The sequence below is a fragment of the Mustela nivalis genome (genome assembly GCF_964662115.1).
Source record: "Mustela nivalis genome assembly, contig: HAP1_SCAFFOLD_631, whole genome shotgun sequence".
NCBI classification, from domain to species: domain Eukaryota; kingdom Metazoa; phylum Chordata; class Mammalia; order Carnivora; family Mustelidae; genus Mustela; species Mustela nivalis.
This window is the reverse complement of record NW_028136031.1, coordinates 130,820-419,177: the sequence shown is the minus strand read 5'-3', so window position 1 is coordinate 419,177 and position 288,358 is coordinate 130,820. Positions and strand designations below refer to the sequence as shown.

The 288,358-nt window shown below is 47.4% G+C and overlaps 1 protein-coding gene and 8 long non-coding RNA genes across 12 annotated transcripts; 4 read left to right on the top strand and 5 right to left on the bottom strand.

Moving 5' to 3' along the window:
• The first annotated feature begins 14,721 nt into the window (after positions 1-14,721).
• Positions 14,722-16,999, top strand: LOC309857334. 2 transcript variants are annotated; one of them, XR_014307641.1, is made up of 3 exons: positions 14,722-14,866; positions 15,275-15,364; positions 16,920-16,999. It is a non-coding gene; the product is annotated as an uncharacterized lncRNA (long non-coding RNA). The 2 variants fall into 2 exon arrangements; XR_014307642.1 differs by having other exon boundaries at positions 16,875-16,993.
• Positions 17,000-115,321: 98,322 nt separating this feature from the next.
• LOC309857326 lies at positions 115,322-117,152 on the bottom strand. The gene is made up of 4 exons (XR_014307633.1): positions 116,958-117,152; positions 116,615-116,718; positions 115,969-116,158; positions 115,322-115,706 (listed from the first exon to the last, which is right to left on the bottom strand). It is a non-coding gene; the product is annotated as an uncharacterized lncRNA (long non-coding RNA).
• Positions 117,153-129,668: 12,516 nt separating this feature from the next.
• LOC309857330 lies at positions 129,669-203,930 on the bottom strand. Of its 2 annotated transcripts, XR_014307635.1 has the most exons (4): positions 203,783-203,930; positions 131,666-131,769; positions 131,019-131,208; positions 129,669-130,755 (listed from the first exon to the last, which is right to left on the bottom strand). It is a non-coding gene; the product is annotated as an uncharacterized lncRNA (long non-coding RNA). The 2 variants fall into 2 exon arrangements; XR_014307636.1 differs by lacking the exon at positions 203,783-203,930 and having other exon boundaries at positions 131,666-131,940.
• LOC309857331 lies at positions 163,671-193,762 on the top strand. 2 transcript variants are annotated; one of them, XR_014307637.1, is made up of 3 exons: positions 163,671-164,172; positions 192,974-193,077; positions 193,533-193,762. It is a non-coding gene; the product is annotated as an uncharacterized lncRNA (long non-coding RNA). The 2 variants fall into 2 exon arrangements; XR_014307638.1 differs by lacking the exon at positions 163,671-164,172 and adding an exon at positions 192,305-192,737.
• On the bottom strand, positions 173,524-175,653 carry LOC309857329 (uncharacterized protein; the record flags this gene model as incomplete). The annotated part of the gene is made up of 3 exons (XM_082750055.1): positions 175,221-175,653; positions 174,236-174,425; positions 173,524-173,972 (listed from the first exon to the last, which is right to left on the bottom strand). Exons 1-3 carry the CDS (start codon positions 175,230-175,232, stop codon positions 173,524-173,526), a joined length of 651 nt encoding a protein of 216 aa, XP_082606181.1. The 5' UTR covers positions 175,233-175,653.
• A 20,440-nt stretch (positions 203,931-224,370) lies between the features above and the next one.
• Positions 224,371-225,828, bottom strand: LOC309857325. Its single transcript, XR_014307632.1, has 3 exons — positions 225,174-225,828; positions 224,706-224,802; positions 224,371-224,497 (listed from the first exon to the last, which is right to left on the bottom strand). It is a non-coding gene; the product is annotated as an uncharacterized lncRNA (long non-coding RNA).
• A 9,625-nt stretch (positions 225,829-235,453) lies between these two features.
• Positions 235,454-236,904, top strand: LOC309857333. The gene is made up of 3 exons (XR_014307640.1): positions 235,454-235,582; positions 236,256-236,359; positions 236,819-236,904. It is a non-coding gene; the product is annotated as an uncharacterized lncRNA (long non-coding RNA).
• Positions 236,905-251,265: 14,361 nt separating this feature from the next.
• On the top strand, positions 251,266-252,335 carry LOC309857332. Its single transcript, XR_014307639.1, has 3 exons — positions 251,266-251,388; positions 251,838-252,027; positions 252,291-252,335. It is a non-coding gene; the product is annotated as an uncharacterized lncRNA (long non-coding RNA).
• A 10,040-nt stretch (positions 252,336-262,375) lies between these two features.
• On the bottom strand, positions 262,376-284,868 carry LOC309857336. Its single transcript, XR_014307645.1, has 4 exons — positions 284,673-284,868; positions 283,192-283,308; positions 264,589-264,714; positions 262,376-262,818 (listed from the first exon to the last, which is right to left on the bottom strand). It is a non-coding gene; the product is annotated as an uncharacterized lncRNA (long non-coding RNA).
• Between the last annotated feature and the right edge of the window lie 3,490 nt (positions 284,869-288,358).

Below are 288,358 nucleotides of genomic sequence, written 5' to 3'. Positions count from 1 at the left end.
CTTATTCCCCCGGATCAGGGACACCTACTAAAGTTTCTGAGTAGTTGCTTGGAGACACCTGCCTTGAACTCAAGGTCATGGGCACACATCCCTCACTTTGCCTGCTTGGAGGGGGAGGGCCTGCTAGCACAGCTCTCCAAAGAGCTTGTTCTCAAAAATCCTTCCTCTTCAGATCCACTTTTGACTTTCTTTGTAGCCTCAAGGTGAGTGAGGGGCTTGGAGTTTAACGATGTTTGGCTAATTCTTTTTGCAACCCCTACAGAGTGGCCTCTTCCACTTGCAAACATGTTTATTATATCTTGATAACTCAGTTGATGCTTCTAATTTGAAATACTACATGATTATATTGAAGGCATTTGTACTGAGGAAGAAACAAATAAGGTCAGAGCCAGGTCTGGTTCAGGTTTCTAAGATGAAAAAGAGAAATGAGAACTCTGGGTTTCCATCGCTGTGAGATGGCGGCTTGAAGTATTTTTATTTATACACCAAAGATTGGGTGGCTTCGTGTGTTCAGAAGATTTGGGAATATACATCCAAGGGAATTGACAATGAACTATATCTTAACTGTGGAATTTTAAGCCTGGGTGGAGCCATTGGCATTTTTAAAAGTTCACTGTGACCAGAGTACTAAGGATGGATTTAGAGGATGGAAGAGGGACACCAGGAAAGGCCATTATGGTCATCCAAGCAAGAAATCAGGAAGAGGTAAAGCAATCACTGCCTTGGCGTTGGGAATAGAGGTAAGAGTGCAATATTTGAGACCGTTAAAAGGCATTATTTCCACTAACTGATAATAGATTAGATGTTGAGGTAGGAGTTAAAGGTGATTTTAAGATTCTGCCTTGGGAGAATTTTAATTCTGCAGAAGAGTAGGTCTGTGGGGAGGTGGCGCCTATTTCTTTCATAGCCAAGGATGGGAGGCTATGAGAAGAAAGACAGAAGAATATATCGTGGGGTAGGCCAGACTAGGCTAGCTGAGCTAGAATATCCAGAAGGAAAGAAAGGTTGAATAAGGCTTAAGTCCTAACCTGGAGTCTATTACTTCTTCATATCAAGAATCACCTTTTAGAATATGGTTGACTAGTCTTCACTGTAGAACATAAAACTACTGTAAGACTGCTAGATTAATATCACCACTATTAATCCTCTAGGAAGGACTCTCATAGTTGGGGGAAATGACATTAAAAATCACAGGAAAAGAAAGGATATCCTATTAATCCTTCTACTGGAATTCTCTTCCTTTGCCTTTTTTTCTATATTCTGTTTCACTCTAAAACTCATTTCTTCTTTTACATTCAGCATACATTCTAGCTCCCTTGGAAAACTATAAATTACCAAGACTTCCCCCCAAATACCCACCCACAGGGATAGTCTCATGACCTAAGACAGTTAATTAGAATATCCCAGCCCTCTTATACTTATATATGTGATTGGTTCAGGAATCACTCTGTGTCCCAAGCAGAGCCGATCAGGTTCTTCTCTTTGATTGCTCTAAGGATATTGGAAGAGAATAGCTGTCTTTCTTCTGGACTTGCTTGGCACTGAGGGGAAGAGTGTGTGGAAACCTGGTGCCATTTTATCTCTTCTAGTGAGATGTTGAAGCAAACTGCCCCTCTTGGTTTCCTAGTTATGCTAACCAATAATGCCCTTTTTCACTTTCTTTAAAAAATTTTTTTTAAGATTTTATTTATTTATTTGAGAGAGAGAGAGAAAGAGCACAAGAGGGGAGAGGGTCAGAGGGAGAAGCAGACTCCCTGCTGAGCAAGGACTGCAGGCCTCCCCAGGTTCAATCCCAGTCATGACCTCAGTCAAAGGCAGATGCTTAACCAACTGAGCCACCCATGTGCCCTCTTTTAAAATTTTCATGATACAGCTTGAGATTTTTCACTTGCAAGCAAGAAAGTTCTAACAGATTTCCCTAGTGCCCTTTGACAAAATCTGTGGTCCTCTCATTTACGCCACTACTGCTTTATTGAGATATCGTGACATACCATACACATTGCCATTTTAAGTACAATTCTGTGGATTTCAGTATGTGTACAGAGTTGTGCAATTATCATCACTCTCTAATTTTAGAACATTTTTATTAACCCCAAAAAGCAGTACCATATGTATTAGTGGTCACCCCCTATTACCTCCATTGACAACAAATATACTCTATGTTTCTCTGCATTTTCCTGTCCCAGACATTTCATGCAAATGAATCACTCAGTATGTGACCTTTGTGTCTGGCTTCTTTCATTTAAAATGTTTTCAAAGTTCACCCATGTTGTAGCATGCATCATTGCATCATTCCTTTTGAGACCCAAATAATATTGGGGTTATCTATCAGTCAGTGGACATTTGGGTTGTTTCCACTTTTTGGCTATTACTAATGTTGCTGTGAAGATTCATGTACAAATTGTTATGCAGACATTTGTCTTCAGTTCTCTCTGGTATATAACCAGAAGTGGAACTGCTGAGTCTTACGGTAACTCCATGCTTAGTCTTTTCAAGACCTACCAAACTGTTTTCCAAAGCAGCTACACCATTTCACATTCCCACCAGCAAGGTGTGAAGGTTTCAGTTATCCACATCCTCCCTGACACTTGCTATTGCCTTTTTGACCATGTCCAAATAGCTGTCAAGTGGCATTACATTATAGTTTTGCTTTGCCTTTCCCTGATGGCCTATGATGTGGAGCATCTTTTCATGTACTTATTGGCCATTTGTAAATCTGTTTTGGGAAAATGTCTGTTTTAATTCTGCGCCAATTTTCAGACTGGGTTATTTGCCTTTTTATTATTGGATCAAAATAGCTCTTCATACATGGTGGATACAAGTTTCTTATCAGGTATGATGTGCATATATGTTCTCCTGTTCTATAGGTCACTTTCTTACTTTCTTTATTCCATGAAGGACAGAAGTTTTACATTTTTTTAAAAGATTTTATTTATTTATTTGACAGAGATCACAAGTAGAGAGGCAGGCAGAGAGAGAGGAGGGGAAGCAGGCTCCCCACTGAACAGAGAGAGACCACTGTGGGGCTCAATCCCAGGACCCTGAGATCATGACCTGAGCCAAAGGCAGAGGCTTTAACCCACTGAGCCACCCAGGTGCCCCAATTTTTACATGGATGAAGGCCAATTTCTTTATTTTTTCTTGTGTCACTTGTGCTTTTGTTATTATATCCAAGAAACCATTTCTTAATCTAAGATCACAGAGATTTACATTTATGTGTTCCTTCTAGAGTCCCATAGTTTTAGGTCTGTGATCCATTTTCAGTCCATTTTTGTACCCTATTGTGTTGTGTGTCTCCTTTATTTTGCACTTGTCCAGTTGCACTATAGCTTCTGGTACACATGCGTCCTAAGTATCCTAACATCAGAACATGTTAATTAATATGGACCCCCGAAAGTATTCTAAACTTAAATACATTTGGGGAATTCTATACAGTAAATTCCCCTCTTGAAGTTCATAGCACATTATTTGCCCATGACAGGCTCTTGCCAGACAACAGTAAAGAATCCTGTTTGATTCCATTTAATCTCGTGCTTACAGAGGCCACGGTCTTGTGGATGCTGTGAGGTGCCTTTTCAGGAATGAAGGACTCATTGCCCCAGCTGCTGGCAGTGTCCTGGTGCATCCCTCCCACCTTGGCACCCTTTGGGGATTTGCTCAGCCAAAAAGAGCTACCATGTTCAAAGTGATGCTCCCTTCTGGGAGTGGACCATATCCAGAAACTGATTGGCATGAAGATAGAAAGGCCTGGTTGTCTTGCCCCCAACTCAGGCCAGCTTTGGAGAGCTATCTCATCTTTAGAATCCTTGCAACATCAGCCAAGCCTGCCCTTAAGACTGCATAGCAATTCTCCTTCTCTCTGTGTCATCTGGCTTCTGCCCCTTCCCTTCCCATGGGTTGATCTTAAGAGCATTCCCGAAGAACCCTCTTCCACCCATAACTGCATCTCAGCTTCTAGGAGAACCCAGCCTGTAACAAAAAGAACTTCCCAAACATACTGGAATATGGACTATTCATTTGTATGAAACACCTGTCTCCCAGAGAAGTGTTCACAGAACATAGATTTGGGACACATGGTTAACGGAGGCAGGACTTGCAACCAGAAAAGCTGCTGTGGTTTCCAGCTTGTCTGCTGACTGGCTGGTTAGTCTGACCAAGCAACCTGTTCTGCAGGAGCATCAGTATATCATCAATAAATGAGCCCGCTAAAATACCTCATAGGGACAAGAGCTTGCCCAGCACAGTGCCTAGGTGATCTATTGAAAAGAGCTCCCTGAATCAGGGATTCTTACCTGCTTTATGGACTACTAGATCTCAAGTGCCCAGAATTATGTCTGGCACAGAGTCAGTATTTGATAAATATTTGAATTAACTAAGTAAATAACACACAGCAATCCTCTGAAAATGTTACTAAGGTAAGTTTCCAGTCCATATATTTGGATAGGTCACAGTCATTTGTAGGAAGAGATAAGTAAAGATCACTTTCAGTACAGATTAGAGAAGATTTACTAGCTGACCTTTCCTATACTGATTGGGCAGCCATAAAAAATACTGGACTGATCATTACTGCTGAGATGTCTTGGGCAGTGCCCCCCAAACCTTTAAGTAGAGCCGCCAATTTATTTTGCTGACCTTTCTGGTAATTTTTGGTGTAGGTCATAGTTTCAAGCAAATACACTAAAAAGTCACTTACATTACATATGGTATTAGATTAAAGCAAACTTCATCAAGTCTCACTAAAATAGATTTTGAAGGTTTATTAATTTAAATTGTGAAACCTCTTGAGCCTTATTGAGAAGAATCAAAGTGTCATGCCGTTTGTGCCTGTTGTAGCATGAACGGGACAAAGACACGCAAGTTAATTTAGCACATTCCAAGGCTTATGTTGCTAGAAGCAATTTCCTGCTGATGGGGCCATTGGAGAGCAAGAGTGAATAAAATTCCCCAAAGCTGCACTGTTTGTGTTGGGGATTACATAAGCATGGTCATGCTGAAAGACATAGTGTCTTCCCCTCTGAAGATTTCAGCTAACACGCCGCAACACGAGCAGTGGCTCCCCTTCTGGATTCAGGAAAGGCTTTGAGACTCTTGCCTCTTGGGCATAATGTAGTGGGAGAGAAACACACTATCATAAACCCCAAAGAAGATGAACAAGGAGAGAGCAGATCGAGTAGAGAAGGAACACAGAGCATGCTGCCAGTTGCCCCTGGAGCTTGGAAGGCACTCTGAAGGTACGACCTGAACTGTGTCTTGAAGACTAAATACAATTTCTGACGGATCGGGATATGAGGGGAGGAGGGCACTCCAGGAAAGAAACAGTACAAACCTGGAAAGTGATCAAGATTGGATATAGGGTGTTAAAGGCCTAGATTATAGGCGATCAGAATGAGAACAGGTTATGGTGGGGATTAAAGACCTAACGAACTCTTTATTACACGTAGCTGATCATGGAGTCAGACATGGTCTCTCCAGCTCTTGTGTTGTATTCCACACCCAGAGTCCTCAACCGCATTTTAAACTACTTGAGGGCAAATGTAAAATCATATAGAAAGAACTTATCTGAAATAAATTAATAAAATCATGTTTTAACAAAGAAATAGCTTATCTGAAGGTTGGGCTCTGGCATACTTGCATCTTGGGAATAATACCTTGAATGTTGAAACAAATGAAAATGAAAGAGGAAGAGAGAGGAAGAAGAGGTAGGAAGAGGAAGAGGAGGAAGAGAGAAAAGAGGCAGAACAGAAAGACCTGCAGGAAGGGTAAAACCCTATTACAAAGCATGGGTTTAGGAGTCCAGCAGCATGGATTTGAATCTTGATTTCTGACTTATTAATGATGGGACCTCCTCAGTTCTGATTTCCTTCTCTACAAAATAGACATCACAGCAGCACCTGCCCTGGAGGGGGGCCAGATGGAAAAACTCTCGAAGCACTTTGTGTGGTGACCTTGCATGGTGATGGGTCAGTCTCTGTTCCCTGCTCACGAAAGCTGCTGGGTGCCTTCGGGCACATAAGTTCATGACTTTTCTCAAAAGACAAGTTCTTATTTTGTGATTCAGAGCCTACTGGCTCTACTAAAAAGAGGTTTTTTCCTTCCCTTGTTTGTATGGCATATAAAGACAGAGATGTGGAGACTGTCACAGGAAGAGTCTGCAGATATCATAAATGATTGCCAAGAGACCCATCAAGGAAGGATAGAGTTAGCAGTGCAGACATGTGTCTGCAGAATATACTGGGCACACTTGGCTGTGTTTTAAAGCACTACAAAGCCATAGTTGATGTATGTAACATGGTCTCTGGGTCAGTATGAAAGACTAATAAATGTTTCATTCAATCCAAGTACCTTCCATATTCAAAGAATTATGAATGATGTAGGGATGGTACAGATTAATAAGATGCTTGTTTTAATGGCGCTCACAAGTTAGAAAGTCTGTAATAACAGCTTGGAAATTTCCCATCCAAAAAGTTAAGATGAGCAAAAAATTTTAGACATCTGAAAAAAGAAGTGCTGGTGGAGGGGTGGTGTAGACAGCATATTTCCTGGCAGTGTTTGATAACAAGATTATAGAGTATGCTGTGCTAAGTGCAGAGCAGGTGCACACACGTTGCCTGCCAATTGAATTGGTTTTGCTCTGCTTTGCTTTTGCAGAACGAAATAGATAAAACTCACCACTCGTTCTCTGTTGGTAACTCATCTTCATCCCAAAGAACTGTTCCTCCTCCCCCATTCCCAGCTCTGTCGCTTGACACTGCCATCTTGCATCTTCAGGCTAGACATCTGGAGCCACCTTCCAGTCTCCTCTTCACCTCACCCACTGAATCCAGGGTTTTGGTGGTCTGCAAACTCCTTCTCTAACACTATGGACATTTGTCCCCTTCTCTTCCTGCCTACTTCTACTGCATCAGGGAATTCTTTTCACCCTAATGATTGCAGTGACCTTCCAGACAGTAGTTGTGCCCCCATTTCCCTCCAAACCCAGCCCATCCTACGTCGGAGTCCAGGATGTCCACTCAGGTCATCCTGCCTAAAGGACAGACCTTGGAAACACAATGTCACGTGATCATAGCCCATACAGGAACATCTTTCTGTTCCATCTGCATTCTCCTACAATTCCTTGAGGGCAGGGACCATATCTGCTTATTTACCACTGGATCCCCAATGTCCAGCACTATTCCTGGTGCATAGTAGGCACTTAATAAATAATTTATGAAAGAATGAATGAGTGTTGAATGAAGAGCCACTTGGTCAGTGATCTATTACTGTAAGGCTTTTAGTTAGTCCTTTATTTTTGGAGATTTAAGTGTTCTTTTTTTTTCCTTTGAACAGTGCCATGGTGAACAGCCTTTATCCGTTAAGGATTGTATTCAGCTAAAAACCTGGTCACAGTAGCTTAAACATACAGGCTTTATTCTCTTCTGTAAAGGAGCGGAGACGTGGCCAGTTCCGTGAAGTCATTGGGGATGGTCTTCTTCCACTCTCTGTGTGCATCTTCCATCCACAGAGTTATAAGAGTTGCTGGAGCGCCAAACTTTTCCAGCAAAATTTTCACACAGGAAGCAGAAGCCCTAAGTTGATTACGTTTTACTCAAAAAGATCGGGTGTTATTCAACAATAGCCAAATGCAAGGGTTAGTGAAACTTTTCAAGTAGTTGGTTAGTTCTGTCTTTCCAAAGTAAGTTAAAAACAAAAACAACAAAAAAAAACTATCTATCTATCTGTCTGTCATCTATCTATCTATCTTTAGGGCATAGCAAATTTTACCACTCTATAGTAACTACTGTTGCAGTATCACCAAGATGTAAACTCCACATATAGCCAGTCTGCAGCATGGAAAAGACGGGAGACCACTTGCCTTGCTTTCAGCAGTCCAGTGGGTGTGTTCATGGTGTTTGTGGAATTGACATCGTTCTACGGGAAGGAACATCTCGTTTATGTCCTGAAGGATGAAGCAGGACCATTTTGTTGTCAGTGTCTCAGATGCCCTTTGATCCCCACGTGGAATCGCTTCTGTCCTGCTGACCTCCTCCAAGTTTCCACAAGGTGTCTGTTCAGTGGACTAGTGGGTTCCGTTCTTCCGAGGTGTTCCAAGGCACTCCAGGCCAGAACAACCCAAGCTCAGGGAACATCATTCACTCTTCTTGGAGGGAATTCTCCCTGCGCTGGGCTGTGCAGTTGTGAAGCCTCTAGCCAGTGAGAGTCAGGGTCCACTGGAAAAGCTAATTGTAGTTAATTCCTGGCCAGTAGAGGATAATTTTTTTCTCTTTGGTTTTTGGTTTTGTCTTTGTTTCTTTAATAATGAAGATCTGGTCGCAGTGAAGAAACGCTTCAGGGGGAAGCTGTTTCATTCATCCTCTTTCTCACATCACCCAATAAGAAAGAAAAAGAACTGCAGGGGGAATGGAAGATTTAGGAAGACATTTACTTTTTCAAAAGTTTCTAAAGCAGGCTACAAATCAGTCTAACTGATTCCAGTTGTGGGGTGATGTGAGTCTAGGCTTGGATATTCTCCACCAAGCAGACAGGGCAAACTTTTAGCCAAGTCTCCATATGGTTGGTGTTCAATCCATAGCTTTTGATGGATTGTCTGAGTTCTTTTGTGCCAGATCAAGCAGTTTCCAAAGTGCAAAAAATAATTATGGCTTTTTTCCCCCCTGTGTTAAAGAGTACATTGTGTGCGATATTCCATAGGTTCCTGGGACTTGCCTGAATATCTTCCAGTGTAATCAAATTATCAGTTGGTTCGTGCTTAGAGAATGTAGTAGGAAAGCAAAAAATGTAATTTCTTTGATTGGATTCTCAGGCACTAATTACTCACCCAGAATCTCATGGGTTCTTCTGTTTCCTTGATACCTATGACCCTCTATCCAGAAAGGAGGCCCTTACCCTCACAAATGAACATCTATCTCTTTAAGTCAGTGCTTTTTAAAAGAAACCATATAAGCAGAAATGGAAGGTATTGAAAGTATACTGAGTGACCGGAAGAATTGGGAAGTCTGAGAACCAGGCTCTGAGACTTCATTGCTACAAGAAATGCACTTTGTTGTTGACTAGCCTGGGGAGAGAACTGCCATGTCTCTTGCTGGTCTGGAGCCTTCACCTTGCTCTACCCCGCCAGCTGGTCTGCCCCTGGAATCTTGCTCAGCTACCCTCACCTCCAGTGGGAGTAGTTGCCTGGGGCCCTATCTTTGCAGAACCAGTTCTCTCTACAAGGACTAGTATGGAGTGTCTGAAGGGCGAAACCAAGGTCATATACCCACACTCTTCATGAACACGTGAGGATATGCTATTTGTTGTCAGGTTCCTAATACTCAGAGTCTGGTCCACAAAGGATAACATAAATCAGGCATTGGCTGCCTCGCCTGAAGACTCAAGGCTGGGGATTCTCTTCACACAGGAGGGGCTCAGATGCAAAGCTGGCCAAGAAGAATCACGAATGTCCACACTGCTTAACCAGATGCCATAACAGTGTTTTTGTGCCCATGTTCTTCTTTGGTCGATTAACTCCCATAGGAAGCAGTAAGGTGTGCCCAGGGAGAGGAGGCTGTGAAGCAGCTGGAAATAGGAAGGGAACATTGTGATGGAGGCTGGGGAAGAAAAGAGGATGATATAATTTCCCCATAGCACTTGGCCAATTTACTTTCCAATCCAAGCACGGACGGTACGCCAGCATCCACTGTGTGACTAGCATGGCAGAAGATGGACCCTCATTTTGTGCAGATGTTGATACCCAGGTTGGGAGGAATAAGACCATCTCTCAGATCAGTTGGAGGAAGATAGAGGACTGTGCCTCCAGCACGGATGCCAACCTCTGGTGCATCTTGTTAGACGTGCAGATTTGGGGTGGGGGCTAGGATTCTGAGAAGCGCCCAGGTGGTCCTGAGGCTAGAATCTCTAGAAGAGCAGGGTACAGGAGCGTACATGTCGTTCGTGCCAAGTGGGAGAGCACTGAGGTAGATCATAGTGTCATGGAGATTCTCTGAGGGGAAATGCCTGAGATTCAGGCACTGAGAGTGGATAGACTTAACTAAGCCCTGACACGGGGGCCGGAGTTGATTAGGCAGAGAGTAGAGGAATGCCTGTGTAGGGCCCCCTTGCGGGTTATACCAAGGGTGACCAGCTGTCCCACTTTGCCTGGGACTGTTCTGGCTGTAGCATAGAAGGTCTTGTGACCTGGGAGCAAGTGTCCTACTTCTGTGATGTTTGCCCAGTAACACCCGGCCAGAGGCCGACCATAACTGTGTGCTGTTTGCTCAACAGATTGGCCAAGTTCACACTTTACAAAAGTTAAAGTCACAGGGAGTCCATTTCATTTCTGGTCTTAGTAATGGCTTGGAAAGGAAGCAGCAAAGCTTTAGATAAGGCAGTCCTGTTTTTCTTAATACTGTTGTGATATCAGTCTTCACATCACAGCGTTACAGTGACATTTTTTAAGTAGGGCCTTTCTTTCATTACTCAGAAAATTCTAAATTTCTGCATATATAATTCTAAATTTCTGTGTATATAATTCTAAATTTCTCTGCATATATCCCAACACGGTATATGAAATGTCAGAAGCACAGCGGGAGCCCCCAGAAACGCGTGTCTTAGTACTTCTGGAACGACATCGCTTCATTTCAGCAGGTCAGGTGGACCGTGTCATTGAAAAATTTCTATGTCAACCACAGCCATAGACATGCTGTCCAGTCCCCTGGGTCAGAGTGGCTTGCCCTCACCCAGGCAGTAACCATCCTTACAGCTGGTGTTTTTCTTAAAGAAAGTGTTTGTTTGCTTTGATCTGCTTCCTCCTTAGCCACAAGCATGGTGGCAGTTCCTAGAGAAGTGCCCCGTTTTTGGTCTCACCTGCTGAGCCAGAGAGATGCTCATGAATTTTGACATCTCGGTTTTCTGCCTGGGGAACCCGAACAAAGTCCAATCAGGAGCAGCTGCTGCTTTTCACGGAGCAAATCCTCCAACCAGCTGATGATGTGTGCAACCCATGCATAGCTTGCGGGAGGCAGCAGGCCACCTGAACAAATACAGCCAGGTGCTGGTCCTGCCAAGCCTTCTGCTCCTGCCCTGCAGAGCTTTAACCCTTCCTGCTGGCTCCCGGAAGCTGCTCTGGTTGGGGTGCTGAAAACCTCGGTTTTGAGAGGACAGACCAGTCTCTTGTTTCCCTCCCCTCTTCTCTCCCTCCTTCCCTCTCTCCCTTCTCTTCGCCCTCTTTTTACCCTCTCCTCTTCATCTCCTCTCTCCTCCAAGCCCTTCCCACCCCTTCCCTTCCTCCCCTTGTCTTTTTCCTTTCTCTACCTCTCACTCCATATACACCCCTCTCTTTACTTTTTCCTCCAGGGCTTTAACCGGTTATTATCTTTTGCAAACTTGCCCCCAGGAACTGAGTAGCCTGTTCCCTTCTCTTCATTTCCTTTGCTCTGAAGCAAGGCTGCCCCAAGTCTGGCCTGCAACTTGAGAGGGCTCTGCAACCGGAGCAAGGGCAGGAAATCACTGTGTTTCCCACAGGATCTGATTGTAACACTAATCCCACAGTTAATTGGAGTTCCCTCACTGGGCTTAACTCCCCTCCTCTCTACTTTGGGAAGTCACCCAAAATAGTTTTTGCGTATTTTAAGAAGATGGTGGGCAAAATTAGGGAATAAGCTGGTGGGTAAAGGAAGTATACAAATGGACATTTTTTGGCGGGGAGACATTGTGCTCTGGGGAGCTGACCGTTACAGAGTTTGGTGCATGTGAAACTCAGCACTGCAAGGGTTAACACTTCAGCTCTGTTCAGGGCCCAACCCTGACCTGGATTCCTCCTCATATTGGACCCTGGGCTCTGATGCTTTCTCATCAGAGCCTGCTGGGACCAGTGTGTGCAGAGACCTCCCCAGCCAGGGCCAGCCATACCCTGTGTCCGGGGCCTGCCAGTGGCTGGAGGGACTGGGGGCTGATGAAGGGGCCCAGTGTGGACATGAGCAGTGTGTCTGAGACGGGCTAGCTCCAGGTGGTTTTATTCCCATGTGGAAGCTCCAAGTTTCTACTGAGATTTGTAAATGATGTACTTAAAAGAGTCAGCTTTCTGTCTGATTTTGGAGAAGATGTCCCCTTCTCCCTGGGGCCGATTTGACCTTTGTGACTAAGCAGCCTTGGGTCCCTAACCTTCTTGAAAGAGAAGTTACTTTGCCTTCCACCAAAAGCTTGCAGTGTGTGGTGCTGTTGACTGAGAAGGGCCCTGGGGAAGTGGGGCGCTCGGCCTTTGGGGGAGTCTCATGCTGGGAGAGGGGGCAGCAGGCTCTGGTTTGGAAATCTATGGGTGAGGGTTTAAAATCTGGCAGCCATCTAGACATTTTGCCGGGGACACTCTGCCAAAGCCATCCCCACACGGTCCTGATGCCACAAGCAGACGAGAAGGATATGGGGAGCAGCACAGGCTTGGAGAAGCACAGGCCTGTGAGGCAGGACAGTGCAGGGCTCCTGTCCTGATCCTAACTGGCTGTACAGTCTAGACCAGTGTAGGCACCTTTCCTTGCCCCGCATTGTTTCCTCTGTGCTGGAGGATAATGTCTCTTTCTTGAGGGCGGTTGCGATGATTGAGGGTCTCCTCAATTCCTGACATGGGCTAGTTATGCATTTGTGGGTTACGTGCTCAATAATTGCTGTCTTGTGTAGAAAACAAAGAGAGGGAGCACCAGGAAGCAGGAAGGGGAGGAAAAGTGGCTCAAATGGCAGCAGAAGACATGCAGGAGTTAGGCCTTGGCCTCTGGTAAAATGTCTGTTGTGTGAGGGACCCACAGCAGAAGACAGGTCCTTTTGGAGCATGTGGGGCATAAGCAGAGCTGCTTCTGGAAGTGGCTGCGGTGCTGCTGGTGGCAGTAAGAATCAGGTGGCCTGATTTGTAGAAAGGTCTCAAAGCCTGATGCCAACTACACCCTGGACACGGGGTTTGTAGCCGAGCTTCTCTTTTCGTTCTCCAAGGCAAATTTTGCTCAGTTTGGAACTTGGAGCTGATGGTTGGGAATGACAGGGTTCTTGAAACTTTTTTATTTCCCCGCACGGAGGGTTCATTCCCACCTCCACCACAGGATCCCCTGGAAGTGTCTGGCCCTCTTGGAATTTATCATCACAATTTCAACGATCTCAGCTGCCACTTGCAAGCACCACTATTTTTGCTCACGAGGGTCCAAATGCCTGGGGTCCTCTCACTTGGAGTCATACCCCCTGCTGGGTACAGACCTATGACCAGCTGAGTCAGGGTCAGGGGAGAGTGGAAGACTGGAACCTGCCCTCTCACAGCCGACATCCACTCCTGCTCTTGTGCCAAGGTGGCCTCGTGGCTTTGAGGTGGCTTGGACAGGAGAGATTTTGCCTTTGCTGTTTATGGCCCATTTATAAAACCACTCTACTCTCTTTCTCTCTCTCAGTGTTGCATTTTTCAACTGATTTTAATCAGTAATGGTGAGTTTTAAGTCTATACATTTATTTTCTCGTGATTTCCCCTATGGGTCCATGCTAGTAGCTTGGAGAAGACAAGTTCTTAGTAGAGCCCTGTCTCTAGGCCGTGTGCCTCGTGAGAGCCTCACCGGGAAGTGAGGTGAAGGGGGAGTGTGTGGGCGTAGCCACGTGTTCGTGGTCTTTCCTTCCCCTTTCCCTTCGGAAATGTTCTAATTTTGTTCCTCCTTAGAAGGAACACAGAGGAGGGTGTGGCAGACACACACAGACACACCCTACGTGTCTACTCTTGAAAATTTCAAACGCAGTGCTGCTATTTTTACAAGGCACGTGGAGCTGTGCTCTGGTTGAACAATGCAGAGAGCTATTTGTGCCGATTCCCAGCTTAACACCTGCCTGCCTGGAATGCCAGTGTTTCCAACTTCAGTGAGAAAAGTAGGGGCCTAACCATAAGGACTTGTCTGAGGGCTGGGGGTGGTGGGGCATCCCCGCCGCAGTGAGAATTGCATAAGCTCCCAGTTAGAGAAGTCTTCTCCTGGCAAATGGGAGGCTATGGGAGAGCAGTTGGCCCTGTATTAGGCTCCTGATGATAATTAAGGAAAAGAAACAGGATGCAATCCATAGATTGGAGATCCTGTGGGGTCATGATAAAACTGAACAGCATTTTGTCCCATTTCCTGCTTTTCATTCCCAGCCCAGGTCTGTCTTACTAAAAAGTGAGGGTGTCTTAGAATAGAATGCCTCCCCCTGCTCCCTCTCTCTCTCTCTCTCTCTGGCCTCCTCTCTCTCCCCACAGAGCTCCCACATCTCAATGTGTATCTGTATCCCCATCATCAAAACATAGGATATTCTAACAGTTTCTAGGGTGTTCTTAATGAAATACCACAAACTAGAGGCAGAACAACAGAAGCCTGGGTGGCTCAGTGGATTAAGCCGTTGCCTTCGGCTCAGGTCATGATCTCAGGGTCCTGGGATCGAGCCCCGCATCGGGCTCTCTGCTCAGCGGGGAGCCTGCTTCCCCCTCTGTCTCTGCCTACCTCTCTGCCTACTTGTGATCTCTCTCTCTGTCAAATAAAATAAATAAAATCTTTAAAAAAAAAATCCTTTAAAAAAAAAAAAAGAAATTCATTTTCTCCACTTCTTCAGGCTAGAAGTTCAAGATCAAAGTGTTGACAGGTTTGGCCTCTCCTGAGGCCTCTTTCCTTGGCTTATGGATGGTCACCTTGTCATTGTGACCTCACGTGTCCTCATTGTGCAGTTGCCTCCCTGCTATCCTGTCCTCTTCTTATGGGGACACCAGTCATATCAGATTAAGAGCCCACCTTTCTGACCTCATTTAGCCTTAATACTTTCTTAAAGATGCTAATCCTTATGTAGTTGCATTGAGAGGTTAGGACTTCATCATATGAATTTCGGGGGAACACCGTCTGTTCTGTAACAGGTATAAAGTAGCAAGCTCTAGAAGGTACACTTGAATCGGAGCACAGGTGTTGCTGACAGTGACACTATATAGCCCACAATTCACACTCATCCCCGTGACTGTGGGTATATATACATGGAGGCCACAGCATGTCCAGACAGAGCCATGCAAGACCTTGGACATGGCCTATAGAGTTACATAGGGCTCAGTTGTTGGATGGGGGGAACATAAAGTTGGAGCTCCAGTGGCTCCAGCATTGGGTGGGACCCAGAAACAGCACCTTTGTCATCTTCACCCAGAACCCTGGATGGCAGTGAGATAGGGGAGAAATACCAATGAGGAGACATTCCTGGAGCTAGACAGAATAGGAGGATCAGATCCACACCATTCCAACCTTTGACCTCTCCCTTCCTCCACCTCCTTCCAAAGACTTGGTTTGTCGTAAACAGATGACCAAACCCCTGAGAGAGGAGACACCAACTGACCAGCCTCAGGACTGGACCCCATTAACAAGTAAAGGTGAGGGGTGACTGCGTGGTTCAGTGGGTTAAAGCCTCTGCCTTCAGCTCAGGTCATGATCCCAGGGTCCTGGGATCAAGCCCTGCATTGGGCTCTCTGCTCAGCAGGGAGCCTGCTTCCCCTCCTCTCTCTCTGTCTGCCTCTCTGCCTGCTTGTAATCTCTGTCTGTCAAATAAATAAATAAAATCTTAAAAAACAAACAAAAAAACCCACAAGTAAAGGTGAGCACCCTGCCCCTGAGGGAATACAGCTCTATGGGCTGCCTAGAAATTGCCTTGGCAAGACTCTGAGGAGGGTAGGTCCTAGTGTCCTTCTAGTGCAATAGGCCTCAGGGTCCCTCATGGGAAATGCCCAAAAAAGCCAATGAGGAACAATGAGGTACCCTTACCAGAGTGGATTCCTCTACCAGGACTCACCCTGCAGGGTTGCTGACCTTTGGGGAAGGAATCAAATGGAAAGAAAGAGAATCCTGCCCTCCCTGCCACTTGTTGAGTAGGGATCTCACAAGGCGACCATTGGGCCTAAACAGATGGCTGCCCTTCTGCAACTGCTAAGGACAAGCAGGGGCTTGTTTCCATTTGTGTAAGTGCTGCTGGGCAGTGATATTTCTTGTCATTGCATGATCTCTTCAAGGGGAAAATGGTGAAATACTGCAAAACACTGAGATCACTGTCTTAGAGTCATAAGTACCACCCTAGTTTTTTAAGTGTCAGGATGCTGCTGATGGTTGTATTCTCTACTCCTTGTTTTCTCCCAGGTTCCACCTCTTTAATTTCCAAAGATCAAATCCCTAATGGAGCTCCCCCTGTTGCTCAGAATAAATGCCAAAGTCTTCATAATGGGTACACAGTACGGGGTCCCTGGTGGCTCTGTGACTACATCTTTTGTTACCCTTTGGTCCTCCCTGCTCTAGACCCTCCGTCTCCCTCCTGTCCCCGAATGTCGGGTGTGTATCTGTCTCATGGCCTTGGCTCTTGTGTCCTTTACTAGGAATGTCCTTCTCCCACATATCTGCAAGGCTCCCTCCTGCACTTCCTCAGGTCACACTGACATGTCCCCTCTAAGGTGAGGCCTCCCCAGCCACCTGTCTGAAATTGCACATCTACTTCTCTATTCCCAATCTCCTTGCCCTGCTTTATTTCCCTCTGCAGCACTTCACACAATCTAACATTTACATATTTTACTTAATTATTGGGCCTCACCCCCCATTAGAATATAAACTCCATGCCTGATTAGTTCATTGCAACATCTCCACTGCCTTGAATAGTACCAAGTGGATGCACAACATTGAATAAATGTCTCCCTTTAAGTAAAAGCCCCTTTTCTGTCTGGGCTTGACACTGAGTACAGTGTGCAGTTGAGATGGACTTTGGGAGCTCCCTGCCTCCCAGGTGGACAACAACTTAAAGACTCCCAGTGATGATACCTGTATAGATGTTGCAAAATCAAGGTATATAAGAAATATAGCATTTCCCATGTGTCTACATCTCAACTAGGTTTCTGTTTCCAGGTTATATCCTGGATGATAGAAACTCACCCTTTCTTTTCCCTAAAGTTGTGGCTTACATCAAGTTCCAGGGAGCGTTTCTTATACCAAAGGACCCAATGGGTGCCCCAAACTGTTCTCGGCTCATGTAAGTACCTCCTGAAATCTACAGCATGGGCCTTTGTCCTTGATCTGTGCATGTGGCCACAGGGAGATCCTTGTTCCCGTCCACATGCCCCCTGAGTTTTAGTGGTTCTCTTCCTTCCATAGCACTCAAGGGCACAGATGCAGTGTTGCTGCCCGTGCTCCATGCTCGGGTTTGGACAGCTCTAAGAACATGACAGAGCCCCCAGTCCTGACTGGCTACACCACCAGCTCTGTTTGTAAGGGCTCTGCCTAAGAAGCAGGGGGCCAGAACACTACCCAGCTTTTTGAGAAGTGCCAGAGCCTAAGAATCTCACAAGGTCTCCTCTATCACTCTATAAAAAGAGAGTTTTCTCAGACTGGTAGCCAAAGGAGAAGTCAGAGCGGTCTGAAGCAGGAAGCCAGGGCCAGGGAGCTTGAGAGAGACCCCTCCATCCTTGCTCTGCAGGGCCCTGGATTCTTGCCAGTGACCTGAATGAGCTCCAAGATGGATCATTCCCAGTGTCCCCAAGGAAGAGGCCAGCCCGGCCAGCATGTTGATTTCAGCTTGGTGGGAGACCTCCAGCAGAGGACCCAATTGAGCTCCCCCATTCTTCTGTTCTGTAGAACTGTGAGCAAATAAATGGGTGTGGTTTTAAGGTACTAGGTCTGTGGTGATTTGTTATGGAGCAACAGGAAATTAATATGGGGATACAAGTCAAGGTGCCTGACACCAAGGAGGCACCACTTAGTAAATTCAATGTCATTTCCTCTTCCTTTTGGTTCCTAAATGTGTTATAGATAAGCCGTGGCAGAAATGATGTTCCCCAAACACTTTCTACATTTCTCAGACTTTCTTGCCAGTATGTGGAAGCCAGAGCACTCCTTTTGGCCAAGGAACCATAAGTGGAAGTGATATGTGCCATTTCTGAGCTGAGGCAGTTAAAAACCAGGGCTCCAGTGTTCCTGTTGCTGGAGAGCTGGTGTTCCCGACGGTGCCACTGCGAGAGCCAGTGCGGCTAGCCAAGTGCCCTGTCAGCCTGCACGACTCATGGCATAGACTAGGCTTCACCTAAGTAACCTGCACACTCTCCCCCGAAGAACACAGCTCTCAGAGCTTGCAAAACAAATGAAGGAGGGAGAATTCATTTTGTAAGTTCCTGGCAGCGTCCCTAGCACGTTCAGTTTTCCCCTACAGGACACTAGTAGGAGTGGTCAGAGAAAAGTGTTCAGAGGCACTGCCAGGGGAAAATCAAACTGGAGATAAACCCATTGCATTTTTGCAAGTCATTGAGGAAATGTTAGCTTTAGAAAATGTATCTATAGATGTTTTTCTACAACCCTGAACCTTTTCTAAAGAGTCGGGCTTGTTTCTAAAAACTAGAGCACTCTGGCCAGTCATCAGTGTTTGACAGCCAGATCTCTGGCCTTGGTGTCCACCACCCTGCATTACCACGTGCTATTTACATTCTCCCCCCAAGTGTTTCTTTGGCCATCCTCTCTCCACTCCTCTCCCCTGCCACTTGGAGTGCCACTGAGACAGTGACCTTCTAGGAGGTCAACCAGGTCAAGTTGATACCCTGCTTGAAAACTCTGGCAAAAGGCCAAACTCCCATCCACAACACACAAGGATTTGTGCACAATCATGCCATGCCCCCATCCTCCACCTCCTCTCAGACCACAGCTCTCTTTGGTTGCCATCCTGGAGCCACACTGGTCTTTTTTTCCATTCGCCCCATTCACCTAGGACGTGTGTGCTGTTCCCTCTGCCTGGCCTCCTTGGGCCTCACCGTTCACATGGTGGTTCTGACTCCTCTTGTAGACATTGGAATGGTGTTGCGTGGTCTTCCTTCCCCATTCCATCTTGGTGCCCTGTCATGCCCCGCATTCTCTATCTTAACCCTTAATCTGTTTTCTTGAAATTGGGAAAATTTCTAGTTACTTAATTTGTTTACTAGTTTGCTCTTCCCCAGTGAGAATGTAAACTCTATGAGTAGTCTGAAGGATTGGAGGTTTTATTCTATTAACAAGCCAACAAATTAGCCTGCCATGGTTAGTGAATGCTGGCAGAAGGCAAGAGGCTCCTGGTCCGAGACAAAGGTCTTTACAGCACAGGAGCAATGTGAGCTCTCTGCTTAAGCAGCAATTCCCTTGGCTTCTCAAGTCCCCATGGAAACGTCCAGTGGATGCTGCCCATGCAGCAGGTTGGTGTCACAGCTGAGGAACCCCATGCTTAGGGAACCCCCATCTTTTATAATGGGAAGCAAGCCAACCTGCCTGACTGGCTTTGGATGGAGTCATCTTTTCTATACTGTATGGTAAGCAAACTTGTCTTTTTCTCTTGACAGAGATACTGTCTTTGCCTTTCAGGCTATTTGCTGTATATGCATCCTTGAAAAGACAGTGCCTCTGCTGGCAAGAGGGGCAGAAACCTGAGACCCTATGGAGACCTGTCTTCCCTGCAGAAGGCAGATCTCATCAAATCAGACCTCATTCTCAGCTGTAAGCCCCAGAAACAAAATCACGGGGTGCTGCATGGGCCAAGCAGAATCAGTGCCTTTTCTGGAAATGCACAGGCATCATATAGGCTAGCAGTGGCTCCATGAAAAGACATCTTTTCTACTGCTTTCCTTTATCTTGGAATTCCACTTGAATTTGTCTTGGCTTAATTTTGGCAGAAAAATGAGATAAAATACTACTTAAACTTAAAATAGACATGATAGGACAGATTTATCTCTGGGAGATCCTTTGAGTATTATGATAGAAAAATTGTAATTTTAAAGACAACTTTTGTTTAAGAAACTCCAAGTTTAAAGCAAATACTGAATAAGGAGGGAGGGAGAGAGTTCACAAAAGGAAATAACTGGGGGAGCAGAAGGGTAGTTATAAGAAGGAGTGGTGTTGATCTCTGCTCTCTGAACCAGTTAAGACTTAGGGTATCTTCTTGGGTGGGTCATCAGGTAGGAGACCAAAGTCTGCAAAAACTTCACCCAATCCTCCATGTCCTGTGCCCAGTCAATTAGGAAACTTTGTCAAGGGTTCCTCCTAAATCTCTTTTTCTTTTCTTTCTTTCTTTCTTTCTTTCTTTCTTTTTTTTTTTTTTAAGAGAGGGGGGAAAGCACACATACAGTGGAGGGCAGGGAGAAGAGGGTAGGGAAAGAATCCTGAGCAGGCTCCATACCCAGCACAGTGTCTTGATCCCACGACTGTGAGATCAGGACCTGAGCAAAAATCAAGAGTCAGATGCTTAACAGACTGAGCCACCCAAGAGCCCCCACCTCCTAAGTATTTCTTAAATCTGTCTACTTGTACTTAGCACCTTGGCCACTTCCTTGCTCCGACCCCCACTCCCTCCCTCTAGGATGATTTCATCAGCCTTCTGGCAGATCTCCCTGTCTCAATCCACTGTCCACATCTCAGCCTTGGAGGTCTTTCTGGAGTTCAATTCTGATCATGTCACTCCCCTTTTAAAACTTTTCAATGACTTCCTATTTATCTCAGGATAAAGTTCTAAATGAAAATGGCTTATGAGGCCCTCCCTCTTCGTATGTTGTCTACTTCTCCTCCCTCATTTGACTGACTCCCCCTCTTTCTCTTAGTTTCAGCCACAATCGTAGTGATTACCTGTGCAAGAATTCCTTCTCAGCCACTCCTGGTGCAATTTACATGTTGCTCAGAATCTCAAGAAAAACCAGTTGAGAAATCAGGCAGTCATAATCTTATAAGAATTAAAGCTTAACAATCAACATAAGGATATAACTAGTTTGAGGGAGTTGAAAGCCAGAATAATGAAGTTGAAAGCAAGAGCTGGAAATACTATGTAGAATCAAGTTAGGGTCAGTATCTCTGGGAACCTGGATAGGAGCAAGTAGGAGAAAAATGGTGGCGTCTAATCAGCCAGTGAAAAGCATGTTCATGGGTCTCTCTTCTGCCTGTTGATGAATTCTTGTGAAAATAAGAAATTAATCACTTTATATGCTTGGTATACTTAATACAAATCTTACAAGTAGTGTTCTAAGAAAGAACAAATTGTGGAGTTGGTCAGCAGGTAAGAACTATGGATGTCCCTGATATAACTACCAATCATTCCTGTCTCAAGTTAGCGTCTATTCTTCCACGAAATCACCCTTGACCTGTAAATCTGGTTTAGGACTCACACACTGTGAAAGATTGTTATGTTGGTGGCTCCCAAAAGAACCACATCTCATGGTTTTCATAACCTATGTGGTTCTCTCCCATGTTGACTGTGGGTTTGGACATGTGACTTGCTTTGGCCATTGAAACCCTAGTCAAAATGATATACACAAATGATTGCTATGACTTGCACACTGGGGCTTATTCTCTTGGAACATTCTCCCTTGGAAGCCAGACACCACACTGTCAAGAAGCCCAAGCTAAGCTACTACATGACCCTGGATAGGCCATCTTGGACCTATCAAGCTCCCAGTTGAAAGCAGCTGCTTCCAGCCAAGCCCAGTCTACCCACCAAATCGTGAGAAAGAAAAATCTTTGGTTTTTCTTCAGCCATTGAGTTTTAGGATGTTTTTTATACAGGAGTAGATAACCAAAACACACTGCTTTGTGAATTACCTGTTACTTCTCTCTCTGCTAATAAACTAAAGTTCTAGAAAGACCGGTTCATAGTCTGCTTTGTTTTCTAAGTAGGGGCTAAGTAAAGGCTTTTTGAATAACTTCTCAAGTTCCTCAGGTTAGGTCAGACTCAGCAGCATCACTGACCACCTGTGACCAGCTGGCATTAGGCAGAGTGATTAATTAAGTATTTTGATTCTATTTGAATAGAGGTCATTAAGGAAAGGAAAGGTAGCACTCCATGGATTTCTGTACCTTCTGCTGAAACAAAGACACTGCATCGAGTAAAAAGGAATTGTGACTTCAAAAGCTGCTACCTCTTTGAGCTTTCTTGTTGTTCTTTGGAAGCCAGTTTAGCTTGAACCCCCCCAGCTGACCACTTCTTAGAACTTTGCTTGGAAAATACTGCTACTTCCAGACACCCGGAAGGTCGCGGGAGAGGGGAATGGGAGGGTGAGGAAAAGGGGGGTAAAAGGTTCAGACTGAGCCCATGCTAAAATTTTTCATCAAGTCAGTCCCTGACTCAGCACCCCAGCATGAGGTGATCACTGCTTCTTCTGAACCCCGGGAAGGTTTTTATCCCCACCCTCTGGCAATTAATCACTCACCACCCCCTGGCATCCTTTGTGTTTTCTGCATTCAGTCCTGCCATTTAATTTTCCACACATTTATGTCTGCCTCTTTATTGAGCTCCTGCAGAGCCTCGCACATTGTAAGCACACAATAAATAGCTCCTGTGGAATGCTTTTGCTGCAAGCAACCCTATCAAAAAGTAGACGGGAAAGACTTGGAACAGCCTAAGGTAGGAGCTCAAAGACAGGGCTGGAGCGCACCAGTATTCAGAGAGGGCGAGAGTTGGCCTGACGGTGTCAACTGCTTGCCTTAATTTCTGTTTCCCTGACTCAGTGGTTCCCTGGCATTAGGAGACTTAGCCTGCCTCGTAGCTTGGTCTTTGGGGGAAAAGCCAACCCCCTTTCTTAATCTTTAAGATGAGGGATGGATGATGTACAAGTCTCTGTCACTTTCTGCCTTTCTGCAGCTTTGTATTTCTTTTTCTGTCATTTGTGGAGTCTGAATCATTTGCTCTGCCTTCACCAAGGCTGCAAAAGAAACTTCAGCTTGAAGGATTTTGGTCAAATATAGTCTGTCCTGCTGACAGAGATACAAACTGGGACAAGGAGGTCCTGAAGCAGCCTGAGGAGTCTCTTCAAAAGGAGGTTTTTAAAAGTGGAGATAACTTGTTTGCTGGCTGGCATGATTTCTGTATGCGTACAGCTTCTAGACGCCTCTCTGATAATGCCATGTGTCTCAGAAATAGATCTGGGCCACGTTACACAGAAAAGCAGCATTAGAAATAAGCTATGCTACCTGTATCCCTCAAACCCCGCCAATACTTCTTCAATATACAGCCTTTCTTTCTTCAAAAATGACGAAAATATCCGTGATTCTAAAGTAAAGTCAGGAAATAAACCTGCCTGGGGCTGCTCTGGCCTCACCCCATCCCTTTCAAAGTCCTGCACTTTAATGGTATTTTCTAGAAGCCAAGAGGGCACCAAGGCTTCCTGCTAACTATGCGCAGCCCCACCCTTGCCCCTCCCAGTCGCCCAGACTTAGAACAGTTTCTCCTGGTAGGAGGCCAAATTCTAAGAATGCTAAGATGAACCCCAAGATTTCACCTCTGGTGTACACATCCTGTATAACCCTCCCCCTGAAGAGAGTGGGACCTGTGACTATTAACGGGATAGCCACTCCCAGGATTAGGTTACATTACATTGGTAAAGGGAAGGCGTACTTGGGTCACAGTACACGTGTTGCATTGTATGAGGCGTTCTTATACCTGCCGGGAGGGAGATTCAAGGGGAGAGCTGTTCTCCTGCAGCTTTAAGCATCCATGCTGTGTGTGGGTGAGCAGATCAGGGCAGGACCCAAGGGCGGCCTCCAGAAGCTGAGCCTGACCACTGCCAACAGTCAGTCAACAAGAAAACAGCACATCGATCCCCACAGTGCAAGGAACCAGATTCTGCCAACAACCAGAGAGCTTGGAAGGGGAGCTCTGGAGGGGATCACAGCTCCTGCGTACACCTTGATTCCAGCCTGGGGAGAATCTGAGCCACCTCTGGACGCCCAAGCCTCAGACACTGTGAGATGGAAACCATGTGTTGTTTTCAGCCACTTTAGGGGCTATTGATTTTGTTTCACAGCAAAGCAGGGATATAAGCCCCTCCCCTCTGTCATAGCTCCTAGCCTGTCAGGAGGAGGTAAGTGCCCGCCAGACAGTGGCCCTTGCCGCAGGGTGGACAACTGAGCAGTACTTTTTCTGGAACAGGAACATGCCTTCAGTCTTCTCCCCTTTATACTGTCACCCCTTTTGCAAACCCCAAACATTCTGCCGGCCCCAGGAGTCCCATGGAAGCCTCACATGGATCCTGCCTGTGTGCGGACCCACAACTCACTGATACTGCCCACCCCTGCCAGGGACCCCCGTTTGCTGGAGGCATTAAAACCCACAGCATGGAGCTGGAATCTCGGTTTCCCCAATACAGAATTCTAGGCTTTTTCTGCTGTGGGTGCCATGCGACTGCAGGCAATTTTTTGAAGGCTTGATATTTCTATCAAATGTTACAGAGGGGGCATCCCCCGAACCACAAACTAAACCCCATGAGCTAAGGGGCCTGGCTCTGGGAAGTGTCTGGAAAGCAGCAGGTGTGCAAAGAATGGTTTCTGCTTTCCTGTGGTCCTTATCTGACCTCACTTCTCCTCAGAATACACACACACACACACACACACACACACACACTCACTCACTTGCTCCAGGAAACTCGCTTTCCCTTTGGGAGGGGCTCGGAGGCTCCCAAGAGCCTCTGGGTTCTGCCTCTTCCTGTGGCTCCAGAGCAGCCCTGTCTCAGAAGGTGGCAGTGACCCAGGACAGAGGGACAAGGTGCTGCTCCGCCTCCATCAGGGGCACTATGGCCCGGTTCCTGGGAGGCAGTGAGCCCAGACAGGAGAGTCTGAGAGGAAAAAGAGTGCTTCCTGGCCAACCCTTCCTTCATTACTGATCCCTCCAAGGAGCAAATAAGGGAAAGAGGGCAAGGGGAATAGTGAATGTCTCTGCCGGAAGTGTGGGGAAGGGCAGATTTGGAGGGGAAAAGGAAAGACATTGTCAATAAGTGAAGGATCCAAATAGCAGTCAGCATCATGTCTTCCCTATCAAGCAATTACTGTGCGGCAGATTGTGTTTTGTTTTGTTTTGTTTTTCCTTAGAGATATGAAGAAATAATATTCAAACGGCCAAGGTTCAAAATCTGTGGTTACTTGCTGAGAAATACTGAAAACAAGTTAATGAAGCTTTAATTCCTGGAGAGATTAGCCTGCGTGCTGGCTCTGGTGCTATCTTTCCTTTACATGGCTTGTCTCCACTGATAACATGCGCTAATCTTGTGTGGGGTTTGGGGTACTTTTGTGCTTTTCCTGCTGCCTTTCTGCAGGTGTTTGTTTTGTTTTCCCCAGGCTGGAACAGGGAACTGATCTTTCATTTCCGGGAGTCTTTCTGTCTGTCATTGCCGTGGAAATACTCTAGGGTATCAAAACATCACCCACAATGGCCCTGGCGCCAAGCCTGGTGCCCCTGCTTCTTACCGATATTTTCATCACAGCCTATTGATTTTAAGGGACCAAAATCCCACAAAAATTATCCAAGAAAGGGAGGTGGGGGACACTTGTGGTAAGGCCAAAAAGACAACAACCTCAGGACCCCCTATGGCAGACTTTCTGATCCAGCAGCAGTGAAGCACTTGGTGCATTGCTTAAGGAATCAATAGTCTCTTCTCTGATTATTGTAATAACTATTGCTGCTCAGAATTCAAATAATCATCTTTAGGCTATCTATCTTAGGTAGGATTAAGGATTTTTGTTAGTTTGACTGGTCTTGTTGATGTTCTATTTACTTACTTTCTTATTTTTTAAGATTTTATTTATTTATTTGAGAGAGAGAGAGAGAGAGAGAGAGAGCAAGAGAGAGCATAAGCCAGAGGGAGGCGAAGAGGAAGAGAGAGAAGCAGGCTCCCAGCTGAGCAGGGAACCCAAGGCGAGACTCCATCCCAGGACCTTGGGATTATGACCCAAGCTGAAGGCATATGCCTAACCCACTGACCACCCAGGTGCGCCTGTTTTTGATGTTTTAAAACAGAATAGAGAGCAAAGGAGCTCAATACAGACAAACTAAAGCTTAGTTTAGCAAATATTTTCACGGCTTGGTGCCATGCTTATTTGAAAAGATCCAGCTTAATCCCACCAGGCTTGGTAACAAGGATTGCCAGAGTTCAAACTCACCTGGCTTCCACAGGGTCCTGGAGTTTGCATGAGCCTTTTCCAGGAGGTCTTGGAGCCTAAGACGCTGCCCAGTAAAGGGGGGGAAATGTGGGCTTTCTTCTCCTGGGGGAATACACACAGCAGCTACTGTAATCCATGGCCAGACTAGGCAGCGGACAGGAGGACGAGCACAACCAGCCTGCTGAGAGCCACGGTTTCAGCCTTTCAGATGTTGTTCTCTATGGACAACTCACCCAAGTGGCTTAGTGTTTGGTGAGGCTGGGGTCCACATTGGACCCCCTTGGGCTGGTCCTCTTTAACCTGCCAGCTCTTCAGTGTGAATCCCTCTCTTCCTTCTCAAGATTTTATTCCTGCCCTCAAAACATGCCACAGCAGCAGCCACAACAGAACTGGGAACACGATGTAGGGTGATGGGTTGTGTTGGGGACCACTTGACTGGTGGTAGACGAGGATGCATGCCGGCCAAAGCCCATGCTTTCATGCTACATGGTCCCCACTGATAAGGTCTCCTTGCGGCTGGTACTCTGGCAAGGGTCCCCGTATTGGTCACACAAGTTATACTGACATTGTATTAACGTTTCTGACTTGCTTGATGGAAGAAGAGCCTTTCTGTGATGTAGAACAGTCTTTCTGCATGAAACCAGGATTCTGGGAAGTTCCCACAGAAACATCAATTGGAAAACATCTGGAAGTTTTGACAAAGAAACTTCTAAATGGGAACATGGGAAAAACAAGAAGGAGCTAGAACATTCTGTCAATTTCAGGACTAATTGGGCAATGTGATGAACACTTTGTGGAGAATAAGTGTAGGGCCACCCTAACTAAACTGTTTTCATCCAGGATAGTACTTTAGTCCAGGAGACTCTACAGTACTCAGCTGGGGCCAGTTTCTGGCCTGGGGGTGCTTTCCCTCCTCACATTGAGAGGGCTCCATTTTTTCCTTCCAAACTTTTTGATAGAGAAGCCTGAATTAACTTTTATAATCTCATATTTTTTTTAAGATTTTATTTAGTCATTTGACAAAGACCACAAGTAGGGAGAAAGGCAGGCAGAGAGAGAGAGGAAAGCAGGCTCCCCGCTGAGCAGAAAGCCCGATGTGGGGCTCAATCCCAGGACCCTGAGATCATGACTGGAGCCAGAGGCAGAGGCTTATTAACCCACTGAGCCACCCGGGTGCCCGAATAACCTCATCTTTTATGTATTCTCCAACTCATAGAAATCTGATTTCCCCTCCCACCTGCCCACTGCAGAAATCTACTTGCCAGACTTTGATAGGCCCTTTGCCCTTGACTCAGGTGCTCCTCTCCCTCTCGTCTTTCTACAGCTCCTCTTCTTCCACCCTGGAGACATTGCTGCTGCCGGTGTTGGCTTCTTGGGACCGGCGGAGCAAAACTGGGTGGCTTAGTACAGTAGGGATTTATTGTCTCACAGTTCTGGATGCTGAAAGTCCTAAATCAAGGTGTAAACCGGGCTGTGCTTCTCTGAAGGAGACTCTGTCCCTGTCCCTCTCCAGCTTCTTGTGCCTTCTGGAAATCTTGGCATTCCCAGCAAGCCATGGCTTGTAGCTATGTTGCTTCCATCTCTGTCTTCATCATCACATGGCCTTCTTCTCTGTGTATTCAAATATTCCTTTCCTTTCTCTTATAAAGCCATCAGTCATTGGATTCAGGTCCCATCTTAATCCAGTATGACCTCACCTTAACTTGATTATATCTCCAACATCTTAGTCCCAGATGAGGTCATATTCACAGGGGTTTAGGGTTAGGGTGTAAAATATCTTTTAGGGGGATACAGTTCACTCCATAAGATCCCCCAAGGATCTTTCCATGCCCCTCTTCTCTTCTCATTATGAATTTCATCCTTCAAAGCTCCAACCATTCCCATGGTGGTATTCACACTATGTATAGAGCTGACTCCCTATCTATATGTCCATCCTGATTTGCCTCATGATTTTACCATTTCTTGTTGACTATTTCCCTGGACACCACTACCTTACACTCTGCATGTTCAGAATGAATTTGGTCGGTGCCTCACCTTGCTGCCCTCATCTCTCTTACCTTGGCATTGTCCTTGATTCTTCCTTAAAATGATTCTTCTTCCTGGATTCTCTATTTCAGTTCATGGCTTCACCACCCATATTCTTAATTACATTCAGACCTCAGAGTCATCTTCAAACTGTCCATCTCATCTTCTTCATTCCTAACATTCAGTTGGTCACCAAGAAATGTTCATCCTACCCTAGAAATGGCTGACAAATCATTCCCTCTTCTGGACCTCCAGTGTTAGTGAAATCTCTAGGAAAGGACAAGCTTTGCATTGGCCTCCCTGTCTGTGGTTTCTTTTCCAAATCCTATGGATTATGTCGATGGTTCTCAAAGAATGGTGCCTAGGCCAGTCCGATCAGCATCACCTGGAGCATGTTAGAAATGCAGATCTCCACATCCCACACCAGACTTCCTGAATCAGAAACCTGGGTGATTCCACTGCATGCACAATTCTGAGAACAGTTGACTAGAGGATCTGCTCCTGTTGCTTACCAAGTTCAGCAGGGATTTATCCTGTTGGCCTTCTGAAGCCAAGCTTCTTCATATAGCATTCAAGGATCTTTGCAGTTGCCTCAGTCAGTATCCCACTCTCCTCTTGCCCCATTTCCTACCGTGCTTCCTGTGCTCTCCTCCATATGATGTGACCTTTCCCAAACTGTATATATACTGTGTGTGTGTGTGTGTGTGTGTGTTTCCCTCCTCTTCAGAGGCATCAGTTCTCCCCCTGCACATAATGGCCCCCCTTACTTCCCCAAACCTTGTAAACGCTATTCCCCTATAGTATATGGTATCCTGTGATATCATCCATTTCCCCTCTGTGAGTTTCTGTGATACCTTTCTCCATCCACCACCAGAATGTCTCTACTTTATTTATATCTCGGGACAGACACTATGGTAGGAATGAGGATATGACTTTCCCTATATTGTATCTGATGATACACCTGTGGCCCATTGCCCCTAAAGCTCATCGGGCTTGGGGTATAAGCAAGTTCACACTGCATTCATCCCCACATTTGGGGTGCTCTTTTCCCCAGCTTGCTGGGCAGGACTTGTAGATCCAATGTCTCTCTCTCTCTCTGTCTCTCTCTCTGCCCTCAGTATCCCCAGGAGGCATCCCACAGAGGAAACAAGAGTCTCTCCCCAGTAACCTCCCCAGGCCCACCCACTCCAGTGCTTCTGCCACAGCAAGCCTCCACCTTGGCCCACAGGAGGCTGATGCTGACCATAGCCTCTAGACATCCAGTGTGCTAACAACATGAGTGTTCTTGATTTTCTTTCTCCCAGAGTGCCCAGCTGGGGTGGATCCGACAGTAAAGCATCCCTGTACTCCCCGCCCTTATTCTACTTTGGTGTGTTTTGTAGTTTATAGGGTTGTTCTTATGTGGAAAAGTTCATGTGATATAGTAGATGAAGAAACACTGAGTTCACTGGCTGAATGGGTTTGGGAGAATTACTTAATGTCTCTGAGGATCAGTTTCCTCATGCAAACTAAAAATAGCCCTCATGAGCATTCACAGGATCGAATGAGTGTATATGAAAATGCTTGACACCGCCTGGGTTCAAAATTCCACTCTGCCACTTAGGGTGGGTGACCGTGAGCGCATTATTAAACTTCTGTTTGCCTCAGTTACTCTCAATAATAAAATGAGTATCGTAATATTTTGTAACTCACGGGGTTTTTTTGTGGATTAAATGAGTTAATATATATTACAGGAAAATGATATAAATTATGTGTTATAAATATATATGTTTGTATTTTGTGTGTGTATGTGTATATATAACTTAGAACACTTCCTGTGGTACAGTAACTACTACATAAGAATTTTTACCATTGTTATTATTTTAAAAACTTATGCAGATATGATACACTATTACACTAAAAGTATCAACCCACAGAGACATGGTGTAGCAGTAGAATTCTGGGAATTCTAAGTGGAAAGCCTGAAAAAAAAAAAAAAGGAAAGAAAGGGAACGGGAGAATTCAGAGAATGCCTTAGTATTTTCTTCAAAAAGTATTAAACCTGGAAAACAGAGTGCAGCCTGGTACCCTGGGAAAATCAGGTTTCTGTCCCTACAGAGCCAGCCTGCTGCCTGTTCTACCCAGGAGAGCAATGTGGAGAAATATTATGACAAATAATGAGATGTGGTGGGTGTGACCCAACTGTTAGAGAGAAGGGGTGTTTCCAAAAGATAGCCTGAAAGTGCAACTTACTGAAGATCCTCCATACGCTTAAACAGATGAAAGCCCATTAAAAATGGTACAAGACAACCTTGAATCTGGGGATGTATCAACATAATTTACTATACCAATAAATTAAAGGGAAAAAATGAATCCTATCAAAGATGCTAACTGAATTCAACTGTCACTCTTAGTAACAACTGAACAAAAAGTATAGAAGGAAACTACTTAAGGTAAACACCACATACCAAAAATCAACTGCAAGCATCATTCCAAGTAAGCTCTGTCCAAACAGATTTTACTGTGATGATGGAAACTCTCCGTATCTGTACTGTTGTTCGGCATGGTGGTCATTAGCTCCCGTAGCTATTGAGAACCTGAAGTGTGGCTACTAGGACTGAGGAACTGTATTCTTAATTTTATTTAGTCTTAATAATTTAAATATAAATTTAAATAACTTATAGTAAGTGGCTGCCTACCATATTGAGTAGTGCAGTTCAAAATGGTGAGAAGCTAAAGCCGTTTTATTGGAACAAGAGCATTTTCATTTATTATTGTTTCAGAGGTACTAGAGATAATGAAATAAAAACAGTGATATAAAAATGCTGGAAAATAAGATATAAAATGATTCCTGACTGGTGATATAATTGAGAAATATACAACGAATGCAAAAAATACAAAGATAGAATAAATTGCATAAATCCCTGATGCTCCAGGGAAAAAGAACTTACCATAACTTGGTAAGTTGGCTGGACACAAAATTCAGTAACAGTACTCTCTACTCTTGCAATAGTAACATAGCAATGGAAGTGGGTAGAGAAGTCTTCATTCCTAATAGCAATACAATTATAAAATACTTGAGACAAATTTAACAGGAAAAGCACAGAAAATATGTTTTTGTATCACATCTAAATATAGAACAAGATCTGAATAGATGAAAGTTACCATGTTCTTTAATGGAAAAACTGAATATCACAAAAATACTGATCATCTCTAAATTAATATAGAAATCTAATGCAATTCAAGTTAGAATCCTAATGGCCTTTTCTTAAAGTTGGGAAAGATTATGTTAAAGCTTATTATGTCAAACAATAAATGTTCAAGAACCAAGAAAATTATGAAGAGGAATTATCTCACCAGATACTAATGCATACCCTAAAGCCACTGTAATAAAAATTGTATGGATTTAGCATAAGAATATACAGGTATATCAGTGGAACAGAAATAGATAAATCCTGGCACATATGAGCATTTGATGTATAACAGAGGGACCTCCAACTCTGTGGGAAAGAACAATTTTATTTAATAAATGGTATAGGTAAAACTGGCTCTCCTTTAATAAAAAAAGAAGTTGATCTTACCTCACACCATAGACAAAAGAAAATTTCCATTGTATTAAAAAATTTATAAATAAAACAAAATAAGTAAAAATTTAAAAAACTATAAAATTCAGAAAAGTATAAAGTTGTTTATAACCTAGGGGTTGTAGAGCTCAAATAGATTAAAGATAGAAAACTCAGAAGTTTTTTTTTTTTTAAAGATTTTATTTATTTATTTGACAGAGAGAAATCACAAGTAGTCGGAGAGGCAGGCAGAGAGAGAGAGAGAGAGGGAAGCAGGCTCCCCGCTGAGCAGAGAGCCCCATGCGGGACTCGATCCCAGGACCCTGAGATCATGACCTGAGCCGAAGGCAGCAGCTCAACCCACTGAGCCACCCAGGCGCCCCAAAACTCAGAAGTTTTAAAAGAAAAAAAATACTTGCTTGACTAAAAAAGAATTAGTAGGGTTTTTTTATTCTTTGTATCTTTTAGAGATGTTGAAGAAGAGTCCAAAGAAAAATTCTGAATAGAGATTTTAAGTACATATGGCAGAGCACTGATAATAGATAAAATGTCTTGCAAGTTGAAACAGCAAAACAACACATAAAAATGGAAAATAAGAATATGCACTTTTCAAAGGAGAAAACCCAAATTGCCAATATGTACCCAAAAATGATCAATTCAGTTAGTCTTTGGGTTTTGTGGCCTATACAGTGTTTAAAAAAATTTACTGCCAGCATTTAGTGTCAACAAGACCAACAAAAAGAATTCCAGCTTTCCCCTCCTTTCAGTAGGTCAGAAATCTGACAATACTCAATGTGTATCCCCATGGAGCAGTCTCCACTGAGTGGGTTGCATGGCCTAGTGCACAAGGACAGTATAGGGCCCCTGGTGCAAAATACAGGTGGAAAGTACCACGAAAGTATTCATATGTGAAACTTTGTCTTTCCTTCTGCTGTCCCTCTTTGGATCTTTGATGGTGCTTTTCATTTGCTATGGTGTGTTGCCTTGGGGTGCAGAGCCTCCCATGGGCTAGAGTAGACCCTCACAGGCACAGGGAGCTCTGGATGGAGACTCAATGAGCATGGCCCCCTTGCTGCAGGGTCCCCTCTGCTACAGCCCGAGTATGCATGGTATGCATAGGTATGAGTATGTATGATAGGCTGCCCAGTGAAGTCTGCTGTATTTAATGGATCATCAGGGAAGCTTCCAGCTTTTCCTCTCTCTCTCACCAGTGGGTGGGAATTCCTCCTTCCCAGAGCTGCCCAGCTGGGTACTGCCCAGAGTTAGCCTGAGAAGCACTCGGGGGTCCTCCTTCCTAAGGTCCTGGAAGCCAGGGAAATCGCCAGTTCCTACTGCCAGAAGGCTGTGGTTATGGTTCTTACCACCAAAATGCACAGAGGGCTGGGAGGAACCTTAGCAGTGTGTTCCCATGGTCATTTGTTTTTGTAAAATGTACAAAAGTCAGATGTGTTGCAGGAATTGATTAAGAAGCTGCTTCTTCACTCAGCCTTCTCTTTGTCTCACTTCCCTTGTGGTTAGGTGGCACTGGAGTCGGTGTGGCATATTTGGAGTCTGGCTCGAGGACATTGAACTGGGCATATGTCGAGATTTCAAGAGGGATTTAGTCTGTCTGGGCTGCTAGGACAACATACCATAGACTAGATAGCTTAAAAAACACACACACAGAAATTTGAATAGTGTCCTCACATGGCAGAAGGGCCAGGGGAGCCCTCTGGGGTCTCCATTACAAGGGCACTAGTCCCCTTTATGAGGGCTCCACCTTCATGACCTGATTACCTCCCGAAGGCCCCAGCTCCTAATACTATTACATTGGAGGTTAGGATTTCAATGTAGGAATTTGAGGTGGGGGAGGCACAAACATTCAGTCTCTAACAATGGGATATATTTATGTGCTTTGCAGACACTTCTCTATATAGTCAATCTATTGGTAGCTGGCTAGGAGGTAGTGTGGTTTAAACTGAGGTTCATCTGACTCCAATGGTATGATCTAAACACCCTCTATTGCTTTTCAGAGTTTAGGGACCATCAGCTTCTTAACTTAAGCTTACGATGGTCTGTCCTCAGCCACTTCCAGCACTTGACACCATATCACACCTCCCTACGAGTCTCTGGGCTTCTTGTATACCTGCTGTTGGCTTCTCCGTTGAACTCTAGACTCTCTGCTTTTGCCAGCCCATGCTTTTCTCCATGCTGTTCCCTTGTCCGACATGAACCCAACTGCATCTACAGAGGTCTTTCATCATTCCGGGTTGATTTGACCTGGAGCATAGATATCGATGAAGAGAACAGAAAAGTCTTAATTGTTTCTAAAGGATACCCAATATAAACTGGCTACTGAATGATGTCAGTTTTCTTTTAGTTTTAGAAGTTAGTTCCTGTGAAGAAAACTTGGAATGCTCTGAACCCTACAGCTCTCATATGAAAGAAACTCAATACCGATTTTCTGAAATATGACAATAATTTTAGCAATTTGCTTGTCATTACCAGGAAAGAACTGTGGAACTGAAAGCAACTTTTATAAAATATCAGTAATAAAAATAACAATCAGCATATCAGAGGATAGACTAAATTATTTTTCCATTTTTTCTATAGAAAATGATGTTACAAAAGTGTTTCAAAAGAACACTAAGAGGATACTGCAGAAAAATTTGGCAATAAGTATTACAGAATTCTGTTAGGTGGCTAATTAATACAAAACCATATGTTATTTTTCTGGATTATTTTCATTGAAGTATAATTGACATAACATTATATTAGTTTCAGGTGTATGACATCATGATTCAATATTTGTATCCATTGCAAAATGATCACCACAATGTCTAGTTAATTGTGTTACTATGTGTGATGATGGATGTCTAGTTAACATCCATCATCACACATAGTAACACAATTTTTTTTCTCATGTTTAAAATCAACTGTCTTAGCAACTTTCAAATAATATGGTATTGTTAACTATAGTCAGTACTTACATAGTCCTCTGATCTGCTGTATGTAAGTAAATGTTTTATGTATATACATATTCAGTAGTATTATAAAATATAGTCAGTTGTCCCCACTCTGGCTATCATCAATCTGTTCTCTGTATCTGTGAACTTGTTTTGTTTGTTTGTTTTTTCGGACTCGACATTTTTTTGCCATCACATGGTATTTGTCTTTCTTTGACTTATTGCACTTAGTATAATGGCCTCAAGTACAGTTGACACTTGAACACCATGAAGTTTAGGGACATTATACCCCCGCAGAGTCAAAAATACACATAGAGTACCCCTGGGGATAAAAATACATGTTTACAAAAAAAAAAAAAAAAAAAGCATAGTCATAAAAAAATAAATAAATAAAAAGAGTAAAAAAAAAATACACATAGAACTTTGGACTCTCCAAAAACCAAACTAATAGCCTACTGTTGACTAGAAGCCTTACCAGTAATATAAACAGTTGATTAACACACTTTTTTTATATTATATGTGTTATATGCTGTATTCTTATAATACAGTAAGCTAGAGAAAACATTATTAGGAAAATCATGTAGATTTTATATAGAAAATCAAATAGATTTACAACACCATACTGTAAAAACTTCACATATAAATAGACCCACACAGTTCAAACCCATGTTGTTCAAGGGTTGACTATATACATACCACAGTTGCTTTGTTCATTCATCTGTGGGTGGATACTTGGAATGTTTCCATATCTTGGATATTATAAACAATACTGCAATGAACATGAAGCTACATAGAACTTTTCAAATTGGTGTTTTTGTTTTCTTTGGATAGATACTCAGAAGTGGAATTGCTACATCATGTGGTAGTTCTATTTTTAAATTTTTGAGGAAACTCAATACTATTTTTCATAGTGGCTGCACCGATTTACATTCCCACCAATAGTGCACAAGGTTCCCTTTTCTCCACATCCTTAACAATACTTGCTATTTCTTGTCTTTTTGAATAATGGCCGTTTTAACAAGTCTATGGTGCTACCTTATTATAGTTTTAGTTTGCATTTCCCTGATGATGAGTGATGTTGAGCATCTTTTCATGTCTGTTGGCCATCTGGATGTCTTTTGGGAATGTCTACTCAGATCCTCTGCCCATTTTTAATTTGAATTGTTTGGTTTTTTTACTATTGAGTTTTATGAATTCTGGAATTTTTGATGTTTATGTATGTGTCAGCATTGAAAAAATTCTAGTCTTTGCTTTTATACTGAATTTCTTATTTAATATGTTACATGTTTTGATGAGGGTTCCTCGATGTTTATATTTAAGCTTTAGCCCCAAAATCTGGATCTTGATGTGTCTTGCATAGCCAATATCTGGGAATGGAGGAGGCCCACCAGGCTAGTGTATGGGAATTGAGGTTGGGTGGGAAGGTGAGAAAGGGTCAGTCAAGCTGTACAGAGAATTGAAAACCAAATCCATGATCAGAAGAGGAGAAACAGGTATGAGTGTTCAGATGGAGGGCAAGATATGTAATTAGGGGTGCCTGGGTGTCTGAGTTGGTTAAGCAGCTGCCTTCAGCTCAGGTCATTATCCTGGAGTCTCAGGATCGAGTCCTGCACTGGGCTCCCTGCTCAGGGAGTCTGCTTCTCCCTCTGACCCTCTCCCCTCTAATACTCTCTCTCTCACTCTCTCTCTCTCTCAAATAAGTAAAATCTTTTAAAAATATGTATGTAATGAAGAGAAAAAGTGGGGGAATCATTAATAATAAAAAATTACATATATATATTTATTTATTAACTGTTTTACTTTAACACAGTATAAATAGACCTTGGTCAGCCAGTCTTGAGTGTAGCACCGAAGTCTTCTCCTGAAGACTGGGTCTGCTGGATGAACTTCCACCGTGGCTTTCTGGTATGAACCACACCTATAGGACTCACCCCTAATTTGGATTTCTTCAAAGTAGAGGGAGAAGTTAAAACCATATGGGAAGCATTCTGAATGCAGCATCCTTCTGAACTGTTCACTGTTTCCCTCTTCTTTTATAGTTTTCTCACCAGTATATAATTCAGTAGCAAGGCATTCAACTTTGTTTTTGTAGAAACTTGTCTTTTCTGCACTCATATTTCACTAGTTTACATATAAGCATACCTCAGAAACTTTGAGGGTTTGGTTCCAGACCACTGCAATAAAACAATATTACAATAAAGCAAGTCAAATAGATTTTTTGGTTTCCTAGTGAATATAAAATTTACGTGTCCACTACACCATAGTCTGTTGAATGTGCAATAGCACAGTGTTGAAAAAACAATGTACATGTCTTAGTTAAAAAGTTCTTTATTGAGCTTTCAGTGCATCATAATTACTGATCACAGATCACCATGACAGATCTAATAACAATGAAACAGTTTGAAATATTGCAAGAATTACCAAAATGTGCCACAGACACATGAAGGGGGCAAATGCTGTTGGAAAAATGGCGCTGATAGACCTGCTCGATGCAGGGTTGCTGTAAACCTTCATTTATGTTTTTAAAAATCTACGAAGCATAGTAGAATGCCATATGCCTGTGTTATTAACTAAATTACATAATCGTTATAAACAAATGCAACTGACTGAAACTTATCTGGTAGCAAACACATCAGACTCTTGGCACCCACACAACTTGACCAGCAAGAGCAGAGGGGGCTGGGCTCCTGGAGCGCAGCCTGCATGTATTATGAGCTTTAGGCCATGTGTTTTCCTGAGAAAAGTGAAGTTACGGTTTATCTGATAGTCTTGGGGGGAACTTGGATAAGAGTGCTCCTATTATGGTGGCAAAATGACCTACAAAGAAAAGTAGTGAGGAGGTAGGATTGTTGAACGAGCCTCCATGTACACAAGGGACATACAGCCAGAGATTCCTGTCCTGTCAAACTGCCCAAGCCTCACATTAGGTTAGTCATGAAACATTTTCCGTAAATCAAGTTTCCCAATAAAGCAGGACTATTGAGGATACTGGAAGAACCACTCTCCCTGCATTCAGGTTAAACTAGCAGCATAGTCTTCCTGACCCACAGCAGTGATCGATATGCTTCTCTGTGAGTCTCTCTCTGGACTTCTAGTTCTGACCTCCTAGGTTCATTCTTTGGAAGGAAAGCCATTGGGACTGGACAGAATTTTCCAAAGTGACTCTAGCGTAGTATGCTTCCTTCACATCTTTCCTGGTCAAAATGAGGTGTAGAGGTAGCCTAGAATTGTCCTGAGTTTGGTTGGAACATCAGTGTGTTCTGAACCCTCGCTGGGTCACATCTTCCTTCTGTGTGCAAGGAGGACAAACAGTATTTCAGCTTGAGCCCTCTGCTCCGCAGTCTGGTCCCCACCTACCCGTCAGCTCTTCCGCACCCTCTTGGAATATTCTGCGTTATCCAGATACACCATGGGCTTCCTCCCACACAAGAAATTAAATCTAGTTTCTTAGGGGAAGGTAAATCTTTTCCCAGGATTTACAGAGTCTGATGCCTGCATTCAGGGTATGCTGTCTCATCTTCGAAGAGATGTTTTCTCTTCTAGGGGATGTTTTTCTTGATGCTCCCGCCTCCTTACCTCCAATATCCAATATTTCAAAAACCTTTTAGTTTTTCCTCCTAAATTGCATGTAATTTTGATGCCTTCTCCCTAACCCCCTCTACTACCTCTGGTTCCAGCCCCTCCTCACCTCTCATCTAGACCGTTGCTGAAAGCTCTTAGCTTATTTCTTTGCCTCTAGACTATTCTCTACCCCTTTACAGAGACATCAGGTGCAAATCTAGTCAGTTACTTCTATGTCTAAAGTTCTTTATGGTAAACCCCAGCACTCACAGGGTAGAGCCTGGTGTCCTTAACTTACCACACAAGGCCCCCTAAGATCTGGCCTTGCTTTACCTTTCCAGGCTGATATGCTGCTGTTTGAAGCACAAACCACCTGTCTTATGTGGGTTTTTCCCCTTTCTCCATGACTGATTTCACTTATCCTTCGAGATCATGTCCAGACTTCATTTCCTAAAAACCTTCCCTTTGTGCCCCTCTGCCCTCAGCCCAGGAGTGCCCTCTGCTCTAGGTCTCTAGGTCTCTCCCCAGGCCCATGTGTGTGTCTGTCTCTGATACCACTGATCACAATTACTGTGGCTGTTTATCCTCTTCTAATAAATAGCAAACTCCTCAAGAACAAGGACTGTGCCTTTACCTTCTGTATCCAAGGCACATTGTGGAAATATTCAGGTTGGGGTGCTAATTCAGAAATACCCAGGGAACTATTGATTGGGAATGTTCAACCTTTGGAAGACGTTCTGGGGTGGGGGTGGGGGGAATATATATACACACACACACACATACACACATATATATATATGGCAGGTGGCCTATTTCATGGAAGATATAAGTTGAAATTTCTATTTTTAGAAAAACTTAACATACATATATTTTTTAAAAGCCCGAAAACTGTTTTAAAAACAAGTTTGCCTGGATCTGGATCTATCCCAGCCTCAGGCGCGTGCTGGCTGAAACACAGCAGTGTTGTGAAGTCTTTCACCTTCTCTAAGATGTCTGGAAAATTCTCTCAGTAGGCTAAGTGCAAGAAAAAATGTACAAGTAGATATGGAGTATGATGCTGCAGCCTCCTTACCAGTGTGGTGGAAGAAAGGGCAGTAACTCCATAGAGGGTTCGAGAAAGACACATTTTGCCAGGAGGCAGCTTTCTTCTGCCTGGGGAAGCCATAGTGATTGTCAGCCTTCCAAGGAGGATGACTCTGTAGGGACGGGTGGAATTATGTCGTATTCCTAGAATAGGATAGCAAAAGTCCCTCTGTTGAGCAAAAGTCCCTGTGCTGAGATGAAGGGCTCTGTTGACATGGGACAGAATGTCCCAGCACAAGGATAGCTATCTTGGATCGCTGGTTATGAAAGGGAGGGGTGCCTGGTTCTCACCTCCAACACCAGGGAAAAGGATGCCATGGCAGCTGCCTAATGGGTCTGTGGTTCCACACCACAAGCTTTCGTTGCTAGCAGTCAGTCTAAGGATTTTTCTGGTGAGCTAACCAAAAGGCCCAAGGCTGGCTAGCCAGGAACAGAAGGCTGCTCCCCCAATGCAGGCTGCCTGCTGAGGGGTCGCCAGCTGTTGCTACCTCACTGGTGCCGGGAGGCATCCAGCGTGATTCACTGGGCCTATTTGAGGTAGATGACCTGAGCCCATGTTTCACAATGCCCTCTGTGGGCAGTTTCCCTCACTGAGCCCTCTCCTTGAAGCCTCAGCTGCAAAATCAAAGCCAGGGCTTCTGCTGGGATTTCCATGGGAAAGGGTCCCCTTTTCCCTTTGCTGTCCTTTTAGTCTCCCACACCCTATGGCTTTGACGGTGTTTTGTAAACAGGGAGCCAGCAGCTTGCAAGGTCAAGAACTTGCAAGAACTTCAAGGTCAGCGCCTGCAGAACCTGTCACCACCAGCAGCTTTGGCTCTGGAATAAACGTGAGGCCCCAAGGCAGTCATCATGTTCAGTGGAGACAGTGTGCTTCACTCCAGGATGAGAGAGTCAGCAACCTCCCCTGCGTTGCCTGAGCTGTCTTGTCAGCACCAAAAGACACACATCCTGGCACTCTCCTGAGTCTTGAGGCAATGGGGACAATTTGTTGTCCTGCTCCCATGCCCCCTGGGCAATGTACCTTCCCCTCTCCCTAATATCTGTGCCTGTCCTGAGCCACCGAGCCAAGCTTTACTTTGTAGATAGAGTAGCTTAATGGAACTGGAAGCGTTTTCTCTTTACACTGGCTTAGAGAAATTTCCAAGCCTAATTTTTTTTTAAAGATTTTATTTATTTATTTAACAGAGAGAGATCACAGGTAGATGGAGAGGCAGGCAGAGAGAGAGCGAGAGGGAAGTAGACTCCCTGCTGAGCAGAGAGCCCGATGTGGGACTTGATCCCAGGACTCTGAGATCATGACCTGAGCCCAAGGCAGAGGCTTAACCCACTGAGCCACCCAGGTGCCCCTCCAAGCCTAATTTGTGACCTTTCCCTAACAAACATACAGGAGATGCAGTCCTAATATCATACACCTGATTTGGCACATGGAGAAGAACCACTAACTAGTCTTCTAGCGTTTGTTGCTGCTTATAGCGATATTTTCAGAAACACTTGGAAAGCGTGTAAGAGCTAAAGAAAAACACCTAGCCCTCAAATCGTGCTCATATTCTGAATATGCTTGACAGTTCATTCTGTCACAGTGTAAGGATGAGTATCAGTCCAGCCACTCTCCCCAAACTATCACTACTGGGTCTTCCCTGCACTAATTTCTTCCCAGTTGGAAGGCAATCGCTTTCCACGCACAGGGAATTTGAAGTAGAGAACCAGCTGTTTAGGTTTCTTGGATTGGGCCAAATGTAACCAGCCACAGGCAGGCTCTGTGCAAACAAGGCTTGGTCTGAATGGCAGCTACTGTTCGTCTGGCTTCGATGAGGTGTGAAGAAATGTGAATGTCACAGCCACACTATGGGTTCTAGAATGGGAGCCTGCAATTCGCTTTGGCTATTTATCATTCTTTGCCCTTGGCTGTTTTGATTCTCAGTCTGAAAGGTACTCCTGAGCTCATTAACCTCTTCTTTTGGCCCAGGTACAAGAATCTAGACAGTATGTGGCAAAAGAATTCTGACATTTCTCCTATGTTAGGATTTGGACATGGGATCAGTGAATCTTGGAAAAATCACTTTGAAAATGGAGCCCAGGTCTGTTTGCTAAAGTCATTCCCTTTTTCATTTACCTCTGTAGACTTTCACTCTCCAACTCAGCCACATTCAAATAACAAATTCATCTTTACGTCTGAGAAAACATGGATGGCAGCCATAGTACATTGTTATCTGAATTGTCCAAATGGTCCAAGGAAAAATTGAGGCTTATTTGACTGATTTCTCTGACATCCCAGACAGATTGTGATTCATTGGAAAAATGTTCCCTGTGGCTTTTAGACCGTTTCAAGCAACATGCATGCTAAAGAGGCCTCTGGGTATGAAAACTGGTTTCTAAATGACACATAATAAGCCTTGTTGCTGAGCAGAAGTTTCATTTCGAAATCTGAAACCCCGACTAGCTCCAGGTCCAAGCAAAGCAAAGAACCTTAGTTGATTTCACCCAAATCTATCCTTGACCTTTGACCTTTATTACAGACCGTAGTATTTAAGCCTTTGCCCCACTCACAAAGTGAACTTTTGTTTCCTCATGAAACACTGTGGTTGTACAGAGAGACTTGGCCATGACATCAGGTTTACGTCCAGCTGAGGATAAGTGTGCTGGTTATGATACATTCAACATGATTTGTGGTTTCTGTTTCTTGAGACATACCTGTGACAGCACCTGGAAAGCTCACCGAGCCATTATGCAGAGCAATGGAGCCAAACCAAAATGTCTCTTAGTGTCTGAGAATCCACACTCCTGGTGGCTTGACGCCTGTCTATGCTAAATAGGTATAAATCCAATAACCCATGCCAACATCCTGCTGGATATAAACTACTCAGTCCGAACTTTGGGCCACGGTCTTCTCCAACAGTGGCCCGTGGGGCTTTTGAGTCTTCTCTAGGGAAGTGATAGTGCCTCAGAAGTCATCTTAATACCATGGGGGAAAGGCCAGAGAAGAAACATTCCATATAACTTGCAAACATCCTGGCCAATGTGGACAGGAATGTTCTCCCTGAGTCCAGGCCTTTTCCTTTTAGGAAAGAAGAGAAATTAGATGTCTTGGAGTAGGATGTGGCACCCCCCACACACACACACAGGGGAGAACTTCCCATGGACAAGTGCCTAGAATTCTTCCCAATGCAGAGCAATGATGAGGGAGATTGAACAGCTGGAAGTGGGGTCATAATTTGAGAAGTTGAGAGAAGTCGCTACACACTTCTAAGGCAAAGTATAGTCATAATAGCTTGGGATTATTGAAAGCTCTGTGCAAGATTGGTTTTAGTGGTGACATTTCACTACATCTTAATACTGTAAACTTAGCACCCACCATGTTTCTTTCCAGTCCACCTCTAAGCTACAACATTGTAATAGGCTTCATTCTGACAGGTTATGGAGTATCGTGATTCCTGTTGTAGAAACAAGTAAACCAAGGTTGTGTGGGCTTTCCTTGTTTTCTGGAGCACAGATCTCTGTTTTACACTGTACACTGTACAGCTCTGTCAGCATCTGTCCTGTGTGGTGTACTGTGTGATTTTCTTTTCTTTTCCTTCTTTCTCAGAAACATAGACCTAAAGCCATTCCTTACTGAGTACTGCTAGCAGATGAATATATTGAAAGGTGATGAGTACAGAGCAGCTTGGCTGCCAGCCAGGGAGTATATGAAAAGGATGACATTCAAAATGCTGAGAGATTAGCAGTACTGTGTGGAATTTTCCGACCCCTGAAGTTTCAAGCTGGGACACACATACACACAAACACACGAATATTATTCAGCCATAAAAAATGAGGAGATCCTATCATATGCAACAACAAGGGTAGGCCTTGAAGGCATTATGCTATAAGTGAAGTAAGTCAGGCAGAAAAAGACGAATGCTGTATGATCTCACTTGTATGGGGAATCTAAAACAAACAAACTCATAGAGAATGAGATCAGACTTGTGGTTATCAGAGGCGGAGGAGGGGAGCAGGGGGAATTGGAGGAAGTAGTGGAAAGGTGCACACTTTCAGTTACAGGTAAGCACTGGGGACAGCAAGTATGGTGTATACACCAGGATGACTATAGCTGCCATTGCTCTGTGACATACAGGGAAGTGGTTAAGAGTTCTCACAAGTAGAAAAATGTTTTCCCTTTTTTCTTTCTTTTCTTTGTATTGTATCTATCTGAGAAGATGGATGTTAGTTGAACCTATTAGGTGATCACAATACATGTAAATCAAAACATTATGCTGTACATCTTAAATGTATATAGTGATGTAGGTCAATTATTTCTTAATGAAACTGGGGGGGGGGGGGAAGAGAGAAAGATATGCCTCCCACAGCCCTTTGTTTAGAGGGTATTAATCTGGCTATGGTTCTACTCGCCAACCGTGTAAATGCTGGGAGCACATGAGAGTGGAGTCTAGACGAAGCTGAGTCACATGCTCTGGGTGGGTGTAGACAAGTCCCGCAGCTGTTGCAGCTCAAGTAACAAACAGAGCGCTGTTGGAGGGCCAGCAGGCAGCCTTGGCCTTGGGCTCTGTCACTTGAGCCTTCTTGTCTCTCCTCCCTTTGATAGGAGCCCAGGAATGAGGCGCAACAGCCAAGAGGAAACCACAGCCTCCAGATTCCTTTTTTACAAACCATTGTCCACTTTATTTAAAACACAAGCAGGACATGCTTAGGGCATCCAGCACTGGTCTGACATTACAATACATTACAATATAGCTATGTGCCAACAGTCCACCGATTTTCTAAAAAAACAGGAATTAGAAAATTTATCATGACTCCTTTCTGGTTAATCAAAATTATCATAAGTATTTTATTTAATTTTTTTAAGATATTTTATTTATTTATTTGACAGACAGAGATCACAAGTAGGCAGAGAGGCAGACGGGGGGGGGGGGGGGAAGCAGGCTCCCCGCTAAGCAGAGAGCCCGATGTGGGGCTCAATCCCAGGACCCTGAGATCATGACCTGAGCCGAAGGCAGAGGTAACCCCCTGAGCCACCCAGGCGCCCCTATCATAAGTATTTTAAAGAAGACAGCCAAACGCTTATCTGTTCTGTCCAAAATAGGTGTGAGATATATATGGTAGGGGGAGAATTAAAGCAGAGCCCAGTTAATGTCCCCACCCTCACCTCACACCGCCTGAATCTCAAAAAGCATGAGATTAAGAAGTTGGAAACGAGAAGAACCGAGGGGTTCATCTTGCTTTGAAAGAGCACATGCAACGTGTTAAGTTGAAGACTATGCAAAAAAATGTGTTAATTTGATATAAAATCCTGGCAGTTTTTCTTAGTAAGATACCATGACAACGATGGGTCTCATTCTTTTGTACCTCAGATCCAGTAACCCCCAATCTCTGTAAAGCAACCGTTGTCTTCTAGGCATTTTACTAACCTATACCCTAAAAGTCTTCCCTCTTTGTACATTTTTAAGCTGACATCTACACTTTTTTCCTTCATTAAGTTTAAATAGCTACAAAAGGTAGGATTTCCAGCATAATGCAAATGTTCATATTTTAAAATAAAAAGTTTGCATCACTCTGTCAAATATATCTAATGGAAGGTAAACCCTATAGTGATTTCATGTCTAATATCACCCATTTAAAAATACATTAACATTCTCTTCTTCAGCCATTGGAAATGCATTATCTTTAAATTGCATTTCCATTCCCTCTTCCACACAGGATTTTATTCCAAGAATATATATTTTTATTATTGAAAATCTTTTATTGATTGTCCTTCATACTCCTTTGCCACAGAAAATGTATAAAAACAGAAATTAAAAATATTTTTCCAGATTTAGTTATTTTAATATCAGCCCACATTTGAGCCAAACAAATACATTTCAATAAATTGTGATGAAAATATTTATTAAATATAAAAAATTTTTTGTTGTAAATATATCTTTAATGAGACAGTTACAGGTAGCATGATACCTTGATGAAGGGATATCTTGCTGATACCGATACTTCTAACGATCCTGTTTTTGGTTCCCTGCTATAGTAGATGGACCTTAAGATGGTCTCTACTTATACCCACCTCTTGGTGTCCACATGCTGTGTCATCCCCTCCCTGAATGTGGGAAGAAGCTATGCCTTGCTTCTAGCCCACAAGACATGGCAAGGGTAAATAGGATATCACTTTTGTAATTGTTATCTTCCTAGCAGACACTCTTGACTCTCTCCGTTGTTGGCTTTGGTGAAGTAAGCCACCTTGTGAAGAAGCCCGTGTGGCCAGGAACTCGGAGCATCCTGAAGCTGCCAGCCAGCTGGGAACTGAGGCCTTCATTCTGACAACCTATAAGGAACCAAATCCTGACCAGAACCACATGAGCTTGGAAGCAGATCCTTCCCCAGTTGCGCCTCTAATGAGACCCTAACCCCAAGAGATCCTTTGAATGACATCTTGTGAGAGACCCTAAAGCAGAGAACCCAGCCAAGCCACATGCAGACTCCTGAGCCACAGACGCCAGGAAATCATAAATGTGTATTGTGTTAAGCCACTAAGTTCAGAGTAATTGTTCATGTGGCAGTAAGTGACAGATGTACCCCAGACTAGCACAGTAATTACAGTTGAGCTAAGGGAAGAGCATCACTTTCTCTTATCAAGTGGGAGATGGGTGTTTGTGACAGGGAAGTAGACGATAGTGCTGGCTTGGTGTTTCCACCAAGAGATAGTTCTCTTGCAAATATGTTGGAAAGGAGTAGTTGAGAATCTGGAAATTGATTCCCTTAAATCTCTAGTGTCCACATATGCTTTGAAAAATCTCTGAATCCCCAGAGATTGGTGGTTGGCTTAGTTTAAAGTAGATTATACAGCTTGGGCCATTTTGCAATATTATGATTATAAGAAACTATATGTCATTTAGATACCAAGTATCTATTTCTCATATATATTTGGGCTTTGTCTTTGTCCATGGTTCCTGACTCACAGGAATTAGAACTTCCTAAGTGATGAGAGTTTAAAGGTGTCTATTGCGTTATGCTATGAGATGATTTTGGAAAGCACCTAAGGGTGGGACTGGTTGCAGGTGGAGCCAACCATGTGATTAGACGGTTGGAACTTTTAGTCCCAGCCTGTGCCCTCCTTAGAGGAGTGAGGGGCAGGAGAATGATCAGTGATTTAACCAATTATGCCTATTTAATAAAGCTACCTTAAAAACACAGAAGGAGAGGGTCTGGGAGCTTCTGGGTTAGTGAACATTGGAGATGCAGCGAGATTGGGGTGCTCAGAGACGGCAGGGAAGGGCTGCATCCCTTTCCCTCATACTTGCCCTGTGTGTCTCCTCCATCTGGCTATTCTTGAGTTCATTCCTTTTGTAAGAAACTGGTCACCTGGTAAGTAAAATGTTTCTCTGAGTTATGTGAGCTGCTCTAGCAAATTCAGTGAACCTAAGCAGAAGTTTATTGGCCCCTCTGATCTATAGCTGCTCCGTCAGAAGCCCGGGTGGTAGTCTGAGCTTGCCACTGGTGTCTGAGGCTGGCTGGGTAGTCTGGTAGAATGGAACCCTTACTCTGTGGTAGCTGGTGCTGTTATATAGACAGCATCAGAATCAATTGTAGAACATCCAGCTGGTGTCGGAAAATTGCTCCGTGGAGGAATTCCCCATGGTGAAAACCCCACCCCCACATTGGAACTGGGTCCCAGAACCCCAAAGATGTGTGGAAAGTACGATGTATAATGGTAACCACCACGCAGAAGTAATACAACCACGCCACTCTTTGATATTAAAGTTCCTTCCTCATCTCCCTCAGCCTCTCCTTTCTCCGGGCTTCTGGGAAGGACTCACCAGGCTCATGGAGCCTGGTGGATCTGCTACCTCAGGCCCCTCTCCTTCCCTGCAAGCTACTGCTAGGACAGGAAATGAGCAGTTGCTGGGGCAGCAATCTGGGCATGAACATGATTACTGGGCGTGTTTGATAAGAGGGAAGACACTTGCTTCGAATTGAAAACTTTTCTTTTGAATGCAAGGGGACTTCTGGCATGATTCTGCTGAAGTTCTATCCAGTGAATATATTTCTCTTCATCTTCCCCACAGCATGCCCCCTTGGTCTGTAGGGAGCTAAGATCCTTCTCCCTCTTTGCTTGTATGCGGGACCCTCTTGTGCCATCAGGCTCAGGGAAGGAAGATGCTCAGATAGTTAGTGCTGGGGTCGCTGGGCCCCCCAGGCAGGTGAGGCCAGGCAGGGCTCTGATTCCCACAGAGCTGCAGGGGAATGACCCATGGGCAGCCCAGTGGGGGCCCAAATCCTGGTCCCAGGGGAATGCTTCTTGTCTTCATCCTTGCAAAGTGGGGCATCCTTTCTCACTTCATGTGAAACAGTTGTCAAGCCAGCTGGCAGTGTCTTCTCTCCTTGTTCTTCTGTTTCAGCAATGTACTCTATAGGAGATGGACATGTCCAAGGAAGGAAGAGATTCAAAAGGGGAAAAAGTCAGCAGAAGAATAAGCAGTGTTTGTACAATGCACACAATCTGGATAGATTCAGAGTCCTTGTGGGAAGCACCCAAGAGACACTTCTCAGAAGTGACACACTCAGAAAAGGGATTGAGAGACTTGTTCCAACAACACTGTCTCCCTCGATGTTGTTGGTGTCAAGTGAGCTAATGTTGGACACAGCATTAGCTTGGGAAGCACACCAAAATGAGGAAGGAGAAGCAGCATGAGGGTACAGAAAGAATGATGGCCGGGCTCCTGGGTGGCTCAGTGGGTTAAGCCTCTGCCTTCAGCTCGGGTCATGTTCTCAGGGGTCCTGGGATCGAGGCCCGCATCGGGCTCTCTACTTGGTGGGGAGCCTGCTTCTCCCTCTCTCTCTCTGCCTACTTGTGATCTCTCTCATCAAACAAATAAATAAAATCTTAAAAAAGAAAGAAAGAAAGAAAGAAAGAAAGAATAATGGTTGTCATCTTGGACTCAATAAAGACATTCCCGAATATTTACTGAGCACCTACTATGTGCAAAGTCTTCAGTCAGGCACGGTGAGGAGGAAAAAGAAGATAAAGAAGACCATCTCTGTGCATGATAATATGCATGCTGCCCCATCAGAGAGGATGCATTCATTTTGGGATGCAGTTACACACTTTGCTCAGCAAGTATAAAGTTCCCAGTGTTGCTCTGATGCCAGAGCCCCTCTGCGCCTCAGACTACACAGGCACCGCCAGGTTTCGTGTCCGCTGCTCTCCCAGGCCTCTTCCTGCCGCCACAGGGCTGTCCCCAGCTTCTGCCCATCTGTGCCTCCCAGCAGTGGGATGCCCTGTCCTCCTGTCTCATTTCCACCTTCTCATGTTGGAAGGGGCCCTGCATTTAAGATTCATATTAGAATTCCACGTGCATCACTTGGCAACATGACCACAGACAGATTTCTTAGTTCTTTAGTTTCCCATTTTGTCGAATGAGGGCCTTCCCCTTCAGCTTGTTGGGAGGATTACAAGGAGGACTCACCAGCAGAGATTTCCTTCCCTCTTCTCTGTGCTGCAGGTCCCCTGAGCAGAACAGGATGCTTCCCCTGCCTTCCCACCCAAGGTTTTGAGACAGGAGTAGAATTCCTTAATCGCATGAGGATTTAATGAGCAAAAGTCCGTCGTTATTTTTAAGTTTTGGATCTCAATTTCATTTTCGCCCTGGCAGGGTGATTTATGCCATATCATATTTCCTCCTGCAGCCAGAACCGCTTTTATTATGTCATCAATTATACATGGACGAATGTCTGTGTTCGTGGGCTCCCCCAGCCACCTGCAAGGGGAGAAACGGCATTCTCAAGCTGTGGCATATGGGGACTGGGACACATGCCGCTTGCTTGGCCCGACCTGAGAATGTTATAGATTTCCTGGCCCATGCTCAAAACTGCCCTCGAAGCCAGCTGCACAGAGAGAGCCACATTTGCCCCGAGAGAAAGGGATCCAGCCTGTCAGTTTGGGCGCTGCGGGTAAACAGTCCCATCCTTGGAGGATCACTCTGGGTGGGGCGGGGAGGGGGGGGCAATTTCACGAAGAGGCTACAGGAGGCCGCCCAGCCACCCAGACCTGGGGGTGGGGGTAAGGGCCTGCGAGGGAGGAAGATCCCCCCTGTGGCCTCAATAACTCACACCCTAGTGAAGAGTAAGTTGTGTCCAGAGTGAGGCTAGCACTTTCTGGAAATCATCGGTAAAACAGGACACTTGGTTCCAGGGAAGAATGTTTCTGTCACTCCCTGGAACTCCTCACGGAAATACCGTGGCTCAGACAGGGTCCACAAATGCTCACGTCTTGAAGTCAGGGCTTCAGTTTTCCCCATCAGCCCACTTTGCCAGTGAGGGGGGATGGGAGGGGCACCTCCGCCACAGCAGGGGACCGCTCTTGCGAGAGATCGAAGACCTTTGAATGCATTCATTTCTTTTGCAATGAGTGGAGACCCTCTCCTTCTGGAGGTGTTTGAGGGACTGTTCTGGAACATATTCTTGCCTTTGGGGGTATTAAACTATTCTAGGATGTGTCTAGTCTGACATATGTCGGAGAAACCGAGCCCAGTGGGGTGCTGACTGACTTGGAGTGGCTGCCAGTCCCGGGCAGACATCCCGGGATTGGAATTCCTCAGGGTGGATCTAACCAGATTGCTTCTTCCTCTCCCGCTCTGTGCTAATTAGTTGAGAAAACAAGGCAGACGCAAAAAGTTGAATTACAATATGGACCCAACAATGCCGGAAATGCCACAAGGCAGTGGGCCACAGATATGGGACAGGCAGGGAGTGCCTGGACATTTGAGGGGTAGGGAGGGTGCTGTGGGGTTAGTGGTCAGTGGAGCTCAGTGAGTCCAAAGGCAGGTCAGGACCAGCCAGGTCAGGGCCTCTGGCTAATCCCAGAGAGTTAGGTCTGTGGAAAGCCAGATGGACTTCTAAGGAAACATTTGAACAAAACAGGAATCAGGAAAATGGTTCAAACCAAAACCCCAAGGATTTCAGCCCCAGACAGAGGAGGGGCCCAGACTACTGGAAATGTGACTTCCTCCTGCAGAACAAGTAGTATATTCCTGAGGCAAGACCATGGACTCCATCATGGCTGGGAGGCAAAACCAGGCTCACCTGGCTCAGGCTCGGAGTGGAAACCAAGGGACAAAGCTGCAGCCTAGGATGGGTATGAGGGCTGCCCCCAGGCTCCAGTCATAGGCCCATGGTTTATGGTTTATGTGCTTCCAGGCTCCTGCTGGTGCCTCCTCACCAACTCCAGCGGCCTTCTTGGCTCCCTGCACGTGGGTCAGCCCTGATGCTTCTGCTGCCCATGAACCTGAGCAAATGAGAGCACGTGAGATGCTGGTAACACCTGCAGAGGGCTGGTGGAGGTGCCAAAACGATGTACCAAGACTTGGTGGAATATGCTTTCCCCAGGGAAGTGCCTCAAAAGGGGTCTTTTGAGCCTGGGTATAAAATAATCACTGTAGATCTAGAGAATAAAATGCTTTCTTCTCTTCCTCTTCTTCAAGTAGAATCCATTTTTCTGTTTGCTTATAAACCTATTATCATGTACACGCACGTATTTCTTCTCAATTTCTTCTGAGCTGTGTTGGCCTTGTGAATACTGTAGCATATTTTATTGGCCTTTGTAAGCATGGCGATAAATTAGACATTTAAAATATATGTATCTCTGAAAATAATTACTTGAGTTTTGGCTAACGGAGAGATATCCCCAAGAGGAACATCAATTTCTTTTGTTGGAGAAAAGGCCAACATTTTTATGAAAACAGTGCTTGTTCCACATAGTGGTAGGTGTAGGAGTACACAGGAGAAGTGAGGCAGTACTTTTCCCATGCAGGGGAGTTGAAAAACTAGACAAATATTTTGAACAGCTCGTATGTCAGAGAGACATGTGCAGGCTCCTCTTATTAAAATAATAGTGGTATCATGGTGCACCAATGTGGTGCTTTTATCTTCAAAGTAATGTGTGAGTGTTCATGAATTGACTTGGGACAAAAGATCAGAAATTGGCAGGAAGTCCTAGTTCTGTGATTTGGAGAAGAATGGATGGGACAGAGATCAAAGAAGTGTCCCTCCACCCCGCCATGCTCTGTTATTGTGTCCTTTTGGAGCCTAAAAGGAAGCCTGTGATTTGGCCCTGGGAGGGGGAGCAGGTTTCTTCTGGGCCTTGGAAGCTGACAATTTAGTGGCAGGGAGAATGGTTGTATCCATTTTCACCAAATCCCATTCCCCTGACCCTGTGTGGTCACAGTCCTACAACTAGGGGTAGCCAGGAGATACATTCCACATCAGGGTCCCAAGGACCACCTCACACCTGAACGAGAAAAGAAGTTTTAGATCCTAGGATGGCCTGTAGATCCTTTCAGTCTTTTGAGGCCAGGATGACCCCACAGTCTGATCTGATGTCATAATAGCAATAATGTTACTGAGCATGGGTAGTGTACTAGGCCTTTCTCTGGATCGTACCACATAATCTACATAACTGCTCCTTGAGATGGACACTCTGATTTCCCCCATGGTGTAGATGGAGATGATGGATGTGTTTCTGGAACTTTCACCAGATCAACAGCTGTATATAGGCAGGGGGTTGAGATTCACACTCAGGAAGTCAGCTCCTTTCTCAGCAGAGAAAGGAAGAAAAGTAGTTTTTAAACACCATTATTCTGTTTACAACACGCTTCTGTGAGAACCCCAATGTAGGCTTGTATTCAAATGTTATGCCATCCAGTGGATTTTTAAAAATATTGTCAAGAAGGGCAAAAAGCACAAGTAGCTTTTTGGCACACTGCTATCCAGGATCACTGGGAACTGAGCATCAGCCTTTTGATCTTAACCAGCTAGCTAGGTTAGGAAACAATAAGAAGGAAACTTTTAACTGGGCTAGGGTAATGTGTCTTTGCAGACACTGTCTATTCTGACCCAGATGCCCACTTCCCTGTCCTGAGCGGGACATTTGTTGTTTTGCTGTCTGGGGTGGTCCTGCCTGTGCTCTTGGCCTGAGAATTGTAGCTGTCTTCTTCCTTCTAGACATATCTATCTGTCACCCATTCCCCACCTCTCTCTGAGCTGAATGACACTCTCAGGTTCTCGGTTGCCCTGTGTCCTTGTGATTCCTTCCTTTCCATTAATCTCGCTAATGATGGCACCTTGGGTGAGGGGCCAAGTCTGTCGGCTATTTCGTGCCTTGATTTGTTTCCATGTGCCTTCATGAAGTATGTATGGCACACCCACTGTGGGCCAGGCTCTTTGCTGGGTGCAGGGGACAGGGCTAGAAGAAGATAGTCACTGTCATTGCCCTCATGGAGCTTATGGTGTAACAGGTGCCAGGCATCTGACAGATGAATGAGTAGTCATTCATCAATGGAAATGAGCACGATGAAGGAAAATTCTGGGGAGCCGAGTAAGCAGACTAAGGGGGTCCCGACCTCATCTGGGAATCAGGAAAAGCTCCCTTGAGAAAGTGATATTTGAAATGGTTGTGGGGGAGTCACCAAGAAAAAAAAGGGATGGGGGTTGGAGAGGAGTCCAGAGAGAAGAAACTGCTGTGGGAAGGCAGCAGGAGCTAGTGAGTCAAGGGGCTTTAAAAGGGTGAGTTGGCCAGAGCCTGGAGAGCAAGGAGGCAGCAGGAGACAGGGCAAAGAGCTGGGCCGGGCCCTGCTGTGTTCTGTGGGTCACAGGGGCAGACCTGGGTTTTCATCCTAAGAGATGCTACAAGTCATCAAAGAGGATAGGATCTGATTTACATTTTTAAAAGACCACTCCGGCTTCTGTGTAGAAATGGATTGCACAGGGCAGGACTGGAGGATAGGATGCCCACTTGGGACTCCCATTGAGAGGTGAGAGGATGGACTGGGATTAGGGTTGTCAGACGAGATGGAGGGGACCGGCTGGCTGTGTGTTTCTGCGGGCCCAAGAGCGAGTCATTGCGTATGTGCTCAGTAGTAAGTGTGCTACAAATATCAACCCTCATCTTTCTTGTTATGGTCCACGTATTTTGTTTGGAAGCATGGAGATAAATTAACATAGCATCATTAAGTAAAGGGAAACAGCATTCCAGATCAAGAGCTGGCAAACCACAGCCCTCCTGTGGGTCAAAGCTGGCCTGCTGCCTACTTTTGTCAATAAAGCTTTATTGGAACACAGCCACGCCTCCCTTCTTTACATATTGTTTATGGCTGCTTTCACCCAGTGAGCTGAGTAGTTGTAACTGAAACCACAGGGTTTGCAAAGCTTAAAATACTTATTACTTTACAGACAACCTTGCTAATTTCTATTCTAGATCATTATGCTTTCTCTTGATGAAAGCTGAATTTCCTGACATTTTCTCTGGCTTTGCCCATCCTGAGAGCTTCAGGATTCCTCTCTCATTTCTGCCTTCAAAGTAAGGCAATTGCCAATCTTCCTAGACAAGAGAAGTGCTAGAAATAGATGGGTACAGCCAGTATTGTATTATTGTGCTATAAGACTAGTAAAAATAGAACATGAGGACCACTAGTCCTGGCATTTTATCTTAGATTGATACTCTGGATGAATATACTTAGGATACTTTGACCAGCCCGTACAAAGTCTCAGTGACTAGTAGGCACTGGCGCTTGATAGAGGGTCCTGCCCATGGCTTTCAGAAGCTCCCAGCTGCCTGACAGGTGGGAAGCAGAGGCATACCCTTGTCTGTGTCTGTTGAGGTGTCTTGACATCTTTGCTCTTTTAACAGTAGGCTGAATAGGTCAGGCTTGAAAGCATTTCTCAAAATAAAATAGTGGGTCTGACAGATACTAGGAATTTTAATAAGACTTAAACAGGAAAAAAAAAAAGGCATCCATTGCCAGAGTTCTTTTAGTTGATTTCCCAAGCAATAACAGTCATCAACTCCTACAGGCAATGAGATAGACTCCTCAGCTTTATGTGACCACACAGAGGCCACTGTGGAGAGCACAGGTTTGGTGTGGATGGTCTGGGCTTCACCACTCACAAGCTGTGTGAATTTAGGCCATTATCAGATTCCACCAAAACCTTAATTTCCTCATTTGTGAGACAAAATAACACTAATTTCATAGGAGTGTTCCAACAGATATTTATTGAGTATCTACTAGGTGGTATGGACTGTCCTTGTTTTGAAGAATAGAATGGGGCTAAGCAGATGGGATCCACTCTTACAGGACTTATAGAACAAGAGAAGGCATGAGATGTGTCCAGCAGATATAAAGCTCTCTATAAATTTAGCTGGTATTGTCCTCCCCAAATTACCCATTTCACCAAGCTTTCAGGCTTGTGGCCATCTGAGGATTACACACAAATCCAAAGTTGGACCACGGTCAAGAGAGTGAGGCATTCATCTCAAGTGCAGAACTTCAGGTGGCACCAAAAATCTCTAATACGACATCCATAAAAATAAAAAATAAGGCAGAAGAATCCATGATGAACAAAATGTCACAACTTTAAATAAAAATGGAATCATCATTACCCAATTTCCCTTTTGCCTCAGGGTCCAAGTTAGCTTCACATAGGCCCAAACTCACAGCCACAAATCCAAGTTCATTCACTCTGCTCTTGGGCACATCCCACATGGTCCCAGGGCACAGACACATTTGCTCTCTTCTCCCTGAAGCGTAACTGTTAGTGAAAATCCCAATTGCTAAACATACTTTTAGAAACTCCCTTTATCCTCTCCTTCAGATTTTTCAGAGTTGGAGCTTTCGCTGTTCTGTTTTGTTGATATAAAAACAGAGAGCTTCCCATTGTTATTAACAGAGCCTGAGAAAGTAAAAACACATCAATAATTAACATAGCACCCTGTCAATTTAGACATGCAGCCTCGGAGGCCTGTGGGCCTGGGAGGCTAGAGTCAGACTTGGCCAACAGAGCCCAAAATTCAGACCCAAAGCAGTAGATCCTCCTCCTCCCAAATCCCGAGGCCTCAGTGGACCTCTTCCTTGCATCTAACACACACACACAGGAACACACAGATACTCAAATATTTGTGTTTGCCAGAAAACTGAAACTCACACTTTTAGGTGGTTAAAACAAGAAGAGTTAAAATGCTTTGTGTCTTTGAGAATATATATTCATATGGAAGTCTGAACAAATAAAGCAGTGCTTGTGTGTGTGTGTGTGTGTGTGTATATGTGTGTGTGTGTGTGTTAAGAGAGAGAGATGGAGAAAACCCTCCCAGGAACGCAGCAGATCCTGGGAAGTCATCTGGCCCTACGTTAATGGGCTGCAGATGTGGCCGTTCAGAGCCAGAGAGCCTCCTGGCCACTCCCCAATGCCCAGATGACAGTGAACAGCCTTCATATTGTTGTTGGCCGCACTGACAGCGGCGGACGCTGCCCAACTTCATAGCTAACGCAGCCTGCGGGCCCCGTTCACGAGAAGGGGATTGATGAGTGGCAGGGTGTTCTGCTGCAGATTCTGTTTCTAGAAGCAGAGGCTTCTGTGTTCAAGTCATCACGTTGATCTCCGTGATAATAAAGAACATTCAAGCAGGTAAGGGTGCAGTGCAGTGCATGTGGCTCCTTGGTTTTCCCATTTGTAAAGCACATCCTAGACATCAGTAGATGGGCTGGGTGAATTATTTCTCTCTCTGTTAACCGAGAGCCACCTGTGGCTCACTGCGCGGGAAGCTTGGGAAGCTTGGGGGTAGAGCAGTGGGCAACGGGAGTTCTGCCTTCAAGGTGAATGGACTGGTCGCCTGTGAGTGATGCCACCACTTCTTGGGGGAATGGTCTGTGGAATCCGTTTGTGAATGGCATCACACATTGTCCATACACCACCACCAGCTGGTGCACAGGACTGGGAGCAGAAGGCTCATGGCCTGGTTCTGCCACCCACCAACTCCGGGACCGTAGGCCAGGACTTCTCAAGTGTGGCCCCTGACGGGCAGCAGCAGCATCACTGTCTCCAGGTAGCTTGTGAGAAATGCAATTCTGTGCTGACCGCAGACTTAATGAATCAGAAGTTTTACGAGTAGGGCCCGCCATGCTGTTTTAACAACCTTCCAGGTGATTCTGAAACGTACTTAAGTGTAAGAGCCACAGTTTTTGGCAATCCCTTTTATCTCTTTGGCCTTATTTTCCTCACCACCCCCCACATAGTAAAACTGGTGTGTCATGGTCCATCCACCCCATTAAGTTGTGGGGATCAAATAAGCTGAGCCAGGCACTTACAGACGGCAAAGAACATTAACAAATTATTTTTTTAAGATTTTATTTATTTGATGGAGACAGAGACAGCGAGAGAGGGAACACAAGCAGGGGGAGTGGGAGAGGGAGAAGCAGGCTTCCTGCCAAGCAGGGAGCCCGATGCAAGGCTCGATCCCAGGACGCTGGGATCATGACCTGAGCTGAAGGCAGATGCTTAATGACTGAGCCACCCAGGCACCCAGAACATTAACAAATATTAACAGACATTAATAAATAACAGCTAATTATCACCAGGGCAAAGCATAAAACTTCTCTGAAGAAGATAAGCCACTTTGGGCAATGATTAGGGCTTTCTATTTCAGGAGTGGTCTGCATTGTGAAGAATGTCGAGAAGTGCCCCCCATATAAGACTGTATTTTAAATACTCACACAAGATAAAACCTGTCACTCATCCTCACAGGGTTGGTTCAGTCATTCAGTGTCTGCGTGTTTGAAGTGGAAAGAACTCCAGATTTTCAGATGCGTAGGCCCAGCAGGTGTGGGCATCAGGCCACATACTGCAGGCCAGACAAGGAGTTTTTTTCTTCGGAGTTCCTAAGAAATGAGTGGTAGCAAACCCAAGAGAGAGACATTCAGGGGGCGGTTAGGAAAGCTTCCCTATCACATGAGAGGCAAATTAAATGTATAATGAACAGAGAAAGAAATTTTTTTTTTTTTTAGGACATTGTGGAAAATATTACATAGGTAGTTCATGAAAAACATCTCTATTGTTAAATGTTCAATCTAAAGACAGGACATTTCAAAAAAATAAAAAGAAATTTTCAGATCGGTATTCCCAAACTGAACAAATAAGAACATTTCTTTGCATTATCAGCTTCTCACATGATGGTATTCTTATTCTCTTTATTGGTGCAAAATATGCATAACATAAAATATACCATATTAACCATGTTTAAGTGGCATTAAGTACTTTCACATAGTTTTCCTCCCATGACTACTGTCCATCTCCAGAACTTTCTCATCCTCCCCAGCTGAAATTCTATCCCCATTAGACGCCAACTCCCCATTTTCCTTTAAGCCTCCGACACCACCATTGCACTTTTCGTCACTATGAGTCTGACCATTCTAGGTGCCTCGAATAAGAGCAATCAGACAGTGTTTGTTGTTTTGTGACTGACTCATTTTACTTCCCATAATGTCTTCCAGGTTCTTCCATGTTGTAACATATGCCAGAATTTCCTTCCTTTTAAAGGCTGCATAACATTCCATTGTTTGTGTAGACCATATTTTGTATATCATTCATCCACTGATGGAGAGTATTTTTACTTTCTTTTATTTACGAATTTCCTCAAAAGGTAGGGAATAAACAAGATATCTGTACTTAGTACTGTGCTCAGTACCCTCATGTGCTCGGCAGATAAGCATTTATATTAGAATCTCTTGAATCATAAATGCATGTTCACAGGGCGCCTGGGTGGCTCAGTGGGTTAAGCCGCTGCCTTCTGCTCAGGTCATGATCCCAGGGTCCTGGGATCGAGCCCCGCATCGGGCTCTCTGCTCAGCCACAAGCCTGCTTCCTCCTTTCTCTCTGTCTGCTTGTGATCTCTCTCTGTCAAATAAATAAATAAAATCTTTAAAAAAAAAAAAAAAGAAATGCATGTTCACACATGGACATGCGGCCCCACGGGCTAACTGCTCAGCTGCTAGCCCCGGGGGTCCCTATCCCAGCAGTGAGTCAGCGGGGGAGCTCATCGGATGTCATGCATGCCCAGCTTGAGAAAGGAACGGAAAATGTGACTTAAATGTTTGTCTAGAGAAAAACAAATATGATCTGGGTCATATGACTGGTCATGTTAACTTTTATGTTAAGAATCTCCGACAACAACATTTTAAAATACCAGAAGTAATGACATCGTGGTGTAGACTTATCCAGCTAACGTTTACACGAATACGCCGAGGCCAGGTCCACTAAAGGTGACTCCAAGGCTCTCGGTGTCCCTGTGGATGACCCTGTTCTCAAACTAGTGGTTTATCAAAGCAACAGCTCATGTCCTTGTACGTGGTGAATAAAGGCTTTAAGGATGCCAGTGTACAAAATTTTCCATTTGGGAAGGAAACAGTTTATTTTTGCTTTCTCCTTTGTTCCAAATTCTGTCTCATGAAGGCCGTAATGAGGAGTGCAGTTTTTGTTGGACTAAAGGGGAAGTAGCAAGGAACAGAGGCCACTGAGGGGCTGGCCGCGAGTGCGCCCTAGCTAGGATGTACGTGTGGACTAATGACAGTCAACAGCACTGTCTATGGATGTGTGACATGAGTCTCTGTGACACCTCCCCGTGGCCCCCCTTGATAGGAAATGAGGAGGAAGAGAAGCCAGCTGTCCCCACGCTGTGCCCAGCCTCCCCCTCCCGCCAAGACCAGCTTCTCTACCTTTGGCTGGGGTTGCAGAGTGAATAGGATGCAGGTGTTGTTAGTCAGGGTCTGCTTACTAAGCAGAATGAAAGGGGAGAAGAAAAGTTCAACTCCACATGTGCAAGAGAAGTGAACGGCTCCAGAGGGGAGAAAGGAAGTCCCGGCCAGCGTTTGTGTAGGCAGAGCTGTGTGCTAGTGTGAGCTAGTGAGGGAGCAAGAGGGCGATGAACATCATAACCACATCAAATCAGTAACCCAAGGGAACAGAGAGAGTCGAGAACCCTCTCCATCCCTGACAGGATTCCCAAAAGAGCGTGTAGAAGGCTGTTTCCTCACTTCTCCCCCAGAGATCACTTACTCACTCTTCAAAATGCTTCTTAAACTCTAGCTCCTCTGTGAAATCTCCCTGGGCCTGTCTGAACATCGAGTCATGTTATCGTCCCTATTCCAAACCCATTTACTTACATGGACCTCTACTCCACTGCTCTAGAATCTTGCCCACTGCATTGAAATTCTCTGTCTGTCTCTGTCTCACTTTCAGGAGACAGTGTCTCTGGTCTGGGGACTAGCAGTGCGAATGGCATACAGTCTATAGTCAGTAGGTATCTATTGAATGACTGGACAGTAAATCGTCATGTATATTCACAAAGACCATGTGGAATTTCAGAAGTGGGGCATGGAAAGGGATAGGTCGTGAACCCATCAGGATCTGTCACTCGTTCACAAGGATTAATTCAGCAAATTAGCTTATGATCACCTGGCACCAAACTGAGGCCCCCCAAAAATGGGGCGAAGCAGAAGGGAAGGACTTTACATCTGGCCTGAGTTACCCAGGTCCAGAGGAGCATCTTAGCAGGAACCCTAGATAGCCAGGGCCAAGTGTCCACAATGATTCCTCCTATGAAAAGGATGATTTTCACTATGAAAAGAGGTTCAACTCATGCCTGATGATAGATGAAGACAGCAAGCACCAGAAGGAAGGAATTCTGGGCTTCCCTCAGCTCAGTCTAACAGATACTTATCACACATTTGGACCAGGTGAGGGTTTTTTCCCCTTTTAGTTGTTGTTTTTGTTTTTGTTTTTGTTTTTAATTCCTTACACACACTGTGTTCTATACACTGCTGACATGAAAGCACAAGGAAATGACAGACACTGAGCTATCAGGGAACTTTACAATGATTCGATGATTTAAAAATATGGAAACTGTCTGTCCCCCTCCCCACTTTCTCATAGAATCTCCCATCATTATGGAAGTGGGGAATTTCAAATTACAGAAAATAAGGACTAACATGCAAAAGAAAAATGAATTTCAATTTTAAAAAGTCAGCATATGAGAACTCCTGTTGTATTTCTACCTGCCAACCTTTATGGCGTAATTACCTAAAACATAGTATTTACTTGGCACACATATTCTCATACGTAGGCTTCCTATGTCTGTTTATGTCTCCTTTCTGGGAGCTTCTGGGCTGTCTTCATGGAGCTCTAGCAGCGAGCCTGAACACTCTGGCCATCCATTCCAGAAGCTACTTTGCTGCCATGATGTGTTTAATATGTGGTCCCTACCTCGCCTGACTCTTGGCCAGGAACAGCCAGACGTAAGGCAGGGGTGATGACAGTCAGAGATTGCACAGTGCCAGGCTTCTTACTGCACAGCCACTGTGGCCTTGAAGAAATTCAGGGTGCTTCAGACGTGGCCATCATCTCCATCTCTCGACCAGCTGATCATAAAAACAAGCCTTCGACCAGATTTCACCCCACATGAAGACATTTATTAAACACATGTTTATTAGCGTGAATGCCCCAAATAGTTTACATACCTAATCTAGAAAGTTGACAAAGGCTGTTCTTGCCTGTTTAGCTGTCATGTGTTCCCTTGCATGAAAAGCTTGCTCCAGAGAAGAGCGCATTCTATGGACAGAATCTGTGGGCATTAGGCAACAAAAATGTTCCCCCAAAAGTCCATCCGAAACAATATCACAGGGGTCAAGCCACAGAACCATCCTTAAGTATGGACTTCCCTTTTACAAGGTGAGGAGAATTTCTAATATATATTTTCCTGTCCATGTAGCTCACATATCTTGACCTCCTTTCATTTCACGAATGAAGAAGGCTTATTGATAACATTTAATACACTAGTTGACAGTCCATTATTTGTCCATTAAAAACCTGATTTCTGGAGATCATATGCTAAAGGAAAGCATGAACAGTTGATCAGGAAGAGATAACAGGAGCTTGTGGTGGCAACCTTCAGGCCATGGCTTTATTTTCCCCCACTTTATTGCGGTATTACTGACAAATCAAATTATGTATGTTTAAGGTGTACAATGTGATGAGTTTGTATTTGTATACATTATGAAATGATTGTCGTAATCAAGTTCAGTAATGCACGCATCACCTCACATTGGTGGGTATGTGTGCATATGGTGAGGACACAGAAGATCTACTCTCCCAGCAAATTTCAAATGTACAATACAGTATCGTTGACTGCAGTCAGAAATTGTATGCTGTACATTAGATCTCCAGACTTACTCATTTGAAAACTAAAAGTCTGTCCCCTTTGCCAACATCCCCCCAGTTTCCCTAGCCTCCACTCCCACTCCCTGGCAACCACCATTCTGTTCTCTGTTTCCACGGGTTTGACTTATTTAGACTCTACTTGTAAGGGAGATCATACAGTATTTTCCTTCTCTGGCTTATTCACTTAGTAGAATTCCTTCCAGTTTCATTCATATGTTCACAAATGGCAGGGTTCCCCTTTTTATGGCTGGGAGATAGTCTATGGTGTGTATATATACTACATCTTATTCGTTCATTGACAGACACCTAGGTTGTTTCTCTATCTTAGCTTTTGTTAATAATGCTTTAGCAAATGGGAGAGCACAGCTGTCTCTTTGAGATACTGGTTTCTTCTCCTTTAGATAGATACCCAGAGGTGGAATTACTGGATAATATAGCGGTTCTGTTTTCAATATTTAAATGAATATACTGTTTTCCACAGTGACTGCACCAATTTGCAGTCCCACGGGTCCCCTTTTCCCCACGTCCTGGCCAACATCTATCTCTTGTCTGTTTGATACTAGCCATCCTAACAGGTGTGAAGTGGTATTTTGATTTGTCTTTCCCTGCTGAACAGTGATATAGAGCACATTTCCATTGAACTCATTGCCATCCAAGTGTCTTCTTTGGAACTATATCCATTCACGTCCTTTGCTTATTTTTAAATCAGATTATTTGTCTCTAATGTGTTAGATGATTGTACCTGCTTAAGTGCCAATCTTTCAACTAATGGCAATAAATTAGTCCATACTGTCTCTGCTGATGGATTTTGAGGTAAATTTAGGAACACACACTGTGTTGGGAAAGAAGGTCAGGGAACCATGGGGCAGCTGAGCTAAGGGAGCAAACCCTGTTTGGCTGTCATGGAGTTCCTCTGTGAGGTGACTTACCAACAGAGACTTGAAGGATGAATAGGACTTAGCCACAGCAGAGAGAAGGGCAGAAGGACCCAGAAGTAGGACGTGGCAATTCAGTTGCCACAGAGCAGGAGGCAGGAGGACAGGGAACAGCTTGCCCCCAAGACCCAGGACACAGGCACAGATTTCTATCTGTAAGAGCAGGCCTTCATTGTCCCAAGGGCTCAGTTTCATTTCAGGGGCCCAACAGTCTCTCCCTGTTACTTGTGACTGTGTACAGTAAGATTGAAACACATTTATGTGGAGTTTTGTACCTCTGCTTTGTTTTATGTGCTGAGCTTACATGCTAGAACATAAAATTCAAGTGCTGAGCCACTTTTTAAACACACATTCAGTGCTCATCTCTGACTTAAAAAATGATGCCTTTCATTCCTGGAAGGAAATGGATTTTTGAAACTGAAATCTTTTGCATGTAAAAAAAAAAATTTCTTCTGAATCTGATTTCTTTTTCTCAAAATTTTCAGCCTCATGATCATTTTCCTACCACATGGGGTAAGGGCTGTGTGGGGAGGAGGGTCTGTAATTATCTGGAGGACAGAACTGCCTCCTAGTGAAGCAGAAGGAGCTGGCCTCACACAATAGGCTGAATGGGCCGAAAGGGCTTGTCAGCCTCAGGGATCAATAATTAGACGTCAGAAATACCCTGTGCTGTATTTCAATTACTACAGAATCATCAGCCTACTCAGGATACTACGATCTGCTAGTTCAGTAGCCATTCATGTATCTTTTATTTTGTTTTCCGAATCAATAACACATGGGGATAGATGAGAATCAAGAGAGGGACTGTGACACCTCAAAGAAGCTGGTGATTTCACCTGTGATGGGCTGCCTTACTACATAAGAGGTAGCACCACACAAATCCTCTCCTGCAGAGCAAGGAAGAGAACTGGCTCATTAAAGCACGGTCTGCTGGGCCCAGCCCTACAGCTGCTGATTCCCTGGTTCTAGGCTGGGGCCCCAGATTTTGCATTTCTGACAAATTCCCAGGTGATGTCCTTTGGAAAGAGCATCCCTACCTAAAGCCCTAAAGGAGCCTGAGGGCCCACTCAGCCCTCCCTGTCAGGCCTCAGAGCGAAACTGTGGTTTGTCAGAAGGACTCACTCAAGTCTTATTTCCAGAAACTTCTCTGCCACCCCTCGCCCTCCAACCTCATTCCACCCACAGTTCAGAGAACATACTTAGAGAACAAGAAGGAAGGAAGGAAGGAAGGAAGGAAGGGAGGGAGGGAGGGAGGGAGGGAGGGAGGGAGGAAAGGGAAGGGAAGGGAAAGGGAAGGAAAGAAACCATGAGCAACAACTAGCAGACTGGTTTTCTTCTGTGATGACTCTTGGCTTCTTTTTGGTTGTTCCCATAACCATGTGGGTCTCCATGGACAGATAAGCAGAAAAATGGTGATGGTGATGGGATTGATGGCACAGAGATGGATGTCCAGAGACACAAGCCAAGCCTGGGAGATGGCAGTGAAGCCCACAGGCAGGATGGGGAGCCCAGGCAAAGCTGGGAAAGAAAAGCAGGTGAGTCTGGCAGGTGGAGGGGAGCTCTAGAATGGAAATGAATCATTCAAGGATTTTGTGACAGTGCAGATTCACTAGAAAAGAAGATTCATGAGAAAAGAAGGTGGTTTCCATTGGCCATTAACTTACGGAATGACTTTAGGCAAATCTTTTATCTACACAGTATCTTTATCTAAAAATCGGAGTGAGCTGCTTGAAATAGGATAATGCTTCCAAGTGTCTTTTAAAAGTCCAAATGAGGAAATATTACCTTTCAGGTGACTGACAGTTCTTGGGGCTGAATTGCAATGGCAAAGAATCACAAGTCCCAGACACCTTAAGAACCTCAAGACCAGAAACTCCCACATGGGCTGGTCATTCCAGTCATCTGGAATAATTTCATAAAAACATGGATTCCATGACCCAATCCCAAGAGAATTTGAATCTGCTGAAAGAGCCCCAGGTTAAATCCATTTCTGCTTTTCAAGTCTCATTTCAACATTGTATTTCAAGCCTGGCCAACCTCATTCCCAAGCATTCCCAAGTTAATCTTTTCGGTTAACTTTTTTTTTGAGCCAATATTGATACCTTATTAAAGTCCATAGTTTATATTAGAGTTCACTCTGTATGAAGTACATTGTATGGATTTTGACAAATGTATAATGAAATGTATCCACCATTCCATTACTAGATTGATTAGTTTCACAGCCTGAAAAATCCTCTGTGCTCCATCTATTAAACCCTCCCTCGTCCCAACCCTGGCAACCACTGATCTTACACAGTTTTCCCTTTCTCAGAATGTTATACTATTGGAATCATACAGTTGGTAGACTTTTCAGATTGGCTTCTTTCACTTAATAAACACACATTATTATATTATTATATTCACTTAATCATATACATTTGAGATTCCTTCATTTCATGGCTTAATAGCTTATTTCTTTTTATCACTGAAGAATATTTAATTGTATGAATGCACTGTTTATCCATTCACCTCTCTGTGGAGTGCTTCCAAGTTTTGGCAATTACGAGTTTGTGTGCAGATTTTTGTGTGGGTGGATACCAAGTGCATGGAAAATACCGGTGAGTTGAAATACCACGTAGCACTATTGTTGGATTGCATGGTAAGAGGGTGTTTAGTTTTGTAAAAATCTGCCAAGCTGTCTTTCAAAGTAGCTGTACCATTTGGTATTCCACCAGCAATGAATGAACATTCCTGTTGCTTGACTAGTATTTTTCAAATGTTATTTTGATCTATTCGTTCACTTGTTCAAAAATCTTCCACAGCAGGGCGCCTGGGTGGCTCAGTGGGTTAAGCCTCTACCTTTAGCTCAGGTCATGATCTCAGGGTCCTGGGATCGAGTCCTGCATCGGGCTGTCTGCTCGGCATGGAGCCTGCTTCCTCCTCTCTCTCTCTCTGCCTGCCTCTCTGCCTACTTGTGATCTCTCTCTGTCAAATAAATAAATAAAATCTTAAAAAAAAAATCTTCCATGGCAAAACAGCAAATGTTGGCAAGGATGTGGAGAAAAAGAAGTCCTCGTGCACTTTTGGTGAAAATGCCAACCGGTGCAGCCACTGTGGAAAACAGTATGGAGGTACCTCAAAAAATTAAAAAGAGAGCTACTCTGTGATCCAGTCATTGCTCTACTGAGTATTTACCCCAAGATACAACAACACTAATCCAAAGGGCTATGTGCACCCCTCTGTTTATTGCAGCTTTATTTACCATAATCAAGATATGGAAGCAGCCCAAGTGTCCATCGGTAGATGAAGGATAAAGAAGATGTGAGATAGATATATATATATATATACATATATATACACACACACACACACACATTATATATATAATTTATATATATAAATATAGAATATATATAGAATATATTTATATACATAAATTTATATACATAAATTATATATATAGAATCTATAGAATAGATTCTATATATATAATATAGAATATGGAAGTATTATTCAGCCATAAAAATTGATGAAATCTTGCCATTTGCCATGACATGGATTGAGCTAGAGAGTATTATGCTAAGCAAATAAGTCCATCAGAGAAAGACAAATACAATATGATCTCACTCATATATGGAGTTTAAGAAACAAAACAAATGAGCAAGGGGGAAAAAAGGGAGAGAGAGACAATTAAGAAACAGACTCTTAACTATAGAGAATAAACAGATGGTTACCAGAGGGAGGTGGGTGGGGGTATAGGTGAAATAGGTGAGGAGGATTAAAGAATATGCTTAGCATGATGAAAATAATAATAATAATAATAATAATAATAATAATAATAATATATCTTCGATGGCTACTTGCTACCTCTTTATAAAACCCTAGGATACTGAGGACAGAACCCCAGCACAACATCTAGCTCAGTGTATTTTTGGTAACTTCCTCCCTCCATTGCTTAAGCTCTAAAATCCACCCCCCTCCCCCGGTAACCCAATGGACTATTCTACTGGAGGTGGAAGTAGAAACCGAGCCCCTGGAGAAAGACTGCCTGGAGGCTCTGTGCATTTCATCTTTCCATCTTTCCTCAGTTGCTTAACGGCTGTTTGTTGATGTGATGTTATCTAGCTTTCAAGACAAAGCAGAAGTATCCCTGCCTCCCAGATGTCCCTAACTGCTCTCTCTTCCAGCCTCACCGCACTGACTGCTAGCATCTCCTGTCGTACTTGTGGTACCCTCTTAAAAACTTCATGGGAGCTAGATTGTTAGGCTTTTTAAGAACTTTCTCACAATTCAGGCTTGAACCAGTGAGTCAAACTCAAGTAATATTCCCACAAGTATGTGTGAAAGATAAACACTTGAGTATTATTTATCTCTAAGGGAGCTACTTTGAGGCTCCTCCTTGAGGCTTCAGTACTGGTTTACACTCCTTAAGCCCTGGGACTTCGAGAAAATTCCAGCATTATTGGAAAAGATGCTTGGCTCCTTTCAGGACAACATGTTTGTTTGACTGTATTGGTTAAGAAGTGATACTTTTATGTTTATAATCAGTTCTGCTTCTTAATGAAGCTCTCTTGCAATATTCCATGAATGTTTCCTGATTAGAGGTAGAAAGAAGAGAAAAGAAAGAGGCAGTGAATTATTTCTTATTTATAAGCAAAAATACGAGGTGATTAAATAAATATGCATGAAAGGGAAAGCATTAAACTATTTTAGCACATTGAGAGGCTTTCTTAACAAGTCTAAGGTACTTCCTGAGGAAAATGTCATAAATTTTTATAACACTCAAGAACTATTATCATCCTCGCTTTCTAAGGTCTGGAGTTAAAACCCTATTTCTGGATATCCCACAGACAATCAAGGTAGAATCCAGGCCTCACTTCCAAATCCCATGACTTTGGGGCTTAACACCTGGTTTGATATACTAACGTGTATAATGGAAGCCGGCCCTGGTTGCCCTAGAGGGCCCAGCTCTCCTGACGGAGGGGGACATCACACATGGAAGCAAGCTCTCCACCCATTAGAATAAAGAGAGACACCACGGCCCTCTGCTGCTCCCCACTAAGAGTCTTCTTTGGGTGTCTAAGTCTTCTCTTATTCATGGCAAAAAGTAAACACTTCTGGAAAGCAGATACAAAACTTTGTCAGCCTAGAATGAATTCATTACGGGTGAGTCTATGAAAAACTTTCCTACAGGAGCTTTTCTAGAGGGGAAAGAACTACTGTCCCAGGGCAGTGCGACAGAGTAGAAAGACTGCAAGAAGAGGAGACAAGAGAGGAGGCAAAACTCTGACTTTGTAATTGTGGGAGCCCTTTACTGTGTGCGGATGACCATCGGCATCACCCAGGCGGGGTCTTCTCTGAATCGTGCACTGCAAGTGGGTGGGGCTGCGAGACGGAGCAGAGGGGTGGGGGTGGGGAGTGAAAAAGCCTGGTCCTAGGATCCCGATCATGATCTCAGGGTTCTAGGATGGAGGCCCACATCAGGCTCTCTGCTTAGCAGGGAGCCTGCTTCCCTTCTTCTCTCTCTGCCTGCCTCTCTGCCTACTTGTGATCTCTGTCTGTCAAATAAATAAATAAAATCTTAAAAAAAAAAAAAAAAGATTAGTACACCGCTAATACCTGTACAGAGGCAAGTATTATCTAGCTCTTCTTTAAATGCCTCAGCACATATTTGTGGAGATACACATGCATTTACCATTATCTCGATTTTCATAAATGGGATCACGCTGTATGTGTAGTAACAACTAACATTTTGGGGGTGTAACCATAAGTCCTTAATATGCGTATCTTGTTTTAGTCTCCTAATTGCCCTGCAAGTACAATCTGTACCCCCATTATAGAGAGAGGAAGAAAAGGCACATAGAAAGTAAGTGGCTTGGCCAGGGTCACGTGGCTGGGAAGTGGTAGAGCCAGGGTTTGAGCCCCAGGTCTGGTTGTAGAACTCTCGCTTATGACCAAGTCAGGCCATCTCTCCTGTTCTATAACATTTCTTATTTAAAAATGTCTTTTGGTGTGCCTGGGTGACTCTGTCAGTTGTGTCCAACTTTTGGTTTCAGCTCAGGTCATCTCAGGGTCATGAGATTGAGCCCAGAGTAGGGCTTTGTACTCAGCGGGTAGTCTGCTTGAGATTCTCTCTCTCTCTCTCCTTCTGCCCCTCCCCCTCTCATACATATGCGCACATCTGAGTGTGCTTTCTCTAAAATAAATAATAAATAGATCTTTTTAAAAAATGTCTTTTGTAAATACATTTCCTTGTCAGTTCATCTCATCCCTTTAAATGGCTACATAATGTATAACATTCCATTCATATGCTCTGTGTTTTACTTAATCATTTCCTATTGACCTTTAGACCATTGCTTATTTTTCCCTCAGCATGCTGCAATAAATGTCCTCCATCTACGTACGTGGGTCTATATGCACACGTACACACTCCTAGACCTGATTGCTGGATGAGACCTTGTGCATCCTACAACCTGTGATCGATTACTGCCAGAGTGCCTGCAGTTTACGCTCTCATCATCTGCGTGTGAAAGGTACCGATTGCCCCCCAAAAGAACACTGGATATGGTCAGTTGTAGAGTTTTGGGTTAGCAGAGAGATTTTAAGTCCTCATCATGCTTTATCCCTTTCCCTCAAAGAGCTAGGAGAGGAGGAGGTCATGCTGGGGGTTACAGAAGTCCAGGTACTTGGACTCCTAGACCCACACCCCCAGCCCCTTTCCTCAGTGCTTGCATCACCCCCACACACACCACTTCCACCAAGAACAAACTGGAGTGTTTTTTTTTAACTCTATAAATTTATTTAATTGGGTTAATTATTTAAATTGGGGGACTAAACACTTATAGCAAAATATGGGAAGTGCCCCCTGCCTAAGTGCACAGCTTGATTTATTTTACACATGTAATTGACCTGTGACTACCACCAAAGCTACATACAGGACATTTCTAGCACCTCAGAAGCCCTCCATACTCCCTAGCTCTCTCCCCAAGTGTCCATTATTAGCTTGACTTCTGTCAGTATGGATTAGGTTTGCCTATTTCTTTTTTTATTATTTAAGATTATTTATTTATTTATGTATATGAGAGAGAGCATGAGCTGGGGTGGGGGTTGGAGGGTAAGGGCAGAGGGAGAGGGAGAGGGAGACTGCCTGCTGAACAGGATGCCAAGCACCCGGCTCCATCCCCAGGACCCTGGGATTATGACCGGAGCCAAAGGCAGACTCTTAACCGACTGAGCCATCCAGCTGCCCACACCTATTTCTTAACTTTATATAAATAGAATATGTCCTCTCCATGTCTGGTTTTTATCATTGAATATTGTGTGTGAGATTTGTTTACGTTGTCACAGGACTAGGTTTCTTGTTATCTTCATGACTATGTATATTTCATTGCATGGATATAGGATAATTTATCCATTTGTATTGTTTCTAATTTGGAGCTATTCTTGCACATCTTTTGATCAATGTATTGGGCATAAATGAAGAATGGAATTACTGGGTCATAGGGCTCATATGTTGTTTCAGTAGATCCTTCCAGCCAGTTTTCTAAGGTGGTTGCACATATTTGCATGACCACAGGCAGAGCTGGTAGTCAGCTTCATTCTGCACCTCACTAACACTTTGTATTGTCAGTCTTTCCAAAACATGTGTACCATTCTGGTGTGAGTGTATAGATACTACATTGCGGTTTTGATTTGCATTTCTTTAGTGACTAATGAGATTGAACACCTTTTCCTATGTTGATGGCCATTTGGATATTTTCCTCTGGTATGCATTCAGTATTTTTGTAATATTTCTTTGGGTTATCTGCCTTTTTTCTGACTGATTTGTAAGAATTCTTTATGTATTTTAAATCTGAGTTTTTTTATCGGGACATGAATTGCCAATATATTCTCCCACATTGTGGCTTGCCTCCTTGTGTTCTTAGTGAAAGCTTTTAATGGGAAGAAATTCTTAATTTTAATATAACCCAATTTATTAATTTTTAAATCAGCTTTCTTTGTGCATGCTTACAAACACGTTGGCTATCCAAAGTCATGAAGATACTCTGCTATATTAGCTTATAGAACTTTATGATTTACCTATCATAACTAAATCTAAAATCCAACTGGAATTGGTTTTATTAATCACATAAGGGAAGGATAAAATTGATTTCTGTCTTATATGAATATCCAGTACCCCCAGGCCCAGTTGATTGGCTAGAACAGTCTTTGCCAAGACACTGTCATAAATCAAGTGACCATATAGGTGATAATCTGTTTCTGGACCTCCCATCCTTTTTCTCTGCTCTGTTGTTTTTTTTTTTTCCCCCCTTGGGCCAACACCATGTTTTCTGAATTATATAGCATTGTAATAAACTTGGTATTCAATAGTGTAAACTTTCCAGTTTTGTCCCTCAAAACTGTCTTTGCTATTCTTGGCCCTTTGCACTTCCATATAAAATTTAGAATCAGCTATTTTTTAAAAATTTTTTATTTTTTATAAACGTATATTTTTATCCCCAGGGGTACAGATCTGTGAATCACCAGGTTTATACATTTCACAGGACTCACCATAGCACATACCCTCCCCAATGTCCATAACCCCACCCCCCTTCTCCCAACCCCCCTAGAATCAGCTAATTTTTACAGAAAATGGCAGGTGTTTTAGGTAGAATTGCATTGAATCTACTGGTTCACCCTGGGGAAAACTGGGGAGAAAACTGTAGTCTTTATGATATCCAATCTTTGTCTCAATACATGAAGGTGAGCTATCTCTCCATTTATTTAGGTTTTCTTGAATTTCTCTCAATATTTGTAGTTGTTGGTGTAGAGATACTGAATACCTTTAGTTCCTAGATATTTGACTTTTTAATTCTATTTAAATGTCATTTTAAATCTTAATTTTATAATTGTTTGTTGCTATAAATACAACTGAGTTTTTAAAAAATTAAAACCCAGTATACTTAAGAAATATACTTATTTATCCTAATAGTTAATCACTATGTTCAAAATAATTTCTTTTTTTAAAGATTTTATTTATTTATTTGAGAGAGAGAGAGAGAGAAAGAGGGAGAATGAGAGAGAGATCAGTGGGAGAAGCAGACTCCCTGCTGAGCAGGGAGCCCGATGTAGGACTTGATCCCCGGACTCCAGGTTCACAACCCAAGCCAAAGGCAGTTGCTCAACCAACTGAGCCACCCAGGTGCCCCAAAATAATTTCTTAAAAAAGTTATTTATGTATCAATTTGTTTTTCTTGCCTTATTACACCTGCTAGGACCTCCAATAACAGAATGAATAGAAGTGGTGAGAGCAGACTTCTTTGTTTCCCTCCTGGTATCAGAGGGAAAGACATCAATATTTGACCATTGACTGCAGTGTTTGCTGATGGCATTTTTAGAGTTAGCCTTTAGCATATTAAGGAAGCTCTATTCCTAATTTTCTATTTATCACAGATGAGGATTGAATTAAAGTACTCTGTATTTTACTTATTTTGTGTGTCCATTTTCTTCACTAGAATGCAACCCTTCTGAGAGCAGGGACTTTTTGTCTGCTTTGCTTCCTGTTGTTTCCATGATGCCTAGAATAAATACGTAGAGTAACATTCATGAGGTTGTGGGATTACAGGAGATAATGTGTGTAACACAGCAGGCATAACATCCAAAGCACAACAGAACCTCGTGAATGGTGGCTTGTTGGTTTATTTTTCATCCTTGTTCTGACTGTGTGATCGTGCCAGGTGACTTGTGTGTAGCTCACATTCTGTCCAGGGGCGTATCTGGGGCTGTCCCCCATGAAAGGTACCAATAAGAATTGTGAAATGAGGTGCCTGTTTTAGCTCCTCAAGCACTAGAGCTTTCTGAAGCTTCCTTTCTTGCCCCCACTGGGAGTGCCACCCAGAGCAGGATTGAAGAGCCTCCCACAGGGCACACAGGTGCTGCCCATTCACATCTGGCATCTCATCACCCAAATACGGCAGGACACTTGTTTGGGTTCAGAAAAGAGCTATGGCTCCAGTGAAGATAGCTGATAGGCTGGTTTACAGTGAAGATAGCTGACAGGTATGGCTGGAGAAAGGGCTACTGAGAGCAGAAGAGTCTACCAGGAGAGCAGCTATTCCTGTGCTGTGAGGCTTGCATGAGGAGGCTGCTTCTTGAACCACTCCAGGATAAAACGAAGGAGAGACACTTTGAGACTGCTGTTGTGGTGTGTCCCTGACAAAAAACAACAGGTCAGGAGAGCTTCTTTTCAACAGGAGAGTAGGAGCCTATGTCATTTAGAAAGCAAAAACATTAGACAAGATAAAGCACTGTTAATTACTGTTGATGAACTTCCTGAACCAGCCTGGGGTTGACCCAAATAGGACATCTTTGGTCTCGATGACACTGGTACATCAAGGAAACTGTCAAGGACCCATGATCTTGCTGTCTTTAGCCTGTCTGGTCCAAAGGACCCACAATAGCAGTATGTGTAACTTTCTCAAATTAAAACTAAAGTAAACGTGTGTAGGTCAGGGAAAGGGCTAGGGAGAGTTCTGGAAGGTTCATGTACAACTTCACCTGCCATTTTTTTCTATAAACCTATGCCTTAGAGAAGGGGTTTTCAACCTCCAAATTCTAGACACTGGGGGCCAGATAATTCATTTCTCTAGGGGCTGTCCTGTGCCTTGTAAGATGTTTGATGGCATTTCTGCTTCTACCCATCAGATGCCAGTAGCACCCCCTCCCAATCCTAACAATCAAAAATATCTCTAGACATTGTCAAATGTGCCTCTCAGGGACAAAACTGCCTCTGGTTGAGAACCAGTGCCCAAGAGAAAGTTAGCATGAGAATCTGATATTTGTTCTACCTAGAACCCAAGCCCTTCTCAAATTGAGTATCTTGTCACACTAAATATGATTTAAAGCATTTCTTCTTGTGGTGTGTCCCTGACAAAAAGCAACAGGTCAGGAGAGCTTCTTTTCAACAGGAGAGTAGGAGCCTATGTCATTTCGAAAGCAAAAACATTAGACAAGATAAAGCACTGTTAATTACTGTTGATGAACTTCCTGAACCAGCCCGGGGTTGACCCAAATAGGACATCTTTGGTCTCGATGTGACGCCTGGGTGACTCAGTCAGTTAAGTGTCTGCCTTCGGCTCAGGTCATGATCCCAGGGTCCAGGGATCAAGCCCCATGTTGAGCTCCCTGCTTAGTGGGGAGTCTGCTTCTCCCTCTCTCTCTGTCCCTACTCTGCATTCGTGTTCTCGCTCTCTCTCTCTCTCTCTCACTGTCTCTCAAATAACTAGATAAAGTATTTAAAAAAACACAACAACAACAACAACAACAACAAAAACGACGTTTCTTTGGGGTACCTGGCTCGGTCATTTGGAAGAGCATGCAATCCTTCATCTCAGGGTCGTGAGTTCGAGCCCCATGTTGAATGTAGAGATTACTTAAAAAAAAAAAAAAAGTAATTACTTTAAAAAAAAAGAGATTACTTTATTAAAAAAAATACACAGGGAGAGAGAGAGAGAGGCATTTCTTCTACTACATGACTTGTGAATGTAGCCCAGACACTTTACCCAGCATAGATGAAAAGCTGGCCCATGGTGGGCTTATTGAGAGATGCTCTTGACGTGAAGAGGCACTATAAGACTCTTCAAGGAGTACTTTGACTCTATATGATCCTCACTTTATGCTCTAACTTTAGACCCAAACCTCTAAGTAGGATCTCATTCCATTGTAAGAACCCTCTGAACCCTCTGCTGCTCCTGAGATTACAAAAAAGATGGATGGAATTCTAGGCATTTTGAAAATAGAGGCATGCCAGTTGCCATTCTGGGGAAGACAGGCGTGAATGGCCGCGCAAGGAGTGAACCCAGATGTAGGGGATGTGGTCCACAAATCTCACGCGGTGGGTGAGCACATTTCGGTAAAGGCTCTGCACTTGTAACAAAGAGGCCACAGATCAGTGCCTTAAGGAGGACAGATGCCTATTTCCCACTCGTAATAGTCTCCACACTGCGAGACCAGCTCTAGAAAATGAATTAGAGCTTTGACTCCTACTGACAAGGACCCAGATTCCTGCCTTGTGACCCTGCCATCTCCTAGTGTGTCGTTGCTGGCTGCACGATTGAAGCCAGATCAGGAAATGTCACGGAAGGGGAAAGAGGGTCCAGGGCAGCAAATTCCTTCTTGAGCATGTGAGGCAGGAGTGGCACATACCTCTTGTGTTCACATTCCGTGGATGACAACCAGCTATGCGGCCGCACCCTGCCACAAGGAAGGCCGGGATGTGTCTACAGGACTTCAGTTGTGGGGTCATGTCCCCAGAAAGAAGGGGTGAGCAGATTGGGGTGGGAGAACAGGGACCCATGTCTACCAAATGAGGAATTCCAGTTTAAATTCGGAAGTGGTGAATTTCCACTTAATGTACTAATTAATCTAAAATGAATGTGGTTTTTTTCATAATCTCTCTAGATTGTACTTGATCTCCTCAGCCTTTCCACATATTCCTTGATTTGGGACCAAAGATTTGTTTAAAGACAGGCATCTACCTTTTCCCAAAACACAGTCCTGGGGGAAGAGAGGAAACTGTCTAAGGGCCCTGGGTTTTTGAGAGATGAGGGAGTGCCAACCTGGTAAGGTCAGGCACCTCCCTGGTGGGGATGGTCCTGCTGGTGACACAGCACTAGGACTGTGGGAACGCCAACAATGGGCAGCCTGACATTTTTTCTACCTCCCTAAAGAATGTCTGCGTGGAAGGAATTCATGATCTTCCCAACTTCCTCCTCTTCCCATATCTGGCAGTTAGAGCTAAGTGTGCATAATGCAAAGACCCAGGAAAAATAATAAAACAAGAATGAAGGGGCTTCCGTTGTGGTGGGTTTTTGGTTCAGGTTCCTGAGCAAAGTCTACAGACCTACACCTGGCCAGGCTGAGGAAAGGGACAGAAATGAGCTCTCCCCTGTGAGAGAGGAGCCCTGTGAGGCTCCTGGGCAGCCTCAGAAAGAGTAACCAAAGGAAGGGGTCTGTGGAGGAAAGGAGGGCAGAGGGAGAGAGCAGGACCTACAAAGCCAGAGTAGCTGAGGGCAGCACAGCCTGGCCCCGGGGCTTGCGTTTACCATGGGGAATGTTGGCCCTGATTTCATGCAGAGTCAAGTCTCCCTTAGGTTAAGTAAACTGTTAGTGATCCTGCTCACCATTCTCCTAGGGCCAGTTCTCGCCCCGTCATCTGCCACTGGGAGTACCCAGAGGACGGGAGAAGGAGAGATGTGTCCAGTCTGTGATGAGCTATGAATGTTTGCTGATCTGGACACCCAGAAGTTCCGATGTAATGGGTGTGGATGGAGACCCCAGCAGCAGTCTTTCTAAATGTGTAGCCACTGGGGCGCCTGGGTGGCTCAGTGGGTTAAAGCCTCTGCCTTCGGCCCAGGTCATGATCCCAGCGTCCTGGGATCGACCCCCACATCGGGCTCTTTGCTCGGCGGGGAGCCTGTTTCCTCCTTTCTCTCTCTCTGCCTGCCTCTCTGCCTACTTGTGATCTCTGTCAAATAAATTTAAAAAAAAGTCTTTATAAATGTGTAGCCACTGGTATGGAGGAGGACCTCAAGGGATCTGTTAGCCCAATGAGAAAGGCTGGGACGTTTTAAGAATCAGGAAACCATCTCAAAAGTGAGATGATTTGCATAAGATCATCATAGACTAGTCATTGGATTCTTGTCCAGAAATCGAAATTTAACTGCCCTGCAGGGAGGAGAAAGTGTTTTTCGGAATGGATTCGCCAGTTGTCCCTGCCTGTGTGGTTTCTAAGGATAATACAATTTCATTTTACTCTTGCAAAAGGGACTGAGGGAAGGCCATCTGAGTACGTGGGGCCCTACCTATGTTCTCTGTGCACCACACGCAGGTGAGCCTGTGTTCGGGGAGGGGGTGGTGCTGAGGACAATCACTGCTTGAAACGTTTCCAGTGTGTGAATGTTTATGCCACATGGTTTTGGTCTCTCAAGGAAGCTCAGCCGTTAGACATTTTTGTCTCGTTTTTTTCTTGTCTGGTGTAAAGCTAGGGTCTCTCCACTATGGAGAATCCAACTCTCCCCTTCTGCTCTCAGTCACTAGCCCCTTTTTCCCCCAAGAAAATATCACCTCAGGCCCAAAAGCAAGCTGTGTGGTGCAAAGCAGGGGACATCTAAACCAGCAAACCAAGTTTGCACAAGAATTTTTCCTACTTGAGACATCTTGTGGCCATCAGAGGACATTTGGGTACAATTAGGGAAATAATTTTGTGTCGTAGCAAGACCCAAACTGCTGCAGACCCTCATGAAGTGTGGGGCCCCTTATCTGTAGACAGAGGACTCTTCCCACAACCGCCTGAGGAAGTCAAGCCTGGGAACTGTTGCTGCCTGGGTGACGGGGCGGGGAGAGTTAAGCCAAGGAACACTATCACATTTGCAGTGTTAAAGCAGGGGCAAGTGTTGTGCACATGCATCGTCACCCCCCCCCCCCACACACACACACACAACACAGCTCACTACAACACTACAGGACATACACAGCCCGAGCACATGTAACCCACACTCATGCAACACACACTCGTGCACTCATGCAACACACACACTTTCAACGTGCACAGCACATGTAACACACTCATGCAGTGCATATACACAGCGCATGCAGGTCTAACACACTCTCATGCGACTCGTGCATGCACCCCACCCCCCTGGAGCCCAAGTTGCTTCTTAGGGAGCTCACTGAGCATTGGCAGTAACCCGCCAGCAGGGGACAGTATTGCAAAGGCTTTGGGAGGAGCAGGACTTTGCATCCGGAGGCGGCCAGCGCGGAGGGTTCACTTTACAGCTCCGGCCAACTGATCCTCTGCCCAGTGGCAGGCATTGTGCGCGGTGCGACGGGCAGCGGGCAGTGAAGACAACGGGAACATCTCTTGCTTCGAGACTGAGCTTCCTTCTGAAGCTCTCAAGCTCGGGGCTGCGCCCCGAGCAGAGCCGGTGCGAGGCCGCCTGACTCTGGGACCGGCGTGGGGTAGTAGAGCTGCGCCTCCCATCCAGCCCCGCACTCCACAGCGGGGTGAGATTAGGCGAGCCGCTTAATCTCTGCCCCTTTTCTGGAACACGAAAGGGGCGCATAGCGCTGCAGCATCCATGGAAATTCCGTGTGAGCAACAAGTGCAAGCCACACTGGTGACCTTAAACTCTCTAGCAGTGCTGTTGAAGTGAAAGAAATAGGTACAATTCATGTTAATCTTGTATTTCATTTAACCCACTGTATCAGAGTAATATTTCAATGTGTAATGCAAAAATACTGAGCTATTTTACATTTGTTTCTTGCATGAAGCCTTCCCATCTGGGGTTCAGTTTCCACTTAGAACACATCTTGGGACAGGCCCCATCATCGGTGGTGGCCCGTGCTCACCATGCTGCACAGGTTGGCCTGAGGCCTTGGAGGGCATAGATCAGCATTACAAAATTCCCCACACCTGAAACAACATACAACAAACAGATACGGAGCCCAGACTGCACTGTGTCGATTCTATTTTGTCAGAAGCCTGAGATGGTCATCAGACACCAGATGCCAGCCTAGCCCTTTTTGTATACCTGTGTGTGAATGCTCATCCTTCTCTTCACATATGCACACACACACAGATACATAGCCATGCACAAATATACGCACACACAGACACATACAAACACACACACATATACTATACATAGATATACACACAAACACACGTAGAAATATATACACACATACAGACACACAAATACATACACACACAGGTATACAAAAAGATACACACACACACACAATGTTTGGAACCTAAAGAGGTTCATCAGACTTCCCTTTTTTAAAAAACAAAAAACAAAGGGATGGAAGAGAGAATCAAACTTCCGCGTTTCTGCCTAACTGGCCTTTCAGCCCCTTTACTTGGGGGACCCCTGTGTCCCCGAGGGGAGCTCCATGCTGCTCTCGGCAGATGCTCCTCCTCTGCTCCTGCTCTGGCTGCCTCTTATCATGCCCTTCCAGGCCCCTCAGGGGCCAACTCCCTCCCCCACCCCCCACTACCCCACCCTCAACCTTACCCTGGCCCCCCCACTGTGCCCACAGGCTGGGGTGGGGTGTGCTGGTGATTTTTCAGGGTTCCCAGGCATTTCCATAGTGGAGAGAGCCCTGCCCCGGGCACAGGTGTCCATCCAGGTGTGGGGCTGCTGCAACCCCAGGGAGGCTATGCTGACAGAAACCCCCTGTACTTTGGGCAAGAGGATAATAAAACAAGATCCCACTGAAACCCCTTGTTCTCTGTAGGGAAGCGGATAATAACATAAAAGCAAACACACAGTAACCCCTAGTCATCCCCTCCAGGTTTGGGAAGAGAAGAGAGCTTTGGAGCAAGGAGTGTATTCACTTAAGCTTGAGATGGAAGGTGTCTCCTCTGCCATGGTGTCAGCGGGACCCGAAAGTGTCCCCACACTTCCCGAGCCTCTGGTGCTTCGCCTGCAGAATGGGAATGAAAATACTGCCGTGCCTGCTGCACAGGGAGCTGGAAAGGACACGTGGGCTCATGCTGGTTCACAACAAGGAGGGTCTGTGACTGCGGCCTTCCTTGGAAGTTAGCCAGGGAGCCTGCCGGATCCACGGCTGCCAGTGGAAGACACCAGACTCAGGTCAGAGATGAATTCCTGTGCTCCTCACAGCTCTAGCAGCGGGCAGGTGGCAGCGCTTCTTACCCCATCCCCAAACCCCAGGTCCCACAGGGCCATATGAGGCCTGCCAAGGGACAGGACCCTGAGTTCAGGAAGCCCCCTGCGTTGACCCTGGGCAGTGAGCCCATCCGAGCTCTGCCCCACTGGGACATATTCTCTTCCTTCTCCTGTGCAGTAAACAGACCTGCCTTATGTGCAGACAGCGCTGCTTCTGTCTTCCTAGGCTGGTCACTCTGCAGACACCCTTGGAAAGCCGGTGCCAAGCAACGTCCAGAACAAGTAGTCAGCCCATCTGTGGGCACAAGGGACAGAAGGGCAGGAGACCCATGGGGAATTGTCTCCCCACAAAAGGGCTGTGTGAAGGGTGACTGGGGGACACATGGAGGATCCTGCTTCGTTGACTCTGGAAATTGCCACAGAGGAGGGCAGGAGAGGCAGAAATCACCATTTTGCCACTTGTCTGGCTTGAGAGCCTGGGGTAGGAAGGGGTTAAGTATTTGCCCATGGCCCCCCAGCCCCTTGGTGAACTGGCATGTCTAACACTGAGAAGTCTAGACTCCAGGCCACTGGCAAGCTGGTCTCTCAATCATTCATGCCCACTACAATCTACAAATTGTAACGCCCGGGAGCGCTCGGCAGTCACCGCCGTTAGAATATTCTGAAGCTTCCAAGGCAGAGCTCATTTGAAAACAGGTGATATGGGCACGAAATAAGTGGGCTCTGTTCTGGGTTATCAGAATGATTTGTGGGGCTGCCCTGACCTGCCAACTTTCGTGTCAGAAGGATAAGCCAGAGCTCACAGACACCCAGGAGCAGTCAGGCCCCAGGGGGATGTGCGAGGTGAGCCTGCCTGGGGAGGAGTGGGAGCAGTGGGGCCTGTGCAGTAGGGGTGGGGGTAGGGTGTCTCACTGCGCCCCCTAGGGGCGGGGAAGGGGTTTGTGTAGGAGCAGGCCGGCTCTGTGTTTTCAGGGGGCTCTTGCCCCGTGGGGTCCTCTTTCTGGTCCACCAGTATGATGGCCAGTTAACCCTGGTTGGACAGGTCCTGGGCCAAGCCCTTCTCATGCATCGTCTTTATGTAATCCTCACGAGATCCATGTCCATGGTGACATGCTCGAGTCACACAACTTCTGTTCATCAAAGGCCTGTCCACGAAGGGTTCCAGCCAAGGACTTGTGGCGTCTCTGCACATTTTTACAAGTAGGGGGCCAGGACAGAACCTCTTAAAAGCCTTTCCTCTGTGCCAGCCCGTCTCAGCAAAGTTCCTCAACCTAGATCTGTAGATGAGCTTCTCTGTGGACTCTGTTCGCAGGAAAAGCTGCAGCCACTGTCACGTCGCGGAGGGGTATTGGGAGGGGGCCAGGAAGCAACTCTGTCCTTGGCGTGAATGTACACTGCCCTCTTGTGTTCAAAGCGCCGCGGGACATCTCAGCTTGGGCTGCACAGCTGCCCCTGGTCTTCCCTGGAAGTTCCCAGCAGAGACCCCACTTTCTCACTCAGAAGAACGAACCCCTTCCCAGCGGACTGTCCCACCCCGACAACGAGGCCCCCGCCCAGCCATCCTCTGCAGGTTCAGCTCTACAAGAAAGGATTTTCTCTGGGGGGACTCTCGTTTGCTGTTGGGTACAGCCTCCGCAGAGGCCCTTTATCCCAGTGGCCAATGGCGTGTTGATGTTGAACTATATATTTTTTAAAGATTTTATTTATTTATTTGACAGACAGAGATCACAAGTAGGCAGAGAGGCAGGCAGAGAGAGAGGAAGGGAAGCAGGCTCCCTGCTGAGCAGAGAGCCTGATGCGGGGCTCCATCCCAGGACCCTGAGATCATGACCTGAGCCGAAGGCAGCGGCTTAACCCACTGAGCCACCCAGGCGCCCCGATGTTGAACTGTTTTCAGCTTGGATTCCACAAACCTCAAATATATTTCCTATTCTCTCCCATGTGACCTAGAAACATATCTCCAAAGACAATAATCTGTACGCTAAGGAATACAGCAACCCCTTGTGTTAAGATTTTAGAAAATGGGGACGCCTGGGTGGCTCAGTTGGTTAAGCAGCTCCTTTGGCTCAGGTCATGATCCCAGCGTCCTGGGATCGAGTTCCACATCGGGCTCCTTGCTTGGCGGGGAGCCTGCTTCTCCCTCTGCCTCTGCCTGCCATTCTGTCTGCCTGTGCTCGCTCTCTCCCTCTCTCTCTCTGACAAATAAATAAAATCTTAAAAAAAAAAAAGATTTTAGAAAATGTTCAAGAGTACCAAATGCAGAGGAGCCCTCTAATCTTTTACCCTTTGAAGAAGTGCAAGAGGACAAGTCTGAGTTCAACTCGACCTCCAGGAACAAATGGGGGTGAGGGTACGGGGGGAGACTTCTCAAGGCAGCAGGCCTAGATTGATCTAGCACTCATGTTTCCATAACGGACTCAGGGTCAGAGGGCAAGGAGAGGATGTCTTGAGTATACCCCATCTCCAGAAGATTCTTGATATTCCTGAAGGCCCTGACCTCAGGTACACACTCCCCTCAAATGCAATGGTATATAAGTAAAAAAGGTAATTAGCCCGTGTCCCAATCAGCAGGACTACCATTGTCATGCTGTGTAACAAGTGACCACCAGCTCTTCAGGAGCATACCCCAGTGAACATTTGTTTTTCTCACGCATCTGTGGGATAGCTGGGCTGACCCTACTTCAAGCTGTGTGTGGCCCACCTCTCCATGTCTCTCATGTTTCCAGAAGGAAGAGCTGTCTAGGGCATAGTCTCCTGGCAATGGGAGAAGCCCAAAAGGGAAAACCCAACCACGTGCACACCTTTTAAGTCTTTGTTCAGATCACATCTGCTGATATATCATTGGCCAAAGCAGGCCATGCAGCCAAGCCTCGAATCAATGGCAGGGATTTATTCTCTGCCATCAGAGTGTGCCCTGGGGAGGGGGGAGTGGAGATTAGAGAATGAACATTTGTTCAACCGTAATCCAAATGACTGCACCCCTTTGGTTCGTAATATGCCTTTGACTCAATCAGCAGGTGGGATAGACAGACCTATGTGGAGGCAGATGCTGGGTCGACTCGCTGGTGGGTGACCTTTAAAAAAAAAAAAAAAGATTTTATTTATTTCTTTATTTGACAGAAAGACATAATGAGAGAGGGAACACAAGGAGGGGGAGTGGGAGAGGGAGAAGCAGGCTTGCCTCTGATGCAGGGCTCCGAACCGGGACCCTGGGATCATGACCTGAGCTGAAGGCAGACACTTAATGACGGAGCCACCCAGGCATCCCTGGTGGGTAACCTCTTCTTCTGCATCAGCTTCAAATAGGATGGTTTATTTATGACCACTTGCTGCTCTTCATACAGACCATTCAAGAAGGCTCAAAACTAGGCAGGCCAACTTGCCAAAGGCTCCGGGATGGTGGTTTCCTTGGGCCGAGGTTTCTCCATCCAGGCAGGTGCTCAGGGTTGTCAAAGTGGAGTTGTCTATGGAGACACTCCTCTGTGAGACTCCTGGCTCTCATCCCAGAGCTCATGCCTCGAACTGGGCGGCCTGGCACAGGGTCTCCCATATGCCACGAGCAAGGCCTATTGGAGAAACCTGCTCTGGGAAACCACATTTTAGTTGCATAAGAAGGTGTTTTCTTTCTACTGTATGAAATACCAGGATCTGTGCGATGGTTCTGTGACTTTGAAACTTTTTTGGAATTAGAAAAAACTGAAACCATCCACTGGAGGCAGTCAAACTTAAGAAAAGATGGCCTAATGTAGGAGCACCTGGGTGGCTCAGAGAGCCTGCTTCCCCTCACCTTCTGCCTGCCTCTCTACCTACTTGTGATCTCTCTCTCTCTATCAAATAAATAAATAAGTTTTTTTTTTTTAAAGATGGTCTATCGTCAATGAAATAACAAATTCTGCAAAACTTCAGCTTAATTTTTTTTCATGGTACATACAGCCTTACAGATGTGAGATAGATCTGAACCAGAGATAATATGGGCACAATTATAACTGCAACAGAGAATCTTCCGTGTAACAGAACTTTTTTTAAGAAAGTCATTTAAAAATAGTGGATATACCGTGTGGCCCATCTGCATGACTGTGTCCAAGTTTGTGTGCAGGGCTTCCAGAAGGCAGAAATAACTCTCTCAGCAGCTTGCCTGTGTTCTTCAGAGTCAAAAACCAAAAAAATCAGACCCCATGGCAAAATTATGAAGCTGTCCAAACAAATCCTCTCAGGCCCCGGGCTGACCTGTCATCTTCTTTTCCCGAGAGCGACCACAAGTTTCCCTTTGCTTTCTGACTTACTTGCTCAGGTTCAAGGTGAAACATTGAGGATTAATGTTCTCTTTCTGCCAAACAAATTGTTTCCTAATACAGCAGTTGAAAAGAGCAGTCTTACTGTCTTCCGTTATTTCTGTCAGCATATAGGAACAGCTGAGCTGGATGACTTGGAGGTCTCTGGTGAGGCTGTATTCAAGATGTCAGCTGTGGTGTCTGGAAGGCCCCCCTGGGGCTAGAAGGTTCCTCTTCCAGGGAACTCCCTCCCGAGGCTGGAAGCTACCAGCAAGAGGCCTCAGTTCCACCACATGGCACCCTCGCCAGGGCCTCAGGCTTGTCCTTTCTGACAGAACAGCAAGCTTCCCTCAAAGTGAGGCACCCAAGAGAGCAGGCTGGACACTGCCGTGTGTTCTTTATGGTCTAGCTTCAGAGTTCACACACCGTAAGTCTTTCACCATGCCTTTGGTTACAAAGTTCAGCCTTCCTTAAAGTGGGAGAAGACTCATAAACCCAGGAATAACTTAGGGCAACGATTACTGTGGGGGCCATTTTGGAGGCCTCCAACTCACTGGGGCCTTTTAAAAAGAAATCCCTTTCTCCTTTTAAAATGGAAATGAATCTAATATCAATTATTGACCCAGGCTCATCGAGTGGTTAGATTTCAGAGTGCACATCAGGTGACAATTGCATTGACCAGCACTGGGTCTTATCCCTAGTTGTAATAAAAGGTTTTGTTGTACTGAAAGGATGGAGGCCTGTGCCAAGAGCAGTGGGCATGGACACTGGGGCTGTCACTTCCTGCTGGCTTACATAAGGTTGGTTGTGAGGGAAACCAGATGGGTTCTGGAGAGAGTGAGCTGGGATGGAGGCCTTGCAGGGTCTGCTGGCTTTCTCCACTTGGGGTCCTTCGTTTGGCCCATCCTCAGGGCTCACAGGAAGGGTCGGGAAGGGCCAGCCCCAGGCTGCATGGGGAGGACAGACTCCACAGCCGGCCATGTGGGACGGTGCAGCCCTCTCAAGCCCTCTGTCCCCCTTCCCTGCACGCTGGGGACAGAGCTGGGACCTTCTCTGTGTTGCTCAGTCTCCACAGCCCTGAGGCTTCCTCCCCAGCAAGCCCCCTTGCCCCATCTGAATCGCAGAATCCCACCTACCCCGCATTAACGCAGGCAACTCTGGCCTTACCACCACCTCAGGATCCAGTTCATTTCTCTGTCCGTTTCTTCTTTCTCTGTTTTTAAAACCTTTCTTCTTTTTCCACACAATGGCAGTTTTGCTATAGAAAACACAGAAAAACAGTGTGTACGTCCATACATCCATACCCATACTCCCAGCTCCAGAGATAACAGTGGTTACCCTCTTGGTGAAAACACGTCCAGGCTTGTTTTAAATGTTGGCTGCACTGTGGTATTGACTCCCCGCTCTCCGGAAACACAGCAGGGGAGCTAGTAGCCTCGGCTTCTCCCTTCCATCTCACTTCTGAAAGTTTATTGGTAACCGAGGTCATCCAGATGTGCAAGGAACTGTGTTAGGCTCTGTGGATTCCCAAGACAGACACAACACAAACCCTCAGATGCTTGTCACCTCGGATGAAGGGACAGTGACATCTGACACCCTAAGTACACTCCCTCATGGTCATTATGGTCAGTGCCTTACAGGGGGAAATGCATCCCAGAGCTACCGCCCAACCTGACTTAGTCCTCCCAGGGGCAGCTCTCATGAATGACCACAGACGGGTCCCTTATAAACAGCAGGAATTGACTTCTTAGTTCAGGGGGCCAGTGTGGCTGGATGAGGGCCCTCTGCTGGGTGTTAGACTTCTTGTGTCCTCAGGTAGTAGAAGGGACAAAGGAGCCCTCTGAGTGCTCCTTTATAAAGACCACAAATCTCATTCCTGAGGGCTCCAACCTCCTGACCCAATCACCTTCCAAAGTCCCCACCTCCCAATACCATCACCTTGGCCATTAAGCTTCAACACACAGATTTTGGAGGACATTTTCAGACCACACCACCCCCTCATGTGGCCACATCAGGGAAGCCGTGGCAGGACCTGAGGTTTCATCTGAGAAATAAAGGGTGAATGGACATTGTCCAGGGAAGAGAAGGGGCTCCCAGCTAGGAAGGACAGAGAGAAGCTCTGGTGTCTTCCCTATTGAATTGCTTCTGAAGACTCCAGACATCCCCCAGATGTCTATGGAACGGCGGACGTGGAAATCGCATGCCCACGTGTTAAAAAAGAAGTGTCGTATTTCTTTTTCTCTTCTAACAAGTTCCAGGCACTGGGATATACACCCAAGTTTGAAAGCCACAGCCTGGGGGGTCACTCCTTGTGTGGATGGCCTGTGTACTCCTGGAGCACAGGCTGCTCATTCCAGAACCATCCCCACAGGCTCCAGCCAGGCAGAAAGGTGCTCATGGAGGCTGGGAGAGGGAGTGAAGGTTAGTGACTGCATTTAATCAACTGTATGGGCACATCTCTGTCTCACATCTTAACATCTCTAAAATGGGGATGAGCTTAATAATTTAACTGACACCATTTTCTTTCAAACAAATAATGCCATGTGTCCTAGGTTTGCCAAAATACGGTGGTCATCTTTCCCCACGGTCCTCTAGCCTCTCCTCCCCTGCTTAACTAGCACACCCACCCAATCTGAGCTCAACATTTCTGGCCCTCCTAGGAAGACCCACCATTGAGAGTATACCATGCCCTTCAGAATGTTCTCCATCGTGCTGTTACACCTCATGAGCAGTGACACCTGCCACAGCTTTCTCCCTCTGACATCTTTAAATGTTTTCTTGTGGCTCCTGTTTCATTTTTGCCTTTAGTCATGAAGTCTGACAAAAAAATAAGAGTTACAGGGGCACATCTTCAATAGAGATATATCTATAAATACAAATATTCATAACCAGGAAAGGGGTTTGGGTACATTTCCTTGCTGTGTTTCCAGGCTGAGATCGTTAACTAAAAAGGCAGGCTATTCTGCTATAAGATGTGGTCTCTGAACTGCTCAAAGATCTGTTCTGGTTCCCTTGTGGTAAACTGTAGGACTTCTAAGGCTGAAAGGGTCCATCTCAGGCAGGAAGATATTGGCATAAGCCCTTTTGGGGACCTTTCCAGCAAGGATGAAGGAGCCCATGCTGCTCCATCCATCTCAGTGGCCACAGCCCCCAGCCCTCCCTCCAGCCCAGGCTCACTCACCATCTGCCCTCCCCCCCCCACCTCCCAGAAGGCAGGGGCTTTCTCCTAAGGACTGTTGGGACCTCAATGAAGATAGTGTGGAGTTCAGCCCGTGTCTCTGGGCAGAAGGTGTAATGAATGTCCACAGGAATGTGGACAAGGAAGAACATAGCCTGTTGTTCTCAGAACCCAGAAATCTGGTATCTCCATTCCTATGCTGGCCATTACCCTTCTCCTCCCATCTCCTTGCTATAAGTACCAAGAACACCAACATGGAAAACTCGTTTCCTTCACCTGAGCTTGCATCTGCGAGAAAGCAAGTGTTGGCATCTATCAGACCCCAAGATTGCACTGTAGGGGTAGCTGCTTACAGCTGGTCCTTTTGGATTCATAGTTGCTCCCTTCTTGGCTTAAAGGCAGTATTAGAAACTCTTCCATTTGGGGGAGCATGTTTACTCTTTCATGAGAATAAATCTTTGGTGCTGCTTGAGGAGTTCTTTGGCAGAGCTTTTGTCGAGACCTGGAAGGTGCACGACTGTTCTGTATTGTGATTGGTGAGCACCCGTCCACCCTGGGGCTAATAATACCTGTAGGTGGTTTAACTGCAGCAGAGGCTGCCAGTTACCAGTCAGTAACTATTGTTCCTCTCTTTGTTACTAACAGAACATTGATTTCATTCAGACCATGGTAGTGCACAGTTAAAAAGAACTACATTTCCCAATCTCCCTTGCAGCTAGCTTGACTATATATCCGATTTCCAGCAAATGGGATATAAGCAGAAGGGCATAAGATGCCCTGGAAGTCTCTTTAAAGGAATCTAACTCATTTGGGAAGAGCATTTTTCCTCCTGTCAGTTACCTGGAAAGTGTTTGAGATGGCTGGCACCCTAGTAGCCATCTTGGACCATAAAGTTACCTTGAGGAATGGAAGCCATCAGGAGAAATAGGCTGGAGTTGGCTCCGCAGTTGCCTTGGTGTTGATGTTACAGGATTTCTTTTCCTCCAGCGTCTGCAGTTCTTGGTCACACCACTTCGAAGAATGAAGAGGTAGACCAGACAAAGAGTATTGGGCAGCAAAGCTAAGTTTATTGAGTGATAGTACAAAGCTCCTGGAGAGGAAGGGGGCCCAAGAGGGTTGCCACTTTGTAAGTCTAGGGGTTTTGATGCACTTGTTGGCAGACTGTTTTACTCTGATTCACCCTCCACGAGCCTGTCACCCAGTCAGGTTTTTGTCACCTACCTATCACCAGATTTGGACTGAATTCACATGATTTCCCTGAGTCTCATGATATTTGAAATGAGTTCTTACTGGATTTGAACTGAGATTTCTCAAGATTTGGAATAAGTTCTCATTTCATGATATTTGGAATGAGTTCTCATGATATTTGGGTAAAAATATCACAAGAACTGCCAGAGTTCTCAGGAGATTTGGACTGAGATCTCCTATGTCCAGTGGTGGGAAGTGACACTGCCATTCCTTCCAGCATCTCACACTGCAGCTCACCACTGCTTTCACTGATGACAAGGTGCACGGCCACGCAATCCCTGGTCCTGCATTGCATCTCAACACTTCCTCTAGTGGCAGTAAAGAACACTGCAAAAACTTCTGGCTTCCCTCGCCCTGCTGCTGACTACTGCCTCCATTGGCGTGAACGGACACTGCCTCTTCCAGCATCTCACACTATAGCTCTTCACTGCATCCAGTGGCGTGAAAGTGCAGTGCAGCTTCTTCCAGAGTCTCACACTGGAGCTCACCACCACTTCCAGTGACAGCAAGCTGCAGTGTCCCATCTCCAGCATCGCTCACTGTGCAGATCACCACTGCCTCCAGTGGCACTAAATGGCACTCCATCTTCTTTCTCCATCTCACATTGGAGCACTTCACTGCCTTCCGTGGCAATAAGCTGCACAGTGATGGAATCCATTCTCTTGCTCTGAAGTTCAACACTGCCTCTTGTGGCAGTAAGCAGTGCTGTTAAGCGTTCCAGCATCCCTCCCACTGCAGCTCACCATTGCCTCCAGTGGCAAGAATCATCATGGCTTCTTCTTCCAGCGTCTCACTCTGCAGCTCACCACTACTCCTATGGTAGGTAACTAGACTGCCACGCTTGCAGCATCTCAAATTGTAGCTCTCCGCCGCCTCCAATGGCAGAATATATTCCTGGCACTCCTTCCAGCATCTCTCAAGGCAGCTCAGCACTGCCTCCAATGGTGATAGCCACACTATCCATGGCTCACACTGCATCTCAACAGTTCCCCTAGTGTCCATAAGCAGCACTGCAAAGCCTTTAGGAATACCGCACACAGCAGCTGACCACTGCCTCCAGTGACAGGGACACACACAGCCTCTCCTACCAGTGTCTTGCTCTGCAGCTCACCACTGCCTCCACTAGTAGGAAACTGCACTGCCACTCCTTCCAGCATCTTAAGCTGCAAATCTCCACTGCCTCCAGTGGCAAGACAGTTCACTGTCACTCCTTCCAGCATCTCGCATGGCAGCTCAGCACTGCCTCCTGGGGCAACAAGCTGCAGAGCCATGGCATCCATGGTCTCACACTGCATCTGAACTCTAGTTGGCCATAAGCAGCACTGCAAAGCCTTCAGGCATCCCTCACACTGCAGCTCACCACTGCCTCCAGTGAGGAGAACCAACACTGCCTCCTCTTCCTGAGTCTCACCCTGCAGCACTACACTGCCTCCAGTGGTAGCAAATTGCAGTGTCACTCCTTGTAGCATCGCACCCTGCAGCTTACCACTGCCTCCATTGGAGACAAGTTGCACAGCCATGCCGGCCACAGACTCGCAGTGCATCTAAATCCTACCTCTAGTGGCCATAAGCAGCACTGCAAAACCTTTAGGCATCCCCTGAACTGCCGCTGACCACTACCTCCAGTGGCAAGAATCGACATGGCTTCATCTTCCAGCATCTCACTATGCAGCTCACCACTGTTTCTAGGGCTCTGTAACTAGATTGCCACTCCTTGCAGCGTCTTGAGTTGCAGCTCACCACTGCCTCCAGTGGTGGGAACTGACACTGCCACTTCTTCCAGCATCTCACTGCAGCTCACCACTGCCTCAAGTCGTAGGAACCTGCATGTCCACTCTTGCAAGGTCTTACCCTGCAGCACTAACTGCCTCCAGTGGCAACAAGTGACATAGCCACACCACCCATGGACCCAGACTCTCACTACTGCCTCTAGTGGTGGTAAGGAGCATGGCAAAGCCCTCAGGCATCCCTGACACTGCAGCTGGACACCCCCTCCAGTGGCAGGACCATCACTGCATGTCTTCCAGGGTCTCTCACTGCAGCTCCACACTGCCTCCAGTGAGCACATTCTGCACAAGCATGCCATTAATTGTCTCGCACTGCAGAACATCACTGCCTCGAGTGGCGTTGATGAGCGCTGCAAAACCTCTGGCATCCCTTGCACTGCAGCAGACCACTATCTTCAGTGGTGGGAACCACCGTTTCGATTTCTTCCTGGGTCTCGCAATGGAGCTCAGCCCCGCCTCCAGTGAGAGAATTGTGCATTGCCATGCTATCAAGCAGCTCTCATAATTCAGCTTTCCACCACTGGAGGCAGTGCTGAGTTACAGTGCAAGAGATGCTGAAATGTGGAGCAGTTCAGCTTTCTGCCAAGGTAGGAAGTGCTGAACTGCAGTGAATGAGACACTGGAAGACGTGTGGCTGGCACTTTAGAGTGCAAGGCATGGAAAGGAGAGGCAGTGTGGATTTCCACCACTAGAGGCAGTGATGAGTTGCAGTCTCAGTGATGGTGGAAGACATGCCTGTGTGGCTTCAGACCAGCAGCGGCAGTTGTACGCTGCATTGGAAGATGCTGGAAGGCCTGGCAGTGCAGCTTCACGCAAATCTCTGGAAGGCATGGCATGCTGCGTGCCACCACTGGTGGCAGTGGCAAGTGGCAGTGTGAAAGATGCTGGAAGATGAGTCAGTGCGATGTATTGGCACTGAGGGCAGTGGTGAGGTGCTGGGTGAGAGACCCTAGGAGGTGACACACTGCAGCTTGTTTGTCCAGGAGGCAGTGGCGAGCTCTATTGTCTCTGTTTCTCCAGGCTCAGGAGTGGTGGTAACAACCCCTAAAGCCATCTGCCAACCCAGCATTGTGTCTGTGTCCCCAGGGATCGTGGTAATGGGCTGTCAGGATGGTACAGGAGGGGCCTCCTGATGGGTGTTTGAAAACCAGACCCCTTCATGTTGCATTTAGAGCCAATCAGTTGAGCGTTTTTTTGGAAGAGTAACTTCGCTTCTCCAAAAAGGACGATGGCATTGGTCGAGTTTAAAATGAAGCTAATTACTACTTAAGCATGTGTCTTCCCTTCTCCCAGGAACTGGAGCAGGTGTGCAGGTCTTGGGTCAGAGGTACCTTCTTATCTCCACCTGACAGCACTTCTCCACTCTGGCTCCACAAGATCTGAAGTTTTGAAATCAGTGTCTGAATCAGTCAGGCGGCTGGTCATGTCACAGGACGTCAGCGTTCAGAGAAAGCAGCAGTACCTTGGGCACAATGTCACATCCACGTCAGGACGAGAGGTAAAGCTTCTTTCACCCCAATCCTCCCAGGTTTTTCCCTTGTCTCTAATGGAGCCACAAAGTCAAACCGAAGCAGCTGTCAGCAATCTAGAGCGGGTGCCAGAGTTCCCGAGTTTCTCTGCAGAGAGAACGTGGCAGGGGGTCCCATTTTCTCTGTTTATTTCTAGCTTACGAAGGTATTTGGAACATCTTTTTCCAAAGCAATCACTTTGATTACAAAGGGAAGATGAGATTTCCTCTGTGTGTGTTTTCAACATATAATTTGTTCCTTCATCTAATAGTGTTTATTTCATTGGGCCAAGGTTGTGGAAGAGTGGCCAGCATCTAGAGATAGGTGGCTGTCTGCAGTCTGATAGAGACTTGGATGATGTCTTCTTATTTATCAAAGGTGATTGTTTCCTAATTGACTAGTCTTTTCATCCGAAGAGTCATAGTGAAGGCGGAGAGAAAATTCTAAATGATTCCAAGGAGACTTTTATGATTTAAAAGTTAAACTTGACTTTCTAGTTTCACTAAATGAATCATTGAGATGTTCGGACATGCCGTATTTTCTCTGTAGTTTCATTTGTGGTGAAGTCAGGAGAGTCTTTGGGAATTCTCCTGGATAGAGGCATGCTGGTGGCTTCAAGGGACTTGGAATCAGGAACCCTGGGGTGAATTTCTGGTACTGCTTGCCTGACACTGGGTGAGTCAGGCTATCCCACAGGTTTTCCGTTTCCTCCTTAGGAAATTGCTGGCAGGTAATGTGCTTAAAGCAGAACCTCCTGCACTGTTGGTGGGCATGTGGGCTGAGGCAGCCACTCTGAAACACAGTGTGGTGGTTCCTCCATAAAGCTAAGAATCGAACAACCCTAGGATGCAGCAATCGCACTCCTAGGTATTTACCCAAAGGACACGAGAATGCACGTTCAGTGGGGTATGAGCACCGGGATGTTTATCGCAGCATTATCAGCAATAGCGAAACTGTGGAGGGAGTCCCAGTGTCCATTCACTGATGAATGGACAGAGAAGACGTGGGAGATAGATATGCAATGGATCAGGACCCAGCTTCCCAAAGAATGAAATCTTAGCATCTGCAAGGATGCGGTTGGACCCGGAGTGGACTAAGCTAAGCAAACTCTGTAAGGAAGACAAATCCCCACTGACTTCAGTCCTGTGGAATTTCAGAAAGAGCACAGATGCACACCGTGCGGGCAGGAAGATAGGCAAATGAGGAAACACACTCACCTTAGAGCACAAACTGTGGGTCGCTAGAGGGCAGGTGTGTGTGGGGAAGGGTCAAAGGGGCGATGCTATGAGGGAGGGCACTTATGACAGCACCGGCTGTTGTCTGCAGGTGAGGAATCACTAAATCTGAGCCCCGAAGCAAAGGAATGAACACTGCATGGAAACTACCTGGAATTGAAGTCAGTGAAGAAAAGAAAAGACCGTGTTCTGCTTCATGAAGAGTGAGGTAAAAATGGAGTGATTTTCGCTCTCCTATTCTGTAGACGATAGTTTTCAAACCCACTGTGGTGGGACACGCTAGTTTCTTATTGCACAAGGAGCCCTCAGACAGCTGCAGGGAAAGACTCAGATCTCAGAGCACGTTCATGTTCCATTGAAACGTGACTTACAGTTTGCCCAGGGAGGAAGGTAAGTGCAGAGAACCACGACAGAAGGGGAAAGGAGGTGTTAACCGTTCAGGAAGGAGCCTCCTGTCTTTCTCCTGAAAGCCCTGGGCCAGTGTAATTTTGGAAGGGGGGGATCCCGGAGCTCTGCGGCAGACAGGGGAGCTCCAGGGCTGGGCAGAGCTGACAGGGGTCCCGGAGGAGAGCGGAGTGCATTCTGCAGGAGGCTGTGGGCAGGGCCGGCTCCCGGGCTAGCTGTGTGTCCCGTGTGACAGTTGTGACAGGTCAGGGCCGGGAGCAGGTTCCTGGCTGAGGACAGGTGAGGCGCAGGCGGAGAGCTGGCGGAACACCTGCTTCTGTGCCACCAGCCTCCCCCAACGTGCACAACCTCGTCATCTGTCCCTGTCACTCCAGTTCAGACCTCCCCATGTTGCCAGCCGGAGACATTGGTTTGGGCTTCTTTCTTTTCATGTGGGTGATGTTTCAAAAGTTGGATGATAGAAATGATGGGTCATCAGAACATCTGTTTCTCTTTTATTTCCTGCTCTTCTTTTAATTGCTACATGAATCAGACCTGCCACTGGAAGGGGCAGTCTGTGTTTTTCTTTCCTGTTTTAATTAAACAATGGGAAAGCAGTCTTCTGAAATAGTCCAAGGATCCTTTGTGGGGGTTCATGTTTTTCTCTTCCATGAACCACTTTCTGATATTGGAGATTATTTTTGAGGGGCGCCTGGGTGGCTCAGTTGTTCAGCGTCTGCCTTCAGCTCAAGTCATGATTCCGGGGTCCTGGGATGGATCCCCGCATTGGGCCCCCAGCTGGGTGGGAAGCCTGCTTCTCCCTCTCTCACTCCCACTGCTGTCTTCCCTTTCTTGGTGTGTGACTTTCTATGCCAAATAAGTAAATAAAATCTTCAAAAAAGAGAAATTATTTTTTTAAGTAAAGCAGAGCCTCAAAGTTATAACAGGGTGCAGTGCCCTTTGCGAGGGGGAGAAACAGTGGCTCACTGTGCTCCCAATGGAGCACAGGCCCCTGTTAGCCTTCCCTGGCAGCAGGGGTTGGGGGGGATGGGGGATGGGAGGGCGGGTAGGTGCTGCACACCTGGTGCCCATCCTGGGCTCTAAAACCTGACCCGGTGAATCAGTTGCGACTTGAACTGGGGAATTCATGAAGAAAATAGAATGAACCCAGGAGGGGGCCTGTATCCTGTGCACTAGGGCAACTCCACCGAGCAAAGGAACTCCTCCCCCATGAGATGTGTCAAGATCCCCGAGGGTGTGGGCTTTGCTCATGGGAAGAGGTTGCATCTTCATCTTTATCTGAACCAGAGCCATGTTGTCTGTTATGGAGACCCAGACCTTTATGTGACCATGTCATTATTCTTCTTGTGATGGTAACAAAGAAATCTAGACATTGACTTTGAGATACAAATATCAAATGGAAAAACATAAGGTCAAAAATATAGATGAGGGCCGAACTTGTGGTATCTCTCATTAGTACGGGCAATGCAGGGCTGCCTGTATGAGAAAGAACAAGGCATTCTATTTGGATAGAAGTGTGCTGTGCTGACTTTTCCTTAGTTCTCTGAAGGGAAAAAGGAGTGGTGACTGGAGCTTGGTTTCTGATTTGAAGGAATGGGAGACGAGATTTGAAAGAGCAGGGTTCATGCTGACGTGGTGCCCAGTGCCCAGTGAGTGAGGATTTAAAGCTTGGATTTGGGAGCATTGGTGTTCAGGGGGGATGTGGTCCGAGTTTCCCACACACAGAGTAGATGAACTGGTCTGCCTCATCGGACCCGCTCCTGCCTTTTGAAGGGCAGCTTGAAGGTGTCTTGAAACCCTAGGGCACTTGAGGAATGATCTGGAAGGCACACCTGGGTGGGCCCATGTAGGCAAACCCAGGCAATTTTAGAGCTAACCAGGAACACGTTTCTGAGACTGGAGTTGGCTTCTCTGTGAGCAGCACCGAGCTGGGGAGGAAAGCAGTCTCTGGTCGTAGGAGTCACTAGGTCAGCAGGCGTGAGCCTGGCAGGTTGGTCAGACCAGATAGCTGGGAGACTCTGAGGCTTTGGCAGTGGGCCATCACTCTTGATGGGCGGACCAGCTTGCTCCAGCGACAGGACTCTTGTCCCTGGCCATCCCTCCTGCTGCAGATGTGATAGGAAACTTGCTTCCTGTTGGGCTCTCGGGCCCTGGTCTCAGCAGGGGGCCTGGTGGGAAGCAGCCCACAGGCAGCATTATGGATTCTTGCTTCCTTAGCTGAGGCACCGCAGGTGTCCTCTGCCTGGCATCTGTGAATTCAGCCAGCAGCAGCACTTCTTCCAGAGCCACAACCCTGAGAAATCCTCCCCTTTCCTGTGCTGTGTGCAAGAGGCCAGTTTTCATTTGGAACAGAAAGCTCAGCTCCTGCCATCGGGTTCCAAGGCCACACAGCACACCATTGTCCTTGAAGCTCTAGTTCCACATGGGCCTAACATGCAAGACTGAGACCAACCCTGGTGCCCTGCTGCTGCTGGTGGTTCCTTCCTGAAAACTGCAGCAAAGCCTGGTTTGTGATGACGTCCGAGGAAAGAGGGACAGGTGCACCCTTCTGCCCCAGGACAGGAGGATGCCGGACATCAATCACAGGTGGCTGGTGCAGGGAAGAGAGACATCTGTTTCCCAGGACCTTGGCCAGAGGGAGATTTGGACTCTGGGATGCTTCTCTGCTCAGCTTTCTCAGATGAGCATATCAGACAAGGGGAAGAATTATGTATGCTCACCTAGAATCAAGGAAGGTATCTGGTTTCCGGTTTCATGTGCAAGTGGATTCCTCTTATGGCTCATTATCCTCATGGTCTTCAGGGTGCAGTAGGGGGACCCATTGTCTCAGGCATCCTGGCTGTGCAAGAGCTCTTTTTCCCCCAGGGCTCTGGACTAGGAAATCGGAGGGAGTCAGTGGTGAAACCATCCAAGTAGGCCTCCATTTCTTCCTTACTGAGGTGGCCTGGTGACTGTGATAACTGCTCTGGAAATAGAGACCAGGTGACAGGACTGGGTTGCTGAAGGGGAGTTGGTGGTGGTGCTTGCTATTCACATCGTAGCCAGGTGGGACATCACTAGGAAGGTGACGCTTGAGTCAAGTTCTAAAGAAGGTGAGTGATGTCCCGTTAGGAGTGGGAAGGAAAGAGAATGGAAGGGAAAGCATATGCAAAAGCCCTGGGACAGGAACCTACCTACCAGGTATGTCCAGGAGCACCAAGAAGGCTCTGTGGCCACAGGAGACAGCTTAGGACAAGATCAAAGGGAGATGATACTAGGGTGACTGAAAGCCATTACAGAGCCATGACCCCATGGGACCCTGTTTCACTGGGCCATCCTGGCTACAGTGTTGAGAACAGATGACAAAGGATTGAGGTAGGGCAAGGGAGGTCAATGATGAAGCTTTTCTAGGAACTCGGGCAAGAGATGGACTCCAGTGTGGACCAGACAGGTGGCCTTGGAAGAAGGAGTGAGTCCTATTCTGGGTACCTACGGAAGCTAGAGCTCACAGGATTTGCTAATGGGTTTGATATTAGGAATGGGAAAAAGGAGGAACTGATGTATCTCCCAGCTCTTGTTGGTTGTCCTGAGTGAGGCAAAGAAGGAGGTTTCTGGGGGAAGGAGGTAATCCATGTTCCACCTGCTGAGGAAGGGGCCTTTCACAGGGGATATGCTGATGTTTGTGTCTGCGAGAATGTTGAACTTCTACCACCTCAGCAACTTTTAAGTACAAGTCTCCCCAACTTTTTTCAAAGTTCATGGTTAGACACTCTACTGTTGGAAAGATCTACATTATTCCCCAGCTCCAGCAGCAGGAACAAAACCTAAAGAGGATTTCCCTCTTAGGAAAAAAGTAAAAAAGTGGACATCGGGTGCAGCATCTGTTTTGTGGGGAGCCACTACAGAGGTGTGCACCCCAACCAGCTCCTTCCAGGGCACTGCTCTCCACGTCCAGCCACCAGCACTTTGAATTGGGTCTGTGAGCATCTGCTGGGCTCTATCTCCATTTAATTTGGGTATCCATTGGGATGTTGTGTCCTGAGACCTAAGAGGTGGCAAAGAGAAGGAACTTTTGTTGTCTGAGCATGCTCACTAATTTTTCTGTAGTAATGAATGGTAATTTTCTTTTCAGTTTACACCATTTCTGCTGTGAAAGGTTTCCTAGGATCACTGTGCTTTCAAATAGTTGGGGAGCCTGTACCCCATCCTGCAGGGGTAGCTTTAGTCTCCATGCTGCACAGAACATTCCATGACTTGTGGATTTTATCACTCAAACATGGCACCTTTGACCACCTTCACCCCTTTCCCCCCTTCCCTGAATCTGGCGACCACCAATCTGTGGTCAGTATGCATGTGTTCAGTATTTCTTTGATTCCATGTGGAATGTCCATGAGAGCCTCTGGTGTTGGTCCTTCTGTGTCTGAGTTACTTAGCATAATGCTCCCAAGGTCGATGTTTCCATGTCTGGTTATTGTGAACAATGCTGCAGTGATCATGGGCGGCATCTCTTTTTTTGAGCGAGTGTTTTTGTGTTCTCCAAAGAAATACTCAGTAGAGCAATTACCAGGTCATGTGGTAGTTGTATTAATTTTTTCCCGGAACCTCCATAGCATTTGTCACAGTGGCTGCACCAACAGTGCACAGGGTCCCCTTGTCTACACACTCTTGACCACACCTGGTTTCTGTCTCTGGGATGTTTGTTGTTCCAACAGTTGTGAGGTGACCGCTGATTGCAGTTTTGACTTATGTTTCCCTGACGACAATTAATGATGTTGAACAACTCCTTCCATGTCTGTTGGCCTCCTGTATGCCATCTTTGGAAAGTATGTATTTACATATTCTCCCCAGTTTTTATTCTGTTTTTGTTTAGATTTGAAGGAGTGTTTTGTGTATTTTGGATATTAGCCTCTTCTCATACATAGGATTTGCAGATATTTTTTCTCAGTGGGTAGGTTGTCTTTTAAGGGTTGGATGGTTTCTTTTGTCATGCAGAAATTTTAGTTTGATGTCCTTCCACTTGTTTATTTTTGCTTTTGCTGCCTTTGCTTTTGGTGTCTGATGTAAAAGACTCTTCACCAAAACCAATATGGAGAAATTGACTACCTGTGTTTTCTTCTTGGAGGCTTATGGATTCAGTTCTTATGTTCAGTTCATTCATCCATTCATAATTTTTATGTATGGTGTAAGACAGTGATCCAGTCACATTTTTCTGCATTTAGTGTCCAGTTTTCCCCATACCGTTCAGTGAAGAGAACTCCTTTCCCCACAGTATATTATCTGCTGCTGTGTCATAAGTTAAGACCATACATGTGTGGGTTAGTTTCTGAGGTTTCTTTCTCTTTCTTTCTTTCTCTATTCTTTTTCTTTCTTCCTTCCTTTCTTTCTTTCTTCCTTCCTTTTTATCTTTCTTTACCTCTTTCATCTTACTGTTTACTTGTTGGGAAATTATTTTTCCTGTTGGAATATATGCAGTGTGGACTTGATTGGTGACGTCCTCACACTCTTTCTTAGGACTTTTCTCTGATGATTTTGTTTTTGTAAATAACAAGCTGGCTATAGCTTTTGACAGGTTGAACACTGGGGCAGAACTACTTACGTAGTATTCTATTCTTCCATCAGACACCAGATTGTGTCTGATTGTCTCCTTTTGTGATATTCTCAGTTGTGATGATAGATATCTCTATATCCTTCTCTGTGATAGGTTTAGTAAAGTGAATTTAATGTCTCTTAAAAATGTGGATTCTAAATCATCCTTATTTTATAATATATTTATAGAAAACAGTGTGTTTAAGGAAATGCATTTATTGGAAGCAATGGTTGGAACAGGTCATAAATATTACTAATTCCCATTCAAAGTTAATAATTCTATTACAGCTAAGTGTAAATGTATTTTTTATTAATTATTTTTATTAAAATATAATGTATTATTTGCCTAGGTGTACAGGTCTGTGAATCGTCAGGCTTACACAGTTCACAGCACTCACCATAGCACATACCCTTCCCAATGTCCATAATCCAACTACCCTCTCCATACAAATATACTTTTAATATACTAATGAATAAACTTTACCAAAAGTACTATGATTATCAGTTTCTGAGCTTTCTCTCATTTCTCTCATTCCATTGACGTGTCTGTTTTTATTCTAGTCCCATACTGTTTTGATGACAACAGCTTTGTAATCTAGCTTGAAATTGGAGTGTGGTGACTCCAGGTTTCTCAGTCACTTGTTTGCCTCTTTCTCTCCCCCTTCCTCTTTCTTTCTTTGTTTCTTTCTTTCATCTTAAGTGAAATGATTTATTTATTTGTTTGTTTATTTTTACCTAGTTTACATATTTATTCTAAATCTTTTTCCTTCACTGTGTTATTTGTTTCAGGGGTACAGGTTTGAGATCCTTCCATTTTACACAACACACAGTGCTCGCCACAGTACAATACCCTCCCCAGTGGCCATCACCCAGCCACCGCATCCCCCCTCCCTTCAGAAACCCTCAGTTTGTTTCCTGATATTAAATGTGTCATATGCTTTGTCTTCCTCTCTGATTTCATCTTGCTTCCTGTTTTCCTGTCTTCCCCTTTGATCCTACACCTTGTTTCTTAAGTTCCACATATCAGTGAGATCATATAATAATTGTCTTTCTCTGATTGACTTATTTCACTTAGCATAATACCCTCTAGTTCCATTCCTGTCATTGCAAGTGGCAAAGTTTTGGTTTTTGATGGCTATGTAATATTCAGTGATATATATATATATATATATATATATATATATATATATATATATATATATATATCTGTATTTATCCATTCATCTGTTGATGAACCTGTGGGTTCTTTGCATACTTTGGCTATTGTGGGCATTGCTGCTATAGACATTGGGGTGTGATGCCCCTTCAGGTTACTGCATTTGTATCTTTGGGGTAAATACCCAGGAGGGCAATTACAGGGTTATAGGGTAGCTCTATTTTCAACTTCCTGAGGAACCTCCACACTGTTTTTCAGGGTGGCTTCACCAGCTTGCATTACCACCAACAGTGTAGGAGGGTTCCCCTTTCTCCACATCCTCACCAACACCTGTAATTTCCTGACTTGTTCATTTTAGCCATTCTGACTGGTCTAAGGTGTGTCTCATTATGGATTTGATTTGTAATTAATTTGTAATGTGGATGGATGTTGAGCACCTTTTTACGTGTCTGTTAGCCATTTGGATGTTTTCTTTGGAGAAATGTCCATTCATGTCTTTGGCCTATGTCTTGATTGAATTATTTGTTCTGTGGGCGTTGAGTTTGGTACTTTCTTTCTAGATTTTGGATACTACCCCTTTATCTGATATGTCATTTGAAGATATCTTCTGTGCTCGTTGCCTTTTGGTTTTGTTGACTATTTCCTTAGTTGTGCAAAAGCTTTCTGTCTTGATGAAATCCCAACTGTTCGTTTTTGCTTTTGTTTCCCTTGCCTTTGGAGACTGTCTAGCAAGAAATTTCTCTGGGTGAGGTCAGAGAGGTTGCTGCCTGTGTTCTCCTCAAGGATTTGGATGAACTCCTGCCTCACCTTGAGGTCTTTCATCCATTCGGAGTCTATTTTTTGTGTATCGTATAAGGAAATGGTCCAGTTTCATTCTTTTGCATGTGGCTGTCCTGTGTTCCCAGCACCACTTATTGAAGACACTTCCCCCCCCCCCCATTAGATAGTCTTACCTGCTTTGAGGAACATTAGTTGACTTAGCTTTGAGGGTCCATTTCCAGGTTCTCTGTTCTGTTCCATTAATCTGTGTGTCTGTTTTTGTGTTGGTACCATACAGTCTTGATGATTGCAGCTGTGTAATAGAGCTTGAAATCTGGAATTGTGATGCCACCAACTTTGGTTTTCTTTTTCAACATCTGTTTGGCTTTTCTATGTCTTTTCTGCTTCCATACAGATTTGGAGATGATTTACTTAGTTCTGTGAAAAATGTGGATGGTATTTTGATAGGGATTGTATTGAATCTGTGGATTGTTCTAGGGAGCATAGACATTTTCACAATATTTGTTCTTCCAATCCATGAGCATGGAATGTTTTCCCCTTTCTTTGTGTCTTCCTCCATTTCTTTCATGACTGTTGTTTAGTTTTTGGAGTACAGATACTTTCCCTCTTTGATTAGATGGATTCCTAAGAATCTTATGGTTTTGGGTGCAGTAATGCATGGGATGGACTCCTTAATTTCTCTTTCTTCTATTGCATGTTGCTGCAGACAAATGTCAATATCACATTTTATTTTCTGCCACTTTATGGAATTCCTGGGTGATTTCTAGCAATTTTGGGGTGGACTCTTTTGGGTTTTCCACAGAAAGTATCCTATTGTCTTCAAAGAGTGAGAGTTTGACTTCTTCCTTGCCGATCTGGATGTCTTTTATTTCTTTTCGTTGTCTGAATGCTGAGGCTAGGAATTCTAGTACTATTTTGAACAACAGTGATGAGAATGGGCATCCCTGTCATGTTCCTGACCTGAAGGGAAAAGCTCTCAGTTTTTCCCCATTAGGAATGATATTCACTGTGGGTTTTTCATAGATGTCCTTTATGATATGGATACATGAGCCCTATACCACTCCATGATGAAGAGTTTTGAACAAGAAAGAATACTGTAATTTGTCAAATACTTTTTCTGCATGTATTGAGAGGAACCTGTGGTTCTTGTTCTTTCTTCTATTAAGGTAGTGTATTACACTGATTAATTTCTGGTTGTTGATCCACCCTTACAGCCCAAGAATCAATTCTATTTGGTCATGGTGAATCATCCTTTTAATGTACTGTTGGATCCTATTGGCTATTATGCTGGTGAGAATTTCTGAATCCATATTCATCAGGGATGGTGGTCAGTAATTCTCCTTTTCAGTGGGGTCTTTGTCTGGTTTTGGGATCAAGGTAATGCCGGCCTCATCAAATGGGTTTGGAAGTTTTCCTTCCAGTTCTATTTTTTTGAAAAGTTTCAAATAAGAGGTATTAAATCTTCTTTAAACGTTTGGTACAATTCCCCTGGGAAGCCATCTGGTGCTGGGCTCTTGTTTCCTGGGGGATTTTTGATGACTGCTTCAATTTCCTTGCTGATTATGGGTCTCTTCAGGTTTCCTGTGCTTCCCAGTTCAGTTTTGGTCATTTCTATGTTTCTGGGAATGCATCCATTTCTTCAGGACTGCCTGATTTGTTGACATAGATTTACCACCCTGTGTTCTTTAATTGTTTGTAATTCTTTGATGTTGGGTGTGATTTCTCCTTACTCATTCAAGATTTTATTGATTTGGGTCCTTTCTCTTTTCTTTTGGAGAAGTCTGGCCAGGGGTGTATCAATCTTATTTATTCTTTCAAAGAACCAGCTTTTAGTTTTGTTGATCTGTTCTACAATTCTCTTGGTTTCTAATTCATTGGTTTCTGCTCTAATCTTTATTATTTCTCTTCTCCTTCTAGGTTTAGGTTTTCTATGCTGCTCTTTCTACAGTTCCTTTAAGTGTAGGGTCAGGTTGTGTATTTGTCTTTTGTTGCTTCTTGAGAAAGACTTTAATGCTATATACTCCCCTCTTATTGTCTGCCTTTCCTGTATCCCAAAGATATCAAACAGTTGTGTTTTCATTCTCATTTGTTTCTGTGATTTTAAAAAATTCTTCTTGAATTGACTGGTTGACCCATTCATTCTTTAGTAGGATGCTCTTTGGCCTCCCATGTATTTGAGTTCCTTCCAACTTTCTTCTTGAGATTGAGTTCCATTTTCAAAACATTGTAGTCTGAAAATATGCAGGGAATGATCCCCATCTTTTGGTACTGTTTGAGATCTGATTTGTGACCCAGTTCACGATCTATACTGGAGAACATTCCATGTGCACTACAGGAGAATGTGTATTCTGTTGCTTTGGGATGGAATGTTTTGCATATATCTGTGAAGTCCATCTGGTCCCATATGTCATTCAAAATCCTTATTTCCTTGTTGATTTGCTTAATCTGTCCATTGCAATGAAAGGTGTGTTAAAGTCCCTACCATTATTGTATTATTGTCCACATGTTTCTTTGATTTTGTTATTCATTGAGGTTTGGTGATGGTGAATATCTTTTCATGTGACCGTTGGCCATCCGTATTTCTTCTTTGGAGAAATGTCTGTTCATGTCTTCTGATTATTTTTTAACTGGATTGTTTGTTTTTTGGGTGTTCAGTTGTATCCATTCTATACATTTTGGACACTATTCCTTTATTGCATAGAATATTTGCAAATATCTTCTCCCTTTCAGTAACTTGTCTTATTTTTCTTGTCTATAGTTCTTCTGCTGAACAGAAACTTTATTTTGATATGTTTCCAGTAGTTTATTTTTGCTTTTATTTCCTTTGCCCCAGGAGACAGTCTAGAAAAATGTTGCCTTGGTCCATGTCAAGAAGTTACTATCTGTACCCTCTTATAGGATTTTTATGGTTTCATGCCTTCCATTGAGGTCTTGAAGCTTTTTAGTTTATTTGTCTGTATGGTGTAAGAATGTAGCGTAATTTCATTCTTTTGTGCATGGATGTCCAGTTTTCCCAACATTTGTTGTAGAGACTATCCTTTTTCTTTTCAATATTCTTCCCTGTTTCTGCAAGATTAATTGGCCACATAATTGTGAGCTTATATATGAGCTTCTATCCTGTTCCCTTTGTTGCCGTGTGTATTTTTGTGCCAGTACCATACCATTAGGATGACTGTAGCTTTGTAGTATAACTTGAAATCTGGAATTGTGACTCCTCCAGCTTTGTTTCTCTTACTCAATATTGCATTGGCTGTTCAGTATCTTTGGTGGTTCCCTACAAATGTTTAGGAGTGTTTTCTTGAGTTCTTTTTATTCAACTTAAATTCAATGAGCCAACTTATAGCACATCATTCATTTCAGATGTAGTGTTCAATAATAGATCCGGTGTGTATAACACCTGGTGCTCATTGCACCATGTGCCCTCCTTAATGCCCATCACCCAGTTACCCCATCCCCCATCCACCTCCCCTCCAGCAACCCTCAGTTTGTTTCTCTAATGAGGAGTCTCTTATGGTTTTTCTCCCTCTCTGCTGAATTCCCATTCAGTTTTCCCTTTCTTCCCTTCTGATCTTCTGTGGTGTTTCTTCTATTTTACAAATGAGTGAACCCATGTGCCGATTGTCTTTCTCTAACAGACTAATTTCCCTCAGGATAATACCCTCCAGTTCCATCCAGGTGGATGTGATGGTAAGTCTTCATCCTGTCTGATGGCTGAATAATATTCCGTGTTAGAAATGAACCACATCTTTCTTTATCCATTCATGTGTCCGTGGACATCTGGGCTCTTTCCATAGTTTGGCTAAAGTGGATATTACTGAACTCAACACTGAGGGGCAGGTGCCACTACTTTTCACTCAATCTGTATCTTTGGGGTAAATAACTAGTAGTGCAATTGCTGGGTTATAGGGCAGCAGCTGTATTTTTAAGTTCCTGAAGAAACTCGATAACATTTGGCAGAGTGGCTGTACGAGCTTGCATTCCCACCAGCAATGTAAGAGTGTCCCCCTTTCACCACATCCTTGCCAACATTTGCTGTTCCCTGCCTTGATAATTTTAGCCATGCCAACAGTTGTAAGGTGGTATCTCATTGTGGTTTTGATTTGTATTCCCCTGATGGCTATTGATGTGGAGCACTTTTTCATGTGTCTCTTGGGTGCTTATATGCACTTTTCATAGAAAGGTGTGTTCATATTTACACCTATGCCTTAAGCTGGATAAGGGCAGTCCCAGAAGCATGGAAGGTGTGATCTGCTTAGTTGTGGAGACCTTCAAGGACATTTGAATTAAGGATTAGAGTTAAGGAGAATATCAGGCTGAGGCTTTGCATTCAGTATAGTATGAAAGTATAAATAAGTAATTGGTTCTTCTCTGTAACTCTTTGGGTTACATCCTTTACTCATTGTAAAATATTCTAAGAAATGGCTCAAGATTTCATTCAGATTTTTTCTGCTCAAATCCTTTCTAGGGCTCCAAAAGGCATGATTTCTGACTTTGTTGCAGGATGAGCCCTCTGCTTTGTTCTGGTATCCCCATTCCCTGGGGATTTGGAGCCAGTCCTCTAGGGATGGGGTTGGGGCCTTTGATCATGCTAGATTCAATCTGCCAGTTGTATGGTAAGACTCCCAGAGCGCTGAGTTGAGGGTGTGTGTCAGGCTCCAGACTTGTGTCCAGCAGGCCACTGAATGTGGGGGTGGCCTCAGGTGCACATGCAGATTTCTCCCACTCTAAATCATTTCCAGAATTTCAAACAACATGGTTTCCTTCTGGGTGGCATGTGGAGTCCTCTGGAATTGCTCGGATATTCCCATTTCATGGGGTTTGGAGACAGGTCTCTGGGGAAAGACCCCTCTGAGTCCAACCTAGGATTAGGGTTGGGATAACTGACATGACCTTTGTTCCCAGAATATGCCCCATGAAGATACCCATGAGAGTCTGGGAATCCAGGAAAGTAAAATGTGTGATTATGGCTCTAGTTAAAGCCACTGTGGGGATCGTGCTGGAGGCCATCTCATATCTCAGGCTGGCTCTTTCGCTGATTTCCAATATGACCAAGGAGACTTACTTCCTAGGAGTTTCAGGCTCATCATTTCTAAAATGAGGAAATATTTTTAGATTAACTGGTTCATTCAAGAATATAGAATGAACTCCTTGGAAGTTCTAGGCAGTTTCCAAGACGGATTCTATCTCAGGAGTTCTGACTCCCAACCTCCCCACTCCTATTGAGCTCTCCCATTGGACACAATGGCTGTTCCATGGAAATTCCGATGGGCAACATTGGACTAGCAAGTGTCTTCAGGGTGTTCCCCCACACCATCCGATGTGGCTGAGGGGCCTTGAGCAATTCTGAACCAAAACCAAGTTTTTGACTAACTGGCCATGTGCTGTCTTACTTGCACAAGAGTAGCAGTACCTGGATCAGGCCTTTAATGCAACACTGAGCCAGCTTAGTGAGGACCTTGCCCAGGACACTAGCCCTAGGATACTGTGAGGGCACTAGGAGTCCACAGTTAAATCATGCAATGCAACAGGTGATTCTACATCAGGGTAGATGATGCAAAGTATAGTTTCAAAGCAGACATGACAAAAACCATTTAATGACAGAATAGTATGTAGTTAAACATACTCTATACTATGGCAGTGATGGGAAAAGTGAACGATGGGTTCAGAAAGGGCTGTGAGAGTTCCAAGAAGTAGGTTGGAGTCGTCAGTGGGTAGGGGGTGTCTCGTGAAGGAAGGGACCAGGAGACTTGTCATGGGTTCCAACAGTGCAGCATCAGGGTGTGTGCTCTGCCTGACCCATGATTCCCAGGGACACTGGAGGCATTCTAGCTCCAGAGGATCTGAAGACTGCATATTGGCCTGAGCAGAGGCTTGGTGGTATGTCTTCTTGGTTCCTGGGTGTGGCTCTTTCTCAGCTTCTGGAGGCTGTTGGTTCTCCTGTTATTTTCCTCTGAGCTGCACTATTTTGTGTTGATTCAGTTCTGTTAGTTGACACAAATTCTTCCTGAAAAGAAGTGGAATAGAAGTCATCCTCGTTTCCTAAGTACCTCAATAGATTCAATAGTAATAGCCTTTTCCCAGGTCCCTGGGCCTTCATCTGCTGGCCAACTCCGAGATTTCTGAAAACATATTCTACTTTTAACAGGTTGAAAGAATGAGTTAGGTTTTTAAAGAATTCAACAGAGTCCCACTTTTCATAATCTATAAAATGATCTGTAAACATCTGTAAATATGACAGGATGAAGGAAGTATTGGCTTTGTACTGGGATTTGCGACACTGCTTACTCACTGTTGCCCCGTGTGGCCACTCTCCAGATAGCACGTGGCCAAATGTGTCTCAAGTTATCAGATTCAAGGGGCAGTAAGACAATAAGAAGGTTGGTTCCCGAATTCCTTATCTCCTACAAACAATCCTCTAACTCATGAGCGATCTTCTAAATCAAGTATATCTTAACTAGATATTAGAGTAAGGTTCAGGGTCAAGTTCCATACATTAACTATGGACAGCTTTTTGTATGTCAATCTTACCTGCCTAAAGAGTTTTTAAAAAAATAAAAATGAAAGAGGATATAGTCACCAAAGCACTGAGCACATTACCTGCCCCAGGAAATAGGTAACTAAACATAATTATTGTTCCATCTTAGCTGAGGGTGAGGAGCTGGTCCTACAGGAACTTGGCAGGTAGCATGTGTCATCTCCCTGTGAGAGCCACACCCAGCTCAGCACGTCCTCTGCTGTGCTCAAGGGCATCAAACAGATGGACCAGGTGCAGTTGTGACTCCCTTCTGTCAGGCATAGCTTGCTTCCGACAGGTAGAGAAGTGGACCAGCTCACACATACATGACATGTTCCTTTGGTGCCTTGCTCTCTGCCTCCCCTTTCTGTCACCCTGGTCCTGAGCCTTTGGCTCCTCTGAGAACTTGGGTTTGCAGATTTCTCTTGACTTTTCAAAGTGTTGATCTATGTTGCCTTTGTTCCTGTTCTTGGGTCAGAGATGAAGGCAGGAAAAGTCACTGCTTTACTGTGAAAGCAACAAAAAGAAATATCAAGTGTGCTCAACCCTCAGCACCTCAGACTTGAAAGCAATGACCAACTACGAACTTCATGTTCTACACAATCAGCTTCAGGGACTCATAGATGTGTGTAAAATGAAATTGTACTGAAAGAAGTCTCGTACCAAACTTTGGCCTTGCAGAAGACAGTTTAGGGACACCGTCCCTTGCCTGCCCTGTCATTTCCATTCTGGACAATGCCCGGTCACACTGACATGTGTAGCCACACAGGGCGAACAACTGACATCCTCCTGGCGCACTCCCAGTCCCACTGCCTCCTGGTCCGGCCAATGCTGCACACCCCCAGTCCTCCTGAGCATTCCCTGTAGTGACACAGCTGTGATCACCCTCCTGATGCATTCCAGGTGCCCCTGCCCCTGGGTCCGGCCAACCCTGCACACCCCCAGTCATGAGTGTCCCCTGTCATGGCACCTGTCACACAAGGCTATCATTTTTGGTCTCTTGGTCTGCCTTTTCTGCATGGAGTAGATTTCTCTCACAGATGCCTGACTGCATGACAGGTGGAGGAATGCTTTCAGGATCTTTTGTCCTGGAACAGCAGGCATCCTTCAAAACCCTGATGGCCAGGGATAGTCTCTGTCCCTCTGTGTATCCCCAGCCCCTGTGGAACATAGCGTCCAGGACGAGGGATTTGGGAGTCCTCACAGATGAAGTTTGTTCTATGAAGGTGGCCTCCTTCTGAGATCATCAGAAGGACATGATGATGTCTGAACCCCATTACGTGGCCGTTCCTGTGGGACAGAAAGCACAGTACTGTACTGTGTTCTCCTTGCACACTGTGGCTAACAAGGAGGAAACGTATCTCACACTCACAAATTCACACTTGCACCTCCGTTTCTGAGCATCACCATCACGTAAACTACACCGAATTCCTGCTGGCTGCAGACATGTAGACATGCCACTCAAGGTATAAATACAGGGGGATGGAGATGCAGTTCTGGCTAAAAAGATGGAAGTCCTTGCCTCTGGGGGTGAAGAAATTCAGTTTTACCCAGCAGGTGCTACGTTCCACTCAAAGAAGTGACATGACCCTAGGATCTTTGAGACCAGAGGTTGGAACAGACTTTTCTGTACAGTCTTCTATAAAGATTTTCTGGTCGGTGTTGCAATCCATGTGGTCTCTCATACAGTGACTCCATTCTTGTATTGTGGCTTGAAAGCAGCCACAGACCGTCCACACCGAATGTTCCAGCCACACTTGATTGACAATACAGGGGGTGGTCTCATTTGGCCCTTGGGAGTAGTTTCCCACACCCCAGATTTGCAGCATGGTGGATGGTGGGGGGAGAGGGCTCTTCTTTTCCGTGGCAGATGGGAGTACGCTGGGATCTCTCCTGGCAGACCCCGGCCCCTCCACTTGAAGGGAAAAAAAGATGATTGTGGGATTGGCTAACAATTAAGGCCTCAGGAATTCCCCCACATTTCTCTGTGGCCTCGAGCTTGCCACAAGATGTTTGTCTGTGCTTGAATTCCGTGTAGGTATTGCTTGGCTGAGTGTGTCCCCATTGCCTGTCAGGTATATCTTGCGGGTTATATCCCACACAGACGGTCATCTTGTTCGGGCCAAGACCATGAGCACATTGAGGGTTCTCTTGAGTTAGCAGAGGTTCTAGCATGTGTGGGCTTCAGGACAAGTCCACTTCAGCCCTCAGCAATGTTATGGAGCCCCTGGCTTCTTGGGCCCTTGGTGGCACTGGCACAGACTTGGCCTAGGCCACTTCTACAGTCATGATGGAAAAGCCCCTGGCTGGGTGGTCCCCCCATGCTTTGCTTTGCAGGCTGAGACCTGAGGCTCATGCCACTTCTTTGGCTGGGACCAGGTCACCTGCCCATGGATGAGCCAATCCCTGGAGCCAGGGAGTGGAGCAGTGGAGACTGGCACATGTTGTTAGGACCTCTGTTGTAATGACTTTTCTAATGGCTATGGTGGTAAGGTCTTCTAGGATGCACCTGTTAATAAAATGAATATTAATTTCTGATATTATGTGGGTCCAAGATGCTGGTTTAGCACCTAGCACCTCAATCCTGGCACCTCGGTACTATTGTGCTGCTCTGCAGAGGCGATGGCTGAGAATGAGCAAGGTGGTTGGAAATTGGTCTGGAATGCACAAGGGAAGGGTGTGTGTGTATGTGTGTGTGTGTGTAGGGGATTGGGGATAATAGCTCTGGCCAAGCTGTATCTCCAACTTACCTAGGTTCAAGAAGGTGCAGGGAATCCATGGTGTTTCACCATCCATCCTTTTGCAGATGAAGAATATGTCTTTTGCATGGACTATGACAAGACTTGTTCCAAGTACCTCTAGTTGGTACAGAAGTCGGGGAGAGCAGCACCTTCCATCTGCTAGGATAGGCATGAGAGGCTGTGTGCTCTCAAGAAGGTGGCTGGCTTTTGAGGGCTCACTGTGACCCTGCACACAGGACTCTGTTTTGCTCAAAAGATGAAGTATCGGAAGCATACGGTGCCCCATGTAATCCCAGGAAGGGGACAAACCTAGAGTCCACTGTTGAGTTACTTCATGGGATGGGGGTGATCTGCAGCATCCGTCTCATGAGATGTCTGTCCTTTATTGAGTACTGGGTGTGCTTTCTGGGACTGTGATCTAATGGCTGGGATTTCCAAGGAGTGGGATTTTTTTTAATTTTTAATTTTTTATAAACATATAATATATTTTTATCCCCAGGGGTACAGGTCTGTGAATCACCAGGTTTACACACTTCACAGCACTCACCAAAGCACATACCCTCCCCAATGTCCATAATCCCACCCCCTTCTCCCAACCCCCCTCCCCCCAGCAACCCTCAGTTTGTTTTGTGAGATTAAGAGTCACTTATGGTTTGTCTCCCTCCCAATTCCATCTTGTTTCATTGATTCTTCCTTAAATTCCATTTTGGATGATTCATTGCGTGTGTATACAAATGAGAGATTTTTGTGTATTGATATTTTGTCCTGGATCTTTGTAGAATTAGGGTATATATTACAAAGGTGGTGGGTTGTGCACAGAGCACTAAAGTTCCGGACAGTCATTTCCTTGGCGTCCATCTCGTGGGTCTTGCTGGCATCTGGGAGTGGTTATGCTGGAGGGGTCATTTTGGTGCCCGCCGGGTCTTTGACTCTTTGACTTAAGAGATGAGCCTGAAGGAGGGAGGTCATCGGTTAGGAAGGTCAGAGTGCAGGTGGGTAAAGGCCTCTTTAGCTCAGAGAGCGGGAAGCTTCAGGCCCCTGCAACACACCTTACCCTGTTCATTGCTTCCAGCTTCCTGGTTGTGAGTTCTGTCCTTCTAATGAATTGGTGAGGTAGTCAGTAACACGTTTCCCTGAGTTACATGAGCCTCTATTAGAGCAGACTGCGAGCAGACTCTTGGAACCTGAGTAGCAGACTCTTAGAACCTGAGTACAGACCTACGATCTGTAGCCCATAGCTCGGAAAAATGGGTGACCTCTCTGCCCTGCCACTGTCTGACCCCTAAGTTAACAGCATAGGGATCCAGTGACCCCACACAGCAAAGAACACAGACTTGACAAAGATTGCTCAGAAAAGTCAGAGCCAACAGTAGCAACTACAGCGAGCAGCCAGAAGGAGGCCTCGTGTAAGGAAGGTCTGATTTCAGAATGCTTCCATGATAATATTCATCGTCACACCCTGAATTCGTCAGTAGGGCCAAGTCCCCAAGCTGGGGTTCAGGTAGCTTCCAAATGTTCCACCTGCCTCTCCCTGACTCCCCCAGCCATGCACAGCCCTGTGTTGCTTCCCAGGAGAGGGCAGATTTAACCAAGGTCCGGAAGATGGGATGGGTTTCCTGACTCCCCCTCACCACCCCCTACCCAGGGCTGCAAGAGTGGACAGTTTCCTTCAGCTTCTCTTTAGGTCCCTAGTGGGGTCTGGAAATTGACAGAGAGAGATGAACAGGAGAAAAGCAGGCAAAGCGTATTGATTTTTTTTGGTGGGAACCTCATATGAACATGGAGACCAGCAGAGGTGACTGGAGCAGGCGGCTCTTCTCCCCTTTAGACAAAGAAGCCATGGATGTGGGAAGAACTGAGAGAGACAGGGGTTGGGACTAGGGCTGGTAAATGATGAAGAGGTAACTAGGAAGATAAAGGTTCAGTTAAGCAGGTTTGTTCCTACAGCCTTTGGGGCCCTGAATTCTTCCTTGACTCTGGTGAGAAGCATGTCCTCCCTGCGGTCTAGGCAGAGCAAGTGCCACATGGGAGTTTTCTGACCTGCTTCAGGGAGGAAGGGCTGATGGCTGGGGATCCGAGGAACTTTTCTGCTTCTGCTCAATGCAAAATTCTTTCCGTTTCTGTGTTGCCAAGGTGCCATATTTGGGGTAGTGTGTCCTGACCCTCACCAGCCTGGCACTGTGCTCCTTCTCCTCCTCGTATCCAGGACATTGGATGTGCTGCTTTGGAGATATCCCAACCCTGGGGCCGTCCCTTGTCCAGGGAGCACCTGCCTGCAGGGTTGGGGGGGTGCCTATGACTTCCCACATGGGTGCCCTGTTGCTATGGGTGGCTACCCCTCCTTGGGGAGATAGTGTGAGAGTGTGCCGATCTTACTTCAAGAAACTGTCTTCATTCCTGCAATGTCTACCCGGTGGTGGGATCATACAGGAGTTCTAATGTTAGTATCTTGGGGAACCTCCATTTCTTCCCACCATGGCTGTACTAACCAAAGTCAATTCTCCATGATTTTACCTAAAACCAGAGATTTTTCTAGAACCTCACCAGCAGAGAACATGAGAACATTTTCAAGACCTTGCTAATTATACTAACCACAGGAACAAACTGGTAACTCAGAAACTATTGAAATGAAGAACTGGTTCTCCTTCTCCCATGTCTGGCTAGTGCGCTGCGCTCTGGCTCGATCCCACCTCAGGCAGCTGGAAGGTTGACCTCCCAGGTCGGCTCCACTGAGATGGCTACTGTTTCCAGAAATTCTTTGGGATGTGGCCGGTGTTGCCCACCTGTGCACGGATCATGTTGGCGACCTCTGACAGTGGAGCCACAGGTCCTCCAGGCATGGTCCCTCCCTGGCCCCCAGTGGAGCCGTCACACTGAGGGTTTAATGGGACAGGAGCTGCCCCCAGGCAAAACCACCCGAGATTCCCACTGTCCCTACCTGACCTCCAGATGCTACTCAGTTACTCCTGAGCTTCTGGTGTCTTCCTGGGACCCTGACCTGGCTCTTTTCAGACAGCTTGTCCAGTGGTACCCTCACTTTCTGGGATGGGGATTTGCTGGAGTCTGCAGTGTGTCAGGCTGCCTCGCCTGGATCGCTTCTTAAAGGTACATCGTCTGGGCCATCTGAGGACCCAAGACTGTGGGTCTGTGGCCTGGAGGGTTTCTGAGCAGAGCTGGTCGGATGGGAGGGCTGTAAGGCCCAAGTCAGGTTTCCAGAATGCTGTTTGTGATCCCTGGCATCCTAGCAGTTTTGAATCAAGCCCTGAGATCTTTAAAATGTCAGCAGTATCACAGCGTGGGCCAGAAAATCAGGTCTCCGAGCGCCTAACCCCACCTAAACTATTGCCACTTTTTGCACTTGAGCTGAGGACAGAGGATTTGGAGTCGGGGTTTGAGGGGAGATTGTGGGCCAGATTCTGTGTTTGGGGACACAGGCCATCCAGAAAGCTTGTGCTGAGCCTGAGGAGGGGGCCTGTGTGGAGACCCCAGCTGCAGACACTGCTGTCTGCCGATGCCCCCTCAACCTGCCCCAGGGCACCTGCTGCTGGGGGAGCACCTGGCCCTCTCTTCCACGTCAGCGGTGCCTCCTCGCCTAACAGTTACCGCCAGCCCGCAGCCTGAGAAGGTGGATACCACAATGATGTCCAGCCCTGGGGACAGATCCCCTGTGTGTGGGACATGGTCTCCCAGCAGGGCTGAGTGCCAGGCCCCCCGGTGCTTGCTCTCCTCCTGGGGGCTCAAGGTGGCACATCCCCAGTCAGGCTCCCTGGGCCCAACTCCTCCCCTTCTCAGAGACCACCCCTGGCCTAGGCTCCACACGCTGGGACGGCATCAGGTCATCTAGACCTTCTGGACTCATGCTCCCATGGCCGTGACATGGGCACAGGCTGGCCTCACAGACTCATCAGAGAGGACCCAGTGCAGGAAGATGCAGGCCACTGCAAGGGAGATGCCAAGTGACCCCGGAGGGAGCACACAGGCCTGCACAAAGCATGGGGTTCTTGGAGCCCAGTGTGCGATGTGGGCACCCAGCCAAGGGTCACAGGATATCCTGGCGAGGGTGTCCCTGTGTGGGGAGATAGACCACCAGAAGGTCACAGGAGAGGCAGGAGACAAGGAACATGACAGGACAGAGCTTCCCAAGGAGGTCGGTGGAAGGATCAGAGGCTCGCAGAGACCCTGGGAACACTCGGAGGTGCTGGAGATGTTGGTTGAAACACTGTCATTTGGTCAGAAAAATTGTGTCACAAACCCACAGTCATCGCTGGATGATTTACTCTTTGTTGCTTGTAGGAATCAGGGAGTATAGAGCCATTAGCACTCATGGTGCATGAAGTCTAGGATGTATTTACTTTTCATCAATCTTGGGGACTAGATTTTCCTAGAGGAAGTGCTAAGCATGGGTGTCTCCCTTGTTTTCTTTGTGCAAAGGGCCTCGTTTCAGGAGCAGATTCCTGGTGCTCATCACCACGGCTAGCCCTGAGGCCTGCCCCATCACCTCCCCCAGTGGACATGACCACGTGGGCTGGGGGTGCTCCCTGATGAAGCCCCAGTGCTCCTGTGGCCCCCAGATCCTCTGCTGGATGCAGGAGGGCATGAGAGAGGGAGGGGGAGAAGGGAGGGAAAGGAGATGGAACGGGACAACAGGGAGGGGGAGAGGAGGAAGGCAGGGGAGGGGGAGGCCGAGATGGGAGGGGGGCAGCGAGGGGGAGGGCGGAAGTGGAGAGGAGGAGGACGGTAGGGTGGGGAGGAGGAGGCTTAGAGGGAGAGAGGAACACAAGGGAGGAGTGTCAGAGGGAGGGAAGGGGGATGAGAGGGAGGGGGGCAGGGTGGGTGATGCAGTGGGGAAGGGGGTGGAGGGGAAGGAGCAGGGGGTGGGGGGATGATGAATGGGAGGGTGAGTAAGTGGGGGGGGGGAGGGAAACCCCGAAGCCAGGTGCACACATCAGGAACCATTATTTAGGGTGAGGTTGGAGGGCATCACAGCCCGGGCCCGGGATGGTGGCACTGGGCACGTCCATCTGTCCTCTCGGTGCTGTGCTTCCTTCTCCTTGGCCCTTTGTCACCCTGGATCCTCTCCACTTCCTCAACAACTCCGATATTCCCAGGAGCAGGGTGGCAGGAGGGGGTCCCAGGAGGTGCTTTCTAGATCTCGTGCCCCCGATGACTCTGGGACAGTAGCTACAGGACATTCTGCCATAAGGACTGGGACTGAGGATCCCACCATGTCCTAGGGCGTTAGCGCTGTTCCATTCCCGGTCTTTCCCCCACCATTGCGCTGAACACTCCCGATGGTACATCCGTGAAAGACCGCGCCAGAGTGGCCGGGGGTGAGTGCCAGGCCGGGCACGGCTAGGTGTGGCTGCACCTGCTGCCCAGAATAGGTGCTGCTCACTGTTCCCAGTCACCCTTCTCTCCAGGGGACCTGCATTCACCTCCGGATCTTCACCATCTCCCCAGGGCTGCCGGTCCCCAGATCGGACACCTGCCATTCTGAGGGTGACTGGCGCTGCCTCCATAGGGTTTCCTTTGCCCATGTCCTTCCCCGGGAGCTCCCGAATCTCCAACACATGCCCCCACGTGCCTGTTCTCCCCCCTGGACTTGCAGCATTTGGTCTCTGTCCCTGCGGACCCCATGACTTGGAGCCTGGTTTCGACCAGAGTGAGGTGAAAGTATTATTTGGTCTTGAGTTGTGAGCTATGTGTTTGATCTCTGTGGTGTGTCTTCCAACTTTCTGTGTTTCCTGGTTTCCGTATGAGCTACAGAGGAGCCAGCCGTGTCCTTTCTGGGGTCAGGCTGTGGTGTCCCAGCAGGAACAAGGGTCTCACCCCAAGATTGTGCCCATAATTCCTAAAGGGGCCTCTGTGATTACATCTCATCTGTAATCCATCAGGCATGTCAATATCGAATAAAGGAAAATCTATGTTAAATTAGCACAGAAAAAAATAAATCCCCTTTCAAAATCGGTGGGCAGACACAAAGGCACCTGTTGTGTGATTCCACGTATAGAAACATGCAGAACAGGGAATGGAAGAGAGAAAGCAGCTCAGGGGTGCAAGCATCTGGGCTGGAAGAGAAATGGCCAGGTAGGGCTTTGGGTTCAGGGTCTCCTTTGGGGAAGGAGATATCCTGCAGCAATGTTCTGTCGTGTGGTGAGTAAACGCTGGGAATGTACTTAAACTCATGATGCATTGAACTGGAAACAAGTAATTTTATTTAAAACGAATGATAAATAGTATACAGAACACGTAAAGACAAAATCAAAATCAATATGTAGCAGAAAGGAAAAATGTACACGTCGGGCACAAAACGTTCCTGCAGGTTGCCAGGGTCAGGGGATAGAACAAAGGGTAACTGTTCTAGGAGGAAGGCTGTGGGCACCAGAAGGGGCTCTGGGCGCTCCTCAGGAGGAGGAGTAGGGGGAGGAGCAGGGGCGGATTCCAGAGCAGAGGCACAGATGTTGTCAGGGGCAGGATCCATAGCAAAGGCAGGCCCCGGGACAGATGCAGACCCCAGCTCTTCCCGGACAGAGTCAGCCTCGCTGTGGGCAGGTGCCCAGTCACCTGCTGGCTCCGGGTCTCCTCCTGAAGTCCCTGCAGGCACCATCCCCGCCTCTGGAGCTGTGGATGCAGGTGGGGCCGGCTCTGGCTCCCCGGACGGAGCAGCTATGACAGGAGGAAAGCGCACCGGCATGCCTGTTTCTCCATATGCTTTTGCAGAGACAGAGCTCAGCCCAGGGCCTCCCGGAGAAGCCGCAGCCACAGAGGAACCCTCACCGGGACATCTCCCTGACTGCGGTCCACCCGCTGCGAGCTCTGAGCCAGTCCTGGCTCCTGGCCCCACACCAGCCTCTGGGGTCTCCTGCCCTTGGGGCCCGGCACCGACCCACCCGCAGACACCCACGTGCCCCAGCCCCGGCCTTCTCACCCTCAGGCTCGGCCTGCATGGGCTCTGGCTCCTGGACCACGCTGTGGTGTAGGCGTGCAGGCAGTGTCAGCGGCCTTCCCCCAGAGTCCCCAGTCCCTGCTCCTGCAGAGCCCGGTACGGTCACTCTCCTGGTCAGGGAGATGGAGCGGGTGTCCGCCAGCCTCCTTCCTATTTCATCGTCACTAGTGCTCTGCACAGACAGACCCCGGGAGCCAGCCCCGACCGTTAGAGCCCTGCCCAGCCGTCCTCACTGTCTTCCTGCTCACCCCCCTGCCGCTCCCAGATCAGACCCAGACGGTGTGTGCACAGCGCCACACCTGGGACAGGGACCCATACCTGCAGGACACGGGATGCACCCTGGGGGGAAGCTACTGTCCCTACTCTCACAGGAGGCAGCCTCCCACGCCCACAACCCACCCAGCCAGCCTCGACCTGGGTGTGAACATGAACTGCCCACCGGGCATCTGACCCCTTGTCAGCCTGTTCTTGAATGGGGTGGGCGCACCTCACTAGAGCCTTTACACACACACACACACACACACACACACACACACACACACTCAAGCATGGGGAGGGGACCTAGAGCTGTACAGGTTGAATCAGAGCATGTGGGGCTGGGGGCTGGCTCTGGGCCTCATGGTGTTACCTTTCTCTTCTTTTGGCCAAATGGCCAGAGCCATCGGGGAGCCTTAAGACAACATCCCCAGTGAGGGAAAGCATGTGCAGGGCATGATTTCTTCAGCCTGCAGCCTCCACATGTAGGAACACAACAGAAGAGCATGTTGCTTATTCAAAGATCCGCAACAAAATGAGCTGGGCGGGGGGCTGTCTCTGTGTGTGGGTGCCTGGTTACCTGGGTCCCCAATTGTGTTGGGCTCTATTGTGAGGAAAGTGAGGTCACCACTACCTGTGGTCTGCTTACCAACCACTTCCTCCCACACAAGAGCCCCGCCCGGTGGGTCCCCCTCCCTCACGTGCTCAATGCTCACCCTCTGCTCCATGCCCAGTCCATACAGTGACAGCCACACAGCCCACCCACAGCCCCTGCGAGGCCAGGGGGCAGCCAGTGTCCCCACTGTGAGGATACAGGGCTGGGTTCGGACTGGGTTCCTGCTCATGCCCAGGGCTATGAGCCTGGACAGACCCTGTGCTTCTCAGGGCCTCCCCGGCTCCCGGCCGGCCCAGTGGGGGCTTCTGGTTTCTACTCCTAGGGACGCTCAGGGGTAGGACCTCCAAATATGTTCTGTACCTGCTCTCAAAGGAGGCTGGTACGCACCCGTGGGAATGCAGGGATGAGCGGGGGCTGGGCGGGGCATAGAACACAGCTCAGAGGGGCCTGGATCTGCTCTGGGATTCAGGCAAAGCCACCCTCCTCCTGCCTGTCTCCCAGCCCTGTGGGAAGGTTGCAGTGAATGATTCCGACCTTGTTCTCTCGTAGCACATGGCCAAATGTTTTCCAGTTTACCAGACTGTAAGGGCATTAGGACAGAAGAGGGTTGGTCCCTGAACTCCTTAGCTCGTTAAAAACCGTCCTCTAATTTATGAGCGATCTTCTAAATCAAGTGTATCTTAACTAGATATTAGAGTTAGGCTCAAGGTCCCATTGCATACATCAACTATGGACAGCTTTTCGGATGTCAATCTTAACTACATTTCTCTGTAGGCCTCGCTTGCCAAAAGATGTTTGTCTGTGGTTGAATTCCATGTAGGTATTGCTTCGCTAAGTATGCCCTTATTGTCTCGTGGGTATATCTGTGGGTTATATACCACACAGATGGTCATCTTGTTCAGGCCAAGACCATGAGCACATTGAGGGTTCTCCTGAGTTAGCAGAGGTTCTAGCATGTGTGGGCCTCAGGACAATTCCAGTTCAGCCCTCAGCAATGTTATGGAGCCCCTGGCTTCCTGGGTCCTCGTTGGCTCTGGCACAGGCTTGGCCTAGGCCACTTCTGTAGTTGTGATGGAAAACCCCTGGTCTGGGTGGTCCACCCCATGCCTGGCTCTGCAGGCTGACACCCGAGGTCCTCCCACCTCATTGGCTTGGACCAGGTCACATGCCCGTGGATGAGCCAATCCCTGGAGCCAGGGAGTGGAGCAGTGGAGGCTGGCACATGTTGTTAGGACCTCTGTTGTAATGATTTTTCTAATGGCTGTGGTGGTAAGATCTTCTAGGATGCATCTGTTAATAAAATGATTATTAATTTCTGATAATACATGGGTCCAAGATGCTGGCTTAGCACCTCGCACCTCAGTCCCAGCACCTCAGTACTACTGTACTACACTGCAGAGGTGATGGCTGAGAATGAGCAAGGTGGTTGGAAACTGGTCTGGAGTGCACAAGGGAAGGGGGTGTGTGTGTAGGGGATTGGGGATAATAGCTCTGGCCAAGCTGTATCTCCAACTTACCTAGGTTCAAGAAGGTGCAGGGAATCCGTGGTGTTTCACCTTCCATCATTTTGCAGATGAAGAATATGGCTTTTCCGTGGACTATGGCAAGACTTCTTCCAAGTATCTCTAGTTGATACAGAAGTCGGGGAGAGCAGAACCCTCCATCTGCTAGGATAGGCGTGAGAGGCTGCGTGGTCTCTAGAAGGGGTCTGGCTTTCGAGGGCTCACTGTGAGCCTGCATGCAGGACTAATGAGGGCATTTCATGGTTTAGTTCTAAGGATGGAGTATTGGAAGAATGTGGTGTCCCATGTAATCCTGGGAAGAGGACAGGTCTGCAGTTCACTGTAGAGTTACTTCATGGGAGTGGTGGTGATCTGCAGTATCTGCCTCATGAGATGTCTGTCCTTTATTGAGTTCTGGGTGTGCTTTCTGGAACTGTGTTCTAATGGCTGGGATTTCCAAGGAGTGGGATTTTTTGGCATCACTGTAAGAGTTGGTCCACCAGGAGTGGGCAAGTCCCTTTCTGCTGCTGAGAATTGTGTCTCTAGCGGTTGGAGTGTGTATTACAAACCTAGAGGTCAATGGTGAGGTGGTTACAGTGGTGAGCCTGCTATTGTTATTGATGATTTTTAAGGGTGAATTCCATAGGATGAGATGTTAGATCTTATGGTTAGGGATCCTCATTAAGTACCCAGAAAGGTGCTTTTTCAGAATTTCATATTCGATATCTTTTTATTACTTCTAATAGTCTTCCTCGTACTTGGTGTTCCAATGAGCAGTGCATTAAAACATTGCCTGCATTTTACCCGTGTGTTAATGGGGATTTGAGAAAAGAAAATGTGTCAGTGATTCTACAGATTGTACACTGGAACAGCCAAATAGTGAAATTTTTTTTTTTTCATTTTTGACACAAGGTAGGATGTATCCTGCTGGGATTCTTAGTTTAAACCAGGAAAGAGGGTCCTCTTTTGGTACTAGTTTTGAGTACCATAGGCCTTCCTAGGGAACATTATCAGATTCTGTTGGAAATTTGGTCTTTTTATTGTGGAAGAATCAGGAGTCAACCAATTTTTGTCTCCTGTTTCATTTTCTATCTTTTTTTTTTTTTAAGATTTTATTTATTTATTTGACAGACAGAGATCACAAGTAGGCAGAGAGGCAGGCAGAGAGAGAGAGAGAGAGAGAGAGAGAGAGAGAAGCAGGCTTCCTGCGGAGCAGGGAGCCTGATGCGGGGCTCGATCCCAGGACCCTGAGATCATGACCCGAGCCAAAGGCAGCAGACCAAACCACTGAGCCACCCAGGCGCCCCTCCTGTTTCATTTTCCATGAACATTTCCATGATATTTGGTTTCACAGCTCTACCATTATGAAGTCATCCCAGCATTGGCACCAGCTCACCCTTCTCTGCCAAGGGGATGTTTGGGACAAGATGAAAGCCGTTTCTGGGTGACTGGTAAACTCTAGTACCAGAATTCTTTCAGTAGGGAATTACTGGAATCCTAAGTTCCAAACCAGCTCCTGACAGCAAACGAAATATATTTCAGATTTAGACATATCAGACAGAAATTTTGTGTTTACAGTGAAAACTGAAGAAAATGTGTCATCACTAAACCTAATGTTAACTCCTACCATTGATGCTGAAACCTAACCTGACTCTATAACCCAAACTGGAACCCTGAATCCTAAAACTGAAATTGAGCCCAAAGCCTGGACTCTGAATCTGAGTCCTGGATCCAAGCCCTGAGCCACAAACCCTAACCCTAAACTAGAACTCTGAGTCATGAACCCTGATCTGAAATCCCAGCATGAAGCCAACCCCCAAATTTGACCTTGAACTTTTTACCATAAGCCCTGAAACTTAGACCCTAAATCATAAACTTAAAGCTCTAAACACTAACTGTTCCCTTGCCCCTCACTCTAAATCCTCACCCCAATCTTAAACCCTCTCCCTGATCTAGAATTCTGACTGAAACCTGAACCTGAACCCAAATTCCAACCCTTCACCACACTTTGCTTATGCATTCGTCATTGATAGATATTTACAGTTTCTACCTTTTGATTTTTGTGAACATTTTAGGTTGAGGGCTAGAGTTAGGGTGTTGGATTGGGGTGAGGGCCAGGCTTGAGAGCAAGTTTAGGTCTGATTGTGGGTTTGCTTCAGGGCCAGTGTCATGTTCGGTGTCACTGTTTGAGGGACTGTTGTCATTCCATATTGTTTCCAAGTCACTGTTCCTTAGCAATTTTTGGAGAAGCTGGGGGTATATTGGGCTCCATGCAGCTTGAATTTCCGGAATGAAGTGGCTTCAGCTGGACCCTGGGAGGGAGCAGGTGCTTCCATTGAAGGGTGAGCTCCCCTAGTCCTGCACTGCCCTCCCTCGCCAGCAGAGGGCGCAAGACCCCAGCTCCTGCCCTGAGTCTGACCTGGGCAGCTGCACTAGAGACAGGAGCCCAGCCTCATCAGGGCCTGCTGGGAGACTTCTGGAGGCACTGGAGTCGCTCCCACCCTGACAGAGGCCACTCCCGCCCTGACAGGACTCGCTGTGGAGGATGTGGGGTCGCGTCCACACTTACAGCAGTGCAGCCTCCTCAGGACCAGCCTCTGGAGGAGAAGGTGAGGAGAAGCCACCTGAGCGGAGACAGGGAAGGGGGTGTGTGGTCTCAGGCTCCCAGGGAAGAAGGGCAATCTGTGTACACAACGGGGCTTCCATGGTTATGTGTGCGGTGACGTGGTCTCCCGCAGTGCTATGTGCGGCTGCGGGTTCTCCCCTTTCTAGGCTTGGATGTGCGCCCCGGGTTCCACCTCTGTGTTTGGGCACATGCGGATTTGGTTCCTGGGGCTCCTCAGAATACAGTCAGGGAGCGGCCTCAGTGCTCGACGCCCCCCACCCTGCCTTGGCCGTGCGGGGTCCTTCCCATGTCCACACCCGCTTCAGGGTTGGTCCAGAGTCTGGAAGTTCAGGAGCGACAGCGTGGACTCTGTAGACAGCTTTGGGGAGAGGATGTATATTCCTGGTGTCGGTTCCTCCCTGAGCACAGAGTGTTTCCCCAACTCCGTGTGTCTCCCTCCATGTCTGTCATCAGTGTTTCACGGCTGTCAGAAGACAGGTCTGTCACCTCTTCGTTCAGGGAACTCCTGGGTATCTTGGTCTTTTGGATGCAGTCCTGAATGAGATTGTTCTCCGTAGTCTCTTTCTGATGGTTCCTTTGGAGCATGTGGAAATGCATGTGATTAGTGTATATTGATTTTGTTCCTTGCAAGTGTCTGGAATTTATGAGTTCTGTTTGCCTTGAACTCAAACTGCCAGTTATTTGACCAGCCAGATGGGTTTATTTGGGAAGAGCAGAGAACGGCAGTCTGGGCTGAGCAAGCTCCGGTTCCATCACAGGCAAGTGCAAGAAACAAAGGAGAGGAAAGTTATTTCATGGAGAAGGAGGAAGAAGTTGGGAGGGGTGCTTGGAAGGAAAGTCCACTGAAGAGAGGCGGGGGTTCGGGGTGATGGAGGATTCTCCCCGGCTGAGCTGCAGGGATGGTGATTTCTGGTAGATGAACCTCCAGCTTCCCCTGTGGGGCCTGGAAGGGATGAGTCTCTCCTGTGGGGGATTCTGATGTGGGGTCTGTGATGGGCATTGAGCGGCAAGTGCCCCCTTCCACCCTCCCCTTCTGGAGTGCCTAGTCCGCTTTACTGAGGCTTCCCTTCATGCTAACACGTGGCCTCCTCCAAGGGTGAGTGACCTCTGCACAGTGGGTGACCTGGATCTATGAGGGCTTGGCCTTCATCCTGAAGTCCGATGTCCTCTCTGCTTCTGTGACTTTGTGCTAACATGGATGTTTGGGAGAGTCATTTACTCTGCGGTGAGTTCAAAGTGCAGGCATCTTGTCACAGCTGCACACATGCACTTCATCTCCCCAGCTGTCATTTCTTTACTATGTTTGCCACTTTACAGGGCCTTCTTCGGTGCAGTTTACCCCAAACAGGGACACTGTCCTGCAGAAACACCACGTAACCCCAAGTGAGGAAATCGTGACACTTTCCCTATCTGAACCCAGACCACAGGCCCACTTCAGCTGTCACCACCTGCCCGATGGTCTGAAATGTCTTCTCCATTCAGATCCAGTTTTCTTCTTCTGGACCTTCTCCTAGGACTTTCCTTTACTTGGGTAACCTTGATGGATTCCAGGAGCACAGACAGCTCCCATCTGAGTGGTATTTCTACGTTGCTTATGTCACTGGGGCTGTGTTTAGTGTCCATCTACGTTGTGACATGCATCATTCCTTCATTCACTTTTTCACGGTGACTAAACAGAATAACATTGACCCCTTAAAACATTTCAGGGACACAGTTCTCTGGAAGCAGGCTCCCCAATGTGGGGCTCGATCCCAGGACCCTGAGATCATGACCTGAGCTGAAGGCAGAGGCTTTAACCCACTGAGTTCCCACAGTTGTACACCATTCTCCAGAACTTTCTCATTCTCCCCGAGGGAGACCGTATGCATGAAACACCAACTCCCCGTTCCCCTTTCTCCTCAGCCCCTACAGTCACATTCAACACTGAGTGTCTGGGTACTTCATGTGAGTGAAATCATACCATATCTGTCCTTCCGTGATGGGCTGATTTCACTCAGCGTAATGACTTCCAGGTTTAGTCCGTCTTGTAGCCTGTGTCAGAACACCCTTTGTTGTTGTTTTTTTTTAAGATTTTTATTTATTTATTTATTTGACAGAGAGGGAGATGACAAGTAGGCAGAGAGGCAGGGAGAGAGAGAAGAGGAAGCAGGCTCCGAATTTGTGGGGCTCGATCCCAGGACCCTGAGATCATGACCTGAGCTGAAGGCAGAGGCTTTAACCCACTGAGCCACCCAGGTGCCCCAGAACACCCTTTGTTTTTAAGGCTGAATCGTGTTCCAGCGTGTATAAACCACAATTTGTTTATCCATTCATCTGTCAGTCGACGCTTGGGTGGCTTCCCCCTTTTGGCTGTTGTGAGAAAAGCTTCTCTGAACATGGTTACTTGTACTTTAAATTGGGGGGCGGGCATATAGGCTGCAGTGGAATTCTGTGTCTGATATGTTGAGGAGCCACCATTTCTTTTTTTTCCCCACAAACGAACCATTTTACTCCATTCCTTCACACGGCAGAGCAAGATTGCCATTTATGGATCTTCCTCGTTTTGTTTATCCTGTTCCCCATGGAGGGATGTTTGCATAGTTCCTGGGTTTTGCCCATAGTGAACATGGCTGCTGTGAGTGTTTCTGTACATTTTTGTTTGTTGGTTTGAACCAGTATTTTCATTTTGGGGGGGTGGATATCTAGGAGTGTAATTGTTGAACCGTATGGTAATTCTGCTTTGACTTATTTGAGTAAATGCCAAACTATTTTACATGTAGACTACACCATTTTTCACAAGTGAGGTTTAAGCGTTTCAGTTTCTCAACACGTTTTTGTCATTTTTAGTTTTCTTGATCGAAGTGATTCTACTTGTGTAAAAGACATTTAACTGGTTTAAATCTTCATTTCCATAAAGACTAAGGATGTTTAACATCAATTCATGTCCTAGTCACCATTTGTATGATTTCTCTGCAGAAAGCGCTATCCAAATCCTTCATTTTAAAAATGGGGTTGTCTTTTTGTTGAAGAGTTCTAAAAGCTCTTTACATACCTTGGGCAACAGAGTCTTATTGGATAAATAATATACAAATATTTCCTTCCATTCGGGGGCTACCTTTTCACTTTCTGGAGAGTATCTTCTGAGGTACAAAGATTTAAAAAAATTTTTTTTACATTTCTTTTCTAAGTGAGTGAGAGAGAGTGTGCGAGTAGACAGGGTCAGAGGGAGAAGGAAAGAGAATCTTAAGCAGGCCCCACACTCGGTGTGGAGCCTGATGCGGGGCTCGATCTCATAATCCTGAGTTCATGATCTGAGCCAAAATTAAGAGTCAGACAGTTAATCAACTGAGCCACCCAGGTGCCCAGGACAGATTTTTAATTTTGAGGATATTATTTTATCTGTTTTTTTCTTTCCCTTTATATGCTTTGATATCAGATGTAAAAGCATTGCTAAATCCAAGGTGTTGAAGATCTATCTCCATTTGTTTCTGCTAGAGTATATAATTTTACCTCTTACACTTAAGCCTTTAGCTTATTTTGAGTTAATGTTTATATGTGGTATTAGGTAAGGGTCCAGTTCCATTCCTCTGTGCGTGGATAGTCAGTTGTCTGGCACCCTTTGTTGAAAAGACAATTCTGTCCCCCCACTGCAATGTTGACCACCCTTGTCAAAATTCAGAGGACCACAGGTGAAGGGGTTTATTTCTGGGCTCTCTATTAACTCCTACTGATCTGTATGCATACTTATTTTTTAAGATTTTATTTATTTATTTGACAGGCAGACATTGATCACAAATAGGCGAAGAGGCAGGCAGAGAGAGAGGAAGAAGCAGTCTCCCTGTTGAGCAGAGATTCCCAATTCAGGGCTCCATCCCGGGACCCTGGGATCATGACCCCACCAAAGGCAGAGGCTTTAACTCACTGAGCCACCCAGGCGCCCCTGTATGCATACTTTAAAATTTTTTTCAAATTTATTTAAAAATTTTCAAATTTAAATTTAATTTATTAGCATATATGTAGTATTCTTTTCAAGGGCTATGCATACCTTTAGGACAGGATCACAATGTTTTAGTTACTGTTGCTTTGTATTAAGATTCAAACATTGGAAGTATGACCTTTCGCCTTTGATTTTCTTTTTCAAGATTGTTTCAGCTATCTTGTGGTCCCTGAAAATTCCATATGACTGTTAGGATTAGCTTGTGTGTTTCTTCCAAAAGGCCTTTGTGAAATGTCTTGGGACAACACTGAATCTCCATATTGTGTTGTGTACTGTTGCCATCTTACCAATAGTATGTCTCTCATTACCGTGGGGAGTCCTCAGACTGATGTAGGTTTCCGATACTTTCTCTCAGCAAAGTTTCGTACTTTCCAGTGTACAAGACATGCACGTTGATTACCTCTATTCCTAAGCATTTTGTCAATGTTGGTGTTTCCTAAAATGGAATTGTTTCCTTAAATTCCATTTTGGATGATTCATTGCGTGTGTATACAAATGAGAGATTTTTGTGTATTGATATTTTGTCCTGGATCTTTGTAGAATTAGGGTATAAATTACAAAGGTTGGTGGGTCATGCACAGAGCATTAAAGTTCTGGACAGTCATTGCCTTGGGGTCCATCTCGTGGGTCTTGCTGGCATCTGGGAGTGGTTATGCTGGAGGGGTCATTTTGGTGCCCGTCGGGTCTTTGACTCTTTGACTTAAGAGATGAGCCTGAAGGAGGGAGGTCGTCGGTTAGGAAGGCCAGAGTGCAGGTGGGTAAAGGCCTCTTTAGCTCAGAGAGCGGGAAGCTTCCATCCCCTGCAACACACCTTGCCCTGTTCATTGCTTCCAGGTTCCTGGTCGTGAGTTCTGGCCTTCTAATGAACTGGTGAGGTAGTCAGTAACACGTTTCCCTGAGTTCCATGAGCCGCTATAGAGCAGACTGCGAGCAGACTCTTAGAACCTGAGTAGGAGATTGTGGGGACCTCCGATCTGTAGCCCATAGCTCAGAAAAATGTGTGACCTCTCTGCCCAGCCACTGTCTGACCCCTAAGGTAACAGCATAGGGATCCAGTGACCCCACACAGCAAAGAACACAGACTTGACAAAGATTGCTCAGAAAAGTCACTGAGCCAACAGTAGCAACTACAGCGAGCAGCCAGAAGGAGGCCTCGTGTAAGGACGGTCTGATTTCAGAATGCTTCCATGATAATATTCTTCGTCACACCCTGAACTCATCAGTAGGGCCAAGTCCTCAAGCTGGGGTTCTGGTAGCTTCCAGGTAGCTTCAGGTTGCTTCCCAGGAGAGGGCAGATTTAACCAAGGTCCGGAAGATGGGATGGGCTTCCTGACTCCCCGTCACCACCCCCTACCCAGGGCTGCAAGAGAGCACAGTTTCCTTCAGCCTCTCTTAAGGTCCCTGGTGGGGTCTGGAAATTGACAGAGAGAGGTGAACAGAGAAAAGCAGGCAAAGCGTATTGATTTTTTTTGGTGGGAACCTCATATGAACATGGAGACCAGCAGAGGTGACTGGAGCAGGCGGCTCTTCTCCCTTTTAGACAAAGAAGCCATGGATGTGGGAAGAACTGAGAGAGACAGGGGTTGGGACTAGGGCTGGTAAATGATGAAGAGGTAACTAGGAAGATAAAGGTTCAGTTAAGCAGGTTTGTTCCTACAGCCTTTGGGGCCCTGAATTCTTCCTTGACTCTCGTGAGAAGCATGTCCTCCCTGCGGTCTAGGCAGAGCAAGTGCCACATGGGAGTTTTCTGACCTGCTTCAGGGAAGAAGGGCTGATGGCTGGGGATCCGAGGAACTTTTCTGCTTCTGCTCAATGCAAAATTCTTTCCGTTTCTGTGTTGCCAAGGTGCCATATTTGGGGTAGTGTGTCCTGACCCTCACCAGCCTGGCACTGCGCTCCTTCTCCTCCTCATATCCAGGACATTGGATGTGCTGCTTTGGAGATGTCCCAACCCTGGGGCCGTCCCTTGTCCAGGGAGCACCTGCCTGCAGGGTTGGGGGGGTGCCTATGACTTCCCACATGGGTACCCTGTTGCTATGGGTGGCCACCCCTCCTTGGGGAGATAGTGTGAGAGTGTGCCGATCTTACTTCAAGAAACTGACTTCATTCCTGCAATGTCTACCCGGTGGTGGGATCATACAGGAGTTCTAATGTTAGTGTCTTGGGGAAGCTCCATTTCTTCCCACCATGGCTGTACTAACCAAAGTCAATTCTCGATGATTTTACCTAAAACCAGAGATTTTTCTAGAACCTCACCAGCAGAGAACATGAGAACATTTTCAAGACCTTGCTAATTATACTAACCACAGGAACAAACTGGTAACTCAGAAACTATTGAAATGAAGAACTGGTTCTCCTTCTCCCATGTCTGGCTAGTGCGCTGCACGCTGGCTCGATCCCACCTCAGGCAGCTGGAAGGTTGACCTCCCAGGTCGGCTGCCACTAAGATGGCTACTGTTTCCAGAAATTCTTCGGGGTGTGGTCGGTGTTGCCCACCTGTGCACGGATCATGTTGGCGACCTCTGACAGTGGAGCCACAGGTCCTCCAGGCATGGTCGCTCCCTGGCCCCCAGTGGAGCCGTCACACTGAGGGTTTAATGGGACAGGAGCTGCCCCCAGGCAAAACCACCCGAGATTCCCACTGTCCCTACCTGACCTCCAGATGCTACTCAGTTACTCCTGAGCTTCTGGTGTCTTCCTGGGACCCTGACCTGGCTGTTTTCCGACAGCTCGTCCAGTGGTACCCTCACTTTCTGGGATGGGGATTTGCTGGAGTCTGCAGTGTGTCAGGCTGCCTCACCTGGATCGCTTCTTAAAGGTACATCGTCTGGGCCATCTGAGGACCCAGACGGTGGGTCTGTGGCCTGGAGGGTTTCTGAGCAGAGCTGGTCGGATGGGAGGGCTGTAAGGCCCAAGTCAGGTTTCCAGAATGCTGTTTGTGGTCCCTGGCATCCTAGCAGTTTTGAATCAAGCCCTGAGATCTTTAAAATGTCAGCAGTATCACAGCGTGGGCCAGAAAAACAGGTCTCCGAGCGCCTAACCCCACCTAAACTATTGCCACTTTTTGCACTTGAGCTGAGGACAGAGGATTTGGAGTCGGGGTTTGAAGGGAGATTGTGGGCCAGATTCTGTGTTTGGGGACACAGGCCATCCAGAAAGCTTGTGCTGAGCCTGAGGAGGGGGCCTGTGTGGAGACCCCAGCTGCAGACACTGCTGTCTGCTGATGCCCCCTCAACCTGCCCCAGGGCACCTGCTGCTGGGGGAGCACCTGGCCCTCTCTCCTGCGTCAGCGGTGCCTCCTCGCCTAACAGTCACCGCCAGCCCGCAGCCTGAGAAGGTGGATACCACAATGAGTCCAGCCCTGGGGACAGATCCCCTGTGTGTGGGACATGGTCTCCCAGCAGGGCTGAGTGCCAGGCCCCCCGGTGCTCGCTCTCCTCCTGGGGGCTCACCGTGGCACATCCCCAGTCAGGCTCCCTGGGCCCAACTCCTCCCCTGCTCAGAGACCACCCCTGGCCCAGGCTCCACACGCTGGGACGGCATCAGGTCATCTAGACCTTCTGGACTCGTGCTCCCATGGCCGTGACATGGGCGCAGGCTGGCCTCACAGACTCGTCAGAGAGGACCCAGTGCAGGAAGATGCAGGCCACTGCAAGGGAGATGCCAAGTGACCCCGGAGGGAGCACACAACCTGCACAAAGCATGGGGCTCTTGGAGCCCAGTGTGCGATGTGGGCACCCAGCCAAGGGGCACAGGAAATCCTGGCGAGGGTGTCCCGGTGCGGGGAGATAGACCACCAGAAGGTCACAGGAGAGGCAGGAGACAAGGAACATGACAGGACAGAGCTTCCCAAGGAGGTCGGTGGAAGGATCAGAGGCTCGCAGAGACCCTGGGAACACTCGGAGGCGCTGGAGATGTTGGTTGAAACACTGTCATTTGGTCAGAAACATTGTGTCACAAACCCACAGTCATCGCTGGATGATTTACTCTTTGTTGCTTGTAGGAATCAGGGAGTATAGAGCCATTAGCACTCATGGTGCATGAAGTCTAGGATGTATTTACTTTTCATCAATCTTGGGGACTAGATTTTCCTAGAGGAAGTGCTAAGCATGGGTCTCTTCCTTGTTTTCTTTGTGCAAAGGGCCTCGTTTCAGGAGCAGATTCCTGGTGCTCATCACCACGGCTAGCCCTGAGGCCTGCCCCATCACCTCCCCCAGTGGACATGACCACGTGGGCTGGGGTGCTCCCTGATGAAGCCCCAGTGCTCCTGTGGCCCCCAGATCCTCTGCTGAATGCAGGAGGGCATGAGAGAGGGAGGGGGTGAAGGGAGGGAAAGGAGATGGAGCGGGACAACAGGGAGGGGGAGAGGAGGAAGGCAGGGGAGGGGGAGGCCGAGATGGGAGGGGGCAGCGAGGGGGAGGGCGGAAGTGGAGAGGAGGAGGATGGTAGGGTGGGGAGGATGAGGCTTGAGAGGGAGAGAGGAGCACAAGGGAGGAGTGTCAGAGGGAGGGCTGGAGCATGAGAGGGAGGGGGGCAGGGTGGGTGATGCAGTGGGGAAGGGGGTGGAGGGGAAGGAGCAGGGGGTGGGGGGATGATGAATGGGAGGGTGAGTAAGTGGGGGGGGGAGGGAAACCCCGAAGCCAGGTGCACACATCAGGAACCATTATTTAGGGTGAGGTCGGAGGCATCACAGCCCGGGCCCGGGATGGTGGCACTGGGCACGTCCATCTGTCCTCTCGGTGCTGTGCTTCCTTCTCCTTGGCCCTTTGTCACCCTGGATCCTCTCCACTTCCTCAACAACTCCGATGTTCCCAGGAGCAGGGTGGCAGGAGGGGGTCCCAGGCGGTGCTTTCTAGATCTCGTGCCCCCGATGACTCTGGGACAGTAGCTACAGGACATTCTGCCATAAGGACTGGGACTGAGGATCCCACCATCTCCTAGGGCGTTAGCGCTGTTCCATTCCCGGTCTTTCCCCCACCATTGCGCTGAACACTCCCGATGGTACATCCGTGAAAGACCGCGCCAGAGTGGCCGGGGGTGAGTGCCAGGCCAGGCACGGCTAGGTGTGGCTGCACCTGCTGCCCAGAATAGGTGCTGCTCACTGTTCCCAGTCACCCTTCTCTCCAGGGGACCTGCATCGACCTCCCGATCTTCACCTTCTCCCCAGGGAGAGAGAAAGCAGCTCAGGGGTGCAAGCATCTGGGCTGGAAGAGAAATGGCCAGGTAGGGCTTTGGGTTCAGGGTCTCCTTTGGGGAAGGAGATATCCTGCAGCAATGTTCTGTCATGTGGTGGGTAAACGCTGGGAGTGTAATTATACTCATGACGCGTTTAATTGAAAACAAGTATTTTATTTTTAAAACGAATGATAAATAGTATACAGAACATGTAAAGACAAAATCAAAATCAGTATGTAGCAGAAAGGAAAAATGTACACGTCGGGCACAAAACGTTCCTGCAGGTTGCCAGGGTCGGGGGATAGAACAAAGAGTAACTGTTTATGGAGCAAGGCTGTGGGCAGCCCCAGAAGGGGCTCTGGGCGCTCCTCAGGAGGAGGAGTAGGGGCGGATTCCAGAGCAGAGGGACAGGTGTTGTCAGGGGCTGGATCCATAGCAACGGCAGGCCCCGGGACAGATGCAGACCCCAGCTCTTCCCGACCAGAGTCAGCCTCGCTGTGGGCAGGTGCCCAGTCACCTGCTGGCTCCGGGTCTCCTCCTGAAGTCCCTGCAGGCACCATCCCCGCCTCTGGAGCTGTGGATGCAGGTCGGGCCGGCTCTGGCTCTTCCGACGGAGAGGCTATGACAGGAAGAAAGCGCACCGGCATGCCTGTCTCTCCATGTGCTTTTGCAGAGACAGAGCTCAGCCCAGGGCCTCCCGGAGAACCCGCAGCCATGGAGGAACCCTCACCGGGACATCTCCCTGACTGCGGTCCGCCCGCTGCGAGCTCTGAGCCCAGTCCTGGCTCCTGGCCCCACACCAGCCTCTGGGGTCTCCTGCCCTTGGGGCCCGGCACCGACCCATCCGCAGACACCCACGTGCCCCAGCCCCGGCCTTCTCACCCTCAGGCTTGGCCTGCATGGGCTCCGGCTCCTGGACCACGCGGTGGTGTAGGCACGCAGGCAGTGTCAGCGGCCTTCCCCCGGAGTCCCCAGTCCCTGCTTCTGCAGAGCCCGGTACGGTCACTCTCCTGGTCAGGGAGATGGAGCGGGTGTCCGCCAGCCTCCTTCCTATTTCATCGTCACTAGTGCTCTGCACAGACAGACCCCGGGAGCCAGCCCCGACCGTTAGAGCCCTGCCCAGCCGTCCTCACTGTCTTCCTGCTCACCCCCCTGCCGCTCCCAGATCAGACCCAGACAGTGTGTGCACAGCGCCACACCTGGCACAGGGACCCATACCTGCAGGACACGGGATGCACCCTGGGGGGAAGCTACTGTCCCTACTCTCACAGGAGGCAGCCTCCCACGCCCACAACCCACCCAGCCAGCCTCGACCTGGGTGTGAACATGAACTGCCCACCGGGCATCTGACCCCTTGTCAGCCTGTTCTTGAATGGGGTGGGCGCACCTCACTAGAGCCTTTATACACACACACACACACACACACACACACACACACACACACACAAGCATGGGGAGGGACCTAGCGCTGCACAGGTTGAATCAGAGCATGTGGGGCTGGGGGCTGGCTCTGGGCCTCATGGTGTTACCTTTCTCTTCTTTTGGCCAAATGGCCAGAGCCATCGGGGAGCCTTAAGACAACATCCCCAGTGAGGGAAAGCATGTGCAGGGCATGATTTCTTCAGCTTGCAGCCTCCACATGTAGGAACACAACAGAAGAACATGTTGCTTATTCAAAGATCCGCAACAAAATGAGCTGGGCGGGGGGCTGTCTCTGTGTGTGGGTGCCTGGTTACCTGGGTCCCCAATTGTGTTGGGCTCTATTGTGAGGAAAGTGAGGTCACCACTGCCTGGGGTCTGCTTACCAACCACTTCCTCCCACACAAGAGCCCTGCCCGGTGGGTCCCCCCTCCCCCGCGTGCTCAATGCTCAGCCTCTGCTCCATGCGCCGTCCATACAGTGACAGCCACACAGCCCACCCACAGCACCTGCGAGGCCTGGGGGCAGCCAGTGTCCCCACTGTGAGGATACAGGGCCGGGTTCGGACTGGGTTCCTGCTCGTGCCCAGGGCTATGAGCCTGGACAGACCCTGTGCTTCTCAGGGCCTCCCCTGCTCCCCGACTGCCCAGTGGGGGCTTCTGGTTTCTACTCCTAGGGACGCATTCAGGGGTAGGACCTCCAAATATGTTCTGTACCTGCTCTCACAAGAGGCTGGTATGCACTCGTGGGATGCAGGGATGAGCAGGGGGCTGGGCGGGGCATAGAACACAGCTCAGAGGGGCCTGGATCTGCTCTGGGGTCCAGGCATAGCCACCCTCCTCCTGCCTGTCTCCCAGCCCTGTGGGAAGGTTGCAGTGAACTGATTCCGACCGTGTCCTCTCGTGACTCAGACTCCCAGGGAGCGACTCCCATTCGGTTTAGGCTCAGGTCCCAGGGCCTCTTCGGCACCCATGTGCTGGGCCGTCCCCACAGTGGTTCTTGGCAATTCCCGAATCCTGGTCCCACATCCTGTGGAATTCTCTGCCCTCCGGGGGGATGGCCTGTGTGACGGCGCTCTCAGGACTAGACTAGGGCGAAATCATGGGCTATTGTTCCCAAGCCAGTTGAAGAAAGTCTTTGACTTCTCCTGGTTCCCTCTCTTGTGTTCTTTCTCTTGTCTCTGCCTTCTCTGTGTGTCTCCCTCCGTCTATCTCCCAAGAACAGGATCTGGGAGTTCTGTGGGTGATGTAAGAAACCTCAGAAGACTCCCTTGTCCCTGTTTCTCTCTCCTGTCATGTGCTTCGTTCCTTCCTAAGGCCTCCTCACCCTGACCAGAGCCCTGACTCTGGATCCTCTTCCAAATGGGGACACTGAGGCTGCAACAGTATGCAGGGGGGCGGTTCCTGAGCTTGGTCCCCAGACCAGCGGTTCAGTGCTCTGCCACATTCTGCCAAGCCAGGTCATCAGGCGGCCGAGTCCCCAAGCTGTCCTGTGCTCAGAAGGACCTCCAGGGAGTACAAAGCATTTTCCCAGGACTGGGAGCACAGTGGGTCAGGGATGGAGACCCAAGGCCAACAGACTTTTCTACAAGCCTGCGGGACCCTAGGACATGCCATCTCTGCAGCCCAATTGACAGAAGAGTAAACTGAGGCCCTTTGTGCTGAAGCCCCATCTGGACTTGGGCATGGGGGAGTTATCTCTTCCTACTTCCAGTGGCCCAGGTGGTGATGGACCCCAGAACCCAGACCCTTCTCCCAGTGCCCTGGCACCCCCCTGGCCCTTTGGGGAACCCCCGACCATCAATCTGGCCTGTCTCCCCTCCCCATGCTATGGATCTGGGTTCTTGCCAGGGGTCCTGATGCCCCTGTCCCACGGCTCGGCTCTCTCTGACCTCTTTTTCCTTGCCTCCTTGTCACCCACCTCACTCCCAGGATGTCTTCCCATCTGATCCCCATCTGCTCAGTCTGAGTGGTAGTTGTGTGTGTGTGTGTGTGTGTGTGTCCATGCAGGTGTACATTTCTCCACCTGTCTGGGGATGTTGAAGTTCATGTCCCCACATGGAACAGGGTGGGTAGCTATCCTCAAGAATCTGTGGGGCTCTCACCCCCAATGCAAACCCAATGGGGGCTGGTTGGGGCTGCCATGGCTGGAGAGCATCCGCTCCTTGGACTCTTTACCCCTCATTTGTCCTAGGCATGTCCCTGTCTCTCTTGACCCCACGTTCCCAACTCTCCCTAAGGGCTGGACATGGAAATGCTTGAACTTGGCCACTCCTCCAGGGGTAGGTGGAGGACAGGTGCACCAGGCCTCCCTCCCGAGAGGGCCAGTTGAGCACAGGGGCCCTGCACACAGTACCTGTACCATGAGCCAGCCCTGCTGTGCACATGAAAGAGACCCATGTCCGCACCTGACCGGGTCCCCACATTTCCTCATCACCACCAGCTCTGTGGCCCCAAAGTCCTCTGAGCGCCCGAATCATGCTCATCCTGGGCAGTAAGGCTCCGTGTACAAGGTCAAGGTACAAGACATCTGGGTATGCAAAGGTCACTGAATATCCCCCATCCAGGGGCCAGAAATGCATACTCAGTCCCAGGGTCCAGCTAAGTGCAGGCCTGTCCACAGCCAGTCTTCCCTCAGCCCCAGGAAATCCAGGCGCTCTGGGAGGCTGCAAACTCATTACAAGCTAGAGCCAAGCCAGCCCTATGGGGCCTGGTTTCGGGTCCTGGAGCCCCACAGTGAGGAAAGCTGATGCGGGACCGGAGCTGGGAGAGGACAGGGGGACTGTCCCTTGGGGCTATGGCTCCCTATTCCCGCAGACTCTGTTGTGTGCTGGCCCCTAGGGCACCCAAACGCCAGCTCCCAGGTAGGCTTTGGGGAGGGAGACCAGAGTGTGGCTCGTACTATGTCATACGTGTCTCTCTATCCTATAGCTACAGCCTGGCCCACCAGCTGCACTCCATCTCTGGCAGTGCAGCAACACTGAGTGGGCCAATTGCTGTCCATACATGTACACGGACAACATGCTAAGGAAGCACCAGAGGTGATCCTGGGTAAAGGGCCTCTGGCCAGCGGGACTGGTGGCTTCAGCACCCTCCAGCAGGCCCCCTTTCCCTGGATGGGAATCCTCCTGGCCTCTCTGTCCTCAGAGCTCCCTTCCTGCTGGTTTCAGGCCCATGGAAGGGACTGTGGTGTGTCTTAGAAGGCTCCACCCCAGCCTCCCTCCTGCACACATCTCTGCTCCCCCAGAAGCAGGGGCTGCTGCTCCCACATGCCCTACACAAGGCTGGTTTAAGGCACTCGTTCTCTCCAAGGCCCAGCTCCTCTGGCTCTGTCACATACATGGTGGCCATGGCTGCCTGGCTGGGCCAGAAGTCCCAGGAAAGCTCTCCTTCCCCAGGATTAGGGTTCATATTCATGGCCAGAGAAAGAAATCCCATCTGTCCTCTGCCAGAGAAGGTGAATTCCTAGGCCGTTTGGCCCTCAGGTGCCTGAGGACATGGGTGTCCCCTGGAGAGAACGGTGATGGGAGGCCCATCTGGGTGAGCAGCGCCCAGCCCAGGCCGCAGGTGCACCCATCTCCTAGCCATGCTCGTACTCAGACTCACCCCAGGAAACTCTGGCATGATTTTTCACAGATGTATTTTCAGGAGTGTTCGCCACTGTCCCCAGCAGTGCGGGAGAGAGAAGGGAATGCACCCATACTAATGCCCAAGGAGATGGGGGTGTGTGTGTGTGATCAGTCAGTTAAGCCGCTGAATCTTGATTTTGGCTCAGGATGTGATCTCATGGTGAGGGACTGAGCCCCATGTAGGGTCTGTGTTCAGTGCAGTGTGAGCTCACAGTTCTCTCTTCCCCCCTCCTGCCTCTCCCACCAGTCTCGTGCCACACGGTCGCTCTCTCTAAAATAAATTAATGAAGTCTTTATAAAAATGGAATCATACAGAGTGTACTTTTAAAAAATCATAAGGAATCCTATCATTGATTTTGCCATTTTAAACATTTTCAGTATAAAGTCCGGTTTTGTTAAGTATATTTACACTGCTGTGAAACGTGTCTTGAGAATATTTCATCTTGCACATCTGAAATTCTGTACCCATTATTATATGCTTTTCATGTAGAAAGCATTTTTATTTATTTATTATGTTCAGTTAGGCATCATCCAGTACAACTTTTGTTTTTGATGTAATGTTCAATGATTCATTAGTTGCATGTAACGCCCAGTGCTAATCACAACACGTGCCCTCCTTAATATCTATCACCCTGTTACCCCGTCCTACTCCCGTCTGTAGCCCTCACTTTGGTGCCCAGAGTCCAGACTCTCTCATGGTTTGTCTCCCTCTCTGATTTCTTCCCATTCATTTCCCCCTCCCTTCCCCTGTGGTCCTCCACACTATTTCTTACATTCCACATATGAACAAAACCCTCTCCGCCTGACTTATTTCATTCAGCATAATCCCCTCCAGTTCCATCCATGTCAGGGCAAATGGTAGGTATTCATCCTTTCTAATGGCTGAGGAATATTCCATTGTATAGATGAACTACATCTTCTTTACCCACTCATGTGTTGAAGGTCATCTTGACTCCTTCCATAGTTTGGCTATTGTGGACATTGCTGCTGTGAACATTGGGGAGCAGGTGTCCCTCCTTTTCACTATGTGTGTGTCTTTGGGGTAAATACCCAGTAGTGAAGTTGCTGGGTAGAAGGGTAATTCTATTTTTCACATCTTGAGGGACCTCCATACTGTTTGTCAGAGTGGCTGCACCAGCTTGCTCTCATCCTCGCCAACATCTGTCATTTCCTGACGTGTTCATTTTTGGCCATTCTAACTGGTGGAAGGTGGTATCTTGTTGTGGCTTTGACTTGTATTTCCCTGAGGCAAGTGATGTTGAACATTTTGTCATGTGTCTGTTAGCTGTTTGCATGTCTTGGAGAAATGTCTGTTCATGTCTCTGCCCATTTCTTGATGGGGTTATTTGTTTTTTCGGTGTGGAGTTTGAGAAGTTCTTTATAGATCTTGGATATCAGCCCTTTCTATGACATGTCATTTGCAAACATCTTCTCCCATTCCGTGGGTTGCCTCTTTATTTTGTTGACTGTTTCCTTTGATGTGCAGAAGCTTTTTATCTTACTGAAGTCCCAATAGTGCATTTTTGCTTCTGTTTCCCTTGCCTTTGGTGATGTGTCTAGGAAGAAGTTGCTGTGGCTGGTCCAAGAGGTGACTGCCTATGTTCTTCTCTCGGATTTTGATAGATTCCTGTCTCACATTGAGGTCTTTCATCCATTTTGAGTTTGTAAGAGAATGGTTGAGTTTCCATCCTCTGCATGTGGCTGTCCAATTTTCCCAGCACCATCAATTGGAGAGACTGTCTTTTTCCATTGGGTATTCATTCCTGCTTTGTCAAAGATGAGTTGACCATAGAGTTGAGGGTCCATTTCTGCGGTCTCTATTCTTTTACATCGATCTACGTGTCTGTTTTTGTGCAAATACCATGCTGTCACAGTTTTGTAATATAGTTTGAGGTCAGGCATTGTGATGCCCCCAGCTTTGGTTTTCTTGATCAACCTTTCCTTGGATGTATGGGGCCTTTTCTGGTTCCATACAAGTTTTAGGATTGTTCCAATTCTATGGAAAAAATGCCCATGGTATTTTAATAGGGAGGGCATTGAATGTGTAGATTTCTCTGGGCAGCACAGACATTTTAGCCATGTTTATTTTTCAGATCCATGAGCATGGAATAGTTTTCCATCTTTTTGTGTCTTTCTCCTTTTCTTTCATAAATGTTCTGTAGTTTCTAGAGTATAGATCCTTAACCTTTTGGTTAGGGTTATTTGAAGTTATCTTACAGTTTTGGGTGCTATTTTAAGTGGAATTGATTCCCTAATTTCTCTTTCTGTAGTTAAATTGCTAGTGTATAGAAAAGCAACTGACTTCTGTGCATTGGTTTCATATCCTGCAACATTACTGAACTGTTTATGAGTTCTAGTAATTTGCTGGTGGAGTATTTTGCATTTTCCACATAAAGTATCATGGCATCTATGAAGAGGCAGAGTTTGACTTCTTTGCCAATTTGAATGCCTTTTATTTCTTTTCGTAGTCTGATTACTGATGCTGGGACTTCCAGTATTATGTTGAACAATATTGGTGAGAGTGGGCTTCCCTCTTGTGTTTCTGACCTGAAGGAAAGAGCTCTCAGCTCTTCCCCATTGAGAATGGTATTCACTGTGAGCTTTTCATAGATGGTTATGAAACTGAGGACTGTCTCCTCTATCTCTATACTCTGAAGACTTTTAATCAGGAAAGGGGCTGTATTTTGTCAAGTGCTTTTTCTGCATCTATTGAGAGGATGCTATGGTTCTTGTCTTCTCTTTCATTAATGTGCTCTATCGTGTCGATTGATTTGCGAAAGTTGAACCACCCTGACATGTAAGTTATAAATTCCACCTGGTCGCAATGGATAATCCTTTTTATGTACTGTTGGATCCTATTGGCTAGGATCTTGTTGAGTATTTTGGCAATCATGTTCGTCAGGGATATTGCTCTGTAATCTTCCCTTTTGATGGGGTCTTTGCCTGGTTTTGGTCTCATAGAACGAGTCTGGAAATTTTCCCTCTGTTTCTATTTTTTGAAAGGGCTTCAAAGGAATAGGTATTATTTCTTCTTTGAATGACAGCCTTGCTGGATAAGGCATCCTTGGCTGCATGTTCTTCTCACTGAGTATCCTGAATATGTCTTCCTAGCCCTTTCTGGCTTGTCAGGTCTCTGAGAACAAGTCTGACATTATTCTGATGTTCCTCCTTCCATACGTAAGAAGCCTCTTCCCGTGGCTGCTTTCTGGATTGCTTTCCTGGTTCTAAGATGTGCAAGTTTTCCATTTTGAATTCTCATAGTATATTTATAGAAGATTTTGTATTTTCTATGTGCACCCTCATATTATCTGTGAATAGCCATAATTACCCCCTCAATTCTTACTCTTTTTGTTTCTCTTGCCTTATAACACTGGATAGATGCTCCAGTGCAATGTTAACTTATGTAGTATTGTTTGAAGATTTTAATATACCTTTCTCCATATCTGATAGAAGAAGCAAATGAAACATTGGTAACAAATGTAACCTAGTTGACATATCTGGAACATTACATGTTAAGTAGAGAATACATTCTTTTCCAGTGGTCCTAGGATATTGTCCCAAGTAGATGAAATGTTGGGCCATGAATCAAGTCTACACGTTTTAAAACCTGAAACTAAGTAGACTGGATTTTTAGACCACAGGGGAATTGAGACATAGTCATAAGGAAAGAAAAACAGGAATTCCCTCAATGTTTAAAAATTAAATTTGCTACATATCCTAAGGCTCAGACAGGGATCACAAGGGAGATTCTCAACATTTCCTGCATCAGAGCTCACAGACAAGGCCTCGCTATATGTGAAGAGCAGTAAAAGGAGCTAGACAGTTCAGCCTTAATTAAGTCAGGGTTCTGCCTGCCCGAGCCACACGTGGCGGCCTTGACCTGTGGTCCCCCCACACTGCCCTTTGTGGTATCCCTGAGCTAAAAGGGACAACATGGCCATATGGAAATGGGAAGATCCCTGCTCCTAGTGATGATGGTGCCCCCCGCCCACGCTGCCCTTTCTGATGGCCCTGACCTAAGGGGGACAGAATGGCCATACGGAAATGGGAAGCTCCACACCCCTAGTGATGATGGTGCTATTGTCTTGTCCTCACCAGTCCAACAGCATGCTTTCTGAGTGAAATATGACACAATAACAGCTTCTTGACCTTCTTTAAGGTTTGCAAATCATCTCGTGAGTCATGTCTTAGAAATATGGGTTCAACATGTGTTCTTTCTTCAGGAAAAGAAATAGACCCCAATAGTAATCATGGCTTCCTGATCCCCTGCTCTTGAGAGCCATCACGCTGGCTCTTTGTGGAATTCTCTCTCATAAACTTCCAAATATGATGTAAATACTATTGGGCACATTGTGTAGATGGTGAGGCAGGGGCTCAGAGATGATTCAAGTCACAGAGGATTTTAGTGTCAGAAACCCAAGTGAGATCCCCAAACTGACTCCAAATCCCTTTCGTTCCAAACAGTACTATTTCCTTCTTATCTTTGGTCTTCTCAATCTGGAAATAACTCAAGTCTCAGGATTTTCTTGTGTGGTTGGTCCACTGAAATGAATTCAGCTAGCCTTTTCACCTCTGCCCATCATGATCATTAAGAGTGGAGGATTTCTAAGTAAGATACCTAGACATAGAGACATTGGAATATTTTTCTGACATTTTAAAGTTCCTGAGAGAACTATCTTTTTAAAATTGGTTCAGACTCTGGTATGTTCAGAGTGTGCTGTAAGACAGGTCTGAAATACTATTTAAAAATACTCTGCTCAGCCTCTTCTACAAAGTGTGCTAATGCTTATAAACATCACTAAACTATTCCCTTGCTTGTGATTACTTAGTTCCTAACCATCGTAGTGTTTATGTGGTATAACTATGACTTACATGAGTCAAAATCTGCATGGGAAAAACTAAGGCAGTGTAGCCAAGCTTTAGGGGGACTTCATGTTTCAGTTAGTGTTGTGACAATGAGCTACTGTTTCATTCTGTAGTATAAGGGAAGGGTGCCAGACATCTCTAAAATGTCGGGATGTTCTCAAATTTTGACTAAGTTATCTGTGTGCTTCAGAGATTCGGGCAGGAAAAAGGGAGGAGTTCTGTGAACACCTCTGTTACCTGTGGAAGGAACTTGGAACAGGGAACCTTCTGTAGGCATCATTTTGACTTCTTGGTAGTATTGTAAAGGTGCTTTTGTCTCAAGGTCCTCTCTTTAGTAGTGCTTAGAATGATAATGGAAATTTTAATCTTTTACCATCCATGGGCCCAGATCCTGGCTCCCAGGGAAGCTATCCTTTAACATTTTACCAAGTTCAAAATGACTGGGCAAAACCTCAGACCATGGGCCCTATTTCTGCCCCAAGCACATGTTGTACATCTGCTTCAAGAAGGAAAAGCTCCCCCCCCAAAATGCCATTACAAACATAAAGATAAGAAAAACAGAAGAACCTCTCCTGCTCTCATAAAATTAAAGTCATACTGACTTGCACATACTGGAAACATAAGGAAAAGTCTGTAACTTTATGGAATGTTCTTCCTCATGATTATGTGTAACTATGTAAAACAAAACAGAACAAATATAGAAACCTACCTACCAAATGTTCCTTCCCCAGAGCACTCCCTTCCTTGTGAAGAATGTGTCTCCCAGGCAGCTATCTTGACTTGGGTTTGAGTAAAACTCTCTTCCTTTTTTTCTCAAATGTTTAAAAGGGTTCATTCATTTAGTGTCGACAATAACAATTGTTTTCTTTTTAAGCGTAAAATCAGTGTTCCTGGTTCACAATTCCCAACAGCATCGTAGGGCGGTGTTTCTTGTTCATCCTGAAGCTTCCCTGCAGAACAAGCATGTGTATATATATATATATATATATATATTCCAGCACAAATGGGCTCATTCTAGAAAGGTGCTCCAAAGGTCTGAGAAGCACTGTCCACTCCATGGGTAAAAAAGGTGAAACTTACCAGAAGAAGGTGAGTCTCCTCCCGCCTAGAACATTACTTTCTGGGTCTTAAAATTGCCATGAAAATGTGGGAAACTATTGCATTTCCTAAAGCCCAAGCCTGGGAAGGTCTGAGAGCAGCTGACCTTGTCAGGAGTCAGGAACAGCTCTGCGGGCAGGGCTGGTGCAGGAAGGGAAGGGGGAGGCCTCTGAGGGTGGTCTGCAGGAGAGGGGTCCCCGGAAGGAGCCAGATGTCTGTAAGAGGGGAGGCCATGCCCACGACCCACCCATGTCTGCCTCACTAAGCCTAGTATTAGAGTGAGGAGGCCTCTCCAGAAGCACCTGAAAAAGCAGGGAGGTGCGGATGTAAGGGCGAGTCGCTGGATACAGACAGGTGCAGCACCTAATGGGCTCACGGAACCATCCTCCCTGACCAATCAGTGCATGGCGGTTGAGCTACATCTTCCGTGGGCAGAGCTTGAGCTGCCACAGAAAGCAGACACGGGGAAGGTGAGGGGGCAGGGGAGAGGGCTTGGGTGGGGAGGTCCTGAGTCCTTAAGTTCACGCTGTGTACCCAGGGCTGGGGGGTGCTTCCGCGGGTAGGGTCTTCAAAGGGCGGGTGAAGTGAGTTCATCATGATGACTCAGGTGGAATTTATTTTTCCCTTAAGTCTTTCTGCCCCATATCTGTCAACTGGCCCTATCCCCCAGACCAGTGAACTCCAGGGCGTCCACTCAGCCAAGCTTTTGTGGGATGGGTTGTGGTCATTTCAGGGTTCCCTGTGTTCCCCAGGAAGAGAGCATGTAAAGACAGCACACAGCCCCCAACTTCAGTGGGGTGCCTCTGTCTCCTGGCACAGTGCCAGTAATGGAACTTGAGCAGCCCCCAGGTCAGTAAGTTGTCCCCTGCACGCCCCACCCACAGGTGTGGCGCTAACAAGCCGCAGACCAGTTCCCTAGCTTCAGCATTTTGCGCCCAGTCTGTAGGTTTGGTGGAAATGGGCTGTCAGGGTCCTGCAGGAGGGTCCTCCAGGCTCCTGCCCCCGAGGCACAGTCTTGGCGCTAATAAACCCTGGAGCCCTCCCCCAGCTTGAGCAACTTGCCCCCTCCCCGTTCCAGGAGGTGGTGGTTTGGCTGTCAGGATCCTGCAGGAGCGTCCTCCTGGTGGGGGCCTGGAGGCTAGCGGAAACCAGATCCCACTCAATTTGATGAGGGCCGAAGAATTGGGTGTTTTTTTTTTGAAGAGTAACTTCACTTCTCCAGAAAGGACGGTGGCATTGTTCAACTTTAGAATGAAGCTAATTACTACGTAAGAAACAAGCATGTGTCTCCCCTCCTCCCAGGGACTGGAGCAGGCGTGCAGGCCTTGGGTCGGGGGTGACTTCTTATCTCCACCTGACAACACTTCCCCACCCTGGCTCCACAAGACCCAATTTTGAACTCAGCATCTGAGTCAGTCATGTGGCTTGTCACCGGACGTCAGCGTTCAGAGAGAGCAGCAGGTACATTGGGAGAAACGTCACATCCATTGTGGGGCGGCAGGTAAAACTTCTCTTTAACCCCAAACCTCCTGGGCTTTTCCCTTGTCTCTAGTGGAGCCACGAAGTCAAACCGAAGCAGCTGTCAGCAATCTAGAGCGGGTGCCAGAGTTCCTGAGTTTCTCTGCAGGGAGAACGGGGCAGGGGGTCCCATTTTCTCTGTTCATTTCTGGCTTACGAAGGTATTTGGAACATCTCTTTGGTAGGCAATCGCTTTGATTAGATAGAAAGGGAAGATGAGATTTCCTGTTCGTGTTTTTAACATGTAATGTGTTCCTTCATCTAATGGTGTTTATTTCATTGGGCTGAGGTTGTGGTGGCATGGCCGGCATCTAGTTAGGTGGCTGTCTGCGTTCAGGTAGAGACTTGGATGATGTCTTGTCATTTGTGTGATGTTTCCTAACTGATTAGTCCTTTCATCAGAAGAGTTACAATTAAGGAATAATTCAAAATTATTCAGAGCAGACTTTTAACATTTAAAAGTTAAACTTGACTTTCTAGTTTCGCTCAATGGATCATCTAAATATTTGGACATGCTGTATTTTCTCTGTAGTCTCATTTCTGCTGGAGCCAGCAGGAGAGTCTTTGAGAGTTCTCCTGGACAGAGGCATGCTGGTGGCTTCAAGGGTCTTGACATGAGGAGCCCTGGGGTGAGTTCTGGAACTGCTTGCCGGGTGCTGGGTGAGTCAGGTTATCGCACAGAGTTTCTGTTTCCTCTTTATGAAATTGCTGGCAGGTATTATCTATGGAAAGCCTTTTTACACAGAAACTGTTAAGCCTAATGAAGGGCAACTAAAAATGACATGATTTGGGCTGTATTATTCTGTAAAAAAATAATTTTAAAACCCCCTGTCATAGGATATGGTACTTCATTGCACAAGGAGCCCTTGGACAGCTGCAGGGAAAGACTCAGATCTCAGAGCACGTTCATGTTCCATCGAAACGTGACTTACAGTTTGCCCAGGGAGGAAGGTAAGTGCAGAGAACCACGGCAGAAGGGGAAAGGAGGTGTTAACCGTTCAGGAAGGAGCCTCCTGTCTTTCTCCTGAAAGCCTTGGGCCAGTGTAATTTTGGAAGGGGGGGATCCCGGAGCTCTGCGGCAGACAGGGGAGCTCCAGGGCTGGGCAGAGCTGACAGGGGTCCCGGAGGAGAGCGGAGTGCATTCTGCAGGAGGCTGTGGGCAGGGCTGGCTGTGTGTCCCCTGACAGGTCAGGGCGGGGAGCAGGTTCCTGGCTGAGGACAGGTGAGGCGCAGGCGGAGAGCTGGCAGAACACCTGCTTCTGTGCCACCAGCCTCCCCCAACGTGCACAACCTCGTCTGTCCCTGTCACACCAGTTCAGACCTCTCTGCATTGCCAGGCCGAGACGCTGCTTTGGGCTTTGTTCTTTGCATGTGGGTGACATTTCAAAAGTCGGATGGTAGAAATGATGGGTCATCAGAACATCTGTTTCTCTATTATTTCCTGCTCTTCTTTCAATCACTATGTGAATCAGACCTGCCAGTGGAAGGAGCAATCTTTATGTTTTCGTTCCCGTTTTAATTAAACAATGGGAAAGCAGTCTTCTGAAATTGTCCAAGAATCCTTTGTGGGGGTCCATGTTTTTCCTCTTCCGTGAAACACGTCTGATATTGGAAATTATTTTTCAGGGGCGCCTGGGTGGCCCAGTCATTCAGCATCTGCCTTTGGCTCAGGTCATGATTCCAGGGTCCTGGGTTTGAGCCAGGCAGGGGGCTCCTGCTCGGCGGGAAGCCTGCTTCTTCCTCTGTCACTCCCCCTGCTTCATTCCCTCTCTTTCTGTATCTTTGTCTGTCAAATAAATTTTAAAAATCTTAAAAAAAAATAGGAAATTATTTTTTAAAGTGAAGCACAGCCTCAGGGGTGTAGCCAGGTTCAGTGCCTTTTGTGACAGGGAGAAATGGAGGAGCAGTGTAGGTTGTTTAGGAGCCTCGGGAGTGGCTCATTGTGCTCCCCATGGAACACAGGCCCCTGTTAGCCTTCTCTGGTGGCAGGGTCATGGCGGGGAGGGGGCGTTTGCTGCTCACCTGGTGGCCCATCCCGGGCTCTGAAACCTGACTGAATCACTTTTGACTTGAACTGTGAATTTATGAAGAAAACAGAATGAACCCAGAGGATGCCTGTATCTCTGCACTTGGACAAGTCCATGGAGCAAAGGAACGTATCCCCCATGAGGCATGTCAGGATCCGGCATGTCATGATCTGCTCTCCTCCGGGCTTTGCTTCATGGGAAGAGTTTGTGTCTTCATCCTGATCTGAACCGGAGCCATGTTGTCTGGTTATGGAGACCCAGACCTTTACGTGACCATGTCATTATTATTCTTGTGATTTTAAGAAAGCAATCCAGACAATGACTTTGAGATACAAATATCAAAATGAAAAATATTAGGTCAAATATGTATATATGAGGGCTGAATTTGTGGTATCTCTCATTAGTACGGGCAATGCAGGGCTGCCCGTGTGAGAATGAATGAGGCATTCTATTTGGATAGAAGTGTGCTGTGCCCACTTTTCCTTACTTCTCTGAAGGGAAAATAGAGTGGTGATTGGAGCTTGGTTTCTGACTTGAAGAAATGGGAGACAAGAGATTTGAAAGAGCAGGGTTCATGCTGACTTGGTGCTCCGTGCCCAGTGAGTGAGGGTTTGAAGCTTGGACTGGGGAGCATTGGTGTTCAGGGGTATATTGTCTGAATTTCCCACACCCAGAGTCACTCAGCTGCTCTGCCTCATCGGACCCGTTCCTGCCTTTTGAAGGGCAGCTTGAAGGTAGCTTGAAACCCGAGTATCTGAGGAATGATCTGGAAGGCACACCTGGGCGGGCCTGTGTAGACAATCCCAGGGAATTCTGTAGCTGATGATGAACACGTTTCTGAGACTGGAGTTTCTCTGAGCTTCTCTGTAAGCAGCACTGAGCTGGGGAGGAAAGCAGTCTCTGGGTCATAGGAGTCACTAGGTCAGGAGGTGTGAGCCCGGCAGGGTGGTCAGACTAGATAGATGGGAGGTTGTGAGGCCTGGCGGTGGGCCTTTGCTTGTGATGGGTGGACCAGCCTGCTCCAAGAATAGGACTCTGCTCCCTGGCCATCCCTCCTGCTGCAGATGTGATACAAAAATTGCTTCCTGTTGGCTTCTCAGGCCTTCATCTCAGCAGGGGCCTGATGGGAAGCAGCCCACAGGCAGTATTATGGACTCTTGCCCTCTGTTCCCCTTGCTTCCTTAGCTGAGGCACTGCAGGTCCTCTGCCTGGCATCTGTGAAGTCAGCCAGCAGCAGCACTTCTTCTAGAGCCACAGCCCTGAGAAATGCTCCCCTTTCCTGTGCTGTGTGCAAGAGGCCAGTTTTCATTTGGAACTGAAAGCTCAGCTCCTGCCATTAGGTTCCAAGCCACACAGCACACCAGTGTCCTTGATGCTCTAGTTCCACATGGGCCTGACGTGCAGGGCTGAGACTGAACATAGGGGGCCTGCTGCTGGTTCCTTCATGAAAACTGCAGCAAAACCTGGTTTGTGATGACGTTCCAGGAAAGAGGGACAGGTGCACCCTTCTGCCCCAGCACAGGAGGATCCTGGATGTCAATCACATCACACAGGTGGCTGGTGCAGGGAGGAGAGATTTCTGTTTCCTGGACCTCTGCCAGAGGGAGATTTGGACCCTGGGATGCTTCTCTGCTCAGCTTTCTCGGATGAGCACATCAGGCAAGGGGAGGAAGTGTGTAGTCCCCTGGGATCGAGGAAGGTATCTGCCTTCAGGTTTCATGCACAAGTGGATCCTCTTATGGCTCATTTTCCTGATGGTCTTCAGGGTGCAGTAGGGGGACCCATTGTCCCGGGCATCTTGGCTGTGCAAGAGCTCTGGTCACCTTTTCTCACAGGGCTCTGCACTAGGAAACCATCCGAGTAGGCCTTTGTTTCTCCCTTGCTGAGATGGCCTGGTGACTGTGATAACTGTTCTGGAAATAGAAAGCAGGAGACAGGGCTGGAGGGAAGTGTTGCTTGCTATTCACTTAGGGGTTGGGTAGACATCACTACGAAGGTGATGCTTGAGTCAAGTTCTAAAGAAGGTGAGTGACATCTCATCAGGAGCCTTCTAAATGGAAAGGAAAGCATATTCAAAGGCCCTGGGGCAGGAGTATGCCTGGTATGTCCAGGACCAGCAAGAAGGCCCTGTGGCCACAGGAGACAGCTTAGGACATGGCCAAATGGAGGTGACAGTAGGATGACAAAAATCCATTACAGGGCCATGACCCCATGGGACTCTGTTTCACTGGGCCATCCTGGCTACACTATTGAGAACAGATGACATAGGGTTGAGGATGGGCAAGTGAGGTCAATGATGAAGTGTTCTAGGAACTTAGGCAAGAGATGGGCTTTGGTGTGGACCAGACAGGTGACCTTGGAAGGAATGGTTAGTCCCATTCACGGTACCTATTGAAGATGGAGCTCACAGGATTTGCCAAAGGGTACGATATTGGGAACAGGAGAAAGGAGGAATTGGGGTAACTCCCAGCTCTTGTTGGTTGTCTTGAGCAAGGTGAAGGAGATTTCTGGGGGAAGGAGGTAGTCCATGTTCCACCTGCTGAGGAAATTGCCTTTCACAGTGGTTCTGCTGATGTTTGTGTCTGGGAGAACTTTGAACCTCTACCCTCTCAACAACATTCAAGCAAGTCTCCCCCACTTTTCTCAAAGTTCTTGGTAAGATACTTGGCTTACTGAAAAGATCTACGTTATTCCCCAGCTCCAGTAGCAGGAAAAAACCTAAAGAGGATTTCCCTCTTATGAAAAAGTCAAAAAGTGGGCATCGCATTCAGCATCTGTTTTGTGGGAAGCCACTACAGAGGCGGCATGTACCCCAATCAGCTCCTTCCTGGGCACTGCTCTCCGCATCCAGCCACCAGCACTTTGAATTGGGTCTGTGAGCATCTGCTGGGCTTTATCTCCATTTATTTTGGGTTAGGATGTTGTGTGCTGAGGCCTAAGAGTCAAAGAGAAGGAATTTTTGGAGTCTGAGCACGCTCACTCATTTTTCTATAGAAATGAATGGTAATTCCCTTTTCAGTTTACACCATTTCTGCTGTGAGGGGTTTACTAGGAACCTTGTACTTTCAAATAGCCTGGGAGTCTGTACGCCATCCTGCGGGGGTAGCTTTAGTCTCCATGCTGCACAGAACATTCCATGACTTGCGGATTTTATCACTCAAACATGGCACCTTTGACCGCCTTCACCCCTTTCCCCCCTTCCCTGAATCTGATGACCACCAATCTGTTGTCAGTATGTATGCGTTCAGTACTTCTTTGATTCCATGTGGAAAGTCCATGAAGGGCCTCGGGTGTTGGTCTTTCTCTATCTGAGTTACTTAGCATAATGCTCCCAAGGTCAATGTTTCCATGTCTGGTTATTGTGAATAATGCTGCAGTGATCATGGGCAGAATCTCTCTTTTTGAGTGAGTGTTTTTGTGTTCTCCAGAGAAATACTCAGTAGAGCAATTACCAGGTCATGTGGTAGTTGTATTAATTTGAATTAATTAATGGATACTGCACCTGTATCCATTCCCATCAACAGTGCACAGGGTCCCCTTGTCTACACCCTCTTGACCACACCTGGTGTCTGTCTCTGGGATGATTGTTGTTCTAACAGTTGTGAGGTGACAGCTGATTGCGGTTTTGACTCATGTTTCCCTGATGACAATTAGCAATGTTGAACAACTTTTCCCGTGTCTGTTGGCCACCTGTGTGCCGTTTTTGGAAAGTATCTATTCACATTTCTCCCCAGTTTTTATTCAGGTTTTGTTTAGATTTGAAGGAGTGTTTTGTGTATTTTGGATATTAGCCTCTTCTCACACGTAGGATTTGCAGATACTTTTTCTCAGTGGGTAGGTTGCCTTTTAAGGGTTTGATAGTTTCTTTTGTCATGCAGAAATTTCAGTTTTATGTCCTTACACTTGTTTATTTTTACTTTTGGCTTTTGGTGTCTGATGTAAAAACTCTTCACTAAAACCAATATGGAGAAACTTACTACTTGTGTTTTCTTCTTGGAGGTTTACGGATTCAGCTCTTATGTTCAGGTCATTCATCCATTCATAATTTTTGTGTGTGGTTTAAGACAGTGATCCAGTCACATTCTTCTGCATTTAGTGTCCACTTTTCCCTGTACCGTTTACTGAAGACACACTCCTTTCCCCACTGTATATTTTCTGCTGCTATGTCATAAGTTAAGACCATACATGTGTGGATTAGTTTCTGAGATTTCTTTCCTGGTCTGTCTTTCTTTTCTTATCTTTCTTTCTCTCTCTCTCTCTCCCTTTCCTGGTTTCTTTCTTCCTTTCTATCTTTCTTTACCTTTCTTTTCTTCTTTCATCTCACAGTTTATTTGTAGGGAAATTATTTTTCCTGTCAGAATATATGCAGTGTGGACTTCATTGGTGACATCTTCACACTCTTTCTTAGGACTTTTCTCTGATGTCTGTGTTTTTGTAACTGACTAGCTGGCTCTATAGCTTTCAACAGGTTGAACATTGGAGCAGAACTACTTAAGTAGTATTCTATTCTTCCATCAGACACCAGATTGTGTCTGGTTGTCTCCTTTTGTGATGTTCTCAGTTGTGATGATGGATATCTATATTTCCTTTTCTGTGGTAGGTTTAGTAAAGTGAATTTAATGTCTCTTGAAAATGTGATTCTAAATCATCCTTATTCTATAATATATTTATAGAAAACAGTGTGTTTAAGGAAATGCATTTATTGGAAGCAACGGTTGGCACAGGACATAAATGTTACTAATTCCCATTCAGAGTTAATAATTCTATCACAGTTAAAATTATTTTTATTAAAATATAATGTATTATTTGTCCCTGGGGTACAGGTCTGTGAATCGTCAGGCTTACACAGTTCACAGCACTCACCATAGCACATACCCTCCCCAACCACCCTCTCCATATAAATATACTTTTAATATACTAATGAATAAACTTTGCCAAAAGTACTATGATTATCAGCTTCTGAGCTTTCTGTTGTGTTCCATTGACCTGTGTGTCTGTTTTTATGCCAATCCCATACTGTTTTGATGACAACAGCTTTGTAATGTAGCTCGAAATTGGAGTGTGGTGACTCTAGGTCGCTCAATTGCTTGTTTGTCTTCTTTCTTTCTTCCCTTCTCCCTTTCTTTCTTCAGTAAGATTATTTATTTATTTGTTTTTACTTAGTTTACTTATTCATTATTAATATTTTTCTTTCATTTCTTTTTTTATTATGATCATATAATGTGACATTTGTTTCAGGGGTACAGGTTTGAAGTCCTTCAGTTTTACACAACACACAGTGTTCACCACAGCACATACCTTCCCCAGTGCCCATCCCCCAGCCACCCCATTCCCCCAACCCACCTCCCCTTCGGAAACCCTCAGTTTGTTTCCTGAGATTAAGTGTCTCTTATGCTTTGCCTCCCTCTCTGGTTTCATCTTGCGTCCTTTTCTCCTCTGTTCCCCCTATGATCCTCTGCCTTGTTTCCTAAATTCCACATATCAGAGGGATCATATGATAATTGTCCTCCTGTGATTGACTTATTTTGCTTAGCATAATTACCCTCTACTTTCATCGATGTCATTGCAAATGGCAAGATTTCGTGGTTTTTTTTAAAGATTTTATTTATTTATTTGACAGAAAGAGTGATCACAAGCAGGCAGAGAGGCAGGCAGAGGGAGAGGGGGACGAGCAGAGAGCCCGATGTGGGGCTCAATCCCAGGATCATGAGATCATGACCTGAGCCAAAGGCAGAGGCTTAACCCACTAAGCCACCCAGGTGCTCCAAGATTTCTTTTTTTGATGGTCGCATATCATTCAGTGCTATACCATCCATCTGTCGATGGATGTCTGGGTTCTTTGCATACTTTGGCTTTTGTGGCATTGCTCTATAGATACTGGGGTGCAGGTGCCCCTTCAGAGCACTACATTTGTATCTTTGGGGTAAATACCCAGGAGTGCATTTGAAGGGTTTTAAGGTTGCTCTATTTTCAACTTCTTGAGGAACCTCCACACTATCTTCCAGGGTGGCTTCACCAGCTTGCATTCCCACCAATACTGTAAAAGGGTTCCTGTTTCTCCACATCGTCACCAACATCTGTCATTTCCTGACTTGTTCATTTTAGGCATTCTGACTGGGGTAAGGTGTAATCTCATTATGGATTTGATTTGTATTTCTCTAATGTCATGGGATATTGAACACTTTTTTATGTGTCTGCGGGCCATTTGGATGTCTTTTTGGAGAAATATCTGTTCATGTCTTTGGCCTATGTCTTGATTGGATTATTTGTTCTGTGGTTGTTGAGTTTGGTAAGTTCTTTCTAGATTTTGGATACTAGCCCTTTATCTGATATGTCATTTGAAAATATCTTCTGTCGTTCTGTTTATTGTCTTTTGGTTTTGTTGACTGTTTCCTTTGCTGTGCAAAAGCTTTCAATCTTGATGAAATCCCAACAGTTCATTTTTGCTTTGGTTTCCCTCACCTTTGAAGATGTGTATAGCAAGAAGTTGCTCTGGCTGAGGTCAAAGAGGTTGCTGCCTGTGTTCTCCTCAAGGATTTGGGTGAATTCCTGTCTCACCTTGAGATCTTTAATCTATTTTGTGTCTATTTTTTGTGTATGGTATAAGGAAATGGCCCAGTTTAATTCTTTTGCACGTGACTGCTCCATGTTCCCAGCACCATTTATTGAAGACACCTTTTTCCCCCACTGGAGAGTCTATCTTGCTTTGAGGAAGATTAGTTGACCCTAGAGTTGAGGGTCCATTTCTGGTTTCTCTATTCTGTTCCATTGATCTATGTGTCTGTTTTTGTGCCAGTACCATACTGTCTTGAGGATTGAAGCTGTATAATAGATCTTGAAGTCTGGAATTGTGATACCGCCAGCTTTGGTTTTCAACATCTGTTTGGCTATTCTATGTCTTTTCTGCTTCCATAGAATATTGGGGATTATTTATTCAAGTTCTGTGAAAAATGTGGATGGTACTTTGATAGGGATTGTATTGAATCTGTGGATTGTTCTAGGGGGCATAGACATTTTCACAATATTTCTTCTTCCAATCCATGAGCATGGAACATTCCCCCCCCCCTTTTTTTTGGTCTTTCTCCATTTCTTTCATGACTATTCTATAGTTTTTTTGAGTACAGATCCTTTCCCTCTTTGGTTTGATGGGTTCCTAAGTATCTTGTGGTTTGGGGTGCAATTATACATGGGAAGGACTCCTTAATTTCTCTTTCTTCTGTTAATTGTTGCTGTGGGCAAATGCCAGTGATTTCAGTGCATTGATTTTATATCTTGTCACTTTATAGAATTTCTGGATGAGTTCTAGCAATTTTGGGTTTTCCACAGAAAGTGTCCTATTGTCTGCAGATGGTGATGGTTTGACTTCTTTGCCAGTTTGGATGCCTTTTATTTCTTTGTTGTTGTCTGATGGCTGAGGCTAGAAATTCTAGTACTATGTTGAACAATAGTGATGAGAAAATGGGCATTCCTGTTGTGTTCCTGACCTGAAGGGAAAAGCTCTCAGTTTTTCCCCATTGGGAATGATATTCTTTGTGGGGTTCTCATAGATGGCCTTTATGTTGTGGAGGTATGTACCCTCTATCCCTCCCTGATGAAGAGTTTTGAACAAGAAAGGATGTTATAATTTGTCAAATGCTTTTTCTGCATCTATTGGGAGGATGCTATGGTTCTTGATCTTTCTTCTATTAAGATAGTGTATTACATTGATTTCCGGTTGTCGAACCACCCTTACAGCCCAAGAAAAATTCGATATGGTCATGGTGAATCATCCTTTTAATGTACTGTTGGATCCTATTGGCTAGTATCCTGGTGAAAATTTTTGCATCCATATTTATGAGGGATGGTGGTCAGTAATTCTCCTTTTCGGTGGGGTCTTTGTCTGGTTTTGGGATCAAGGTAATGCTGGCCTCATCAAAAGGGTTTGGAAGTTATCCTTCCAGTTCTATTTTTTGGAAAAGCTTCAAAAGAAGAGGTATTAAATCTTCTTTAAATGTTTGGTACAATTCCCCTGGGCTCTTGATTCCTGGGGGATTTTTTTTTTTTAAAGATTTTATTTATTTATTTGACAGAGAGAAATCACAAGTACACTGAGAGGCAGGCAGAGAGAGAGAGAGAAGGAAGCAGGCTCCCTGCTGAGCAGAGAGCCCGATGCGGGACTCGATCCCAGGACCCTGAGATCATGACCTGAGCCGAAGGCAGCGGCTTAACCCACTGAGCCACCCAGGCGCCCTCCTGGGGGATTTTTGATGATTGCTTCAATTTCCTTGCTGATTATGGGTCTCTTCAGGTTTCCTTTTCTTCCCGGTTCAGTTTTAGTCATTTCTGGGTTTCTGGGGATGCATCCACTTCTTCAAGACTGCCTGATTTGTTGACATAGACTTGCCATCCTATGTTCTTATGTTTGTTTGTATTTCTTTGGTGTTGGGTGTGATTTCTCTTCATTCATTTGATATTTTATTGATTTGGGTCCTTTCTCTTTTCTTTTGGAGAAGTCTGGCCAAGGGTGTATCAATCTTATTAATTCTTTCAAAGAACCAGCTTCTAGTTTTGTTGATCTGTTCTACAATTCTCTTGGTTCCTACTTCATTGATTTCTGCTCTAATCTTTATTGTTTCTCTTCTCCTTCTAGGTTTAGCTTTCTATGCTGTTCTTTCTACAGTTCCTTTGGGTGTAGGTTGTTGTGTATTTGTCTTTTGTTGCTTCTTGAGAAAGACTTGTAATGCTATATACTCCCCTCTTATGTCTGCCTTTCCTGCATCCCAGATATCGAACAGTTGTGTTTTCTCATTTGTTTCTGTGATTTTTAAAAATTCTTCTTGAATTGACTGGCGGACCCATTCATTCTTTAGTAGGATGCTCTTTAACCTCCATATATTTGAGTTCCTTCCAACTTTCCTCTGAGACTGAGTTCCATTTTCAAAGCATTGTAGTCTGAAAATATGCAGGGAATGATCCCTGTCTCTTGGTACTGTTTGAGATCTGATTTGTGACCCAGTATGTGATCTATTCTGGAGAACATTCCATGTGCACTATAGAAGAATGTGTATTCTGTTGCTTTGGGATGGAATGTTTTACATACATCTGCAAAGTCCATCTGGTCCCTTATGTCATTCAAAACCTTTATTTCCTTGTTGATCCTTTGCTTAGATAATCTGTCCATTTCAGTGAAATGTGTGTTAAAGTCCCTACTATTGTTGTATTATTGTCCACATGTTTCTTTGATTCTGTTATTCATTGAGGTTTGGTGATGGTAAATATCTTTTCATGGAACCATTGGCCATCAGTATTTCTTCCTTGGAGAAGTGTCTGTTCATGTCTTCTATTTTTTAACTGGATTGTTTGTTTTTTTGGGTGTTGAATTGTATCCATTCTATACATTTTGGACACTATTCCTTTATTGCATAGAATATTTGCAAATATCTTCTCCCTTTCAGTAACCTGTCATCTTATTATAATTACTTCTTCATAGTTCTTCTGCTGAGCAGAAACTTTTTATTTTGATATGTCCCAGTAGTTTATTTTTGCTTTTATTTCCTTTGCCTCAGGAGACAGTCTAGCAAAATGTTGCTTTGGTCCATGTCAAGAAGTTACTGTCTATGCCTTCTTATAAGATTTTTATGGTTTCAGATCTTCCACTGAGATCCTGAAACTTTTAAGTTTATTTGTCTGTATGGTGTAAGGAAGCAGAGTAATTTCATTCTTTTGTGCATAGCTGTCCAGTTTTCCCAACACCCTTTGATGTAGAGACTGTCCTTTTTCTTTTCGATCTTGCCTACTTTGTGGAAGATTAATTGGCCACAATATTGTGGCTTTATATTTGTGCTTCTGTCCTGGTCCTTTTGTTGCTGTGTGTATTTTTGTGCAAGTACCATACTGTTAGGATAACTACAGCTTTGTAGTATAACTTGAAATCTGGAATTGTGACTCCTCCAGCTTTGTTTTTCTTTCTCAAGATTGCATTGGCTGTTCAGTATCTTTGGTGGTTCTATTCAAATTTTTAGGAGTGTTTCCTTAAGTCCTTTTTGTTTAACTTAAATTCAGCATATAATAACATGTCGCCAACATATAGCACATCATTAGTTTCAGATGTAGTGTTCAATAATAGATCCGGTGTGTATAACACCCAGTGCTCGTTGCACCATGTGCCCTCCTTAATGCCCATCACCCAGTTACCCCATCCCCCATCCACCTCGCCTCCAGCAACCCTCAGTTTGTTTCTCTGAGAGGAGTCTCTTATGGTTTTTTTCCCTCTCTAGTGACTTCCCATTCAGTTTTCCCTTCCTTCCCCTCTGATCCTGTGTGGTGTTTCTTCTATTTTACATGTACCGATTGTCTTTCTCTGATAGACTAATTTCGCTCAGGATAATACCCTCCAGTTCCATCCAGGTGGATGTGATGCTAAGTCTTTATCCTCTCAGGTGGCTGAATAATATTCCATTGTAGATATGAGCCACATCTTCTTTATCCATTCATCTCTCTGTGGAATCTGGGCTCTTTTCTTAGTTTCACTGGAGTGGATATCGCTGCTTTGAACATTGCGGGAGAGGTGTGACTACTTTTCACTCAATCTGTATCTTTGCGGTAAATACCTAGTAGTGCAATTGCAGGGTCATAGGGCAGCTGTATTTTTAAGTTATTGAAGAAACTTGATGACATTTGGCAGAGTGGCTGTCTGAGCTTGCATTCCCACCAGCAGTGTAAGAGTGTTCCCCATTTGCCACATCGTCGCCAACATTTGTTATTGCCTGCCTTGATAATTTTAACCACGCCAACTGTTTTAAGGTGGTATCTCATTGTGGTTAAGATTTGTATTTCCATGATGGCTTTTGATGTGGAGCACTTTTTTGTGTGTCTCTTGGGTGCTTGTATGTCCTTTTGGTAGAAAGTTGTGTTCATGTTTACACCTATGCCTTAAGCTGGATAGAATTAGTCCCAGAAGCATGGAAGATGTGATCTGCTTAGTTGTGGAGACCTTCAAGGACATTTGAATTAAGCACAATTGATTCAAGGACAATTAATTCAAGGACATTTGAATTAAGGGTAGAGTTAAGGACAGTATCAGGCTCAGGCTTTGCATTCAGTATAGTATGAAAGTATAAATAAATAATTGGTTCTTCTCTGTAAAATACTCTAAGAAATGGTTCAAGATTTCATTCAGATTTCTCCTGTTCTAAATCCATTCTAGGGTCCCAAAAGGTATGATTGATAACTTTGTTGTAGGAACACCTGCTTTGGCCAGATTCTCCGGGGGAATTCGAGGCAGTCCTCTGTACGTGGTCCTTTAAAAAAGCCAACCTAGGTTTAGGGTTGTGGCCTAGGATCATGGCAAATTCAGTCTGCCAACTGTATGGCAAGACACCCAGAGCGCTGTGTTGAGGGCTTAGGTCAGGGGGAGTGTCAGGCTCCAGGCTGGTATGGAGTAGCCTCAGGTGTGCATGCTGATTCCTCATGCTCTGAATCACTTCCAGAGTTCCAAACTACATGGTTTCCTTCTGGGTGGCACGCAGAGTCTTCTGAATTGCTCAGGTGTCCGCAGTACCTGGCGCTTTGGCAGAGGTCTCTGGGGACGCACCCCTCCAAGCCCAACCTAGGGTCAAGTTTGGGGTCACATTTAGGGTCAAGTTTTATGGTCACATGTTAGGATCAGGGGTTATGGGTAGGGGTAGGTTTAGGAGTTTGCTAGGGTAAATTTACTTGCCTTTTAATACAAGATGTCCATGTTTAAATAAGACATTTTAGAGTATTTTACAGTGAGTAAAGGTTAGCATGTAACCCAGATAGTTAGGGAGAAGAACTAAATGTTCGAAAGCAACTCTTAAGACAATATTTCTTGCCATTTATATGGCAAGATAATTGAATATAGATAATTGAAAATAGAGTTGCTTGTCACTTTTTTCACATATGGGTTCACTGGCCCTGTCTTTCTAGTCTTGGCTGAAAAACATCTTCTTAATAGGCTTCCTTAATGGTTCTCTCTGAATAGCATGGCTCTCTTAGCCCTTAGCCTGCATTCCTTCCTATCGTTAATCTATTCATTATATCCCACGCTAGGACTCAACCTGTACATTTGCACTGAGTAGATACTCCAGAGTTTATTTATTAATTGAAAAAGTGTGATTTTCTTTTTAATCAAAAATATCCATGTTTTATTAGTGAATTTTTACTGTTTCAGAATATATTTGGAGAAATCTGTTGCTCCATGAATAGACATCTGTCAAGGCTGTGGCATCCTTATGCTCTGTGTCATGCTTCCCTGAGCTAGCTGGGGCACTCATGGCCCATGCATGAAGCTCAGCTTCAAACCTTAGGGGTGAGTTCTGTGAAGGGCCTGGGGGGGCATCTGGGGGACTTGTGCTGCTGGACACCACCGTGTCATCTGGGGCCAGATGGGATGTGAGCACCCCCTATTTCACTAGCTGTTCCCATCTTCGTCTACCCTGTGTCATCATGTGGGTTTCTACCCACCATATCTTTGCAGACAGACTCTGAGATGGCCTATGGCTTGGGACTCCATTGACATCACAGAGTCCTGTTATAACCAGTTCAGAGGGTTTTGTGGCACTCACGTGACATTTGTTTGCAGAATATGCTCCACGAAGAGTCCCATGAGATTCTGGGAGTCCAGGAAAGATAAATGGGTGACTGTGGCTCTAGCTAAAGCCACTATGGGGATCATGCTGGAGGCCACCAACATCGCAGGCTGGCTCTTTTGCTGATTTGCAATATGACTTGGGAGAGTCACTTCCTTGGAGTTTCAGGCTCATCATTTCTAAAACAAGGAAATGTTTTTAGATTAACTGACTCATTCAAGACTATGGAATGAACTCCTTGGAAGTTCTTGGCAGTCTCCAAGATGGATTCTATCTCAGGATTTCTGACTCCCAACCTCCCTGCTCCCACTGACTTCCCCCATTGGACATAATAGCTGTTCCATGGAAATTCTGCAGGGCAGCATTGGACTGGCAGGTAGTTCAGGTTGCGCCCCCCAGGCCATCTGATGTGGCTGAGGGGTCGTGAGCAATTCTGAACCCAAACCAAAGTTTTGGCTGTGCTGTCTTACTTGCACGAAATCGCAGTGCCTGGATCACGGCTTCACTGCAACAGCTGAGCTGGCTTAACGAGGACTTTGCCCAGGACACTAGTCCCATGACACTGTGAGGGCACTCGGAGTCCACAGTTAAGTCATGCAATGCGACAGTAATTCTACATTGGGGTAGATGATGCAGAGTATAGTTTCACAGCCAACATGAAAAAAAATTTCAGTGACAGAATAGTATGTAGTTAAATGTACCGTATGGTATTGCAGTGACTGGAAAAGTGAACGAAGAGGACTGAAAGGGGGGTGGGAGTTCCAAGAAGCAGGTTGAGGTGGTCAGTGGGGAGGAGCTGTCTCGTGGAGGAAGGGACCAGGAGGCTAGTCATGGGTTCCAGCAGTGGAGCTTCAGGGTGTGTGCTCTGCCTGACCCACGACTCCTAAGGCCACTGGGGGGCATTCTAGCTCCAGAGGATCTACAGACTGCATATTGGCCTGAGCAGAGAGAGCCTCAGTGTTATGTCTTCTTGGTTCTTGGGTGTGGCTCTTTCTGTGCTTCTGGAAGCTGTTGGTGCTTTTATGTTCCTCTGAGCTGCACTATTTTGTGTGGGTTCAGTACTGTTAGTTGACATGAGTTCTTCCTGAAACCAAGTGGAGTAGAAGTCATCCTTGTTTCCTAAGTAGACCTGAATAGTTTCCACAGGACTGGCCTTTTCCCAGGCCACTGGGGCTTCATCTGCTCGCCAATTCCAAGACTTTAGAAAACATTTTTCTATTTTTAACAGATTGAAAGAATGAGTTTGGTTTTTAAAGAATTCAGCAAAGTCCCACTTTTCATAATCTATAAAATGATGTGTAAACATTGAATGGACAAGGTCTGACAGAACGAAGGAAGAATTGGCTTTGTACTGGGGTTTGTGCCGCTGTTTACTCACTGTTGCTCCCGTGTGGCCACTCTCCAGATAGCACATGGCCAAATTTTTTCCAGTTTACCAGACTGTAAGGGCATTAGGACAGAAGAGGGTTGGTCCCTGAATTCCTTAGCTCGTTAAAAACCGTCCTCTAATTTATGAGCGATCTTCTAAATCAAGTGTATCTTAACTAGATATTAGAGTTCGGCTCAAGGTCACATTGCATACATCAACTATGGACAGCTTTTCAAATGTCAATCTTAACTGCCTAAAGTGTTTTATAAAATGGGAAAGGATATAGTCACCAAAGCACTGAGCACATTACCTGTCGCAGGAAATAGGTAAGGAAACATAATTATTGTTTCATCTCAGCTGAGGCAAGAGGCTGGTCCTACAGGTACCTGGCAGGTAGCATGTGTGGCCAGCTGCCCATCTCCCCCGATACCCACACCCAGCTCAGCACATCCTCTGCTGTGGTCAAGGGCAGCAAACAGATGGACCAGGTGCAACTGTGACTCCCTCCTGTCAGGCATGGCTTGCTTCCGACAGGTAGAGAAGTGGACCAGCTCACATACACATGACATGTTCTTTGGTCCTTGCTATCAGACTCCCTTTTCTTTCACCCTGGTCCTGAACCTTTAGCTCCTGTGAGAACTTGGGTTTACAGGTTTCTGGTGACATTTCAAAGCGTAGATCTGTGTTGCCTTTGTTCCCTGTCCTTGGATCAAAGATGAAGGCAGAAAAAGTCATCATACTCTGAAAGCAACATAAAGACATATCAAGTGTACTCTGTCCCCGGCACCTCGACATGAAAGCAACGGCATACTATGGACTTCATGTTCTACACAGTGAGCTTTAGGGACTCCTGTATGCATGTAAAATGTAATTGTACTGAAAACACATCTTTACCAATCTTTAGCCTTGCAGAAGGCAGTTTAGGGACACTGCACCTTGCCTACCTTTTCATTTCCGCTTTGGCCAATGCCTGGTCACACTGACACATGTAGCCATACAAGGGCACATCTGTGACATCCTCTTGGTGCCATCCCAGTCCCCCCCACCCCTTGGTCTGGCCAACTCTGCACACCCCCAGTCGTCCTGAGCCTCCCCTGGAGTGACACAGCTGTGATCATCCTCCTGGATCATTCCAGGTCTCCCTGCCCCCGGGTCTGGCCAATGCTGCACACTCCCAGGCCTTCCGAGTGTCCCCTGTCATGGCATCTGTCACACAAGACTGTCATTTATTTTCTCTCGGTCTGTGCTTTCTGCACGAGGTAGATCTCTCTCACAGATGCCTGTCTGCATGACAGGTGGAGGAATGCTTTTGGGATCTTTTGTCCTGGAAGAGCAGGCATCCTTCAAAACCCTGATGGCCAGGGGGAGTCTCTGTCCCTCTGTGTGTCCCCAGCTTCTGTGGAACATAGCGTCCAGGATGAGGGATTTGGGAGTCCTCACAGATGAATTTTGTTCTATGAAGGTGGCCTCCTTCTGAGATCATCATGGAACCCCATTATGTGGCTGTTCCTGTGGAACAGAAAGCACAGAAAGTACTGTACTGTGTTCTCCTTGCACACTGTGGCTAACATAGAGGAAATATACACTCACACTCACAAGTTTCTGAGCATCACGATCATGTAAACTACACTGAATTCCCACTGGCAGCAGACATGTGGACGTGCCACTCAAGGTATAAATACAGGAGGATGGAGATGGAGTTCTGGCTAAAAGAATGGAAGTCCTTGCCTCTGGGGATGAAGAAATTTGATTTTACCCAGAAGGAGCTACATTCCACTCAAAGAAGTGACGTGACCCTAGGATCTTTGGGATCAGAACAGACTTTTCTGTAAAATCTTATGTAAAGATTTTCAGGTCAGTGTTGCAATTCATGTGGTCTCTCTGACAGTGACTCCACTCTTATATTGAGGCTTGAAAGCAGTCACATACCGTCCACACCAAATGTTCCAGCCACATTTGATTGACAGAATACAGGGGGTGGTCCCATTTGGCCCTTGGGAGTAGTTTCCCACACCCCAGATTTGCAGCATGGTGGATGGTGGGGGGAGAGGGCTCTTCTTTTCCCGTGGCAGTTGGAGGTACACTGGGATCTCTCCTGGCCGACCCGGCCCCTCCACTTGAAGGGAAAAAAAGATGATTGTGGGATTGGCTAACAATTAAGTCCGCAGGAATTCCCCCACATTTCTCTGTAGGCCTCGCTTGCCAAAAGATGTTTGTCTGTGGTTGAATTCCATGTAGGTATTGCTTCGCTAAGTATGCCCTTATTGTCTCGCGGGTATATCTGTGGGTTATATACCACACAGATGGTCATCTTGTTCAGGCCAAGACCATGAGCACATTGAGGGTTCTCCTGAGTTAGCAGAGATTCTAGCAGGTGTGGGCCTCAGGACAATTCCAGTTCAGCCCTCAGCAATGTTATGGAGCCCCTGGCTTCCTGGGTCCTCGTTGGCTCTGGCACAGGCTTGGCCTAGGCCACTTCTGTAGTTGTGATGGAAAACCCCTGGTCTGGGTGGTCCACCCCATGCCTGGCTCTGCAGGCTGACACCCGAGGTCCTCCCACCTCATTGGCTTGGACCAGGTCACATGTCCGTGGATGAGCCAATCCCTGGAGCCAGGGAGTGGAGCAGTGGAGACTGGCACATGTTGTTAGGACCTCTGTTGTAATGATTTTTCTAATGGCTGGGGTGGTAAGATCTTCTAGGATGCATCTGTTAATAAAATGATTATTAATCTCGAATAATACATGGGTCCAAGATGCTGGCTTAGCACCTCGCACCTCAGTCCCAGCACCTCAGTACTACTGTACTACACTGCAGAGGCGATGGCTGAGAATGAGCAAGGTGGTTGGAAACTGGTCTGGAGTGCACAAGGGAAGGGGGTGTGTGTGTAGGGGATTGGGGATAATAGCTCTTTCCAAGCTGTATCTCCAACTTACCTAGGTTCAAGAAGGTGCAGGGAATCCGTGGTGTTTCACCTTCCATCATTTTGCAGATGAAGAATATGGCTTTTCCGTGGACTATGGCAAGACTTCTTCCAAGTATCTCTAGTTGATACAGAAGTCGGGGAGAGCAGAACCCTCCATCTGGTAGGATAGGCGTGAGAGGCTGTGTGCTCTCTAGAAGGGGTCTGGCTTTCGAGGGCTCACTGTGAGCCTGCATGCAGGACTAATGAGGGCATTTCATGGTTTAGTTCTAAGGATGGAGTATTGGAAGAATGTGGTGTCCCATGTAATCCTGGGAAGAGGACAGGTCTGCAGTTCACTGTAGAGTTACTTCATGGGAGTGGTGGTGATCTGCAGTATCTGCCTCATGAGATGTCTGTCCTTTATTGAGTTCTGGGTGTGCTTTCTGGAACTGTGTTCTAATGGCTGGGATTTCCAAGGAGTGGGATTTTTTGGCATCACTGTAAGAGTTGGTCCACCAGGAGTGGGCAAGTCCCTTTCTGCTGCTGAGAATTGTGTCTCTAGCGGTTGGAGTGTGTATTACAAACCTAGAGGTCAATGGTGAGGTGGTTACAGTGGTGAGCCTGCTATTGTTATTGATGATTTTTAAGGGTGAATTCCATAGGATGAGATGTTAGATCTTATAGTTAGGGATCCTCATTAAGTACCCAGAAAGGTGCTTTTTCAGAATTTCATATTCGATATCTTTTTATTACTTCTAATAGTCTTCCTCGTACTTGGTGTTCCAATGAGCAGTGCATTAAAACATTGCCTGCATTTTACCCGTGTGTTAATGGGGATTTGAGAAAAGAAAATGTGTCAGTGATTCTACAGATTGTACACTGGAACAGCCAAATAGTGAAATTTTTTTTTTTTTTCATTTTTGACACAAGGTAGGATGTATCCTGCTGGGATTCTTAGTTTAAACCAGGAAAGAGGGTCCTCTTTTGGTACTAGTTTTGAGTACCATAGGCCTTCCTAGGGAACATTATCAGATTCTGTTGGAAATTTGGTCTTTTTATTGTGGAAGAATCAGGAGTCAACCAATTTTTGTCTCCTGTTTCATTTTCTTTCTTTTTTTTAAAGATTTTATTTATTTATTTGACAGACAGAGATCACAAGTAGGCAGAGAGGCAGGCAGAGAGAGAGAGGGGGGGGGGGGGAAGCAGGCTTCCTGCAGAGCAGGGAGCCCGATGCGGGGCTCGATCCCAGGACCCTGAGATCATGACCCGAGCCGAAGGCAGCAGCCCAAACCACTGAACCACCCAGGCGCCCCTCCTGTTTCATTTTCCATGAACATTTCCATGATATTTGGTTTCACACCTCTACCATTATGAAGTCATCCCAGCATTGGCACCAGCTCACCCTTCTCTGCCAAGGGGATGTTTGGGACAAGATGAAAGCCGTTTCTGGGTGACTGGTAAACTCTAGTACCAGAATTCTTTCAGTAGGGAATTACTGGAATCCTAAGTTCCAAACCAGCTCCTGACAGCAAACGAAATATATTTCAGATTTAGACATATCAGACAGAAATTTTGTGTTTACAGTGAAAACTGAAGAAAATGTGTCATCACTACACCTAATGTTAACTCCTACCATTGATGCTGAAACCTAACCTGACTCTATAACCCAAACTGGAACCCTGAATCCTAAAACTGAAATTGAGCCCAAAGCCTGGACTCTGAATCTGAGTCCTGGATCCAAGCCCTGAGCCACAAACCCTACCCCTAATCTAGAACTCTGAGTCATGAACCCTGATCTGAAATCTCAGCATGAAGCCAACCCCCAAATTTGACCTTGAACTTTTTACCATAAGCCCTGAAACTTAGACCCTAAATCATAAACCTAAAGCTCTAAACACTAACTGTTCCCTTGCCCCTCACTCTAAATCCTCACCCCAATGTTAAACCCTCTCCCTGATCTAGAATTATGACTGAAACCTGAACCTGAACCCAAATTCCAGCCCTTCACCACACTTTGCTTATGCATTCGTCATTGATAGATATTTACAGTTTCTACCTTTTGATTTTTGTGAACATTGTTTAGGTTGAGGGCTAGAGTTAGGGTGTTGGATTGGGGTGAGGGCCAGGCTTGAGAGCAAGTTTAGGTCTGATTGTGGGTTTGCTTCAGGGCCAGTGTCATGTTCGGTGTCACTGTTTGAGGGACTGTTGTCATTCCATATTGTTTCCAAGTCACTGTTCCTTAGCAATTTTTGGAGAAGCTGGGGGTATATTGGGCTCCATGCAGCTTGAATTTCCGGAATGAAGTGGCTTCAGCTGGACCCTGGGAGGGAGCAGGTGCTTCCATTGAAGGGTGAGCTCCCCTAGTCCTGCACTGCCCTCCCTCGCCAGCAGAGGGCGCAAGACCCCAGCTCCTGCCCTGAGCCTGACCTGGGCAGCTGCACTAGGGACAGGAGCCCAGCCTCATCAGGGCCTGCTGGGAGACTTCTGGAGGCACTGGAGTCGCTCCCACCCTGACAGAGGCCACTCCCGCCCTGACAGGACTCGCTGTGGAGGATGTGGGGTCGCGTCCACACTTACAGCAGTGCAGCCTCCTCAGGACCAGCCTCTGGAGGAGAAGGTGAGGAGAAGCCACCTGAGCGGAGACAGGGAAGGGGGTGTGTGGTCTCAGGCTCCCAGGGAAGAAGGGCAATCTGTGTACACAACGGGGCTTCCATGGTTATGTGTGCGGTGACGTGGTCTCCCGCAGTGCTATGTGCGGCTGCGGGTTCTCCCCTTTCTAGGCTTGGATGTGCGCCCCGGGTTCCACCTCTGTGTTTGGGCACATGCGGATTTGGTTCCTGGGGCTCCTCAGAATACAGTCAGGGAGCGGCCTCAGTGCTCGACGCCCCCCACCCTGCCTTGGCCGTGCGGGGTCCTTCCCATGTCCACACCCGCTTCAGGGTTGGTCCAGAGTCTGGAAGTTCAGGAGCGACAGCGTGGACTCTGTAGACAGCTTTGGGGAGAGGATGTATATTCCTGGTGTCGGTTCCTCCCTGAGCACAGAGTGTTTCCCCAACTCCGTGTGTCTCCCTCCATGTCTGTCATCAGTGTTTCACGGCTGTCAGAAGACAGGTCTGTCACCTCTTCGTTCAGGGAACTCCTGGGTATCTTGGTCTTTTGGATGCAGTCCTGAATGAGATTGTTCTCCGTAGTCTCTTTCTGATGGTTCCTTTGGAGCATGTGGAAATGCATGTGATTAGTGTATATTGATTTTGTTCCTTGCAAGTGTCTGGAATTTATGAGTTCTGTTTGCCTTGAACTCAAACTGCCAGTTATTTGACCAGCCAGATGGGTTTATTTGGGAAGAGCAGAGAACGGCAGTCTGGGCTGAGCAAGCTCCGGTTCCATCACAGGCAAGTGCAAGAAACAAAGGAGAGGAAAGTTATTTCATGGAGAAGGAGGAAGAAGTTGGGAGGGGTGCTTGGAAGGAAAGTCCACTGAAGAGAGGCGGGGGTTCGGGGTGATGGAGGATTCTCCCCGGCTGAGCTGCAGGGATGGTGATTTCTGGTAGATGAACCTCCAGCTTCCCCTGTGGGGCCTGGAAGGGATGAGTCTCTCCTGTGGGGGATTCTGATGTGGGGTCTGTGATGGGCATTGAGCGGCAAGTGCCCCCTTCCACCCTCCCCTTCTGGAGTGCCTAGTCCGCTTTACTGAGGCTTCCCTTCATGCTAACACGTGGCCTCCTCCAAGGGTGAGTGACCTCTGCACAGTGGGTGACCTGGATCTATGAGGGCTTGGCCTTCATCCTGAAGTCCGATGTCCTCTCTGCTTCTGTGACTTTGTGCTAACATGGATGTTTGGGAGAGTCATTTACTCTGCGGTGAGTTCAAAGTGCAGGCATCTTGTCACAGCTGCACACATGCACTTCATCTCCCCAGCTGTCATTTCTTTACTATGTTTGCCACTTTACAGGGCCTTCTTCGGTGCAGTTTACCCCAAACAGGGACACTGTCCTGCAGAAACACCACGTAACCCCAAGTGAGGAAATCGTGACACTTTCCCTATCTGAACCCAGACCACAGGCCCACTTCAGCTGTCACCACCTGCCCGATGGTCTGAAATGTCTTCTCCATTCAGATCCAGTTTTCTTCTTCTGGACCTTCTCCTAGGACTTTCCTTTACTTGGGTAACCTTGATGGATTCCAGGAGCACAGACAGCTCCCATCTGAGTGGTATTTCTACGTTGCTTATGTCACTGGGGCTGTGTTTAGTGTCCATCTACGTTGTGACATGCATCATTCCTTCATTCACTTTTTCACGGTGACTAAACAGAATAACATTGACCCCTTAAAACATTTCAGGGACACAGTTCTCTGGAAGCAGGCTCCCCAATGTGGGGCTCGATCCCAGGACCCTGAGATCATGACCTGAGCTGAAGGCAGAGGCTTTAACCCACTGAGTTCCCACAGTTGTACACCATTCTCCAGAACTTTCTCATTCTCCCCGAGGGAGACCGTATGCATGAAACACCAACTCCCCGTTCCCCTTTCTCCTCAGCCCCTACAGTCACATTCAACACTGAGTGTCTGGGTACTTCATGTGAGTGAAATCATACCGTATCTGTCCTTCCGTGATGGGCTGATTTCACTCAGCGTAATGACTTCCAGGTTTAGTCTGTCTTGTAGCCTGTGTCAGAACACCCTTTGTTGTTGTTTTTTTTTAAGATTTTTATTTATTTATTTATTTGACAGAGAGGGAGATCACAAGTAGGCAGAGAGGCAGGCAGAGAGAGAAGAGGAAGCAGGCTCCGAATTTGTGGGGCTCGATCCCAGGACCCTGAGATCATGACCTGAGCTGAAGGCAGAGGCTTTAACCCACTGAGCCACCCAGGCGCCCCAGAACACCCTTTGTTTTTAAGGCTGAATCGTGTTCCAGCGTGTATAAACCACAATTTGTTTATCCATTCATCTGTCAGTCGACGCTTGGGTGGCTTCCCCCTTTTGGCTGTTGTGAGAAAAGCTTCTCTGAACATGGTTACTTGTACTTTAAATTGGGGGGCGGGCATATAGGCTGCAGTGGAATTCTGTGTCTGATATGTTGAGGAGCCACCATTTCTTTTTTTTCCCCACAAACGAACCATTTTACTCCATTCCTTCACACGGCAGAGCAAGATTGCCATTTATGGATCTTCCTCGTTTTGTTTATCCTGTTCCCCATGGAGGGATGTTTGCATAGTTCCTGGGTTTTGCCCATAGTGAACATGGCTGCTGTGAGTGTTTCTGTACATTTTTGTTTGTTGGTTTGAACCAGTATTTTCATTTTGGGGGGGTGGATATCTAGGAGTGTAATTGTTGAACCGTATGGTAATTCTGCTTTGACTTATTTGAGTAAATGCCAAACTATTTTACATGTAGACTACACCATTTTTCACAAGTGAGGTTTAAGCGTTTCAGTTTCTCAACACGTTTTTGTCATTTTTAGTTTTCTTGATCGAAGTGATTCTACTTGTGTAAAAGACATTTAACTGGTTTAAATCTTCATTTCCATAAAGACTAAGGATGTTTAACATCAATTCATGTCCTAGTCACCATTTGTATGATTTCTCTGCAGAAAGCGCTATCCAAATCCTTCATTTTAAAAATGGGGTTGTCTTTTTGTTGAAGAGTTCTAAAAGCTCTTTACATACCTTGGGCAACAGAGTCTTATTGGATAAATAATATACAAATATTTCCTTCCATTCGGGGGCTACCTTTTCACTTTCTGGAGAGTATCTTCTGAGGTACAAAGATTTAAAAAAATTTTTTTTACATTTCTTTTCTAAGTGAGTGAGAGAGAGTGTGCGAGTAGACAGGGTCAGAGGGAGAAGGAAAGAGAATCTTAAGCAGGCCCCACACTCGGTGTGGAGCCTGATGCGGGGCTCGATCTCATAATCCTGAGTTCATGATCTGAGCCAAAATTAAGAGTCAGACAGTTAATCAACTGAGCCACCCAGGTGCCCAGGACAGATTTTTAATTTTGAGGATATTATTTTATCTGTTTTTTTCTTTCCCTTTATATGCTTTGATATCAGATGTAAAAGCATTGCTAAATCCAAGGTGTTGAAGATCTATCTCCATTTGTTTCTGCTAGAGTATATAATTTTACCTCTTACACTTAAGCCTTTAGCTTATTTTGAGTTAATGTTTATATGTGGTATTAGGTAAGGGTCCAGTTCCATTCCTCTGTGCGTGGATAGTCAGTTGTCTGGCACCCTTTGTTGAAAAGACAATTCTGTCCCCCCACTGCAATGTTGACCACCCTTGTCAAAATTCAGAGGACCACAGGTGAAGGGGTTTATTTCTGGGCTCTCTATTAACTCCTACTGATCTGTATGCATACTTATTTTTTAAGATTTTATTTATTTATTTGACAGGCAGACATTGATCACAAATAGGCGAAGAGGCAGGCAGAGAGAGAGGAAGAAGCAGTCTCCCTGTTGAGCAGAGATTCCCAATTCAGGGCTCCATCCCGGGACCCTGGGATCATGAACCCACTAAAGGCAGAGGCTTTAACTCACTGAGCCACCCAGGCGCCCCTGTATGTATACTTTAAAATTTTTTTTTAATTTATTTAAAAATTTTCAAATTTAAATTTAATTTAAAAACATATATGTAGTATTCTTTTCAAGGGCTATGCATACCTTTAGGACAGGATCACAATGTTTTAGTTACTGTTGCTTTGTATTAAGATTCAAACATTGGAAGTATGACCTTTCGCCTTTGATTTTCTTTTTCAAGATTGTTTCGGCTGTCCTGTGGTCCCTGAAAATTCCATATGACTGTTAGGATTAGCTTGTGTGTTTCTTCCAAAAGGCCTTTGTGAAATGTCTTGGGAACACTCTGAATCTCCACATTGCGTTGTGTACTGTTGCCATCTTACCAATAGTATGTCTTTCATCACCGTGGGGAGTCCTCAGACTGATGTAGGTTTCCGTTACTTTCTCTCAGCAAAGTTTCGTGGTTTCCAGTGTACAAGACATGCACGTTGATTACCTCTATTCCTAGGCATTTTGTCAATGTTGGTGTTTCCTAAAATGGAATGGTTTTCTTCAATTCCATTTTGGATGATTCATTGCGTGTGTATACAAATGAGAGATTTTTGTGTATTGATATTTTGTCCTGGAACTTTGTAGAATTAGGGTATAAATTACAAAGGTTGGTGGGTCATGCACAGAGCATTAAAGTTCCGGACAGTCATTGCTTGGGGTCCATCTCGTGGGTCTTGCTGGCATCTGGGAGTGGTTATGCTGGAGGGGTCATTTTGGTGCCCGTCGGGTCTTTGACTCTTTGACTTAAGAGATGAGCCTGAAGGAGGGAGGTCGTCGGTTAGGAAGGCCAGAGTGCAGGTGGGTAAAGGCCTCTTTAGCTCAGAGAGCGGGAAGCTTCCATCCCCTGCAACACACCTTGCCCTGTTCATTGCTTCCAGGTTCCTGGTCGTGAGTTCTGGCCTTCTAATGAACTGGTGAGGTAGTCAGTAACACGTTTCCCTGAGTTCCATGAGCCGCTATTAGAGCAGACTGCGAGCAGACTCTTAGAACCTGAGTAGGAGATTGTGGGGACCTCCGATCTGTAGCCCATAGCTCAGAAAAATGTGTGACCTCTCTGCCCAGCCACTGTCTGACCCCTAAGGTAACAGCATAGGGATCCAGTGACCCCACACAGCAAAGAACACAGACTTGACAAAGATTGCTCAGAAAAGTCACTGAGCCAACAGTAGCAACTACAGCGAGCAGCCAGAAGGAGGCCTCGTGTAAGGACGGTCTGATTTCAGAATGCTTCCATGAAAATATTCATTGTCACACCCTGAACTCATCAGTAGGGCCAAGTCCTCAAGCTGGGGTTCTGGTAGCTTCCAGGTAGCTTCAGGTTGCTTCCCAGGAGAGAGCAGTTTTAACCAAGGTCCGGAAGATGGGATGGGCTTCCTGACTCCCCGTCACCACCCCCTACCCAGGGCTGCAAGAGAGGACAGTTTCCTTCAGCCTCTCTTAAGGTCCCTGGTGGGGTCTGGAAATTGACAGAGAGAGATGAACAGGAGAAAAGCAGGCAAAGCGTATTGATTTTTTTTTGGTGGGAACCTCATATGAACATGGAGACCAGCAGAGGTGACTGGAGCAGGCGGCTCTTCTCACTTTTAGACAAAGAAGCCATGGATGTGGGAAGAACTGAGAGAGACAGGGGTTGGGACTAGGGCTGGTAAATGATGAAGAGGTAACTAGGAAGATAAAGGTTCAGTTAAGCAGGTTTGTTCCTACAGCCTTTGGGGCCCTGAATTCTTCCTTGACTCTGGTGAGAAGCATGTCCTCCCTGCGGTCTGGGCAGAGCAAGTGCCACATGGGAGTTTTCTGACCTGCTTCAGGGAAGAAGGGCTGATGGCTGGGGATCCGAGGAACTTTTCTGCTTCTGCTCAATGCAAATTTCTTTCCGTTTCTGTGTTGCCAAGGTGCCATATTTGGGGTAGTGTGTCCTGACCCTCACCGACCTGGTTCTGTGCTCCTTCTCCTCCTCGTATCCAGGACATTGGATGTGCTGCTTTGGAGATGTCCCAACCCTGGGGCCGTCCCTTGTCCAGGGAACACCTGCCTGCAGGGTTGGGGGGGTGCCTATGACTTCCCACATGGGTGCCCTGTTGCTATGGGTGGCCACCCCTCCTTGGGGAGATAGTGTGAGAGTGTGCCGATCTTACTTCAAGAAACTGTCTTCATTCCTGCAATGTCTACCCGGTGGTGGGATCATACAGGAGTTCTAATGTTAGTGTCTTGGGGAAGCTCCATTTCTTCCCACCATGGCTGTACTAACCAAAGTCAATTCTCGATGATTTTACCTAAAACCAGAGATTTTTCTAGAACCTCACCAGCAGAGAACATGAAAACATTTTCAAGACCTTGCTAATTATACTAACCACAGGAACAAACTGGTAACTCAGAAACTATTGAAATGAAGAACTGGTTCTCCTTCTCCCATGTCTGGCTAGTGCGCTGCACGCTGGCTCGATCCCACCTCAGGCAGCTGGAAGGTTGACCTCCCAGGTCGGCTGCCACTGAGATGGCTACTGTTTCCAGAAATTCTTCGGGGTGTGGTCGGTGTTGCTCACCTGTGCACGGATCATGTTGGCGACCTCTGACAGTGGAGCCACAGGTTCTCCAGGCATGGTCCCTCCCCGGCCCCAGTGGAGCCATCACACTGAGGGTTTAATGGGACAGGAGCTGCCCCCAGGCAAAACCACCCGAGATTCCCACTGTCCCTACCTGACCTCCAGATGCTACTCAGTTACTCCTGAGCTTCTGGTGTCTTCCTGGGACCCTGACCTGGCTGTTTTCAGACAGCTGGTCCAGTGGTACCCTCACTTTCTGGGATGGGGATTTGCTGGAGTCTGCAGTGTGTCAGGCTGCCTCACCTGGATTGCTTCTTAAGGTACATCGTCTGCACCATCTGAGGACCCAAGACTGTGGGTCTGTGGCCTGGAGGGTTTCTGAGCAGAGCTGGTGGGATGGGAGGGCTGTAAGGCCCAAGTCAGGTTTCCAGAAAGCTGTTTGTGGTCCCTGGCATCCTACCAGTTTTGAATCAAGCCCTGAGATCTTTAAAATGTCAGCAGTATCACAGCGTGGGCCAGAAAATCAGGTCTCCGAGCGCCTAACGCCACCTAAACTATTGCCACTTTTTGCACTTGAGCTGAGGACAGAGGATTTGGAGTCGGGGTTTGAGGGGAGATTGTGGGCCAGATTCTGTGTTTGGGGACACAGGCCATCCAGAAAGCTTGTGCTGAGCCTGAGGAGGGGGCCTGTGTGGAGACCCCAGCTGCAGACACTGCTGTCTGCCGATGCCCCCTCAACCTGCCCCAGGGCACCTGATGCTGGGGGAGCACCTGGCCCTCTCTCCCGCGTCAGCGGTGCCTCCTCCCCTAACAGTCACCGGCAGCCCGCAGCCTAGGAGGGTGGATACTGCAATGATGTCCAGCCCTGGGGACAGATCCCCTGTGTGTGGGACATGGTCTCCCAGCAGGGCTGAGTGCCAGGCCCCCCGGTGCTCGCTCTCCTCCTGGGGGCTCAAGGTGGCACATCCCCAGTCAGGCTCCCTGGGCCCAACTCCTCCCCTTCTCAGAGACCACCCCTGGCCCAGGCTCCACACGCTGGGACGGCATCAGGTCATCTAGACCTTCTGGACTCGTGCTCCCATGGCCGTGACATGGGCACAGGCTGGCCTCACAGACTCGTCAGAGAGGACCCAGTGCAGGAAGATGCAGGCCACTGCAAGGGAGATGCCAAGTGACCCCGGAGGGAGCACACAGGCCTGCACAAACTATGGGGCTCTTGGAGCCCAGTGTGCGATGTGGGCACCCAGCCAAGGGGCACAGGAAATCCTGGCGAGGGTGTCCCCGTGCGGGGAGATAGACCACCAGAAGGTCACAGGAGAGGCAGGAGACAAGGAACATGACAGGACAGAGCTTCCCAAGGAGGTCGGTGGAAGGATCAGAGGCTCGCAGAGACCCTGGGAACACTCGGAGGCGCTGGAGATGTTGGTTGAAACACTGTCATTTGGTCAGAAACATTGTGTCACAAACCCACAGTCATCGCTGGATGATTTACTCTTTGTTGCTTATAGGAATCAGGGAGTATAGAGCCATTAGCACTCATGGTGCATGAAGTCTAGGATGTATTTACTTTTCATCAATCTTGGGGACTAGATTTTCCTAGAGGAAGTGCTAAGCATGGGTCTCTCCATTGTTTTCTTTGTGCAATGGGCCTCTGTTTTAGGAGCAGATTCCTGGTGCTCATCACCACGGCTAGCCCTGAGGCCTGCCCCATCACCTCCCCCAGTGGACATGACCACGTGGGCTGGGGGTGCTCCCTGATGAAGCCCCAGTGGTCCTGTGGCCCCCAGATCCTCTGCTGAATGCAGGAGGGCATGAGAGAGGGAGGGGGAGAAGGGAGGGAAAGGAGATGGAGCGGGACAACAGGGAGGGGGAGAGGAGGAAGGCAGGGGAGGGGGAGGCCGAGATGGGAGGGGGCAGCGAGGGGGAGGGCGGAAGTGGAGAGGAGGAGGATGGTAGGGTGGGGAGGAGGAGGCTTGAGAGGGAGAGAGGAGCACAAGGGAGGAGTGTCAGAGGGAGGGAGGGAGCATGAGAGGGAGGGGGGCAGGGTGGGTGATGCAGTGGGGAATGGGGTGGAGGGGAAGGAGCAGGGGGTGGGGGGATGATGAATGGGAGGGTGAGTAAGTGGGGGGGGAGGGAAACCCCGAAGCCAGGTGCACACATCAGGAACCATTATTTAGGGTGAGGTCGGAGGCATCACAGCCCGGGCCCGGGATGGTGGCACTGGGCACGTCCATCTGTCCTCTCAGTGCTGTGCTTCCTTCTCCTTGGCCCTTTGTCACCCTGGATCCTCTCCACTTCCTCAACAACTCCGATGTTCCCAGGAGCAGGGTGGCAGGAGGGGGTCCCAGGAGGTGCTTTCTAGATCTCGTGCCCCCGATGACTCTGGGACAGTAGCTACAGGACATTCTGCCATAAGGACTGGGACTGAGGATCCCACCATGTCCTAGGGCGTTAGCGCTGTTCCATTCCCGGTCTTTCCCCCACCATTGTGCTGAACACTCCCGATGGTACATCCGTGAAAGACCGCGCCAGAGTGGCCGGGGGTGAGTGCCAGGCCAGGCACGGCTAGGTGTGGCTGCACCTGCTGCCCAGAATAGGTGCTGCTCACTGTTCCCAGTCACCCTTCTCTCCAGGGGACCTGCATCGACCTCCCGATCTTCACCTTCTCCCCAGGGAGAGAGAAAGCAGCTCAGGGGTGCAAGCATCTGGGCTGGAAGAGAAATGGCCAGGTAGGGCTTTGGGTTCAGGGTCTCCTTTGGGGAAGGAGATATCCTGCAGCAATGTTCTGTCATGTGGTGGGTAAACGCTGGGAGTGTAATTATACTCATGACGCGTTTAATTGAAAACAAGTATTTTATTTTTAAAACGAATGATAAATAGTATACAGAACATGTAAAGACAAAATCAAAATCAGTATGTAGCAGAAAAGAAAAATGTACACGTCGGGCACAAAACGTTCCTGCAGGTTGCCAGGGTCGGGGGATAGAACAAAGAGTAACTGTTTGTGGAGCAAGGCTGTGGGCACCAGAAGGGGCTCTGGGCGCTCCTCAGGAGGAGGAGGAGGGGGAGGAGCAGGGGCAGATTCCAGAGCAGAGGCACAGATGTTGTCATGGGCAGGATCCATAGCAAAGGCAGGCCCCGCGACAGGGGCAGACCCCAGCTCTTCCCAGACAGAGTCAGCCTCGCTGAGGGCAGGTGCCCAGTCACCTGCTGGCTCCGGGTCTCCTCCTGAAGTCCCTGCAGGCACCATCCCCGCCTCTGGAGCTGTGGATGCAGGTGGGGCCAGCTCTGGCTCCTCTGACGGAGCAGCTATGACAGGAGGAAAGCGCACCGGCATGCCTGTCTCTCCATGTGCTTTTGCAGAGACAGAGCTCAGCCCAGGGCCTCCCGGAGAAGCGGCAGCCACGGAGGAACCCTCACCGGGACATCTCCCTGACTGCGGTCCGCCCGCTGCGAGCTCTGAGCCCAGACATGGCTCCTGGCCCCACACCAGCCTCTGGGGTCTCCTGCCCTTGGGACCCGGCACCGACCCACCCGCAGACACCCACGTGCCCCAGCCCCGGCCTTCTCACCCTCAGGCTCGGCCTGCATGGGCTCCGGCTCCTGGACCACGCGGTGGTGTAGGCACGCGGCCAGTGTCAGCGGCCTTCCCCCGGAGTCCCCAGTCCCTGCTTCTGCAGAGCCCGGTACGGTCACTCTCCTGGTCAGGGAGATGGAGCGGGTGTCCGCCAGCCTCCTTCCTATTTCATCGTCACTAGTGCTCTGCACAGACAGACCCCGGGAGCCAGCCCCGACCGTTAGAGCCCTGCCCAGCCGTCCTCACTGTCTTCCTGCCCACCCCCCTGCCGCTCCCAGATCAGACCCAGACGGTGTGTGCACAGCGCCACACCTGGGACAGGGACCCATACCTGCAGGACACGGGATGCACCCTGGGGGGAAGCTACTGTCCCTACTCTCACAGGAGGCAGCCTCCCACGCCCACAACCCACCCAGCCAGCCTCGACCTGGGTGTGAACATGAACTGCCCACCGGGCATCTGACCCCTTGTCAGCCTGTTCTTGAATGGGGTGGGCGCACCTCACTAGAGCCTTTACACACACACACACACACACACACACACACACACACACACTCAAGCATGGGGAGGGACCTAGCACTGCACAGGTTGAATCAGAGCATGTGGGTCTGGGGGCTGGCTCTGGGCCTCATGGTGTTACCTTTCTCTTCTTTTGGCCAAATGGCCAGAGCCATCGGGGAGCCTTAAGACAACATCCCCAGTGAGGGAAAGCATGTGCAGGGCATGATTTCTTCAGCTTGCAACCTCCACATGTAGGAACACAACAGAACATGTTGCTTATTCAAAGATCCGCAACAAAATGAGCTGGGCAGGGGGCTGTCTCTGTGTGTGGGTGCCTGGTTACCTGGGTCCCCAATTGTGTTGGGCTCTATTGTGAGGAAAGTGAGGTCACCACTGCCTGGGGTCTGCTTACCAACCACTTCCTCCCACACAAGAGCCCCGCCCAGTGGGTCCCCCTCCCCCGCGTGCTCAATGCTCACCCTCTGCTCCATGCCCAGTCCATACAGTGACAGCCACACAGCCCACCCACAGCACCTGCGAGGCCTCGGGGCAGCCAGTGTCCCCACTGTGAGGATACAGGGCTGGGTTCGGACTGGGTTCCTGCTCGTGCCCAGGCCTATGAGCCTGGACAGACCCTGTGCTTCTCAGGGCCTCCCCGGCTCCCCGCCTGCCCAGTGGGGGCTTCTGGCTTCTACTCTTAGGGACGCATTCAGGGGTAGGACCTCCAAATATGTTCTGTACCTGCTCTCACAGGAGGCTTGTACGCACCCGTGGGAATGCAGGGATGAGCGGGGGCTGGGCGGGGCATAGAACACAGCTCAGAGGGGCCTGGATCTGCTCTGGGGTCCAGGCAAAGCCACCCTCCTCCTGCCTGTCTCCCAGCCCTGTGGGAAGGTTGCAGTGAACTGATTCCGACCTTGTCCTCTCGACCTGTCTCCCCTCCCCATGCTATGGATCTGGGTTCTTGCCAGGGGTCCTGATGCCCCTGTCCCACGGCTCGGCTCTCTCTGACTTCTTTTTCCTTGCCTTCTTGTCACCCACCTCACTCCCAGGATGTCTTCCCATCTGACTTCCCAGACTTCCAGGGAGGGACTCCCATTCAGTTTAGGCTCAGGTCCCAGGGCCTCTTCGGCACCCATGTGCTGGGCAGTCCCCACAGTGGTTCTTGGCAATACCCGAATCCTGGTCCCACATCCCTGTGGAATTCTCTGCCCTCCGGGGGGATGGCCTGTGTGACGGCGCTCTCAGGACTAGACTAGGGTGAAATCATGGGCTATTGTTCCCAAGCCAGTTGAAGAAAGTCTTTGACTTCTCCTGGTTCCCTCTCTTGTGTTCTTTCTCTTGTCTCTGCCTTCTCTGTGTGTCTCCCTCCGTCTCTCTCCCAAGAACAGGATCTGGGAGTTCTGTGGGTGATGTAAGAAACCTCAGAAGCCTCCCTTGTCCCTGTTTCCCTCTCCTGTCGTGTGCTTCGTTCCTTCCTAAGGCCTCCTCACCCTGACCAGAGCCCTGACTCTGGAACCTCTTCCAAATGGGGACACTGAGCCTGCAGTGGGGGCGGTTCCTGAGCTTGGTCCCCAGACCAGCGGTTCAGTGCTCTGCCACATTCTGCCAAGCCAGGTCATCAGGCGGCCGAGTCCCCAAGCTGTCCTGTGCTCAGAAGGACCTCCAGGGAGTACAAAACATTTTCCCAGGACTGGGAGTACAGTGGGTCAGGGATGGAGACCCAAGGCCAACAGACTTTTCTACAAGCCTGCGGGACCCTAGGACATGCCATCTCTGCAGCCCAATTGACAGAAGAGTAAACTGAGGCCCTTTGTGCTGAAGCCCCATCTGGACTTGGGCATGGGGGCATTATCTCTTCCTACTTCCAGTGGCCCAGGTGGTGATGGACGCCAGAACCCAGACCCTTCTCCCAGTGCCCTGGCACCCCCCTGGCCCTTTAGGGAACCCCCGACCATCAATCTGGCCTGTCTCCCCTCCCCATGCTATGGATCTGGGTTCTTGCCAGGGGTCCTGATGCCCCTGTCCCACGGCTCGGCTCTCTCTGACTTCTTTTTCCTTGCCTTCTTGTCACCCACCTCACTCCCAGGATGTCTTCCCATCTGATCCCCATCTGGTCAGTCTGAGTGGTGTGTGTGTGTGTGTGTGTCCGTGCAGGTGTACATTTCTCCACCTGTCTGGGGATGTTGAAGTTCATGTCCCCACATGGGACAGGGTGGGTAGCTATCCTCAAGAATCTGTGGGGCTCTCACCCCCAATGCAAACCCAATGGGGGCTGGTTGGGGCTGCCATGGCTGGAGAGCATCCGCTCCTTGGACTCTTTACCCCTCATTTGTCCTAGGCATGTCCCTGCCTCTCTTGACCCCACGTTCCCAACTCTCCCTAAGGGCTGGACATGGAAATGCTTGAACTTGGTCACTCCTCCAGGGGTAGGTGGAGGACAGGTGCACCAGGCCTCCCTCCCGAGAGGGCCAGTTGAGCACAGGGGCCCTGCACACAGTACCTGTACCATGAGCCAGCCCTGCTGTGCACATGAAAGAGACCCATGTCCGCACCTGACCGGGCCCCCACATTTCCTCATCACCACCAGCTCTGTGGCCCCAAAGTCCTCTGAGCGCCCGAATCATGCTCATCCTGGGCAGTAAGGCTCCGTGTACAAGGTCAAGGTACAAGACATCTGGGTATGCAAAGGTCACTGAATATCCCCCATCCAGGGGCCAGAAATGCATACTCAGTCCCAGGGTCCAGCTAAGTGCAGGCCTGTCCGCAGCCAGTCTTCCCTCCAGCCCCAGGAAATCCAGGCGCTCTGGGAGGCTGCAAACTCATTACAAGCTAGAGCCAAGCCAGCCCTATGGGGCCTGGTTTCGGGTCCTGGAGCCCCACAGTGAGGAAAGCTGATGCGGGACCGGAGCTGGGAGAGGACAGGGGGACTGTCCCTTGGGGCTATGGCTCCCTATTCCCGCAGACTCTGTTGTGTGCTGGCCCCTAGGGCACCCAAACGCCAGCTCCCAGGTAGGCTTTGGGGAGGGAGACCAGAGTGTGGCTCGTACTATGTCATATGTGTCTCTCTATCCTATAGCTACAGCCTGGCCCAGCAGCTGCACTCCATCTCTGGCAGTGCAGCAACACTCAGTGGGCCAATTGCTGTCCATACATGTACACGGACAACATGCTAAAGAAGCACCAGAGGTGATCCTGGGTAAAGGGCCTCTGGCCGGCGGGACTGGTGGCTTCAGCACCCTCCAGCAGGCCCCCTTTCCTGGATGGGAATCCTCCTGGCGTCTCTGTCCTCAGAGCTCCCTTCCTGCTGGTTTCAGGCCCATGGAAGGGACTGTGGTGTGTCTTAGAAGGCTCCACCCCAGCCTCCCTCCTGCACACATCTCTGCTCCCCCAGAAGCAGGGGCTGCTGCTCCCACATGCCCTACACAAGGCTGGTTTAAGGCACTCGTTCTCTCCAAGGCCCAGCTCCTCTGGCTCTGTCACATACATGGTGGCCATGGCTGCCTGGCTGGGCCAGAAGTCCCAGGAAAGCTCTCCTTCCCCAGGATTAGGGTTCATATTCATGGCCAGAGAAAGAAATCCCATCTGTCCTCTGCCAGAGAAGGTGAATTCCTAGGCCGTTTGGCCCTCAGGTGCCTGAGGACATGGGTGTCCCCTGGAGAGAACGGTGATGGGAGGCCCATCTGGGTGAGCAGCGCCCAGCCCAGGCCGCAGGTGCACCCATCTCCTAGCCATGCTCGTACTCAGACTCACCCCAGGAAACTCTGGCATGATTTTTCACAGATGTATTTTCAGGAGTGTTCGCCACTGTCCCCAGCAGTGCGGGAGAGAGAAGGGAATGCACCCATACTAATGCCCAAGGAGATGGGGGTGTGTGTGTGTGACCAGTCAGTTAAGCCGCTGAATCTTGATTTTGGCTCAGGATGTGATCTCATGGTGAGGGACTGAGCCCCATGTAGGGTCTGTGTTCAGTGCAGTGTGAGCTCACAGTTCTCTCTTCCCCCCTCCTGCCTCTCCCACCAGTCTCGTGACACACGGTCGCCTTCTCTAAAATAAATTAATGAAGTCTTTATAAAAATGGAATCATACAGAGTGTACTTTAAAAAAATCATACAGAATCCCAACATTGATTTTGCCATTTTAAACATTTTCAGTATAAAGTCCGGTAGTGTTACTGGGTATTTACCCTAAACATATAAATGTAGTGATCCAGAGGGGCACTTGCACCCGAATGTTTATAGCAGCAATGACCACAATAGCCAACCTATGGAAAGAACCTAGATGTCCATCAACAGATGAATGGATAAAGAAAATGTGGTATATATACACAATGGAATACTATGCAGCCATCAAAAGAAATGAAATCTTGCCATTTGCGACGACATGGATGGAACTAGAGGGTATTATGCTGAGCAAAATAAGTCAATGGGAGAAAGACAACTATCATATGATCTCCCTGATATGAGAAAGTGGAGATGCAATGTTGAGGGTTTGGGGGGTAGGAAAAGAATAAATGAAACAAGATGGGATTGGGAGGGAGACATACCATAAGAGACAGACTCTTAATCTCACAAAACAAACTGAGGGCTGCCCGGGGGAGAGGGGTGTAGGGAGAGGGTGGCTGGGTTACGGATTGGGGAGGGTATGTGCTATGGTGAGTGCTGTGAAGTGTGTAAATCTGGCAATTCACAGACCTGTACCCCTGGGGCAAATAATACATTATATTTTTATTTTAAAAAAAAAAAGCTTAAAAAAAAAAGAATGCCTTGTTCTTTCTCACCCAGGCAGCCCTGCATTACCTGTACTAATGAGAGATACCACAAGTTCAGCCCTCATATATATATTTGACCTTGTGTTTTTCCTTTTGATACGTGTACCCCAAAGTCAGTGTCTGGATTGCTTTCTTAACATCACAAGAAGAATAATGACATGGTCACGTAAAGGTCTGGGTCTCCATAACCAGACAACATGGCTCTGGTCCAGATAAGGATGAAGACACAACCTCTTCCCATGAAGCAAAGCACACACCCTCAGGGGTCCTGACACGCCTCACGGGGGATGAGTTCCATTGCTCCATGGAGTTGTCCGAGTGCAGAGGATACAGGCACCTTCCTGGTTTCATTCTGTTTTCTTCATAAATCCCCAGTTCCAGTCACAAATGATTCACTGGGTCAGTTTCAGAGCCCAGGATGGGCCACTAGGTGAGCAAGACCCCACGGAGAAGGCTAGATATCCGCTGGGAGCACAGAGAGCCACTTCCTGTTCCCTCAACAACTTAGGGTGCAGTGCACAAAGGGCACTGCACCCTGTTACAGCTCTGAGGCTTTGCTTTACTTTGAAAAATAATTTCCAATATCAGAAAGTGGTTCACGGAAGAGAAAAACATGAACCCCCGCAAAGGATTCTTGGACTATTTCAGAAGACTGCTTTCCCATTGTTTAATTACAATAGGAATGAAAACAGAAAGATTGCCCCTTCCACTACTGATTCAGTCAGTGATTGCAAGAAGAGAAGCAAATAACAGAGGAACAGATGTTCTCACTTCCACCAGCTAACTTTTGAAACGTCACCCACACACTAAGAACGAAGCCCAAACCAGTGTCTCGGCCTGGCAACATGGGGAGGTCTGAACTGGAGTGACAGGGACGGATGACGAGGTTGTGCACGTTGGGGGAGGCTGGTGGCACAGAAGCAGGTGTTCCGCCAGCTCTCCACCTGCGCCTCACCTGTCCTCAGCCAAGAACCTGCTCCCTGCCCTGACCTGTCACAACTGTCACACGGGGGACACACAGCCAGCCCGGGAGCCGGCCCTGCCCACAGCCTCCTGCAGAATGCACTCCGCTCTCCTCCGGGACCCCTGTCAGCTCTGCCCAGCCCTGGAGCTCCCCTGTCTGCCGCAGAGCTCCGGGATCCCCCCCTTCCAAAATTACACTGGCCCAAGGCTTTCAGGAGAAAGACAGGAGGCTCCTTCCTGAACGGTTAACACCTCCTTTCCCCTTCTGGCCTGGTTCTCTGCACTTACCTTCCTCCCTGGGCAAACTGTAAGTCACGTTTCAATGGAACATGAACGTGCTCTGAGATCTGAGTCTTTCCCTACAGCTGTCCAAGGGCTCCTTGTGCAATGAAATACCATATCCTATGACAGGGGGTTTTAAAATTATTTTTTTACAGAATAATACAGCCCAAATCATGTCATTTTTAGTTGCCCTTCATTAGGCTTAACAGTTTCTGTGTAAAAAGGCTTTCCATAGATAATACCTGCCAGCAATTTCATAAAGAGGAAACAGAAACTCTGTGCGATAACCTGACTCACCCAGCACCCGGCAAGCAGTTCCAGAACTCACCCCAGGGCTCCTCATGTCAAGACCCTTGAAGCCACCAGCATGCCTCTGTCCAGGAGAACTCCCAAAGACTCTCCTGCTGGCTCCAGCAGAAATGAGACTACAGAGAAAATACAGCATGTCCAAATATTTAGATGATCCATTGAGCGAAACTAGAAAGTCAAGTTTAACTTTTAAATGTTAAAAGTCTGCTCTGAATAATTTTGAATTATTCCTTAATTGTAACTCTTCTGATGAAAGGACTAATCAGTTAGGAAACATCACACAAATGACAAGACATCATCCAAGTCTCTACCTGAACGCAGACAGCCACCTAACTAGATGCCGGCCATGCCACCACAACCTCAGCCCAATGAAATAAACACCATTAGATGAAGGAACACATTACATGTTAAAAACACGAACAGGAAATCTCATCTTCCCTTTCTATCTAATCAAAGCGATTGCCTACCAAAGAGATGTTCCAAATACCTTCGTAAGCCAGAAATGAACAGAGAAAATGGGACCCCCTGCCCCGTTCTCCCTGCAGAGAAACTCAGGAACTCTGGCACCCGCTCTAGATTGCTGACAGCTGCTTCGGTTTGACTTCGTGGCTCCACTAGAGACAAGGGAAAAGCCCAGGAGGTTTGGGGTTAAAGAGAAGTTTTACCTGCCGCCCCACAATGGATGTGACGTTTCTCCCAATGTACCTGCTGCTCTCTCTGAACGCTGACGTCCGGTGACAAGCCACATGACTGACTCAGATGCTGAGTTCAAAATTGGGTCTTGTGGAGCCAGGGTGAGGAAGTGTTGTCAGGTGGAGATAAGAAGTCACCCCCGACCCAAGGCCTGCACGCCTGCTCCAGTCCCTGGGAGGAGGGGAGACACATGCTTGTTTCTTACGTAGTAATTAGCTTCATTCTAAAGTTGAACAATGCCACCGTCCTTTCTGGAGAAGTGAAGTTACTCTTCAAAAAAAACACCCAATTCTTCGGCCCTCATCAAATTGAGTGGGATCTGGTTTCCGCTAGCCTCCAGGCCCCCACCAGGAGGACGCTCCTGCAGGATCCTGACAGCCCAACCACCACCTCCTGGAACGGGGAGGGGGCAAGTTGCTCAAGCTGGGGGAGGGCTCCAGGGTTTATTAGCGCCAAGACTGTGCCTCGGGGGCAGGAGCCTGGAGGACCCTCCTGCAGGACCCTGACAGCCCATTTCCACCAAACCTACAGACTGGGAGCAAAATGCTGAAGCTAGGGAACTGGTCTGCGGCTTGTTAGCGCCACACCTGTGGGTGGGGCGTGCAGGGGACAACTTGCTGACCTGGGGGCTGCTCAAGTTCCATTACTGGCACTGTGCCAGGAGACAGAGGCACCCCACTGAAGTTGGGGGCTGTGTGCTGTCTTTACATGCTCTCTTCCTGGGGAACACAGGGAACCCTGAAATGACCACAACCCATCCCACAAAAGCTTGGCTGAGTGGACGCCCTGGAGTTCACTGGTCTGGGGGATAGGGCCAGTTGACAGATATGGGGCGGAAAGACTTAAGGGAAAAATAAATTCCACCCGAGTCATCATGATGAACTCACTTCACCCGCCCTTTGAAGACCCTACCCGCGGAAGCACCCTCCAGCCCTGGGTACACAGCGTGAACTTAAGGACTCAGGACCTCCCCACCCAAGCCCTCTCCCCTGCCCCCTCACCTTCCCCGTGTCTGCTTTCTGTGGCAGCTCAAGCTCTGCCCACGGAAGATGTAGCTCAACCGCCATGCACTGATTGGTCAGGGAGGATGGTTCCGTGAGCCCATTAGGTGCTGCACCTGTCTGTATCCAGCGACTCGCCCTTACATCGGCACCTCCCTGCTTTTTCAGGTGCTTCTGGAGAGGCCTCCTCACTCTAATACTAGGCTTAGTGAGGCAGACATGGGTGGGTCGTGGGCATGGCCTCCCCTCTTACAGACATCTGGCTCCTTCCGGGGACCCCTCTCCTGCAGACCACCCTCAGAGGCCTCCCCCTTCCCTTCCTGCACCAGCCCTGCCTGCAGAGCTGTTCCTGACTCCTGACAAGGTCAGCTGCTCTCAGACCTTCCCAGGCTTGGGCTTTAGGAAATGCAATAGTTTCCCACATTTTCATGGCAATTTTAAGACCCAGAAAGTAATGTTCTAGGTGGGAGGAGACTCACCTTCTTCTGGTAAGTTTCACCTTTTTTACCCATGGAGTGGACAGTGCTTCTCAGACCTTTGGAGCACCTTTCTAGAATGAGCCCATTTGTGCTGGAATATATATATATATATATATATACACATGCTTGTTCTGCAGGGAAGCTTCAGGATGAACAAGAAACACCGCCCTACGATGCTGTTGGGAATTGTGAACCAGGAACACTGATTTTACGCTTAAAAAGAAAACATATTGTTATTGTCGACACTAAATGAATGAACCCTTTTAAACATTTGAGAAAGAAAGGAAGAGAGTTTTACTCAAACCCAAGTCAAGATAGCTGCCTGGGAGACACATTCTTCACAAGGAAGGGAGTGCTCTGGGGAAGGAACATTTGAGGTAGGTTTCTATATTTGTTCTGTTTTGTTTTACATAGTTACACATAATCATGAGGAAGAACATTCCATAAAGTTACAGACTTTTCCTTATGTTTCCAGTATGTGCAAGTCAGTATGACTTTAATTTTATGAGAGCAGGAGAGGTTCTTCTGTTTTTCTTATCTTTATGTTTGTAATGGCATTTTGGGGGGGAGCTTTTCCTTCTTGAAGCAGATGTACAACATGTGCTTGGGGCAGAAATAGGGCCCATGGTCTGAGGTTTTGCCCAGTCATTTTGAACTTGGTAAAATGTTAAAGGATAGCTTCCCTGGGAGCCAGGATCTGGGCCCATGGATGGTAAAAGATTAAAATTTCCATTATCATTCTAAGCACTACTAAAGAGAGGACCTTGAGACAAAAGCACCTTTACAATACTACCAAGAAGTCAAAATGATGCCTACAGAAGGTTCCCTGTTCCAAGTTCCTTCCACAGGTAACAGAGGTGTTCACAGAACTCCTCCCTTTTTCCTGCCCGAATCTCTGAAGCACACAGATAACTTAGTCAAAATTTGAGAACATCCCGACATTTTAGAGATGTCTGGCACCCTTCCCTTATACTACAGAATGAAACAGTAGCTCATTGTCACAACACTAACTGAAACATGAAGTCCCCCTAAAGCTTGGCTACACTGCCTTAGTTTTTCCCATGCAGATTTTGACTCATGTAAGTCATAGTTATACCACATAAACACTACGATGGTTAGGAACTAAGTAATCACAAGCGAGGGAATAGTTTAGTGATGTTTATAAGCATTAGCACACTTTGTAGAAGAGGCTGAGCAGAGTATTTTTATTTTTATTTTTATTTATTTATTTATTTATTTATTTGTCAGAGAGAGAGCGAGCGAGAGCGAGCATAGGCAGACAGAGTGGAAGGCAGAGTCAGAGGGAGAAGCAGGCTCCCTGCAGAGCAAGGAGCCTGATGTGGGACTCGATCCCAGGACGCTGGGATCATGACCTGAGCCGAAGGCAGCTGCTTAACCAACTGAGCCACCCAGGCGTCCCTGAGCAGAGTATTTTTAAATAGTATTTCAGACCTGTCTTACAGCACACTCTGAACATACCAGAGTCTGAACCAATTTTATAAAGATAGTTCTTTCAGGAACTTTAAAATGTCAGAAAAATATTCCAATGTCTCTATGCCTAGGTATCTTACTTAGAAATCCTCCACTCTTAATGATCATGATGGGCAGAGGTGAAAAGGCTAGCTGAATTCATTTCAGTGGACCAACCACACAAGAAAATCCTGAGACTTGAGTTATTTCCAGATTGAGAAGACCAAAGATAAGAAGGAAATAGTACTGTTTGGAACGAAAGGGATTTGGAGTCAGTTTGGGGATCTCACTTGGGTTTCTGACACTAAAATCCTCTGTGACTTGAATCATCTCTGAGCCCCTGCCTTACCATCTACACAATGTGCCCAATAGTATTTACATCATATTTGGAAGTTTATGAGAGAGAATTCCACAAAGAGCCAGCGTGATGGCTCTCAAGAGCAGGGGATCAGGAAGCCATGATTACTATTGGGGTCTATTTCTTTTCCTGAAGAAAGAACACATGTTGAACCCATATTTCTAAGACATGACTCACGAGATGATTTTCAAACCTTAAGAAAGGTCAAGAAGCTGTTATTGTGTCATATTTCACTCAGAAAGCATGCTGTTGGACTGGTGAGGACAAGACAATAGCACCATCATCACTAGGGGTGTGGAGCTTCCCATTTCCGTATGGCCATTCTGCCCCCTTAGGTCAGGGCCATCAGAAAGGGCAGCGTGGGCGGGGGGCACCATCATCACTAGGAGCAGGGATCTTCCCATTTCCATATGGCCATGTTGTCCCTTTTAGCTCAGGGATACCACAAAGGGCAGTGTGGGGGGACCACAGGTCAAGGCCGCCACGTGTGGCTCGGGCAGGCAGAACCCTGACTTAATTAAGGCTGAACTGTCTAGCTCCTTTTACTGCTCTTCACATATAGCGAGGCCTTGTCTGTGAGCTCTGATGCAGGAAATGTTGAGAATCTCCCTTGTGATCCCTGTCTGAGCCTTAGGATATGTAGCAAATTTAATTTTTAAACATTGAGGGAATTCCTGTTTTTCTTTCCTTATGACTATGTCTCAATTCCCCTGTGGTCTAAAAATCCAGTCTACTTAGTTTCAGGTTTTAAAACGTGTAGACTTGATTCATGGCCCAACATTTCATCTACTTGGGACAATATCCTAGGACCACTGGAAAAGAATGTATTCTCTACTTAACATGTAATGTTCCAGATATGTCAACTAGGTTACATTTGTTACCAATGTTTCATTTGCTTCTTCTATCAGATATGGAGAAAGGTATATTAAAATCTTCAAACAATACTACATAAGTTAACATTGCACTGGAGCATCTATCCAGTGTTATAAGGCAAGAGAAACAAAAAGAGTAAGAATTGAGGGGGTAATTATGGCTATTCACAGATAATATGAGGGTGCACATAGAAAATACAAAATCTTCTATAAATATACTATGAGAATTCAAAATGGAAAACTTGCACATCTTAGAACCAGGAAAGCAATCCAGAAAGCAGCCACGGGAAGAGGCTTCTTACGTATGGAAGGAGGAACATCAGAATAATGTCAGACTTGTTCTCAGAGACCTGACAAGCCAGAAAGGGCTAGGAAGACATATTCAGGATACTCAGTGAGAAGAACATGCAGCCAAGGATGCCTTATCCAGCAAGGCTGTCATTCAAAGAAGAAATAATACCTATTTCTCTGAAGCCCTTTCAAAAAATAGAAACAGAGGAAAGATTTCCAGACTCGTTCTATGAGACCAAAACCAGGCAAAGACCCCATCAAAAGGGAGGATTACAGAGCAATATCCCTGACGAACATGATTGCCAAAATACTCAACAAGATCCTAGCCAATAGGATCCAACAGTACATAAAAAGGATTATCCATTGCGACCAGGTGGAATTTATTCCTTACATGTCAGGGTGGTTCAACTTTCGCAAATCAATCGACACGATAGAGCACATTAATGAAAGAGAAGACAAGAACCATAGCATCCTCTCAATTGATGCAGAAAAAGCACTTGACAAAATACAGCCCCTTTCCTGATTAAAAGTCTTCAGAGTATAGAGATAGAGGAGACAGTCCTCAGTTTCATAACCATCTATGAAAAGCTCACAGTGAATACCATTCTCAATGGGGAAGAGCTGAGAGCTCTTTCCTTCAGGTCAGAAACACAAGAGGGAAGCCCACTCTCACCAATATTGTTCAACATAGTACTGGAAGTCCCAGCATCAGTAATCAGACTACGAAAAGAAATAAAAGGCATTCAAATTGGCAAAGAAGTCAAATTCTGCCTCTTCACAGATGCCATGATACTTTATGTGGAAAATGCAAAATACTCCACCACCAAATTACTAGAACTCATAAACAGTTCAGTATTGTGGCAGGATATGAAACCAATGCACAGAAGTCAGTTGCTTTTCTATACACTAGCAATTTAACTACAGAAAGAGAAATTAGGGAATCAATTCCACTTAAAATAGCACCCAAAACTGTAAGATAACTTCAAATAACTGTAAGATAACTTCAAATAACCCTAACCAAAAGGTTAAGGATCTATACTCTAGAAACTACAGAACATTTATGAAAGAAAAGGAGAAAGACACAAAAAGATGGAAAACTATTCCATGCTCGTGGATCTGAAAAATAAACATGGCTAAAATGTCTGTGCTGCCCAGAGAAATCTACACATTCAATGCCCTCCCTATTAAAATACCATGGGCATTTTTTCCATAGAATTGGAACAATCCTAAAACTTGTATGGAACCAGAAAAGGCCCCATACATCCAAGGAAAGGTTGATCAAGAAAACCAAAGCTGGGGGCATCACAATGCCTGACCTCAAACTATATTACAAAACTGTGACAGCATGGTATTTGCACAAAAACAGACACGTAGATCGATGTAAAAGAATAGAGACCGCAGAAATGGACCCTCAACTCTATGGTCAACTCATCTTTGACAAAGCAGGAATGAATACCCAATGGAAAAAGACAGTCTCTCCAATTGATGGTGCTGGGAAAATTGGACAGCCACATGCAGAGGATGGAAACTCAACCATTCTCTTACAAACTCAAAATGGATGAAAGACCTCAATGTGAGACAGGAATCTATCAAAATCCGAGAGAAGAACATAGGCAGTCACCTCTTGGACCAGCCACAGCAACTTCTTCCTAGACACATCACCAAAGGCAAGGGAAACAGAAGCAAAAATGCACTATTGGGACTTCAGTAAGATAAAAAGCTTCTGCACATCAAAGGAAACAGTCAACAAAATAAAGAGGCAACCCACGGAATGGGAGAAGATGTTTGCAAATGACATGTCATAGAAAGGGCTGATATCCAAGATCTATAAAGAACTTCTCAAACTCCACACCGAAAAAACAAATAACCCCATCAAGAAATGGGCAGAGACATGAACAGACATTTCTCCAAGACATGCAAACAGCTAACAGACACATGACAAAATGTTCAACATCACTTGCCTCAGGGAAATACAAGTCAAAGCCACAACAAGATACCACCTTCCACCAGTTAGAATGGCCAAAAATGAACACGTCAGGAAATGACAGATGTTGGCGAGGATGAGAGCAAGCTGGTGCAGCCACTCTGACAAACAGTATGGAGGTCCCTCAAGATGTGAAAAATAGAATTACCCTTCTACCCAGCAACTTCACTACTGGGTATTTACCCCAAAGACACACACATAGTGAAAAGGAGGGACACCTGCTCCCCAATGTTCACAGCAGCAATGTCCACAATAGCCAAACTATGGAAGGAGTCAAGATGACCTTCAACACATGAGTGGGTAAAGAAGATGTAGTTCATCTATACAATGGAATATTCCTCAGCCATTAGAAAGGATGAATACCTACCATTTGCCCTGACATGGATGGAACTGGAGGGGATTATGCTGAATGAAATAAGTCAGGCGGAGAGGGTTTTGTTCATATGTGGAATGTAAGAAATAGTGTGGAGGACCACAGGGGAAGGGAGGGGGAAATGAATGGGAAGAAATCAGAGAGGGAGACAAACCATGAGAGAGTCTGGACTCTGGGCACCAAAGTGAGGGCTACAGACGGGAGTAGGACGGGGTAACAGGGTGATAGGTATTAAGGAGGGCACGTGTTGTGATTAGCACTGGGCGTTACATGCAACTAATGAATCATTGAACATTACATCAAAAACAAAAGTTGTACTGGATGATGCCTAACTGAACATAATAAATAAATAAAAATGCTTTCTACATGAAAAGCATATAATAATGGGTACAGAATTTCAGATGTGCAAGATGAAATATTCTCAAGACACGTTTCACAGCAGTGTAAATATACTTAACAAAACCGGACTTTATACTGAAAATGTTTAAAATGGCAAAATCAATGATAGGATTCCTTATGATTTTTTAAAAGTACACTCTGTATGATTCCATTTTTATAAAGACTTCATTAATTTATTTTAGAGAGAGCGACCGTGTGGCACGAGACTGGTGGGAGAGGCAGGAGGGGGGAAGAGAGAACTGTGAGCTCACACTGCACTGAACACAGACCCTACATGGGGCTCAGTCCCTCACCATGAGATCACATCCTGAGCCAAAATCAAGATTCAGCGGCTTAACTGACTGATCACACACACACACCCCCATCTCCTTGGGCATTAGTATGGGTGCATTCCCTTCTCTCTCCCGCACTGCTGGGGACAGTGGCGAACACTCCTGAAAATACATCTGTGAAAAATCATGCCAGAGTTTCCTGGGGTGAGTCTGAGTACGAGCATGGCTAGGAGATGGGTGCACCTGCGGCCTGGGCTGGGCGCTGCTCACCCAGATGGGCCTCCCATCACCGTTCTCTCCAGGGGACACCCATGTCCTCAGGCACCTGAGGGCCAAACGGCCTAGGAATTCACCTTCTCTGGCAGAGGACAGATGGGATTTCTTTCTCTGGCCATGAATATGAACCCTAATCCTGGGGAAGGAGAGCTTTCCTGGGACTTCTGGCCCAGCCAGGCAGCCATGGCCACCATGTATGTGACAGAGCCAGAGGAGCTGGGCCTTGGAGAGAACGAGTGCCTTAAACCAGCCTTGTGTAGGGCATGTGGGAGCAGCAGCCCCTGCTTCTGGGGGAGCAGAGATGTGTGCAGGAGGGAGGCTGGGGTGGAGCCTTCTAAGACACACCACAGTCCCTTCCATGGGCCTGAAACCAGCAGGAAGGGAGCTCTGAGGACAGAGAGGCCAGGAGGATTCCCATCCAGGGAAAGGGGGCCTGCTGGAGGGTGCTGAAGCCACCAGTCCCGCTGGCCAGAGGCCCTTTACCCAGGATCACCTCTGGTGCTTCCTTAGCATGTTGTCCGTGTACATGTATGGACAGCAATTGGCCCACTCAGTGTTGCTGCACTGCCAGAGATGGAGTGCAGCTGGTGGGCCAGGCTGTAGCTATAGGATAGAGAGACACGTATGACATAGTACGAGCCACACTCTGGTCTCCCTCCCCAAAGCCTACCTGGGAGCTGGCGTTTGGGTGCCCTAGGGGCCAGCACACAACAGAGTCTGCGGGAATAGGGAGCCATAGCCCCAAGGGACAGTCCCCCTGTCCTCTCCCAGCTCCGGTCCCGCATCAGCTTTCCTCACTGTGGGGCTCCAGGACCCGAAACCAGGCCCCATAGGGCTGGCTTGGCTCTAGCTTGTAATGAGTTTGCAGCCTCCCAGAGCGCCTGGATTTCCTGGGGCTGGAGGGAAGACTGGCTGCGGACAGGCCTGCACTTAGCTGGACCCTGGGACTGAGTATGCATTTCTGGCCCCTGGATGGGGGATATTCAGTGACCTTTGCATACCCAGATGTCTTGTACCTTGACCTTGTACACGGAGCCTTACTGCCCAGGATGAGCATGATTCGGGCGCTCAGAGGACTTTGGGGCCACAGAGCTGGTGGTGATGAGGAAATGTGGGGGCCCGGTCAGGTGCGGACATGGGTCTCTTTCATGTGCACAGCAGGGCTGGCTCATGGTACAGGTACTGTGTGCAGGGCCCCTGTGCTCAACTGGCCCTCTCGGGAGGGAGGCCTGGTGCACCTGTCCTCCACCTACCCCTGGAGGAGTGACCAAGTTCAAGCATTTCCATGTCCAGCCCTTAGGGAGAGTTGGGAACGTGGGGTCAAGAGAGGCAGGGACATGCCTAGGACAAATGAGGGGTAAAGAGTCCAAGGAGCGGATGCTCTCCAGCCATGGCAGCCCCAACCAGCCCCCATTGGGTTTGCATTGGGGGTGAGAGCCCCACAGATTCTTGAGGATAGCTACCCACCCTGTCCCATGTGGGGACATGAACTTCAACATCCCCAGACAGGTGGAGAAATGTACACCTGCACGGACACACACACACACACACACCACTCAGACTGACCAGATGGGGATCAGATGGGAAGACATCCTGGGAGTGAGGTGGGTGACAAGAAGGCAAGGAAAAAGAAGTCAGAGAGAGCCGAGCCGTGGGACAGGGGCATCAGGACCCCTGGCAAGAACCCAGATCCATAGCATGGGGAGGGGAGACAGGCCAGATTGATGGTCGGGGGTTCCCTAAAGGGCCAGGGGGGTGCCAGGGCACTGGGAGAAGGGTCTGGGTTCTGGCGTCCATCACCACCTGGGCCACTGGAAGTAGGAAGAGATAATGCCCCCATGCCCAAGTCCAGATGGGGCTTCAGCACAAAGGGCCTCAGTTTACTCTTCTGTCAATTGGGCTGCAGAGATGGCATGTCCTAGGGTCCCGCAGGCTTGTAGAAAAGTCTGTTGGCCTTGGGTCTCCATCCCTGACCCACTGTACTCCCAGTCCTGGGAAAATGTTTTGTACTCCCTGGAGGTCCTTCTGAGCACAGGACAGCCTGGGGACTCGGCCGCCTGATGACCTGGCTTGGCAGAATGTGGCAGAGCACTGAACCGCTGGTCTGGGGACCAAGCTCAGGAACCGCCCCCACTGCAGGCTCAGTGTCCCCATTTGGAAGAGGTTCCAGAGTCAGGGCTCTGGTCAGGGTGAGGAGGCCTTAGGAAGGAACGAAGCACACGACAGGAGAGGGAAACAGGGACAAGGGAGGCTTCTGAGGTTTCTTACATCACCCACAGAACTCCCAGATCCTGTTCTTGGGAGAGAGACGGAGGGAGACACACAGAGAAGGCAGAGACAAGAGAAAGAACACAAGAGAGGGAACCAGGAGAAGTCAAAGACTTTCTTCAACTGGCTTGGGAACAATAGCCCATGATTTCACCCTAGTCTAGTCCTGAGAGCGCCGTCACACAGGCCATCCCCCCGGAGGGCAGAGAATTCCACAGGGATGTGGGACCAGGATTCGGGTATTGCCAAGAACCACTGTGGGGACTGCCCAGCACATGGGTGCCGAAGAGGCCCTGGGACCTGAGCCTAAACTGAATGGGAGTCCCTCCCTGGAAGTCTGGGAAGTCAGATGGGAAGACATCCTGGGAGTGAGGTGGGTGACAAGAAGGCAAGGAAAAAGAAGTCAGAGAGAGCCGAGCCGTGGGACAGGGGCATCAGGACCCCTGGCAAGAACCCAGATCCATAGCATGGGGAGGGGAGACAGGTCGAGAGGACAAGGTCGGAATCAGTTCACTGCAACCTTCCCACAGGGCTGGGAGACAGGCAGGAGGAGGGTGGCTTTGCCTGGACCCCAGAGCAGATCCAGGCCCCTCTGAGCTGTGTTCTATGCCCCGCCCAGCCCCCGCTCATCCCTGCATTCCCACGGGTGCGTACAAGCCTCCTGTGAGAGCAGGTACAGAACATATTTGGAGGTCCTACCCCTGAATGCGTCCCTAAGAGTAGAAGCCAGAAGCCCCCACTGGGCAGGCGGGGAGCCGGGGAGGCCCTGAGAAGCACAGGGTCTGTCCAGGCTCATAGGCCTGGGCACGAGCAGGAACCCAGTCCGAACCCAGCCCTGTATCCTCACAGTGGGGACACTGGCTGCCCCGAGGCCTCGCAGGTGCTGTGGGTGGGCTGTGTGGCTGTCACTGTATGGACTGGGCATGGAGCAGAGGGTGAGCATTGAGCACGCGGGGGAGGGGGACCCACTGGGCGGGGCTCTTGTGTGGGAGGAAGTGGTTGGTAAGCAGACCCCAGGCAGTGGTGACCTCACTTTCCTCACAATAGAGCCCAACACAATTGGGGACCCAGGTAACCAGGCACCCACACACAGAGACAGCCCCCTGCCCAGCTCATTTTGTTGCGGATCTTTGAATAAGCAACATGTTCTGTTGTGTTCCTACATGTGGAGGTTGCAAGCTGAAGAAATCATGCCCTGCACATGCTTTCCCTCACTGGGGATGTTGTCTTAAGGCTCCCCGATGGCTCTGGCCATTTGGCCAAAAGAAGAGAAAGGTAACACCATGAGGCCCAGAGCCAGCCCCCAGACCCACATGCTCTGATTCAACCTGTGCAGTGCTAGGTCCCTCCCCATGCTTGAGTGTGTGTGTGTGTGTGTGTGTGTGTGTGTGTGTGTGTGTAAAGGCTCTAGTGAGGTGCGCCCACCCCATTCAAGAACAGGCTGACAAGGGGTCAGATGCCCGGTGGGCAGTTCATGTTCACACCCAGGTCGAGGCTGGCTGGGTGGGTTGTGGGCGTGGGAGGCTGCCTCCTGTGAGAGTAGGGACAGTAGCTTCCCCCCAGGGTGCATCCCGTGTCCTGCAGGTATGGGTCCCTGTCCCAGGTGTGGCGCTGTGCACACACCGTCTGGGTCTGATCTGGGAGCGGCAGGGGGGTGGGCAGGAAGACAGTGAGGACGGCTGGGCAGGGCTCTAACGGTCGGGGCTGGCTCCCGGGGTCTGTCTGTGCAGAGCACTAGTGACGATGAAATAGGAAGGAGGCTGGCGGACACCCGCTCCATCTCCCTGACCAGGAGAGTGACCGTACCGGGCTCTGCAGAAGCAGGGACTGGGGACTCCGGGGGAAGGCCGCTGACACTGGCCGCGTGCCTACACCACCGCGTGGTCCAGGAGCCGGAGCCCATGCAGGCCGAGCCTGAGGGTGAGAAGGCCGGGGCTGGGGCACGTGGGTGTCTGCGGGTGGGTCGGTGCCGGGTCCCAAGGGCAGGAGACCCCAGAGGCTGGTGTGGGGCCAGGAGCCATGTCTGGGCTCAGAGCTCGCAGCGGGCGGACCGCAGTCAGGGAGATGTCCCGGTGAGGGTTCCTCCGTGGCTGCCGCTTCTCCGGGAGGCCCTGGGCTGAGCTCTGTCTCTGCAAAAGCACATGGAGAGACAGGCATGCCGGTGCGCTTTCCTCCTGTCATAGCTGCCCCGTCAGAGGAGCCAGAGCTGGCCCCACCTGCATCCACAGCTCCAGAGGCGGGGATGGTGCCTGCAGGGACTTCAGGAGGAGACCCGGAGCCAGCAGGTGACTGGGCACCTGCCCTCAGCGAGGCTGACTCTGTCTGGGAAGAGCTGGGGTCTGCCCCTGTCGCGGGGCCTGCCTTTGCTATGGATCCTGCCCATGACAACATCTGTGCCTCTGCTCTGGAATCTGCCCCTGCTCCTCCCCCTCCTCCTCCTCCTGAGGAGCGCCCAGAGCCCCTTCTGGTGCCCACAGCCTTGCTCCACAAACAGTTACTCTTTGTTCTATCCCCCGACCCTGGCAACCTGCAGGAACGTTTTGTGCCCGACGTGTACATTTTTCTTTTCTGCTACATACTGATTTTGATTTTGTCTTTACATGTTCTGTATACTATTTATCATTCGTTTTAAAAATAAAATACTTGTTTTCAATTAAACGCGTCATGAGTATAATTACACTCCCAGCGTTTACCCACCACATGACAGAACATTGCTGCAGGATATCTCCTTCCCCAAAGGAGACCCTGAACCCAAAGCCCTACCTGGCCATTTCTCTTCCAGCCCAGATGCTTGCACCCCTGAGCTGCTTTCTCTCTCCCTGGGGAGAAGGTGAAGATCGGGAGGTCGATGCAGGTCCCCTGGAGAGAAGGGTGACTGGGAACAGTGAGCAGCACCTATTCTGGGCAGCAGGTGCAGCCACACCTAGCCGTGCCTGGCCTGGCACTCACCCCCGGCCACTCTGGCGCGGTCTTTCACGGATGTACCATCGGGAGTGTTCAGCACAATGGTGGGGGAAAGACCGGGAATGGAACAGCACTAACGCCCTAGGACATGGTGGGATCCTCAGTCCCAGTCCTTATGGCAGAATGTCCTGTAGCTACTGTCCCAGAGTCATCGGGGGCACGAGATCTAGAAAGCACCTCCTGGGACCCCCTCCTGCCACCCTGCTCCTGGGAACATCGGAGTTGTTGAGGAAGTGGAGAGGATCCAGGGTGACAAAGGGCCAAGGAGAAGGAAGCACAGCACTGAGAGGACAGATGGACGTGCCCAGTGCCACCATCCCGGGCCCGGGCTGTGATGCCTCCGACCTCACCCTAAATAATGGTTCCTGATGTGTGCACCTGGCTTCGGGGTTTCCCTCCCCCCCCACTTACTCACCCTCCCATTCATCATCCCCCCACCCCCTGCTCCTTCCCCTCCACCCCATTCCCCACTGCATCACCCACCCTGCCCCCCTCCCTCTCATGCTCCCTCCCTCCCTCTGACACTCCTCCCTTGTGCTCCTCTCTCCCTCTCAAGCCTCCTCCTCCCCACCCTACCATCCTCCTCCTCTCCACTTCCGCCCTCCCCCTCGCTGCCCCCTCCCATCTCGGCCTCCCCCTCCCCTGCCTTCCTCCTCTCCCCCTCCCTGTTGTCCCGCTCCATCTCCTTTCCCTCCCTTCTCCCCCTCCCTCTCTCATGCCCTCCTGCATTCAGCAGAGGATCTGGGGGCCACAGGACCACTGGGGCTTCATCAGGGAGCACCCCCAGCCCACGTGGTCATGTCCACTGGGGGAGGTGATGGGGCAGGCCTCAGGGCTAGCCGTGGTGATGAGCACCAGGAATCTGCTCCTAAAACAGAGGCCCATTGCACAAAGAAAACAATGGAGAGACCCATGCTTAGCACTTCCTCTAGGAAAATCTAGTCCCCAAGATTGATGAAAAGTAAATACATCCTAGACTTCATGCACCATGAGTGCTAATGGCTCTATACTCCCTGATTCCTATAAGCAACAAAGAGTAAATCATCCAGCGATGACTGTGGGTTTGTGACACAATGTTTCTGACCAAATGACAGTGTTTCAACCAACATCTCCAGCGCCTCCGAGTGTTCCCAGGGTCTCTGCGAGCCTCTGATCCTTCCACCGACCTCCTTGGGAAGCTCTGTCCTGTCATGTTCCTTGTCTCCTGCCTCTCCTGTGACCTTCTGGTGGTCTATCTCCCCGCACGGGGACACCCTCGCCAGGATTTCCTGTGCCCCTTGGCTGGGTGCCCACATCGCACACTGGGCTCCAAGAGCCCCATAGTTTGTGCAGGCCTGTGTGCTCCCTCCGGGGTCACTTGGCATCTCCCTTGCAGTGGCCTGCATCTTCCTGCACTGGGTCCTCTCTGACGAGTCTGTGAGGCCAGCCTGTGCCCATGTCACGGCCATGGGAGCACGAGTCCAGAAGGTCTAGATGACCTGATACAGTCCCAGCGTGTGGAGCCCGGGCCAGGGGTGGTCTCTGAGCAGGGGAGGAGTTGGGCCCAGGGAGCCTGACTGGGGATGTGCCACCTTGAGCCCCCAGGAGGAGAGCGAGCACCGGGGGGCCTGGCACTCAGCCCTGCTGGGAGACCATGTCCCACACACAGGGGATCTGTCCCCAGGGCTGGACATCATTGCAGTATCCACCCTCCTAGGCTGCGGGCTGCCGGTGACTGTTAGGGGAGGTGGCACCTCTGACGCAGAGAGAGGGGCAGGCGCTCCCCCAGCAGCAGGTTCCCTAGGGCAGGTTGAGGGGGCATCGGCAGACAGCAGTGTCTGCAGCTGGGGTCTCCACACAGGCCCCCTCCTCAGGCTCAGCACAAGCTTTCTGGATGGCCTGTGTCCCCAAACACAGAATCTGGCCCACAATCTCCCCTCAAACCCCGACTCCAAATCCTCTGTCCTCAGCTCAAGTGCAAAAAGTGGCAATAGTTTAGGTGGCGTTAGGCGCTCGGAGACCTGATTTTCTGGCCCACGCTGTGATACTGCTGACATTTTAAAGATCTCAGGGCTTGATTCAAAACTGGTAGGATGCCAGGGACCACAAACAGCTTTCTGGAAACCTGACTTGGGCCTTACAGCCCTCCCATCCCACCAGCTCTGCTCAGAAACCCTCCAGGCCACAGACCCACAGTCTTGGGTCCTCAGATGGTGCAGACGATGTACCTTAAGAAGCAATCCAGGTGAGGCAGCCTGACACACTGCAGACTCCAGCAAATCCCCATCCCAGAAAGTGAGGGTACCACTGGACCAGCTGTCTGAAAACAGCCAGGTCAGGGTCCCAGGAAGACACCAGAAGCTCAGGAGTAACTGAGTAGCATCTGGAGGTCAGGTAGGGACAGTGGGAATCTCGGGTGGTTTTGCCTGGGGGCAGCTCCTGTCCCATTAAACCCTCAGTGTGATGGCTCCACTGGGGCCGGGGAGGGACCATGCCTGGAGAACCTGTGGCTCCACTGTCAGAGGTCGCCAACATGATCCGTGCACAGGTGAGCAACACCGACCACACCCCGAAGAATTTCTGGAAACAGTAGCCATCTCAGTGGCAGCCGACCTGGGAGGTCAACCTTCCAGCTGCCTGAGGTGGGATCGAGCCAGCGTGCAGCGCACTAGCCAGACATGGGAGAAGGAGAACCAGTTCTTCATTTCAATAGTTTCTGAGTTACCAGTTTGTTCCTGTGGTTAGTATAATTAGCAAGGTCTTGAAAATGTTTTCATGTTCTCTGCTGGTGAGGTTCTAGAAAAATCTCTGGTTTTAGGTAAAATCATCGAGAATTGACTTTGGTTAGTACAGCCATGGTGGGAAGAAATGGAGCTTCCCCAAGACACTAACATTAGAACTCCTATATGACCCCACCACCGGGTAGACATTGCAGGAATGAAGACAGTTTCTTGAAGTAAGATCGGCACACTCTCACACTATCTCCCCAAGGAGGGGTGGCCACCCATAGCAACAGGGTACCCATGTGGGAAGTCGTAGGCACCCCCCCAACCCTGCAGGCAGGTGTTCCCTGGACAAGGGACGGCCCCAGGGTTGGGACATCTCCAAAGCAGCACATCCAATGTCCTGGATACGAGGAGGAGAAGGAGCACAGAACCAGGTCGGTGAGGGTCAGGACACACTACCCCAAATATGGCACCTTGGCAACACAGAAACGGAAAGAAATTTGCATTGAGCAGAAGCAGAAAAGTTCCTCGGATCCCCAGCCATCAGCCCTTCTTCCCTGAAGCAGGTCAGAAAACTCCCATGTGGCACTTGCTCTGCCCAGACCGCAGGGAGGACATGCTTCTCACCAGAGTCAAGGAAGAATTCAGGGCCCCAAAGGCTGTAGGAACAAACCTGCTTAACTGAACCTTTATCTTCCTAGTTACCTCTTCATCATTTACCAGCCCTAGTCCCAACCCCTGTCTCTCTCAGTTCTTCCCACATCCATGGCTTCTTTGTCTAAAAGTGAGAAGAGCCGCCTGCTCCAGTCACCTCTGCTGGTCTCCATGTTCATATGAGGTTCCCACCAAAAAAAATCAATACGCTTTGCCTGCTTTTCTCCTGTTCATCTCTCTCTGTCAATTTCCAGACCCCACCAGGGACCTTAAGAGAGGCTGAAGGAAACTGTCCACTCTTGCAGCCCTGGGTAGGGGGTGGTGACGGGGAGTCAGGAAGCCCATCCCATCTTCCGGACCTTGGTTAAAACTGCCCTCTCCTGGGAAGCAACCTGAAGCTACCTGGAAGCTACCAGAACCCCAGCTTGAGGACTTGGCCCTACTGATGAGTTCAGGGTGTGACAATGAATATTTTCATGGAAGCATTCTGAAATCAGACCGTCCTTACACGAGGCCTCCTTCTGGCTGCTCGCTGTAGTTGCTACTGTTGGCTCAGTGACTTTTCTGAGCAATCTTTGTCAAGTCTGTGTTCTTTGCTGTGTGGGGTCACTGGATCCCTATGCTGTTACCTTAGGGGTCAGACAGTGGCTGGGCAGAGAGGTCACACATTTTTCTGAGCTATGGGCTACAGATCGGAGGTCCCCACAATCTCCTACTCAGGTTCTAAGAGTCTGCTCGCAGTCTGCTCTAATAGCGGCTCATGGAACTCAGGGAAACGTGTTACTGACTACCTCACCAGTTCATTAGAAGGCCAGAACTCACGACCAGGAACCTGGAAGCAATGAACAGGGCAAGGTGTGTTGCAGGGGATGGAAGCTTCCCGCTCTCTGAGCTAAAGAGGCCTTTACCCACCTGCACTCTGGCCTTCCTAACCGACGACCTCCCTCCTTCAGGCTCATCTCTTAAGTCAAAGAGTCAAAGACCCGACGGGCACCAAAATGACCCCTCCAGCATAACCACTCCCAGATGCCAGCAAGACCCATGAGATGGACCCCAAGCAATGACTGTCCGGAACTTTAATGCTCTGTGCATGACCCACCAACCTTTGTAATTTATACCCTAATTCTACAAAGTTCCAGGACAAAATATCAATACACAAAAATCTCTCATTTGTATACACACGCAATGAATCATCCAAAATGGAATTGAAGGAAACCATTCCATTTTAGGAAACACCAACATTGACAAAATGCCTAGGAATAGAGGTAATCAACGTGCATGTCTTGTACACTGGAAACCACGAAACTTTGCTGAGAGAAAGTAACGGAAACCTACATCAGTCTGAGGACTCCCCACGGTGATGAAAGACATACTATTGGTAAGATGGCAACAGTACACAACGCAATGTGGAGATTCAGTGTGTTCCCAAGACATTTCACAAAGGCCTTTTGGAAGAAACACACAAGCTAATCCTAACAGTCATATGGAATTTTCAGGGACCACAGGACAGCCGAAACAATCTTGAAAAAGAAAATCAAAGGCGAAAGGTCATACTTCCAATGTTTGAATCTTAATACAAAGCAACAGTAACTAAAACATTGTGATCCTGTCCTAAAGGTATGCATAGCCCTTGAAAAGAATACTACATATATGTTTTTAAATTAAATTTAAATTTGAAAATTTTTAAATAAATTAAAAAAAAATTTTAAAGTATACATATAGGGGCGCCTGGGTGGCTCAGTGAGTTAAAGCCTCTGCCTTTAGTGGGTTCATGATCCCAGGGTCCCGGGATGGAGCCCTGAATTGGGAATCTCTGCTCAACAGGGAGACTGCTTCTTCCTCTCTCTCTGCCTGCCTCTTCGCCTATTTGTGATCAATGTCTGCCTGTCAAATAAATAAATAAAATCTTAAAAAATAAGTATGCATACAGATCAGTAGGAGTTAATAGAGAGCCCAGAAATAAACCCCTTCACCTGTGGTCCTCTGAATTTTGACAAGGGTGGTCAACATTGCAGTGGGGGGACAGAATTGTCTTTTCAACAAAGGGTGCCAGACAACTGACTATCCACGCACAGAGGAATGGAACTGGACCCTTACCTAATACCACATATAAACATTAACTCAAAATAAGCTAAAGGCTTAAGTGTAAGAGGTAAAATTATATACTCTAGCAGAAACAAATGGAGATAGATCTTCAACACCTTGGATTTAGCAATGCTTTTACATCTGATATCAAAGCATATAAAGGGAAAGAAAAAAACAGATAAAATAATATCCTCAAAATTAAAAATCTGTCCTGGGCACCTGGGTGGCTCAGTTGATTAACTGTCTGACTCTTAATTTTGGCTCAGATCATGAACTCAGGATTATGAGATCGAGCCCCGCATCAGGCTCCACACCGAGTGTGGGGCCTGCTTAAGATTCTCTTTCCTTCTCCCTCTGACCCTGTCTACTCGCACACTCTCTCTCACTCACTTAGAAAAGAAATGTAAAAAAAATTTTTTTAAATCTTTGTACCTCAGAAGATACTCTCCAGAAAGTGAAAAGGTAGCCCCCGAATGGAAGGAAATATTTGTATATTATTTATCCAATAAGACTCTGTTGCCCAAGGTATGTAAAGAGCTTTTAGAACTCTTCAACAAAAAGACAACCCCATTTTTAAAATGAAGGATTTGGATAGCGCTTTCTGCAGAGAAATCATACAAATGGTGACTAGGACATGAATTGATGTTAAACATCCTTAGTCTTTATGGAAATGAAGATTTAAACCAGTTAAATGTCTTTTACACAAGTAGAATCACTTCGATCAAGAAAACTAAAAATGACAAAAACGTGTTGAGAAACTGAAACGCTTAAACCTCACTTGTGAAAAATGGTGTAGTCTACATGTAAAATAGTTTGGCATTTACTCAAATAAGTCAAAGCAGAATTACCATACGGTTCAACAATTACACTCCTAGATATCCACCCCCCCAAAATGAAAATACTGGTTCAAACCAACAAACAAAAATGTACAGAAACACTCACAGCAGCCATGTTCACTATGGGCAAAACCCAGGAACTATGCAAACATCCCTCCATGGGGAACAGGATAAACAAAACGAGGAAGATCCATAAATGGCAATCTTGCTCTGCCGTGTGAAGGAATGGAGTAAAATGGTTCGTTTGTGGGGAAAAAAAAGAAATGGTGGCTCCTCAACATATCAGACACAGAATTCCACTGCAGCCTATATGCCCGCCCCCCAATTTAAAGTACAAGTAACCATGTTCAGAGAAGCTTTTCTCACAACAGCCAAAAGGGGGAAGCCACCCAAGCGTCGACTGACAGATGAATGGATAAACAAATTGTGGTTTATACACGCTGGAACACGATTCAGCCTTAAAAACAAAGGGTGTTCTGGGGCACCTGGGTGGCTCAGTGGGTTAAAGCCTCTGCCTTCAGCTCAGGTCATGATCTCAGGGTCCTGGGATCGAGCCCCACAAATTCGGAGCCTGCTTCCTCTTCTCTCTCTCCCTGCCTCTCTGCCTACTTGTCATCTCCCTCTCTGTCAAATAAATAAATAAATAAAAATCTTAAAAAAAAACAACAACAAAGGGTGTTCTGACACAGGCTACAAGACGGACTAAACCTGGAAGTCATTACGCTGAGTGAAATCAGCCCATCACGGAAGGACAGATATGGTATGAGTTCACTCACATGAAGTACCCAGACACTCAGTGTTGAATGTGACTGTAGGGGCTGAGGAGAAAGGGGAACGGGGAGTTGGTGTTTCATGCATACGGTCTCCCTCGGGGAGAATGAGAAAGTTCTGGAGAATGGTGTACAACTGTGGGAACTCAGTGGGTTAAAGCCTCTGCCTTCAGCTCAGGTCATGATCTCAGGGTCCTGGGATCGAGCCCCACATTGGGGAGCCTGCTTCCAGAGAACTGTGTCCCTGAAATGTTTTAAGGGGTCAATGTTATTCTGTTTAGTCACCGTGAAAAAGTGAATGAAGGAATGATGCATGTCACAACGTAGATGGACACTAAACACAGCCCCAGTGACATAAGCAACGTAGAAATACCACTCAGATGGGAGCTGTCTGTGCTCCTGGAATCCATCAAGGTTACCCAAGTAAAGGAAAGTCCTAGGAGAAGGTCCAGAAGAAGAAAACTGGATCTGAATGGAGAAGACATTTCAGACCATCGGGCAGGTGGTGACAGCTGAAGTGGGCCTGTGGTCTGGGTTCAGATAGGGAAAGTGTCACGATTTCCTCACTTGGGGTTACGTGGTGTTTCTGCAGGACAGTGTCCCTGTTTGGGGTAAACTGCACCGAAGAAGGCCCTGTAAAGTGGCAAACATAGTAAAGAAATGACAGCTGGGGAGATGAAGTGCATGTGTGCAGCTGTGACAAGATGCCTGCACTTTGAACTCACCGCAGAGTAAATGACTCTCCCAAACATCCATGTTAGCACAAAGTCACAGAAGCAGAGAGGACATCGGACTTCAGGATGAAGGCCAAGCCCTCATAGATCCAGGTCACCCACTGTGCAGAGGTCACTCACCCTTGGAGGAGGCCACGTGTTAGCATGAAGGGAAGCCTCAGTAAAGCGGACTAGGCACTCCAGAAGGGGAGGGTGGAAGGGGGCACTTGCCGCTCAATGCCCATCACAGACCCCACATCAGAATCCCCCACAGGAGAGACTCATCCCTTCCAGGCCCCACAGGGGAAGCTGGAGGTTCATCTACCAGAAATCACCATCCCTGCAGCTCAGCCGGGGAAATCCTCCATCACCCCGAACCCCCGCCTCTCTTCAGTGGACTTTCCTTCCAAGCACCCCTCCCAACTTCTTCCTCCTTCTCCATGAAATAACTTTCCTCTCCTTTGTTTCTTGCACTTGCCTGTGATGGAACCGGAGCTTGCTCAGCCCAGACTGCCGTTCTCTGCTCTTCCCAAATAAACCCATCTGGCTGGTCAAATAACTGGCAGTTTGAGTTCAAGGCAAACAGAACTCATAAATTCCAGACACTTGCAAGGAACAAAATCAATATACACTAATCACATGCATTTCCACATGCTCCAAAGGAACCATCAGAAAGAGACTACGGAGAACAATCTCATTCAGGACTGCATCCAAAAGACCAAGATACCCAGGAGTTCCCTGAACGAAGAGGTGACAGACCTGTCTTCTGACAGCCGTGAAACACTGATGACAGACATGGAGGGAGACACACGGAGTTGGGGAAACACTCTGTGCTCAGGGAGGAACCGACACCAGGAATATACATCCTCTCCCCAAAGCTGTCTACAGAGTCCACGCTGTCGCTCCTGAACTTCCAGACTCTGGACCAACCCTGAAGCGGGTGTGGACATGGGAAGGACCCCGCACGGCCAAGGCAGGGTGGGGGGCGTCGAGCACTGAGGCCGCTCCCTGACTGTATTCTGAGGAGCCCCAGGAACCAAATCCGCATGTGCCCAAACACAGAGGTGGAACCCGGGGCGCACATCCAAGCCTAGAAAGGGGAGAACCCGCAGCCGCACATAGCACTGCGGGAGACCACGTCACCGCACACATAACCATGGAAGCCCCGTTGTGTACACAGATTGCCCTTCTTCCCTGGGAGCCTGAGACCACACACCCCCTTCCCTGTCTCCGCTCAGGTGGCTTCTCCTCACCTTCTCCTCCAGAGGCTGGTCCTGAGGAGGCTGCACTGCTGTAAGTGTGGACGCGACCCCACATCCTCCACAGCGAGTCCTGTCAGGGCGGGAGTGGCCTCTGTCAGGGTGGGAGCGACTCCAGTGCCTCCAGAAGTCTCCCAGCAGGCCCTGATGAGGCTGGGCTCCTGTCTCTAGTGCAGCTGCCCAGGTCAGACTCAGGGCAGGAGCTGGGGTCTTGCGCCCTCTGCTGGCGAGGGAGGGCAGTGCAGGACTAGGGGAGCTCACCCTTCAATGGAAGCACCTGCTCCCTCCCAGGGTCCAGCTGAAGCCACTTCATTCCGGAAATTCAAGCTGCATGGAGCCCAATATACCCCCAGCTTCTCCAAAAATTGCTAAGGAACAGTGACTTGGAAACAATATGGAATGACAACAGTCCCTCAAACAGTGACACCGAACATGACACTGGCCCTGAAGCAAACCCACAATCAGACCTAAACTTGCTCTCAAGCCTGGCCCTCACCCCAATCCAACACCCTAACTCTAGCCCTCAACCTAAAATGTTCACAAAAATCAAAAGGTAGAAACTGTAAATATCTATCAATGACGAATGCATAAGCAAAGTGTGGTGAAGGGTTGGAATTTGGGTTCAGGTTCAGGTTTCAGTCAGAATTCTAGATCAGGGAGAGGGTTTAAGATTGGGGTGAGGATTTAGAGTGAGGGGCAAGGGAACAGTTAGTGTTTAGAGCTTTAAGTTTATGATTTAGGGTCTAAGTTTCAGGGCTTATGGTAAAAAGTTCAAGGTCAAATTTGGGGGTTGGCTTCATGCTGGGATTTCAGATCAGGGTTCATGACTCAGAGTTCTAGTTTAGGGTTAGGGTTTGTGGCTCAGGGCTTGGATCCAGGACTCAGATTCAGAGTCCAGGCTTTGGGCTCAATTTCAGTTTTAGGATTCAGGGTTCCAGTTTGGGTTATAGAGTCAGGTTAGGTTTCAGCATCAATGGTAGGAGTTAACATTAGGTTTAGTGATGACACATTTTCTTCAGTTTTCACTGTAAACACAAAATTTCTGTCTGATATGTCTAAATCTGAAATATATTTCGTTTGCTGTCAGGAGCTGGTTTGGAACTTAGGATTCCAGTAATTCCCTACTGAAAGAATTCTGGTACTAGAGTTTACCAGTCACCCAGAAACGGCTTTCATCTTGTCCCAAACATCCCCTTGGCAGAGAAGGGTGAGCTGGTGCCAATGCTGGGATGACTTCATAATGGTAGAGCTGTGAAACCAAATATCATGGAAATGTTCATGGAAAATGAAACAGGAGGGGCGCCTGGGTGGCTCAGTGGTTTGGTCTGCTGCCTTTGGCTCGGGTCATGATCTCAGGGTCCTGGGATCGAGCCCCGCATCAGGCTCCCTGCTCCGCAGGAAGCCTGCTTCTCTCTCTCTCTCTCTCTCTCTCTCTCTCTCTGCCTGCCTCTCTGCCTACTTGTGATCTCTGTCTGTCAAATAAATAAATAAAATCTTAAAAAAAAAAAAAAGATAGAAAATGAAACAGGAGACAAAAATTGGTTGACTCCTGATTCTTCCACAATAAAAAGACCAAATTTCCAACAGAATCTGATAATGTTCCCTAGGAAGGCCTATGGTACTCAAAACTAGTACCAAAAGAGGACCCTCTTTCCTGGTTTAAACTAAGAATCCCAGCAGGATACATCCTACCTTGTGTCAAAAATGAAAAAAAAAAAAAAATTTCACTATTTGGCTGTTCCAGTGTACAATCTGTAGAATCACTGACACATTTTCTTTTCTCAAATCCCCATTAACACACGGGTAAAATGCAGGCAATGTTGTAATGCACTGCTCATTGGAACACCAAGTACGAGGAAGACTATTAGAAGTAATAAAAAGATATCGAATATGAAATTCTGAAAAAGCACCTTTCTGGGTACTTAATGAGGATCCCTAACCATAAGATCTAACATCTCATCCTATGGAATTCACCCTTAAAAATCATCAATAACAATAGCAGGCTCACCACTGTAACCACCTCACCATTGACCTCTAGGTTTGTAATACACACTCCAACCGCTAGAGACACAATTCTCAGCAGCAGAAAGGGACTTGCCCACTCCTGGTGGACCAACTCTTACAGTGATGCCAAAAAATCCCACTCCTTGGAAATCCCAGCCATTAGAACACAGTTCCAGAAAGCACACCCAGAACTCAATAAAGGACAGACATCTCATGAGGCAGATACTGCAGATCACCACCACTCCCATGAAGTAACTCTACAGTGAACTGCAGACCTGTCCTCTTCCCAGGATTACATGGGACACCACATTCTTCCAATACTCCATCCTTAGAACTAAACCATGAAATGCCCTCATTAGTCCTGCATGCAGGCTCACAGTGAGCCCTCGAAAGCCAGACCCCTTCTAGAGAGCACACAGCCTCTCACGCCTATCCTACCAGATGGAGGGTTCTGCTCTCCCCGACTTCTGTATCAACTAGAGATACTTGGAAGAAGTCTTGCCATAGTCCACGGAAAAGCCATATTCTTCATCTGCAAAATGATGGAAGGTGAAACACCACGGATTCCCTGCACCTTCTTGAACCTAGGTAAGTTGGAGATACAGCTTGGCCAGAGCTATTATCCCCAATCCCCTACACACACACCCCCTTCCCTTGTGCACTCCAGACCAGTTTCCAACCACCTTGCTCATTCTCAGCCATCGCCTCTGCAGTGTAGTACAGTAGTACTGAGGTGCTGGGACTGAGGTGCGAGGTGCTAAGCCAGCATCTTGGACACATGTATTATCAGAAATTAATAATCATTTTATTAACAGATGCATCCTAGAAGATCTTACCACCCCAGCCATTAGAAAAATCATTACAACAGAGGTCCTAACAACATGTGCCAGCCTCCACTGCTCCACTCCCTGGCTCCAGGGATTGGCTCATCCACTGACATGTGACCTGGTCCAAGCCAATGTGGTGGGAGGACCTCGGGTGTCAGCCTGCAGAGCCAGGCATGGGGTGGACCACCCAGACCAGGGGTTTTCCATCACAACTACAGAAGTGGCCTAGGCCAAGCCTGTGCCAGAGCCAACGAGGACCCAGGAAGCCAGGGGCTCCATAACATTGCTGAGGGCTGAACTGGAATTGTCCTGAGGCCCACACCTGCTAGAATCTCTGCTAACTCAGGAGAACCCTCAATGTGCTCATGGTCTTGGCCTGAACAAGATGACCATCTGTGTGGTATATAACCCACAGATATACCCGCGAGACAATAAGGGCATACTTAGCGAAGCAATACCTACATGGAATTCAACCACAGACAAACATCTTTTGGCAAGCGAGGCCTACAGAGAAATGTGGGGGAATTCCTGCGGACTTAATTTTTAGGCAATCCCACAATCATCTTTTTTTCCCTTCAAGTGGAGGGGCCGGGTCGGCCAGGAGAGATCCCAGTGTACCTCCAACTGCCACGGGAAAAGAAGAGCCCTCTCCCCCCACCATCCACCATGCTGCAAATCTGGGGTGTGGGAAACTACTCCCAAGGGCCAAATGGGACCACCCCCTGTATTCTGTCAATCAAATGTGGCTGGAACATTTGGTGTGGACGGTATGTGACTGCTTTCAAGCCTCAATATAAGAGTGGAGTCACTGTCAGAGAGACCACATGAATTGCAACACTGACCTGAAAATCTTTACATAAGATTTTACAGAAAAGTCTGTTCTGATCCCAAAGATCCTAGGGTCACGTCACTTCTTTGAGTGGAATGTAGCTCCTTCTGGGTAAAATCAAATTTCTTCATCCCCAGAGGCAAGGACTTCCATTCTTTTAGCCAGAACTCCATCTCCATCCTCCTGTATTTATACCTTGAGTGGCACGTCCACATGTCTGCTGCCAGTGGGAATTCAGTGTAGTTTACATGATCGTGATGCTCAGAAACTTGTGAGTGTGAGTGTATATTTCCTCTATGTTAGCCACAGTGTGCAAGGAGAACACAGTACAGTACTTTCTGTGCTTTCTGTTCCACAGGAACAGCCACATAATGGGGTTCCATGATGATCTCAGAAGGAGGCCACCTTCATAGAACAAAATTCATCTGTGAGGACTCCCAAATCCCTCATCCTGGACGCTATGTTCCACAGAAGCTGGGGACACACAGAGGGACAGAGACTATCCCTGGCCATCAGGGTTTTGAAGGATGCCTGCTCTTCCAGGACAAAAGATCCCAAAAGCATTCCTCCACCTGTCATGCAGACAGGCATCTGTGAGAGAGATCTACCTCGTGCAGAAAGCACAGACCGAGAGAAAATAAATGACAGTCTTGTGTGACAGATGCCATGACAGGGGACACTCGGAAGGCCTGGGAGTGTGCAGCATTGGCCAGACCCGGGGGCAGGGAGACCTGGAATGATCCAGGAGGATGATCACAGCTGTGTCACTCCAGGGGAGGCTCAGGACGACTGGGGGTGTGCAGAGTTGGCCAGACCAAGGGGTGGGGGGGACTGGGATGGCACCAAGAGGATGTCACAGATGTGCCCTTGTATGGCTACATGTGTCAGTGTGACCAGGCATTGGCCAAAGCGGAAATGAAAAGGTAGGCAAGGTGCAGTGTCCCTAAACTGCCTTCTGCAAGGCTAAAGATTGGTAAAGATGTGTTTTCAGTACAATTACATTTTACATGCATACAGGAGTCCCTAAAGCTCACTGTGTAGAACATGAAGTCCATAGTATGCCGTTGCTTTCATGTCGAGGTGCCGGGGACAGAGTACACTTGATATGTCTTTATGTTGCTTTCAGAGTATGATGACTTTTTCTGCCTTCATCTTTGATCCAAGGACAGGGAACAAAGGCAACACAGATCTACGCTTTGAAATGTCACCAGAAACCTGTAAACCCAAGTTCTCACAGGAGCTAAAGGTTCAGGACCAGGGTGAAAGAAAAGGGAGTCTGATAGCAAGGACCAAAGAACATGTCATGTGTATGTGAGCTGGTCCACTTCTCTACCTGTCGGAAGCAAGCCATGCCTGACAGGAGGGAGTCGCAGTTGCACCTGGTCCATCTGTTTGCTGCCCTTGACCACAGCAGAGGATGTGCTGAGCTGGGTGTGGGTATCGGGGGAGATGGGCAGCTGGCCACACATGCTACCTGCCAGGTACCTGTAGGACCAGCCCCTTGCCTCAGCTGAGATGAAACAATAATTATGTTTCCTTACCTATTTCCTGCGACAGGTAATGTGCTCAGTGCTTTGGTGACTATATCCTTTCCCATTTTATAAAACACTTTAGGCAGTTAAGATTGACATTTGAAAAGCTGTCCATAGTTGATGTATGCAATGTGACCTTGAGCCGAACTCTAATATCTAGTTAAGATACACTTGATTTAGAAGATCGCTCATAAATTAGAGGACGGTTTTTAACGAGCTAAGGAATTCAGGGACCAACCCTCTTCTGTCCTAATGCCCTTACAGTCTGGTAAACTGGAAAAAATTTGGCCATGTGCTATCTGGAGAGTGGCCACACGGGAGCAACAGTGAGTAAACAGCGGCACAAACCCCAGTACAAAGCCAATTCTTCCTTCGTTCTGTCAGACCTTGTCCATTCAATGTTTACACATCATTTTATAGATTATGAAAAGTGGGACTTTGCTGAATTCTTTAAAAACCAAACTCATTCTTTCAATCTGTTAAAAATAGAAAAATGTTTTCTAAAGTCTTGGAATTGGCGAGCAGATGAAGCCCCAGTGGCCTGGGAAAAGGCCAGTCCTGTGGAAACTATTCAGGTCTACTTAGGAAACAAGGATGACTTCTACTCCACTTGGTTTCAGGAAGAACTCATGTCAACTAACAGTACTGAACCCACACAAAATAGTGCAGCTCAGAGGAACATAAAAGCACCAACAGCTTCCAGAAGCACAGAAAGAGCCACACCCAAGAACCAAGAAGACATAACACTGAGGCTCTCTCTGCTCAGGCCAATATGCAGTCTGTAGATCCTCTGGAGCTAGAATGCCCCCCAGTGGCCTTAGGAGTCGTGGGTCAGGCAGAGCACACACCCTGAAGCTCCACTGCTGGAACCCATGACTAGCCTCCTGGTCCCTTCCTCCACGAGACAGCTCCTCCCCACTGACCACCTCAACCTGCTTCTTGGAACTCCCACCCCCCTTTCAGTCCTCTTCGTTCACTTTTCCAGTCACTGCAATACCATACGGTACATTTAACTACATACTATTCTGTCACTGAAATTTTTTTTCATGTTGGCTGTGAAACTATACTCTGCATCATCTACCCCAATGTAGAATTACTGTCGCATTGCATGACTTAACTGTGGACTCCGAGTGCCCTCACAGTGTCATGGGACTAGTGTCCTGGGCAAAGTCCTCGTTAAGCCAGCTCAGCTGTTGCAGTGAAGCCGTGATCCAGGCACTGCGATTTCGTGCAAGTAAGACAGCACAGCCAAAACTTTGGTTTGGGTTCAGAATTGCTCACGACCCCTCAGCCACATCAGATGGCCTGGGGGGCGCAACCTGAACTACCTGCCAGTCCAATGCTGCCCTGCAGAATTTCCATGGAACAGCTATTATGTCCAATGGGGGAAGTCAGTGGGAGCAGGGAGGTTGGGAGTCAGAAATCCTGAGATAGAATCCATCTTGGAGACTGCCAAGAACTTCCAAGGAGTTCATTCCATAGTCTTGAATGAGTCAGTTAATCTAAAAACATTTCCTTGTTTTAGAAATGATGAGCCTGAAACTCCAAGGAAGTGACTCTCCCAAGTCATATTGCAAATCAGCAAAAGAGCCAGCCTGCGATGTTGGTGGCCTCCAGCATGATCCCCATAGTGGCTTTAGCTAGAGCCACAGTCACCCATTTATCTTTCCTGGACTCCCAGAATCTCATGGGACTCTTCGTGGAGCATATTCTGCAAACAAATGTCACGTGAGTGCCACAAAACCCTCTGAACTGGTTATAACAGGACTCTGTGATGTCAATGGAGTCCCAAGCCATAGGCCATCTCAGAGTCTGTCTGCAAAGATATGGTGGGTAGAAACCCACATGATGACACAGGGTAGACGAAGATGGGAACAGCTAGTGAAATAGGGGGTGCTCACATCCCATCTGGCCCCAGATGACACGGTGGTGTCCAGCAGCACAAGTCCCCCAGATGCCCCCCCAGGCCCTTCACAGAACTCACCCCTAAGGTTTGAAGCTGAGCTTCATGCATGGGCCATGAGTGCCCCAGCTAGCTCAGGGAAGCATGACACAGAGCATAAGGATGCCACAGCCTTGACAGATGTCTATTCATGGAGCAACAGATTTCTCCAAATATATTCTGAAACAGTAAAAATTCACTAATAAAACATGGATATTTTTGATTAAAAAGAAAATCACACTTTTTCAATTAATAAATAAACTCTGGAGTATCTACTCAGTGCAAATGTACAGGTTGAGTCCTAGCGTGGGATATAATGAATAGATTAACGATAGGAAGGAATGCAGGCTAAGGGCTAAGAGAGCCATGCTATTCAGAGAGAACCATTAAGGAAGCCTATTAAGAAGATGTTTTTCAGCCAAGACTAGAAAGACAGGGCCAGTGAACCCATATGTGAAAAAAGTGACAAGCAACTCTATTTTCAATTATCTATATTCAATTATCTTGCCATATAAATGGCAAGAAATATTGTCTTAAGAGTTGCTTTCGAACATTTAGTTCTTCTCCCTAACTATCTGGGTTACATGCTAACCTTTACTCACTGTAAAATACTCTAAAATGTCTTATTTAAACATGGACATCTTGTATTAAAAGGCAAGTAAATTTACCCTAGCAAACTCCTAAACCTACCCCTACCCCTAACCCCTGATCCTAACATGTGACCATAAAACCTGACCCTAAATGTGACCCCAACCTTGACCCTAGGTTGGGCTTGGAGGGGTGCGTCCCCAGAGACCTCTGCCAAAGCGCCAGGTACTGCGGACACCTGAGCAATTCAGAAGACTCTGCGTGCCACCCAGAAGGAAACCATGTAGTTTGGAACTCTGGAAGTGATTCAGAGCATGAGGAATCAGCATGCACACCTGAGGCTACTCCATACCAGCCTGGAGCCTGACACTCCCCCTGACCTAAGCCCTCAACACAGCGCTCTGGGTGTCTTGCCATACAGTTGGCAGACTGAATTTGCCATGATCCTAGGCCACAACCCTAAACCTAGGTTGGCTTTTTTAAAGGACCACGTACAGAGGACTGCCTCGAATTCCCCCGGAGAATCTGGCCAAAGCAGGTGTTCCTACAACAAAGTTATCAATCATACCTTTTGGGACCCTAGAATGGATTTAGAACAGGAGAAATCTGAATGAAATCTTGAACCATTTCTTAGAGTATTTTACAGAGAAGAACCAATTATTTATTTATACTTTCATACTATACTGAATGCAAAGCCTGAGCCTGATACTGTCCTTAACTCTACCCTTAATTCAAATGTCCTTGAATTAATTGTCCTTGAATCAATTGTGCTTAATTCAAATGTCCTTGAAGGTCTCCACAACTAAGCAGATCACATCTTCCATGCTTCTGGGACTAATTCTATCCAGCTTAAGGCATAGGTGTAAACATGAACACAACTTTCTACCAAAAGGACATACAAGCACCCAAGAGACACACAAAAAAGTGCTCCACATCAAAAGCCATCATGGAAATACAAATCTTAACCACAATGAGATACCACCTTAAAACAGTTGGCGTGGTTAAAATTATCAAGGCAGGCAATAACAAATGTTGGCGACGATGTGGCAAATGGGGAACACTCTTACACTGCTGGTGGGAATGCAAGCTCAGACAGCCACTCTGCCAAATGTCATCAAGTTTCTTCAATAACTTAAAAATACAGCTGCCCTATGACCCTGCAATTGCACTACTAGGTATTTACCGCAAAGATACAGATTGAGTGAAAAGTAGTCACACCTCTCCCGCAATGTTCAAAGCAGCGATATCCACTCCAGTGAAACTAAGAAAAGAGCCCAGATTCCACAGAGAGATGAATGGATAAAGAAGATGTGGCTCATATCTACAATGGAATATTATTCAGCCACCTGAGAGGATAAAGACTTAGCATCACATCCACCTGGATGGAACTGGAGGGTATTATCCTGAGCGAAATTAGTCTATCAGAGAAAGACAATCGGTACATGTAAAATAGAAGAAACACCACACAGGATCAGAGGGGAAGGAAGGGAAAACTGAATGGGAAGTCACTAGAGAGGGAAAAAAACCATAAGAGACTCCTCTTAGAGAAACAAACTGAGGGTTGCTGGAGGCGAGGTGGATGGGGGATGGGGTAACTGGGTGATGGGCATTAAGGAGGGCACATGGTGCAACGAGCACTGGGTGTTATACACACCGGATCTATTATTGAACACTACATCTGAAACTAATGATGTGCTATATGTTGGCGACATGTTATTATATGCTGAATTTAAGTTAAACAAAAAGGACTTAAGGAAACACTCCTAAAAATTTGAATGGAACCACCAAAGATACTGAACAGCCAATGCAATCTTGAGAAAGAAAAACAAAGCTGGAGGAGTCACAATTCCAGATTTCAAGTTATACTACAAAGCTGTAGTTATCCTAACAGTATGGTACTGGCACAAAAATACACACAGCGACAAAAGGACCAGGATAGAAGCACAAATATAAAGCCACAATATTGTGGCCAATTAATCTTCCACAAAGTAGGCAAGATCGAAAAGAAAAAGGACAGTCTCTACATCAAACGGTGTTGGGAAAACTGGACAGCTATGCACAAAAGAATGAAATTACTCTGCTTCCTTACACCATACAGACACATAAACTGAAAAGTTTCAGGATCTCAGTGGAAGATCTGAAACCATAAAAATCTTATAAGAAGGCATAGACAGTAACTTCTTGACATGGACCAAAGCAACATTTTTCTAGACTGTCTCCTGAGGCAAAGGAAATAAAAGCAAAAATAAACTACTGGGACATATCAAAATAAAAAGTTTCTGCTCAGCAGAAGAACTATGAAGAAGTAATTATAATAAGATGACAAGTTACTGAAAGGGAGAAGATATTGGCAAATATTCTATGCAATAAAGGAATAGTGTCCAAAATGTATAGAATGGATACAATTCAACACCCAAAAAAAACAAACAATCCAGTTAAAAAATAGAAGACATGAACAGACACTTCTCCAAGGAAGAAATACTGTTGGCCAATGGTTCCATGAAAAGATATTTACCATCACCAAACCTCAATGAATAACAGAATCAAAGAAACATGTGGACAATAATACAACAATAGTAGGGACTTTAACACACATTTCACTGAAATGGACAGATTATCTAAGCAAAGGATCAACAAGGAAATAAAGGTTTTGAATGACATAAGGGACCAGATGGACTTCGCAGATGTATGTAAAACATTCCATCCCAAAGCAACAGAATACACATTCTTCTATAGTGCACATGGAATGTTCTCCAGAATAGATCACATACTGGGTCACAAATCAGATCTCAAACAGTACCAAGAGATAGGGATCATTCCCTGCATATTTTCAGACTACAATGCTTTGAAAATGGAACTCAGTCTCAGAGGAAAGTTGGAAGGAACTCAAATATATGGAGGTTAAAGAGCATCCTACTAAAGAATGAATGGGTCCGCCAGTCAATTCAAGAAGAATTTTTAAAAATCACAGAAACAAATGAGAAAACACAACTGTTCGATATCTGGGATGCAGGAAAGGCAGACATAAGAGGGGAGTATATAGCATTACAAGTCTTTCTCAAGAAGCAACAAAAGACAAATACACAACAACCTACACCCAAAGGAACTGTAGAAAGAACAGCATAGAAAGCTAAACCTAGAAGGAGAAGAGAAATAATAAAGATTAGAGCAGAAATCAATGAAGTAGGAACCAAGAGAATTGTAGAACAGATCAACAAAACTAGAAGCTGGTTCTTTGAAAGAATTAATAAGATTGATACACCCTTGGCCAGACTTCTCCAAAAGAAAAGAGAAAGGACCCAAATCAATAAAATATCAAATGAATGAAGAGAAATCACACCCAACACCAAAGAAATACAAACAAACATAAGAACATAGGATGGCAAGTCTATGTCAACAAATCAGGCAGTCTTGAAGAAGTGGATGCATCCCCAGAAACCCAGAAATGACTAAAACTGAACCGGGAAGAAAAGGAAACCTGAAGAGACCCATAATCCGCAAGGAAATTGAAGCAATCATCAAAAATCCCCCAGGAGGGCGCCTGGGTGGCTCAGTGGGTTAAGCCGCTGCCTTAGGCTCAGGTCATGATCTCAGGGTCCTGGGATCGAGTCCCGCATCGGGCTCTCTGCTCAGCAGGGAGCCTGCTTCCTTCTCTCTCTCTCTCTGCCTGCCTCTCAGTGTACTTGTGATTTCTCTCTGTCAAATAAATAAATAAAATCTTTAAAAAAAAAAATCCCCCAGGAAACAAGAGCCCAGGGGAATTGTACCAAACATTTAAAGAAGATTTAATACCTCTTCTTTTGAAGCTTTTCCAAAAAATAGAACTGGAAGGATAACTTCCAAACCCTTTTGATGAGGCCAGCATTACCTTGATCCCAAAACCAGACAAAGACCCCACCGAAAAGGAGAATTACTGACCACCATCCCTCATAAATATGGATGCAAAAATTTTCACCAGGATACTAGCCAATAGGATCCAACAGTACATTAAAAGGATGATTCACCATGACCATATCGAATTTTTCTTGGGCTGTAAGGGTGGTTCGACAACCGGAAATCAATCAATGTAATACACTGTCTTAATAGAAGAAAGATCAAGAACCATAGCATCCTCCCAATAGATGCAGAAAAAGCATTTGACAAATTATAACATCCTTTCTTGTTCAAAACTCTTCATCAGGGAGGGATAGAGGGTACATACCTCCACAACATAAAGGCCATCTATGAGAACCCCACAAAGAATATCATTCCCAATGGGGAAAAACTGAGAGCTTTTCCCTTCAGGTCAGGAACACAACAGGAATGCCCATTTTCTCATCACTATTGTTCAACATAGTACTAGAATTTCTAGCCTCAGCCATCAGACAACAACAAAGAAATAAAAGGCATCCAAACTGGCAAAGAAGTCAAACTATCACCATCTGCAGACAATAGGACACTTTCTGTGGAAAACCCAAAAGACTCCACCCCAAAATTGCTAGAACTCATCCAGAAATTCTATAAAGTGACAAGATATAAAATCAATGCACTGAAATCACTGGCATTTGCCCACAGCAACAATATAACAGAAGAAAGAGAAATTAAGGAGTCCTTCCCATGTATAATTGCACCCCAAACCACAAGATACTTAGGAACCCATCAAACCAAAGAGGGAAAGGATCTGTACTCAAAAAAACTATAGAATAGTCATGAAAGAAATGGAGAAAGACCAAAAAAAAGGGGGGGGGGGGAATGTTCCATGCTCATGGATTGGAAGAAGAAATATTGTGAAAATGTCTATGCCCCCTAGAACAATCCACAGATTCAATGCAATCCCTATCAAAGTACCATCCACATTTTTCACAGAACTTGAATAAATAATCCCCAATATTCTATGGAAGCAGAAAAGACATAGAATAGCCAAACAGATGTTGAAAACCAAAGCTGGCGGTATCACAATTCCAGACTTCAAGATCTATTATACAGCTTCAATCCTCAAGACAGTATGGTACTGGCACAAAAACAGACACATAGATCAATGGAACAGAATAGAGAAACCAGAAATGGACCCTCAACTCTAGGGTCAACTAATCTTCCTCAAAGCAAGATAGACTCTCCAGTGGGGGGAAAAAGTGTCTTCAATAAATGGTGCTGGGAACATGGAGCAGTCACGTGCAAAAGAATTAAACTGGGCCATTTCCTTATACCATACACAAAAAATAGACACAAAATAGATTAAAGATCTCAAGGTGAGACAGGAATTCACCCAAATCCTTGAGGAGAACACAGGCAGCAACCTCTTTGACCTCAGCCAGAGCAACTTCTTGCTAGACACATCTTCAAAGGCGAGGGAAACCAAAGCAAAAATGAACTGTTGGGATTTCATCAAGATTGAAAGCTTTTGCACAGCAAAGGAAACAGTCAACAAAACCAAAAGACAATAAACAGAACGACAGAAGATATTTTCAAATGACATATCAGATAAAGGGCTAGTATCCAAAATCTAGAAAGAACTTACCAAACTCAACAACCACAGAACAAATAATCCAATCAAGACATAGGCCAAAGACATGAACAGATATTTCTCCAAAAAGACATCCAAATGGCCAGCAGACACATAAAAAAGTGTTCAATATCCCATGACATTAGAGAAATACAAATCAAATCCATAATGAGATACACCTTACCCCAGTCAGAATGCCTAAAATGAACAAGTCAGGAAATGACAGATGTTGGTGACGATGTGGAGAAACAGGAACCCTTTTACAGTATTGGTGGGAATGCAAGCTGGTGAAGCCACCCTGGAAGATAGTGTGGAGGTTCCTCAAGAAGTTGAAAATAGAGCAACCTTACAACCCTTCAAATGCACTCCTGGGTATTTACCCCAAAGATACAAATGTAGTGCTCTGAAGGGGCACCTGCACCCTAGTATCTATAGAGCAATGCCACAAAAGCCAAAGTATGCAAAGAACCCAGACATCCATCGACAGATGGATGGTATAGCACTGAATGATATGCGACCATCAAAAAAAGAAATCTTGGAGCACCTGGGTGGCTCAGTGGGTTAAGCCTCTGCCTTTGGCTCAGGTCATGATCTCATGATCCTGGGATTGAGCCCCACATCGGGCTCTCTGCTCGTCCCCCTCTCCCTCTGCCTGCCTCTCTGCCTGCTTGTGATCACTCTTTCTGTCAAATAAATAAATAAAATCTAAAAAAAAAAAAAACATGAAATCTTGCCATTTGCCATAACATCGATGAAAGTAGAGGGTAATTATGCTAAGCAAAATAAGTCAATCATAGGAGGACAATTATCATATGATCCCTCTGATATGTGGAATTTAGGAAACAAGGCAGAGGATCATAGGGGGAACAGAGGAGAAAAGGACGCAAGATGAAACCAGAGAGGGAGGCAAAGCATAAGAGACACTTAATCTCAGGAAGCAAACTGAGGGTTTCTGAAGGGGAGGTGGGTTGGGGGAATGGGGTGGCTGGGGGATGGGCACTGGGGAAGGTATGTGCTGTGGTGAACACTGTGTGTTGTGTAAAACTGAAGGACTTCAAACCTGTACCCCTGAAACAAATGTCACATTATATGATCATAATAAAAAAGAAATGAAAGAAAAATATTAATAATGAATAAGTAAACTATGTAAAAACAAATAAATAAATAATCTTACTGAAGAAAGAAAGGGAGAAGGGAAGAAAGAAAGAAGACAAACAAGCGATTGAGTGACCTAGAGTCACCACACTCCAATTTCGAGCTACATTACAAAGCTGTTGTCATCAAAACAGTATGGGATTGGCATAAAAACAGACACACAGGTCAATGGAACACAACAGAAAGCTCAGAAGCTGATAATCATAGTACTTTTGGCAAAGTTTATTCATTAGTATATTAAAAGTATATTTATATGGAGAGGGTGGTTGGGGAGGGTATGTGCTATGGTGAGTGCTGTGAACTGTGTAAGCCTGACGATTCACAGACCTGTACCCCAGGGACAAATAATACATTATATTTTAGTAAAAATAATTAATTTTAACTGTGATAGAATTATTAACTCTGAATGGGAATTAGTAACATTTATGTCCTGTGCCAACCGTTGCTTCCAATAAATGCATTTCCTTAAACACACTGTTTTCTATAAATATATTATAGAATAAGGATGATTTAGAATCACATTTTTAAGAGACATTAAATTCACTTTACTAAACCTACCACAGAAAAGGAAATATAGATATCCATCATCACAACTGAGAACATCACAAAAGGAGACAACCAGACACAATCTGGTGTCTGATGGAAGAATAGAATACTACTTAAGTAGTTCTGCTCCAATGTTCAACCTGTTGAAAGCTATAGAGCCAGCTAGTCAGTTACAAAAACACAGACATCAGAGAAAAGTCCTAAGAAAGAGTGTGAAGATGTCACCAATGAAGTCCACACTGCATATATTCTGACAGGAAAAATAATTTCCCTACAAATAAACTGTGAGATGAAAGAAGAAAAGAAAGGTAAAGAAAGATAGAAAGGAAGAAAGAAACCAGGAAAGGGAGAGAGAGAGAGAGAGAGAGAGAGAAAGAAAGAAAAGAAAAGAAAGACAGACCAGGAAAGAAATCTCAGAAACTAATCCACACATGTATGGTCTTAACTTATGACATAGCAGCAGAAAATATACAGTGGGGAAAGGAGTGTGTCTTCAGTAAATGGTACAGAGAAAAGTGGACACTAAATGCAGAAGAATGTGACTGGATCACTGTCTTAAACCACACACAAAAATTATGAATGGATGAATGACCTGAACATAAGAGTTGAATCCGTAAACCTCCAAGAAGAAAACACAAGTAGTAAGTTTCTCCATATTGGTTTTAGTGAAGAGTTTTTACATCAGACACCAAAAGCCAAAAGTAAAAATAAACAAGTGTAAGGACATAAAACTGAAATTTCTGCATGACAAAAGAAACTATCAAACCCTTAAAAGGCAACCTACCCACTGAGAAAAAGTATCTGCAAATCCTACGTGTGAGAAGAGGCTAATATCCAAAATACACAAAACACTCCTTCAAATCTAAACAAAAACTGAATAAAAACTGGGGAGAAATGTGAATAGATACTTTCCAAAAACGGCACACAGGTGGCCAACAGACACGGGAAAAGTTGTTCAACATTGCTAATTGTCATCAGGGAAACATGAGTCAAAACCGCAATCAGCTGTCACCTCACAACTGTTAGAACAACAATCATCCCAGAGACAGACACCAGGTGTGGTCAAGAGGGTGTAGACAAGGGGACCCTGTGCACTGTTGGTGGGAATGGATACAGGTGCAGTATCCATTAATTAATTGAAATTAATACAACTACCATATGACCTGGTAATTGCTCTACTGAGTATTTCTCTGGAGAACACAAAAACGCTCACTCAAAAAGAGAGATTCTGCCCATGATCACTGCAGCATTATTCACAATAACCAGACATGGAAACATTGACCTTGGGAGCATTATGCTAAGTAACTCAGATAGAGAAAGACCAACACCCGAGGCCCTTCATGGACTTTCCACATGGAATCAAAGAAGTACTGAACGCATACATACTGACAACAGATTGGTGGTCATCAGATTCAGGGAAGGGGGGAAAGGGGTGAAGGTGGTCAAAGGTGCCATGTTTGAGTGATAAAATCCGCAAGTCATGGAATGTTCTGTGCAGCATGGAGACTAAAGCTACCCCCGCAGGATGGCGTACAGACTCCCAGGCTATTTGAAAGTACAAGGTTCCTAGTAAACCCTTCACAGCAGAAATGGTGTAAACTGAAAAGGGAATTACCATTCATTTCTATAGAAAAATGAGTGAGCGTGCTCAGACTCCAAAAATTCCTTCTCTTTGACTCTTAGGCCTCAGCACACAACATCCTAACCCAAAATAAATGGAGATAAAGCCCAGCAGATGCTCACAGACCCAATTCAAAGTGCTGGTGGCTGGATGTGGAGAGCAGTGCCCAGGAAGGAGCAGTGCCCACGCCGCCTCTGTAGTGGCTCCCCACAAAACAGATGCTGAATGCGATGCCCACTTTTTGACTTTTTCATAAGAGGGAAATCCTCTTTAGGTTTTTTCCTGCTACTGGAGCTGGGGAATAACGTAGATCTTTTCAGTAAGCCAAGTATCTTACCAAGAACTTTGAGAAAAGTGGGGGAGACTTGCTTGAATGTTGTTGAGAGGGTAGAGGTTCAAAGTTCTCCCAGACACAAACATCAGCAGAACCACTGTGAAAGGCAATTTCCTCAGCAGGTGGAACATGGACTACCTCCTTCCCCCAGAAATCTCCTTCACCTTGCTCAAGACAACCAACAAGAGCTGGGAGTTACCCCAATTCCTCCTTTCTCCTGTTCCCAATATCATACCCTTTGGCAAATCCTGTGAGCTCCATCTTCAATAGGTACCGTGAATGGGACTAACCATTCCTTCCAAGGCCACCTGTCTGGTCCACACCAAAGCCCATCTCTTGCCTAAGTTCCTAGAACACTTCATCATTGACCTCACTTGCCCATCCTCAACCCTATGTCATCTGTTCTCAATAGTGTAGCCAGGATGGCCCAGTGAAACAGAGTCCCATGGGGTCATGGCCCTGTAATGGATTTTTGTCATCCTACTGTCACCTCCATTTGGCCATGTCCTAAGCTGTCTCCTGTGGCCACAGGGCCTTCTTGCTGGTCCTGGACATACCAGGCATACTCCTGCCCCAGGGCCTTTGAATATGCTTTCCTTTCCATTTAGAAGGCTCCTGATGAGATGTCACTCACCTTCTTTAGAACTTGACTCAAGCATCACCTTTGTAGTGATGTCTACCCAACCCCTAAGTGAATAGCAAGCAACACTTCCCTCCAGCCCTGTCTCCTGCTTTCTATTTCCAGAACAGTTATCACAGTCACCAGGCCATCTCAGCAAGGGAGAAACAAAGGCCTACTCGGATGGTTTCCTAGTGCAGAGCCCTGTGAGAAAAGGTGACCAGAGCTCTTGCACAGCCAAGATGCCCGGGACAATGGGTCCCCCTACTGCACCCTGAAGACCATCAGGAAAATGAGCCATAAGAGGATCCACTTGTGCATGAAACCTGAAGGCAGATACCTTCCTCGATCCCAGGGGACTACACACTTCCTCCCCTTGCCTGATGTGCTCATCCGAGAAAGCTGAGCAGAGAAGCATCCCAGGGTCCAAATCTCCCTCTGGCAGAGGTCCAGGAAACAGAAATCTCTCCTCCCTGCACCAGCCACCTGTGTGATGTGATTGACATCCAGCATCCTCCTGTGCTGGGGCAGAAGGGTGCACCTGTCCCTCTTTCCTGGAACGTCATCACAAACCAGGTTTTGCTGCAGTTTTCATGAAGGAACCAGCAGCAGGCCCCCTATGTTCAGTCTCAGCCCTGCACGTCAGGCCCATGTGGAACTAGAGCATCAAGGACACTGGTGTGCTGTGTGGCTTGGAACCTAATGGCAGGAGCTGAGCTTTCAGTTCCAAATGAAAACTGGCCTCTTGCACACAGCACAGGAAAGGGGAGCATTTCTCAGGGCTGTGGCTCTAGAAGAAGTGCTGCTGCTGGCTGACTTCACAGATGCCAGGCAGAGGACCTGCAGTGCCTCAGCTAAGGAAGCAAGGGGAACAGAGGGCAAGAGTCCATAATACTGCCTGTGGGCTGCTTCCCATCAGGCCCCTGCTGAGATGAAGGCCTGAGAAGCCAACAGGAAGCAATTTTTGTATCACATCTGCAGCAGGAGGGATGGCCAGGGAGCAGAGTCCTATTCTTGGAGCAGGCTGGTCCACCCATCACAAGCAAAGGCCCACCGCCAGGCCTCACAACCTCCCATCTATCTAGTCTGACCACCCTGCCGGGCTCACACCTGCTGACCTAGTGACTCCTATGACCCAGAGACTGCTTTCCTCCCCAGCTCAGTGCTGCTTACAGAGAAGCTCAGAGAAACTCCAGTCTCAGAAACGTGTTCATCATCAGCTACAGAATTCCCTGGGATTGTCTACACAGGCCCGCCCACGTGTGCCTTCCAGATCATTCCTCAGATACTCGGGTTTCAAGCTACCTTCAAGCTGCCCTTCAAAAGGCAGGAACGGGTCCGATGAGGCAGAGCAGCTGAGTGACTCTGGGTGTGGGAAATTCAGACAATATACCCCTGAACACCAATGCTCCCCAGTCCAAGCTTCAAACCCTCACTCACTGGGCACGGAGCACCAAGTCAGCATGAACCCTGCTCTTTCAAATCTCTTGTCTCCCATTTCTTCAAGTCAGAAACCAAGCTCCAATCACCACTCTATTTTCCCTTCAGAGAAGTAAGGAAAAGTGGGCACAGCACACTTCTATCCAAATAGAATGCCTCATTCATTCTCACACGGGCAGCCCTGCATTGCCCGTACTAATGAGAGATACCACAAATTCAGCCCTCATATATACATATTTGACCTAATATTTTTCATTTTGATATTTGTATCTCAAAGTCATTGTCTGGATTGCTTTCTTAAAATCACAAGAATAATAATGACATGGTCACGTAAAGGTCTGGGTCTCCATAACCAGACAACATGGCTCTGGTTCAGATCAGGATGAAGACACAAACTCTTCCCATGAAGCAAAGCCCGGAGGAGAGCAGATCATGACATGCCGGATCCTGACATGCCTCATGGGGGATACGTTCCTTTGCTCCATGGACTTGTCCAAGTGCAGAGATACAGGCATCCTCTGGGTTCATTCTGTTTTCTTCATAAATTCACAGTTCAAGTCAAAAGTGATTCAGTCAGGTTTCAGAGCCCGGGATGGGCCACCAGGTGAGCAGCAAACGCCCCCTCCCCGCCATGGCCCTACCACCAGAGAAGGCTAACAGGGGCCTGTGTTCCATTGGGAGCACAATGAGCCACTCCCGAGGCTCCTAAACAACCTACACTGCTCCTCCATTTCTCCCTGTCACAAAAGGCACTGAACCTGGCTACACCCCTGAGGCTGTGCTTCACTTTAAAAAATAATTTCCTATTTTTTTTTTAAGATTTTTAAAATTTATTTGACAGACAAAGATACAGAAAGAGAGGGAATGAAGCAGGGGGAGTGACAGAGGAAGAAGCAGGCTTCCCGCCGAGCAGGAGCCCCCTGCCTGGCTCAAACCCAGGACCCTGGAATCATGACCTGAGCCAAAGGCAGATGCTGAATGACTGAGCCACCCAGGCGCCCCTGAAAAATAATTTCCAATATCAGACGTGTTTCACGGAAGAGGAAAAACATGGACCTCCACAAAGGATTCTTGGACAATTTCAGAAGACTGCTTTCCCATTGTTTAATTAAAACGGGAACGAAAACATAAAGATTGCTCCTTCCACTGGCAGGTCTGATTCACATAGTGATTGAAAGAAGAGCAGGAAATAATAGAGAAACAGATGTTCTGAGGACCCATCATTTCTACCATCCGACTTTTGAAATGTCACCCACATGCAAAGAACAAAGCCCAAACCAGCGTCTTGGCCTGGCAATGCAGAGAGGTCTGAACTGGAGTGACAGGGACAGACGAGGTTGTGCACGTTGGGGGAGGCTGGTGGCACAGAAGCAGGTGTTCTGCCAGCTCTCCGCCTGCGCCTCACCTGTCCTCAGCCAGGAACCTGCTCCCCGCCCTGACCTGTCAGGGGACACACAGCCAGCCCTGCCCACAGCCTCCTGCAGAATGCACTCCGCTCTCCTCCGGGACCCCTGTCAGCTCTGCCCAGCCCTGGAGCTCCCCTGTCTGCCGCAGAGCTCCGGGATCCCCCCCTTCCAAAATTACACTGGCCCAGGGCTTTCAGGAGAAAGACAGGAGGCTCCTTCCTGAACGGTTAACACCTCCTTTCCCCTTCTGGCGTGGTTCTCTGCACTTACCTTCCTCCCTGGGCAAACTGTAAGTCACGTTTCGATGGAACATGAACGTGCTCTGAGATCTGAGTCTTTCCCTGCAGCTGTCCAAGGGCTCCTTGTGCAATGAAGTACCATATCCTATGACAGGGGGTTTTAAAATTATTTTTTTACAGAATAATACAGCCCAAATCATGTCATTTTTAGTTGCCCTTCATTAGGCTTCACAGTTTCTGTGTAAAAAGGCTTTCCATAGATAATACCTGCCAGCAATTTCATAAAGAGGAAACAGAAACTCTGTGCGATAACCTGACTCACCCAGCACCCGGCAAGCAGTTCCAGAACTCACCCCAGGGCTCCTCATGTCAAGACCCTTGAAGCCACCAGCATGCCTCTGTCCAGGAGAACTCCCAAAGACTCTCCTGCTGGCTCCACCAGAAATGAGACTACAGAGAAAATACAGCATGTCCAAATATTTAGATGATCCATTGAGCGAAACTAGAAAGTCAAGTTTAACTTTTAAATGTTAAAAGTCTGCTCTGAATAATTTTGAATTATTCCTTAATTGTAACTCTTCTGATGAAAGGACTAATCAGTTAGGAAACATCACACAAATGAAAAGACATCACCCAAGTCTCTACCTGAACGCAGACAGCCACCTAACTAGATGCCGGCCATGCCACCACAACCTCAGCCCAATGAAATAAACACCATTAGATGAAGGAACACATTACATGTTAAAAACACGAACAGGAAATCTCATCTTCCCTTTCTATCTAATCAAAGCGATTGCCTACCAAAGAGATGTTCCAAATACCTTCGTAAGCCAGAAATGAACAGAGAAAATGGGACCCCCTGCCCCGTTCTCCCTGCAGAGAAACTCAGGAACTCTGGCACCCGCTCTAGATTGCTGACAGCTGCTTCGGTTTGACTTCGTGGCTCCACTAGAGACAAGGGAAAAGCCCAGGAGGTTTGGGGTTAAAGAGAAGTTTTACCTCCCGCCCCACAATGGATGTGACGTTTCTCCCAATGTACCTGCTGCTCTCTCTGAACGCTGACGTCCGGTGACAAGCCACATGACTGACTCAGATGCTGAGTTCAAAATTGGGTCTTGTGGAGCCAGGGTGGGGAAGTGTTGTCAGGTGGAGATAAGAAGTCACCCCCGACCCAAGGCCTGCACGCCTGCTCCAGTCCCTGGGAGGAGGGGAGACACATGCTTGTTTCTTACGTAGTAATTAGCTTCATTCTAAAGTTGAACAATGCCACCGTCCTTTCTGGAGAAGTGAAGTTACTCTTCAAAAAAAACACCCAATTCTTCGGCCCTCATCAAATTGAGTGGGATCTGGTTTCCGCTAGCCTCCAGGCCCCCACCAGGAGGACGCTCCTGCAGGATGCTGACAGCCCAACCACCACCTCCTGGAACAGGGAGGGGGCAAGTTGCTCAAGCTGGGGGAGGGCTCCAGGGTTTATTAGCGCCAAGACTGTGCCTCGGGGGCAGGAGCCTGGAGGACCCTCCTGCAGGACCCTGACAGCCCATTTCCACCAAACCTACAGACTGGGCGCAAAATGCTGAAGCTAGGGAACTGGTCTGCGGCTTGTTAGCGCCACACCTGTGGGTGGGGCGTGCAGGGGACAACTTGCTGACCTGGGGGCTGCTCAAGTTCCATTACTGGCACTGTGCCAGGAGACAGAGGCACCCCACTGAAGTTGGGGGCTGTGTGCTGTCTTTACATGCTCTCTTCCTGGGGAACACAGGGAACCCTGAAATGACCACAACCCATCCCACAAAAGCTTGGCTGAGTGGACGCCCTGGAGTTCACTGGTCTGGGGGATAGGGCCAGTTGACAGATATGGGGCGGAAAGACTTAAGGGAAAAATAAATTCCACCCGAGTCATCATGATGAACTCACTTCACCCGCCCTTTGAAGACCCTACCCGCGGAAGCACCCCCCAGCCCTGGGTACACAGCGTGAACTTAAGGACTCAGGACCTCCCCACCCAAGCCCTCTCCCCTGCCCCCTCACCTTCCCCGTGTCTGCTTTCTGTGGCAGCTCAAGCTCTGCCCACGGAAGATGTAGCTCAACCGCCATGCACTGATTGGTCAGGGAGGATGGTTCCGTGAGCCCATTAGGTGCTGCACCTGTCTGTATCCAGCGACTCGCCCTTACATCCGCACCTCCCTGCTTTTTCAGGTGCTTCTGGAGAGGCCTCCTCACTCTAATACTAGGCTTAGTGAGGCAGACATGGGTGGGTCGGGGGCATGGCCTCCCCTCTTACAGACATCTGGCTCCTTCCGGGGACCCCTCTCCTGCAGACCACCCTCAGAGGCCTCCCCCTTCCCTTCCTGCACCAGCCCTGCCTGCAGAGCTGTTCCTGACTCCTGACAAGGTCAGCTGCTCTCAGACCTTCCCAGGCTTGGGCTTTAGGAAATGCAATAGTTTCCCACATTTTCATGGCAATTTTAAGACCCAGAAAGTAATGTTCTAGGCGGGAGGAGACTCACCTTCTTCTGGTACATTTCACCTTTTTTACCCATGGAGTGGACAGTGCTTCTCAGACCTTTGGAGCACCTTTCTAGAATGAGCCCATTTGTGCATATATATATATGCTTGTTCTGCAGGGAAGCTTCAGGATGAACAAGAAACACCGCCCTACGATGCTGTTGGGAATTGTGAACCAGGAACACTGATTTTACGCTTAAAAAGAAAACATATTGTTATTGTCGACACTAAATGAATGAACCCTTTTAAACATTTGAGAAAGAAAGGAAGAGAGTTTTACTCAAACCCAAGTCAAGATAGCTGCCTGGGAGACACATTCTTCACAAGGAAGGGAGTGCTCTGGGGAAGGAACATTTGAGGTAGGTTTCTATATTTGTTCTGTTTTGTTTTACATAGTTACACATAATCATGAGGAAGAACATTCCATAAAGTTACAGACTTTTCCTTATGTTTCCAGTATGTGCAAGTCAGTATGACTTTAATTTTATGAGAGCAGGAGAGGTTCTTCTGTTTTTCTTATCTTTATGTTTGTAATGGCATTTTGGGGGGGAGCTTTTCCTTCTTGAAGCAGATGTACAACATGTGCTTGGGGCAGAAATAGGGCCCATGGTCTGAGGTTTTGCCCAGTCATTTTGAACTTGGTAAAATGTTAAAGGATAGCTTCCCTGGGAGCCAGGATCTGGGCCCATGGATGGTAAAAGATTAAAATTTCCATTATCATTCTAAGCACTACTAAAGAGAGGACCTTGAGACAAAAGCACCTTTACAATACTACCAAGAAGTCAAAATGATGCCTACAGAAGGTTCCCTGTTCCAAGTTCCTTCCACAGGTAACAGAGGTGTTCACAGAACTCCTCCCTTTTTCCTGCCCGAATCTCTGAAGCACACAGATAACTTAGTCAAAATTTGAGAACATCCCGACATTTTAGAGATGTCTGGCACCCTTCCCTTATACTACAGAATGAAACAGTAGCTCATTGTCACAACACTAACTGAAACATGAAGTCCCCCTAAAGCTTGGCTACACTGCCTTAGTTTTTCCCATGCAGATTTTGACTCATGTAAGTCATAGTTATACCACATAAACACTACGATGGTTAGGAACTAAGTAATCACAAGCGAGGGAATAGTTTAGTGATGTTTATAAGCATTAGCACACTTTGTAGAAGAGGCTGAGCAGAGTATTTTTAAATAGTATTTCAGACCTGTCTTACAGCACACTCTGAACATACCAGAGTCTGAACCAATTTTAAAAAGATAGTTCTCTCAGGAACTTTAAAATGTCAGAAAAATATTCCAATGTCTCTATGCCTAGGTATCTTACTTAGAAATCCTCCACTCTTAATGATCATGATGGGCAGAGGTGAAAAGGCTAGCTGAATTCATTTCAGTGGACCAACCACACAAGAAAATCCTGAGACTTGAGTTATTTCCAGATTGAGAAGACCAAAGATAAGAAGGAAATAGTACTGTTTGGAACGAAAGGGATTTGGAGTCAGTTTGGGGATCTCACTTGGGTTTCTGACACTAAAATCCTCTGTGACTTGAATCATCTCTGAGCCCCTGCCTCACCATCTACACAATGTGCCCAATAGTATTTACATCATATTTGGAAGTTTATGAGAGAGAATTCCACAAAGAGCCAGCGTGATGGCTCTCAAGAGCAGGGGATCAGGAAGCCATGATTACTATTGGGGTCTATTTCTTTTCCTGAAGAAAGAACACATGTTGAACCCATATTTCTAAGACATGACTCACGAGATGATTTTCAAACCTTAAGGAAGGTCAAGAAGCTGTTATTGTGTCATATTTCACTCAGAAAGCATGCTGTTGGACTGGTGAGGACAAGACAATAGCACCATCATCACTAGGGGTGTGGAGCTTCCCATTTCCGTATGGCCATTCTGCCCCCTTAGGTCAGGGCCATCAGAAAGGGCAGCGTGGGCGGGGGGCACCATCATCACTAGGAGCAGGGATCTTCCCATTTCCATATGGCCATGTTGTCCCTTTTAGCTCAGGGATACCACAAAGGGCAGTGTGGGGGGACCACAGGTCAAGGCCGCCACGTGTGGCTCGGGCAGGCAGAACCCTGACTTAATTAAGGCTGAACTGTCTAGCTCCTTTTACTGCTCTTCACATATAGGGAGGCCTTGTCTGTGAGCTCTGATGCAGGAAATGTTGAGAATCTCCCTTGTGATCCCTGTCTGAGCCTTAGGATATGTAGCAAATTTAATTTTTAAACATTGAGGGAATTCCTGTTTTTCTTTCCTTATGACTATGTCTCAATTCCCCTGTGGTCTAAAAATCCAGTCTACTTAGTTTCAGGTTTTAAAACGTGTAGACTTGATTCATGGCCCAACATTTCATCTACTTGGGACAATATCCTAGGACCACTGGAAAAGAATGTATTCTCTACTTAACATGTAATGTTCCAGATATGTCAACTAGGTTACATTTGTTACCAATGTTTCATTTGCTTCTTCTATCACATATGGAGAAAGGTATATTAAAATCTTCAAACAATACTACATAAGTTAACATTGCACTGGAGCATCTATCCAGTGTTATAAGGCAAGAGAAACAAAAAGAGTAAGAATTGAGGGGGTAATTATGGCTATTCACAGATAATATGAGGGTGCACATAGAAAATACAAAATCTTCTATAAATATACTATGAGAATTCAAAATGGAAAACTTGCACATCTTAGAACCAGGAAAGCAATCCAGAAAGCAGCCACGGGAAGAGGCTTCTTATGTATGGAAGGAGGAACATCAGAATAATGGCAGACTTGTTCTCAGAGACCTGACAAGCCAGAAAGGGCTAGGAAGACATATTCAGGATACTCAGTGAGAAGAACATGCAGCCAAGGATGCCTTATCCAGCAAGGCTGTCATTCAAAGAAGAAATAATACCTATTTCTCTGAAGCCCTTTCAAAAAATAGAAACAGAGGGAAAATTTCCAGACTCGTTCTATGAGACCAAAACCAGGCAAAGACCCCATCAAAAGGGAGGATTACAGAGCAATATCCCTGACGAACATGATTGCCAAAATACTCAACAAGATCCTAGCCAATAGGATCCAACAGTACATAAAAAGGATTATCCATTGCGACCAGGTGGAATTTATTCCTTACATGTCAGGGTGGTTCAACTTTCGCAAATCAATCGACACGATAGAGCACATTAATGAAAGAGAAGACAAGAACCATAGCATCCTCTCAACTGATGCAGAAAAAGCACTTGACAAAATACAGCCCCTTTCCTGATTAAAAGTCTTCAGAGTATAGAGATAGAGGAGACAGTCCTCAGTTTCATAACCATCTATGAAAAGCTCACAGTGAATACCATTCTCAATGGGGAAGAGCTGAGAGCGCTTTCCTTCAGGTCAGAAACACAAGAGGGAAGCCCACTCTCACCAATATTGTTCAACATAATACTGGAAGTCCCAGCATCAGTAATCAGACTACGAAAAGAAATAAAAGGCATTCAAATTGGCAAAGAAGTCAAACTCTGCCTCTTCATAGATGCCATGATAGTTTATGTGGAAAATGCAAAATACTCCACCACCAAATTACTAGAACTCATAAACAGTTCAGTAATGTTGCAGGATATGAAACCAATGCACAGAAGTCAGTTGCTTTTCTATACACTAGCAATTTAACTACAGAAAGAGAAATTAGGGAATCAATTCCACTTAAAATAGCACCCAAAACTGTAAGATAACTTCAAATAACCCTAACCAAAAGGTTAAGGATCTATACTCTAGAAACTACAGAACATTTATGAAAGAAAAGGAGAAAGACACAAAAAGATGGAAAACTATTCCATGCTCATGGATCTGAAAAATAAACATGGCTAAAATGTCTGTGCTGCCCAGAGAAATCTACACATTCAATGCCCTCCCTATTAAAATACCATGGGCATTTTTTCCATAGAATTGGAACAATCCTAAAACTTGTATGGAACCAGAAAAGGCCCCATACATCCAAGGAAAGGTTGATCAAGAAAACCAAAGCTGGGGGCATCACAATGCCTGACCTCAAACTATATTACAAAACTGTGACAGCATGGTATTTGCACAAAAACAGACACGTAGATCGATGTAAAAGAATAGAGACCGCAGAAATGGACCCTCAACTCTATGGTCAACTCATCTTTGACAAAGCAGGAATGAATACCCAATGGAAAAAGACAGTCTCTCCAATTGATGGTGCTGGGAAAATTGGACAGCCACATGCAGAAGATGGAAACTCAACCATTCTCTTACAAACTCAAAATGGATGAAAGACCTCAATGTGAGACAGGAATCTATCAAAATCCGAGAGAAGAACATAGGCAGTCACCTCTTGGACCAGCCACAGCAACTTCTTCCTAGACACATCACCAAAGGCAAGGGAAACAGAAGCAAAAATGCACTATTGGGACTTCAGTAAGATAAAAAGCTTCTGCACATCAAAGGAAACAGTCAACAAAATAAAGAGGCAACCCACGGAATGGGAGAAGATGTTTGCAAATGACATGTCATAGAAAGGGCTGATATCCAAGATCTATAAAGAACTTCTCAAACTCCACACCGAAAAAACAAATAACCCCATCAAGAAATGGGCAGAGACATGAACAGACATTTCTCCAAGACATGCAAACAGCTAACAGACACATGACAAAATGTTCAACATCACTTGCCTCAGGGAAATACAAGTCAAAGCCACAACAAGATACCACCTTCCACCAGTTAGAATGGCCAAAAATGAACACGTCAGGACATGACAGATGTTGGCGAGGATGAGAGCAAGCTGGTGCAGCCACTCTGACAAACAGTATGGAGGTCCCTCAAGATGTGAAAAATAGAATTACCCTTCTACCCAGCAACTTCACTACTGGGTATTTACCCCAAAGACACACACATAGTGAAAAGGAGGGACACCTGCTCCCCAATGTTCACAGCAGCAATGTCCACAATAGCCAAACTATGGAAGGAGTCAAGATGACCTTCAACACATGAGTGGGTAAAGAAGATGTAGTTCATCTATACAATGGAATATTCCTCAGCCATTAGAAAGGATGAATACCTACCATTTGCCCTGACATGGATGGAACTGGAGGGGATTATGCTGAATGAAATAAGTCTGGCGGAGATGGTTTTGTTCATATGTGGAATGTAAGAAATAGTGTGGAGGACCACAGGGGAAGGGAGGGGGAAATGAATGGGAAGAAATCAGAGAGGGAGACAAACCATGAGAGAGTCTGGACTCTGGGCACCAAAGTGAGGGCTACAGACGGGAGTAGGACGGGGTAACAGGGTGATAGGTATTAAGGAGGGCACGTGTTGTGATTAGCACTGGGAGTTACATGCAACTAATGAATCATTGAACATTACATCAAAAACAAAAGTTGTACTGGATGATGCCTAACCGAACATAATAAATAAAGAAAAATGCTTTCTACATGAAAAGCATATACTAATGGGTACAGAATTTCAGATGTGCAAGATGAAATATTCTCAAGACACGTTTCACAGCAGTGTAAATATACTTAACAAAACCGGACTTTATACTGAAAATGTTTAAAATGGCAAAATCAATGTTAGGATTCCTTATGATTTTTTAAAAGTACACTCTGTATGATTCCATTTTTATAAAGACTTCTTTAATTTATTTTAGAGAGAGCGACCGTGTGGCACGAGACTGGTGGGAGAGGCAGGAGGGGGGAAGAGAGAACTGTGAGCTCACACTGCACTGAACACAGACCCTACATGGGGCTCAGTCCCTCACCATGAGATCACATCCTGAGCCAAAATCAAGATTCAGCGGCTTAACTGACTGATCACACACACACACCCCCATCTCCTTGGGCATTAGTATGGGTGCATTCCTTTCTCTCTCCCGCACTGCTGGGGACAGTGGCGAACACTCCTGAAAATACATCTGTGAAAAATCATGCCAGAGTTTCCTGGGGTGAGTCTGAGTACGAGCATGGCTAGGAGATGGGTGCACCTGCGGCCTGGGCTGGGCGCTGCTCACCCCGATGGGCCTCCCATCACCGTTCTCTCCAGGGGACACCCATGTCCTCAGGCACCTGAGGGCCAACCGGCCTAGGAATTCACCTTCTCTGGCAGAGGACAGATGGGATTTCTTTCTCTGGACATGAATATGAACCCTAATCCTGGGGAAGGAGAGCTTTCCTGGGACTTCTGGCCCAGCCAGGCAGCCATGGCCACCATGTATGTGACAGAGCCAGAGGAGCTGGGCCTTGGAGAGAACGAGTGCCTTAAACCAGCCTTGTGTAGGGCATGTGGGAGCAGCAGCCCCTGCTTCTGGGGGATCAGAGATGTGTGCAGGAGGGAGGCTGGGGTGGAGCCTTCTAAGACACACCACAGTCCCTTCCATGGGCCTGAAACCAGCAGGAAGGGAGCTCTGAGGACAGAGACGCCAGGAGGATTCCCATCCAGGGAAATGGGGCCTGCTGGAGGGTGCTGAAGCCACCAGTCCCGCTGGACAGAGGCTCTTTACCCAGGATCACCTCTGGTGCTTCCTTAGCATGTTGTCCGTGTACATGTATGGACAGCAATTGGCCCACTCAGTGTTGCTGCACTGCCAGAGATGGAGTGCAGCTGCTGGGCCAGGCTGTAGCTATAGGATAGAGAGACACATATGACATAGTACGAGCCACACTCTGGTCTCCCTCCCCAAAGCCTACCTGGAGCTGGCGTTTGGGTGCCCTAGGGGCCAGCACACAACAGAGTCTGCGGGACCAGGGAGCCATAGCCCCAAGGGACAGTCCCCCTGTCCTCTCCCAGCTCCGGTCCCGCATCAGCTTTCCTCACTGTGGGGCTCTAGGACCCGAAACCAGGCCCCATAGGGCTGGCTTGGCTCTAGCTTGTAATGAGTTTGCAGCCTCCCAGAGCGCCTGGATTTCCTGGGGCTGGTGGGAAGACTGGCTGCGGACAGGCCTGCACTTAGCTGGACCCTGGGGCTGAGTATGCATTTCTGGCCCCTGGATGGGGGATATTCAGTGACCTTTGCATACCCAGATGTCTTGTACCTTGACCTTGTACACGGAGCCTTACTGCCCAGGATGAGCATGATTCGGGCGCTCAGAGGACTTTGGGGCCACAGAGCTGGTGGTGATGAGGAAATGTGGGGACCCGGTCAGGTGCGGACATGGGTCTCTTTCATGTGCACAGCAGGGCTGGCTCATGGTACAGGTACTGTGTGCAGGGCCCCTGTGCTCAACTGGCCCTCTCGGGAGGGAGGCCTGGTGCACCTGTCCTCCACCTACCCCTGGAGGAGTGACCAAGTTCAAGCATTTCCATGTCCAGCCCTTAGGGAGAGTTGGGAACGTGGGGTCAAGAGAGACAGGGACATGCCTAGGACAAATGAGGGGTAAAGAGTCCAAGGAGCGGATGCTCTCCAGCCATGGCAGCCCCAACCAGCCCCCATTGGGTTTGCATTGGGGGAGAAAGCCCCACAGATTCTTGAGGATAGCTACCCACCCTGTTCCATGTGGGTACATGAACTTAAACATCCCCAGACAGGTGGAGAAATGTACACCTGCATGGACACACACACACACACACACACACACACACACAAATACCACCCAGACTGACCAGATGGGGATCAGATGGGAAGACATCCTGGGAGTGAGGTGGGTGACAAGGAGGCAAGGAAAAAGAGGTCAGAGAGAGCCGAGCCGTGGGACAGGGGCATCAGGACCCCTGGCAAGAACCCAGATCCATAGCATGGGGAGGGGAGACAGGCCAGATTGATGGTCGGGGGTTCCCCAAAGGGCCAGGGGGGTGCCAGGGCACTGGGAGAAGGGTCTGGGTTCTGGGGTCCATCACCACCTGGGCCACTGGAAGTAGGAAGAGATAACTCCCCCATGCCCAAGTCCAGATGGGGCTTCAGCACAAAGGGCCTCAGTTTACTCTTCTGTCAATTGGGCTGCAGAGATGGCATGTCCTAGGTTCCCGCAGGCTTGTAGAAAAGTCTGTTGGCCTTGGGTCTCCATCCCTGACCCACTGTGCTCCCAGTCCTGGGAAAATGCTTTGTACTCCCTGGAGGTCCTTCTGAGCACAGGACAGCCTGGGGACTCGGCCGCCTGATGACCTGGCTTGGCAGAATGTGGCAGAGCACTGAACCGCTGGTCTGGGGACCAAGCTCAGGAACCGCCCCCCTGCATACTGTTGCAGCCTCAGTGTCCCCATTTGGAAGAGATTCCAGAGTCAGGGCTCTGGTCAGGGTGAGGAGGCCTTAGGAAGGAACGAAGCACATGACAGGAGAGAGAAACAGGGACAAGGGAGGCTTCTGAGGTTTCTTACATCACCCACAGAACTCCCAGATCCTGTTCTTGGGAGAGAGACGGAGGGAGACACACAGAGAAGGCAGAGACAAGAGAAAGAACACAAGAGAGGGAACCAGGAGAAGTCAAAGACTTACAAGAGAAAGAACACAAGAGAGGGAACCAGGAGAAGTCAAAGACTTTGTTCAACTGGCTTGGGAACAATAGCCCATGATTTCGCCGTAGTCTAGTCCTGAGAGCGCCGTCACACAGGCCATCCCCCCGGAGGGCAGAGAATTCCACAGGGATGTGGGACCAGGATTCGGGAATTGCCAAGAACCACTGTGTGGACTGCCCAGCACATGGGTGCCGAAGAGGCCCTGGGACCTGAGCCTAAACCGAATGGGAGTCCCTCCCTGGAAGTCTGAGTCACGAGAGGACAAGGTCGGAATCAGTTCACTGCAACCTCCCCACAGGGCTGGGAGACAGGCAGGAGGAGGGTGGCTTTGCCTGGTCCCCAGAGCAGATCCAGGCCCCTCTGAGCTGTGTTCTATGCCCCGCCCAGCCCCCTGCTCATCCCTGCATCCCACGGGTGCGTACCAGCCTCTTGTGAGAGCAGGTACAGAACATATTTGGAGGTCCTACCCCTGAATGCGTCCCTAGGAGTAGAAACCAGAAGCCCCCACTGGGCAGTCGGGGAGCAGGGGAGGCCCTGAGAAGCACAGGGTCTGTCCAGGCTCATAGCCCTGGGCACGAGCAGGAACCCAGTCCGAACCCAGCCCTGTATTCTCACAGTGGGGACACTGGCTGCCCCCAGGCCTCGCAGGTGCTGTGGGTGGGCTGTGTGGCTGTCACTGTATGGACGGGGCATGGAGCAGAGGCTGAGCATTGAGCACGCGGGGGAGGGGGACCCACCGGGCGGGGCTCTTGTGTGGGAGGAAGTGGTTGGTAAGCAGACCCCAGGCAGTGGTGACCTCACTTTCCTCACAATAGAGCGCAACACAATTGGGGACCCAGGTAACCAGGCACCCACACACAGAGATAGCCCCCCGCCCAGCTCATTTTGTTGCGGATCTTTGAATAAGCAACATGTTCTGTTGTGTTCCTACATGTGGAGGCTGCAAGCTGAAGAAATCATGCCCTGCACATGCTTTCCCTCACTGGGGATGTTGTCTTAAGGCTCCCCGATGGCTCTGGCCATTTGGCCAAAAGAAGAGAAAGGTAACACCATGAGGCCCAGAGCCAGCCCCCAGCCCCACATGCTCTGATTCAACCTGTACAGCGCTAGGTCCCTCCCCATGCTTGTTTGTGTGTGTGTGTGTGTGTGTGTGTGTGTGTGTGTGTGTGTATAAAGGCTCTAGTGAGGTGCGCCCACCCCATTCAAGAACAGGCTGACAAGGGGTCAGATGCCCGGTGGGCAGTTCATGTTCACACCCAGGTCGAGGCTGGCTGGGTGGGTTGTGGGCGTGGGAGGCTGCCTCCTGTGAGAGTAGGGACAGTAGCTTCCCCCCAGGGTGCACCCCGTGTCCTGCAGGTATGGGTCCCTGTGCCAGATGTGGCGCTGTGCACACACCGTCTGGGTCTGATCTGGGAGCGGCAGGGGGGTGAGCAGGAAGACAGTGAGGACGGCTGGGCAGGGCTCTAACGGTCGGGGCTGGCTCCCGGGGTCTGTCTGTGCAGAGCACTAGTGACGATGAAATAGGAAGGAGGCTGGCGGACACCCGCTCCATCTCCCTGACCAGGAGAGTGACCGTACCGGGCTCTGCAGAAGCAGGGACTGGGGACTCCGGAGGAAGGCCGCTGACACTGCCTGCGTGCCTACACCACCGTGTGGTCCAGGAGCCAGAGCCCATGCAGGCCAAGCCTGAGGGTGAGAAGGCCGGGGCTGGGGCACGTGGGTGTCTGCGGGTGGGTCGGTGCCGGGCCCCAAGGGCAGGAGACCCCAGAGGCTGGTGTGGGGCCAGGAGCCAGGACTGGGCTCAGAGCTCGCAGCGGGCGGACCGCAGTCAGGGAGATGTCCCGGTGAGGGTTCCTCCGTGGCTGCGGCTTCTCCGGGAGGCCCTGGGCTGAGCTCTGTCTCTGCAAAAGCACATGGAGAGACAGGCATGCTGGTGCGCTTTCCTCCTGTCATAGCCTCTCCGTCGGAGGAGCCAGAGCCGGCCCTACCTGCATCCACAGCTCCAGAGGCGGGGATGGTGCCTGCAGGGACTTCAAGAGGAGACCCGGAGCCAGCAGGTGACTGGGCACCTGCCCACAGTGAGGCTGACTCTGTCCGGGAAGAGCTGGGGTCTGCCCCTGTCCTGGGGCCTGCCTTTGCTATGGATCCTGCCCCTGACAACACCTGTGCCTCTGCTCTGGAATCAGCCCCTGCTCCTCCCCCTACTCCTCCTCCTGAGGAGCGCCCAGAGCCCCTTCTGGTGCCCACAGCCTTGCTCCACAAACAGTTACTCTTTGTTCTATCCCCCGACCCTGGCAACCTGCAGGAACGTTTTGTGCCCGACGTGTACATTTTTCCTTTCTGCTACATACTGATTTTGATTTTGTCTTTACATGTTCTGTATACTATTTATCATTCGTTTTAAAAATAAAATACTTGTTTTCAATTACACGCGTCATGAGTATAATTACACTCCCAGTGTTTACCCACCACATGACAGAACATTGCTGCAGGATATCTCCTTCCCCAAAGGAGACCCTGAACCCAAAGCCCTACCTGGCCATTTCTCTTCCAGCCCAGATGCTTGCACCCCTGAGCTGCTTTCTCTCTCCCTGGGGAGAAGGTGAAGATCGGGAGGTCGATGCAGGTCCCCTGGAGAGAAGGGTGACTGGGAACAGTGAGCAGCACCTATTCTGGGCAGCAGGTGCAGCCACACCTAGCCATGCCCGGCATGGCACTCACCCCCGGCCACTCTGGCGCGGTCTTTCACGGATGTACCATCGGGAGTGTTCAGCGCAATGGTGGGGGAAAGACCGGGAATGGAACAGCGCTAACACCCTAGGAGATGGTGGGATCCTCAGTCCCAGTCCTTATGGCAGAATGTCCTGTAGCTACTGTCCCAGAGTCATCGGGAGCACGAGATCTAGAAAGCACCTCCTGGGACCCCCTCCTGCCACCCTGCTCCTGGGAACATCAGAGTTGTTGAGGAAGTGGAGAGGATCCAGGGTGACAAAGGGCCAAGGAGAAGGAAGCACAGCACCGAGAGGACAGATGGACGTGCCCAGTTCCACCATCCTGGGCCCGGGCTGTGATGCCCTCCGACCTCACCCTAAATAATGGTTCCTGATGTGTGCACCTGGCTTCGGGGTTTCCCTCCTTCCCCCACTTACTCACCCTCCCATTCATCATCCCCCCACCCCCTGCTCCTTCCCCTCCACCCCTTTCCCCACTGCATCACCCACCCTGCCCCCCTCCCTCTCATGCTCCCTCCCTCCCTCTGACACTCCTCCCTTGTGTTCCTCTCTCCCTCTCAAGCCTCCTCCTCCCCACCCTACCTTCCTCCTCCTCTCCACTTCTGCCCTCCCCCTCACTGCCCCCCTCCCATCTCGGCCACCCCCTCCCCTGCCTTCCTCCTCTCCCCCTCCCTGTTGTCCCGCTCCATCTCCTTTCCCTCCCTTCTCCCCCTCCCTCTCTCATGCCCTCCTGCATTCAGCAGAGGATCTGGGGGCCACAGGAGCACTGGGGCTTCATCAGGGAGCACCCCCAGCCCACGTGGTCATGTCCACTGGAAGAGGTGATGGGGCAGGCCTCAGGGCTAGCCGTGGTGATGAGCACCAGGAATCTGCTCCTAAAACAGAGGCCCATTGCACGAAGAAAACAATGGAGAGACCCATGCTTAGCACTTCCTCTAGGAAAATCTAGTCCCCAAGATTGATGAAAAGTAAATACATCCTAGACTTCATGCACCATGAGTGCTAATGGCTCTATACTCCCTGATTCCTACAAGCAACAAAGAGTAAATCATCCAGCGATGACTGTGGGTTTGTGAAACAATGTTTCTGACCAAATGACAGTGTTTCAACCAACATCTCCAGCGCCTCCGAGTGTTCCCAGGGTCTCTGCGAGCCTCTGATCCTTCCACCGACCTCCTTGGGAAGCTCTGTCCTGTCATGTTCCTTGTCTCCTGCCTCTCCTGTGAGCTTCTGGTGGTCTATCTCCCCCCACCAGGACACCCTCGCCAGGATTTCCTGTGCCCCTTGGCTGGGTGCCCACATCGCACACTGGGCTCCAAGAGCCCCATGCTTTGTGCAGGCCTGTGTGCTCCCTCGGGGTCACTTGGCATCTCCCTTGCAGTGGCCTGCATCTTCCTGCACTGGGTCCTCTCTGACGAGTCTGTGAGGCCAGCCTGTGCCCATGTCACGGCCATGGGAGCACGAGTCCAGAAGGTCTAGATGACCTGATGCAGGCCCAGCGTGTGGAGCCTGGGCCAGGGGTGGTCTCTGAGAAGGGGAGGAGTTGGGCCCAGGGAGCCTGACTGGGGATGTGCCACCTTGAGCCCCCAGGAGGAGAGCGAGCACCGGGGGGGCCTGGCACTCAGCCCTGCTGGGAGACCATGTCCCACACACAGGGGATCTGTCCCCAGGGCTGGACATCATTGCAGTATCCACCCTCCTAGGCTGCGGGCTGCCGGTGACTGTTAGGGGAAGTGGCACCACTGACACAGAGAGAGGGCCAGGTGCTCCCCCAGCAGCAGGTGCCCTGGGGCAGGTTGAGGGGGCATCGGCAGACAGCAGTGTCTGCAGCTGGGGTCTCCACACAGGCCCCCTCCTCAGGCTCAGCACAAGCTTTCTGGATGGCCTGTGTCCCCAAACACAGAATCTGGCCCACAATCTCCCCTCAAACCCCGACTCCAAATCCTCTGTCCTCAGCTCAAGTGCAAAAAGTGGCAATAGTTTAGGTGGGGTTAGGCGCTCAGAGACCTGATTTTCTGGCCCACGCTGTGATACTGCTGACATTTTAAAGATCTCAGGGCTTGATTCAAAATTGCTAGGATGCCAGGGACCACAAACAGCTTTCTGGAAACCTGACTTGGGCCTTACAGCCCTCCCATCCGACCAGCTCTGCTCAGAAACCCTCCAGGCCACAGACCCACCGTCTTGGGTCCTCAGATGGCGCAGACGATGTACCTTTAAGAAGCGATCCAGGTGAGGCAGCCTGACACACTGCAGACTCCAGCAAATCCCCATCCCAGAAAGTGAGGGTACCACTGGATGAGCTGTCTGAAAACAGCCAGGTCAGGGTCCCAGGAAGACACCAGAAGCTCAGGAGTAACTGAGTAGCATCTGGAGGTCAGGTAGGGACAGTGGGAATCTCGGGTGGTTTTCCCTGGGGGCAGCTCCTGTCCCATTAAACCCTCAGTGTGATGGCTCCACTGGGGGACAGGGGAGGGACCATGTCTGGAGGACCTGTGGCTCCACTGTCAGAGGTCGCCAACATGATCCGTGCACAGGTGGGCAACACCGACCACACCCCGAAGAATTTCTGGAAACAGTAGCCATCTCAGTGGCAGCCGACCTGGGAGGTCAACCTTCCAGCTGCCTGAGGTGGGATCGAGCCAGAGCGCAGCGCACTAGCCAGACATGGGAGAAGGAGAACCAGTTCTTCATTTCAATAGTTTCTGAGTTATCAGTTTGTTCCTGTGGTTAGTATAATTAGCAAGGTCTTGAAAATGTACTCATGTTCTCTGCTGGTGAGGTTCTAGAAAAATCTCTGGTTTTAGGTAAAATCATCGAGAATTGACTTTGGTTAGTACAGCCATGGTGGGAAGAAATGGAGCTTCCCCAAGACACTAACATTAGAACTCCTATATGACCCCACCACCGGGTAGACATTGCAGGAATGAAGACAGTTTCTTGAAGTAAGATCGGCACACTCTCACACTATCTCCCCAAGGAGGGGTGGCCACCCATAGCAACCGGGCACCCATGTGGGAAGTCGTAGGCACCCCCCCAACCCTGCAGGCAGGTGCTCCCTGGACAAGGGACGGCCCCAGGGTTGGGACATCTCCAAAGCAGCACATCCAATGTCCTGGATACGAGGAGGAGAAGGAGCACAGTGCCAGGCCGGTGAGGGTCAGGACACACTACCCCAAATATGGCACCTTGGCAACACAGAAACGGAAAGAATTTTGCATTGAGCAGAAGCAGAAAGGTTCCTTGGATCCCCAGCCATCAGCCCTTCTTCCCTGAAGCAGGTCAGAAAACTCCCATGTGGCACTTGCTCTGCCCAGACCGCAGGGAGGACATGCTTCTCACCAGAGTCAAGGAAGATATCAGGGCCCCAAAGGCTGTAGGAACAAACCTGCTTAACTGAACCTTTATCTTCCTAGTTACCTCTTCATCATTTACCAGCCCTAGTCCCAACCCCTGTCTCTCTCAGTTCTTCCCACATCCATGGCTTCTTTGTCTAAAAGGGAGAAGAGCCGCCTGCTCCAGTCACCTCTGCTGGTCTCCATGTTCATATGAGGTTCCCACCAAAAAAAATCAATACGCTTTGCCTGCTTTTCTCTGTTCACCTCTCTTTGTCAATTTCCAGACCCCACCAGGGACCTTAAGAGAGGCTGAAGGAAACTGTCCTCTCTTGCAGCCCTGGGTAGGGGGTGGTGACGGGGAGTCAGGAAGCCCATCCCATCTTCCGGACCTTGGTTAAATCTGCCCTCTCCTGGGAAGCAACCTGAAGCTACCTGGAAGCTACCAGAACCCCAGCTTGAGGACTTGGCCCTACTGATGAGTTCAGGGTGTGACGATGAATATTTTCATGGAAGCATTCTGAAATCAGACCTTCCTTACACGAGGCCTCCTTCTGGCTGCTCGTTGTAGTTGCTACTGTTGGCTCAGTGACTTTTCTGAGCAATCTTTGTCAAGTCTGTGTTCTTTGCTGTGTGGGGTCACTGGATCCCTATGCTGTTACCTTAGGGGTCAGACAGTGGCTGGGCAGAGAGGTCACACATTTTTCTGAGCTATGGGCTACAGATCGGAGGTCCCCACAATCTCCTACTCAGGTTCTAAGAGTCTGCTCGCAGTCTGCTCTAATAGCGGCTCATGGAACTCAGGGAAACGTGTTACTTACTACCTCACCAGTTCATTAGAAGGCCAGAACTCACGACCAGGAACCTGGAAGCAATGAACAGGGCAAGGTGTGTTGCAGGGGCCTGAAGCTTCCCACTCTCTGAGCTAAAGAGGCCTTTACCCACCTGCACTCTGACCTTCCTAACCGACGACCTCCCTCCTTCAGGCTCATCTCTTAAGTCAAAGAGTCAAAGACCTGACTGGCACCACAATGACCCCTCCAGCATAACCACTCCCAGATGCCAGCAAGACCCACGAGATGGACCCCAAGGCAATGACTGTCCAGAACTTTAATGCTCTGTGCACGACCCACCACCTTTGTAATTTATACCCTAATTCTACAAAGTTCCAGGACAAAATATCAATACACAAAAATCTCTCATTTGTATACACACGCAATGAATCATCCAAAATGGAATTTAAGGAAACAATTCCATTTTAGGAAACACCAACATTGACAAAATGCTTAGGAATAGAGGTAATCAACGTGCATGTCTTGTACACTGGAAAGTACGAAACTTTGCTGAGAGAAAGTAACGGAAACCTACATCAGTCTGAGGACTCCCCACGGTGATGAAAGACATACTATTGGTAAGATGGCAACAGTACACAACGCAATGTGGAGATTCAGTGTGTTCCCAAGACATTTCACAAAGGCCTTTTGGAAGAAACACACAAGCTAATCCTAACAGTCATATGGAATTTTCAGGGACCACAGGACAGCCGAAACAATCTTGAAAAAGAAAATCAAAGGCGAAAGGTCATACTTCCAATGTTTGAATCTTAATACAAAGCAACAGTAACTAAAACATTGTGATCCTGTCCTAAAGGTATGCATAGCCCTTGAAAAGAATACTACATATATGTTAATAAATTAAATTTAAATTTGAAAATTTTAAAATAAATTTTAAAAATTTTTTAAAGTATGCATACAGGGGCGCCTGGGTGGCTCAGTGAGTTAAAGCCTCTGCCTTTAGTGGGGTCATGATCCCAGGGTCCCGGGATGGAGCCCTGAATTGGGAATCTCTGCTCAACAGGGAGACTGCTTCTTCCTCTCTCTCTGCCTGCCTCTTCGCCTATTTGTGATCAATGTCTGCCTGTCAAATAAATAAATAAATCTTAAAAAATAAGTATGCATACAGATCAGTAGGAGTTAATAGAGAGCCCAGAAATAAACCCCTTCACCTGTGGTCCTCTGAATTTTGACAAGGGTGGTCAACATTGCACTGGGGGGACAGAATTGTCTTTTCAACAAAGGGTGCCGGACAACTGACTATCCACGCACAGAGGGATGGAACTGGACCCTTACCTAATACCATATATATAAACATTAACTCAAAATAAGTTAAAGGCTTAAATGTAAGAGGTAAAATTATAAAGTGCATGTGTGCAGCTGTGACAAGATGCCTGCACTTTGAACTCACCGCAGAGTAAATGACTCTCCCAAACATCCATGTTAGCACAAAGTCACAGAAGCAGAGAGGACATCGGACTTCGGGATGAAGGCCAAGACCTCCCAGATCCAGGTCACCCACCGTGCAGAGGCCACTCACCCTTGGAGGAGGCCACATGTTAGCATGAAGGGAAGCCTCAGTAAAGCGGACTAGGCACTCCAGAAGGGGAGGGTGGAAGGGGGCACTTGCCGCTCAATGCCCATCACAGACCCCACATCAGAATCCCCCACAGGAGAGACTCATCCCTTCCAGGCCCCACAGGGGAAGCTGGAGGTTCATCTACCAGAAATCACCATCCCTGCAGCTCAGCCAGGGAGAATCCTCCATCACCCCGAACCCCCGCCTCTCTTCAGTGGACTTTCCTTCCAAGCACCCCTCCCAACTTCTTCCTCCTTCTCCATGAAATAACTTTCCTCTCCTTTGTTTCTTGCACTTGCCTGTGATGGAACCGGAGCTTGCTCAGCCCAGACTGCCGTTCTCTGCTCTTCCCAAATAAACCCATCTGGCTGGTCAAATAACTGGCAGTTTGAGTTCAAGGCAAACAGAACTCATAAATTCCAGACACTTGCAAGGAACAAAATCAATATACACTAATCACATGCATTTCTACATGCTCCAAAGGAACCATCAGAAAGAGACTACGGAGAACAATCTCATTTACGACTGCATCCAAAAGACCAAAAAGCCAGGAGTTCCCTGAACGAAGAGGTGACAGACCTGTCTTCTGACAGCCGTGAAACACTGATGACAGACATGGAGGGAGACACACGGAGTTGGGGAAACACTCTGTGCTCAGGGAGGAACCGACACCGGGAATATACATCCTCTCCCCAAAGCTGTCTACAGAGTCCACGCTGTCGCTCCTGAACTTCCAGACTCTGGACCAACCCTGAAGCGGGTGTGGACATGGGAAGGACCCCGCACGGCCAAGCCAGGGTGGGGGGCGACGAGCACTGAGGCCGCTCCCTGACTGTAGTCTGAGGAACCCCAGGAACCAAATCCGCATGTGCCCAAACACAGAGGTGGGACCCGGGGCGCACATCCAAGCCTAGAAAGGGGAGAACCCGCAGCCGCACATAGCACTGCGGGAGGCCACGTCACCGCACACATAACCATGGAAGCCCCATTGTGTACACAGATTGCCCTTCTTCCCTGGGAGCCTGAGACCACACACCCCCTTCCCTGTCTCCGCTCAGGTGGCTTCTCCTCACCTTCTCCTCCAGAGGCTGGTCCTGAGGAGGCTGCACTGCTGTAAGTGTGGACGCGACCCCACATCCTCCACAGCGAGTCCTGTCAGGGCGGGAGTGGCCTCTGTCAGGGTGGGAGCGACTCCAGTGCCTCCAGAAGTCTCCCAGCAGGCCCTGATGAGGCTGGGCTCCTGTCCCTAGTGCAGCTGCCCAGGTCAGGCTCAGGGCAGGAGCTGGGGTCTTGCGCCCTCTGCTGGCGAGGGAGGGCAGTGCAGGACTAGGGGAGCTCACCCTTCAATGGAAGCACCTGCTCCCTCCCAGGGTCCAGCTGAAGCCACTTCATTCCGGAAATTCAAGCTGCATGGAGCCCAATATACCCCCAGCTTCTCCAAAAATTGCTAAGGAACAGTGACTTGGAAACAATATGGAATGACAACAGTCCCTCAAACAGTGACACCGAACATGACACTGGCCCTGAAGCAAACCCACAATCAGACCTAAACTTGCTCTCAAGCCTGGCCCTCACCCCAATCCAAGACCCTAACCCTAGCCCTCAACCTAAACAATGTTCACAAAAATCAAAAGGTAGAAACTGTAAATATCTATCAATGACGAATGCATAAGCAAAGTGTGGTGAAGGGTTGGAATTTGGGTTCAGGTTCAGGTTTCAGTCAGAATTCTAGATCAGGGAGAGGGTTTAAGATTAGGGTGAGGATTTAGAGTGAGGGGCAAGGGAACAGTTAGTGTTTAGAGCTTTAGGTTTATGATTTAGGGTCTAAGTTTCAGGGCTTATGGTAAAAAGTTCAAGGTCAAATTTGGGGGTTGGCTTCATGCTGGGATTTCAGATCAGGGTTCATGACTCAGAGTTCTAGTTTAGGGTTAGGGTTTGTGGCTCAGGGCTTGGATCCAGGACTCAGATTCAGAGTCCAGGCTTTGGGCTCAATTTCAGTTTTAGGATTCAGGGTTCCAGCTTGGGTTATAGAGTCAGGTTAGGTTTCAGCATCAATGGTAGGAGTTAACATTAGGTTTAGTGATGACACATTTTCTTCAGTTTTCACTGTAAACACAAAATTTCTCTCTGATATGTCTAAATCTGAAATATATTTCGTTTGCTGTCAGGAGCTGGTTTGGAACTTAGGATTCCAGTAATTCCCTACTGACAGAATTCTGGTACTAGAGTTTACCAGTCACCCAGAAACGGCTTTCATCTTGTCCCAAACATCCCCTTGGCAGAGAAGGGTGAACTGGTGCCAATGCTGGGATGACTTCATAATGGTAGAGGTGTGAAACCAAATATCATGGAAATGTTCATGGAAAATGAAACAGGAGGGGCGCCTGGGTGGCTCAGTGGTTTGGGCTGCTGCCTTCGGCTCGGGTCATGATCTCAGGGTCCTGGGATCGAGCCCCGCATCAGGCTCCCTGCTCCGCAGGAAGCCTGCTTCTCTCTCTCTCTCTCTCTCTCTCTCTCTCTGCCTGCCTCTCTGCCTACTTGTGATCTCTGTCTGTCAAATAAATAAATAAAATCTTTAAAAAAAAAGAAAGAAAGAAAGAAAGAAAGAAAGAAAATGAAACAGGAGACAAAAATTGGTTGACTCCTGATTCTTCCACAATAAAAAGACCAAATTTCCAACAGAATCTGATAATGTTCCCTAGGAAGGCCTATGGTACTCAAAACTAGTACCAAAAGAGGACCCTCTCTCCTGGTTTAAATTAAGAATCCCAGCAGGATACATCCTACCTTGTGTCAAAAATGAAAAAAAAAAAAATTTCACTATTTGGCTGTTCCAGTGTACAATCTGTAGAATCACTGACACATTTTCTTTTCTCAAATCCCCATTAACACACGGGTAAAATGCAGGCAATGTTGTAATGCACTGCTCATTGGAACACCAAGTACGAGGAAGACTATTAGAAGTAATAAAAAAGATATATGAAATTCTGAAAAAGCACCTTTCTGGGTACTTAATGAGGATCCCTAACCATAAGATCTAACATCTCATCCTATGGAATTCACCCTTAAAAATCATCAATAACAGGGGCGCCTGGGTGGCTCAGTGGGTTAAGCCACTGCCTTCGGCTCAGGTCATGATCTCAGGTTCCTGGGATCGAGTCCCGCATCGGGCTCTCTGCTCGGCAGGGAGCCTGCTTCCCTTCCTCTCTCTCTCTACCTGCCTCTCCATCTACTTGTGATTTCTCTCTGTCAAATAAATAAATAAAATCTTTAAAAAAAAATCATCAATAACAATAGCAGGCTCACCACTGTAACCACCTCACCATTGACCTCTAGGGTTTGTAATACACACTCCAACCGCTAGAGACACAATTCTCAGCAGCAGAAAGGGACTTGCCCACTCCTGGTGGACCAACTCTTACAGTGATGCCAAAAAATCCCACTCCTTGGAATCCCAGCCATTAGAACACAGTTCCAGAAAGCACACCCAGAACTCAATAAAGGACAGACATCTCATGAGGCAGATACTGCAGATCACCACCACTCCCATGAAGTAACTCTACAGTGAACTGCAGACCTGTCCTCTTCCCAGGATTACATGGGACACCACATTCTTCCAATACTCCATCCTTAGAACTAAACCATGAAATGCCCTCATTAGTCCTGCATGCAGGCTCACAGTGAGCCCTCAAAAGCCAGACCCCTTCTAGAGAGCACAAAGCCTCTCACGCCTATCCTAGCAGATGGAGGGTTCTGCTCTCCCCGACTTCTGTATCAACTAGAGATACTTGGAAGAAGTCTTGCCATAGTCCACGGAAAAGCCATATTCTTCATCTGCAAAATGATGGAAGGTGAAACACCACGGATTCCCTGCACCTTCTTGAACCTAGGGAAGTTGGAGATACAGCTTGGCCAGAGCTATTATCCCCAATCCCCTACACACACACCCCCTTCCCTTGTGCACTCCAGACCAGTTTCCAACCACCTTGCTCATTCTCAGCCATCGCCTCTGCAGTGTAGTACAGTAGTACTGAGGTGCTGGGACTGAGGTGCGAGGTGCTAAGCCAGCATCTTGGACACATGTATTATCAGAAATTAATAATCATTTTATTAACAGATGCATCCTAGAAGATCTTACCACCCCAGCCATTAGAAAAATCATTACAACAGAGGTCCTAACAACATGTGCCAGCCTCCACTGCTCCACTCCCTGGCTCCAGGGATTGGCTCATCCACTGACATGTGACCTGGTCCAAGCCAATGAGGTGGGAGGACCTCGGGTGTCAGCCTGCAGAGCCAGGCATGGGGTGGACCACCCAGACCAGGGGTTTTCCATCACAACTACAGAAGTGGCCTAGGCCAAGCCTGTGCCAGAGCCAACGAGGACCCAGGAAGCCAGGGGCTCCATAACATTGCTGAGGGCTGAACTGGAATTGTCCTGAGGCCCACACATGCTAGAACCTCTGCTAACTCTGGAGAACCCTCAATGTGCTCATGGTCTTGGCCTGAACAAGATGACCATCTGTGTGGTATATAACCCACAGATATACCCGCGAGACAATAAGGGCATACTTAGCGAAGCAATACCTACATGGAATTCAACCACAGACAAACATCTTTTGGCAAGCGAGGCCTACAGAGAAATGTGGGGGAATTCCTGCGGACTTAATTGTTAGCCAATCCCACAATCATCTTTTTTTCCCTTCAAGTGGAGGGGCCGGGTCTGCCAGGAGAGATCCCAGTGTACTCCCAACTGCCACGGGAAAAGAAGAGCCCTCTCCCCCCACCATCCACCATGCTGAAAATCTGGGGTGTGGGAAACTACTCCCAAGGGCCAAATGGGACCACCCCCTGCATTCTGTCAATCCAATGTGGCTGGAACATTTGGTGTGGACGGTATGTGACTGCTTTCAAGCCTCAATATAAGAGTGGAGTCACTGTCAGAGAGACCACATGGACTGCAACACTGACCTGAAAATCTTTACATAAGATTTTACAGAAAAGTCTGTGCTGATCCCAAAGATCCTAGGGTCACGTCACTTCTTTGAGTGGAATGTAGCGCCTTCTGGGTAAAATCAAATTTCTTCATCCCCAGAGGCAAGGACTTCCATTCTTTTAGCCAGAACTCCATCTCCATCCTCCTGTATTTATACCTTGAGTGGCACGTCCACATGTCTGCTGCCCGTGGGAATTCAGTGTAGTTTACATGATCGTGATGCTCAGAAACGGAGGTGTAAGTGTGAACTTGTGAGTGTGAGTGTATATTTCCTCTATGTTAGCCACAGTGTGCAAGGAGAACACAGTACAGTACTTTCTGTGCTTCCTGTCCCACAGGAACGGCCACATAATGGGGTTCCATGATGATCTCAGAAGGAGGCCACCTTCAGAGAACAAACTTCATCTGTGAGGACTCCCAAATCCCTCATCCTGGACGCTATGTTCCACAGAGGCTGGGGACACACAGAGGGACAGAGACTCCCCCTGGCCATCAGGGTTTTGAAGGATGCCTGCTCTTCCAGGACAAAAGATCCCGAAAGCATTCCTCCACCTGTCATGCAGACAGGCATCTGTGAGAGAGATCTACCTCATGCAGAAAGCACAGACCGAGAGAAAATAAATGACAGTCTTGTGTGACAGATGCCATGACAGGGGACACTCGGAAGGCCTGGGAGTGTGCAGCATTGGCCAGACCTGGGGGCAGGGAGACCTGGAATGATCCAGGAGGATGATCACAGCTGTGTCACTCCAGGGGAGGCTCAGGACGACTGGGGGTGTGCAGAGTTGGCCAGACCAAGGGGTTGGGGGACTGGGATTGCACCAAGAGGATGTCACAGATGTGCCCTTGTAAGGCTACATGTGTCAGTGTGACCAGGCATTGGCCAAAGCGGAAATGAAAAGGTAGGTAAGGTGCAGTGTCCCTAAACTGTCTTCTGCAAGTCTAAAGATTGGTAACGATGTGTTTTCAGTACAATTACATTTTACATGCATACAGGAGTCCCTAAAGCTCACTGGGTAGAACATGAAGTCCATAGTTTGCCGTTGCTTTCATGTCGAGGTGCCGGGGACAGAGTACACTTGATATGTCTTTATGTTGCTTTCAGAGTATGATGACTTTTTCTGCCTTCATCTTTGATCCAAGGACAGGGAACAAAGGCAACACAGATCTACGCTTTGAAATGTCACCAGAAACCAGTAAACCCAAGTTCTCACAGGAGCTAAAGGTTCAGGACCAGGATGAAAGAAAAGGGAGTCTGATAGCAAGGACCAAAGAACATGTCATGTGTATGTGAGCTGGTCCACTTCTCTACCTGTCGGAAGCAAGCCATGCCTGACAGGAGGGAGTCACAGTTGCACCTGGTCCATCTTTTTTCTGCCCTTGACCACAGCAGAGGATGTGCTGAGCTGGGTGTGGGTATCGGGGGAGATGGGCAGCTGGCCACACATGCTACCTGCCAGGTACCTGTAGGACCAGCCCCTTGCCTCAGCTGAGATGAAACAATAATTATGTTTCCTTACCTATTTCCTGCGACAGGTAATGTGCTCAGTGCTTTGGTGACTATATCCTTTCCCATTTTATAAAACACTTTAGGCAGTTAAGATTGACATTCGAAAAGCTGTCCATAGTTGATGTATGCAATGTGACCTTGAGCCTAACTCTAATATCTAGTTAAGATACACTTGATTTAGAAGATTGCTCATAAATTAGAGGACGGTTTTTAACGAGCTAAGGAGTTCAGGGACCAACCCTCTTCTGTCCTAATGCCCTTACAGTCTGGTAAACTGGAAAACATTTGGCCATGTGCTACGAGAGAACAAGGTCGGAATCATTCACTGCAACCTTCCCACAGGGCTGGGAGACAGGCAGGAGGAGGGTGGCTTTGCCTGAATCCCAGAGCAGATCCAGGCCCCTCTGAGCTGTGCTCTATGCCCCGCCCAGCCCCCACTCATCCCTGCATTCCCACGGGTGCTTACCAGCCTCCTGTGAGAGCAGGTACAGAACATATTTGGAGGTCCTACCCCTGAATGCGTCCCTAGGACTAGAAACCAGAAGCCCCCACTGGGCAGGCCGGGAGCCGGGGAGGCCCTGAGAAGCACAGGGTCTGTCCAGGCTCATAGCCCTGGGCACGAGCAGGAACCCAGTCCGAACCCAGCCCTGTATCCTCACAGTGGGGACACTGGCTGCCCCCAGGCCTCGCAGGTGCTGTGGGTGGGCTGTGTGGCTGTCACTGTATGGACGGGGCATGGAGCAGAGGCTGAGCATTGAGCACGCGGGGGAGGGGGACCCACCGGGCGGGGCTCTTGTGTGGGAGGAAGTGGTTGGTAAGCAGACCCCAGGCAGTGGTGACCTCACTTTCCTCACAATAGAGCGCAACACAATTGGGGACCCAGGTAACCAGGCACCCACACACAGAGACAGCCCCCCGCCCAGCTCATTTTGTTGCGGATCTTTGAATAAGCAACATGTTCTGTTGTGTTCCTACATGTGGAGGCTGCAAGCTGAAGAAATCATGCCCTGCACATGCTTTCCCTCACTGGGGATGTTGTCTTAAGGCTCCCCGATGGCTCTGGCCATTTGGCCAAAAGAAGAGAAAGGTAACACCATGAGGCCCAGAGCCAGCCCCCAGCCCCACATGCTCTGATTCAACCTGTACAGCGCTAGGTCCCTCCCCATGCTTGTTTGTGTGTGTGTGTGTGTGTGTGTGTGTGTGTATAAAGGCTCTAGTGAGGTGCGCCCACCCCATTCAAGAACAGGCTGACAAGGGGTCAGATGCCCGGTGGGCAGTTCATGTTCACACCCAGGTCGAGGCTGGCTGGGTGGGTTGTGGGCGTGGGAGGCTGCCTCCTGTGAGAGTAGGGACAGTAGCTTCCCCCCAGGGTGCATCCCGTGTCCTGCAGGTATGGGTCCCTGTGCCAGGTGTGGCGCTGTGCACACACCGTCTGGGTCTGATCTGGGAGCGGCAGGGGGGTGGGCAGGAAGACAGGGAGGACGGCTGGGCAGGGCTCTAACGGTCGGGGCTGGCTCCCGGGGTCTGTCTGTGCAGAGCACTAGTGACGATGAAATAGGAAGGAGGCTGGCGGACACCCGCTCCATCTCCCTGACCAGGAGAGTGACCGTACCGAGCTCTGCAGGAGCAGGGACTGGGGACTCTGGGGGAAGGCCGCTGACACTGCCTGCACGCCTACACCACCACGTGGTCCAGGAGCCGGAGCCCATGCAGGCCGAGCCTGAGGGTGAGAAGGCCGGGGCTGGGGCACGTGGGTGTCTGCGGGTGGGTCGGTGCCGCGCCCCAAGGGCAGGAGACCCCAGAGGCTGGTGTGGGGCCAGGAGCCAGGACTGGGCTCAGAGCTCGCAGCGGGCGGACCGCAGTCAGGGAGATGTCCCGGTGAGGGTTCCTCCGTGGCTGCGGCTTCTCCGGGAGGCCCTGGGCTGAGCTCTGTCTCTGCAAAAGCATATGGAGAAACAGGCATGCTGGTGCGCTTTCCTCCTGTCATAGCTGCTCCATCGGAGGAGCCAGAGCTGGCCCCACCTGCATCCACAGTTCCAGAGGCAGGGATGGTGCCTGCAGGGACTTCAGGAGGAGACCCGGAGCCAGCAGGTGACTGGGCACCTGCCCACAGCGAGGCTGACTCTGTCCGGGAAGAGCTGGGGTCTGCATCTGTCCCAGGGCCTGCCTTTGCTATGGATCCTGCCCCTGACAACATCTGTGCCTCTGCTCTGGAATCCGCCCCTGCTCCTCCCCCTACTCCTCCTCCTGAGGAGCGCCCAGAGCCCCTTCTGGTGCCCACAGCCTTCCTCCTAGAACAGTTACCCTTTGTTCTATCCCCCGACCCTGGCAACCTGCAGGAACGTTTTGTGCCCGACGTGTACATTTTTCCTTTCTGCTACATACTGATTTTGATTTTGTCTTTACGTGTTCTGTATACTATTTATCATTCGTTTTAAATAAAATTACTTGTTTCCAGTTCAATGCATCATGAGTTTAAGTACATTCCCAGCGTTTACCCACCACACGACAGAACATTGCTGCAGGATATCTCCTTCCCCAAAGGAGACCCTGAACCCAAAGCCCTATCTGGCCATTTCTCTTCCAGCCCAGATGCTTGCACCCCTGAGCTGCTTTCTCTCTTCCATTCCCTGTTCTGCATGTTTCTATACGTGGAATCACACAACAGGTGCCTTTGTGTCTGCCCACCGATTTTGAAAGGGGATTTATTTTTTTCTGTGCTAATTTAACATAGATTTTCCTTTATTCGATATTGACATGCCTGATGGATTACAGATGAGATGTAATCACAGAGGCCCCTTTAGGAATTATGGGCACAATCTTGGGGTGAGACCCTTGTTCCTGCTGGGACACCACAGCCTGACCCCAGAAAAGACACGGCTGGCTCCTCTGTAGCTCACACGGAAACCAGGAAACACAGAAAGTTGGAAGACACACCACAGAGATCAAACACATAGCTCACAACTCAAGACCAAATAATACTTTCACCTGACTCTGGTCGAAACCAGGCTCCAAGTCATGGGGTCCGCAGGGACAGAGACCAAATGCTGCAAGTCCAGGGGGGAGAACAGGCACGTGGGGGCATGTGTTGGAGATTCGGGAGCTCCCGGGGAAGGACATGGGCAAAGGAAACCCTATGGAGGCAGCGCCAGTCACCCTCAGAATGGCAGGTGTCCGGTCTGGGGACCGGCAGCCCTGGGGAGATGGTGAAGATCCGGGGGTCAATGCAGGTCCCCTGGAGAGAAGGGTGACTGGGAACAGTGAGCAGCACCTATTCTGGGCAGCAGGTGCAGCCACACCTAGCCATGCCTGGCCTGGCACTCACTCCCGGCCACTCTGGCACGGTCTTTCACGGATGTACCATCGGGAGTGTTCAGCGCAATGGTGGGGGAAAGACCGGGAATGGAACAGCGCTAACGCCCTAGGACATGGTGGGATCCTCAGTCCCAGTCCTTATGGCAGAATGTCCTGTAGCTACTGTCCCAGAGTCATCGGGGGCACGAGATCTAGAAAGCACCTCCTGGGACCCCGTCCTGCCACCCTGCTTCTGGGAATATCGGAGTTGTTGAGGAAGTGGAGAGGAACCAGGGTGACAAAGGGCCAAGGAGAAGGAAGCACAGCACCGAGAGGACAGATGGACGTGCCCAGTGCCACCATCCCGGGCCCGGGCTGTGATGCCTCCGACCTCACCCTAAATAATGGTTCCTGATGTGTGCACCTGGCTTCGGGGTTTCCCTCCTTCCCCCACTTACTCACCCTCCCATTCATCATCCCCCCACCCCCTGCTCCTTCCCCTCCACCCCTTTCCCCACTGCATCACCCACCCTGCCCCCCTCCCTCTCATCCCCCTTCCCTCCCTCTGACACTCCTCCCTTGTGTTCCTCTCTCCCTCTAAGCCTCCTCCTCCCCACCCTACCTTCCTCCTCCTCTCCACTTCCGCCCTCCCCCTCACTGCCCCCCTCCCATCTCGGCCTCCCCCTCCCCTGCCTTCCTCCTCTCCCCCTCCCTGTTGTCCCGCTCCATCTCCTTTCCCTCCCTTCACCCCCTCCCTCTCTCATGCCCTCCTGCATTCAGCAGAGGATCTGGGGGCCACAGGAGCACTGGGGCTTCATCAGGGAGCACCCCCAGCCCACGTGGTCATGTCCACTGGGGGAGGTGATGGGGCAGGCCTCAGGGCTAGCCGTGGTGATGAGCACCAGGAATCTGCTCCTGAAACGAGGCCCTTTGCACAAAGAAAACAAGGGAGAGACCCATGCTTAGCACTTCCTCTAGGAAAATCTAGTCCCCAAGATTGATGAAAAGTAAATACATCCTAGACTTCATGCACCATGAGTGCTAATGGCTCTATAGTCCCTGATTCCTACAAGCAACAAAGAGTAAATCATCCAGCAATGACTGTGGGTTTGTGAAACAATGTTTCTGACCAAATGACAGTGTTTCAACCAACATCTCCAGCGCCTCCGAGTGTTCCCAGGGTCTCTGCGAGCCTCTGATCCTTCCACCGACCTCCTTGGGAAGCTCTGTCCTGTCATGTTCCTTGTCTCCTGCCTCTCCTGTGACCTTCTGGTGGTCTATCTCCCCCCACCAGGACACCCTCGCCAGGATTTCCTGTGCCCCTTGGCTGGGTGCCCACATCGCACACTGGGCTCCAAGAGCCCCATGCTTTGTGCAGGCCTGTGTGCTCCCTCCGGGGTCACTTGGCATCTCCCTTGCAGTGGCCTGCATCTTCCTGCACTGGGTCCTCCCTGATGAGTCTGTGAGGCCAGCCTGTGCCCATGTCACGGCCATGGGAGCATGAGTCCAGAAGGTCTAGATGACCTGATGCCGTCCCAGCGTGTGGAGCCTGGGCCAGGGGTGGTCTCTGAGAAGGGGAGGAGTTGGGCCCAGGGAGCCTGACTGGGGATGTGCCACCTTGAGCCCCCAGGAGGAGAGCGAGCACCGGGGGGGCCTGGCACTCAGCCCTGCTGGGAGACCATGTCCCACACACAGGGGATCTGTCCCCAGGGCTGGACATCATTGCGGTATCCACCTTCTCAGGCTGCGGGCTGGCGGTGACTGTTAGGGGAGGAGGCACCGCTGACGCGGGAGAGAGGGCCAGGTGCTCCCCCAGCATCAGGTGCCCTGGGGCAGGTTGAGGGGGCATCGGCAGACAGCAGTGTCTGCAGCTGGGGTCTCCACACAGGCCCCCTCCTCAGGCTCAGCACAAGCTTTCTGGATGGCCTGTGTCCCCAAACACAGAATCTGGCCCACAATCTCCCCTCAAACTCCGACTCCAAATCCTCTGTCCTCAGCTCAAGTGCAAAAAGTGGCAATAGTTTAGGTGGGGTTAGGCGCTCGGAGACCTGATTTTCTGGCCTACGCTGTGATACTGCTGACATTTTAAAGATCTCAGGGCTTGATTCAAAACTGGTAGGATGCCAGGGACCACAAACAGCTTTCTGGAAACCTGACTTGGGCCTTACAGCCCTCCCATCCGACCAGCTCTGCTCAGAAACCCTCCAGGCCACAGACCCACAGTCTTGGGTCCTCAGATGGCCCAGACGATGTACCTTTAAGAAGCGATCCAGGTGAGGCAGCCTGACACACTGCAGACTCCAGCAAATCCCCATCCCAGAAAGTGAGGGTACCACTGGATGAGCTGTCTGAAAACAGCCAGGTCAGGGTCCCAGGAAGACACCAGAAGCTCAGGAGTAACTGAGTAGCATCTGGAGGTCAGGTAGGGACAGTGGGAATCTCGGGTGGTTTTCCCTGGGGGCAGCTCCTGTCCCATTAAACCCTCAGTGTGACGGCTCCACTGGGGGCCAGGGAGGGACCATGCCTGGAGGACCTGTGGCTCCACTGTCAGAGGTCGCCAACATGATCCGTGCACAGGTGGGCAACACCGGCCACATCCCGAAGAATTTCTGGAAACAGTAGCCATCTCAGTGGAGCCGACCTGGGAGGTCAACCTTCCAGCTGCCTGAGGTGGGATCGAGCCAGAGCGCAGCGCACTAGCCAGACATGGGAGAAGGAGAACCAGTTCTTCATTTCAATAGTTTCTGAGTTACCAGTTTGTTCCTGTGGTTAGTATAATTAGCAAGGTCTTGAAAATGTTCTCATGTTCTCTGCTGGTGAGGTTCTTGAAAAATCTCTGGTTTTAGGTAAAATCATGGAGAATTGACTTTGGTTAGTACAGCCATGGTGGGAAGAAATGGAGGTTCCCCAAGACACTAACATTAGAACTCCTGTATGATCCCACCACCACTTCAGTTTCTTGAAGTAAGATCGGCACACTCTCACACTATCTCCCCAAGGAGGGGTGGCCACCCATAGCAACCGGGCACCCATGTGGGAAGTCGTAGGCACCCCCCCAACCCTGCAGGCAGGTGCTCCCTGGACAAGGGACGGCCCCAGGTTTGGGATATCTCCAAAGCAGCACATCCAATGTCCTGGATACGAGGAGGAGAAGGAGCGCAGTGCCAGGCTGGTGAGGGTCAGGACACACTACCCCAAATATGGCACCTTGGCAACACAGAAACTGAAAGAATTTTGCATTGAGCAGAAGCAGAAAAGTTCCTCGGATCCCCAGCCATCAGCCCTTCTTCCCTGAAGCAGGTCAGAAAACTCCCATGTGGCACTTGCTCTGCCTAGACCGCAGGGAGGACATGCTTCTCACCAGAGTCAAGGAAGAATTCAGGGCCCCAAAGGCTGTAGGAACAAACCTGCTTAACTGAACCTTTATCTTCCTAGTTACCTCTTCATCATTTACCAGCCCTAGTCCCAACCCCTGTCTCTCTCAGTTCTTCCCACATCCATGGCTTCTTTGTCTAAAAGTGAGAAGAGCCGCCTGCTCCAGTCACCTCTGCTGGTCTCCATGTTCATATGAGGTTCCCACCAAAAAAAATCAATACGCTTTGCCTGCTTTTCTCCTGTTCATCTCTCTCTGTCAATTTCCAGACCCCACTAGGGACCTAAAGAGAAGCTGAAGGAAACTGTCCTCTCTTGCAGCCCTGGGTAGGGGGTGGTGACGGGGAGTCAGGAAACCCTTCCCATCTTCCGGACCTTGGTTAAATCTGCCCTCTCCTGGGAAGCAACACAGGGCTGTGCATGGCTGGGGGAGCCAGGGAGAGGCAGGTGGAACATTTGGAAGCTACCTGAACCCCAGCTTGGGGACTTGGCCCTACTGACGAATTCAGGGTGTGACGATGAATATTATCATGGAAGCATTCTGAAATCAGACCTTCCTTACACTAGGCCTCCTTCTGGCTACTCGCTGTAGTTACTACTGTTGGCTCTGACTTTTCTGAGCAATCTTTGTCAAGTCTGTGTTCTTTGCTGTGTGGGGTCACTGGATCCCTATGCTGTTAACTTAGGGGTCAGACAGTGGCTGGGCAGAGAAGTCACCCATTTTTCTGAGCTATGGGCTACAGATCGTAGGTCTGTACTCAGGTTCTAAGAGTCTGCTACTCAGGTTCCAAGAGTCTGCTCGCAGTCTGCTCTAATAGAGGCTCATGTAACTCAGGGAAACGTGTTACTTACTACCTCACCAATTCATTAGAAGGACAGAACTCACAACCAGGAAGCTGGAAGCAATGAACAGGGCAAGGTGTGTTGCAGGGGCCTGAAGCTTCCCGCTCTCTGAGCTAAAGAGGCCTTTACCCACATGCACTCTGGCCTTCCTAACCGATGACCTCCCTCCTTCAGGCTCATCTCTTAAGTCAAAGAGTCAAAGACCCGGCGGGCACCAAAATGACCCCTCCAGCATAACCACTCCCAGATGCCAGCAAGACCCACGAGATGGACGTCAAGGAAATGACTATCCGGAACTTTAGTGCTCTGTGCACAACCCACCACCTTTGTAATATATACCCTAATTCTACAAAGATCCAGGACAAAATATCAATACACAAAAATCTCTCATTTGTATACACACGCAATGAATCATCCAAAATGGAATTTAAGGAAACAATTCCATTTTAGGAAACACCAACATTGACAAAATGCTTAGGAATAGAGGTAATCAACGTGCATGTCTTGTACACTGGAAAGTACGAAACTTTGCTGAGAGAAAGTATGGAAACCTACATCAGTCTGAGGACTCCCCACGGTGATGAGAGACATACTATTGGTAAGATGGCAACAGTACACAACGCAATATGGAGATTCAGTGTGTTCCCAAGACATTTCACAAAGGCCTTTTGGAAGAAACACACAAGCTAATCCTACTAGTTATATGGAATTTTCAGGGACCACAAGACAGCTGAAACAATCTTGAAAAAGAAAATCAAAGGCGAGAGGTCATACTTCCAATGTTTGAATCTTAATACTAAAACATTGTGATCCTGTCCTAAAGGTATGCATAGCCCTTGAAAAGAATACTACATATATGTTAATTAATTGAATTTAAATTTGAAAAATTTAATAATAAATATAATAATTTTTTAAAGTATGCATACAGGGGCACCTGGGTGGCTCAGTGAGTTAAAGCCTCTGCCTTTGGTGGGGTCATGATCCCAGGGTCCTGGGATGGAGCCCTGAATTGGGAATCTCTGCTTAGCAGGGAGCCTGCTTCTTCCTCTCTCTCTGCCTGCCTCTTCACCTACTTGTGATCGATCTCTATCAAATAAATAAATAAAATCTTTTAAAAAAAAGTATGCATACAGATCAGCAGGATTTAATAGAGAGCCCAGAAATACACCCCTTCATCTGTGGTCCTCTGAATTTTGACAAGGGTCAAAAGGGACAACATTGCACTGGGGGGACAGAATTGTCTTTTCAACAAAGGGTGCCAGACAACTGACTATCCACGCAAAGAGGGATGGAACTGGACCCTTACATCACACCACATATAAACATTAACTCAAAATAAGTTAAAGGCTTAAATGTAAGAGGTAAAATTATATACTCTAGCAGAAACAAATGGAGATAGATCTTCAACACCTTGGATTTAGCAATGCTTTTACATCTGATATCAAAGCATATAAAGGGAAAGAAAAAAACAGATAAAATAATATCCTCAAAATTAAAAATCTGTCCTGGGCACCTGGGTAGCTCAGTTGATTAACTGTCTGACTCTTAATTTTGGCTCAGATCATGAACTCAGGGTTATGAGATCGAGCCCCGCATCAGGCTCCACACCGAGTGTGGGGCCTGCTTAAGATTCTCTTTCCTTCTCCCTCTGACCCTGTCTACTCGCACACTCTCTCTCACTCACTTAAAAAAGAAATGTAAAAAAAAAATTTTAAATCTTTGTACCTCAGAAGATACTCTCCAGAAAGTGAAAAGGTAGCCCCCAAATGGAAGGAAATATTTGTATATTATTTATCCAATAAGAGTCTGATGCCCAAGGTATGTAAGGAGCTTTTAGAACTCTTCAACAAAAAGACAACCCCATTTTTAAAATGAAGGACTGGGATAGCGCTTTCTGTAGAGAAATCATACAAATGGTGACTAGCACATGAATTGATGTTAAACATCATTAGTCTTTATGGAAATGAAGATTTAAACCAGTTAGATGTCTTTTACACTAGAATCATTATGATCAAGAAAACTAAAAATGACAAAAACCTGTTGAGAAACTGAAATGCTTAAACCTCGCTTGTGAAAAATGGTGTAGTCTACATGTAAAATAGTTTGGCATTTACTCAAATAAATCAAAGCAGAATTACCAAATGGTTCAACAATTACACTCCTAGTTATACACCCCCCCCCCAAATGAAAATATTGGTTCAAACCAACAAACAAAAATGTACAGAAACACTCACAGCAGCCATGTTCACTATGGGCAAAACCCAGGAACTATGCAAACATCCCTCCATGGGGAACAGGATAAACAAAATGAGGAAGATCCATAAATGGCAATCTTGCTCTGCCGTGTGAAGGAATGGAGTAAAATGGTTCGTTAGTGGGGAAAAAAAAGAAATGGTGGCTCCTCAACATATCAGACACAGAATTCCACTGCAGCCTATATGCCTGCCCCCCAATTTAAAGTACAAGTAACCATATTCAGAGAAGCTTTTCTCACAACAGCCAAAAGGGGGAAGCCACCCAAGCGTCGACTGACAGATGAATGGATAAACAAAATGTGGTTTATACACGCTGGAACACGATTCAGCCTTAAAAACAAAGGGTGTTCTGGGGCGCCTGGGTGGCTCAGTGGGTAAAAGCCTCTGCCTTCAGCTCAGGTCATGATCTCAGGGTCCTGGGATCGAGCCCCACATTGGGGAGCCTGCTTCCTCTTCTCTCTCTGCCTGCCTCTCTGCCTACTTGTGATCTCCCTCTCTGTCAAATAAATAAATAAATAAAAATCTTAAAAAAAAAAACCAACAACAAAGGGTGTTCTGACACAGGCTACAAGACGGACTAAACCTGGAAGTCATTACGCTGAGTGAAATCGGCCCATCACGGAAGGACAGATACGGTATGATTTCACTCACATGAAGTACCCAGACACTCAGTGTTGAATGTGACTGAAGGGGCTGAGGGGAAAGAGGAACGGGGAGTTGGTGTTTCATGCATACGGTCTCCCTCGGGGAGAATGAGAAAGTTCTGGAGAATGGTGTACAACTGTGGGAACTCAGACAAGACCAGAGAACTGTGTCCCTGAAATGTTTTAAGGGGTCAATGTTATTCTGTTTAGTCACCGTGAAAAAGTGAATGAAGGACTGATGCATGTCACAAGTAGATGGACACTGAACACAGCCCCAGTGACATAAGCCACGTAGAAATACCACTCAGATGGGAGCTGTCTGTGCTCCTTGAATCCATCAAGGTTACCCAAGTAAAGGAAAGTCCTAGGAGAAGGTCCAGAAGAAGAAAACTGCATCTGAATGGAGAAGACATTTCAGACCATCGGGCAGGTGGTGACAGCTGAAGTGGGCCTGTGGTCTGGGTTCAGATATGAAAAGTGTCACGATTTCCTCGCTGGGGGTTACGTGATGTTTCTGCGGGACAGTGTCCCTGTTTGGGGTAAACTGCACCAAAGAAGGCCCTGTAAAGTGGCAAACATAGTAAAGAAATGACAGCTGGGGAGATAAAGTTCATGTGTGCAGCTGTGACAAGATGCCTGCACTTTGAACTCACCGCAGAGTAAATGACTCCCCCAAACATCCATGTTAGCACAAAGTCACAGAAGCAGAGAGGACATCGGACTTCGGGATGAAGGCCAAGCCCTCCCAGATCCAGGTCACCCACCGTGCAGAGGCCACTCACCCTTGGAGGAGGCCACATGTTAGCAAGAGACTCGTGGGTGGATTAAATCAGGGGCCCCCATGTCTCGGGTGCACTAGAAGCAATGGGATTTGGAATTCCAGTTTTCCACAAGGCTCTACACCAACCCGATTAGAACTGTGAACAAGCATGAAGCGAAGCCTCTGTAGAGCAGACTGGGCATGCCAGAAGGGGAAGCTGGGAGGCGGCACCTGCCGCTCAGTGTCCATCAAAGATCCCACATCAGAATCCCCCACTGGAGAGACTCATCCATTCCAGGCCCCACAGGGGAAGCTGGAGGGTTCTTCTCCTATAAGAAATCACCATCCCTGCAGCTCAGCCAGGGAGAATCCTCCATCACCCCGAACCCCTGCCTCTCTTAAGTGGACCTTCCTTCCAAGCACCCCTCCCAACTTCTTCCTCCTTCTCCATGAAATAACTTTCCTCTCCTTTGTTTCTTGCATTTGCATGTGATGGAACCGGAATTTGCTCAGCCCAGACTGACGTTCTCTGCTCTTCCCAAATAAACCCATGCTGCTGGTCAAATAACTGGCAGTTTGAGTTCAAGGCAAATAGAACTCATAAATTCCAGACACTTGCAAGGAACAAAATCAATATACACTAATAACATGCATTTCTACATGCTCCAAAGGAACCATCAGAAAGAGACTATGGGGAACAATCTCATTTATGACTGCATCCAAAAGACCAAGACTCCTAGGAGTCCCCTGAACCAAGGAGGTGACAGACCTGACCTCTGACAGCTGTAAGACACTGATGACAGACATGGAGGGAGGCACACGGAGTCCGGGAGACTCTGTGCTCAGGGAGGAACCGACACTGGGAATATACCTCCTCTCCCCAAAGCTGTCTACAGAGTCCACACTGTCGCTCCTGATCTTCCAGACTCTGGACCAACCCTGAAGCGGGTGTGGACACAGGAATGACCCTGCAGGGCCAAGGTGGAGGAAGCACGAACCCCAAGGTGGGTGGTTGTTCTCTGACTGCAGATGTCTGAGGAACCCCAGGAACCAAATCTGGATGCACACAAACACAGACATGGGACCCAGGGCACATCCAAGCCCAGAAAGGGGAGACCCACAGCCCCACACACAGCACCGTGGGAGGCCATGTCACCACACACAAAACCATGGAAGGTCCAGTATCTACATGGCACACCCTTCTTCCGTGGGATCCTGAGACCACGCACCTCCTCGCCAGTCCCTGCTCAGGTGGTTTCTTCTCACCTTCCCCTCCAGCAGCTGGTCCTGAGGAGGCTGCACTGCTGTCAGTGTGGATACAGCTCCACGTCCTCCACAGCGGGTCCTGTCTGTGTGGATATAAACCCACATCCTCCAGAAGCCTCCACAGTGGGTCTTGAGGAGGCCGGGCTCCTGTCCCAGGGGTGGCTGCACATGCCAGACTCAGGGCGGGAGCTGTGTGTATGGCGCCCTCTACAGGCAGTGGAGGGCAGTGCAGGACTAGGGGAGCTCACCCTTCAATGGAAGCACCTGCTCCCTCAGAGGGTCTAGTTGAAGCCATTTCGTTCTGGAAATTCAAGCTGCATGAAGCCCAATATCCCCCAGCTTCTCCAAAACTTGCTAAAGAACAATGACTTGTAAACAATATGGAATTACAACAGTCCCTGACCCAAAGAGTAGCATCGAACATGACACTGGCCCTGAAGCAGACGCACATTCTGATCTCAACTTGCTCTCAAGCCTGGTCCTGACCCCAACCCAAGACCCTAACCCTAGCCCCCAAACCAAACAATGTTCACAAGAATCAAAAGGTAGAAACTGCAAATATCCATCAATGGCGAATGCATAAACAAAGTGTGGTGAAGGATTCGAATTCAGTTTCATGTTCAGGTTTCAGTCAGAGTTTGAGATCAGGGTTAAGGTTTAGGGTCGGGGTGAGGAGTTAGAGCGAGGGGCAAAGGGAACAGTTACACTTTAGGGCTTTAGGTTTATGAGTTAGGTCTTAACACTCAGGGCTTATGGGATAATGTTCAAGGTCAAATTTGGGGTTTGGGTTCATGCTGGGACTTGGGTTCAGGGTTCATGACTCAGAGTTCTGGTTTAGGATTTAGGTTCATGGTTCAGGGCTTGGATCCAGGACTCAGGTTCAGAGTCTAGGCTTCGGGTTCAATTTTAGGTTTGGCATTCAGGGTTCCTTCCAGTCTGGGCTTTAAGGTTAGGTTAGGTTTCAGCATTAAAGTTAGGGGTTAATGTTAGGTTTAGGGATGACACATTTTCTTCAGTTGTTACCAAGGACACAAAAATTTCTATCTGACCTTTCTAAATCTGCAATATATTTCATCTGGGTGTCAGGAGCTGGTTTGGAATTTAGGATCCCAGTAATTCCCTACTGACCAAATTCTGGTCTATCAGTCTCCCAGTCACCCAGAAGTGGCTTTTGTCTTGGCCAAAACATACCCTTGGGAGAGAAGGGTGAGCTGGTGCTAAAGTTAGGATGATTTCATAATGGTAGAGGTGTGAAACCAAATTATCATGGAAATGTCCATGGAAAATGAAACGGGAGACAAATAATTGGTTGACTCCTGATTCTTCCACAATAACAAAGACAAGGTTTACAACAGAATCTGATAATGTTCCCTAGGAAGGCCTATGGTACTCATTACCAATACCGAAAGAGGGCCTTCTCCCCGGCTTTAAACTAAGAATCACAGCAGGGTATTTCCTTTTTGTGTCAAAATGAAATTTTATTATTTGGCTGTTCCAGTGTACAATTTCTGGAAGCATTGACATCATTTTCCTTTTTCAAATCCTCATTAACACACGAGTAAAATGCAGGCAACGTTGTAATATACTGCTCATTGGAACATCAAGTACAAGGAGAACTATTAGAAGTAAGAAAAAGAAATCAAATATGAAACTCAGAAAAAGCACCTTTATGGGCATTTAATGAGGATCCCTGACCATAAGATCTAAGATATCATCCAATGGAATTCACCCTTAAAAATCATCAATAACAATAGCCTGCTCACCACTGTAACCACCTCACCATTGACCTCTAGGCTTGTAATACACACTCCAACCACTAGAGACACAATTCTCAGCAGCAGAAGGGGACTTACCCACTCCTGGTGGACCAACTCTTACAGTGATGCCACAAAATCCCACTCCTTGGAAAGGAATCCATCAAAATCCTTGAGGAGAACACAGGCAGCAACCTCTTCGACCTCAGCCACAGCAACATCTTCCTAGGAACATCACCAAAGGCAAGGGAAACAAGAGCAAAAATGAACTATTGGGATTTTATCAAGATCAAAAGCTTTTGCACAGCAAAGGAAACAGTTAAGAAAACCAAAAGACAACTGACAGAATGGGAGAAGATATTTGCAAAGACATATCAGATAAAGGGCTAGTGTCTAAAATCTATAAAGAACTTAGCAAACTCAACACCTAAAGAACAAATAATCCAATCAAGAAATGGGCAGAAGACATGAACAGACATTTCTGCATAGAAGACATCCAGATGGCCAACAGACACATGAAAAAGTGCTCCATATCACTTGGCATCAGGGAAATACAAATCAAAACTACAATGAGATATCACCTCACACCAGTCAGAATGGCTAAAATTATTAAGTCAGGAAATGACAGATGCTGGCAAGGTTGTGGAGAAAGGGGAACCCTCCTACACTGTTGGTGGGAATGCAAGCTGGTGAAACCACTCTGGAAAACAACATGGAGGTTCCTCAAAATGTTGAAAATAGAACTACCCTATGACCCAGCAATTGCACTACTGGGTATTTACCCTAAAGATACAAACGTAGTGATCCAAAGGGGCACATGCACCCGAATGTTTATAGCAGCAATGTCCACAATAGCCAAACTAAGGAAAGAACCTAGATGTCCATCAACAGATGAATGGATAAAGAAGATGTGGTATATATACACAATGGAATACTATGCAGCCATCAAAAGAAATGAAATCTTGCCATTTGCGACAGCATGGATGGAACTAGAGCATATCATCTTAGCAAAATAAGTCAAGCGGAGAAAGACAACTATCATATGATCTCCCTGATATGAGGTAGTGGTGATGCAACATGGTGGCTTAAGTGGGTAGAAGAATCAATGAAACAAGATGGAATTGGGAGGGAGACAAACCATAAGTGACTCTTAATCTCACAAAACAAACTGAGGGTTGCTGGGGGGAGGGGGGTTGGGAGAAGGGGGTGGGATTATGGACATTGGGGAGGGTATGTGCATTGGTGAGTGCTGTGAAGTGTGTAAACCTGGTGATTCACAGACCTGTACCCCTGGGGATAAAAATATATTATATGTTTATAAAAAATTAAAAATTAAAAAAAAATCCCACTCCTTGGAAATCCCAGCCATTAGAACACAGTCCCAGAAAGCACACCCAGTACTCAATAAAGGACAGACATCTCATGAGACGGATGCTGCAGATCACCCCCATCCCATGAAGTAACTCAACAGTGGACTCTAGGTTTGTCCCCTTCCTGGGATTACATGGGGCACCGTATGCTTCCGATACTTCATCTTTTGAGCAAAACAGAGTCTTGTGTGCAGGGTCACAGTGAGCCCTCAAAAGCCAGCCACCTTCTTGAGAGCACACAGCCTCTCATGCCTATCCTAGCAGATGGAAGGTGCTGCTCTCCCCGACTTCTGTACCAACTAGAGGTACTTGGAACAAGTCTTGTCATAGTCCATGCAAAAGACATATTCTTCATTGGCAAAAGGATGGATGGTGAAACACCATGGATTCCCTGCACCTTCTTGAACCTAGGTAAGTTGGAGATACAGCTTGGCCAGAGCTATTATCGCCAATCCCCTACACACACACACACATACACACACACCCTTCCCTTGTGCATTCCAGACCAATTTCCAACCACCTTGCTCATTCTCAGCCATCGCCTCTGCAGAGCAGCACAATAGTACCGAGGTGCCAGGATTGAGGTGCTAGGTGCTAAACCAGCATCTTGGACCCACATAATATCAGAAATTAATATTCATTTTATTAACAGGTGCATCCTAGAAGACCTTACCACCATAGCCATTAGAAAAGTCATTACAACAGAGGTCCTAACAACATGTGCCAGTCTCCACTGCTCAACTCCCTGGCTCCAGGGATTGGCTCATCCATGGGCAGGTGACCTGGTCCCAGCCAAAGAAGTGGCATGAGCCTCAGGTCTCAGCCTGCAAAGCAAAGCATGGGGGGACCACCCAGCCAGGGGCTTTTCCATCATGACTGTAGAAGTGGCCTAGGCCAAGTCTGTGCCAGTGCCACCAAGGGCCCAGGAAGCCAGGGGCTCCATAACATTGCTGAGGGCTGAATTGGACTTGTCCTGAAGCCCACACATGCTAGAACCTCTGCTAACTCAAGAGAACCCTCAATGTGCTCATGGTCTTGGCCTGAACAAGATGACCGTCTGTGTGGGATATAACCCGCAAGATATACCTGACAGGCAATGGGGACACACTCAGCCAAGCAATACCTACATGGAATTCAAGCACAAACATCTTGTGGCAAGCTCGAGGCCACAGAGAAATGTGGGGGAATTCCTGAGGCCTTAATTGTTAGCCAATCCCACAATCATCTTTTTTTCCCTTCAAGTGGAGGGGCCGGGTCGGCCAGGAGAGATCCCAGTGTACTCCCATCTGCCACGGAAAAGAAGAGCCCTCTCCCCCCACCATCCACCATGCTGAAAATCTGGGGTGTGGGAAACTACTCCCAAGGGCCAAATGAGACCACCCCCTGTATTGTCAATCAAGTGTGGCTGGAACATTCGGTGTGGACGGTCTGTGGCTGCTTTCAAGCCACAATACAAGAATGGAGTCACTGTATGAGAGACCACATGGATTGCAACACCGACCAGAAAATCTTTATAGAAGACTGTACAGAAAAGTCTGTTCCAACCTCTGGTCTCAAAGATCCTAGGGTCATGTCACTTCTTTGAGTGGAACGTAGCACCTGCTGGGTAAAACTGAATTTCTTCACCCCCAGAGGCAAGGACTTCCATCTTTTTAGCCAGAACTCCATCTCCATCCCCCTGTATTTATACCTTGAGTGGCATGTCTACATGTCTGCAGCCAGCAGGAATTCGGTGTAGTTTACATGATGGTGATGCTCAGAAACGGAGGTGCAAGTGTGAATTTGTGAGTGTGAGATACGTTTCCTCCTTGTTAGCCACAGTGTGCAAGGAGAACACAGTACAGTACTGTGCTTTCTGTCCCACAGGAACGGCCACGTAATGGGGTTCAGACATCATCATGTCCTTCTGATGATCTCAGAAGGAGGCCACCTTCAGAGAACAAACTTCATCTGTGAGGACTCCCAAATCCCTCGTCCTGGATGCTATGTTCCACAGGGGCTGGGGATACACAGAGGGACAGAGACTATCCCTGGCCATCAGGGTTTTGAAGGATGCCTGCTGTTCCAGGACAAAAGATCCTGAAAGCATTCCTCCACCTGTCATGCAGTCAGGCATCTGTGAGAGAAATCTACTCCATGCAGAAAAGGCAGACCAAGAGACCAAAAATGATAGCCTTGTGTGACAGGTGCCATGACAGGGGACACTCATGACTGGGGGTGTGCAGGGTTGGCCGGACCCAGGGGCAGGGGCACCTGGAATGCATCAGGAGGGTGATCACAGCTGTGTCACTACAGGGAATGCTCAGGAGGACTGGGGGTGTGCAGCATTGGCCGGACCAGGAGGCAGTGGGACTGGGAGTGCGCCAGGAGGATGTCAGTTGTTCGCCCTGTGTGGCTACACATGTCAGTGTGACCGGGCATTGTCCAGAATGGAAATGACAGGGCAGGCAAGGGACGGTGTCCCTAAACTGTCTTCTGCAAGGCCAAAGTTTGGTACGAGATTTCTTTCAGTACAATTTCATTTTACACACATCTATGAGTCCCTGAAGCTGATTGTGTAGAACATGAAGTTCGTAGTTGGTCATTGCTTTCAAGTCTGAGGTGCTGAGGGTTGAGCACACTTGATATTTCTTTTTGTTGCTTTCACAGTAAAGCAGTGACTTTTCCTGCCTTCATCTCTGACCCAAGAACAGGAACAAAGGCAACATAGATCAACACTTTGAAAAGTCAAGAGAAATCTGCAAACCCAAGTTCTCAGAGGAGCCAAAGGCTCAGGACCAGGGTGACAGAAAGGGGAGGCAGAGAGCAAGGCACCAAAGGAACATGTCATGTATGTGTGAGCTGGTCCACTTCTCTACCTGTCGGAAGCAAGCTATGCCTGACAGAAGGGAGTCACAACTGCACCTGGTCCATCTGTTTGATGCCCTTGAGCACAGCAGAGGACGTGCTGAGCTGGGTGTGGCTCTCACAGGGAGATGACACATGCTACCTGCCAAGTTCCTGTAGGACCAGCTCCTCACCCTCAGCTAAGATGGAACAATAATTATGTTTAGTTACCTATTTCCTGGGACAGGTAATGTGCTCAGTGCCTTGGTGACTATATCCTCTTTCATTTTTATTTTTTTAAAAACTCTTTAGGCAGGTAAGATTGACATACAAAAAGCTGTCCATAGTTAATGTATGAAACTTGACCCTGAACCTTACTCTAATATCTAGTTAAGATATACTTGATTTAGAAGATCGCTCATGAGTTAGAGGATTGTTTGTAGGAGATAAGGAATTCGGGAACCAACCTTCTTATTGTCTTACTGCCCCTTGAAGCTGATAACTTGAGACACATTTGGCCACGTGCTATCTGGAGAGTGGCCACACGGGGCAACAGTGAGTAAGCAGTGTCGCAAATCCCAGTACAAAGCCAATACTTCCTTCATCCTGTCATATTTACAGATGTTTACAGATCATTTTATAGATTATGAAAAGTGGGACTCTGTTGAATTCTTTAAAAACCTAACTCATTCTTTCAACCTGTTAAAAGTAGAATATGTTTTCAGAAATCTCGGAGTTGGCCAGCAGATGAAGGCCCAGGGACCTGGGAAAAGGCTATTACTATTGAATCTATTGAGGTACTTAGGAAACGAGGATGACTTCTATTCCACTTCTTTTCAGGAAGAATTTGTGTCAACTAACAGAACTGAATCAACACAAAATAGTGCAGCTCAGAGGAAAATAACAGGAGAACCAACAGCCTCCAGAAGCTGAGAAAGAGCCACACCCAGGAACCAAGAAGACATACCACCAAGCCTCTGCTCAGGCCAATATGCAGTCTTCAGATCCTCTGGAGCTAGAATGCCTCCAGTGTCCCTGGGAATCATGGGTCAGGCAGAGCACACACCCTGATGCTGCACTGTTGGAACCCATGACAAGTCTCCTGGTCCCTTCCTTCACGAGACACCCCCTACCCACTGACGACTCCAACCTACTTCTTGGAACTCTCACAGCCCTTTCTGAACCCATCGTTCACTTTTCCCATCACTGCCATAGTATAGAGTATGTTTAACTACATACTATTCTGTCATTAAATGGTTTTTGTCATGTCTGCTTTGAAACTATACTTTGCATCATCTACCCTGATGTAGAATCACCTGTTGCATTGCATGATTTAACTGTGGACTCCTAGTGCCCTCACAGTATCCTAGGGCTAGTGTCCTGGGCAAGGTCCTCACTAAGCTGGCTCAGTGTTGCATTAAAGGCCTGATCCAGGTACTGCTACTCTTGTGCAAGTAAGACAGCACATGGCCAGTTAGTCAAAAACTTGGTTTTGGTTCAGAATTGCTCAAGGCCCCTCAGCCACATTGGATGGTGTGGGGGAACACCCTGAAGACACTTGCTAGTCCAATGTTGCCCATCGGAATTTCCATGGAACAGCCATTGTGTCCAATGGGAGAGCTCAATAGGAGTGGGGAGGTTGGGAGTCAGAACTCCTGAAATAGGATCCGTCTTGGAAACTGCCTAGAACTTCCAAGGAGTTCATTCTATATTCTTGAATGAACCAGTTAATCTAAAAATATTTCCTCATTTTAGAAATGATGAGCCTGAAACTCCTAGGAAGTAAGTCTCCTTGGTCATATTGGAAATCAGCGAAAGAGCCAGCCTGAGATATGAGATGGCCTCCAGCACGATCCCCACAGTGGCTTTAACTAGAGCCATAATCACACATTTTACTTTCCTGGATTCCCAGACTCTCATGGGTATCTTCATGGGGCATATTCTGGGAACAAAGGTCATGTCAGTTATCCCAACCCTAATCCTAGGTTGGACTCAGAGGGGTCTTTCCCCAGAGACCTGTCTCCAAACCCCATGAAATGGGAATATCCGAGCAATTCCAGAGGACTCCACATGCCACCCAGAAGGAAACCATGTTGTTTGAAATTCTGGAAATGATTTAGAGTGGGAGAAATCTGCATGTGCACCTGAGGCCACCCCCACATTCAGTGGCCTGCTGGACACAAGTCTGGAGCCTGACATACACCCTCAACTCAGCGCTCTGGGAGTCTTACCATACAACTGGCAGATTGAATCTAGCATGATCAAAGGCCCCAACCCCATCCCTAGAGGACTGGCTCCAAATCCCCAGGGAATGGGGATACCAGAACAAAGCAGAGGGCTCATCCTGAAACAAAGTCAGAAATCATGCCTTTTGGAGCCCTAGAAAGGATTTGAGCAGAAAAAATCTGAATGAAATCTTGAACCATTTCTTAGAATATTTTACAATGAGTAAAGGTTAGCATGTAACCCCAAGAGTTACAGAGAAGAACCAATTACTTATTTATACTTTCATACTATACTGAATGCAAAGCCTCAGCCTGATATTCTCCTTAACTCTAATCCTTAATTCAAATGTCCTTGAAGGTCTCCACAACTAAGCAGATCACACCTTCCATGCTTCTGGGACTGCCCTTATCCAGCTTAAGGCATAGGTGTAAATATGAACACACCTTTCTATGAAAAGTGCATATAAGCACCCAAGAGACACATGAAAAAGTGCTCCACATCAATAGCCATCAGGGGAATACAAATCAAAACCACAATGAGATACCACCTTACAACTGTTGGCATGGCTAAAATTATCAAGGCAGGGAACAACAAATGTTGGCAAGGATGTGGTGAAAGGGGGACACTCTTACATTGCTGGTGGGAATGCAAGCTCGTACAGCCACTCTGCCAAATGTTATCGAGTTTCTTCAGGAACTTAAAAATACAGCTGCTGCCCTATAACCCAGCAATTGCACTACTAGTTATTTACCCCAAAGATACAGATTGAGTGAAAAGTAGTGGCACCTGCCCCTCAGTGTTGAGTTCAGTAATATCCACTTTAGCCAAACTATGGAAAGAGCCCAGATGTCCACGGACACATGAATGGATAAAGGAAGATGTGGTTCATTTCTAACACAGAATATTATTCAGCCATCAGACAGGATGAAGACTTACCATCACATCCACCTGGATGGAACTGGAGGGTATTATCCTGAGGGAAATTAGTCTGTTAGAGAAAGACAATTGGCACATGGGTTCACTCATTTGTAAAATAGAAGAAACACCACAGAGGATCAGAAGGGAAGAAAGGGAAAACTGAATGGGAATTCAGCAGAGAGGGAGAAAAACCATAAGAGACTCCTCATTAGAGAAACAAACTGAGGGTTGCTGGAGGGGAGGTGGATGGGGGATGGGGTAACTGGGTGATGGGCATTAAGGAGGGCACATGGTGCAATGAGCACCGGGTGTTATACACACCGGATCTATTATTGAACACTACATCTGAAATGAATGATGTGCTATAAGTTGGCTCATTGAATTTAAGTTGAATAAAAAGAACTCAAGAAAACACTCCTAAACATTTGTAGGGAACCACCAAAGATACTGAACAGCCAATGCAATATTGAGAAAGAAAAACAAAGCTGGAGGAGTCACAATTCCAGATTTCAAGTTATACTACAAAGCTACAGTCATCCTAATGGTATGGTACTGGCACAAAAATACACACGGCAACAAAGGGAACAGGATAGAAGCTCATATATAAGCTCACAATTATGTGGCCAATTAATCTTGCAGAAACAGGGAAGAATATTGAAAAGAAAAAGGATAGTCTCTACAACAAATGTTGGGAAAACTGGACATCCATGCACAAAAGAATGAAATTACGCTACATTCTTACACCATACAGACAAATAAACTAAAAAGCTTCAAGACCTCAATGGAAGGCATGAAACCATAAGAATCCTATAAGAGGGTACAGATAGTAACTTCTTGACATGGACCAAGGCAACATTTTTCTAGACTGTCTCCTGGGGCAAAGGAAATAAAAGCAAAAATAAACTACTGGAAACATATCAAAATAAAGTTTCTGTTCAGCAGAAGAACTATAGACAAGAAAAATAAGACAAGTTACTGAAAGGGAGAAGATATTTGCAAATATTCTATGCAATAAAGGAATAGTGTCCAAAATGTATAGAATGGATACAACTGAACACCCAAAAAACAAACAATCCAGTTAAAAAATAATCAGAAGACATGAACAGACATTTCTCCAAAGAAGAAATACGGATGGCCAACGGTCACATGAAAAGATATTCACCATCACCAAACCTCAATGAATAACAAAATCAAAGAAACATGTGGACAATAATACAATAATGGTAGGGACTTTAACACACCTTTCATTGCAATGGACAGATTAAGCAAATCAACAAGGAAATAAGGATTTTGAATGACATATGGGACCAGATGGACTTCACAGATATATGCAAAACATTCCATCCCAAAGCAACAGAATACACATTCTCCTGTAGTGCACATGGAATGTTCTCCAGTATAGATCGTGAACTGGGTCACAAATCAGATCTCAAACAGTACCAAAAGATGGGGATCATTCCCTGCATATTTTCAGACTACAATGTTTTGAAAATGGAACTCAATCTCAAGAAGAAAGTTGGAAGGAACTCAAATACATGGGAGGCCAAAGAGCATCCTACTAAAGAATGAATGGGTCAACCAGTCAATTCAAGAAGAATTTTTTAAAATCACAGAAACAAATGAGAATGAAAACACAACTGTTTGATATCTTTGGGATACAGGAAAGGCAGACAATAAGAGGGGAGTATATAGCATTAAAGTCTTTCTCAAGAAGCAACAAAAGACAAATACACAACCTGACCCTACACTTAAAGGAACTGTAGAAAGAGCAGCATAGAAAACCTAAACCTAGAAGGAGAAGAGAAATAATAAAGATTAGAGCAGAAACCAATGAATTAGAAACCAAGAGAATTGTAGAACAGATCAACAAAACTAAAAGCTGGTTCTTTGAAAGAATAAATAAGATTGATACACCCCTGGCCAGACTTCTCCAAAAGAAAAGAGAAAGGACCCAAATCAATAAAATCTTGAATGAGTAAGGAGAAATCACACCCAACATCAAAAAATTACAAACAATTAAAGAACACATGGTGGTAAGTCTATGTCAACAAATCAGGCAGTCCTGAAGAAATGGATGCATTCCCAGAAACATAGAAATGACCAAAACTGAACTGGGAAGCACAGGAAACCTGAAGAGACCCATAATCAGCAAGGAAATTGAAGCAGTCATCAAAAATCCCCCAGGAAACAAGAGCCCAGCACCAGATGGCTTCCCAGGGGAATTGTACCAAACGTTTAAAGAAGATTTAATACCTCTTATTTGAAACTTTTCAAAAAAATAGAACTGGAAGGAAAACTTCCAAACCCATTTGATGAGGCCGGCATTACCTTGATCCCAAAACCAGACAAAGACCCCACTGAAAAGGAGAATTACTGACCACCATCCCTGATGAATATGGATTCAGAAATTCTCACCAGCATAATAGCCAATAGGATCCAACAGTACATTAAAAGGATGATTCACCATGACCAAATAGAATTGATTCTTGGGCTGTAAGGGTGGATCAACAACCAGAAATTAATCAGTGTAATACACTACCTTAATAGAAGAAAGAACAAGAACCACAGGTTCCTCTCAATACATGCAGAAAAAGTATTTGACAAATTACAGTATTCTTTCTTGTTCAAAACTCTTCATCATGGAGTGGTATAGGGCTCATGTATCCATATCATAAAGGACATCTATGAAAAACACACAGCAAATATCATTCCTAATGGGGAAAAACTGAGAGCTTTTCCCTTCAGGTCAGGAACATGACAGGGATGCCCATTCTCATCACTGTTGTTCAAAATAGTACTAGAATTCCTAGCCTCAGCATTCAGACAACGAAAAGAAATAAAAGACATCCAGATCGGCAAAAGAAGTCAAACTCTCACTCTTTGAAGACAATAGGATACTTTCTGTGGAAAACCCAAAAGAGTCCACCCCAAAATTGCTAGAAATCACCCAGGAATTCCATAAAGTGGCAGAAAATAAAATGTGACATTGACATTTGTCTGCAGCATCATGCAATAGAAGAAAGAGAAATTAAGGAGTCCATCCCATGCATTACTGCACCCAAAACCATAAGATTCTTAGGAATCCATCTAATCAAAGAGGGAAAGTATCTGTACTCCAAAAACTAAACAACAGTCATGAAAGAAATGGAGGAAGACACAAAGAAAGGGAAAAACATTCCATGCTCATGGATTGGAAGAACAAATATTGTGAAAATGTCTATGCTCCCTAGAACAATCCACAGATTCAATACAATCCCTATCAAAATACCATCCACATTTTTCACAGAACTAAGTAAATCATCTCCAAATCTGTATGGAAGCAGAAAAGACATAGAAAAGCCAAACAGATGTTGAAAAAGAAAACCAAAGTTGGTGGCATCACAATTCCAGATTTCAAGCTCTATTACACAGCTGCAATCATCAAGACTGTATGGTACCAACACAAAAACAGACACACAGATCAATGGAACAGAACAGAGAAACTGGAAATGGACCCTCAAAGCTAAGTCAACTAATGTTCCTCAAAGCAGGTAAGACTATCCAACGGGGGGGGGGGGGGGAGTGTCTTCAATAAGTGGTGCTGGGAACACAGGACAGCCACATGCAAAAGAATGAAACTGGACCATTTCCTTATACGATACACAAAAAATAGACTCCGAATGGATGAAAGACCTCAAGGTGAGGCAGGAGTTCATCCAAATCCTTGAGGAGAACACAGGCAGCAACCTCTCTGACCTCACCCAGAGAAATTTCTTGCTAGACAGTCTCCAAAGGCGAGGGAAACAAAAGCAAAAATGAACAGTTGGGATTTCATCAAGACAGAAAGCTTTTGCACAACTAAGGAAATAGTCAACAAAACCAAAAGGCAACGAGCACAGAAGATATCTTCAAATGACATATCAGATAAAGGGGTAGTATCCAAAATCTAGAAAGAAAGTACCAAACTCAACGCCCACAGAACAAATAATTCAATCAAGACATAGGCCAAAGACATGAATGGACATTTCTCCAAAGAAGACATCCAAATGGCTAACAGACACGTAAAAAGGTGCTCAACATCCATCCACATTACAAATTAATTACAAATCAAATCCATAATGAGACACACCTTAGACCAGTCAGAATGGCTAAAATGAACAAGTCAGGAAATTACAGGTGTTGGTGAGGATGTGGAGAAAGGGGAACCCTCCTACACTATTGGTAGTAATGCAAGCTGGTGAAGCCACCCTGAAAAACAGTGTGGAGGTTCCTCAGGAAGTTGAAAATAGAGCTACCCTATAACCCTGTAATTGCCCTCCTGGGTATTTACCCCAAAGATACAAATGCAGTAACCTGAAGGGGCATCACACCCCAATGTCTATAGCAGCAATGCCCACAATAGCCAAAGTATGCAAAGAACCCAGAGGTTCATCAACAGATGAATGGATAAATACAGATATATATATATATCACTGAATATTACATAGCCATCAAAAACCAAAACTTTGCCACTTGCAATGACAGGAATGGAACTAGAGGGTATTATGCTAAGTGAAATAAGTCAATCAGAGAAAGACAATTATTATATGATCTCACTGATATGTGGAACTTAAGAAACAAGGTGTAGGATCAAAGGGGAAGACAGGAAAACAGGAAGCAAGATGAAATCAGAGAGGAAGACAAAGCATATGACACATTTAATATCAGGAAACAAACTGAGGGTTTCTGAAGGGAGGGGGGATGCGGTGGCTGGGTGATGGCCACTGGGGAGGGTATTGTACTGTGGCGAGCACTGTGTGTTGTGTAAAATGGAAGGATCTCAAACCTGTACCCCTGAAACAAATAACACAGTGAAGGAAAAAGATTTAGAATAAATATGTAAACTAGGTAAAAATAAACAAACAAATAAATAAATCATTTCACTTAAGATGAAAGAAAGAAACAAAGAAAGAAAGAGGAAGGGGGAGAGAAAGAGGCAAACAAGTGACTGAGAAACCTGGAGTCACCACACTCCAATTTCAAGCTAGATTACAAAGCTGTTGTCATCAAAACAGTATGGGACTAGAATAAAAACAGACACGTCAATGGAATGAGAGAAATGAGAGAAAGCTCAGAAAATGATAATCATAGTACTTTTGGCAAAGTTTATTCATTAGTATATTAAAAGTATATTTGTATGGAGAGGGTAGTTGGATTATGGACATTGGGAAGGGTATGTGCTATGGTGAGTGCTGTGAACTGTGTAAGCCTGACGATTCACAGACCTGTACACCTAGGCAAATAATACATTATATTTTAATAAAAATAATTAATAAAAATACATTTACACTTAGCTGTAATAGAATTATTAACTTTGAATGGGAATTAGTAATATTTATGACCTGTTCCAACCATTGCTTCCAATAAATGCATTTCCTTAAACACACTGTTTTCTATAAATATATTATAAAATAACGATGATTTAGAATCCACATTTTTAAGAGACATTAAATTCACTTTACTAAACCTATCACAGAGAAGGAAATAGAGATATCTATCATCACAACTGAGAATATCACAAAAGGAGATATTCAGACACAATCTGGTGTCTGATGGAAGAATAGAATACTACGTAAGTAGTTCTGCCCCAGTGTTCAACCTGTCAAAAGCTATAGCCAGCTTGTTATTTACAAAAACAAAATCATCAGAGAAAAGTCCTAAGAAAGAGTGTGAGGACGTCACCAATCAAGTCCACACTGCATATATTCCAACAGGAAAAATAATTTCCCAACAAGTAAACAGTAAGATGAAAGAGGTAAAGAAAGATAAAAAGGAAGGAAGAAAGAAAGAAAGGAAGGAAGAAAGAAAAAGAATAGAGAAAGAAAGAAAGAGAAAGAAACCTCAGAAACTAACCCACACATGTATGGTCTTAACTTATGACACAGCAGCAGATAATATACTGTGGGAAAAGGAGTTCTCTTCACTGAACGGTATGGGGAAAACTGGACACTAAATGCAGAAAAATGTGACTGGATCACTGTCTTACACCATACATAAAATTTATGAATGGATGAATGAACTGAACATAAGAACTGAATCCATAAGCCTCCAAGAAGAAAACACAGGTAGTCAATTTCTCCATATTGGTTTTGGTGAAGAGTCTTTTACATCAGACACCAAAAACAAAGGCAGCAAAAGCAAAAATAAACAAGTGGAAGGACATCAAACTAAAATTTCTGCATGACAAAAGAAACCATCCAACCCTTAAAAGACAACCTACCCACTGAGAAAAAATATCTGCAAATCCTATGTATGAGAAGAGGCTAATATCCAAAATACACAAAACACTCCTTCAAATCTAAACAAAAACAGAATAAAAACTGGGGAGAATATGTAAATACATACTTTCCAAAGATGGCATACAGGAGGCCAACAGACATGGAAGGAGTTGTTCAACATCATTAATTGTCGTCAGGGAAACATAAGTCAAAACTGCAATCAGCGGTCACCTCACAACTGTTGGAACAACAAACATCCCAGAGACAGAAACCAGGTGTGGTCAAGAGTGTGTAGACAAGGGGACCCTGTGCACTGTTGGTGCAGCCACTGTGACAAATGCTATGGAGGTTCCGGGAAAAAATTAATACAACTACCACATGACCTGGTAATTGCTCTACTGAGTATTTCTTTGGAGAACACAAAAACACTCGCTCAAAAAAAGAGATGCCGCCCATGATCACTGCAGCATTGTTCACAATAACCAGACATGGAAACATCGACCTTGGGAGCATTATGCTAAGTAACTCAGACACAGAAGGACCAACACCAGAGGCTCTCATGGACATTCCACATGGAATCAAAGAAATACTGAACACATGCATACTGACCACAGATTGGTGGTCGCCAGATTCAGGGAAGGGGGGAAAGGGGTGAAGGTGGTCAAAGGTGCCATGTTTGAGTGATAAAATCCACAAGTCATGGAATGTTCTGTGCAGCATGGAGACTAAAGCTACCCCTGCAGGATGGGGTACAGGCTCCCCAACTATTTGAAAGCACAGTGATCCTAGGAAACCTTTCACAGCAGAAATGGTGTAAACTGAAAAGAAAATTACCATTCATTACTACAGAAAAATTAGTGAGCATGCTCAGACAACAAAAGTTCCTTCTCTTTGCCACCTCTTAGGTCTCAGGACACAACATCCCAATGGATACCCAAATTAAATGGAGATAGAGCCCAGCAGATGCTCACAGACCCAATTCAAAGTGCTGGTGGCTGGACGTGGAGAGCAGTGCCCTGGAAGGAGCTGGTTGGGGTGCACACCTCTGTAGTGGCTCCCCACAAAACAGATGCTGCACCCGATGTCCACTTTTTTACTTTTTTCCTAAGAGGGAAATCCTCTTTAGGTTTTGTTCCTGCTGCTGGAGCTGGGGAATAATGTAGATCTTTCCAACAGTAGAGTGTCTAACCATGAACTTTGAAAAAAGTTGGGGAGACTTGTACTTAAAAGTTGCTGAGGTGGTAGAAGTTCAACATTCTCGCAGACACAAACATCAGCATATCCCCTGTGAAAGGCCCCTTCCTCAGCAGGTGGAACATGGATTACCTCCTTCCCCCAGAAACCTCCTTCTTTGCCTCACTCAGGACAACCAACAAGAGCTGGGAGATACATCAGTTCCTCCTTTTTCCCATTCCTAATATCAAACCCATTAGCAAATCCTGTGAGCTCTAGCTTCCGTAGGTACCCAGAATAGGACTCACTCCTTCTTCCAAGGCCACCTGTCTGGTCCACACTGGAGTCCATCTCTTGCCCGAGTTCCTAGAAAAGCTTCATCATTGACCTCCCTTGCCCTACCTCAATCCTTTGTCATCTGTTCTCAACACTGTAGCCAGGATGGCCCAGTGAAACAGGGTCCCATGGGGTCATGGCTCTGTAATGGCTTTCAGTCACCCTAGTATCATCTCCCTTTGATCTTGTCCTAAGCTGTCTCCTGTGGCCACAGAGCCTTCTTGGTGCTCCTGGACATACCTGGTAGGTAGGTTCCTGTCCCAGGGCTTTTGCATATGCTTTCCCTTCCATTCTCTTTCCTTCCCACTCCTAACGGGACATCACTCACCTTCTTTAGAACTTGACTCAAGCATCACCTTCCTAGTGATGTCCCACCTGGCTACGATGTGAATAGCAAGCACCACCACCAACTCCCCTTCAGCAACCCAGTCCTGTCACCTGGTCTCTATTTCCAGAGCAGTTATCACAGTCACCAGGCCACCTCAGTAAGGAAGAAATGGAGGCCTACTTGGATGGTTTCACCACTGACTCCCTCCGATTTCCTAGTCCAGAGCCCTGGGGGAAAAAGAGCTCTTGCACAGCCAGGATGCCTGAGACAATGGGTCCCCCTACTGCACCCTGAAGACCATGAGGATAATGAGCCATAAGAGGAATCCACTTGCACATGAAACCGGAAACCAGATACCTTCCTTGATTCTAGGTGAGCATACATAATTCTTCCCCTTGTCTGATATGCTCATCTGAGAAAGCTGAGCAGAGAAGCATCCCAGAGTCCAAATCTCCCTCTGGCCAAGGTCCTGGGAAACAGATGTCTCTCTTCCCTGCACCAGCCACCTGTGATTGATGTCCGGCATCCTCCTGTCCTGGGGCAGAAGGGTGCACCTGTCCCTCTTTCCTCGGACGTCATCACAAACCAGGCTTTGCTGCAGTTTTCAGGAAGGAACCACCAGCAGCAGCAGGGCACCAGGGTTGGTCTCAGTCTTGCATGTTAGGCCCATGTGGAACTAGAGCTTCAAGGACAATGGTGTGCTGTGTGGCCTTGGAACCCGATGGCAGGAGCTGAGCTTTCTGTTCCAAATGAAAACTGGCCTCTTGCACACAGCACAGGAAAGGGGAGGATTTCTCAGGGTTGTGGCTCTGGAAGAAGTGCTGCTGCTGGCTGAATTCACAGATGCCAGGCAGAGGACACCTGCGGTACCTCAGCTAAGGAAGCAAGAATCCATAATGCTGCCTGTGGGCTGCTTCCCACCAGGCCCCCTGCTGAGACCAGGGCCCGAGAGCCCAACAGGAAGCAAGTTTCCTATCACATCTGCAGCAGGAGGGATGGCCAGGGACAAGAGTCCTGTCGCTGGAGCAAGCTGGTCCGCCCATCAAGAGTGATGGCCCACTGCCAAAGCCTCAGAGTCTCCCAGCTATCTGGTCTGACCAACCTGCCAGGCTCACGCCTGCTGACCTAGTGACTCCTACGACCAGAGACTGCTTTCCTCCCCAGCTCGGTGCTGCTCACAGAGAAGCCAACTCCAGTCTCAGAAACGTGTTCCTGGTTAGCTCTAAAATTGCCTGGGTTTGCCTACATGGGCCCACCCAGGTGTGCCTTCCAGATCATTCCTCAAGTGCCCTAGGGTTTCAAGACACCTTCAAGCTGCCCTTCAAAAGGCAGGAGCGGGTCCGATGAGGCAGACCAGTTCATCTACTCTGTGTGTGGGAAACTCGGACCACATCCCCCCTGAACACCAATGCTCCCAAATCCAAGCTTTAAATCCTCACTCACTGGGCACTGGGTACCACGTCAGCATGAACCCTGCTCTTTCAAATCTCGTCTCCCATTCCTTCAAATCAGAAACCAAGCTCCAGTCACCACTCCTTTTTCCCTTCAGAGAACTAAGGAAAAGTCAGCACAGCACACTTCTATCCAAATAGAATGCCTTGTTCTTTCTCATACAGGCAGCCCTGCATTGCCCGTACTAATGAGAGATACCACAAGTTCGGCCCTCATCTATATTTTTGACCTTATGTTTTTCCATTTGATATTTGTATCTCAAAGTCAATGTCTAGATTTCTTTGTTACCATCACAAGAAGAATAATGACATGGTCACATAAAGGTCTGGGTCTCCATAACAGACAACATGGCTCTGGTTCAGATAAAGATGAAGATGCAACCTCTTCCCATGAGCAAAGCCCACACCCTCGGGGATCTTGACACATCTCATGGGGGAGGAGTTCCTTTGCTCGGTGGAGTTGCCCTAGTGCACAGGATACAGGCCCCCTCCTGGGTTCATTCTATTTTCTTCATGAATTCCCCAGTTCAAGTCGCAACTGATTCACTGGGTCAGGTTTTAGAGCCCAGGATGGGCACCAGGTGTGCAGCACCTACCCGCCCTCCCATCCCCCATCCCCCCCAACCCCTGCTGCCAGGGAAGGCTAACAGGGGCCTGTGCTCCATTGGGAGCACAGTGAGCCACTGTTTCTCCCCCTCGCAAAGGGCACTGCACCCTGTTAGAACTTTGAGGCTCTGCTTTACTTAAAAAAATAATTTCTCTTTTTTGAAGATTTTATTCACTTATTTGGCATAGAAAGTCACACACCAAGAAAGGGAAGACAGCAGTGGGAGTGAGAGAGGGAGAAGCAGGCTTCCCACCCAGCTGGGGGCCCAATGCGGGGATCCATCCCAGGACCCCGGAATCATGACTTGAGCTGAAGGCAGACGCTGAACAAATGAGCCACCCAGGCGCCCCTCAAAAATAATCTCCAATATCAGAAAGTGGTTCATGGAAGAGAAAAACATGAACCCCCACAAAGGATCCTTGGACTATTTCAGAAGACTGCTTTCCCATTGTTTAATTAAAACAGGAAAGAAAAACACAGACTGCCCCTTCCAGTGGCAGGTCTGATTCATGTAGCAATTAAAAGAAGAGCAGGAAATAAAAGAGAAACAGATGTTCTGATGACCCATCATTTCTACCATCCAACTTTTGAAACATCACCCACATGAAAAGAAAGAAGCCCAAACCAATGTCTCCGGCTGGCAACATGGGGAGGTCTGAACTGGAGTGACAGGGACAGATGACGAGGTTGTGCACGTTGGGGGAGGCTGGTGGCACAGAAGCAGGTGTTCCGCCAGCTCTCCAACTGCGCCTCACCTGTCCTCAGCCAGGAACCTGCTCCCGGCCCTGACCTGTCACAACTGTCACACGGGACACACAGCCAGCCCGGGAGCCGGCCCTGCCCACAGCCTCCTGCAGAATGCACTCCGCTCTCCTCCGGGACCCCTGTCAGCTCTAGCCAGCCCTGGAGCTCCCCTGTCTGCCGCAGAGCTCCAGGATCCCCCCCTTCCAAAATTACACTGGCCCAGGGCTTTCAGGAGAAAGACAGGAGGCTCCTTCCTGAACGGTTAACACCTCCTTTCCCCTTCTGTCGTGGTTCTCTGCACTTACCTTCCTCCCTGGGCAAACTGTAAGTCACGTTTCAATGGAACATGAACGTGCTCTGAGATCTGAGTCTTTCCCTGCAGCTGTCTGAGGGCTCCTTGTGCAATAAGAAACTAGCGTGTCCCACCACAGTGGGTTTGAAAACTATCGTCTACAGAATAGGAGAGCGAAAATCACTCCATTTTTACCTCACTCTTCATGAAGCAGAACACGGTCTTTTCTTTTCTTCACTGACTTCAATTCCAGGTAGTTTCCATGCAGCGTTCATTCCTTTGCTTCGGGGCTCAGATTTAGTGATTCCTCACCTGCAGACAACAGCCGGTGCTGTCATAAGTGCCCTCCCTCATAGCATCGCCCCTTTGACCCTTCCCCACACACACCTGCCCTCTAGCGACCCACAGTTTGTGCTCTAAGGTGAGTGTGTTTCCTCATTTGCCTATCTTCCTGCCCACACGGTGTGCATCTGTGCTCTTTCTGAAATTCCACAGGACTGAAGTCAGTGGGGATTTGTCTTCCTTACAGAGATGGCTTAGCTTAGTCCACTCCGGGTCCAACCGCATCCTTGCAGATGCTAAGATTTCATTCTTTGGGAAGCTGGGTCCTGATCCATTGCATATCTATCTCCCACGTCTTCTCTGTCCATTCATCAGTGAATGGACACTGGGACTCCCTCCACAGTTTCGCTATTGCTGATAATGCTGCGATAAACATCCCGGTGCTCATACCCCACTGAACGTGCATTCTCGTGTCCACCCCACTGAACGTGCATTCTCGTGTCCTTTGGGTAAATACCTAGGAGTGCGATTGCTGCATCCTAGGGTTGTTCGATTCTTAGCTTTATGGAGGAACCACCACACTGTGTTTCAGAGTGGCTGCCTCAGCCCACATGCCCACCAACAGTGCAGGAGGTTCTGCTTTAAGCACATTACCTGCCAGCAATTTCCTAAGGAGGAAACGGAAAACCTGTGGGATAGCCTGACTCACCCAGTGTCAGGCAAGCAGTACCAGAAATTCACCCCAGGGTTCCTGATTCCAAGTCCCTTGAAGCCACCAGCATGCCTCTATCCAGGAGAATTCCCAAAGACTCTCCTGACTTCACCACAAATGAAACTACAGAGAAAATACAGCATGTCCGAACATCTCAATGATTCATTTAGTGAAACTAGAAAGTCAAGTTTAACTTTTAAATCATAAAAGTCTCCTTGGAATCATTTAGAATTTTCTCTCCGCCTTCACTATGACTCTTCGGATGAAAAGACTAGTCAATTAGGAAACAATCACCTTTGATAAATAAGAAGACATCATCCAAGTCTCTATCAGACTGCAGACAGCCACCTATCTCTAGATGCTGGCCACTCTTCCACAACCTTGGCCCAATGAAATAAACACCATTAGATGAAGGAACAAATTATATGTTGAAAACACACACAGAGGAAATCTCATCTTCCCTTTGTAATCAAAGTGATTGCTTTGGAAAAAGATGTTCCAAATACCTTCGTAAGCTAGAAATAAACAGAGAAAATGGGACCCCCTGCCACGTTCTCCCTGCAGAGAAACTCGGGAACTCTGGCACCCGCTCTAGATTGCTGACAGCTGCTTCAGTTTGACTTTGTGGCTCCATTAGAGACAAGGGAAAAACCTGGGAGGATTGGGGTGAAAGAAGCTTTACCTCTCGTCCTGACGTGGATGTGACATTGTGCCCAAGGTACTGCTGCTTTCTCTGAACGCTGACGTCCTGTGACATGACCAGCCGCCTGACTGATTCAGACACTGATTTCAAAACTTCAGATCTTGTGGAGCCAGAGTGGAGAAGTGCTGTCAGGTGGAGATAAGAAGGTACCTCTGACCCAAGACCTGCACACCTGCTCCAGTTCCTGGGAGAAGGGAAGACACATGCTTAAGTAGTAATTAGCTTCATTTTAAACTCGACCAATGCCATCGTCCTTTTTGGAGAAGCGAAGTTACTCTTCCAAAAAAACGCTCAACTGATTGGCTCTAAATGCAACATGAAGGGGTCTGGTTTTCAAACACCCATCAGGAGGCCCCTCCTGTACCATCCTGACAGCCCATTACCACGATCCCTGGGGACACAGACACAATGCTGGGTTGGCGGATGGCTTTAGGGGTTGTTACCACCACTCCTGAGCCTGGAGAAACAGAGACAATAGAGCTCACCACTGCCTCCTGGACAAACAAGCTGCAGTGTGTCACCTCCTAGGGTCTCTCACCCAGCACCTCACCACTGCCCTCAGTGCCAATACATCGCACTGACTCATCTTCCAGCATCTTTCACACTGCCACTTGCCACTGCCACCAGTGGTGGCACGCTGCATGCCATGCCTTCCAGAGATTTGCGTGAAGCTGCACTGCCAGGCCTTCCAGCATCTACCAATGCAGCCTACAACTGCCGCTGCTGGTCTGAAGCCACACAGGCATGTCTTCTACCACCACTGAGACTGCAACTCATCACTGCCTCAAGTGGTGGAAATCCACACTGCCTCTCCTTTCCATGCCTTGCACTCTATCTGTCCACTGCACCATTGTCAGAAGTGCCAGCCACACGTCTTCCAGTGTCTCATTCACTGCAGTTCAGCACTTCCTACCTACTGCTCCACATTTCAGCATCTCTTGCACTGTAACTCAGCACTGCCTCCAGTGGTGGAAAGCTGAATTATGAGAGCTGCTTGATAGCATGGCAATGCACAATTCTCTCACTGGAGGCGGGGCTGAGCTCCATTGCGAGACCCAGGAAGAAATCGAAACGGTGGTTCCCACCACTGAAGATAGTGGTCTGCTGCAGTGCAAGGGATGCCAGAGGTTTTGCAGCGCTCATCAACGCCACTCGAGGCAGTGATGTTCTGCAGTGCGAGACAATTAATGGCATGCTTGTGCAGAATGTGCTCACTGGAGGCAGTGTGGAGCTGCAGTGAGAGACCCTGGAAGACATGCAGTGATGGTCCTGCCACTGGAGGGGGTGTCCAGCTGCAGTGTCAGGGATGCCTGAGGGCTTTGCCATGCTCCTTACCACCACTAGAGGCAGTAGTGAGAGTCTGGGTCCATGGGTGGTGTGGCTATGTCACTTGTTGCCACTGGAGGCAGTTAGTGCTGCAGGGTAAGACCTTGCAAGAGTGGACATGCAGGTTCCTACGACTTGAGGCAGTGGTGAGCTGCAGTGAGATGCTGGAAGAAGTGGCAGTGTCAGTTCCCACCACTGGAGGCAGTGGTGAGCTGCAACTCAAGACGCTGCAAGGAGTGGCAATCTAGTTACAGAGCCCTAGAAACAGTGGTGAGCTGCATAGTGAGATGCTGGAAGATGAAGCCATGTCGATTCTTGCCACTGGAGGTAGTGGTCAGCGGCATTTCAGGGGATGCCTAAAGGTTTTGCAGTGCTGCTTATGGCCACTAGAGGTAGGATTTAGATGCACTGCGAGTCTGTGGCCGGCATGGCTGTGCAACTTGTCTCCACTGGAGGCAGTGGTAAGCTGCAGGGTGCGATGCTACAAGGAGTGACACTGCAATTTGCTACCACTGGAGGCAGTGTAGTGCTGCAGGGTGAGACTCAGGAAGAGGAGGCAGTGTCGGTTCTCCTCACTGGAGGCAGTGGTGAGCTGCAGTGTGAGGGATGCCTGAAGGCTTTGCAGTGCTGCTTATGGCCAACTAGAGTTCAGATGCAGTGTGAGACCATGGATGCCATGGCTCTGCAGCTTGTTGCCCCAGGAGGCAGTGCTGAGCTGCCATGCGAGATGCTGGAAGGAGTGACAGTGAACTGTCTTGCCACTGGAGGCAGTGGAGATTTGCAGCTTAAGATGCTGGAAGGAGTGGCAGTGCAGTTTCCTACTAGTGGAGGCAGTGGTGAGCTGCAGAGCAAGACACTGGTAGGAGAGGCTGTGTGTGTCCCTGTCACTGGAGGCAGTGGTCAGCTGCTGTGTGCGGTATTCCTAAAGGCTTTGCAGTGCTGCTTATGGACACTAGGGGAACTGTTGAGATGCAGTGTGAGCCATGGATAGTGTGGCTATCACCATTGGAGGCAGTGCTGAGCTGCCTTGAGAGATGCTGGAAGGAGTGCCAGGAATATATTCTGCCATTGGAGGCGGCGGAGAGCTACAATTTGAGATGCTGCAAGCGTGGCAGTCTAGTTACCTACCATAGGAGTAGTGGTGAGCTGCAGAGTGAGACGCTGGAAGAAGAAGCCATGATGATTCTTGCCACTGGAGGCAATGGTGAGCTGCAGTGGGAGGGATGCTGGAACGCTTAACAGCGCTGCTTACTGCCACAAGAGGCAGTGTTGAACTTCAGAGCAAGAGAATGGATTCCATCACTGTGCAGCTTATTGCCACGGAAGGCAGTGAAGTGCTCCAATGTGAGATGGAGAAAGAAGATGGAGTGCCATTTAGTGCCACTGGAGGCAGTGGTGATCTGCACAGTGAGCGATGCTGGAGATGGGACACTGCAGCTTGCTGTCACTGGAAGTGGTGGTGAGCTCCAGTGTGAGACTCTGGAAGAAGCTGCACTGCACTTTCACGCCACTGGATGCAGTGAAGAGCTATAGTGTGAGATGCTGGAAGAGGCAGTGTCCGTTCACGCCAATGGAAGCAGTAGTCAGCAGCAGGGCGAGGGAAGCCAGAAGTTTTTGCAGTGTTCTTTACTGCCACTAGAGGAAGTGTTGAGATGCAATGCAGGACCAGGGATTGCGTGGCCGTGCACCTTGTCATCAGTGAAAGCAGTGGTGAGCTGCAGTGTGAGATGCTGGAAGGAATGGCAGTGTCACTTCCCACCACTGGACATAGGAGATCTCAGTCCAAATCTCCTGAGAACTCTGGCAGTTCTTGTGATATTTTTACCCAAATATCATGAGAACTCATTCCAAATATCATGAAATGAGAACTTATTCCAAATCTTGAGAAATCTCAGTTCAAATCCAGTAAGAACTCATTTCAAATATCATGAGACTCAGGGAAATCATGTGAATTCAGTCCAAATCTGGTGATAGGTAGGTGACAAAAACCTGACTGGGTGACAGGCTCGTGGAGGGTGAATCAGAGTAAAACAGTCTGCCAACAAGTGCATCAAAACCCCTAGACTTACAAAGTGGCAACCCTCTTGGGCCCCCTTCCTCTCCAGGAGCTTTGTACTATCACTCAATAAACTTAGCTTTGCTGCCCAATACTCTTTGTCTGGTCTACCTCTTCATTCTTCGAAGTGGTGTGACCAAGAACTGCAGACGCTGGAGGAAAAGAAATCCTGTAACATCAACACCAAGGCAACTGTGGAGCCAACTCCAGCCTATTTCTCCTGATGGCTTCCATTCCTCAAGGTAACTTTATGGTCCAAGATGGCTACTAGGGTGCCAGCCAT